General features: G+C 38.8%; 3 protein-coding genes and 1 long non-coding RNA gene across 5 annotated transcripts; all 4 read left to right on the top strand.

Moving 5' to 3' along the window:
- Nucleotides 1-342: 342 nt before the first annotated feature.
- Nucleotides 343-126,261, top strand: LOC132128375 (Fc receptor-like protein 5). The gene is made up of 13 exons (XM_059540173.1): nucleotides 343-415; nucleotides 8,935-8,970; nucleotides 111,712-111,978; nucleotides 120,564-120,836; nucleotides 120,944-121,216; nucleotides 121,293-121,571; nucleotides 121,753-122,016; nucleotides 122,450-122,695; nucleotides 122,790-122,900; nucleotides 123,389-123,439; nucleotides 123,519-123,581; nucleotides 123,686-123,758; nucleotides 125,967-126,261. Exons 1-13 carry the CDS (start codon nucleotides 385-387, stop codon nucleotides 125,998-126,000), a joined length of 2,001 nt encoding a protein of 666 aa, XP_059396156.1. The 5' UTR covers nucleotides 343-384; the 3' UTR covers nucleotides 126,001-126,261.
- A 3,693-nt stretch (nucleotides 126,262-129,954) lies between these two features.
- LOC132128359 (carcinoembryonic antigen-related cell adhesion molecule 5-like) lies at nucleotides 129,955-151,531 on the top strand. The gene is made up of 6 exons (XM_059540172.1): nucleotides 129,955-130,140; nucleotides 144,369-144,404; nucleotides 148,479-148,750; nucleotides 149,631-149,888; nucleotides 150,078-150,266; nucleotides 151,227-151,531. Exons 1-6 carry the CDS (start codon nucleotides 130,100-130,102, stop codon nucleotides 151,529-151,531), a joined length of 1,101 nt encoding a protein of 366 aa, XP_059396155.1. The 5' UTR covers nucleotides 129,955-130,099.
- Nucleotides 151,532-157,317: 5,786 nt separating this feature from the next.
- On the top strand, nucleotides 157,318-187,603 carry LOC132128343 (neural cell adhesion molecule 1-B-like). The gene is made up of 7 exons (XM_059540171.1): nucleotides 157,318-157,473; nucleotides 171,148-171,183; nucleotides 178,058-178,327; nucleotides 183,095-183,352; nucleotides 183,555-183,743; nucleotides 184,292-184,381; nucleotides 187,311-187,603. The coding sequence occupies exons 1-7, from the start codon at nucleotides 157,443-157,445 to the stop codon at nucleotides 187,601-187,603; spliced, it is 1,167 nt and encodes a 388-aa protein (XP_059396154.1). The 5' UTR covers nucleotides 157,318-157,442.
- Nucleotides 187,604-198,025: 10,422 nt separating this feature from the next.
- LOC132115847 (uncharacterized) lies at nucleotides 198,026-199,808 on the top strand. 2 transcript variants are annotated; one of them, XR_009425574.1, is made up of 4 exons: nucleotides 198,026-198,127; nucleotides 198,630-198,689; nucleotides 198,847-198,903; nucleotides 199,140-199,808. It is a non-coding gene; the product is annotated as an uncharacterized LOC132115847 (long non-coding RNA). The 2 variants fall into 2 exon arrangements; XR_009425573.1 differs by lacking the exon at nucleotides 198,026-198,127 and having other exon boundaries at nucleotides 198,548-198,689.
- Nucleotides 199,809-227,481: the final 27,673 nt, after the last annotated feature.

The following is a 227,481-nucleotide window of genomic DNA, read 5'->3' as shown; positions in this document are numbered from 1 at the left end:
ATGTGACGTCGCTGATTGTTTGATGTGGGCGTTACCTAATAACGTTATGTGGGCAGCTGCACCTAATAACTTCTGGACCTTTCATCCTTTCATCATCCCTCACCAGCGCACTCAATTCACCAACTCACCCATCCTGTGCTGCCATCGAGGTGCCTGCGCCACCCGCCATCAACTGAAGCCTTTCTCATTGATACTCTTAATAAATTGTTCCTTGCATTTTGCTTCCTGTCATGTATCCTGACAAGAATGCATCTCTTTTTCTTCCTGTTTTGTGTTTCTGTGTAGAGTTGTGTCTCCTCCCTCATCTCCTCTTGAAGTATTAAACACAGGAAGTGTCTGATTTAGCGACGCATCACTGTTAAAACAGTCTGTTAATGTGTCAGCATGGGGTCCAGTGCACTGCCTCTCATGCTTTGTGAGTATTTCATTATATTCTACTCTATCTTCAGGTGTGTTTTGTTTTTGTTTAGTTTTTCCTGTTGTTAAAAGTATTTAGCTAAAGATAAATAATTATTGTGTGTATGAGGGTCTGTGAATCCACAGGAGTGCTGTTTATCATATCTTTATTGTTCAGATTAATATTATGCTATATGTTTTGTGTGGATCAGATACAGAGTTTCAGAGAAGATGCATTTATCTGAGCTGATTGTGAAAGATGGACACTCTGTGGACATGTGCTTTTACTGTTTTTGAGATACTCATTCTTTCTTAGATTATTTTTAATCAGATATATTTGTGTTATTAATCTGTATATTTAAATAAACTCTCCTTTAGAGGCTCAGAGACTTTCAATTATTTTTGTCCCTCTTGCACAAAAAATGAATTATCCATATAGTGCCCCCAAACCCACCCAGTAGCGTAGTTGCAATCGGTAGAGTCGAGTAGAGTGTTCCTGGTGGGCCGGTAGTGTCTTGAGGTATAATAGTTATACATTAGTTATACAATAGTTATACAAGTTATATTAACACCATCTGGCGGCCTGATCTGCGGCCGCTTCCCGCTGGTCAAACTTTGCAGCCTCTCTGCCCAACACAGTATATAAAAGTGCTCAACCCGTTCGGCAGGTCCAACCATGTCTAGGATTTAAAAAAATATAGGGGTTAGTGAGCGGCTCCTCCCCAAATGGCATAGACTATCGGCCTTTGATGTAAAAAGCCACCGAACACCTCTTTGTCCTCGTTACGTTTTGGAAATCTAATGTCCGTGTGAGTGAGTTAAATGATGGAAAGGCAAAAAAGAAAACTGAAAGGTGGCGCTGAGAAGGTACAACTCAAAAGGAAAAAAAAATATGGAGGAGTAGGCAGAGAAATGCTCCAAAATATCAGACATGTTCTGGGCATCAACAAGCAAAGTTACTACAGGTGAAATAATCTGAGGCATATGTTGTCAAAGCTAGGCACAGATGAGAATTAGCACCAGCTACCAGCCAGCCAGCCAAAAGCTTGTGACATTTAAAAGTAGCTGAGGTGAATATGAGACAAATTAATATTTTACTTTTGAGGTACTCTTGAATTTGTCCTTCAGTGGATGGTAGATTTCCTAGTTTTAAAACGAGTAACTTCCCTTGGCTTAGTTAATGAGCAAGGTGTCGTGTCACCTTGAAAATTGACCCTTTTCAACAGGGTGATTATGATGCGTTTTAACGGTCATCATTAACATAAATCCTGGAAAGTGTTTTATATTTGCATTTAAAAAAAATATGTATTCACATTTATAACTAAAACTAGTTAATGCTGCTGTGAGTGTTTCTAATACTGTTTGTGGGAGTGATGACAAATTGACATATTTCTCTTTTCTGACAGCTGTTTTTCATCTCTTGCAATTTTTTGGTCTTTTTGAGGAGTGTGTGTGTGTGTGTGTGTGTGAGAGAGAGAGAGAGAGAGAGAGAGAGAGAGAGAGGGACGGAGGGAGAGAGAGAGAGTGTGTGTGAGACAGAGAGAGAGAGAGAGAGAGAGAGAGAGAGAGGGGCGGAGGGAGAGAGAGTGTGTGAGACAGAGAGAGAGAGAGAGAGAGAGAGAGAGAGAGAGTGAGTGAGTGTGTGTGTGAGTGAGAGAGAGAAAGAGAGAGAGTGTGTGTGTGAGAGAGTGTGTGTGAGAGAGAGATGTGTGTGTGTGTGTGTGTGTGTGTACACTCACTAGTGCTACAATGCCCAATACCACTTATGTTTGTGTATAGTCAAAGCATCTATTGCCCCGTTTCCACCGCAGGAACTTTACCCAGGAATTAGGGACTTTGGCCTGGTACTTGGTGTGTTTCCACCGCAGGGACCAGGAACTAAATAAAGTTCCGGGTAAAAAAATGCCCCTCAGAAAGTCCCTGCTGGCGAGGTGGTACTTTTTCAAAGTTCTGGAACTTTCGGGGGCGGGACTTGGGCGCTAAACATCCTGATTGGTTGAGTTCACGCAGCATTGGTTCAACCACCATTTATTCGGATCATTTTAAAAATATTACTGTTATTGTGTCATGAAATGTAATTTTAAAAGTATTTCAGACGAGAATGTAGTTGTTTAAAACTCAAATCTGTGGTTTATTTATAAAGACAGCACCTATTAAAAAATGTGTTTCGCCCATCTCGGAGATGGTGAGCTCCACTATCTTGATCATCTATCTGCCGAGAAGCAGCCTCACCTCGGCTAGACCTTCTTATGTGTGCCGCTGGCTCTGATGTCTCTTTAGTGGTTAAACATTAAATATAATTCGTTTTGGGTAAATCTAACAGGTTATCTTTGGTCTGTATTCAATTTATTTATATGTTAAAATGCATATAAAAAAGGCAAATTTATATAATATTTAGTTTCATTGTAATGACTGTATATACACATTTCCCTGAAGTAAGTACATTTCTGCAGCTGTTATTATGTTTAAATGAAAACGAAAGGAGGCAGTGGTATTTGATAATAATGTAGTTGTTTAAAACTAAAATCTGTGGTTTATTTATAAAGACAGGTCCTATTTAAAAATGTGTTGTTTCGCCAATTTTGGAGAAGGTCAGCTCCACGCGATCAGCGGGAGCTCAGTCCTCATGTATCCGCAGAGAGCAGCCTTACCTCGGCTAGACCTTCTGATGTGTGCCGCTGGCTCTGATGTCTCTTTAGTGGTTAAACATAAAATATATTTCGTTTTGGTTAAATCTAACAGGTTATCTTTGGTCTGTATTCAATTTATCTATATGTTTAAAATTAAAATAAAAAAGGCAGTCTTATATAATATTTCGTTTCATTGTAATGGCTGTATATATACACATATCCCTGAACTCAGTACATTTCTGCAGCTGTTATTATGCTTAAATGAAAACGAAAGGAGGCAGAGGTGTTTGATATCCTATTTCGTTTTATTGTAAATATACAGAGAGGAAAATTGCAGTAGCCATGGTCAGCTGGCTGATGTTATCAAGTACGCTGCTGTTTGCAGAATTACCGGTTTTGTGTTGTCGTGGAGTCAAATGCACAAAGTCTGAACTACCGAGGATACACGTCCAAAATCAGCGCACTTTGTATTGAGAAACACGCGCAGACCTACATCACCAGTCTATTTGTCTAATCTTCCCGGTACTTTACACCGTGGTGTAAACGCCGAAAGTTCCTGGGAAAAAAAGTTCCTGGTACATATGTTCAGGGTAATTTCAGTGGAAACGCGGCATATATTAGCAACTGTTGAATGGCCTGTTTAGGTCTGTTCTAAACATGTATATCCTTTGGGGAAAAACATGTCTGTCATTTATTATTTTCTGTTATTATTGTATGTTGTTGTTGACTTCAAGATATTTTAAATAATAATTATTACACTTGGTATTTAATGTTGTTGTGCAGTCATTTTATTCTAATTTTCGATTTCAGCATTTACTTACTTTTTGGTCCCACTCCGCCCCTGCCCCCACCCCTCAAAAATAAAAAAATAATAAAAAAAATGGTCCCAGTCATATTAAAAAAATGGCTGAATATCATTTCAATAAACAATGTCAACAATATGCATCTCCTAAAGAATGATGCTCAGACTTTTCTCAGAACTAATTTCTGTTTTCTGAGGCACTTTTTCAGTCGTTTTTACCAAGTTTGTCTCGTTGTCATTTTTAGCGGATGTGTAAAGTCACTTCTCCAGTTCTTTGCAGAAAAACCACAGCTGTAGTTCGGTACATTAACATATGAACATGTTCCACTAATGCTTGACAATCAGAAAGTGACTTTGTCTTAATTTTAAATAACACATGTATTGTTTCGCAACATACTTAATGTACATACTCAGACAACATAATTCTGGGTCCTTTTATAGTTTGTCAATTTACATTGCAAAAACCAAAAGCACTGAGGTTCCCTTCATTCACTTTAAATAAGTTTGGCTCATTTAGAATATACTGATGTTTATAGTGGAAACACCCTAGTGTTCAAATTATTTTCATGGCCACTATAATGTCTCAGGTATATACTAATCAGTAGTCACCTTTATATATCTAACAAAAGTGAGTACACCCCAACCATATAAATATATCTTCTCAAGGGACAATACTATAGAAATGAAACTTGGATATATTGTCGAGTAGTCAATGTGCTGCTTGTGTAGCATTGTAGATTTACTATCCTCTGAAAAGAACTTAACATACAGCCATTATGTTCAATATAGCTGGCAACAAATGTGAGTACACCCTAAGTGAACGTCAAAACTGTATTCAAAGTGTCAATACTTTGAGCACCATTGTTATCTAGCACTGCCTTAAAGGGATAGTTCACTTTCAAATTAAATTTTGATATGTTTTAGCTTATATTTTTAGATCAAACCGTTCTTGCCTGTGACATAATGCAGGTCTATGGTCACCACCTCAAAGAGAATGCACAGAGAAGTCCAAATTAAACAATTCCCCATCGTATGTACACACTGATGACCTAAGACACGAAACGAGCGGTTTGTGTAAGAAAACGAACAGTATTTATATTGTTTTTACCTCTTGTACACAACCACGTCCAACTGATCTGAGGGCGCGCGTGCTTCCTGATGTCTGGCGTGTGCACGCGTTCTGGCTTAGTCTGCGCAAGTGTGGAAAGCGCCGGGAGTGATCTCTTGTGTATGTACATCACTCATTGTTTACTGTTTACCACAAGATACACCACCAATCTGCACTGTCGGAAATATAATGCAGTAATTGTAATGAATTAATTGGTTTGTAATGCACCCTATAATCGTTGTGATAATAATAAAAATACAACACATTACTCACTCTATTGACAGCGTGCCATTGGGTCCCTCTGGCATGGATGTCGCCTCCAGTTTATACGTGGCAAACTAAACACAATGTGCAAAACACTGCTGCTCAACAGCGGAGAAAACTCTTCAGTCAGGCAGGTGTGTGATGGGATACTGTCAATGTCCTCGTCGTCTTTTAAGTTGTGGCATTGCTATGTTCCATTTGTGACAACATATACTCTCCACTTCTGTTGGCATTTCACAACACTTGCTACTAAAACACCTCCAATTTTGAAGAGATCTCTGTTCAAGAACTCAGAGCGATGGAGAAAGGATCCGATGCAGCAGCACGTCTTCAGACCTCAGAGAGACTATGTATTCTGGTTCAAGTAAATATGGTTGTGAAAAAAATTTAACGTTGTCTGTTGATATATCGAAATCATCTTCCATTGTGATTTCCTGCACTGAAAAAAAAATGATTATGGCCCCAATTAAATTAAGCGTAATTCAATTTTGCTAGTTTAATCCTTTTAAATTTAGTTTTTGATTTTAATTAATAAATATTAATTGGTTTTATACGAATTACATGCATTTAAATCCAAGCCATGTGAATTAATTAAATTCAGCTTGAAAATATTAAGTTGATGCTGTGCGAATGCGCGCAAATGCACATTTTCATAGGCGCCAAAAGGAGTTTCCAGTCCGATTAAACAACCCCACAAACAGCATCACCAGCTCCACTTATTAATAACCAGACTCACTTTATTTCTGTCAGATGTCTACAGAAGATCTAATTGAGAATGAACTAAGGTTTAGATGTTGATTTATTGTTTCATTTGAAGTAACCATGTTAGAGATCAGTGTTTGCTTTAGTTGGGCTCCTGACCCTTGACTTCTGTTTCAGTTTATTTCTCTCTGATTGTTGTAAACATGTGTTTATGAGACATGTTTGTTATAACTCAAAATCATAGAGAGAATATTATCAGATATTGGTTGTTATTCAGCATTTTGTTGATGACAATCATCAACTATGGAGTTGTTCAGAGTCAAACATCAGACTAAGTAGGTGGTTTATAATTAGTTTGGATGTTTACAATAAAAAAAAACATTTAAAGAGCCAGTGGTTCTGTCAAAATCAGTCAAAAAGGACTTTTCAATTATCTTGTGCTTATACATCTTTCTTCTATGACAGAAATTAGTCACACACAGACATGAATAATCAGAATATGAACCTCAACAATGGTGACGAAAAAAGATGCTGCAATGCATGTTGGGTATTATTGTAGTACAAAACTCATCCATGGCTCCCAGCATGCATTGCAGCATGTTTTTTTTACATTTTTTTATTTTTATTAATAAAATCAACTTATAAAATATAAGTACAACCAATTTATAAAATATAAGTACACTCAACCTAAAAAATATATCTGGATTTAGAAAAAATATTTTGTGCAACCACTTGACATAATAAAATTAAGTAAAGTCAACATAACATTTTTTTCAGTGTGTATGCCTAAATATGTTTAGATCTGCACACAAACTGTGTAAACAATAATTGATGTACACATGAGAGATCATTTTCGGCGCTTTCCACGCTTGCGCAGATTAATATTAATTTCTCACTATAAATTACATAAAAAGTGGAAAACATTGATCAAAAACAACAATCTTTATTTTTTGGCTTAACTGTCACAGAATGGAACACCCAGGATTTTGGGATTTCAAAGGTAGCAAAGGATACATCCATGCTGCCTTCAAAAACTGGCCAGATGAAGGCATCTCAGGAGACAGGAAGTAATGTGCCTTGATGCCTTCCTACTTTGAAATGCATCCTCCGAACCCACATTTTTCAGTTTTCGGATGCAGCCACTGTATATATATAGTGCTTTTAACAATACATATGTCAGAGCAGCTTTACAGTATCAAATAGGAAAATAATTTGTCAATGAAGAAGGACAATAATAAACACTATTTTTTAAGTTAAAGACAGTCCATCATTGAATTCAGATCCCATTGTACAGCTCAATTTAATTTAAATAGTATCTGTGCAATCAAGTCAATAATATCGCTGGATATCCCTACTAAGCAAGCCAGAGGAACCAAAACTCCATCGGTGACAGAATAGAGAAAAAAGCTTGGGCGAAACCAGGCTCAAATGGGGGTCAGTTCACCTCTGGCCAGATGAAACGAACCAGCAGGTCGAACCAAACTCTGTTAAAACAGTATGCTGTCATCACCAAATACTGGATTATTATTATTTTTTTTGTCAGCTTGTTTTCCTTCAGTTAGGACAGAATATGCATTTGTTTTCGGGAACTGATTGATCGTAGCCAGGCATCATTAATCTGAGCTTCAATATTCAATAACATATGAAACTAATTTTAACTGTTTATCGCAATAGTGTGCTTTAGGCTCAGATGCCTACAATCAATCAGTTAATAATAATAATAATAATAATAATAATAATAATAATAATAATAATGATAATAATAATAAATTAATATTAATCCTTATTAACAGGAAACAAGATGAAAAAAAATATTGAATTCAGTATTTGGTGATAATATTGCATAAAGATAGATTTATAAGCTGATTTTAGACCAGATATTTTGAGCGGGAACATCATAACTGTAACAAGGTATGGGGGAAATCCCAAGAGAAATACAAAAACTATAAAAAAAAAAAAAAAAAACAAGGCCTTTGTCCCTTTCATCACGGTTAATTGCACACCTGTTATTGCACTCAGCTGTCTCCACTTTCATCGTTTTCACCTATCTATATAAACCAGCCTGTCTCTATCTGTTTCATGGAGTCCTTGTTTTCTGTCACCCGGCTTTCTCGTGTTCCCTTGTGTGTGTTTTTTCATGTTTCTTGTTTTTGGACTGATTTTGGATGTGATTTTTGGATTCCCCATTAAACACTGCTTAAATGTATAAAAGGGGGTAAGTGTCAATAACTTAAGCTTCTGCCTACTTTTGATCGTCATATCCACATTCTTTTATTTATTTAATTATTTCACTTGCGCATGTATCCTTTAGTTTTGCCTGCTGTGCTGAACCGTGTTACTATGTAGAACTTTGTGGAACCAAGATGTTCAAATAAATAAAGATAATGATGACATTTTTCATAACTTTATGAATTAATAAATGTTTAATTTTATATGTTTTATCTCACTGTTGTTTTGACCGTTAATCTGCTCTGAAAGAAAAGGTTAAGACCTTGAGGATCTAGGGCCCAAGAAGTCTACGATTGGCTGCAAACACAGCGCTCCTGAAGATAATAAATGATATTCAATTAAATACTGAATCTGGTAAAATATCTGTGCTGGTAAACTCAATCTCAGTGCTGTCTATGAGCTGTGATGCGGTCAGAAACCAGATTGAAAATTTCTCAGGTTTCATTAATAAAGAAAACTCAAAAGCAGCAGAAACACTTAAAGAGACAGAGCTTGACTGTGTGACGTCACATTGGTTAATGAGAATATGCTCATGTGTTGTATGTTGTGAATCTCAGAGGTTGAAAGTGTTTCTCTGTGCAGCAGTGAATCATCAGTGAATCGACTCTCGTATCGGTTCATGATTCCTGTGACGTCATTGTGTGTGTTGATGTTAAATGATGGAGAATCTCCAGCATCAGTTCTCATGATGAGCTTCAAAACACAGAAAAACACTTTCAGTTCAAACTCTAGACATGTTTCAGTGATCTGCATTGTGTTGAATGAATGGAAATGCTTCATATCTGTGTTTCTTCTGTTTTTAGTGCTGATGTCCTTCATCCACGCTGGACTCACTCAAGGTACTGTGCTGTACTGGACTACATCTGATTTATTAAACAAATGTGAATTGTGCTGTAGTACTTTATTTGTCTACATGGATCATATGAGAATCCTACATTTGTCTCTTTGCTGATGATTTATGTCTATATTTTGCTGTCATTCACCTTCTCCCAGAATCATTTGTCTGTGTAGTTCCTTATGTTGCTAAAACACTGATAAAAAAAATAGTAGGGTGAAATGTTAGTTTGCTGTAAAAATGTAGACTGTAATTAATGACTGTGTTATTAAGGCTAATGTACAGATCAAGGTAATTTTAGATGCTAAATGATGGGTGGATAAATAAATAAATGTTTCACTAAGGAGGTTCAACCAACTGTGAGTTTAAACTTGAACTCCTGAGTTGACTTACCCTGAGATTGGAAACTCTGAGTTTTCGGTTACAGAACAGCTGAAATGAGTTGGTTTAATCAACTCTAAATTGACTGACTCTGAGTTAAGCATGTGGGACACAACTATAAAAAGCCATTATCAAAGGAGCACTGATATTACGATTCACCATGGCAACAGCTCCCGCCAAAAAGCCGTCTGCATACTTCAGACTTGATACAAATTTAATTCTTATCAGTGTTATATCACAGGTGAAAACTAGCAGAACGTTAGATTAATGAACTAATAGCTAATCATCTTATGGTATCTCATGGGCAAAAAAAATATATATAAAATAATAATATTGATAATAATATTTTAAGTGCAATTTTCTTATTTTACAAATTATCTGCCAATAGAGTAAGAAAAATATGGCAGTGGCTATTAACACTAAGTGGAATTAACATACTTTCTTAGCTATAGATCCTATTTACAGTAGGTTAAGTGCAAGTAGCTCTAGATTCTATTTACAAAAAAAAAATGTACAGTGAAAATTGTGATATATTCTATTTACCATGTAAAAGTAGTGTGGTTATTTTTATTACCACACTGGCATATAATTTTACTTAAGTAAAATGCACTTAATTTAGATTCCCCCAGGAAACAAGACTAAGTATCTTATATCATTTTCTTATATACTAAATCAATCTTTATTTTATACATTTTTTTTTTATATTTGTACTTAGGGAAAAAAAGAGAGTAAGAAGAGCATTTTTCCAGCGTGCATCAATGAAGTGTTTAAAAAGGGGTAGGATGCCGAAAGAAACTCTGGGTTTATCGAAGAAAACCTGCTCTTGACCAGGTTAGGTTCATTGAGTAAGTTACTATGGTAACTGACTCTGAATATAAGTTACCTCTCTTTTAGAAACAGGCTTGACTTACCCTGCTTTCTCGGATTTGACAAACCTCCCATTCTGAAACAGAAAACCTAGAGTTTCCCTCATTTCAGGGTTAACATACTCAGAGTTTTCACTTAACCTCCTTTCTGAAACGGGCCCCAGGATTTGTCACATCTCTTACATTGATGCTTTTTTTTTGCTTCGATTGCTTCTGTTGTTCTCATCTGTAAGTGGCTTTGGACAAAAACGTCTGCTAAATAATTAAATGTTCATATGACGTATTGACTCGAATATAAACCGATTTTTGTTTGTTTGTTTTTCTTGGAAATACATCTGAACAAACGCGGTCATCTTGGTGTGTCTCGGCGCCAAAAACACATAAACGAGTGTGCCATGAAATAATTAATAATAGTATTGTGCTGTAAAGATCGTGAGTGAAAACAAAATAAAAGAAAATACTTACAGCGGCATGATGGGACCAAACTTTCTCTGTAAGTGATTTTAAAACATAATACAGTACCCAGATTTGAAGACTACAATAAGATTTAACTTCTACTTTTAATATAAATGTTGGTAGGCTACTATGAGATGGATGGACTAAATGTTATATAATTCAAATGAGATACCTGTTATTTTTATGGTAAATAAAAAAAGTGTATATTTTTAAATTTGATTATTGTTGTTACATGTTAGCAGCATTTACCGTACTTTCGAAACAAAAATTAAAATAGGAAAAAATTGCTATATGAAAATAATTTAGGAAAAGGTACATCTGGAAAAAGGGGGTCGTCTTATATTCGGGTCAATACGGCAGATGCTTTATTGAAACCTCTGACTGAAAACAGTCTCATCTGCGGGCCAGAACAGGAACTGATCAATGATGTTTTAACTTTCTTATTTCAAAATGCAAATCATACAACAACACTGTAAAAAATGAATCATGGGTCTTGTAATTTTCATTAAAAAAATAAGGTGATATTAAAAAAAAAAAAAAAATGTGTGGATTGCATTAAAGAAATTGTGATTCAGTGTTGTATAGAAAATAATGAGGACTTTTTACTAATAAAACCAAGAGATGTGTTTTCCTCATTTTTTTAAGCAGTTTTGGTGATTGAACTGGGGAACTGATTAAACTAAAATAATTAAGGAAAGAAGGCTGCCTATTTATTTTAAGACAATTAGCTCAATTTTGCAGTTTTAATTTAGAAGTGATTGTTAGTTCCCAGCATGCTTTGCATAGAGCTGGAAATGGAAAGGACATTTTGAAATTAAATGCTACGTTATATTTTGTATTGAGTGAAGGGAAGCATCTATTAATGTTTAATGTTCAGTTATGTTTGACATTTGTAAGAGTTTCTGTTACATTGCACTGTGTAATCGTTACCACAGTGCAGAAGAGCAGAGCTTGTGGTTGTGGTTTCTACTCCTCTGAGGCGTTAGGTCTTGTTTAATGAGCAAATAGCTTTGCTAGTGCTAGTGCAGTACTTTCCAGCATTTCTCAAGTAGTTTCCTACTTGAGCTGATTGGCTGAATACAGTTTTGTAAATGTATAAAATAACAAAATACAAACAGACCTCACTCACAATCACACTCACAATCAATATAAAATTATTGAGCACATTTCCCTAATTGTATTAAATTCATTGTGTCATAGATTAATTAATTTAGGAGATTTCACATGATTTATTCAGGTAGATTCCATTAAAAAATCAAGCCTGAAAAACTACTCAAATATATTGTGAAATATTGTTACCTTAATTATTTTTAAGTAAATAGCTCATTAAATTTTTTACAGTGAAAAAATGAATATTTTTTTTTTACATTCATTTGAACTTTTTTCTGAACAAATCTGTTTTTAATCATAATGACATCACTATCAGCTACATTAAGTCAGATGTTCAGTTCAGAGTCTGTTTTCTTCTGTTCACAGGTTTCTCCAGATCTTCACTGACTGTGACTCCAGACAGTCCTGTATTCACTGGAGAGACAGTCACTATGACGTGTGAGACTGAGTCTGATTACAGTAGCTGGAGATATGAGTGCAGATATGAGTTGAGATATGAGTTGAGATATGAGTGGAGATATGAGTGGTATAAAGACACAGACCGTGTAATGTTACAGACATCTGATCGTTGCACTGTAAACAGAGACACTCTCACTATCAGAGGAGTAATTACATCTGATCAGGGTCAGTACTGGTGCAGAGGACGGAGAGATGGAGGAATAACCTCATCAGTATCAAGATCTGTTTCTCTCTTTGTGAAGGGTGAGTTGAATATCATTGTCCTCCTAAACACTCTCTAGGTAACACTACAATAAAAGGTACATGAATAATAATGATGAGCGCCTTAACGTCATGATAAAATGATGCACTTACAAACCATGAACTAAAATATCAAACAACACACAATAAAGATGCATTATAAATGTACCATTAATGAATTAAGTTACCCTCACTTTATTACATGAATCTACAAGCTGCTGCAATTCTCATCATAACATATAAAACATAAAATATCACTTGTTCACTGTTCATCTGATGATTGTTTGAGATGATCTGATGTTGAATTACATTAAACCTGTAGTGAATCAGACGAAAGAGAGAGCATCACTCTCCTCTTCACATCTCTCCTCTTTAACATCAGTGTCACACAAAGAGCGTAAGAGTGTAATAATGTAGAAACTCACTCAGAGATCCTCGTGGATCATCACAGATCAGTGTGGATTATAATGGCTGTTGATTCCATGACAGAAGAAATCAAAGAATTCAACATTGTCTGTGCCACTCTGATTGATCTTAGTCCCAGTTTTGCACCAAAAACTTCCACAGTAATCCATCTTGTAGTTTCCATTAAAAGACCAATTTTTATAATATTTGCTTTCCACATGGCTTTTCTAAGAGTCTTGTAACGAGTGGAAATAAGTGTGGCCCCTTTAAGAGCTGCGCGCTCCCTGTAAAACGGTCTGCACTCTGTATGATAATATATACAACCGCGACTCGAATCCCCCATGTATGCGGGTAATTTCTGTTTGGAAATCATTTTGTTTTAATCTTGTTTGGTTGTTTTGGTAACGCTGTGGACGGTGGAACATGGGACGGACAATTGCCCGAGTTCGATTGGAGAAATAAAACGCGAGTCGTTGTTAAATGTCAATCGCCTCCGTGAGTCTGTCTAGCCTAATAACTTTGTGAGCTATCCATATTTTTTTCCTCCTCCTGACACAATGCGTTACAAGTGGCGCCCGAACAGGGACATCTCTGCCCCTGGATCTAAAGCGAGGTTTTACACGGATGATGAGGCGGTTTGTGAAGGAAGACGCAGGAATGTTTTGATCCTCCAGGTGGACATGTGGGAGTTTACACGAGGCTAATTTCACTGCGTATAGAGTGAACGGCCCAAGTCGCCTGACGACGCTGTAGCGGACATTTTGTGTTGCTGACGCAGAGGATATTTGTTCACATTCAGGTGGATAAGTCGTCATAGATGCAATCTTCGTGAATCTGATCAACTGTTAGTGAACTTTGACTGTTTCAGGGATTCAGGCCTGGTTGCTACGTTCATTTGTGTTCATTTGCTGGAACTGAATGTTGAACTGGTTGAATTGAACTTGAGGAATTTTTTTTTGCACTGGATTTTCCCTGAACTTCTACTAGGCTATATTTTGATTTGTCGTTGGGTAATAACTACTCGACGGTCGCACTGTGTTGCCACGAGAAAAAAAAAAAAAAACGGACATAAGAAAACAATTAATGGACTCTGTGATTGTGGTTTGGTGATATTGAACTTGTCACTGGTATTATAAAAAAAAAAAGAAAAAAAAAATGTACAAATGCCGAATTTATTGTTATATGGTTAACTTTTTTTTTTCTTTTCAAAGGTTATCCAATTGTTTATTCCATTCGTTTTGCTTGATTATACAATAAATTAGTGCAAGTGGAATTGTTTGTTAAATGATATTGTGCCAATTCATTGTTTTGAATTTCATATTGACAAACTGATTTTGATACTATGGCCAGACGTGTTGATGACGAGACTGATTTATTTGACCAATCTGCATGCTTTGAGTGTTCTCCCAGATGGAGAGTGCCGGAGTCGGGCGAGCACCTGGAGAAACAGGTTGAGTCGTTGAAGGAGGAAGTGGAAATGCTGCGGAGGTGCCTGAGAGAGTCTCTTGATGTCACCTTTATTTATATAGCGCTTTAAACAAAATACATTGCGTCAAAGCAACTGAACAACATTCATTAGGAAAACAGTGTCAATAATGCAAAAATGATAGTTAAAGGCAGTTCATCATTGGATTCAGTTATGTCATCTCTGTTCAGTTAAATAGTGTATGTGCATTTATTTGCAATCAAGTCAACGATATCGCTGTAGATGAAGTGTCCCCAACTAAGCAAGCCAGAGGCGACAGCGGCAAGGAACCGAAACTCCATCGGTGACAGAATGGAGAAAAAAACCTTGGGAGAAACCAGGCTCAGTTGGGGGGCCAGTTCTCCTCTGACCGGACGAAACCAGTAGTTCAATTCCAGGCTGCAGCAAAGTCAGATTGTGCAGAAGAATCATCTGTTTCCTGTGGTCTTGTCCTGGTGCTCCTCTGAGACAAGGTCTTTACAGGGGATCTGTATCTGGGGCTCTGGTTGTCCTGGTCTCCGCTGTCTTTCAGGGATGTAGAGGTCCTTTCTAGGTGCTGATCCACCATCTGGTCTGGATACGTACTGGATCCGGGTGACTGCAGTGACCCTCTGATCTGGACGAAGACTGGATCTGGTGGCCACGGTGACCTCGGAACAAGAGAGAAACAGACAAATATTAGCATAGATGCCATTCTTCTAATGATGTAGCAAGTACATAGGTTGTTATGGGAAGTGTTTCCGGTTCCGGTTTACCTAATTAATGCAGCCTAAAAATCCTTTAACGGATTTGGATAATAAAAGCATATTAAGTGAAGTGACATTCAGCCAAGTATGGTGACCCATACTCAGAATTTGTGCTCTGCATTTAACCCATCCGAAATGCACACACACAGAGCAGTGAACACACACACACACTGTGAGCACACACCCGGAGCAGTGGGCAGCCATTTATGCTGCGGCGCCCAGGGAGCAGTTGGGGGTTCGATGCCTTGCTCAAGGGCACCTAAGTCGTGGTATTGAAGGTGGAGAGAGAACTGTACATGCACTCCCCCCACCCACAATTCCTGCCGGCCCGGGACTCGAACTCACAACCTTTCGATTGGGAGTCCGACTCTCTAACCATTAGGCCACGACTTCCCCCTTATTAGTATGTTATGTGTATGCCAGGTTAAAGAGATGGGTCTTTAATCTAGATTTAAACTGCAAGAGTGTGTCTGCCTCCCGAACAATGTTAGGTAGGTTATTCCAGAGTTTGGGCGCCAAATCGGAAAAGGATCTGCCGCCTGCAGTTGATTTTGATATTCTAGGTATTATCAAATTGCCTGAGTTTTGAGAATGTAGCGGACGTAGAGGATTATAATGTAAAAGGAGCTCATTCAAATACTGAGGTGCTAAACCATTCAGGGCTTTATAAGTAATAAGCAATATTTTAAAATCTCTGCGATGCTTGATAGGAAGCCAGTGCAGTGTTGACAGGATCGGGCTAATATGGTCATACTTCCTGGTTCTAGTAAGAACTCTTGCTGCTGCATTTTGGACTAGCTGTAGTTTGTTTACTAAGCGTGCAGAACAACCACCCAATAAAGCATTACAATAATCTAACCTTGAGGTCATAAATGCATGGATTAACATTTCTGCATTTGACATTGAGAGCATAGGCCGTAATTTAGATATATTTTTGAGATGGAAAAATGCAGTTTTACAAATGCTAGAAACGTGGCTTTCTAAGGAAAGATTGCGATCAAGTAGCACACCTAGGTTCCTAACTGATGACGAAGAATTGACAGAGCAACCATCAAGTCTTAGACAGTGTTCTAGGTTATTACAAGCAGAGTTTTTAGGTCCTATAATTAACACCTCTGTTTTTTCAGAATTTAGCAGTAAGAAATTACTCGTCATCCAGTTTTTTATATCGACTATGCAATCCATTAGTTTTTCAAATTGGTGTGTTTCACCGGGCTGCGAAGAAATATAGAGCTGAGTATCATCAGCATAACAGTGAAAGCTAACACCATGTTTCCTGATGATATCTCCCAAGGGTAACATATAAAGCGTGAAGAGTAGCGGCCCTAGTACTGAGCCTTGAGGTACTCCATACTGCACTTGTGATCGATAGGATACATCTTCATTCACTGCTACGAACTGATGGCGGTCATATAAGTACGATTTAAACCATGCTAATGCACTTCCACTGATGCCAACAAAGTATTCAAGTCTATGCAAAAGAATGTTGTGGTCAATTGTGTCAAACGCAGCACTTAGATCCAATAAAACTAATAGAGAGATACACCCACGATCAGATGATAAGAGCAGATCATTTGTAACTCTAAGAAGAGCAGTCTCAGTACTATGATACGGTCTAAATCCTGACTGGAAATCCTCACATATACCATTTTTCTCTAAGAAGGAATATAATTGTGTGGATACCACCTTTTCTAGTATCTTGGACAGAAAAGGGAGATTCGAGATTGGTCTACAATTAACTAGTTCTTTGGGGTCAAGTTGTGGTTTTTTGATGAGAGGCTTAATAACAGCCAGTTTGAAGGTTTTGGGGACATGTCCTAATGACAATGAGGAATTAATAATAGTCAGAAGAGGATCTATGACTTCTGGAAGCACCTCTTTCAGGAGCTTAGATGGTATAGGGTCTAACATACATGTTGTTGGTTTAGATGATTTAACAAGTTTATACAATTCTTCCTCTCCTATGGTAGAGAATGAGTGGAACTTTGATCTACAAAGAGGTATTATTGACCGTTTCACAGAAAACTTTCAAGTACCTGCTTCATACCAATTGCCTTCTCAGGTCAGGCCTGTTGCTTCGTCCACTCCACATGCTCAAGCACCAACTAATCAAATAAAGGGGGCTCGGTCCTTTGGAGTGGAAATGAATGCCAGAACCGAAAATGCGCTTGGACTGGCTGAAAGTTCACTTGATTTGAATAATGCAACCAGAACTTTGGCCTCCGTCTTGCATCAATCGAGACTGGAACCCCCAGTGTTTGGAAATGATGGAAAAATTCAACCTGATGACTGGCTTATTCTTGTGGATGCCTATAGAACTTCTTTGGGTGTCAGCGATGCTCAGATTTTGCTTGAATTACCACGTTTCTTAGCTAAAGAGCCCAGGAAGTGGTTTACGGTACTGAGTTCACATGTCACATCCTGGACACAGTTCTGCACCCTGTTCAAGACTGTGTTTCTTCCAGCGGATAACCAAGAGCGTGTCCGGAGAGGTATTCTTGACCGTGTACAAGCTCAAGGACAACCATTTCCAACGTTTGTGGCACACTTGTTATCTGAATTCAAGAAACTAAAGTCTCCACCACCAGATCAAGAGCAGGTTGATCTTATCTGCAAGCATGCGCTTGAGCGCTACCGAGTTGTGTTGTATGGCGCACTAATTACTTCAGTCATCGACCTCTTGATGTGTGCCCACGAGCTGCATTCCGCTCTCGGCCCTGACAGCCGTGATGAACCAGTATTGCAGAAAAGCAAACCCAGACGAGAGACTTATTGTTTCAAATGTTCTGCGCCTGGTTTTACCTCGAGAAACTGTCCGAACTGTAACTTTGCCCAACAGACTGTGCCTTTTCCAGCCGCTGACATACAGACAAGTCCAGTTTCGAATGAGCCACGGGACCCTGAGGAGGATACTAAAGCCATGCCATACGAAGACAGGGAGGAGCAAAAGCACAATTCTGTTCGGCAGAAGGTAAACTTCAGAGGGGGGAGGACGTTTCACCGAGGCAATCCTCCCTCCAGAAGATAAATGTGCCTCACCCTAGTCTTAAGTCCTCACCTGAGCCGCTTGTCATTGGACATGTGGAGGACCGTGCTTCTCCTTCATTTTGGAATACACCATTTATTGTTAAGGTCAATTTCTGTCATAAGGCCATCGACGCAGCGCTGGACACTGGTGCCTCACTTTCAGCAGTTCGTACAAATATGATTTCGGATGTCTTGCGACATTCTCAGAAGGTTCAACCTTTGATTTTTCCCCCAATTCAGCTTGCCAACAGTGCTGCTTGCACTCCGACTGGTGTTGTCTGGTTAAACATTGGCCTCCAGGGAAAAAATTTCTACCATCGATTTGTCATTATCCCTGATCTTTCCTCTCCGCTCATCTTAGGGATGGATTTTATGCTGCGAGCGTCAGTCAGCATTCACATCCCATTAAGGACGGTGACCCTGGGTGAATCTACACCCCAAGAGGTTTTGAGTGAGTGGTTGGAGGCACCTGAGCTTGGAAGCTTAATGTTTTTAAATGTCCGCCAGTCTGCCTTGGATGAGAAAGTTGAGAGAGCTTGTCTGAAAAGGGAAGAAAAAGGGAAATTGTTGGACCTCCTAAAATACTTTTGGAGCCTGTTTGATGGACACCTGGGGCACACTTCATTGGGGGAGCATGTAATCAACACTGGTGAAGCAAAACCAGTTCACCTTCCACCATACCGGAGCTCACCAGCCAAGAAAAAAATAATTGAAGATCAGATTCAGATGATGCTGGATGAAGACATCATCGAACCATCTTCCAGTCCATGGGCTGCACCCGTGGTAATTGTCAAGAAGCCATGTGGAGACCACAGGTTTTGTGTTGACTACAGAGGCCTTAATCACCTCACACTTAAGGATTCATACCCACTTCCCAGAGTCGACGAATCATTGGATTTCCTGGCTTGTGGAAAATTTCTTACTACTTTGGATTTGGCTCGGGGGTACTGGCAGGTGTCGGTAGAGGAAAAGTCAAGGCCAAAGACAGCATTTGCATCACACTGTGGCCTTTTTCAATTCAAAGTCCTTCCTTTTCGGCTTAGAAACGCCCTGGCCACGTTTCAGAGAGTAATGAACAATGTCCTTGCTGGATTGGTTTACAAGTGCTGTGCAGTGTACTTGGATGATTTCTCGCCTCACAAGCTACTACAGGCGATTCATTCCGAGTTATGCACAAAAAGCTGAGTCGCTTTTTAATTTTTCACGTCCATTCTTCATCCACACTGACGCTTGTGACTTGGGCCTTGGTGCAGAAGGATGACATGGGGCAAGATGTGGTGGTAGCTTTCGCGAGCAGGACGTTGCACAAAGCGGAAAGACCGTACTCAACACCTGAGAAAGAGTGCTTGGGAGTAATTTGGGCTCTGGAACATTTCAGACCTTACATCGAGGGCCTTCATGTAACCATTTATACTGATCACAACAGCCTGAGGTGGCTGATGAACCGACCCAACCCCTCTGGACGACTGGCGAGACGGTCCTTGCGCCTACAGGATTTGGATTTTAACATCGTCCACAGGCCAGGGTGTTCAGAATAAAGTTCCAGATGCTCTATCACGCAACCCACTACCTCATTGTGAGGGCCCTATTGACATTCTTCCACCACATGCGGTGATAGCTGGGATGGATCTGCGCAGTCACTCCTCAGTCCCGATAACTGACAGAGCGCAGTTGACACAGTTACAAAGGGGTGACCCATTGGTTGGAGGTCTTCTTCGAAACCTTGAAGAGGGCGGTACAGACGAAGAACATGTCATTCATGATGGTCTGCTTTATTTCAAGGACCCTAAGATAACCTGCAGTCTCCATCCAATGAAACAGCTTAAGTTATATGTCCCAACAGTAATTCGACCAACTGTACTTCGATATTATCACGACCATCCTACAGCTGGCCACCTGGGTGTGACAAAAACGTTGGCCAGGGTGAAACAGAGGTTCTTTTGGCCCAAGATGGTGACAGATGTGGAAAGATACGTTATATCGTGTCCTGTGTGCCAGTTGACGAAGCCGAGCCAAAGAAAACCAGCAGGGCTGATGGTTCCGAATAAACTTATGAAACCTTGGATATACACAGGAGTGGATTTTGTGGGTCCGCTTCCTCGTACTCAGAGTGGAAATGAACATCTAATCGTCTTCATTGACTACTTTTCAAAATGTTTCTGAGTGAGATATTTGCTAGACATGGTGCGCCAACCTACCTCATATCAGATCGTGGGACCCCGTTTGTGAGCAATCTTTTTGAGCATGTGGTTGCTGCCCTTGGCACTGAACACCGGCTGACAACGGCATACCACCCACAAATGAACGCCACTGAGAGGGTAAACCGCACACTTAAAACTGCCATACGTGCATACGTGGAGGACAAGCACACTTCGTGGGATAAATATCTTCCACAAATCTGTTTTGCCCTTCGAACTGCTTGCCATGAGAGCACAGGTCATACTTTTCTCAAGTGTTACAGAGCTAATGTACGCTGTGCTAACATGTATGCTTGTACTCTCTGTGCATTATATACCCCTCTGTCTTGTTAACTTTTCAACTCAGTCATGTATGAGTGGTTGTTAAGTAGAAGTTTTCCTTTGCTGTGTACGGCTGAGGGCAGCCTTTTTTTGGCCGGGGGAAATCTGTAACGAGTGGAAATAAGTGTGGCCCCTTTAAGAGCTGCGCGCTCCCTATAAAACGGTCTGCACTATGTATGATAATATATACAACCGCGACTCGAATCCCCCATGTATGCGGGTAATTTCTGTTTGGAAATCATTTTGTTTTTATCTTGTTTGGTTGTTTTGGTAACGCTGTAGATGGTGGAACATGGGACAGACAATTGCCGAGTTCGATTGGAGAAATAAAACGTGAGTTGATGTTAAATGTCAATCGCCTCCGTGAGTCTGTCTGGCCTAATAACTTTGTGAGCTATCCATATTTTTGTCCTCCTCCTGACACAACGCGTTACAGTCTCTGATTTAGAAATGTCCAAATCCAATTCGTGATTAAAAAGTAGTGGTTATTCTTTCAGCCATAAACTCTGTGATCCATTTCCACTCCGTGAAGACTTAAGAAGTGTCCATGATCTTAAAATTGATCTATAAAAAGGGCTCAGTCCAGAAAGGTTCAGCTTATTAACATCCATAAGGAAGAGATAAAGATCTAGGCCCATGTTTCCTACTCTCCTCAGTCGAGCACAAGCAATTCCTGCCCAACTGACATCCTCCTCATAAAGCATCTTCGTGTTGTCTGGATTCTGAAGGCCTTTATTCTTGATGTGACATCAATCAGCCCCTGGCCTCCTTCCAGTACAGGCAAAAACAACATCGCCGCCTTTAACCAATGATGGCCTGACCAGAAAAAATCCACTAGTCGCTGCTGGATATCGCTCACCAAGTCAACAGGAGGCTCAATTAGTGTCATTTTGTGCCATAAAGAAGTAGTAACCAAATTATTACAAACTAGTACCCTCCCCTGTAGGATAACTGGGGTATCAACCATTTCCATTTAGACAACCGAGCACACACTTTCTCCACAAGGCCCTCCCAGTTTTTTCTTTGGTACTCTTCTGTCCCTATAAATACCCCTAAATATTTTAAAGCTTCCCCACTTTAAACCACCAGGAAGTACTGGACCTTTAAAATCTCTTCCACACCACAGAGCATCACATTTACCCCAGTTACCATAACAATGTAAAGCCTCCTTTAGCATCTGAATGTCATTTTGTTCCCGAATTATGACTGTGACATCATCAGCGTATGCAGAAAGTTTAATGTTGGAGTGTAAGGTGTTAACCTGTAGACCTATTAGCCCTCTCCTCAATTTACACAGCAAAGGTTCAATTACAATACTGTATAATTGTCCTGAGAGAGGACAACCCTGTCTAATACCTCTTTTTACTTTTATAGGGATGCTTAATCCTCCAGCCATTTTAATCATACATGAGGCCTCATTATATAAAAGTTTAATTTTTGAAAAAAAATTATGCCCAAAACCAAAAGCTTTCAAAGTTTCAAACAGAAAAACATGGTCAACCCTGTCAAGCCTTTTCTTGATCCAAAGATAACAAACCCAAGTTCACATTATTATCACAATGCGTAAAATCAAAAACATCTCTTATTAGGTGAAGATTATCAGTAATTGATCTATTCTTTATAATAATAATAATAATAATAATAATAATAATAATAATAATAATAATAATTCTTGTAACACCTTATTCAATCTATTAGCCAAACATTTAGAAATTCTTTTATATTCAGTACATAAAATCGCCACTGGCCTCCAGTTCTTTAAAAGTGTCAATTCACCCTTTTTTGGGAGTAAAGATAAAACAGCACGTTGACGACTTGTAGTAAGAATTCCATCGAGAAAGCATTTTTTATCCATTTTAAAATAATCTTCACCAATAGTGGCCCAAAAAACTATAGAATTCACCAGGCAGTCGATCCAATCCTGGAGTACGACCTGAAGAGAGACTCATAACGGCCGAAGTGACTTCCTCAAAAGTTAGCTCAGCCTCTAAAAGACCCTTGTGTTCTTCAGATAAAACAGGAAGATCCTTAAGTAGCTCATTCCTAAAATGTTCATCTGAGTTTTCATCAGCATACAACTTTGAATAAAAAGCCACGGCCAGTCTACGCATCTCTATCGGATCTGAGGTGACATGTCCGTTATCTTCCTTCAGCAAATGCATCTGTTTCTGTTGACCCTTTTTGTACTCCAAGTTAAAAAAATAAAGTAGTAGGAGCATCCATGTCTTATACCGTCAGAAACCGGCTTCTTATGAGAGCTCCTTTAACTCTTTCATTCAGGATTGAGCTCAGTTTATTTTGTTTTTCAGTCCATAATCCCTTTAGATTATCATGATCATTATTGGTCTTTTTTTTTTCAGTGTCCAAAATCTCAGTTTCCAGCCACTCCAAAGTCTTTTTTAAATGAAACGAAGAATGAGATGTGTATTTTTGACAAAAATCTCTTATATGCACTTTCCCAATTTCCCACCATTGTGTAATACTTTCAAAAAAAAAATTCAGTTTTCCAGGTCTCCCAAAACAATTAAAAAAATTCACAAAATTGCTTATCTTCTAAAAGTTTAGTATTAAAATGCCAATAAAAACTCTTATGTGTATTTTCTTCTAACGTGAAAGCAACAGTTTTTAATTAATGATCAGAAATAGCATTAGGAATAATATTTGTATTAACAACTCTATTCCTCATATTTTGAGATATATAAAAACAGAAATGTTCCCATGACAAACTTTCACCCATGTGTATTGCTTTAAAAAGGGGTTATGTTCTCTCCATACATCTGAGAACTTTAACATTTTTATAACACCTGCTAAATAGGCAGCTGACATTGCATGGGGCTCTTCTCCATTTCTATCTAGTGTGAAATCAATAGTACAGTTACAGTCTCCTCCAAAAACAAATCGTTTTGTTCTTTTATTAGATTTTCTAACTTAGTAAAAAAATTTATTCGTTCCACTCCAACATTAGGAGCATAGATATTCATGAACAAAAACTTAAAACTACCAATTTCAGCCTTTACTAATAAGCACCTTCTGGGCTCCATTTCAGTTTTAGATAAACCTTTAGCTTTAATAGTAGGGGTAAAAAGAACAGCTACACCAGCACTTAAATTAGTCCCATGACTCAAAACATACTCTCCTTTCCACCATAAAACCCAATCAACTTCATTATCATAAGTACTATGGGTCTCTTGTAGGAAAGTAACACTCAACTCCTTCAAATGTATCATTTCTGATAAAATCCCATTTTTCCTCCCATTGCTCATCCCATTAATATTGAGAGATCCCACCCACAAGATTTCCATGAAAAGAAAGAGGGGGTAAAACAGAAAAGAAAAAAGACAATACTTAAAGACATCATGAATGTTTAGTGTTTCCCCTCGTTATTCTTCCACTTCTCCTATTTTGTCTAATAGCAGTTATTTGTTTTTTCAGACGAAATATTTTTTGTTGTGAGAGTTCTTCATAACTACTCACTTTTCTTGCCTTCATCAAGGATTTGACAAACTTTTCAATGTCAGGGAAATAATTACCAACATCAACCCCTGCTTTTCCTTTGGTCAAGTCAAGTCAAGTCACCTTTATTTATATAGCGCTTTAAACAAAATACATTGCGTCAAAGCAACTGAACAACATTCACTAGGAAAACAGTGTGTCAATAACGCAAAATGATAGTTAAAGGCAGTTCATCATTGAATTCAGTGATGTCATCTCTGTTCAGTTAAATAGTGTGCATTTATTTGCAATCAAGTCAACGATATCGCTGTAGATGAAGTGAGCCCAACTAAGCAAGCCAGAGACGACAGCGGCAAGGAACCGAAACTCCATTGGTGATAGAATGGAGAAAAAAACCTTGGTAGAAACCAGGCTCAGTTGGGGGGCCAGTTCTCCTCTGACCAGACGAAACCAGTAGTTCAATTCCAGGCTGCAGCAAAGTCAGATTGTGCAGAAGAATCATCTGTTTCCTGTGGTCTTGTCCTGGTGGTCCTCTGAGACAAGGTCTTTACAGGGGATCTGTATCTGGGTCTCTAGTTGTTCTGGTCTCCGCTGTCTTTCAGGGCAGTAGAGGTCCTTTCTAGGTGCTGATCCACCATCTGGTCTGGATACGTACTGGATCTGGGTGACTGCAGTGACCCTCTGATCTGGATACAGACTGGATCTGGTGGCTTCGGTGACCTAGGAATAAGATAGAAACAGACAAATATTAGCGTAGATGCCATTCTTCTAATGATGTAGCAAGTACATTGGGTGTTATGTGAAGTTTTCCCGGTTTCGGTTTACCTAATTAATGCAGCCTAAAAATCCTTTAACGGATTTGGATATTAAAAGCATATTAGTATGTCATGTGTAAGCCAGGTTAAAAAGATGGGTCTTTAATCTAGATTTAAACTGCAAGAGTGTGTCTGCCTCCCGAACAATGTTAGGTTATTCCAGAGTTTAGGTGCCAAATAGGAAAAGGATCTGCCACCCGCAGTTGATTTTGATATTCTAGGTATTATCAAATTGCCTGAGATTTGAGAACGTAGCGGACGTAGAGGATTATAATGTAAAAGGAGCTCATTCAAATACTGAGGTGCTAAACCATTCAGGGCTTTATAAGTAATAAGCAATATTTTAAAATCTATACGATGTTTGATAGGGAGCCAGTGCAGTGTTGACAGGACCGGGCTAATATGGTCATACCTCCTGGTTCTAGTAAAAACTCTTGCTGCTGCATTTTGGACTAGCTGTAGTTTGTTTACTAAGCGTGCAGAACAACCACCCAATAAAGCATTACAATAATCTAACCTTGAGGTCATAAATGCATGGATTAACATTTCTGCATTTGACATTGAGAGCATAGGCCGTAATTTAGATATATTTTTGAGATGGAAAAATGCAGTTTTACAAATGCTAGAAACGTGGCTTTCTAAGGAAAGATTGTGATCAAATAGCACACCTAGGTTCCTAACTGATGATGAAGAATTGACAGGGCAACCATCAAGTCTAAGACAGTGTTCTAGGTTATTACAAGCAGAGTCTTTAGGTCCTATAATTAACACCTCTGTTTTTTCAGAATTTAGCAGTAAGAAGAAATTACTCGTCATCTAGTTTTTTATATCGACTATGCATTCCATTAGTTTTTCAAATTTTTTTTTTCACCGGGCCGTGAAGAAATATAGAGCTGAGTATCATCAGCTTAACAGTGAAAGCTAACACCATGTTTCCTGATGATATCTCCCAAGGGTAACATATTGATTGATAGACTTTATTAATCCCACATTGGGGAAATTTCTGTGTTACAGCAGCTCAAAAATAAAAAATATAATATAATAGAATAGAATAAGAGTGGTTACAATAACAGTAATAATGATGATTAGAGAACAACTGTATTCACACAATAACCAACCTTATGTAAACAGACAGTATATAAATACAAATATACAATTATACAAATAAGTATAATGTAAATGAACGAAGGTTACATATTGCACAATTGTAGGTGACACACGTAATAAATAGATAAAGAAATACACATAATGCAGAATAATTGTCCGGTGCTACTTAAAGTTCAGAAGCAGCTTGCAGTGCTGCATTATGATGTTGCATTAAAAAGTCTGACTGCTGCTGGAATGAAGGACCTGCGGAAGCGCTCCTTCTTACACTGAGGGTGCAGCAGTCTGCTACTGAAGGAGCTGCTCAAGGAGCTCACAGTCTCATGCAGGGGGTGAGAAGTGTTGCTCATAATAGATGTCAACCTGGCTAACATCCTTCTCTCCCCCACCTCCTCTATGGTGTCCAGAGGGCAGACCAGAACAGAGCTAGCCTTCTTCACCAGTTTATTAAGCTTTTTCCTGTCCCTTTCTGTACTCCCAGCTCCCCAGCATACTACTGCATAAAATATTGCAGATGCCACCACAGAGTCATAAAAAGTTTTTAACAGAGACCTGCACACACCGAAAGAACTCAGCCTCCTCAGCAGGTGGAGACGGCTTTGGCCCTTCTTGTACAGGACATCTGTGTTTGTGGACCAGTCTAGTTTCTTGTTAAGGTGAACACCCAGGTATTTGTATGTCTCCACCATCTCAATGTCAACACCCTGGATGTTCACCGGTGTAGCACCAGGTGGCCTCCGGCGAAATATAAAGCGTGAAGAGTAGCGGCCCTAGTACTGAGCCTTGAGGTACTCCATATTGCACTTGTGATCGATATGATACATCTTCATTCACTGCTACGAACTGATGGCGGTCATATAAGTACGATTTAAACCATGCTAATGCACTTCCATTAATGCCAACAAAGTGTTTAAGTCTATGCAAAAGAATGTTGTGGTCAATTGTGTCAAACGCAGCACTAAGATCCAATAAAACTAATAGAGAAATACACCCACGATCAGATGATAAAAGTAGTTCATTTGTAACTCTAAGGAGAGCAGTCTTAGTACTATGATACGGTCTAAATCCTGACTGGAAATCCTCACATATAACATTTTTCTCTAATAAGGAATATAATTGTGAGGATACCACCTTTTCTAGTATCTTGGACAGAAAAGGGAGATTCGAGATTGGTCTATAATTAACTAGTTATTTGGGGTCAAGTTGTGGTTTTTTGATGAGAGGCTTAATAACAGCCAGTTTGAAGGTTTTGGGGACATATCCTAATGACAATGAGGAATTAATAATAGTCAGAAGAGGATCTATGACTTCAGGAAGCATCTCTTTTAGGAGCTTAGATGGTATAGGGTCTAACATACATGTTGTTGGTTTAGATGATTTAACAAGTTTATACAATACTTCCTCTCCTATAGTAGAGAATGAGTGGAACTGTTCCTCAGGGGGTCTATAGTGCACTGTCTGATGCGATACTGTAGCTGACGGCTGAATGGTTGCAATTTTATCTCTAATAGTATCGATTTTAGAAGTAAAGTAGTTCATAAAGTCATTACTGCTGTGGTGTTGGGAAATGTCAACACTTGCAGAGGCTTTATTTTTCGTTAATTTAGCAACTGTATTGAATAAATACATGGGGTTATGTTTGTTTTCTTCTAAAAGAGAAGAAAAGTAATCGGATCTAGCAGTTTTTAATGCTTTTCTGTAGGATAGGTTACTTCCCTGCCAAGCAATACGAACTACCTCTAGTTTTGTTTTCCTCTAGCTGCGCTCCATTTTTCGGGCTGCTCTCTTTAGGGTGCGAGTATGCTCATTATGCCATGGTGTCAAACTGTTTTCCTTAACCTTCCTTAGCCTTAACCTTAACTTGTAACAAGAAGTAGAATTTACAATTTTGGCTATATGAAGTTTGCACAAAACTAAATAATGATCTGAGATATCATCACTTGGCTGCATAATTTCAAAACTATCAACATCAATTCCATGTGACAGTATTAAATCTAGAGTATGATTTCGACAATGAGTAGGTCCTGAAACGTGTTGTCTAACCCCAATAGAGTTCAGAATGTCTATAAATGCTGATCCCAATGCATCTTTTTCATTATCAACATGGATATTAAAATCACCAACTATTAAAACTTTATCTGCAGCCAGAACTAACTCGGATATAAAATCACCAAACTCTTTAATAAAATCTGTATGGTGCCCTGGTAGCCTGTATACAGTAGCCAGTACATACATAACAGGGGATTTATCATTAACATTTGTTTCTCTGGATAATATTATATGAAGCACCATTATTTCAAACGAGTTATACTTGAAGCTTGCCCTCTGAGAAATCCTGAAAACGTTGTTATAAATTGAAGCAACCCCCCCCCCCCCTTGCCTTTTAGACGCAGCTCATGTTTATAACAGTAATGTTGGGGGGTGAACTCATTTAAAATAATGTAATCATCAGGTTTTAGCCAGGTTTCTGTCAAACAGAGCACATCCATATTATGATCAGTGATCATATTATTTACAAAAAGTGTTTTCGTAGAAAGGGATCCGATATTCAATAAGCCAAGCTTTATCATTTGTTTATCCATATTGCATCTGTTTTTTATTTGTTGAACCTCAATTAAATTGTTAATCTTAACTTGGTTTGGACGTTTTTTGTATTTTCTAGTTCGGGGAACAGACACAGTCTCTATAGTGTTTTATCTAGGAGAAAGAGTCTCTATGTGCTGAGAATTAGCTGACCTCTGTGACGTGAGGCAGCTAGCAGACGGTCGGTTTAGCCAGTCTGTCTGCTTCCTGACCTGGGCCCCAGTTAGTCAAGTATAAACACTAAGACTATTTGCCATATTTCTAGGGAGAAGAGTGGCGCCACCCCAGGAGGGATGAAGGCCATCTCTTTCAACAGGTCAGGTCTGCCCCAAAAGCTCGTCCAATTGTCTATGAAACCTATGTTATTCTGTGGGCACCACTTAGACATCCAGCCATTGAGTGATGACAATCTGTTATGCATCTCGTCACCACGGTAAGCAGGGAGGGGACCAGAGCATATTAGTGTCTGACATCGTGCTTGCAAGTTCACACACCTCTTTAATGTTATTTTTAGTGATCTCCGACTGGCGAAGTCGAACATCATTAGCGCCGACATGAATAACAATCTTACTGTATTTACGTTTAGCATTAGCCAGCACTTTTAAATTTGCCAAGATGTCAGGCGCTCTGGCTCCCGGTAAACATTTGACTATGGTGGCTGGAGTCTCTATATTCACGTTCCGTACAATAGAATCACCAATAACTAGAGAACTTTCATCAGGTTTCTCAGTGGGTGCATCACTGAGTGGGGAGAAATGTTTTGATCGGAACCGAAGAGCGGTGTTTTGACCCACGACTATGCTGCCTCACTGTCACCCAGTTGCCCTGCTGCAGGGGCTCTGTTGCAGGAACCGAACAATGTACAGGAATCCCTGAGCTAGATGCATCCAAAGCCGTATCTAGAGCCCTAACATTCTTACTGTCCTCAATTAAAGTTTTGATGTGTGTCTCTAATTCTGAAATCTTCTCTGTCAGCCTAACTATTTCCCTGGATTTATCACATGTGAATCCCTCATCTGCGACAGAGATAGATAAACTTTACATGTGGCAAGAGGTGCAAATAACAATAGCAGGAGAAGCCATTATCACCGTGCTTGATGAAATATTCTTACTGCGGTTGTTTGATGAACTTGTGAAAAACTGGAGCGAGAGAGAGGAGAAAAGAAAACAGCTATAGGTTCGAATGAAAACGCTAATGACAAGCTAACGAGTGCTTACTTTGGTCTTATCTAGGAAAACATTGATCTCTTCAACAGTGTACAGATCTTCACCAGTCTCTTCTAGTCTATCTGAATCCTACTCACCTTCTCCCATAGCATCTTCAGTAAACTGTGACAAACCTTCTAACTCATCAACAGTGTTCTCCTCTGAGCCTCCAGTTTCAACTCCATCATTCACCTCCTGTATAACTCTCTTTTTTCCATCATACATCTCCATTATATCATCGTCCTCATCATCATCATCCTCATCCTCATCAGCCACAGCAGCACCAGACTGCAAGATGTTCCTATCAGTAACATCAATAACATTCCCACCTCCAGCATTGAAACTATTTTCACTCACCTCCTCTTGTCTTTTCAACTCTTCTGTGACTCCTTCACCTTGTTCCACACTCCTCTGCTCTGATTCATCATTCCTCTGAAGTCCAACATCACTAGCTGTAGATGTGGATGGCCATTGATCGTCTCTATTAGGGCAAGCAAAACTTTAGTGGCCTAAAATACCGCACTCGTAACACCTCAAAACCTCAAACTCTGTACTTGCATAAACCATGTACGAGTTTTCTCAGTGAGTCACACGGAAAGAAACCTCTAAAGTATGCGTAGGTGAAGTAAGAAACATATAGACCTGACGTCTAAAAGAGAGTACGTGTTTGAGCACTGAATTTTTGCACCCGAGGGGAATAATTTTTACTGGGCTCGCAATCTTCCCGAAACTTAACAACTCTTTTGTAATTGCTTCATTTGATACAAACTGAGGTGCGTTCGAGATCGTAATTTTTGTTTCCGGACCGTATAAAGGGCTAACAGCAACAAACGCTTCAACAAACAAAGCTTCTTTAACCCACAGCCCGCTCAGAGACATCCCAAGTCTCCCGGAAGTTCCAGGAGTCTCCCGCATATTGAAAGCGGCTCCCTGAGACCCGCAAATTAGTTAAAATCTCCCGGAATCTAGACCGAGCGAGCAAAAGTGCGCATGCGAAACAGATACTGTGTTTCAAACCGTGTAGCGCAAGCACGGCAGAGAGGGAGTGAGAGAGAGCGTGTGTGTGCTAATGTGCGTGTGTGCGAAGCGCATGTAAGACAGATAGCATCCTGATTGGCCTGTTTCTGCAAATCAACCAATCAATTGTCAGTGTGGGCGGGCTTTTATCTCTTGTTTCGAACAAAATTAATCAGTTATGTCTATCTAGAAACAGGAGCACCATTGCAGAGGGAGAGTGCCACAAAACGAAAAAAAGTATAAGACACATTTTACGGCAGACTATACGAAAGTGTACTCCTGTCTTATAGGTGTCAAACATAATGACAGTCTTGCCATTGCCCATGGAGGGTTATATGATTGCAAAAGGCATGTTGAGGTGAGTTGACAAGTTTAATTTCATCTGCATATTATTCAGGTTAGTTGCCAAGGCTACATGAAAACAACCAACTCCTTAGACCTGTTTAAAGTTGCAATGGAAAATAAATAAAAGCAGTTTACATAAATTGTATAAGCAGATTATATAAATAGTAAAAGTAATCTACATATTTAAACATAATTAACGAATAATTACATAGGCCTATAGCTTATAGAAATAATATTTTATGCTTTTATATCTGTTAGGGACCACAACATGTTAGGGAGGCTAAGCACAGGGAAGGCTGCTCCAATATATCTCCGTTCTCCCATTCAGATGTCTCAAAGTCTCACTAAGAAGGTGACTACAGCTGAGATGTATTTCCTTCCTTTTGGGGGGGGGGGGGGGTACCTCCCTGAAATGACTTTTTGCAGGTTGGGATGTCTGCGCTCACTGTCAACTGATTAACCAGCGATTCAGTTTTCAAAAACACCACAATCGCTTTATTCATACGTGATCCCGACGCTATATTCTCAAATCCGATCTGCTCCCCAATAACCAGAAGCAGATCTTCTACGTCAGTGCTGACCCAGGAACAGACGCCATACCGGCGTCTAAACGCACTCGACTTCAGAGCCGCAACTTTCCTATCCCTGCCCTTTCCCTCTACCTTAGAGATTAGAAACAAATACAGAAGGAAAAAAATAAATAAATAAAGAAAAAATAAAAAAAAGTAAAGCATGAAACAGAAAACGCACTCGCTCCCAACAAACACTCGAGCACAAGCTCCAATACCCTCACAAACACTCCTCTCACACTCAGCAGTCACACGTCACACCAGAAGTGAGAGAGAGAGAGAGAGAGAGAGAGAGAGAGAGAGAATTTTGAATTTTAACATAACTTTTATTACAAATACATCTCACAGTACAATTAAATTACAATGTGCATAAATATTAAGAGCAACCTTCAACTCACAATAAATGTATAAAAAAACAAATCACCTTCAGATACAGAACACAAAGCCTTGTTGCAACACCAAATACCTTCAAAGGTTATGAGATCATCCATTTGTTTGTAATAAGCAAAATCAATCAATATTCTTGCTTTCACCATGTTTGAAAACATTGCTACTACATTCTGTCCCAAATTTTGCTCAACTTTCTTTTTTCTACTTATATAAATAGCCAATTTTGCTTGGCCTATAACACAATTTAACAACTGACATACAAATCTGTTTTTCAACACACATTTAAAACCCAAAATAAATAACACAGTAGAAAATGTTTCATTACATCTCTGAAAAATTACTTCTAAAAGCAAAAATAAAGGCTCTAATCTTGCACATTTTACAAAAGCATGAAAGATGGTTTCTCTAAATATGCTCTAAATATTACACAAATAAAGTTGAGATGTTTTGAGAATTTAAAATGTAGAAATTAAAGTTATAATAATTTGAAAGTAGACTACAGCCTATATTGCGCATGCAAATGTCCCGGATTGAGAGCTCTGAGAGTCATAGGTATAGCTGCAGCACCCATTTTTTAACATGCTTAGTGTAAATAGCATCTATCGCAAAGAAAAAAAAATTTCACTTACTGTAAATGTGCGAGTTAATTAAATGCAAGTTCATTCAGTTATACTGTTTTCTTTGTGAAAATTTCAATGATTGAAACAACGATGCCATGACGCTAAACACCCTCACATAAGAAGAAAGCCATATTTTCTTTACGACCTTCAGATGAAGATCTGGAATTCATGGCTGCTTTCACTGACCAAGGCCCGCCCATGAGGCCATGTGACTGACCTGTCAAATAACCAATCACAGTTCGTTTCGTTCAGCGTCATGTTTCAGAGAATGGAAATGTCACCACAATAACAAACCAGTGTGTAAAACTATCAGACGTATTTAAAAGATTAAAAAACTTTAATTATTTCACATACTTTTGAAACTCCAGTGTTTAGCTGATCGTGATAAGCGCTCGTCGTCACAGTTGTTAACATGATGGATTTCTTCTTTCATTAGGGGGTTTAGCGTCATGGTATCTTTATTTCCGGAGAGAACATTAAAGAATGTGACACACATGTCTCCTGGAAATCCCGGAATTCATCCAATCCGATGACGACTTCGACATTCCTGAAGAGTTTCCACTTTTGTGTCCCATATGCATCAGACGTTTAGCCAACAGTCGGTGGGCGTGATGTCTGAGGCTGAGACTACTCTCCTCATAAACTCACTTCACTACATGAACACACACCATGTACAACATTTTGGCTCAACAACAAAAATGGTTATATTGCAAATTTAATTCAAACTGAAAATTTGATCAGACTTTTAAGAAAGGTCTCTGTGGTTGTGTTTGATAATGATACAGTGCTTATTTTAGCAAATGTAGTCAGTCTATGGAGAAACTGTTCACTATTCTGTTCTCAGTTCATCTCACGTGCCGCAGGCTGAAATTATGTTCACAGTTTACACACTATAAACTACAGACACAGCGAGACTCGTACAGTTGTGTGTTGTGCTAAAATTGGTTGTGCATAATGGTTAAATACTACTATAAATCACATAATAATGATATAAATCATATCAGATAATTCTAAATGATAAGCATTTAAGCCAGACAATTTTGTTAATTTGTATTTATTTATTTATTTATTTATTAAGACACAGATGTGTATAATGACAACATAAATTAAATGTATAAAAAAATTACAAAATAATTCATAATTTCATGATTTGTCTAAATATTGTAACATAATTGCAAAAGTAGTACTTTAGTACATAAGGAGTCTTTATTTTTTATTTTTTTTATTTTTATGTCTCAACATGAGTGAGTGATCATTTCTGCCATCTTGTGACTTTAGTTAATTTTTCATGTTATTTTTATTTTATTGCTGCAATCCACCACTAAATCCAGCACCTCATACATGATATCTCCATGAATCAAAGTTAAAATTAACATTAAAAGGTTCATAATTAACTAATTAAACCTAAGTGCCAAAAAAAAAAAAACCTGTAAAGTAAACATTTTAGGATTTCATTAAACATAATTAAACATGCTCTTGATTACTAAAGATACATCATTAAAACAGAAGAGAAAACAACATAATCCAGAAAAATGTTATAGAAGTTCAAACATCTAAGAGTATCATGAATAACAGCAGTGTGTATTGTTCATAGATTAACAAACATTTAATAGATTTAGTTTGGCACCAAATACGATGCATAAACTGTAATGACAGAAGGTCACACATTTGTGCTTCCATGTTTATTAATTTATTATGAATCACTTAAATAGAATTAAATATTTTAATAAAATAAAATATTTAAAAAATTTTAAATTGTTTGTGTTGTTCAAAAAATATTAGTAAAAAAAAAACAGAAAAAAATTAGGAATACACTATATTATAATAATATGACTCAGTAGAGTTGATTTCAGGGTGGATATTAATCTGTTGAAACTTTAAATTAGCCTTTATATTAAGCACTCTGAACGACTGAACACACTGTAAATTAAGTTTATGATACTTAGAAAAAAAGAAATAATGCACTAATTTCCTGTGAACGCTAAATTTACAAAATGAAATTAATTAATTTGACTCAACTATTAATGAAAGTTAATTGAACTCATAAGAAAATCTTGTGATCAGATAATAAATGTTAAAATCCCTTTTTCCTTTTTTGTTTTTGTAATTTCTAAAGTTATTATTTGTTTGTTTTGATTATGAGGAATATCTGTTTAATGCAGGGATTGAATAGAGTTTCTGTTGAGTTTCGTGGTTACAGTTGTGCTGTGTGGAATAAAGTCTGTGTTTAGGTTGAGGACGGACTAAAACATGTTCATTGTCTACTGCATGTTGCTTTAATTAAAAGTCAGCAAGTGTGTATTTCCTGATGCAGTGATGTTCATGTGTGTGTGCTGTTGCTAATGGTTGAAATATTTCACTTAACTCAGTTCCAGATACACAAAGTATTTCAGCAGTGTTTATTTAATTTTATATCAAGAAATATCCTTTGTTTAATGAATTAAAATGGAAAAATGTTCACAGTAATAATGTGATGTAAATATTATTGTAAATATTAGTTTAAACTTAAATGGTTTAAAGAAATTTACAGTGTTAGAGTTTTTAATGGACATTAATCAGTTAGTTAATATTGGATGAACCAATAAAGTGGATTAATTAATTAATATTGGAGTAACCAAAAAAGTGAACTCAAGACAGCATAACTGTACTCTTACAGATAAACCGAAGCCGACTCTGACTGTAAAACCCCAGAGTTCAGTGTTCACTGGAGACACAGTTACTCTGAGCTGTGATGTGGGACAGTTAACTGGATGGACAATTCACTGGAGAAAAGACTCAAACCCTGAATCCACGGCTGATGCAACTAAAACAATCAAGTCTGTGAGAGCCTCTGATGAAGGAGAATACAGGTGCAGAGCACAACGAGGAAACTACTACAGCGAGTTCAGTAATACAGTTAAGATTACAGTAACAGGTCAGCGCTCTCTTACTTTTCTATACTTTTTTAATGGAAGACAACTTGATGTGTTTGTCATAAAACAGGATCAATACTGTCATTTATAAACAATGTGTTGTCAAATAAATAAAATAATAGTAATTTTGGTATCACAGATCATCTGAAATGTTTTCAGACGTGTGAAGTGTGTTTTTTGCTTGTTTCACAGTGAGACCCAAACCTGTAGTTGGTGTTGATCCTGATAGACGTGTGTTCAGAGGAGAGACGGTCACTCTCACATGTGACATACAGCAGACAGGAGTCTGGCAGTACAGCTGGTATAAAGACAACAAACAAGATTATATCATAGGACGAGACCAGAACTATAAAATCCCATCTGTGGATCCGTCTCATAGTGGTGTGTACAGCTGTAGAGGAACTCAGACACGAGCACCAACACACACACAGATGAGTGACGGAGTTACACTGACAGTATCAGGTGAGACGGTTCATTTCTCATTACATCATCTCAAAACAAACAGATTGAGTCAATAACCAGGTAAATGTGATCTTAGTTTGACTCTCCTTTCATGATCACAGTCAGATTATGTTATTATGATCTAGATAGAGTTTGTAACATATATTGGACCAATCAGCTGTGAGCAAATAAATAAATACAAAATTATATTATCAGTGATGATGGCTTAGGCCGAAATGTGTCTGTGTAAGACATGGTATGAATAAATTTATGAAAGGATATCTTGAGGGTGCGGTTTTTCCTCTTTTACCTCTGGATAACTTCTTTATTACTCACACCCAGTAAACGACTTGGGAGTAGAGCGCGCCTTCTCCACTATAATTCAAACTTTTTTATGTAATCAACACAAACTTACAAGCAAAGTAGATCTTTATTTGAATGCAGTATTGTTCTCATAACTAGGTTTTGATTGGCTGTCAATATTTATATGTTTAACATCATTAAGAGAGAGAGAGAGAGAGAGAGAGAGAGAGAGAGAGAGAGAGAGAGAAAAGGTGCATCTGGAAAAAGGGGGTCGTCTTATATCCGGGTCAATACAGCAGATGCTTTATTGAAACCTCTGACTGTCTCATCTACCGGCCAGAACAGGAACTGATCAATTATGTTTTAACTACTTCCTTATTTCAAAATACTAATTACACTACAACACTGAACACAATGAATCATGGGTCTGGTCATTTTTGTAAAAAAAAAGGTTATAATTAAAAAATAATGTGTGGATTGCATTAAAGAAATCATGATTCAGTGTTGTATAGAAAATTAACTTTAAGCAGTTTTGGTGATTGAATTGGGGAACTGATTAAACTAAAGATAATTAAGGAAAGAATGCTGCCTATTTATTTTAAGAGAATTAGCTAAATTTTGCAGTTTTATTGTAGAGGTGATGGTTAGTTCCCAGCATGCTTTGCATATGGCTATATATGGAGAGTACATTTTGAAATTAAATGCTATGTTATGTTTTTGAGTGAAGGGAAACATCTATTAATGTTTAATGTTCAGTTATGTTTGACATTTGTAAGTTTCTGTTACATTGCACTGTGTAATCGTTACCACAGTGCAGAAGAGCAGAGCTTGTGGTTATGGTTACTACTCCTCTGAGGCTTTAAGCCTTGTTTAATGAGCAGATAGCTTTGCTAGTGCTAGTGCAGTACTTTCCAGCATTTCTCAAGTAGTTTCCTACTTGAGCTGATTGGCTGAATACAGTCTTGTAAATATATAAAATAACAAAATACAAACAGACCTCACTCAAAATCACAGACTTTTGAGAATAAACTTAAAATAAATGAGCACATTTCCCTTATTATACTAAATTCATTGTGTCATAGATTAATTGATTTAGGAGATTTCAAATGATTTATTCAGGTAGATTCCATAAAAAAAAAATCAAGCCTGAAAAACTACTCAAAAATATTGTGCAATATTGTTACCTTATTATTATTATTTTTCAATCATTCATTACGGTGAGGTGGTCTTTCTGCTGGACCTTGAGGCCTGTCGCACCTCCTATGGTGGACTATGCATGGCAGGGGCATCCCTTTCCCTGAGGCGGGCCTAAACCTGACCGCATACCATGTGGTTTTGCTGCAGGGTCTTCAGCTGGGTACCACCGCTCATTGACGTTTCGCCCCTTAACCCAGAACATCTCCTGGTGGCGGGGCAGTGAACAGTGACGTCTCCATGACACTCCCTGCAGCAATACCTAATTAGATTTTACTCCCCAAGCCTTATCACGTCGTTTCAGCCAGAGCCAATGGCTTGCTTTCTCCACTTCCTCAGAGAGCTCTTTGTCTGCAACCAAGTCGGCATACTTCACCTTCTTTCTCTCGTAAGTCAAAGTCAAAGTCACCTTTATTTATATAGCGCTTTAAACAATACATTGCGTCAAAGCAACTGAACAACATTCATTAGGAAAACAGTGTCAATAATGAATAAAATATAGTTAAAGGCAGTTCATTATTGAATTCAGTTATGTCATCTCTGTTCAATTAAATAGTGTCTGTGCATTTATTTGCAATCAAGTCAACGATATCGCTGTAGATGAAGTGTCCCCAACTAAGCAAGCCAGAGGCGACAGCGGCAAGGAACCGAAACTCCATCGGTGACAGAATGGAGAAAAAAACCTTGGGAGAAACCAGGCTCAGTTGGGGGCCAGTTCTCCTCTGACCAGACGAAACCAGTAGTTCAATTCCAGGCTGCAGCAAAGTCAGATTGTGCAGAAGAATCATCTGTTTCCTGTGGTCTTGTCCTGGTGCTCCTTTGAGACAAGGTCTTTACAGGGGATCTGTATCTGGGGCTCTAGTTGTCCTGGTCTCCGCTGTAAGTAGCTTCCAGTCCTTCCTCCTATGGCACTGTCAGCTCGATCACTATCACTTACTTCACAGCTGCAGACCAGAGCACCAAGTCTGGTCTTAATGTGGTGCTGCATATCTCCTGTGGGAACTGGCGCTGCCTTCCCAGGTCTACTTTCATCTTCCACACTGCCCCTGGTGTTAATAACCTGTCAGGTGATCTCTTGCTGGTATAGATGGCGTCAGGTAGAGCAGGTGCAGCTATAGCTCTCTTAGCATATGGATTAGTTTTAACTTTCCTAAGACCAATTAGTACCAATACATTTTTAAATTGTGTTAAATTTAATCCTCAACATCACTATGGGAAATTACTCCCGAACAACATCGACTTTGGATACGGGAGGCATGTTTTAGCAGTGACTTTTATTTTTCCATCCTTATACTATCGGGTGAAGAAACACTCAAATCCGCCTGCTCGGCTTCGACATAGTGATGCGTTAATTATTATATTCTGTCTACTATTATCCGGAGATATTCATCCGTGTCCCGGTCCTTTTCACACTAAAATGGAACAGGACATTTCCATCATGGCGGATACGATACACACTTCAACTGTCTCACAGGTACGCACTTGTTGTGGCGAGTTATTGCGTGATTACACCCAACCAACTAACCTCCCTTTTTCTGGCGCGGCTGGCGTTGCCGTGTTTGTTCGGGGCGTTGGCGCTGGTGTCGGGGAGGATCGCGTCTCGGAGGGTGCTGCTGTGGATGTCGGGCTTGCCCGGGACGTCGCTGCTGATGTGGGGTGTGTGGAGTTCGGGCGGCCCGCTGATGGCCGGTTCTGTGGCCCGCCTTGTGGTCTTCGGGGGCTGCAGGGAGCGGAGTTGGGCTCAGATGCTCCTGTGGGGATCTTTGGCTCGGCGGGGTTGTCGGTGGGCTCGCTCGTGTCGGCCGAGTGCAGGAGTGGAGGAGATGCCGATCCGCGGAGGACTTCTGATCTCATTGATTTGAACTTAACATTAGATAAAATACGTGGAGTCGGGACAAAGATAAAAAGTGTAAATAAGAGAGTTATTAATCCAGCAATCTTAAAAAATAGAAAATGGAAAATATTCCGAACCCTTAATCAATCTAGAATAGTTTGGGATCCTAAAGCTAAAATGAAGGGTCTCTTAGGTGGTCATCTAAACATAAGAAGTATTAGATCGAAAATTGATCAAGTTCATCATCTCTTACTAAACTCAAATTTAGATTTCCTTAGTTTATCAGAGACTTGGCTTAACGAAAATGTTTCTACTGCATTAATTCAGGTGCCTGGTTTTAATGTTTTTAGAAAGGATCGAGAAGGTTCCAAGGGTGGTGGAGTAATGATATATATAAAGGATAGTATTCAGTGTAATGATATCAAGTGGGTGAATTGTGAGGAATTGGAATGTATTGGTTTGAACATTGTCTTATCTCCACAAATGTCGTTTACTCTCATTGTAATCTATCGTCCCCCCTCTTCTAATTGCAGTTTCTATGAAAATTTTGATACTTTACTGAAAGAATGTAATTTCAACAAGGAGGTAATAATTATGGGTGATTTTAACATTAATTGGGAAGATAAATCTACCAGGAAAAATCTTAAGCAGATTACTGACAGTTCTGATCTTAAACAATTAATTAGTGGACCTACACGAATAACTAATTCTTCTAAAAGTCAAATTGATCTGATATTTACTAATAGACCTGAGCGAATTCTGAAATCTTTTAATATGTTAACTGGTCTGTCTGACCATAATATGATTCTGGTAACTAGGAAATTAACTAAGAAGAGGTTTAGCCCATTTGTTAAAAAATGTGAATTCTTTGGGATACCAAAGTATAAACAAGAAAATTTTAAAGGTGCTATTCAGCAGATAGAATGGGGTAATCTATTATTGGGTATTGATTGTGAGGAAGATAGTGAGATTTTTACAAAAAGATTAGGAAATATTATTACTGATTATACCTGTAAATTTAATCATAGAAAGAAAAAGAATATGGTCCCGTGGATAAATGTAGATATTCTGAATGTGATGAAAGACAGGGATCATGCTTTGAAAACCTCACTTAAAACTAAATTGAGTAGTGATAGATATCGATTTGCTATGTTGAGGAACTCTGTGGTAAAGAAATTTAAAAAAGCTAAAGCCGATTTCTTTCTCACTATGATAGAAAAAGCAAGAGGCAATCCTAGAATTATTTGGAATCAGTTAAAAAAAATAACAGGCCAACAAAATAAAGATAAGAAAATTTTAGAACTTAAAGTACAAGGAAAATTAGTAAATAATACAGCTGAAATGGTAGAGATTTTTAATTATCATTTTGTTGATTCCGTGGAAACTATTACTCGTTGTTTTCCGCCTGCGTATACTAATGTCTGTCCAGTTACAACAGTGGAGCCTGTTTTTACAATAAGGTCTGTTAGTGACTCTGATGTTATGAGAACAATTAGATCTCTTAAGTCATCTAGAGCAAAAGATAAATATGGTATGGATGCTATTATGCTCAAAGAATCTAGTTGGACTCTAATTAAACCTATCAGTAAAGTTATTAATCTTTCAATTTCACAGGGAAAATTCCCAAGTGTTTGGAAGTCAGCAATTGTTGTTCCAATATTCAAAAGTGGAGACCCCCTTTCTATTGATAATTATAGGCCAATTAGTATATTACCCACCGTTTCTAAAATTATGGAGAAACTAGTTGCAGAACAGATTAGCAGTTATTTGAGTAGTAGTTCATTTTCAATGCATCCAATGCAGTTCGGTTTTAGAGCAAAATATTCCACGGAAACAGCAAATTGTTTTTTTATAGAAAATATTAAAACTCTATTAGACAAAGGTGGTGTAGTTGGAGCAGTGTTCCTTGATTTAAAGAAAGCCTTTGACACCGTTAATCATAGAATCCTTATGTCTAAGTTAGCTTGTTTTAATTTCTCATCACATACACTTAATTGGATAGAGTCATATCTATCAGATAGATCTCAATGTGTTAGACTACACAATCACCTATCTAATGATTTAGGTATATCAACTGGTGTTCCGCAAGGATCTATCTTGGGTCCAATGCTTTTTGCTATGTATATAAATGATTTTCATCTTTCATGTCCTGGCACTAATATACAAATGTATGCAGACGATACAGTGATTTATATACATGGTAATAGTCTGACACAAGTTGCAAATGAACTTACGAATTCTATGGTTAATGTGTCGGCATGGCTAAAAGAGAATTGCTTGCAACTAAATGTGTCCAAAACAGTGTGTATGTTTTTCTCTAAGTCTAACAGTATTATTAAAGAACCGGATGTTTATGTGTCAGGGGTGAGGCTGCAGGTAGTGCCACAATATAAATATCTGGGAATACTGATTGATTCTAAACTTACATTTAAAGCTCACGTAAAAAAGGTTTGCAAGCAGGTTAAGTTTAATCTCTATAATTTTAAGATTACTAGAGATAACATGTCATTAGAAGCAGCTAAGATGTTTATGTACTCTATGGTTCTCTCTCACATGACTTTCTGTTTAACCACTTGGTCTCAGGCGAGTTCAGTGACTTTAAAACCATTGGAGTCCTTATACAAACGTACACTCAAGGTCCTTGATAAGAAATCGGTATATTCTCATCATTGTCCAATACTGGAAAAATATAATTTATTGAGTTGGGAAAACACGATTAAGTATGCAAATGTATGCTTGATGTATAAAATTATTTATGGTTTATCTTCTCCCCCTCTTGGTCAGCTAGTTCGTATTAGAACAACTGATTATCGCTCTACAAGAGGTGCATTAAGACAAGACTGTATCATACCACTTAGACGAAGTAAATTTAGTCAATCTGCTTTTTCTGTTAAAGCTGCAAAAGAATGGAACACTATTCCAACAACTATAAGAGATCTAGACACTTATGCTTTATTTAGGGCTCAATTGAAGAATTGAGTACTGAATTACTAATCAGTACTCAGATCTGTCATCACTAGAATCTTATATCTGCGTATTAGATATAATATTGCTTAAAATATTATTACATCCTCTTATTGTATGTATTTTGTTGCATTGTTTTTAATTGATCTTAAATTGTTTAAATAGATTTTTTATTGTATTGTGTAATTATTAAAATTTCTATTATGTATTCTTAATCATATTTTGTTTAGGTTGACTTGTAACATCTTGTCCAGGGACTACGGATGAAAAATAGCCCTTGGCTAATTCTGGTACATTTACAGGAATGTTTTTATTAATGTACAATGTCCCTGTCAAACTAAATAAATAAATAAATAAAAATAAAGTATGCATTGCGGGTTCCCCCTCCCTGAGGAAGTGGATTCTACATCGACTCTCTAATGGAGTCTGATTATTTGCCTCCTGCCAACTTTTCTCCAGCACCTCTGCCAGCTTCATAAGCACTTGGTCGTGCCACCATCTGAGCCGACCCTGTGTTAGTGCTGTTTTACAGCCGGACAGAACATGCTGGAGTGAGGCATTGAGGGTCCCGCAGAGGTCACAGGATTGCTCTGTTCCAAGCCATTGGTGGAGGTTTTTTGGGCTGGGTAGGGTGTCGTATGTTGCCCTAATGGGGAAACTGAGCCGGGCTTGTGGCAGTTTCCAGAACTCTGCCCAGCTGATTGCTCAGCTTGCAACACCCTCCCAAGTTGTCCACTGCCCCTGCTGCCCCTGTGCCCCAGACCTTACTTTGAGCTCATCCTGCTCAATCCTGGTGACCACTGGAACAACTAAGTCCTTCCTCTCCTTCCTACTTGCTTTGGACCATAGGATGGGTGGCTTCCTCCATCCAAGGCCTGTCCTCCCTGTCTGGACCATGCCCACAATTTGTTGGTGTTGCAGCCTTCCTATCACCCTCTGCATCTCTTCCTTAGTCCTCCATTTCCTTCTAGTCTCAACTCTGGGATTTGCATCAGCCACTGTCCTGTCGGAGGAATCACTTAATTCCATCACCAGCCTTGCCTTCTCCTGCCTATAGCCCAATGTGATGGATTTCAGAGGTAGCTGGAGTGAATTCTATCCATACAAACCAGCAGCTGAGAAGCACCGTGGTAGGCCAAGCCATTTGCGGATGAAAAAGTTAGCTTTTGCCTGCATCCAGATTACTGCTGTTGAGGTCACTTCACACAGCTTCAAAGGCCACATCACCCTTGGGTACAAAGTGAAGAAATAACACCATACCTTGTACTTTCCAGGTAGCTGGCTTGCGTCAATCTTGGACAGGCTTTCTGACAACTGCTGAAGGATGAATTTCCCCATATCCTTGTCTGAGAGACCGGATGTATATTATAAATGTCCCATTAATGAATTAAGTTACCCTCACTCTATTACATGAATCTACAAGCTGCTGCAATTCTCATCATAACATATAAAACATAAAATATCACTTGTTCACTGTTCGTCTGATGATTGTTTGAGATGATCTGATGTTGAATCACATTAAACCTGTAGTGAATCAGATGAAAGAGAGGACATCACTCTCCTCTCCACATTTGTTCGGTTCTTCATGTGTGTGTGCTTTTGCTAAAGGTTGAATTATTTCACTTAATTCAGTTCCAGATACACAAAGTATTTCAGCAGTGTTTATTTAATTTTATATCAAGAAATATCCTTTGTTTAATGGATTAAATGGAAAAATGTTTACAGTAATAATGTGATGTAAATATTATTGTAAATATTAGTTTAAACTTAAATGGTTTAAAGAAATTTACAGTGTTAGAGTTTTTAATGGACATTAATCAGTTAGTTAATATTGGATGAACCAATAAAGTGGATTCATTAATTAATATTGGAGTAACCAAAAAAGTGAACTCAAGACAGCATAACTGTACTCTTACAGATAAACCGAAGCCTACTCTTACTGTAAAACCCCAGAGTTCAGTGTTCACTGGAGACACAGTTACTCTGAGCTGTGATGTGGGACAGTTAACTGGATGGACAATTCACTGGAGAAAAGACTCAAACCCTGAATCCACAGCTGATGCAACTAAAACAATCAAGTCTGTGAGAATCTCTGATGAAGGAGAATACAGGTGCAGAGCACGACAAGGAAACTACTACAGCGAGTTCAGTAATACAGTTAAGATTACAGTAACAGGTCAGCGCTCTCTTACTTTTCTATACTTTTTTAATGGAAGACAACTTGATGTGTTTGTCATAAAACATGATAAATACTGTCATTTATTAACAATGTGTTGTCAGTTAAATAAAATAATAGTAATTTTGGTATCACAGATCATCTGAAATGTTTTCAGACGTGTGAAGTGTGTTTTTTGCTTGTTTCACAGTGAGACCCAAACCTGTAGTTGGTGTTGATCCTGATAGACGTGTGTTCAGAGGAGAGACGGTCACTCTCACATGTGACATACAGCAGACAGGAGTCTGGCAGTACAGCTGGTATAAAGACAACAAACAAGATTATATCATAGGACGAGACCAGAACTATAAAATCCCATCTGTGGATCCGTCTCATAGTGGTGTGTACAGCTGTAGAGGAACCCAGACACGAGCAGCAACACACACACAGATGAGTGACGGAGTTACACTGACAGTATCAGGTGAGACGGTTCATTTCTCATTACATAATCTCGAAACAAACAGATTGAGTCCATAACCAGGTAAATGTGATCTTAGTTTGACTCTCCTTTCATGATCACAGTCAGATTATGTTATTATTATCTAGATAAGAGTTTGTAACATATATTGGACCAATCAGCTGTGAGCAAATAAATAAATACAAAATTATATTATCAGTGATGATGGCTTAGGCCGAAATGTGTCTGTGTAAGACATGGTAAGAATAAATTTATGAAAGGATATCTTGAGGGTGCGGTTTTTCCTCTTTTACCTCTGGATAACTTCTTTATTACTCACACCCAGTAAACGACTTGGGAGTAGAGCACGCCTTCTCCACTATAATTCAAACTTTTTTATGTAATCAACACAAACTTACAAGCAAAGTAGATCTTTAATTGAATGCAGTATTGCTCTCATAAGTAGGTTTTGATTGGCTGTCAATATTTATATGTTTAACATCATTAAGAGAGAGAGAAAAGGTGCATCTGGAAAAAGGGGGTCGTCTTATATCCGGGTCAATACAGCAGATGCTTTATTGAAACCTCTGACTGAAAACAGTCTCATCTACCGGCCAGAACAGGAACTGATCAATTATGTTTTGACTACTTCCTTATTTCAAAATACTAATTACACTACAACACTGAACACAATGAATCATGGGTCTGGTCATTTTTGTAAAAAAAAAAAGGTTATAATTAAAAAATAATGTGTGGATTGCATTAAAGAAATCATGATTCAGTGTTGTATAGAAAATTAATTTTAAGCAGTTTTGGTGATTGAATTGGGGAACTGATTAAACTAAAATAATTAAGGAAAGAAGGCTGCCTATTTATTTTGAGAGAATTAGCTCAATTTTGCAGTTTTATTTTAGAGGTGATTGTTAGTTCCCAGCATGCTTTGCATATGGCTATATATGGAGAGTAAATTTTGAAATTAAATGCTATGTTATGTTTTTGAGTGAAGGGAAACATCTATTAATGTTTAATGTTCAGTTATGTTTGACATTTGTAAGAGTTCCTCTTCAGGAACGAGACGCTGCGTCGAAAGCGCTTTGGGGAACGCGTCCAGCGTGAGCGACTCTGAAAAACATGTGTAATCAGTCCAATGGAAGAGTGTGAAGTCACCGACGGGGTGATGTAAGCGACCAGGAAGCTATAAAAGCACGTGCCACGCAGCTAGCGTCATCTTCGCGTCTTTCAGGAAGCGCTCTGTGTGTGAATGTCATTTTGTCCGTCTTGTGAGTCTTATTTACTGTTGTCTGTCCAGTTAAAGAGCTCCTAGACATGCCAAAAAGCAAGGCTAAAGTTAAGCACTCTGTTGGCGATTCCAAATCGCGTTTTAGGTCGTGTGTTCCTCCCTGCCCGAGATATATAACGGGTGGGGATACACACAGCCTATGCGTGGTTTGCCTGGGTTCGAAGCACGCTGAGTCGGCTCTCGAGGGGGCCGACTGCCCGCACTGCGAGCGAATGTCGGTGCGGCTGCTTCGTTCCCGGAGGGCCCTCTTTTCGAGGAGGGGGCCTTCACCAGCGCTCCCCGCGGTGCTGGTCCCGCTTCTGCCGCGGCAGAACGGTGGCTGCACTCGTGGGGTTCGCAAGTCGATCTGGTGGAGGGAATGGAGACGGGCCAGTCCCTATCTCCTTCCACTTCTGCCAGATCCGGCACCCAATCCCTAGAGTCGGAAGCACACTCAGCGGTTCCTTCCACTCAGGGAGAGGGATCGACGCTCCGCCTCTCTTCCTCCGAGGAGGTCGATGTGGAGTCGGTCGATAGGGATTCGCCACCCCAATCGCTGCAAAATGAGGATCTCATAGAGGTGGTTACTCACGCCGTGGCCAAATTAAGCATCGATTGGCCCGCCGAAAAGTCAACTGAACCGCAGAGAAGCAAGCTCGATGAACGCTTCCTGCGCGCGAGTCAGCCACCTCCCAGCCGGGGCCTTCCTTTCTTTCCCGACCTGCATGAAGAGATTGCCTGGTCGTGGAAACGTCCATTCTCGGCCCGCCTCTACATCCCCTCGTCTGATTATTATGGAAATGTTGTGGGGATGGGAGAGCACGTTTATAGAGCGATGGCCCGGGTGGAACAGACGCTCGCGAGCTATATGTCCCCTGGCGCAGCATCGTCTCTAAAGGCCCCGGCATTGCCCTCAAAGCCACTAAGAACAACGTTGGCTTTGGTGGGCAAAGGGTATGCGGCTGCAGGTCAGACTGGTGCGTGTCTGCACACCATGGCGGTGTTACAGGCGTACCAAGCCGACCTGCTTAAGGAGCTAGATGAGGGAGAGGAGATCAAGTCCCACGATATTTCAGAGCTAAGAAGGACCGCTGATCTCTCCCTCCGCGCCACCAAGGAGACCACCCGAGCGATTGGGCGGTCCATGGCAGCTATGGTGGCCGCGGAGAGGCACTTATGGTTGACCCTGTCTGATATGAAAGAGCGGGACAGGGTTTGCCTCATGGACGCCCCGATTCAGCCGACTGGCCTGTTCGGCAACGCAGTCAGTTCTGTCGTCGACAGGTTCCAGGAGGCCCGCAAACAAGCGATGGCGTTCCATAAGTTCCTCCCTCATCGCTCCCTCGGGGCATCTGGGAAGGAGATGCCCCAGCCGCACCCTAGCTCCTTGCGTCGCGAGGCCCAAAAGCAGAGCGTCGCCTCTCGGCCGAGGTCTTCTAAGCCCAAACTAGATCTTAGGGCAGTTATTGAAGCCAAGAAGTCCTCGGCCAAGAAACCCTGACGCCAAAGGCACGGGGTTTCAGAGGGCAGCCTCTGCTGGGGTAGAACAGTACACACCGCAGTTCACAGTGCCCGTCCCGCCTCAGCGCCCTCTGGGGGCTGGTCTGCCAACCCTGCCAGTGTTCCAGGGCGCAACGGGCCCGAGCGAGCATCGGTCTCAGTATCCTCCGCCCGTGCGCGTAGCGGGGCTGGGACGCTCGCCGCCCCTGCGGGGGTCTCTTACACCAGAAGTCAGTCTCGAGAGACTGATTCCCTTAGTAGATTATTTAGCAGCGTGGAAACTACTGCCAAATGTATCTCGTTGGGTCCTGCATATAGTAGAGAAAGGCTACCGCATTCAGTTCGGCTCCGCGCCACCTATATTCAACGGGGTCGCTCACACGATAGTGGGCCCCAGGCAGGGTCTGGTTATGGAACAGGAGGTGAAAACCCTATTAGAGAAGGAGGTCATCGAGGTGGTCCCTCCTCAGGACAGGGTGTCCGGATTTTACAGCCGGTATTTCATAGTTCCAAAGAAGGATGGGGGGCTGCGTCCGATTATAGACTTGAGGGTCTTAAATCGTTCAATTATGAGACTGAAGTTCAGAATGCTCACAATCAAGCATGTTGTAGCTCAGATCAGGTCCGAGGACTGGTTTGTCACAATAGATCTCAAAGGCGCATATTTTCACATCTCCATCCTTCCACAACACAGGAAGTTTCTGAGGTTCGCTTTCGGGGGCGAAGCCTACCAATAGCCAGTACTTCCCTTTGGCCTTGCACTCTCACCCCGCACGTTCACAAAATGTGTAGATGCGGCTCTGGTCCCCCTGCGCATGCAGGGCATCCGCATTCTCAACTATATCGACGATTGGTTGATTTTAGCTCAGTCAGAGCAGGTTGCGGCTCAGCATCGAGATGTCGTTCTCGCACATATGGGGGAGCTGGGTTTGAGACTGAACGCCAAGAAGAGTGTACTTTCTCCGGTTCAGAGAACCACCTATCTAGGCGTAGTATGGGATTCGACCGCGATGCAGGCACAATTGTCCCCTGCACGTATCGAGTCGATCCTCATCTCAGTCAAGAGAGTCAGAGAAGGCCAGTCACTCACTGTCAAACAATTTCAGAGATTGTTGGGTCTGATGGCAGCTGCGTCCAACGTGATACCTCTTGGCCTGCTGTACATGAGACCCCTACAGTGGTGGTTCAAGACCAAGGGATTTTCCCCGAGGGGCAATCCACTTCGCACTATCAAGGTCATGCGGCGCTGCCTCCGTGCCTTAGACATGTGGAAGAAACCTTGGTTCTTGAATCAGGGCCCGGTGCTGGGAGCTCCTTGTCGCCGTGTGACACTAGCGACGGACGCATCACTCACCGGCTGGGGTGCAGTCATGAGTGGCCACCCTGCCGGTGGTCTGTGGAGCAACCGCCATCTAACATGGAATATCAATTGTCTAGAAATGCTAGCAGTTTATCGTGCACTGAAGCACTTCCTCCCAGACCTGAGGGGTCACCATGTGTTGGTGCGCACCGACAACACATCGGTGGTCTCTTACATCAACCACCAGGGAGGCCTGCATTCGCGCCCTTTGTACAAGCTGGCGCACCAGATCCTGGTGTGGTCCCAGAGCAAACTCCTCTCATTAAGAGCAGTATATATTCCTGGGAAGTTAAATATGGGGGCAGACATACTGTCGAGGCAGGGGCCGAGGCCCAGGGAATGGAGATTTCACCCACAGGTGGTGGAGCAGATATGAAGAGTATTTGGCAGGGCTCAAGTAAGACCTTTTTGCGACTCAAGAGACATCACAATGTCCCCTTTGGTTCTCTCTAGTTCATCCAGCTCCTCTGGGACTGGACGCTATGGTACAGACCTGGCCGAGGATTCGTCTGTACGCTTTTCCCCCTATCGCTCTGCTCCCAGGAGTTCTGGCGAGAGTACGCCGGAGCGGGGCCCGTCTGCTGTTAGTAGCCCCTTTCTGGCCGGGCCAAGTATGGTTCTCGGATCTAGTCTCGCTCCTTGACGGCTCTCCGTGGGAGATACCGATCAGGACAGACCTACTCTCGCAGGCGCAGGGCATGATCATTCACCCTCGCCCGGAGTTGTGGAAGCTGTGGGTGTGGCCCCTGAGGGGGCACAACTTTTAGCAGCTGGTCTCTCAACTGAGGTTGTTGAGACCCTTCTACAATCCAGAGCTCCCTCAACTAGGAAACTGTACGCCCTGAGGTGGAAACTCTTCACCTCATGGTGCAGAGACCGCCAGCTGGACCCAGCAAACTGCCCAGTTGGTACAGTTCTGGAGTTTCTACAGGCTAGGCTCTCTGCAGGGTTGACCCACTCCACGCTGAAGGTCTACGTGGCGGCCATTGCGGCCTACCACGCCCTTCTCCACGGCCAGTCTACGGGAAGACACCCCCTAGTTACACATTTCCTCCGCGGTGCACTGAGGCTGTGACCTCCAGTACAGTCCCATATTCCCCCTTGGGACTTGGTTGTGGTGTTAGAGGCAATTTGCAAACCCCCGTTTGAACCTATCCAAGATATCTCAGACAGACATCTCACACTTAAAACCTTCTTTCTGTTGGCTATTACCTCTCTGCGGAGAGTGGGAGATCTTCAGGCCCTCTCTGTGGCCCCTACTTATCTTGAGTTTGCACCAGGCATGACCAAAGAGTTCATATACCCTCGAGCGGGATATGTTCCTAAGGTTCCCTCTGTTACACCATGACCTGTAGTGCTGCAGGCCTTCTGTCCTCCTCCCTTTCGGGAGCCTGACCAGGCGAAGCTAAATTGTATGTGTCCAGTTCGAGCGCTGGACACATACGTCCACAGAGCTGCCCTGTGGAGAAAAACTAACCAATTGCTTGTGTGCTACGGTCCCCCCAAGAGGGGTTCTCCTGCTTCTAAGCAGACTATTAGTCGTTGGATAGTCGAGGCTATCAACGTCACCTATGAGTCCTCTGGTCGTCCCCCGCTGTCGGGAGCCAAGGCTCACTCTACTCGGGGTATGGTGGCCTCTAAGGCCTTCCTAGCAGGTGTATCCATGCTGGACATCTGCAATGCTGCGGGGTGGTCCACGCCCTCTACATACGTTAAGTTCTATGGCCTAGATATGCCAGTCACTCCAGGCGCTTCTGTTCTCCTGTCCTGAGCTGTGCTCTTCGGATACACACTAGGCAGGGGTTTGGTAGTCTGGCAGCGTTGGTACTCGTTCCCCAAAGCGCTTTCCACGCAGCTCGAGTTCCTGAAGAGGAACGTCTCTAGGTTATGTAAGTATGTAACCCTAGTTCCTCGAGGGAACGAGACGCTGCGTCTCGGAGCCATACCCCGGACACCCCTGCCGGCGCTTGCTGGTACTCGAAGCTGACGCCAGCTGCGTGGCACGTGCTTTTATAGCTTCCTGGTCGCTTACGTCACCCCGTCGGTGACGTCACGCTCTTCCATTGGACTGATTACACACGATATTCAGAGTCGCTCACGCTGGATGCGTTCCCCAAAGCGATTTCGACGCAGCGTCTCATTCCCTCGAGGAACTAGGGTTACATACGTAACCTAGAGACGTTTCTGTTACATTGCACCATAGGATGGGTGGCTCCCTCCATCCAAGGCCTGTCCTCCCTGTCTGGACCGTGCCCACAATTTGTTGGTGTTGCAGCCTTCCTATCACCCTCTGCACCTCTTCCTTAGTCCTCCATTTCCTTCTAGTCTCAACTCTGGGATTTGCATCAGCCACTGTCCTGTCGGAGGAATCACTTAATTCCATCACCAGCCTTGCCTTCTCCTGCCTATAGCCCAATGTGATGGATTTCAGAGGAAGCTGGAGTGAATTCTATCCATACAAACCAGCAGCTGAGAAGCACCGTGGTACGCCAAGCCATTTGCAGATGAAAAAGTTAGCTTTTGCCTGCATCCAGCTTACTGCTGTTGAGGTCACTTCACACAGCTTCAAAGGCCACATCACCCTTGGGTACAAAGTGAAGAAATAACACCATACCTTGTACTTTCCAGGTAGCTGGCTTGCGTCAATCTTGGACAGGCCTTCTGACAACTGCTGAAGGATGAATTTCCCCATATCCTTGTCTGAGAGACCGGATGTATATTATAAATGTCCCATTAATGAATTAAGTTACCCTCACTCTATTACATGAATCTACAAGCTGCTGCAATTCTCATCATAACATATAAAACATAAAATATCACTTGTTCACTGTTTGGCTGATGATTGTTTGAGATGATCTGATGTTGAATCACATTAAACCTGTAGTGAATCAGACGAAAGAGAGGACATCACTCTCCTCTCCACATCTGTTCGGTTCTTCATGTGTGTGTGCTTTTGCTAAAGGTTGAATTATTTCACTTAATTCAGTTCCAGATACACAAAGTATTTCAGCAGTGTTTATTTAATTTTATATCAAGAAATATCATTTGTTTAATGAATTAAAATGGAAAAATGTTCACAGTAATAATGTGATGTAAATATTATTGTAAATATTAGTTTAAACTTAAATGGTTTAAAGAAATTTACAGTGTTAGAGTTTTTAATGGACATTAATCAGTTAGTTAATATTGGATGAACCAATAAAGTGGATTAATTAATTAATATTGGAGTAACCAAAAAAGTGAACTCAAGACAGCATAACTGTACTCTTACAGATAAACCGAAGCCTACTCTTACTGTAAAACCCCAGAGTTCAGTGTTCACTGGAGACACAGTTACTCTGAGCTGTGATGTGGGACAGTTAACTGGATGGACAATTCACTGGAGAAAAGACCCAAACCCTGAATCCACGGCTGATGCAACTAAAACAATCAAGTCTGTGAGCATCTCTGATGAAGGAGAATACAGGTGCAGAGCACGACGAGGAAACTACTACAGCGAGTTCAGTAATACAGTTAAGATTACAGTAACAGGTCAGCGCTCTCTTACTTTTCTATACTTTTTTTAATGGAAGACAACTTGATGTGTTTGTCATAAAACATGATAAATACTGTCATTTATTAACAATGTGTTGTCAGTTAAATGAAATAATAGTAATTTTGGTATCACAGATCATCTGAAATGTTTTCAGACGTGTGAAGTGTGTTTTTTGCTCGTTTCACAGTGAGACCCAAACCTGTAGTTGGTGTTGATCCTCATAGACGTGTGTTCAGAGGAGAGACGGTCACTCTCACATGTGACATACAGCAGACAGGAGTCTGGCAGTACAGCTGGTATAAAGACAACAAACAAGATTATATCATAGGACGAGATCAGAACTATAAAATCCCATCTGTGGATCCGTCTCATAGTGGTGTGTACAGCTGTAGAGGAACTCAGACACGAGCAGCAACACACACACAGATGAGTGACGGAGTTACACTGACAGTATCAGGTGAGACTGTTCATTTCCAGACCGTTCTCATCCCAAGGCGTCATGTACTGACCCTTTTGACATTTCGTCAACATCCTACGCACATGGCACCCTCTAGCGTCAATATTAGAAGCAGATAAAAATGGGCCAGAAGGCGCCTCCTAGCGGTCTAACCCTAACCCTCACCCTAACCCTAACCTTAACCCATAATCTGTGTCTCATATTGACACTAGAGGGTGCCATATGCGTAGGATGTTGACGAAATGTCAAGAGGGTCAGTATATGATGCCTTGGGATGAGAATGCGTTATCATTTCTCATTACATCATCTCAAAACAAACAGATTGAGTCCATAACCAGGTAAATGTGATCTTAGTTTGACTCTCCTTTCATGATCACAGTCAGATTATTTTATTATTATCTAGATAAGAGATTGTAACATATATTGGACCAATCAGCTGTGAGCCAATAAATAAATACAAAATTATATTATCAGTGATGATGGCTTAGGCCGAAATGTGTCTGTGTAAGACATGGTATAAATAAATTTATGAAAGGATATCTTGAGATGCGGTTTTTCCTTTTTTACCTCTGGATAACTTCTTTATTACTCACACCCATTAAATGACTTGGGAGTAGAGCGCGCCTTCTCCACTATAATTCAAATTTTTTTATGTAATCAACACAAACTTACAAGCAAAGTAGATCTTTAATTGAATGCAGTTTTGTTTTCATAAGTAGGTTTTGATTGGCTGTCAATATTTATATGTTTAACATCATTAAGAGAGAGAGAGAGAGAGAGAGAGAGAGAGAGAGAGAGAGAGAGAGAGAGAGAGAGAGAAAAAAGGTGCATCTGGAAAAAGGGGGTCGTCTTATATCCGGGTCAATACAGCAGATGCTTTATTGAAACCTCTGACTGAAAACAGTCTCATCTACCGGCCAGAACAGGAACTGATCAATTATGTTTTAACTACTTCCTTATTTTAAAATACTAATTACACTACAACACTGAACACAATGAATCATGGGTCTGGTCATTTTTGTAAAAAAAAAAGTTATAATTAAAAAATAATGTGTGGATTGCATTAAAGAAATCATGATTCAGTGTTGTATAGAAAATGAACTTTAAGCAGTTTTGGTGATTGAATTGGGGAACTGATTAAACTAAAATAATTAAGGAAAGAAGGCTGCCTATTTATTTTGAGAGAATTAGCTCAATTTTGCAGTTTTATTTTAGAGGTGATTGTTAGTTCCCAGCATGCTTTGCATATGGCTATATATGGAGAGTAAATTTTGAAATTAAATGCTATGTTATGTTTTTGAGTGAAGGGAAACATCTATTAATGTTTAATGTTCAGTTATTTTTGACATTTGTAAGAGTTTCTGTTACATTGCACTGTGTAATCGTTACACAAGAGCAGAGCTTGTGGTTATGGTTACTACTCCTCTGAGGCTTTAAGCCTTGTTTAATGAGCAGTAGCTTTGCTAGTGCTAGTGCAGTACTTTCCAGCATTTCCAAGTAGTTTCCTACTTGAGCTGATTGGCTGAATACAGTCTTGTAAATATATAAAATAACAAAATACAAACAGACCTCACTCAAAATCACAGATTTTTGAGAATAAACTTAAAATAAATGAGCACATTTCCCTTATTATATTAAATTCATTGTGTCATAAATTAATTGATGTAGGAGATTTCACATGATTTATTGAGGTAGATTCCATAAAAAAAAAATCAAGCCTGAAAAACGACTCAAAAATATTGTGTAATATTGTTACCTTATTATTATTATTTTTTAATCATTCATTACAGTGAGGTGGTCTTTCTGCTGGACCTTGAGGCCTGTCGCACCTCCTACGGTGCCTATGGTGGACTATGCATGGCAGGGGCATCCCTTTCCCTGAGGCGGGCCTAAACCTGACCGCATACCATGTGGTTTTGCTGCAGGGTCTTCAGCTGGGTACCACCGCTCATTGACATTTCGCCCCTTAACCCAGAACATCTCCTGGTGGCGGGTACCTAATTAGATGTTACTCCCCAAGCCTTATCACGTCGTTTCAGCCAGAGCCAATGGCTTGCTTTCTCCACTTCCTCAGAGAGCTCTTTGGTGGATCTGCTCAGTGTGGTTCCCCGTAATCCCAGGTCCTTGAGCAGGCATGTAATTGATCTGCCCATAAAGCCTCTGGCTCCCACCCTCACCGGGTACAGCCTCACTCTCCATCCACTTTCTCTGCACTCCGCAACCAAGTCTGCATACTTCGCCTTCTTTCTCTCGTAAGTGGCTTCCAGTCCTTCCTCCTATGGCACTGTCAGCTCGATCACTATCACTGACTTCACAGCTGCAGACCAGAGCACCAAGTCTGGTCTTAATTTGGTGCTGCATATCTCCTGTGGGAACTGGCACTGCCTTCCCAGGTCTACTTCCATCTTCCACACTGCCCCTGGTGTTAATAACTTGTCAGGTGATCTCTTGCTGGTATGCATTGCGGGTTCCCCCTCCCTGAAGAAGTGGATCCTACATCGACTCTCTAATGGAGTCTGATTATTTGCCTCCTGCCAACTTTTCTCAAGCACCTCTGCCAGCTTCATAAGCACTTGGTCGTGCCACCATCTGAGCCAACCCTGTGTTAGTGCTGTTTTACAGCCGGACAGAACATGCTGGAGTGAGGCATTGAGGGTCCCGCAGAGGTCACAGGATTGCTCTGTTCCAAGCCATTGGTGGAGGTTTTTTGGGCTCGGTAGGGTGTCGTATGTTGCCCTAATGGGGAAACTTAGCCGGGCTTGTGGCAGTTTCCAGAACTCTGCTCAGCTGATTGCTCAGCTTGCAACACCCTCCCAAGTTGTCCACTGCCCCTGCTGCCCCTGTGCCCCAGACCTTACTCTGAGCTTCTCCTGCTCAATCCTGGTGACCTCTGGAACAAATAAGTCCTTCCTCTCCTTCCTACTTGCTTTGGACCATAGGATGGGTGGCTCCCTCCATCCAAGGCCTGTCCTCGCTGTCTGGACCATGCCCACAATTTGTTGGTGTTGCAGCCTTCCTATCACCCTCTGCACCTCTTCCTTAGTCCTCCATTTCCTTCTAGTCTCAACTCTGGGATTTGCATCAGCCACTGTCCTGTCGGTGGAATCACTTAATTCCATCACCAGCCTTGCCTTGCCCTGCCTATAGCCCAATGTGATGGATTTCAGAGGTAGCTGGAGTGAATTCTATCCATACAAACCAGCAGCTGAGAAGCACCGTGGTAGGCCAAGCCATTTGCGGATGAAAAAGTTAGCTTTTGCCTCCATCCAGCTTACTGCTGTTGAGGTCACTTCACACAGCTTCAAAGGCCACATCACCCTTGGGTACAAAGTGAAGTGATAACACCATACCTTGTACTTTCCAGGTAGCTGGCTTGCGTCAATCTTGGACAGGCCTTCTGACAACTGCTGAAGGATGTATTTCCCCATATCCTTGTCTGAGAGACCGGATGTATAAAGTCTTCCCAGGCTTCGGATGGGGTGATCCATGATGCGTGGGATATCTTCCCCACTGATGGTGAAGGTGAGTCTGTCATTTCTTTCCCCTTTCGCAATGAGAGGCTCCTTGACTTCTTTGGCTTGAACTTCATTCTGGCCCAGGTGATCAGCTCATCCAACCTCCTGAGCAACCTGTTTGTACATGGGGCGGTTCGTAGCAGGCAGGTAATGTCATCCATCTAGCTCCTTAAGGGTGGGAGCCTCTGATCTGCAGCCAGTCGGACTCCACCCACCACCTGCCTTGCTCCGATAAGGATGACCTCAAATGCTGCCACAAAGAGGATGGGAGAAATGGAGCATCCCATTGCGATCCCTACTTCTAGTTGTTGCCAACCAGTGGTGACTTTCTTCAGTGCAAAACACATGTACATGTCCTGGTAGTAGTTCATGATCATGGTCCTGATGTTGTCTGGAATGTAGAATAATTCCAAATCATAGGGTATGAGCAGGTGTGGCACTGACCCATAGGCATTGGCTAGGTCTAACCATATAACGTGCAGATCTTTCTTCTCCCTCTTGGTGGTTTGGATCTGTTCCCAAATCATGGAAGCATGCTCTACACAGCCAGGAAAGCCTCGGATCCTGGCCTTCTGGCAGCTGGTATCGATGTAGTTGTTCTCCGTAAGGTAGATGGTCATTCTTCTTGCCATCACGGATAAGACGATTTTCCCCTCCACATTCAGTAGAGCTATGCTCTACTGTTTGATGGTCTTAGCATTCTGTTGTTTGGGAATAGAGACTGCCACTGCCACTCAGATGGTATAGTCTGCTTAGTCCAGGTGAATCTCATCAGGGACCATAACAGCTTCAGCACTGCTGGGCAGCTCTTATACAGCTTGTATGGTATTCCATTCGGGCCTGGTGCTGATGCAGATCTTGCCCGCCAGATCACCTTCCTGATCTCGCTAAACTTTGGTGGGGATGTGTCAAACATGGCTGATGGTTCTGAGGGTCTGGGCACATACCCTGGCGAATCTAGCAGTTTGTTCCTTGCTGGGTCACTGTACTGAGTGCGGATGTACTCCTGCAGTTCTTCTTTAGAGACATCCAGAATTACACTTGTCTTCTCCTCGAGGAGCCCACGTGCATACCGGAATGGATTCCTGAAGAAACTAGATCTTTCCTTCTCCTTACTTTTTCTCCGTTTTCTGACGCGTTCTACCCTCCAAAGGTTAGCAAGGCATCTTCTGATCTCATCCCACAGAGCTTTTAAGCCCTCCTTCTCAGACTCCTCTGCCTTCCTCCAACGCTTGCGGAGCTGCCTTCTGCATACCACCAGGTCATCGATCTCTTTCTCCCTCCTGCTTTTTGATTTTATTAAGGCTTCTTTAATGGTCACCTTGCCATACCTGTTACTGCATTCTTCATACAGGATTTCCCCAAACAGGGGAAATTATTTTTAAGTAAATAGCTCATTTTTTTTTTCAGTGAATAAACGTTTTACATTTATTTTAACTATATCTTAACATATCTGTTTTTAATCATAATGACATCACTATTAGCTACATTAAGTCAGATTTTCAGTTCAGAGTCTGTTTTCTTCTGTTCACAGATTCACCCAGATCTACACTGACTGTGACTCCAGACAATACTGTATTCACTGGAGAGACAATCACTATGACATGTGAGATTGAGTCTGATTACAGTAGCTGGAGATATAACTGGAGATATAAATGGTATAAAGGTAACAGATACAGTGTAATGTCACAGACGTCTGGTCGTTGCACTGTAAACAGAGACACTCTCACTATCAGAGGCGTAATTACATCTGATCAGGATCAGTACTGGTGCAGAGGACAGAGAGATGGAAGACCAGACTCAACACAATTAAGATCTGTTTCTCTCTCAGTGAAGGGTGAGTTGAATATCATTGTCCTCCTGAACTCTCTCTAGGTAACACTACAATAAAAGGTACATGAATAATAATGATGAGCGCATTAAAGTCATGATACAATTATGCAATTACAAACCATGAACTAAAATGTCAATCAACACGCAATAAAGGTGCATTATAAATGTCCCATTAATGAATTAAGTTACCCTCACTCTATTACATGAATCTACAAGCTGCTGCAATTCTGTTAATAACATATAAAACATAAAATATCACTTGTTCACTGTTTGTCTGATGATTGTTTGAGATGATCTGATGTCTGATGTTGAATCACATTAAACCTGTAGTGAATCAGACGGAAGAGAGGGCATCACTCTCCTCTCCACATCTGTTCGGTTCTTTAAGAATCTCCCCACCGAACGGGGCATCAGGAGAGGACACATTGTTATAACTCGTTGTGGTTTTTATTTAAACTGATTGTTTTTCCACAAACAGCATATTAATCCACAAATAGCAGGTTATAAACCTGTTGAAATAGAAAGACTATGGTGTAAACAACAATATTAGCCACATTGACATACATAATACACCATAAATTCTGAACATACTAACATGAATAAAATATAAATGTCAATATAATCAGCAAAATAATTAATGTTTAAAATTCAATGACTAAACAAAGCACATATCACTAAACACAAAAATACACAATCAAAATATCAAATGTAAAACACATCAAACCAATAGCCCAAAACCACAAAGGTGTATGTTGCTCTAACGTGAATACAGTGATTGTAATTTTAAATAGTGCTGTGCATAGCAATCCATTACCAATGTAAAGCGAAGTAGCTTATGTAACATTGAAATCCGTGACTAAATTCTAGTAAATATTTGGATTTGGAGCATTTCAATGTTACATAAGCTACTTCCTGGTTGTGGTGCTGGATGGGTAATGTAATCAATCGCTTTACAATGGATACAATCTTATTTGTGGTCTGATGTTTAACGCTGTCGGCTCAAATAAGATTTTATCAACGTGACCAACGTAACAGTTATCAAGTATACAAACCGCGCACATACATAGCAGCAGCACAGCAGTAGCGCAACAAACAAACAAACTTAAAACGCTGCTCAATATAGAGAAACAACAGCTTACCGTTGGCGCATCTCTCCTGACGAGACAACATGTCAAACCTAATACTCGCTTCCGCATATAGCCCGTGCTTATTAAGTACTGTTTTCCAACATACGGATTTTACTGGTCCACGTTTCAACTCTTGACTGCCCGTGCTTTAATCAGGTAAGTGAACCTCCCACTTATGTACACCTGCGTTACATTGCTGTTAAACACCCGTGACGTAGTAAACGCTACAACATCTCTCCTCTTTAACATCAGTGTCACACAAAGAGCGTAAGAGTAGGCTTGTTTGAGATGCGCCTTGCCTCGCCTGAAATGTATGTGAGAGTAGGCGGCTGCAGCAAGAGGAGGAGCGAACAAAGAGCAGGCAAGCCGGACAGATCTCTCTTCTCATAGTGGATCTGACACCTGTGAGATCAAAGATGGCTATCGCGGGATTCACGCTCGTACACAGTGTTGCTAATAAATGTATGTATGGATTTAATTCAAGTTCTGTTGCTTTTATATAAAAATAAATAAAAATGAACAAGACACGCATTTAATTAAATACCAAAGACGTGTTTATCAATATTTATTTCTTTAAAACAGACATATGTGTATTTATTTATTTATTTATTAGTGATTTATTTTTATAAAAATTAAATTGCATAACCCAAAGAGATCGCACTTTCAGATAGTTTGGTAATATTCACACATAACATATACACATAAAACATGATATTAGAGTTTTAAAATCAAACATTTTAAAAGAGAACAATACATCACAGTTGTTTAAACCAATGAGCTTTAAGCTGTGTCATCAGCAAGTCATTTCCAATAGTGCCTTTGGTCAGCACAGTCGGTGGAGAGCAACTGCGCCCGACTGCAGAATCCAACACGTGCGCCTTGCGCTCGCGAGAGATTTTGAGCATACGTTAGCATGACGGACGTAACTGGGACACATTTCAAACCAGCATGCATCTCGCGCTGATCACCGGTGATCGGTTCTGCGCAGATTTTGCACATCTCAAGCAAGCCTAGTGTAATATATAGTCAGGAAGGTCAGTTAGATCAGAAACGTCCAGCAAGTCTTCGATGATCCTCGACAGGGCCGCATTAAGACTATAAGTAGGCCCCTGATTGCCAGAGGCTAGTGTGAAGGAGGCTCGGGACAGTAGATATGTAGTCTATAATATCGTAATTGTTGATTTAACGATCTGATATTATCGAGTATGCGTCTCACTTTACAAAAAACAAACAAACACATCCATTCTGTGCACGCATGCACTACGTGATGTAGTCTAGTAGGTTAGACTTGTGCACGTGATTTAGTCTTAATGCCTCAGAATTCAAATATGCCCCTGTATATATTTCATATTTATATAATTTAATATCTATGTTAACCAATATTACACACAGAGTGCCGTTTTTCTCCAAATATTAGCATGATTAAAAATGTGATGATTTTATTCAGCGTACAGTTTAATAAACAAGAACTTAATATCAAGTGACTTACATTTTAGACACCAAATCGTCTGTTTCGCTGTATTTCGCCAATGAAAAATTATTATAATCCACAGCTTTAGTGTGGTTCTTTCATTTTAATTATTTTTTTCATTAACATTACAGCAGCTAGTAGCTAAAATAGGCGCGGGTCACTTTGAGAGACAATGAATGCATCCAATATAATACATATACGATTTGTTTTCTAAACTGTTTACTTATACTTAAGACATAACCAACAGTTTTTTCAAACATATTATCCAAGACGGATATTTTCACATTTTCTTTTATGTATATGTCGCTGCGTGAGCCTTAACAGCAGACCACCGCGGTGCTGAATTGATTTGTTTAAACTGCGATTTGTTCGTTCAGGTGCAGGAGGAACTTAAAGGAGAACTTTGCAAACGAGAGGTCGGTTCAGTGTTGCTGTTTGTGAGACGCGGCTCTCTCTCTGCGTGCGCACCGAGCACAGCACGCGAGTAACCAGCAACTCTATTAGGCTTTTCCGCGTCTTGTGTTTTAATTCTTTAAAGTATTTTGAATGGTTAAATTGGCAGGTGGCAAGGCTTAATAGCATGTGAAAATTATACGCTTTCGTGACGACACGCAGCAGCGTTCTGTCAACTGTCTTGAGCGTCTTTTTAGGCTGACCTCTGCCAAACGGTTGAGATCGCCGGCCCCACCCCCCCTCCTCTCGACCGTGGGCCCCTATAATCGTCACCACCTTTCTCCCCACTAGCGACGGCCCTGTGAGCAGGACTTGCAACATCGTCCGCATATGCATTCAAAGCAAAGCGATAAAGCGTAATTTTAAAGGGACAGCCAACGAATTATAAAATCCGATTACAATATTTTCCGGAATCATCGGGGCCTTCCCCCAGGCCGGGGCACTGGGCTTAAGCCCAGGTAAGCCCGTGCATTAATACGGCCCAGGTACTCGAGTGAATGAGTTTCTTGGTGAAGCTGTATTAATGTGACTGCTGGATCTGTGAGTGTCTGTTGTTCTATTTCGGTGAAACACAGTGTTGGATCCAAGTGCAGTTTAAAGCTTAAAACTGTATTTTTATGAGCATAATCATGAATGTTTCTGTTCTGGTGTCTTTATTGTCCTCTGCATGAGAGAGAAAAACCTGTTCAAGTCCATTCCTGATGTTACACCAAATTTAACATTTCACTGAAAATTATTTTATGTTAATTGTTAATCATATGCCATTGATGTAATAATTAAAAACAAAACTTGCCTTTTTTTGTCATGTGAGAATCATATTGTGAGATCAGTATCGTGTATCAAACCATGACATGAAATTATGAGAATAGAGTTGTAATATTTTGAGAATTAATTCTAAATATTACAAAAATAAAGTCAAAATGTTTTGAGAATTTAAAACGTAGAAATTAAAGTTATAATATTTTGAAAGTAGACTACAGCCTTTATTGCGCATACAAATGTTCTGGATTGCGAACACCGAGAGTCATAGGTGTAGCTGCAGCACCCCCAGTTTTTTTTTTTTTTTTTTTCTGTGGGCGACTGTTGGAAATAATAATAATTAAGACAAAGAAACACATATACATGCACACACATTTTGTTGCAGATATAGGTATTTGAAGTAAGTGATAGGTGACAATAAACTTATTGCAAGTCTTCTCTTTTTAAGAGTTTAGATGTCATTTTCAGGTTAAACTGTAATCATAATGTGACAAAATTGTAAAAACTGATATATCTGTATGAACAAAATGGAAAACATTGACTCAATGAGATGTAAAATTTTATAACAGTTAATTTATTAATGTTTAGGCATGAATTCATGAAACCTTTGAACAGTACTGTTTAACTTAGCTGAATGAGCCCATTATTTGTCTTCCGCTGTCATCTAGTGGTTATAAATTGCATTTACTCAAACAACACTGTGTTTTTAAACATAACAGTTATAGTTATTTTTTTTTTTTGCCCAATCTCTCTTAAATTTTGCATGCTTGTTTAGAATGAAATTATGCATTACTTTAAACAGTTTTGATCATTTGTGGGCTTTCTGTTTGTATTAATAGGCCTTTGTGTACACTATGAAAAGAACATATTATAAAATTACTGGTTTATAGTTGTCCAAATGCAATTGTTCAACATGTTTTTGATAATTATTGACCTTCAAAGTCTAGAAAATTGTACTTCAGTGGTTTTATTGATTTTCAGCTTAAAGCCTTGGACTAGTTTGCCAAAGTAACTTTTTAAAATAATCTTGAATATTTAATTAACAGCTTTATTGACAACATTGGTCCCAGAGGCAAAGTTGTTCAGAATGAGGAGATCTATCATATGATATGAAGAGCTAGTGTTTGTGTGAATATATGAGCATTTTCAAACAATTTGAGGCCATTTACCATATAAATCTTGTGTTTTGAGACCTTTTCTACTGTTATAACGCCACCTATAGTCCGATCTCCAAGAATATTACTGCAGTGGTTTGGTTCCGATCTGGCTAAAAACCTAGGACTAGTTCGCAAAAGTAGGTTTTTAACATATTCTTGAATAATTAATGAACGATTTGATTGACATCTTCGCTCCCTGAGGCAAAGTTGTTCACCAAGAGGAGATCTATCATATGATATTAAGATCTAGTGTTTGTTTGAATGTATGAACATGTTCTACAAATTGTGATCATTTTCTATTGAAAATTTGTGTTTTTGAGGCTTTTTCAACTGTTATAGCGCCACCTATGGTCCGATCTCCATGAAACGTTGCATGCTTGTTAAGAGTCACCTGTTACATGTTTACACCAAGTTTCATAAAGTTTTGAGTTTTTCTTTAGGTTTTATAGGCTTTGGGGTATGTTTGGCCACACCTCTTTTCTAAATTACCGCTTTAAAGCTAACCAAAGTACAAAATTCAATTTTTTTTTATAATTATTGATCTAGAGAGTCCACAGAATATTACTGCAGTGGTTTGGTTCCGATCGGGCAAAAAACCTAGGACTAGTTCGCAAAAGTAGCTTTTTAACATATTTGTGAATAACAATTGAACGATTTGATTGACAGCAATGGTTCTTGAGGCAAAGTTGTGCATTATGAGGAGATCTATCAAATGATATGCATATTGTGTTGATATGGGAAACACCACGTGATTACAGAGCCAAAAAACTTGTTAGCGCCAACTAGTGGCCGATTTCTTTCAAAATTCTTACAGATCTTAAGGTTCATGAGTCGAACGTACCCAGCGAGTTTCGTTCCGATCAACTTCCGTTAACTCTTTCAAATAGGTGCTTAAAATTGTTTGGCCAATGGCGGCCATGTTTTTTGAGATATGCAAATGTTCTCATAAGTACCTGTGCCCCTTCAGACCAAGACACTGCATACCAATTTTCAAGTCGATCGAGCCAACGGTTGCCTAGTTATAGCCATTTATGTGTTATTTATATCTTAGAGCGCCCCCAAGTGGCAGAAATGAGCAATTTCTTTTATTTGACCAAAGATTGAGCTCATACATATGTGTACCAAGTTTGGTGAAGATATCTCATTGCGTTCAAGAGTTATAGTCAAAATAACATTTGGCTAACGTTAGCATAGACACTTTTTGGCATACTGTTTTGCGTAAGAATCAAAATTTCAACTTTTTTTTGATAATTATTGATATTGAGTGTCCAGGGAATATTTCTGCAGTGGTTTGGTTCCGATTGGTTGAAAATCCTAGGACTAGTTCGCAAAAGTAGGTTTGAGAGTTAGGTAATTTTTACAGAAAAACGGTGCGTCGTAGAACAATTTTGTTTGTACTAACCCAAGGATAACAACGATGTATAGTTTTTGAGTCTACGTCAAGCGGTTTACAATCTATGGCCAAAAATGTCTGAATATTTTGTTTTTTGAGCTGTAGCGCCCCCGTTTGGCCGATTGGGCTGAGACTTTGTCAGAATGTCCCCTCGGGGAGCTCTACCTTCTGGCCAAGTTTCAGCTCTATAGGCCTTACGGTTTGGTCTGCACGATCAGTTTTAGCAGAGAAAAATAATAATAAAAAAAAATCCTTACAATTACAATAGGGTTTCAGCACTGCGTGCTTGAACCCCTAATAATAATAATAATAATAATAATAATAATAATAATACAAATCTGAGTGTCTATTTATATTAAGTTCAAATAGGTCGCCTCGTTGGCAGATGCTTCATCCACCAAAGTGTGATTGGATTAGTCAACATTACAAAAGACGATTATCACTGGTCAGATTCAGTGAGTCATACTCTTTTTGATGAGATCGACCCGGGTTCAAACCTGCCTTTTGGTGAACTTTTTTTCTCCCTTTTCAAATTTCTAGTCACATCAGAAAAGTGTATTAATAATGTATTACGATGCTGAGGTGTAGATGATTGCCATTATTTGGAGTAAGTAATTAGCAGAATATCCTGCTTTTTTTAACATGCTTAGTGTAAATAGTATATATTGAAAAAAAAAAACCCTTACTGTAAATGCGCGAGTTAATTAAATGCAAGTTCATTCAGTTAAACTGTTTTCTTTGTGAAAATTTCAATGATTGGAACAAAGATGCCATGACGCTAAACCCCCTCACGAAAGATGAGAGCCATATTTCTTTACGACCTTCAAATGAAGATCTGGAATTCATGGCTGCTTTCACTGACCAAGGCCCGCCCATGAGGCCATGTGACTGACCTGTCAAATAACCAATCACAGTTCGTTTCGTTCAGCGTCATGTTTCAGAGAATGGAAATGTCACCACAATAACAAACCGGTGTGTAAAACTATCAGACGTATTTAAAAGATTATATGCCGCGAACTTTAATTATTTCACATACTTTTGCAACTCCAGTGTTTAGCTGATCCTGATAAGCGCTCGTCGTCACAGTTGTTAACATGATGGATTTCTTCTTCCATTAGGGGGTTTAGCGTCATGGTATCTTTATTTCCGGAGAGAACATTAAAGAATGTGACACACATGTCTCCTGGAAATCCCGGAATTCATCCAATCCGATGACGACTTCGACATTCCTGAAGAGTTTCCACTTTTGTGTCCCATATGCATCAGACATTTAGCCAACAGTCGGTGGGCGTGATGTCTGAGGCTGAGACTACTCTCCTCATAAACTCACTTCACTACATGAACACACACCATGTACAACATTTCAGCTCAACAACAAAAATGGTTATATTGCAAATTTAATTCAAACTGAAAGTTTGATCAAACTTAAAAAAAAAAGTCTCTGTGGTTGTCTTTGATAATGATACAGTGCTTATTTTAGCAAATGTAGTCAGTCTATGGAGAAACTGTTCACTATTCTGTTCTCAGTTCATCTCACGTGCCGCAGGCTGAAATTATGTTCACAGTTTACACACTATAAACTACAGACACAGCGAGACTCGTACAGTTTTGTGTTGTACTAAAATTGCTTGTGCGTAATGGTTAAATACTACTATAAATCACATAATAATTAAATAAATCATATCAGCTAATTCTAAATGATTAGCATTTAAGACAGACAATTTTGTTGTTAATTTGTATTTATTTATTTAATAAGACACAGATGTGTATAAAGACAACATCAATTAAATGTATAAAAAAATGACAAAATAATTCATAATTTCATAATTTGTCTAAATATTGTAACATAATTGCAAAAGTATTACTTTAGTACATAAAGAGTATTTTTTATTATTATTGATATAATGATTTTATAATGTTTTAACATAAGTGAGTGATCATTTCTGCCATCTACTGACTTTAGTTAATATTTCATGTTATTTTTATTTTATGGCAGCAATCCACCACTAAATCCAGAACCTCGTCCATGATATCCCCATGAATCAAAGTTAAAATTAACATTAAAAGGTTAATTATTAATTAATTAAACCTAAGTGCAAAAAAAAAAAAAAAAAAAAATCAGTAAATTACACATCTTAGGATTTCATTAAACATAATTAAACATGCTCTTGATTACTACAGATACATCATTAAAACAGAAGAGAAAACAACATAATCCAGAAAAATTAAACAGAAGTTCAAACATCTGAGAGTATCATGAATAACAACAGTGTGTTGTTCAAGCAGGCTCGGGTAAGCCCACCACTCAAGAAACCATCTCTAAATCCAGCCCTTCTTGAAAACTACAGACAGGTATCCCTTCTTCCATTCATTGCAAAGACACTTGAGCGAGCTGTGTTCAACCAGCTTTCTATGTTCCTTGTACAGAACAACCTCCTGGACAGCAACCAATCTGACTTCAAAAGTGGCCACTCAACTGAGACTGCTCTGCTCTCAGTTACTGAAGCCCTGCAACTAGCAAGAGCAGCTTCAAAATCCTCAGTACTCATCTTACTGGACCAGTCTGCTGCTTTTGACACTGTTAATCTCCAGATTCTCCTGTCCACCCTCAGAAAGATGGGCATCTCTGGAACCGCACTCCAGTGGGTTAAGTCCTACCTCTCTGACAGATCCTTCAGTGTGTCTTGGAGGGGTGATGTTTCAAAGTCACAACACCTTGCTACTGGGGTTCCTCAAGGCTCAGTACTTGGACCACTTCTCTTCTCCATCTACATGACGTCATTAGGATCTGTCATTCAGAAGCATGGCTTTTCTTATCACTGCTACGCTGATGACACCCAACTCTACTTCTCATTCCAACCAGATGACCCGACGGTAGCTGTTCGCATTTCAGCCTGTCTGAGTGACATTTCTAGCTGGATGAATGACCATCACCTTCAGCTTAACCTTATGAAGACAGAACTCCTGGTGATTCCAGCTAACCCATTGCTTCATCACAACTTCTCTATACAGCTGGGTTCGTCAACCATTACTCCTTCGAGGACAGCCAGAAACCTAGGAGTTGTGATGGATCATCAGTTAAGCTTCACAGACCACATTGCTACAATGACCCGGTCCTGCAGGTTTGCCTTATACAACATTAGGAAGATTAGACCCTTCCTGTCAGAGCAAGCCACCCAACTTCTTGTCCAAGCTCTTGTTCTCTCCAGACTGGACTATTGTAATGCTCTCCTGGTGGGCCTTCCTGCATGTACTGTCAAGCCTCTGCAATTGATCCAGAATGCAGCAGCAAGGGTTGTCTTCAATGAGCCAAAAAAAGCTCACGTTACTCCGCTCCTCATCAGGTTACACTGGCTACCAGTAGCCGCTCACATCAAATTCAAGGTACTGATGCTTGCCTACAAGACGACCACTGGTACGGCACCAACTTACCTAAACTCACTGGTTACATCTTATGTGCCCTCCAGAAGTTTGCGCTCTGCAAGTGAACGACGCCTTGTGGTACCATCCCAAAGAGTTTCAAAATCACTCTCACGGACCTTTTCTTGGACTGTGCCCAGCTGGTGGAATGACCTCCCAATCTCAATTCTTACAGCTGAGTCTTTACTCACTTTCAAGAAACATCTAAAGACTCATCTTTTTCACCTGCACTTAACCAACTAATACTAGCACTTTTCCTTTTCTTGTCTTTTCATTAAAAAAAATAAATAAAAATAAAAACTTGGCTATGCGTTCTGTACTAGACTAACTGAGACTTGTCATGGCACTTGTACACTGTTGTTGTTCTCTTGTTGACCTGACTGCTTCTATTGTTCTCATTTGTAAGTCGCTTTGGATAAAAGCGTCTGCTAAATTATTAAATGTAAATGTGTATTGTTCATAGATTAACAAACATTTAAATAGATTTAGTTTAGCACCAAATATGATGCATAAGCTGTAATGACAGAAGGTCACACATTTGTGCTTCCATGTTTATTAATTTATTATTAATCACTTAAAAGAATGCAATATTAATAAAATAAAATATTTAAAACATTTAAAATTGTTTGTGTTGTTCAAAAGATTTTAGTAAGAAAAAAAATCATGAATACACTATATTATAATAATATGATTCAGTGTGGTTGATTTCAGGGTGGATATTAATCTGTTGAAACTTTCAATTAGCCTTTATATTAAGCACTCTGTAAATGAAGTTTATGATACTTAAAAAAATGCAGTAATTTCCTGTGAACGCTAAATTTACCAAATGAAATGGATTAATTTAACTCAACTATTAATGAAAGTTAATTGCACTTATAAGAAAATAGTGTGAACAGATAATAAATGTTAAAATGTCTCTTTCTTTTATGTTTTTGTAATTTTATAAAGTTATTGTTTGTTTGTTTTGATTATGAGGAAATCCTATTAGTGTGTAATGCTCTTTATGTTGGGATTGAATAGAGTTTCTTTTGAGTTTCGTGGTTACAGTTGTGCTGTGTGGAATAAAGTCTGTGTTCAGGTTGAGGACGGACTAAAACATGTTCCTTGTCTACTGCATGTTGCTTTAATTAAAAGTCAGTAAGTGTGTATTTACCGATGCAGTGATGTTCATGTGTGTGTGCTGTTGCTAATGGTTGGATTATTTCACTTAACTCAGTTCCAGATACACAAAGGCCTGATTTCATAGACAGGGCTTAGCCTAAACCAGGATTAGGCCATAGTTCAATTAGGACTTTTAAGTAATTTTTATAAACATGCCTTAGAAAAAAACATTACTGGTGTGCATCTTGAGACAAAATAAAGGCACTGATATATTTTAAGATCAATCAGTACAAGTTTCTTTCATTTGAAACAACTCAGACTTGCATTTTAGTCTAGGACTAGGTTTAAGCCTTGTCTGTGAAACCGGGGGAAAGTATTTCAGCAGTGTTTAGTTTAATTTTATAATATGAAATATTGTGTTCAGTCAACTAAAATGTAAAATGTTCACTGCATTACTGTACACTCACAGATAAACCAAAGCCGACTCTGACTGTAAAACCCCAGAGTTCAGTGTTCACTGGAGACACAGTTACTCTGAGCTGTGATGTGGGACAGTTAACTGGATGGACAATTCACTGGAGAAAAGACTCAAACCCTGAATCCACGGCTGATGCAACTAAAACAATCAAGTCTGTGAGAGCCTCTGATGAAGGAGAATACAGGTGCAGAGCACGACGAGGAAACTACTACAGCGAGTTCAGTAATACAGTTAAGATTACAGTAACAGGTCAGCGCTCTCTTACTTTTCTATACTTTTTTAATGGAAGACAACTTGATGTGTTTGTCATAAAACATGATAAATACTGTCATTTATTAACAATGTGTTGTCAGTTAAACTACATGTCAAATAAAATAATAATAATTGTGGTATCACAGATCATCTGATATATTTTCAGGCGTGTGAAATGTGTTTTTTGCTCGTTTCACAGTGAGACCCAAACCTGTAGTTGGTGTTGATCCTGATAGACGTGTGTTCAGAGGAGAGACGGTCACTCTCACATGTGACATACAGCAGACAGGAGTCTGGCAGTACAGCTGGTATAAAGACTACAAACAAGATTATATCATAGGACGAGACCAGAACTATAAAATCCCATCTGTGGATCCGTCTCATCGTGGTGTGTACAGCTGTAGAGGAACTCAGACACAAGCACCAACACACACACAGATGAGTGACGGAGTTACACTGACAGTATCAGGTGAGACGGTTCATTTCTCATTACATCATCTCAAAACAAACAGATTGAGTCAATAACCAGGTAAATCTGATCTTAGTTTGACTCTCCTTTCATGATCACAGTCAGATTATGTTATGATCTAGATAAGAGTTTGCAACAGATACTGGACCAATCAGCTGTGAGCAAATAAATAAATAAATAAAAAATTATATTATCAGTGATAATGGCTTAGGCCGAAATGTGTCTGTGTAAGACATGGTATGAATAAATTTATGAAAGGATATCTTGAGGGTGCGGTTTTTCCTCTTTTACCTCTGGATAACTTCTTTATTACTCACACCCAGTAAACGACTTGGGAGTAGAGCGCGCCTTCTCCACTATAATTCAAACTTTTTTATGTAATCATCACAAACTTACAAGCAAAGTAGATCTTTATTTGAATGCAGTATTGTTCTCATAACTAGATTTTGATTGGCTGTCAATATTTATATGTTTAACATCATTAAGAGAGAGAGAGAGAGAGAGAGAGAGAGAGAGAGAGAGAGAGAGAGAGAGAGAGAGAGAGATGGTATATCTGGAAAAAGGGGGTCGTCTTATATTTGGGTCAATACAGCAGATGCTTTATTGGAATCTACCGGCCACAGGAACTGATCAATGATGTTTTAACTACTTCCTTATTTCAAAATACTAATTACACTACAACACTGAACACAATGAATCATGGGTCTGGCCATTTTCGTTTAAAAAAAATAAGGTGATAATTAAAAAATAATGTGTGGATTGCATAAAATAAATTGTGATTCAGTGTTGTATTGAAAATAAAGTGGACTTTTTACTTATAAAACCAAGAGATGTGTTTGCCTAATTTTTTTAAGCGGTTTTGGTGATTGAATCAGAGAACTGATTAAACTAAAATAATTTAGGAAAGAAGGCTGCCTATTTATTTTAAGAGAATTAGCTCAATTTTGCAGTTTTATTTTAGAGGTGATTGTTAGTTCCCAGCATGCTTTGCATATGGCTATATATGGAGAGTAAATTTTGAAATTAAATGCTGTTATGTTTTTGAGTGAAAGGAAGCATCTATTAATGTTTAATGTTCAGTTATGTTTGACATTTGTAAGAGTTTCTGTTACATTGCACAGTGTAATCGTTACCACAGTGCAGAAGAGCAGAGCTTGTGGTTATGGTTACTACTCCTCTGAGGCTTTAAGTCTTGTTTAATGAGCAGATAGCTTTGCTAGTGCTAGTGCAGTACTTTCCAGCATTTCTCAAGTAGTTTCCTACTTGAGCTGATTGGCTGAATACAGTCTTGTAAATATATAAAATAACAAAATACAAACAGACCTCACTCAAAATCACAGATTTTTGAGAATAAACTTAAAATAACTGAGCACATTTCCCTAATTATATTAAATTAATTGTGTCATAGATTAATTAATTTAAGAGATTTCACATGATTTATTCATGTAGATTCCATTAAAAAAAATCAAGCCTGAAAAACTACTCAAAAATATTGTGTAATATTGTTACCTTATTTTTTTTAAGTAAATAGCTCACACGTTTTTTTTTTACAATGAATAAATGAATAAAACATTTTACATCCACTTGAATTTTTATCTGAACAAATCTGTTTTTAATCATAATGACATCACTATCAGCTACATTAATTCAGATTTTCAGTTCAGAGTCTTTTTCTTCTGTTCACAGATTCCCCAAGATCTACACTGACTGTGACTCCAGACAGTCCTGTATTCACTGGAGAGACAGTCAATCTGAAGTTTGTGATTGAGTCTGATTACAGTAGCTGGAGATATGAGTGGAGATATGAGAGGTATAAAGGCAGATACAGTGTAATGTTACAGACGTCTGATCGTTTCACTGTAAACAGAGACACTCTCACTATCAGAGGAGTAATTACATCTGATCAGGGTCAGTACTGGTGTAGAGGACAGAGAGATCAGAGACCAAACTCATCACAATGGAGCTCTGTTTCTCTCTCTGTGAAGGGTGAGTTGAATATCATTGTCCTCCTGAACTCTCTCTAGGTAACACTTGTTGATCTAAAATCAGTCCTTGTCCCCTTTACAATTCCATCACAGGGCCGCATACCAGTTGCCTTGTCAAAACTCTTTATTTTCATATGTATCAGGCATAGGAGAGAAACTTGTTGTCTTTGCCAGCTGTATGTTCGTTTCTCTGAGGCTTTAACAGTGACCATAGCTTATATACCACTGACTAAAGTTCCTTACAAGGTACGGAAACATGTTGGTTTGTTTAAAATAGAATGTATACTTCTTGCTTACATCAGTTGATATATTTATACATACATACATTGGTGGAAAGAACAAACCACCCTAGGCATCAGTGGAACACGTTACATGTACACACGTTCCTTCATGTACAGATTCTGGTATGGTCAAAATGAGCTCTTCTCCCTGTGTCTTTCATATGATCTAACATGTTCATGCAGACTCATGCAGTATATATAACTTCATCATGCACTAAAACTTTACAAATACATATAAATAATATTAAAATAATAAATTTTTGCTCTACATCTCCCCCACCTGAAACTACGGCCGTCAGTTTCACACCATCATCGCCACCTAATGGAGTGATAGTAAGGAGAGAAAAAGCAAACCAAAGAACAAAGGACACACAAAGGACAAAAGAATAGAAACATAAGGAATCGGGAATAGAACAAAACAAAACAAAATAACCCCAACCCATGATATGTTCCCGCATATTATGTGTGTAATTACGTCTATGAGTATGTATTTAAAATGAACCCCAGTTATCTAAAGGAAAGGAAAAAAATTATAAATCTTCACCAGTGCCTGGACTCGTCCAGTACCTGAACTCCTCCAGTTCCTGGCCAAAATAACAAACTAACATAAATGTTGATGTTAAAGAATCCTATCCCTTGAGGTTGTAAATCAGTAAGCAGGTGTTGAAAATATGAAATATCCTATTTTACTCTATAACTTGCAACCACATCTAATCATGGTCAATGGAATTGATTCCTCAAATGGAAGCAGAGAAATCATTAAAAATCACTCCTTGTTACTCAATCTTTAAAAGTAATGGATGAACATTGCTCAATTTTAGGCCATAAGCTATCACTGTCATTTTGTTCATTCACTAAACAAGGCTTAACTTGTGACCAATGATACCATCTATCTGTTCCTACACCCTTCCCTTTAAGGCACACACTTGTATCTTTTGTTAAAAGTATCTCATATGGTCCTTCCCACCTAGGCTCTAAACCTTTCCTAGCAATTCGTTTGACCATAACAAAACTACCTAACTCGGGAATGTGGGGAATGTTAGTAGTGGTGTGTTTTTCATTCCACTGCTGCTGAGCTTCTCATACCTTTTGATGTTTTCTTTGGTAGCTCTGTCCAGCATAGTGAGATATCTTCTTAACTTTTAGACAGTCACATGGATCGATTGTCTCTTTTTTCTTACTCTCACAGAGGGGCGCTTATTCCTATTGTAGGTGCAAAATTCCCTCAATGAGCTGACAAACTTGTGCTTCAGTCCATGTTTTTCCTCAATATGTTTTATCATTGTTTTTTACATTTACCTGTTTAAATGGGCCTTTACCTTCTGCTCCACCTCCTTTATCCCAACTGTCTTTTATGATGTGGCCAGGCTTTCCACAATTGTGGCATACCTTCAACATCTTATCTGCATCACTGTTGGATTGAACAAATGCCACTCCTCTTCGATTTGGCCTGTTTCCTTCATCCTTGTTTGATGTAATAGCCATCTCTAGAATACCAGCCCATTGCATAATTTGGTCAAATGATTCTCCTGGATTGACTCCAAGTAATAAAGCTTGTTGATATTTTGTGCTAAAACCATCCACAAGTGTGTCGGTAAACTGTACATCATCTCTGTCTGGTTCTTTCTTAGCACAGCGAGACCATCTTTCATAAGCATTCCATTTACGCAGGGCATATTCATCTGGAGATTCATCATCTTTTTGCTTAATCAATGTAACTGATGTGAAGGGAATCTTACCGCTGCCCAGGATATCTTGGATTTCTTTTCAGAACTCATCTAAGACTCTCCAAAGACCCAGGAGTCGTCCCTGGCCATCAACCCACAAGTCTATCCATTGGGCTGTCGTTGTTGACGCTGGCAAGCATTCCCATCTGTCTCTTGGGATTTTAGCTTTCACAATAGTGTGTATGTCTTTTAGTGACATTTGATGTGCTTCAGCCAAGCAATCTAACTCTCGCCAAAACTCTGTGTTTGGATCTTGTTTCTTCAGTGGAGGCAAAGCTGTAAGAATGGCTTGACGTTCTCCTGGTGTGAATGGTCTATCTTTCGTCATCATTTCAGATTGTAATTCTTCCTTTTTAACAGCAGGTGAATAGAATTCAGGACAGACCTTATCAACTGCGATCATGTTATCTTCTCTTGTCTCATCACCCCAATGAAGGTGCTGGTGTATATCGCGACATGTGTCTGTTTGGCTGGGCTGTTTTGGATCTGGTTATTACTGGAGCAGCCTGTGCAGATGCAATAAATATTTTGTCAACTGGCCCTCCATTTGGCTTACTAGAACTTTTACATTGTCCAGGCAAAGTTGGATAAATTGGGTTGTACGGGGGAGGCATTACAGTTTTTGCTGAGTTTACTGGTTCTTGCAAATATTTTCTTTCAGCCTCGGCTATTATATTTGTCCAATCTGAATCAAATCAACCATCAATGATTGTGTTATCTTTTTATGAACATGTAATGGAAATGATTTTATTCAACTTGTTATGTGCTTCAATCTGAGGCTTCACTGCTTCAAGAAGTGGAACTGGACTCCCATCTGAACTGCAACAAATGCCACCTTGTTTTAAAATCCAGTGGGCTGCCAAAATTGGAAAGGCTTTCAACTTGACGGAGTCTTTTTGGATCATGAACCATTTAAACTGTTCATCCAAAGAAGCATCAACATTCAGTCCTTTCTTCAAAAACTTGGCTTGCTTCTTGTTCTTCTTTTCCAAGTACCAAGCAGATATGGTTCTGCTGTTGCAGCCAGTCTCTGTCATTTCTGCAGAGGATCTGTGTCTCAGGCTCTCAGCAGCAGGGATATATTTAACTCTATGTGTGTGTGTGTGTGTGTGTGTGTGTGTGTGTGTGTGTGTGAGTGTGTGTGTGTGTGTGTATGCTGAAGGGCTGGGTCCTCCCCTCCCCTCTCTTTCTCTCTCTCTAGCTGACAACTCAAAATAAATAAAAAAATATATAAATAAAACAAAGTTAAATCCTAAATATTCTTATAATTCCCTTTTTTTTCTTTTCAGTTGAGCTGATCTGTCTCTTTCCCAAACATTGAACAGCTTTACTGACAAAATCAGAAGGCCCACGATTCTAGCCACTATAATTCATAAAGGTACCTTTTTACTTTAGCGTGTTTAAACGTTTTAGGGTTCTCAAAACAGCACTACCTTTAGCGCAGACCCGCCACTTTAAACCGCCTCTAATCTTACAACTCATAACTTCCCCACACTTCTTCTAAGTGCGGCTTTTTAGTGTATAGACATGTTTTAGAGTTTAACCTGCCCCTTTTAGCAGACTCGCCACATTCCACCACTTCACAGTCACATGAGCTAATTGTTAAATCGCATTACGGCTTATTCTCCTGAAAATTTGACTAAATGGTCTTTTCCTCTAAAAGATCCACTTTTACCCCAGCTTCATTCAAATATTTTGGAGGTCCACTGATCAGAACAACCCAATAAGTTAGATCAAATTAAATTACTTAAATTTAACTATGTCTGACACACTTATTGGCAACACAACTAGTATTTTAAAATTACACAGTTCTTTTCAGCAGTTTTAGTCACCAACTCAACATCACATATATCATCAGGCAGACTTAGATTTATTTTAGGAAAAATAAAAATATCTTCCCTGATGAATCCTGATAATTGAGACAAATGTCTGAAATGGAGATCCTGTTCGTGACGCCAAATGTTGATCTAAAATCAGTCCTTGTCCCCTTTACAATTCCATCACAGGGCCGCATACCAGTTGCCTTGTCAAAACTCTTTATTTTAATATGTATCAGGCATAGGAGAGAAACTTGTTGTCTTTGCCAGCTGTATGTTCGTTTCTCTGAGGCTTTAACAGTGACCATAGCTTATATACCACTGACTAAAGTTCCTTACAAGGTACGGAAACATGTTGGTTTGTTTAAAATAGAATGTATACTTCATGCTTACATCAGTTGATATATTTATACATACATACATTGGTGGAAAGAACAAACTACCCTAGGCATCAGTGGAACACGTTACATGTACGGTACACACGTTCCTTCATGTACACATTCTGGTATGGTCAAAATGAGCTCTTCTCCCTGTGTCTTTCATATGATCTAACATGTTCATGCAGACTCATGCAGTATATATAACTTCATCATGCACTAAAACTTTACAAATACATATAAATAATATTAAAATAATAAATTTTTGCTCTACATCTCCCCCACCTGAAACTACGGCCGTCAGTTTCACACCATCATCGCCACCTAATGGAGTGATAGTAAGGAGAGAAAAAGCAAACCAAAGAACAAAGGACACACAAAGGACAAAAGAATAGAAACATAAGGAATCGGGAATAGAACAAAACAAAACAAAATAACCCCAACCCATGATATGTTCCCGCATATTATGTGTGTAATTACGTCTATGAGTATGTATTTAAAATGAACCCCAGTTATCTAAAGGAAAGGAAAAAAATTATAAATCTTCACCAGTGCCTGGACTCGTCCAGTACCTGAACTCCTCCAGTTCCTGGCCAAAATAACAAACTAACATAAATGTTGATGTTAAAGAATCCTATCCCTTGAGGTTGTAAATCAGTAAGCAGGTGTTGAAAATATGAAATATCCTATTTTACTCTATAACTTGCAACCACATCTAATCATGGTCAATGGAATTGATTCCTCAAATGGAAGCAGAGAAATCATTAAAAATCACTCCTTGTTACTCAATCTTTAAAAGTAATGGATGAACATTGCTCAATTTTAGGCCATAAGCTATCACTGTCATTTTGTTCATTCACTAAACAAGGCTTAACTTGTGACCAATGATACCATCTATCTGTTCCTACACCCTTCCCTTTAAGGCACACACTTGTATCTTTTGTTAAAAGTATCTCATATGGTCCTTCCCACCTAGGCTCTAAACCTTTCCTAGCAATTCGTTTGACCATAACAAAACTACCTAACTCGGGAATGTGGGGAATGTTAGTAGTGGTGTGTTTTTCATTCCACTGCTGCTGAGCTTCTCATACCTTTTGATGTTTTCTTTGGTAGCTCTGTCCAGCATAGTGAGATATCTTCTTAACTTTTAGACAGTCACATGGATCGATTGTCTCTTTTTTCTTACTCTCACAGAGGGGCGCTTATTCCTATTGTAGGTGCAAAATTCCCTCAATGAGCTGACAAACTTGTGCTTCAGTCCATGTTTTTCCTCAATATGTTTTATCATTGTTTTTTACATTTACCTGTTTAAATGGGCCTTTACCTTCTGCTCCACCTCCTTTATCCCAACAGTCTTTTATGATGTGGCCAGGCTTTCCACAATTGTGGCATACCTTCAACATCTTATCTGCATCACTGTTGGATTGAACAAATGCCACTCCTCTTCGATTTGGCCTGTTTCCTTCATCCTTGTTTGATGTAATAGCCATCTCTAGAATACCAGCCCATTGCATAATTTGGTCAAATGATTCTCCTGGATTGACTCCAAGTAATAAAGCTTGTTGATATTTTGTGCTAAAACCATCCACAAGTGTGTCGGTAAACTGTACATCATCTCTGTCTGGTTCTTTCTTAGCACAGCGAGACCATCTTTCATAAGCATTCCATTTACGCAGGGCATATTCATCTGGATATTCATCATCTTTTTGCTTAATCAATGTAACTGATGTGAAGGGAATCTTACCGCTGCCCAGGATATCTTGGATTTCTTTTCAGAACTCATCTAAGACTCTCCAAAGACCCAGGAGTCGTCCCTGGCCATCAACCCACAAGTCTATCCATTGGGCTGTCGTTGTTGACGCTGGCAAGCATTCCCATCTGTCTCTTGGGATTTTAGCTTTCACAATAGTGTGTATGTCTTTTAGTGACATTTGATGTGCTTCAGCCAAGCAATCTAACTCTCGCCAAAACTCTGTGTTTGGATCTTGTCTCTTCAGTGGAGGCAAAGCTGTAAGAATGGCTTGACGTTCTCCTGGTGTGAATGGTCTATCTTTCGTCATCATTTCAGATTGTAATTCTTCCTTTTTAACAGCAGGTGAATAGAATTCAGGACAGACCTTATCAACTGCGATCATGTTATCTTCTCTTGTCTCATCACCCCAATGAAGGTGCTGGTGTATATCGCGACATGTGTCTGTTTGGCTGGGCTGTTTTGGATCTGGTTATTACTGGAGCAGCCTGTGCAGATGCAATAAATATTTTGTCAACTGGCCCTCCATTTGGCTTACTAGAACTTTTACATTGTCCAGGCAAAGTTGGATAAATTGGGTTGTACGGGGGAGGCATTACAGTTTTTGCTGAGTTTACTGGTTCTTGCAAATATTTTCTTTCAGCCTCGGCTATTATATTTGTCCAATCTGAATCAAATCAACCATCAATGATTGTGTTATCTTTTTATGAACATGTAATGGAAATGATTTTATTCAACTTGTTATGTGCTTCAATCTGAGGCTTCACTGCTTCAAGAAGTGGAACTGGACTCCCATCTGAACTGCAACAAATGCCACCTTGTTTTAAAATCCAGTGGGCTGCCAAAATTGGAAAGGCTTTCAACTTGACGGAGTCTTTTTGGATCATGAACCATTTAAACTGTTCATCCAAAGAAGCATCAACATTCAGTCCTTTCTTCAAAAACTTGGCTTGCTTCTTGTTCTTCTTTTCCAAGTACCAAGCAGATATGGTTCTGCTGTTGCAGCCAGTCTCTGTCATTTCTGCAGAGGATCTGTGTCTCAGGCTCTCAGCAGCAGGGATATATTTAACTCTATGTGTGAGTGTGTGTGTGTGTGTGTGTGTGTGTGTGTGTGTGTGTGTGTGTGTGTGTGTGAGTGTGTGTGTGTGTGTGTATGCTGAAGGGCTGGGTCCTCCCCTCCCCTCTCTTTCTCTCTCTCTAGCTGACAACTCAAAATAAATAAAAAAATATATAAATAAAACAAAGTTAAATCCTAAATATTCTTATAATTCCCTTTTTTTTCTTTTCAGTTGAGCTGATCTGTCTCTTTCCCAAACATTGAACAGCTTTACTGACAAAATCAGAAGGCCCACGATTCTAGCCACTATAATTCATAAAGGTACCTTTTTACTTTAGCGTGTTTAAACGTTTTAGGGTTCTCAAAACAGCACTACCTTTAGCGCAGACCCGCCACTTTAAACCGCCTCTAATCTTACAACTCATAACTTCCCCACACTTCTTCTAAGTGCGGCTTTTTAGTGTATAGACATGTTTTAGAGTTTAACCTGCCCCTTTTAGCAGACTCGCCACATTCCACCACTTCACAGTCACATGAGCTAATTGTTAAATCGCATTATGGCTTATTCTCCTGAAAATTTGACTAAATGGTCTTTTCCTCTAAAAGATCCACTTTTACCCCAGCTTCATTCAAATATTTTGGAGGTCCACTGATCAGAACAACCCAATAAGTTAGATCAAATTAAATTACTTAAATTTAACTATGTCTGACACACTTATTGGCAACACAACTAGTATTTTAAAATTACACAGTTCTTTTCAGCAGTTTTAGTCACCAACTCAACATCACATATATCATCAGGCAGACTTAGATTTATTTTAGGAAAAATAAAAATATCTTCCCTGATGAATCCTGATAATTGAGACAAATGTCTGAAATGGAGATCCTGTTCGTGACGCCAAATGTTGATCTAAAATCAGTCCTTGTCCCCTTTACAATTCCATCACAGGGCCGCATACCAGTTGCCTTGTCAAAACTCTTTATTTTAATATGTATCAGGCATAGGAGAGAAACTTGTTGTCTTTGCCAGCTGTATGTTCGTTTCTCTGAGGCTTTAACAGTGACCATAGCTTATATACCACTGACTAAAGTTCCTTACAAGGTACGGAAACATGTTGGTTTGTTTAAAATAGAATGTATACTTCATGCTTACATCAGTTGATATATTTATACATACATACATTGGTGGAAAGAACAAACTACCCTAGGCATCAGTGGAACACGTTACATGTACGGTACACACGTTCCTTCATGTACACATTCTGGTATGGTCAAAATGAGCTCTTCTCCCTGTGTCTTTCATATGATCTAACATGTTCATGCAGACTCATGCAGTATATATAACTTCATCATGCACTAAAACTTCACAAATACATATAAATAATGTTAAAATAATAATTTTTTGGTCTTAACACTACTACAATTAAAGGTACATGAATAATAAGGATGAGCACCTTAAAGTCATGATACAATGATGCACTTACAAATTATGAACTAAATTATTAAACAACACACAATAAAGATGCATTATAAATGTACAATTAATGAATTTAATTACCTTCACTCTATTACATGAATCTACAAGCTGTGTTCTCATCATAACATATAAAACATCAAATATCACTTGTTCACTGTTCGTCTGATGATTGTTTGAGATGATCTGATGTTGAATCACATTAAAGCTGTAGTGAATCAGACGAAAGAGAGAGCATCACTCTCCTCTCCACATCTTTCCTCTTTAACATCAGTGTCACACAAAGAGCGTAAGAGTGTAATAATGTAGAAACTCACTCAGAGATCCTCGAGGATCATCACAGATCAGTGTGGATTGTAACGGCTGTTGATTCCATGACAGAAGAAATCAATGAGAGCAAAGTCAGGCAGGTCAGTTAGATCAGAAACGTCCAGCAAGTCTTCGATGGTCCTCGAGTGAATGAGTTTCTTGGTGAAGCTGAATTAATGTGACTGCTGGATCTGTGAGTGTCATTTGTTCTGTTTCAGTGAAACACAGTGTTGGATCCAAGTGTAGTTTAACCCCTTAACTGTCACCCCGTCTTTAATACGGGATGCCTACGGTTACTTCACTATATTACAATTAAATCTAATATAATCTATACATCTATATAACTATATATCGTTGGAAAGGTCTAAGACTCCCAAATATATATTTTACCAATGTTTTTTGTTAAAAATGATGTAGGAAAAGTAATAGATTAATTTATGACAAGAGTGCACCCTCAAAAATCCAAATTATAACAGGAGTTTTGACCTTTGTTTAGAAAAAAAGACTTCTTCGTTGCCTTTTTCCCTATCACATTTTAGAAATCATCAGAAGTTATATATCGACTGAAAACTTAAAATTTTAAAATTCATCCTTTAAAACCCATTTTAAGATCAAACATTGCATTACCGTGTAAATGGTACATCAATATCATGTTACAACATGTTTTCAGTCATGAATTATAAAAATTAAGGTTTGTATCATGCACATTCAAGTCTTTCTTCAAAAACGTGAGTGACAGTTAAGGGGTTAAAGCTTAAAACTGTATTTTTATGAGCAGAATCATGAATGTTTCTGTTCTGGTGTCTTTATTGTTCTCTGCATGAGAGAGAAAAACCTGTTCAAGTCCATTCCTGATGTTACACCAAATTTAACATTTCACTGAACATTATTTTATGTTAATTGTTAATAATATGCCATTGATGTAATAATTAAAAACAAAACTTGCCTTTTTTATCATGTGAGAATCATATTGTGAGATCAGTATTGTGTATCAAACCATGAAATAAAATTACGAGAATAGAGTCGTAATATTTCAAGAATAAAGTCTAAATAAAATAAAGTCTAAGTAAAGTCGAGATGTTTTGAGAATTTAAAACGTAGACATTAAAGTTATAATAATTTGAAAGTAGACTACAGCCTTTATTGCGCATGCAATATGTCCCGGATTGAGAGAAATGAGAGTCATAGGTGTAGCTGCAGCACCCCGTTTTTTTTTTTTTTTTCTGTGGGCAAATGTGTAACTGTTGGAAATAATAATAATAAAAAATAAAAAATCTGAGTGTCTATTTACATTAAGTGCAAATAGGTCGCCTCGTTGGCAGATGCCAAGTGGAGTAGATGATAAAGTGATAATGCGATCCACCCGGGTTCAAACCTGCCTTTAGGCAAACTTTTTTTCTCCCTTTTCAAATTTTGAGTCACATCAGAAAAGTGTATTAATGTATTATGATGCCGAGGTGCAGATGATTGCAATTATTTGCAATAAGTAGCAGAATATTGTTTCTCTCGGGCAGAATCCTTGTATCTCCAAAACCATTATTTTTCAGGAAATTAAAACAACTGCCATTATTTGCAATAAGTAATTAGCAGAATATCCAGCTTTTTTTAACATTCTTAGTGTAAATAGCATCTATCGCAAAAAAAAAAAAAAAAAAAGGAGAAAAAATTCACTTACTGCATCCTCCATTAAAAGTCCAGGAAAGCAAAACCTAGAAGATCCAAAAAGCATGTTAAGATGTGAATAAAAGCCTAAATTACGAACTGTTTATTGTATAGTGATCATATTTCTTCTCAAGACTTGGATTAAACTGCTAGATTCATATGGATTTGTTTTATAACATCTTTATGACATTTTGTCATTTGATTGTCACTCTGCACTGCAAACTCACATCTTCTGTGTCGTGTGTTTTGAGTCAAATATTGTTTTCTTCACAGATTCACCCAGATCTTCACTGACTGTGACTCCAGACAGAAGTGTATTCACTGGAGAGACAGTCAATCTGAAGTGTGTGATTGAGTCTGATTACAGTAGCTGGAGATATGAGTGGTATAAAGACAGCACAGAAGTGTCTCAACATCACACTGTAAATGGAGACACCCTCACTATTAAACGATCTCAAACATCTGATGCTGGTTTGTACACGTGTAAAGGACACATAGATGGAAGATCAGTCTCATTACACACAAGCTCTGTTTCTCTCTCTGTGATCGGTGAGTTTGATATCTTTGTCCTCTTTGTCTTATGACACTCTGAGGGGGCTTTCACACTGGCAGTTTAGTGCGGAACAGGGCATGGTTTGCATGAAAAATTGCTAACGTGAACGCTGTCATCGGACCCTGGTGCGCACTGGGGTACCGAACCCGAGACTACCTGGAGAAGGTGGTATGAGTTCGGTTGCTCCCGAACTGTGGCACGGTTCGAGTGAATGTGCAAGCAACACGGACTCGGGTGCGCACTTGTTCAGGAAGTCAAGTATCCTGTGCATGCGTAACACTGTCGATATCATTGTTTCCTCAACACACGAGAGAGCCGAGGTTGATTCCACAGACTCCTAAAAGTCAAAATTAAATTAATTAAAATTAAATAATTAAAATCGATTATTATGCCGTGCATAATAGCACCAAAATAACAAAAAAATTACAACTATGCTCAGTCGTGTTGTGTTCTCCATGCATTTTCCGTGTGCATTTGCGATGACGTAAACAAAAAAAAAGTGACTGCAAACGCAACTGCATTTGATACAACTATTGAGTGTGAAAGCAGACCAACATTGCTGGTGGTGCCGGAAACAATCGCACTCGGGCTCAGACTGCAGCAAACGTGCCCAGTGTAAAAGCCCTCTTTAATGTATGTGAACACTGTAAATAAAACATGTAGACTAAGTATAAATTGCAATGTTTCATGTAGTTTTTACCAATAATTGGAAGCTTTTTTATGTAATCAACACAAACTTACAAGCAAAGCAGATCTTTAATTGAATGCAGTATTGTTCTCATGAGGTTTTGATTGGCTGTCAATATTTATACGTTTAACATCATTTAGAGAGAGAGAGAGAGAGATGGTACATCTGGAAAAAGGGGGTCGTCTTATATCCGGGTCCATACAGCAGATGCTTTATTGAAACCTCTGACTGAAAACAGTCTCATCTACCGGCCAGAACAGGAACTGATCAATGATGTGTTAACTACTTTCTTATTTCAAAATACTAATTACACAACAACACTGTAAAAAATTAATCATGGGCCTTGTAACTTTCATAAAAAAATAAGGTTATAACTAAAAAATAATGTGTGGATTTCATTAAAGAAATTGTGATTCAGTGTTGTATAGAAAATAATGAGGAATTTTTACTAATGAAACCAAGAGATGTATTTTCCTAATTTTTTAAAGCAGTTTTGGTGATTGAATTGGGGAACTGATTAAATTAAAATAATTAAGGAAAGAATGCTGCCTATTTATTTTAAGAGAATTAGCTCAATTTTGCAGTTTTATTTTAGAGGTGATTGTTAGTTCCCAGCATGCTTTGCATATGGCTATATATGGAGAGTAAATTTTGAAATTAAATGCTGTTAGGTTTTTGAGTGAAAGGAAACATCTATTAATGTTTAATGTTCAATTATGTTTGACACTTGTAAGAGTTTCTGTTACATTGCACAGTGTAATCGTTACCACAGTGCAGAAGAGCAGAGCTTGTGGTTATGGTTTCTACTCCTCTGAGGCTTTAGGTCTTGTTTAATGAGCAGATACAAACAGACCTCACTCACAATCACAAACTTTTGAGAATAGACTACAAAAAATTGAGCACATTTCCCTAATTATATTAAATTCATTGTGTCATAGATTAATTAATTTAGGAGATTTCACATGATTTATTCAGGTAGATTCCATAAAAAAAAAATCAAGCCTGAAAAACTACTCAAAAATATTGTGTAATATTATTAAGTAAATAGCTTTACTTAAGTTTTTTTTTTTACAGTGAATAAATGAATAAAAAAATTTTACATTCACTTTAACTTTTATCTTAACATATCTGTTTTAATCATCATGACATCACTTTCAGCTACATTAATTCAGATTTTCAGTTCAGAGTCTTTTTCTTCTGTTCACAGATTCCCCAAGATCTACACTGACTGTGACTCCAGACAGTCCTGTATTCACTGGAGAAACAATCAATCTGAAGTGTGTGATTGAGTCTCACAGTAACTGGAGATATGAGTGGTATAAAGACACAGACAGTGTAATGTTACAGACGTCTGATCGTTACACTGTAAACAGAGACACTCTCACTATCAAAGGAGTAATTACATCTGATCAGGGTCAGTACTGGTGTAGAGGACAGAGAGATCAGAGACCAAACTCATCACAACCAAGATCTGTTCATCTCTCTGTGAAGGGTGAGTTGAATATCATTGTCCTCCTAAACTCTCTCTAGGTAACATTAGAGTAAAAGGTACATGAATAATAATGATGAGCACCTTAAAGTCATGTTACAATGATGCACTTACAAACCATGAACTAAAATTTTAAACACACAATAAAGATGCATTATAAATGTACAATTAATGAATTTAGTTAACCTCACTCTATTACATCAATCTACAAGCTGTTTTCTCATCATAACATATAAAAGATCAAATATCACTTGTTCACTGTTCGTCTGATGATTGTTCGAGATGATCTGATGTTGAATCACATTAAAGCTGTAGTGAATCAGACGAAAGAGAGAGCATCACTCTCCTCTCCACATCTTTCCTCTTTAACATCAGTGTCACACAAAGAGCGTAAGAGTGTAATAATGTAGAAACTCACTCAGAGATCCTCGAGGATCATCACAGATCAGTGTGGATTGTAACGGCTGTTGATTCCATGACAGAAGAAATCAATGAGAGCAAAGTCAGGCAGGTCAGTTAGATCAGAAACGTCCAGCAAGTCTTCGATGGTCCTCGAGTGAATGAGTTTCTTGGTGAAGCTGAATTAATGTGACTGCTGGATCTGTGAGTGTCTGTTGTTCTGTTTCAGTGAAACACAGTGTTGGATCCAAGTGCAGTTTAAAGCTTAAAACTGTATTTTTATGAGCAGAATCATGAATGTTTCTGTTCTGGTGTCTTTATTGTATTCTGCATGAGAGAGAAAAACCTGTTCAAGTCCATTCCTGATGTTACACCAAATTTAACCGAGAGTCATAGGTGTAGCTTTAGCACCCCGTTTTTTTTTTTTGTAAATAGGTCGCTTCATTGGCAGATGCTTCATCCACCAAAGTGTGATTGGATTAGTCAACATTACAAAAGATTACCATCACTCGTCAGATTCAGTGGAGTAGATGATAAAGTGATAATGCGATCCACCCGGGTTCAAACCTGCCTTTTGGCAAACTTTTTTTCTCCCTTTTTAAATTTTGAGTCACATCAGAAAAGTGTATTAATGTATTATGATGCTGAGGTGCAGATGATTGCAATTATTTGCAATAAGTAATTAGCAGAATATTGTCGCTCTCGGGCAGAATCCTCGTATCTCTAAAACCATTATTTTTCAGGAAATTAAAACAACTGCATATTTTTTGCGATATTCAACATTGTATTGTTAAAGTTGGTATTATACCTTATATTGCTATCATATACTGTTGTGTACCAACATTAACACAACATTTCCCCAAAATCAAGTTTTATGAGTTGAGAGCATGGAGATACGAGTTTACGCTCTCATTGATAAGAATGGTACGGACATAGACGTCGCTGCTGCCGGCAGTGTTTATCAAAGCCTGCGGTCACATTGAGCCTTCTGACAAGAGACAAGGCTTTATGAGCTAATCGGAGCAAATGATTGTTGTTACATACATCTTCCTTTACTCTATTTTAAACGTTAGAGCTATGAGTGATGCAATAGCGAAATAAAAAGATAAACTGATTAGGCTGTCTAATAGGCGGAAATTAATCTGTATGCAAAATTGGCAATCGCCTTGAACCTTTTGCCAAGAGAAAAGGCTTCAATAGTTAACAAAAGCTAACAACTGTGCTTACATACATCTTCCTAAACTCTATTTTAAAAGTTTGAGAGTTGTAAGTGATGGGATGAGCTGATTAAGATGTCTATCAGTGGTGTCAAAAGTATTGGCATTCATTACTCAAGTAGAAGTATAGATACTATGGTTTAAAAAGACTTTTGTAGAAGTTGAAGTATCAACAAGCTTTTTACTCAAGTAAAAGTGTAAAAGTACTGGTTTAAAAAACTACTTAAAAATAAAAGTAAAATATAAGGAAAAAAAAATGCCATTTAGAACAAAAGCTTAGGACGCGCCACAGGGGCCTATTGTGCACTACTCCACCTCCTCAAAAAAAACATTTTTCTAAAGGCCATAATGACTATAATGTTATATGAAAATGTTCATGTTGAAAAATTTGGGATGCACTAGGCTACCTGTTTCAGCCGCATACATGCCCATTGAAAATGAACGGACTTTAGTACAATGCAAATACATTAAAGGACTAGAGATATGATGACTAGTTGCCTATAATTATTGTTATGTTGCAAAAAGTCAAACTTCAGAGGCATGTCATCAATAACCTTTGAATGGAATGTAAATGTACATCCAAGCTTAGCTGCAGGAATCTGCGAGGGCAATGGACGAGAACATTGGTGTACCCAGGCTTAGTAACAATTACCCTTGTATGGTTGTCTATTTACAATAAACATTATAGTGCTGTCAAAATGAATGATTAATCCAAGTGATTAATCAAAACTAAAAATGAAAAATAACTCCTGACACCTTCTTGATTGATAGCTTCCTGTATTCGCTACATACGTCTTCTATGTCCAGTGTTGGTGGGGTAACAAGTTACAAAGTTGGTATAGTCTACTTAAAACAACATTGTCAATCGCGTCGTCAATCGCAATAATTTATTTAAATGTCTCGCTCCCGAACTACCTACAGTTGCTTAAATTGTGGAGGACGAAGAGAAAGCACTCATTTGGTAAATGAGCCAGTAGTGAGAAATAATAACTTTTAAGTAGGGTCCAGTGCCTTCTCGATACTTTTAAAACGGTACCAGCGCCTAAACGGTGCCTGAACCAATACTTTACTTTAAAAAAAAAAAAAGAACCACAAAAAAAAACAAGGATAACACTAAATAACATTACAAATATTTAAAATAAATCCATAGCTTTCACCTTGGATGTTCTCATTTCCCAAGTTGTGCTTCCTTTACTCTAAGGCTAATAAATATATTGCACAATCTGGACAAGCACAATGTTTCTACTGTATCTTTGTCACTCACTCTGATATTTAGTTAAGATGAGTGTTGTCTGTCACTGTCTTTATTCACTTCTGTGAATGACTGTATGATTATTCTTTATAAAGTAGCAATAATGTCGTTTGTAAAGTACAGTACTGTGCAAAAGTCCTAGGCACATTAGTATTTTCACCCCAAAAAGGGTTTTAAGCCAGTTATTAATATCTTTTTCTGTAGTGTGTCAGTAGGAAATATCAGTTTGCCATTAATTTTAATAATAATCTAGTGCGATTTTAAATGCACAAGCAGTCTGACAACGGCAAAATGAATGTTTGGAAATGTAAAATGATATTTCCAACTGACACACTACAGCAAAATATATAAATAACTGGCCGAACACCATTCTTTAAGTTAAAATACTAACGTGCCAAGGACTTTTGCACAGTAGTGTATGTATAAAGTATGTATGATTAAATGAAGTATATTTAAATAAGTGTAATTAAAGTATGTGTTCGTTCATATGTGTTAAGGGCTAGATTTTCGCTGGAGGAAACAGATGCTGGGTGATGAGCGGTGACAAGTGAAAACTTTACTGTAGATGAGAAACCGACTGCTCCCTTGTGACCTTTTGTAAACTGTATTTATGACAAAGAACTGCACAGATACAGATATTCTAACAATCTATCGATAAACACATACCTTGTGTCCTCTGCTTGTGTTTAAGTGTGCTTGCGCTGCTCCACTTGCGGTCTGCAGATTGAAGAGTGAGCTGAAAGACGGAGAGGAGACCGGTCTGACGTCGGTTTCATATGAAATTTAAGGGGGCTGAATCTGAGGCGATCGGATACCGGTTCCATACCCAACCCTACTTTGAAGAAATATATTTTTTGTTAAACTAACCCAAAACTGGCTATGTCCTAGCTGGAGTGTGATGTGATTTGTGTAATGTGCAGGTGCGATGGATTGCGTACAAACCAATAGGGTGTCGGAATGGTATATGTTTATACTTCTCATCCAACCACAACCAAATTCACTCCATCCAGATGGCGCGATTATATGGATAGGTTTTTTTTTTTTAATGATGACAAGCCGGAATGAAAACAAGCCGAAATGAAATATTAGTAACGAAGCAATTTTTAAAATGTAAGGAGTAGAAAGTACAGATACTTGCGTGAAAATGTAAGGAGTAGAAGTAAAAAGTTGGCTGAAAAATAATTACTCAAGTAAAGTATAGATACCCCAAATTTCTACTTAAGTAAGGTAACAAAGTATTTTTACTTTGTTACTTGACACCTCTGATGTCTATTAGGTAGAAATTAGCCTAATCTGCTCGCAAATTTACCTTCGATGCTCATGAATTTTAACACAAAAGTGACTGCGGGTGTCGCTGTTTGACAGTGTTTTCTCTACTTCCTGTTGGCCTTCTGTAGCTAATTGTAGCTCCGTGTAGCTGTTTTTATTTATTTATTTATTTTATTTTTTTCTCTAGAATCTTTATCATACTATCACTCTCTGTTTTTTAAAGTGATAAAGTATAACTTATTTCACACCATATTTCTGATATTATCGATCAATCTTATCAGATTAATTTTGATCGTTCACTTTTATTTTATATCCATGAGTGCAGTACACCTGCAAAGCGTTAGCACTCGTTAGCTTGTCATTAGCGTTTTCATTCAAACCTATCGCTGTTGTTTTTTTTTTCCTCCTCTCTCTCGCTCCAGTTTTTTCACAAGTTCATCAAACAACCGCAGTAAGAATATTTCATCAAGCACGGTGAGTAATGGCTTCTCCTGCTATTGTTATTTGCACCTCTTGCCACATGTACAGTTTATCTATCTCTGTCGAGGGATTCACATGTGATAAATGCAGGGAAATAGTTAGGCTGACAGAGAAGATTTCAGAATAAGAGACACGCATCCAAACTTTAATTGAGGACAGTAAGAATGTTAGGGCTCTAGATACGGCTTTGGATGCATCTAGTTCAGGGATTTCTGTACATTGTTCGGTTCCGGCAACAGAGCCCCTGCAGCAGGGCAACTGGGTGACAGTGAGGCAGCATAGTCGTGGGTCAAAACACCGCTCTTCTGTTCCGATCAAAACATTAAACAGGTTCTCCCCACTCAGTGATGCACCCACTGAGAAACCTGATGAAAGTGCCCAAGTTATTGGTGATTCTATTGTACGGAACGTGAATATAGAGACACCAGCCACCATAGTCAAATGTTTACTGGGAGCCAGAGCGCCTGACATCTTGGCAAATTTAAAAGTGCTGGCTAATGCTAAACGTAAATACAGTAAGATTGTTATTCATGCCGGCGCTAATGATGTTCGACTTCGCCAGTCGGAGATCACTAAAAATAACATTAAAGAGGTGTGTGAACTTGCAAGCACGATGACAGACACTGTAATATGCTCTGGTCCCCTCCCTGCTTACCGTGGTGATGAGATGCATAGCAGATTGTCACCAATCAATGGCTGGATTGATAAGTGGTGCCCACAGAATAACATAGGTTTCATAGACAATTGGACGAGCTTTTGGGGCATACCTGACCTGTTGAAAAGAGATGGTCTTCATCCGTCCTGGGGTCTTCTCTCTAGAAATATGGCAAATTAGTGTTTATACTTGACTAACTGGGGCCCAAGTCAGGAAGCAGACAGACTGGCTAAACCGACAGATGCAATATGGATAAACAAATGATAAAGCTTGGCTTATTGAATATCAGATCCCTTTCTACGAAAACACTTTTTGTAAATAATATGATCACTGATCATAATATAGATGTGCTCTGTTTGACAGAAACCTGGCTAAAACCTGATGATTATATTATTTTAAATGAGTCCACCCCCCAAGATTACTGTTATAAACATGAGCCGCATCTAAAAGGCAAAGGAGGAGCTGTTGCTTCAATTTATAACAAAGTTTTCAGGATTTCTCAGAGGGCAGGCTTCAAGTATAACTCGTTTGAAGTAATGGTGCTTCATATAACATTATCCAGAGAAACAAATGTTAATGATAAATCCCCTGTTATGTTTGTACTGGCTACTGTATACAGGCCACCAGGGCACCATACAGACTTTATTAAAGAGTTTGGTGATTTTACATCCGAGTTAGTTCTGGCTGCAGATAAAGTTTTAATAGTTGGTGATTTTAATATACATGTTGATAATGAAAAAGATGCATTGGGATCAGCATTTATAGACATTCTGAACTCTATTGGGGATAGACAACACATTTCAAGACCTACTCATTGTCGAAATCATTCTACTTCTTGTTACAAGTATGGAAGAACCATCACTTCTACCACAAAAGACTGCTTTTTAAGTTATCTTCCTGATGTATCCAAATTCCTTAGCATATCCAAAACCTCAGAACAACTTGATGATGTAACAGAAACTATGGACTCTCTCTTTTCTAGCACTTTAAATACAGTTGCTCCTTTACGCTTAAGGAAGGTTAAGGAAAACAGTTTGACACCATGGTATAATGAGCATACTCGCACCCTAAAGACAGCAGCCCGAAAAATGGAGCGCAGCTGGAGGAAAACAAAACTAGAGGTTTTTCATATTGCTTGGCGGGAAAGTAACCTATCCTACAGAAAAGCATTACAAACTGCTAGATCCGATTACTTTTCTTCTCTTTTAGAAGAAAAACAAAACATAACCCCAGGTATTTATTCAATACAGTGGCTAAATTAACGAAAAATAAAGCCTCAACAAGTGTTCACATTTCCCAACATCACAGCAGTAATGACTTTATGAACTACTTTACTTCTAAAATACTATTTATACGATACTATTATAGATAAAATTGCAACCATTCAGCCGTCAGCTACAGTATCGCATCAGACAGTGCACTATACAGTCGTGGCCAAAAGTTTTGAGAATTACATAAATATTGGAAATTGGAAAAGTTGCTGCTTAAGTTTTTATAATAGAAATTTGCATATACTCCAGAATGTTATGAAGAGTGATCAGATGAATTGCATAGTCCTTCTTTGCCATGAAAATTAACTTAATCCCCAAAAAACCTTTCCACTGCATTTCATTGCTGTCATTAAAGGACCTGCTGAGATCATTTCAGTAATCGTCTTGTTAACTCAGGTGAGAATGTTGACGAGCACAAGGCTGGAGATCATTATGTCAGGCTGATTGGGTTAGAATGGCAGACTTGACATGTTAAAAGTAGGGTAATGCTTGAAATCATTGTTCTTCCATTGTTAACCATGGTGACCTGCAAAGAAATGCGTGCAGCCATCATTGATATGTAAATCGCCTCACATGCAAGGATATTGTGGCTACTTAGATTGCACCTAAATCAACAATTTATAGGATCATCAAGAACTTCAAGGAAAGAGGTTCAATTCTTGTAAAGAAGGCTTCAGGGCATCCAAGAAAGTCCAGCAAGCTCCAGGATCGTCTCCTAAAGAGGATTCAGCTGTGGGATCGGAGTGCCACCAGTGCAGAGCTTGCTCAGGAATGGCAGCAGGCAGGTGTGAGTGCATCTGCACGCACAGTGAGGCGAAGACTTTTGGAAGATGGCCTGGTGCCAAGAAGGGCAGCAAAGAAGCCACTTCTCTCCAAATAAAACATCAGGGACAGATTGATCTTCTGCAGAAAGTATAGTGAATGGACTGCTGAGGACTGTGTCATGCCAACAGTAAAGCATCCTGACACCATTCATGTATGGGGTTGCTTCTCATCCAAGGGAGTGGGCTCACTCACAATTCTGCCCAAAAACACAGCCATGAATAAAGAATGGTACCAAAACACCCTCCAACAGCAACTTCTTCCAACAATCCAACAACAGTTTGGTGAAGAACAATGCATTTTCCAGTACGATGGAGCACCGTGCCATAAGGCAAAAGTGATAACTAAGTGGCTCGGGGACCAGAATGTTGAAATTTTGGGTCCATGGCCTGGAAACTCCCCAGATCTTAATCCCATTAAACTTGTGGTCAATCCTCAAGAGGCGGGTGGACAAACAAAAACCCACTAATTCTGACAAACTCCAAGAAGTTATTATGAAAGAATGGGTTGCTATCAGTCAGGATTTGGCCCAGAAGTTGATTGAGAGCATGCCCAGTCGAATTGCAGAGGTCCTGAAAAAGAAGGGCCAACACTGCAAATACTGACTCTTTGCATAAATGTCATGTAATTGTCGATAAAAGCCTTTAAAACGTATGAAGTGCTTGTAATTATATTTCAGTACATCACAGAAACAACTGAAACAAAGATCTAAAAGCAGTTTAGCAGCAAACTTTTTGAAAACTAATATTTATGTAATTCTCAAAAATTTTGGCCACGACTGTAGACCCCCTGAGGAACAGTTCCACTCATTCTCTACTATAGGAGAGGAAGAATTTTATAAACTTGTTAAATCATCTAAACCAACAACATGTATGTTAGACTGTATACCATCTAAGCTCCTAAAAGAGGTTCTTCCAGAAGTCATTGGTCCTCTTCTGACTATTATTAATTCCTCATTGTCATTAGGATATGTCCCCAAAACCATCAAACTGGCTGTTATTAAGCCTCTCATCAAAAAACCACAACTTGACCCCAAAGAACTAGTTAATTATAGACCAATCTCGAATCTTCCTTTACTGTCCAAGATACTGGAAAAGGTGGTATCTTTACAATTTTATTTCTTCTTAGAGAAAAATGGTATATGTGAGGATTTCCAGTCAGGATTTAGACCGTATCATAGTACTGAGACTGCTCTCCTTAGAGTTACAAATGATCTGCTCTTATCATCTGATCGAGGGTGTATCTCTCTATTAGTTTTATTGGATCTTAGTGCTGCGTTTAACACAATTGACCACAACATTCTTTTGCATAGACTTGAACACTTTGTTGGCATCAGTGGAAGTGCATTACCATGGTTTAAATCGTACTCATATGACCGCCATCAGTTCGTAGCAGTGAATGAAGATGTATCATATTGATCACAAGTGAAGTATGGAGTACCTCAAGGCTCAGTACTAGGGCCGCTACTCTTCACGCTTTATATGTTACCCTTGGGAGATATCATCAGGAAACATGGTGTTAGCTTTCACTGTTATGCTGAAGATACTGCCCGGTGAAACACACCAATTTGAAAAACTAATGGAATGCATAGTCGATATAAAAAACTGGATGACGAGTAATTTCTTACTGCTAAATTCTGAAAAAACAGAGGTGTTAATTATAGGACCTAAAATATTATGCTTGCAATAACCTAGAACACTGTTTAAGACTTGATGGTTGCTCTGTCAATTCCTCGTCATCAGTTAGGAACCTAGGTGTGCTATTTGATCACAATCTTTCCTTAGAAAGCCACGTTTCTAGCATTTGTAAAACTGCATTTTTCCATTTAAAAAATATATCTAAATTACGGCCTATGCTCTCAATGTCAAATGCAGATATGTTCATTCAAGATTTGACCTCAAGGTTAGATTATTGTAATGCTTTATTGGGTGGTTGTTCTGCATGCTTAGTAAACAAACTACAGCTAGTCCAAAATGCAGCAGCAAGAGTTCATGGTTTAGCACCTCAGTATTTGAATGAGCTCCTTTTACATTATAATCCTCTACATTCGCTACGTTCTCAAAACCCAGGCAATTTGATAATACCTAGAATATCAAAATCAACTGCGGGCGGCAGATCCTTTTCCTATTTGACGCCTAAACTCTGGAATAACCTACCTAACATTGTTGGGGAGGCAGACACACTCTTGCAGTTTAAATCTAGATTAAAGACCCATCTATTTAACCTGGCTTACACATAACATACTAATATGCTTATAATATCCAAATCCGTTAAAGGATTTTTAGGCTGCATTAATTAGGTAAACCGGAACCGGGAACACTTCCAATAACACCCTATGTACTTTCTACATCATTAGAAGAATGGCATCTATGATAATATTAGTCTGTTTCTCTCTTATTCCGAGGGCACCGTAGCCACCAGATCCAGTCTGTATCCAGATCAGAGGGTCACTGCAGTCACCCGGATCCAGTACGTATCCAGACCAGATGGTGGATCAGCACCTAGAAAGGACCTCTACAGCCCTGAAAGACAACGGAGACCAGGACAACTAGAGCCCCAGATACAGATCCCCTGTAAAGACCTTGTCTCAGAGGACCACCAGGACAAGACCACAGGAAACAGATGATTATTCTGCACAATCTGACTTTGCTGCAGCCTGGAATTGAACTGCTAGTTTCGTCTGGTCAGAGGAGAACTGGCCCCCCAACTGAGCCTGGTTTCTCCCAACGTTTTTTCTCCATTATGTCACCGATGGAGTTTCGGTTCCTTGCCGCTGTCCCCTCTGGCTTGCTTAGTTGGGGTCACTTCATCTACAGGGATATCGTTGACTTGATTGCAAATAAATGCACAGACACTATTTAACTGAACAGAGATGACATCACTGAATTCTATGATTAACTGCCTTTAACTGTCATTTGCATTATTGACACACTGTTTTCCTAATGAATGTTGTTCAGTTGCTTTGACGCAATGTATTTTGTTTAAAGCGCTATATAAATAAAGGTGACTTGACTTGACAAAAGGTCTAGTCAAATTGTATCTAACCTAACTATTTTCACTCGTTATTGTATCCAAATAGGCTTACTTGGTGCCAGTAGACAGCCCATAAATAAAAACCTTGCTACTTGGGGTGTTTTACATGCACAGTGCCAAGAGAAGCATAGGCCCAATCCCAATTCTACCCCTTAGTCCTTCCCCTTTCCCCTACCTTTCCATTTCGTGCGTTCACATGAAGGGGTAGGGGTGTCTCGATTCTCTTTTGGTTGGAGGGGTAGGGGTAAGGGGAACAGCCAGATAGCCCTTCAAACGAAGATTTTTCAGGACCACACTTCAAACGAAGGGGTATGAATTATCTTGGCAACATGGCTGCTACAGCGAACAAAAAGACACATAAATGTAAGCTTTTTTGGCATAAATAAAGATTTTTTACGAAAAGTAATCATTTGTTTTATGTTAGATTCAATTGTGGGTTAATATTAACGGTCATGTTACTCAAAGAAATGTTTGCAAAAAATCGCTATTTGCTAACGTCATATCATTACAGACTGCATGATAGTGCCACAGCATATGTCTGATCAGGGCGATAACCACCATAGACTTTGATGGGGGCTAATCCCCCCTATAATTAGAAATCACTAAACCATTTTCTCAAATATTGCCTATTCGAAAGAGAGAGAGAGAAATGGAAGTTGCATGTATTCGCGTCTGTGCGATTATCTTTTTAGAGTTAGTTTACTTAAAAAATGTGTTTGTATCCTCTCGTCGATGGAAAATATAATGTAGTGATTCAGTATTTAAACTGTATTTAATAAAAGTCGTGGGGCAGCGTTGACAAGTTTATTTTCTTCTGGATGTGTGAGCTGCTTTTTTTCTTATATGTGTGTGTCAGTAAGCAGCTCATTAATATATGGCGTTATTTTTGTGCCACAATCCTGAGCAAGTAATTGTACGTTTTGAGCACAGAGAACTATATTTTGCAAGCACATTACATTTTGAACAGAAATTAACAATCGCAAAAAAAAAAAATTCGCTTGAGCAAAGAAAAAACGATTCCATGCTCAATAAATGTATTTGCTTGTTTTCTATTATCCATATTAACGTGCAGTAATAAATCCTCTCACGCAGTTTACTCAGGTGCTCTCTCACAAACTTATTCTCTGCGCTCCTGTCACGTCCCCCTCTCTCTCTCTCAACATCTTAATACTGTGCACGCTCAACTCTTGACACACGCTCGCTCAACTTACAACAGCGTTACAAGTGTGCCACAAAAATCAACCAATCGGAAAATTACAGGTCAATTGTGATTAGCTGTTGGTCTCCCATCAAATCGCTAGTAGAACCAAAGCCCATATCTTTTTAGCTACTGACTCCTTTTAGATCTAACTGCTGCATTTGACACAGTGGATCATGAAATATTGATTTCACGTTCAAGGCAGTGGGCAGACATCAGTGGCATAGCACTGGAGTGATTTAGGTCATACTTAGCGGATCAAACTTTTTGTGTTAGTTTAGGTGACTCTGTATCCTTCTCTGCTCCTCTCTTGCGTGGGGTCCCACTGGGCTCAGTCCTTTGCCCTCTACTTTTCTCTCTGGATTTGCTTCCACTTGGTTCCATACTTAGAAAGTAAGGCATTTCATTCCACTGTTATGCAGATGACAGTCAGATTTATTTACCTCTTAAAAAGAAATATGATAACTCTTTTGGACAACTACTCGATTGTCTCGATGACATAAAGGCCTGGATGGCTTTGAACTTTTAAAATTTTAATGATAAAAAAACAGAAGTGAGTTTTTGGAGGTACCACTGGGACCCCGCCTGTAGATCTGGGCTCCTTAGCACCCTATATTAAACCTAGTATCACAAACCTAGGAGTTAAAGTGGACCCCGAGCTTAAATTTAACAGTCAGATTAAAGCTGTTGTCAAATCAAGCTTCTTTCATTTGAGGCAGCTGGCCAAAATAAAGCCAATTCTGTCAAGACAATATTTTGAAACTGTAATCCACACCTTTGTTACTACACGGCTGGACTACTGTAATTCACTATATTAGGGGGTAATTGGGTCCTCCATCACCCGTCTCCAGATGATACAAAATGCAGCAGCACATCTTTTGTCGGGCACACGTAAACATGAGCACACTTCCCCTATTTTAGCTTTATTAAACTGGCTGCCTATATAAAATTCTGTTATTTGCTTTTAAATCACTAAATGGTCTTGCCCCGCCATACCCCTCTGAGCTTCTACACTCTTATAAACCCGTCCGCTCTCTCAGATCAGATGATCAGCTGCTCCTGACTATGCCTAAAACTAAGCGTAAGCTCAGAGGGGACCGTGCCTTTGCTGTGTCTGCCCCTGAACTATGGAATGATCTGCCTTTGCATGTTAAGCAGGCCTCTTCGTTTGTTTTTAAAACCCTTCTTAAAACCCACCTTTTCTCTTTGGCTTTTGACATCTAGTAAGATGTCAACTTCATTTACTTGATTTAATTTGTTACTTTGAAAGATTTTATTGTGTGGTTATTAATTGTACATATGTTTATTTTTTATTTTCTATCAGTCTATGGATAAACTGTATTCTGTTCACAGTTTCGGCGTCGGAGGCTGAAATTCTTTTCACAGTTTACACACTATAAACTGCAGACACAGTGAGGCTTGTAAAGTTTTGTGTTGTGCTAAAATTGCTTGTGCGTAATGAGGTGTGTGACCTCTGACATATATAGCAATTGTAATAATAGCTAAATGAATAATGTATTGTTTATAGATTAACAAACATTTAAATAGATTTAGTTTAGCACCAAATATGATGCATAAGCTGTAATGACAGAAGGTCACACATTTGTGCTTCCATGTTTATTAATTTAATATTAATCACTTAAATAGAATAAAATATTTTAATAAAATACAATATTTAAAACATTTAAAATTTAGTCAGAGTGAAAGCATGTTCTCTATCTGTCGGTCACTAGGAGTTATGTCGAATGACATATGGGGTCTCACTTGGGAGGCCAATCATCTCCGAGTTTAAGAGAAAATGCCAGTGAAAATTGGCTAGTGTATTTAACATACCTGAGCCACTCCCCGTTCCAATGGCTATATAGGGCGACAGGTGCATCCACTCTAGTGGTGGAAATTATGATTCTTTCAAGAGATTCGTTCATTTTCAGTTCGTTCACCAAAATGATTCGTTCAGAATCGTTCACTGATTTGTTCAGTGATCATTTCTTCGTATTACACAAAATATGCCAGCAGGTGGCAAAAAAGAGTGTATTATGTGTTGTCTTAAATCAACGAACGTATTTACTTGTTACAACTGATCTGGCTTTATTAAAATGTGTGCATAAATGCATTCAATATATAAAGTCTAATTAAGTTGTTCAGATGAACAAAGCACGAGGTTTTCTTGCGTAATTAGCATTTTAATTGTTTGGTCAGACAGTTTGTATATTATATATTCACATTCATAAATCGGGAATTAAACGTGGAGTTCTGTATGCTAAATATCAAAACAAGCATATATGCACAGTGCCTATAACTGCGCTTTGAATTTTGTGAGATTGACATGCTAAATAGCAGACTAACCCTGTTTACTTTCATTCATTTCGTTCACGAACGAGATAAGCTATGTACCAGTTCATTTCATTCACGAACGACATGTATCCGTTCATTCAGCTCGCTCACGAACGACATGTGTGCCAGTTCAGTCATTTCATTCACGAATGAGATGTACTAAATCAATCAACTCGTTCACGAACGATAAGATCTCTAGATCTCATTCAGACTCATATGAAACTCGTTAATTGAAAGGCGTGTTCATTCACTACATTCAACAAATCACATGCTCTGTCACATCTCATACTCGAAGGCTATTGGCTCGAGGTTGAGTAACTCTTTTACAGGATGAAACACTTCACAGAGCTACATGGTTCACCGAGCTGCGCATGTGCTTCAACTTCAGTGAACGAGAAATATGAGTCAGTGAGTGGATTGCGTGAACGAGAACGATTCGTTCACCTAAAATATTCATTCAAAAAGAATGATTCATTCACGAACGACACATCACTAATCCACTCATTAGATTTTTGCTTCAGAGCCGAGTGGTTGTATGAAAGCTGTTATACTCCACAAAACCATTCATCTGCTGTGTATCGGGAAGCTGTTCTGGTTGGCGGTACGGCGCAAACAGCGGTGTCCCTTTCAGCGATTCCCCTGGGTGCTTCAACTAAGAGAGCAGATTTCCTAAAAGATTAAATCTCGGACGATTCGCATTTTGTTAAGGATGCCGTTTCGTCCATGTCCTTCTGGATGCGGTCGTTTCCTGTTCTCTGACAACGGCCACGAGCGTTGTCTTCCGTGTCTGGGCATTCAGCATGCTGAAGGCGCGTTCGTGGATGGTTCATGCACGCACTGCGTGTGTGACCATGGCAACGCTGTGACCGTGTCTCTCCTTTCTTAAAGGGAAACGAGCAGACCCCTCTGTCACTACCCATTCCGGTTTCTCTGCCACGAGCAGAGGTCCGCCGGCTAGTGCTCTGGAAGATTTGAAGGTGACAGTGAGAGCTTCTCTGCTGGGCCACGCCCCACGGACCTCTTACCCCTTCCACAGTGTTTGTCCTGTGCGGCTGCTGGGTGATTTTGCTGGGCTGTCTTATGGCAGTCCCAACGGGTCATTCAGTTTGCCGCCGGGGATCAGGTGTCGATTGCAGCATCGGCTATTGACCTCTGCATGGGCTATTGACCTCTGTGGATGAAGATTCGGTGGGGCTGCCCCCCTCGGGTGTTGTAGCCACTGCCGAATTGGACCCAGAGTTGACAGCCGTGCTTGCCCGGGCAGCTGTGAGCATCAGGATGGAGGTGAATGCACTGCCTCTGAACTGAATAGTTTTGTCAAATATTATCAAATATGATGAAATATGAGTTAAAACTATAAACTATAATTTTGTAAAACTTTTATTCAAACATCAAATATTTTCCCTAAAAAAAAAAAGTCATTTAAAAGTCCCTTTTATTCATTCATTTAAAATCCAGAATTGGTTGTGATCTGGATTAAATCGTTTGTGTTGTTCAAAAACTTTAGTAGGAAAAAAAAAAAAAAAATCAGGAATACACTATATTATAATAATATGATTCAGTAGGGTTGATTTCAGGGGGGAAATTAATCTGTTGAAACTTTAAATTAGCCTTTATAATAATCACTCTGAACCACTGAACACACTGTAAATTAAGTAAAAAAAATATCCAGAAAATGCAGTAATTTACTGTGAAACAGCTAAATTTACCAAATGAAATGAATTAATTTGACTTGTCTATTAACCCTTTAGGCGCCAGGGTTTTTTTTTTTTTTTTGGAATAAATGCTCTATTTTGACATCAAGATTTCAAAAGCTTTTGGCTTGAAAGGGCTTAAAGATAGAGATCTACTGTCAATTAGAAAAAAGTTGGGCATGACCAAACGTTTATGTGGGGTGTAAATAGACTCATCTAATTTGCATGTTATGACGTCCCCAAGGGGGCGGCCATCTCGAATTTCATAATATTCAGGAAATATTATATATTGAATTGTGTGTGAGAAAAGAGGAAGCCAACAAAAAACAGGAGGAAGTACTAAATTATTTCTATATTACTACACCATATAGTAGTAAATAGTAGCCTACTTTTTGATCAATTCATCAGTAATATTCAGGAAATAATGGATGTTTGAACTTGCAAGGTTTTTTTGTTTGTGTATGATTGTGTGTATATATATACAGGTCCTTCTCAAAAAATTAGCATATTGTGATAAACGTTAATTATTTTCCATAATGTAGTGATAAAAATTAAACTTTCATATATTTTAGATTCATTGCACACCAACTGAAATATTTCAGGTCTTTTATTGTTTTAATACTGATGTTTTTGGCATACAGCTCATGAAAAATCTCAAAAAATTAGCATATCATGAAAAGGTTCTCTAAACGAGCTATTAACCTAATCATCTGAATCAACTAATTAACTCTAAACACCTGCAAAAGATTCCTGAGGCTTTTAAAAACTCCCAGGCTGGTTCATTACTCAAAACCGCAATCATGGGTAAGATTGCCGACCTGACTGCTGTCCAGAAGGCCATCATTGACACCCTCAAGCGAGAGGGTAAGACACAGAAAGAAATTTCTGAACGAATAGGCTGTTCCCAGAGTGCTGTATCAAGGCACCTCAGTGGGAAGTCTGTGGGAAGGAAAAAGTGTGGCAAAAAATGCTGCACAACAAGAAGAGGTGACCAGACCCTGAGGAAGATTGTGGAGAAGGACCGATTCCAGACTTTGGGGGACCTGCGGAAGCAGTGGACTGAGTCTGGAGTAGAAACATCCAGAGCCACCGTGCACAGGCGTGTGCAGGAAATGGGCTACAGAGAAGCAGCACTGTTGCTCAGTGGTCCAAAGTACTTTTTTCGGATGAAAGCAAATTTTGCATGTCATTCGGAAATCAAAGTGCCAGAGTCTGGAGGAAGACTGGGGAGAAGGAAATGCAAAATGCCTGAAGTCCAGTGTCAAGTACCCACAGTCAGTGATGGTCTGGGGTGCCATGTCAGCTGCTGGTGTTGGTCCACTGTGTTTTATCAAGGGCAGGGTCAATGCAGCTAGCTATCAGGAGATTTTGGAGCACTTCATGCTTCCATCTGCTGAAAGGCTTTATGGAGATGAAGACTTCATTTTTCAGCACGACCTGGCACCTGCTCACAGTGCCAAAACCACTGGTAAATGGTTTACTGACCATGTTATTACTGTGCTCAATTGGCCTGCCAACTCTCCTGACCTGAACCCCATAGAGAATCTGTGGGATATTGTGAAGAGAAAGTTGAGAGATGCAAGACCCAACACTCTGGATGAGCTTAAGGCCGCTATCGAAGCATCCTGGGCTTCCATAACACCTCAGCAGTGCCACAGGCTGATTGCCTCCATGCCACACCGCATTGAAGCAGTCATTTCTGCAAAAGGATTCCCGACCAAGTATTGAGTGCATAACTGAACATAATTATTTGAAGGTTGACTTTTTTTGTTTTAAAAACCCTTTTCTTTTATTGGCCGGATGAAATATGCTAATTTTTTGAGATAGGAATTTTGGGTTTTCAAGAGCTGTATGCCAAAATCATCAGTATTAAAACAATAAAAGACCTGAAATATTTCAGTTGGTGTGCAATGAATCTAAAATATATTAAAGTTTAATTTCTATCATTACATTATGGAAAATAATGAACTTTTATCACAATATGCTAATTTTTTGAGAAGGACCTGTGTGTGTGTATATATATATATATATATATATATATATAAAAATTCTCATTCCAAATGTTCAGGGTAAAATTATTATATATAGTAAATTATTACTATATTATTGTGCCATACTAAAATACATGTGCCTATTTTTTGACCAATTGATCAGCTATCTGCCCAAATCAGATATCTAGGTGACATAGTTTATAATCCTTGACATTATACCTCTCATTGCATGGCACAGCGCAGAGCGCACCTTCTCGACACTGACTGCACCAGTACTGTCTGCCGGCCGCGCCTTAGAGCGTGCGCGATCAGTAACACCTCTCCTATGGACACTATGACCACGTTCACCCCTGCCACCCGCATCCCCGTTTGGCAAAGGGTCGAAATGATCGTTTGTTTGTGCTTTGTGAACACACTCACCTTGAACGGCGGCACCATTGCGCTGCAAAGATGTATCGCGAGAAGCGCGATCATTAGATGACCGATCGGCATTCCCAAAAGTGGAAATATTGCATTCAGAGTCAGAATCAGCTAACAACATTTGCAACACATCCTCACGGTGCAACTTTGTTTTAGCCATTTCGCGATTTTCTCTCATAAATCTCGCCATTTACTCGCACGCTATGAAATGAACTGCTTCCATATCAATGACACGAGAGCTCACTTTGATCTGCTATTTCCTCGAACACTTTAAATAGGAACACAATGTAATGTTGGTCTAGAATCAATGTACTACATGTCTGCCATCTAGTGGAAGGGAATAAAAAATTAGATATTACACCATTTAAGAAACTACAGTCTATTTTATTAAGTATGACGTCTTGTCGCAATTTTTGCGACTTTGGCGCTTAGGGGTGAAAGTTAATTGCACTTATAAGAAAATAGTTGTGTGAACAAATAATAAATGTTAAAATGTCTCCTTTTTGTTTTTGTATTTTTATAAAGTTATTGTTTGTTTGTTTTGATTATTATCTGTTAGTGTGTAATGTGCTTTATGTTGGGATTGAATAGAGTTTCTGTTGAGTTTCGTGGTTACAGTTGTGCTGTGTGGAATAAAGTCTGTGTTTAGGTTGAGGACGGACTAAAACATGTTCATTGTCTACTGCATGTTGCTTTAATTAAAAGTCAGTAAGTGTGTATTTGCTGATGCAGTGATGTTCATGTGTGTGTGCTGTTGCTAATGGTTGGATTATTTCACTTAACTCAGTTCCAGATACACAAAGTATTTCAGCAGTGTTTAGTTTAATTTTATAATATGAAATATTGTGTTCAGTCAACTAAAATGTAAAATGTTCGCTGCATCACTGTACACTTACAGATAAACCGAAGCTGACTCTGACTGTAAAACCCCAGAGTTCAGTGTTCACTGGAGACACAGTTACTCTGAGCTGTGATGTGGGACAGTTAACTGGATGGACAATTCACTGGAGAAAAGACTCAAACCCTGAATCCACGACTGATGCAACTAAAACAATCAAGTCTGTGAGCATCTCTGATGAAGGAGAATACAGGTGCAGAGCACAACGAGGAAACTACTACAGCGAGTTCAGTAATACAGTTAAGATTACAGTAACAGGTCAGCACTATTTTACCTTCTATACAATTTTAATGGAAGAAAACTTGATGTGTTTGTTATAAAACATGATAAATACTGTCATATATTAACAATGTGTTGTCAGTTAAACTACATGTCAAATAAAATAATAATAATTGTGGTATCACAGATCATCTGAAATGTTTTCAGACGTGTGAAATGTGTTTTTTGCTCGTTTCACAGTGAGACCCAAACCTGTAGTTGGTGTTGATCCTGATAGACGTGTGTTCAGAGGAGAGACGGTCACTCTCACATGTGACATACAGCAGACAGGAGTCTGGCAGTACAGCTGGTATAAAGACTACAAACAAGATTATATCATAGGACGAGACCAGAACTATAAAATCCCATCTGTGGATCCGTCTCATAGTGGTGTGTACAGCTGTAGAGGAACTCAGACACGAGCAGCAACACACACACAGATGAGTAACGGAGTTACACTGACAGTATCAGGTGAGGCTGTTCATTTCTCATTACATCATCTCAAAAACAGATTGAGTCCATAACCAGGTAAATCTGATCTTAGTTTGACTCCCCTCATGCTCACAGTCTGATTATGTTATTATGATCTAGTTAAGAGTTTGTGACAGATATTGGACCAATCAGCTGTGAGCAAAAAATAATAATAATAAAAAATAATAATAATAATTATAATACAATCTTACTGATCCGAAATGTTTGAACAGCAGTGTATGTTTGTAGCTCAGATCTTTCCTCACACTCCTCTGTATGAGTCACATCTGTCTGTTTTTATAAGAGGACTGAATCAATTCACTTTTAGTCTTGATTCTGTTCAGATGCAGATCTGTGTCAGATGTTTCTTTACAGGACAGATGCTGTGATCAGTGATCAGGGATTGTTTTAGAGCTGAATGCAGTTATTATTACACACTGATCATTTACTCGGCCTCATATGCTTCCAAACCCAGAAGACTTTGGTTAGTCTTTAAAACACAAATTAAGAAACCTAAATAAGACCTGAGAGTTTCCTATTCCTTCATTAAAAGTCTAGGAAACAAAAACTCAGAAGATCCAAAAAGCATGTCAATATGTGGATAAAAGCCTAAATTACAATCAGTTTATCATATAAAGTCAATTCAAGCCAAGTCACTTTTAGGTATATAGCGTAAAAAAAAAAAAAAAAAAAAAAAGATTGTTTCAAAGCAACTGAACAACATTAATTAGGCAAACAGTGTGTCAGTAATGCAAAATGACAGTTAAAGGCAGTTCATCATTGAATTCAGTGAACTCATCATTCATCTCAGTGTGCAATAATTTGCAATCAACTCAAATATATCGCTGTAAATGAAGTGATCGTATCTCTTCTCATGACTTGGATTAAACTGCTAGATTCATATGGATTTGTTTTATAACATCTTTATGACATTTTGTCATACGATTGTCACCCTGCACTGCAAACTCACATCTTCTGTGTCGTGTGTTTTGAGTCACATTTTATTTTCTTCACAGATTCACCCAGATCTACACTCACTGTGACTCCAGACAGTCCTGTATTCACTGGAGAGACAGTCAATCTTAAGTGTGTGATTGAGTCTGATTACAGTAGCTGGAGATATGAGTGGTATAAAGACAGCACAGAAGTGTCTCAACATCACACTGTAAATGGAGACACCCTCACTATTAAACGATCTCAAAAATCTGATGCTGGTTTGTACATGTGTAAAGGACACATAGATGGAAGATCAGTCTCATCACACACAAGCTCTGTTTCTCTCTCTGTGATCGGTGAGTTTAATAGCATTGTCCTCTTATATAAGCTTATTTGACTCATCAAGTTGGAAGTTTATGACACTCTTAAAGTATGTGAATATTGTAAATAAAACATATGAAACAAACTTAGTATAAATTGCAATGTTTTATGTAGTTTTTACCACTAATTGGAAGTGTTTTCATGTCATCAACACAAACATCTCTGTTACGTATGGTAACCCTCGTTCCCCGAGTAGGGATCTCATAGATGAGTCAAAAGTGATTCTGACGAATGGGGATCGCTTGCTAGAGCCTTTCTACTTCGAGTGAAATAAAACAAGCAAATGCATATTGGCATGCGATAATTGCACCAGCTGGTGCAAGATGTAATCGCATACTTGTTTTTCTGCTGAGAAGCCAGACCTGTTACTCGGCCATACAGCGAAGCTCAGGACCTGTGGCGAGGGGACTCACATCTCCCTTCCCTCCTTGGGGAACGAGGGTTACCATACATAACCGAGACGTTCCCCTTCGTCAGATCACTACAATGTGAGTCAGAAGTGATTCTGACGAATGGGGATATCTACCAAAATGCCATGGCTGCTAGCCCTTCCAGAGCTCTGCTTAAGCCTCCTGGCCTGACCCGATTGTGGAGCAGAAGTAGGGGCTTCAAGCAGAGAAAGCCAGTCACTGCTGTTCCACAAGACCCACTCAGCGTGACGTCGGATAACGCTGGGAACCGTGCTCTTTGGAAAGGGAACGCTGCGGAAGCCATGTCCTACCCCGGAGAGAGGCACTGTGACGGCTACACATATGGACTAGCCAAGCAGTGGAGTACAACATACGGCAATCTCTGGGGTGGTTCCAGCCTAGTTACAGGGGGAAAGAACACCAGCAGAGATGACAGAGAGGCTCTGTCGAGGGAAGACACAGGCTCATCTGCAGAGGAGCTGATCGTGGAAGAATACACATATGGGGTCGCCTTAGGGACCACTACATATGGACACCCAGCCTAGCACAGGTTCAACAATGCATACGAGTGTAGGCCTGGCGTCAGACGCTCCACCACGTCTGACTGACGCAGGGGTGACGGAGGAACTCACAGGGTTAGCCATTTCTGGGGAACACTACTGGAGCAATGGATGCACGTACCCGGCCCAAGGGGGTGGAGTGGCATGCATTGCAAGCCAACACTAAGAACGGGTTCCTTGCACTAATGGCCACTGGGGGCGAGTACATGGGAAGATACTGGCTCTACACGGAGGCTATAGAATCTAGCGAATGTGTTAGGTGTCACCCAGCCTACAGCTCTACATATATCTGTCAGTGAAGCGCCTTGAGCCAACACCCGGGAGGAAGCAACACTTCTAGTTGTGTGCTCGCACCCTGAATGGGCAAGGCACACCTTGGACTTCATAGGCCAAGGCAATGGCATCCACTATCCAGTGGGCCATCCTCTGCTTGGAGACAGCCTTCCCCTTCTGCTGGCCTCCGTAACAGACGAAGAGCTGATCTGAGGTCCTGAAGTACCCACGTAAACCTGCAAGGAGCGGACGGGACAGAGAAAAGCTGGTTGCAGGTTCACTACCTGGTCCCTGAAGGGAGTGGTAGGAACCTTGGGCACATATCCAAGCTGGGGTCTCAGGACAACATGAGTTGGCCTGCCCGAATTCTAGGCCAGAGCAGTCAGGAGCATTGTCTTTAGTGACAGGAACTTTAACTCAGCTGACTGCAATGGTTCAAAGGGAGGTCCCTGCAGTGTGCCGAGCACCAGAGACAGATCCCAAGAGGGTATAGAGGGGGGGCGAGGTGGGTACAGTCTCCTCGCTCCCCTCAGGAACCTGACAATAAGGTCATGCTTTCCCAATGACTTACCTTCAACTGCATCGTGATGTGCGGCAATAGCGGCAACATACACTTTGAGGGTGGAGGGAGACATCCTTCGCTCCAATCCATCCTGCGGGAAAGAAAGTACGACTCTGATCGGACATCTTCGGGGGTCTTCCCGGTGTGAAGAACACCATTCTATGAACAGGTTCCACTTCAGTGCATAGAGGCGCCTCATTGAGGGGGCTCTAGCATAATTGATGGTATCTACCACTGCCTGGGGTAGATCACCTAGAACCTCCGCGTCCCATCCAGGGACCAGACATGGTGTTTCCAGAGGACTGGACACAGATGCCGTAGAGTGCCCCGTCTCTGAGAAAGCAGGTCCTTCCACTTCTTGGCTCCAAAGAAGTCCCATACCAGCTGGACCACCTGGAGATGGAGACGCCATTCTCCCGGAAACGTAAGCTGTCGTGAGAGCTCGTGGGCTGCACAATTGAGCATGCCAGGGATGTGAATGGCAGGAACCTCAGATGCGGAGGAGATGGCAGGCGAGCTGCGACATGCGGCAGGAGCGTAGACCAGCTTGATGGTTGATGTACGCAATGGTCGCAGTGCTGTACATACGGACCAGTACGTGCTTGCCATGTAGAGGCCCTTTGAGGGGGCCCAGCGCAAGGCATAGCATGAGCATCTCAAGGCAATTGATGTGCCAATGCAGTTGAGGCCCCGTCCCCAGTCGGTTGGAGAGGCATCTGTGAAGACCAAAGCATGCCTGGATACTTGCTCCAAGGGAACACCTGCCCGTAGAAACGAAGGGTGTGACCACGGTCTGAAGCTATGGAGGCAGTGTGGGGATGAAGAAATAGCTCTTTTATTGAAAATGTGGGTACCACTGGACTCTGAGAAGCCAGTGGCGGAACAGAAACAAAATTAAACAAAAGATTCTCCACCGGGTACTCCTCCGGGGGAGGGAGAGATGCAGACACCATCTCCCTAAGAGCAACTTCCTCCAACGCTGGTTCGCCCTTCTCAGGGCCGCTTGCCCTTGCCAGTTGACTTAGCAGGGGCCTGGGCAGGCTGGGCACACCTTTTGCGGGCCGGTCACCTGCTGCCTGAGAGGAGGCTGCTGCTTAGGCTGAGCAGGGGCGGAGGCAGTCGCAGGGGGGCGCCCTCAGCGATGAGCAGGCGTAGGCGCCACTGACGACTGGGTGTAGGCAGCAGCTGGTCGTCGTGGTAGGATGTGCTTAATCGTCTCCGTCTGCTTCTGTGGCGTGGAAAACTGCTGGACAAAGTTTTCCACAGCGTTGCTGAAGAGGCCGGCCTGGCAGACAGGGGCGTTGAGAAAGCCGACACTTGCGGCGGTCCAGGAAAGCATAGCCGTGAGCTCTGGGTCTGACTTGGACAACGCTGGCACAACCAAAGGAGGCGTTACAGAGGAGTGAGGGGCCCGAGGAGACTGTCTCAGCGGGTTTCCTCTCACTGTGATCCTCAAGTCAGCAAGGCTATTAACCAAAAGTAGGCTTCTTCAGCTGGGCAGAAGAAGGGCTAGATCGGGAAGTAAACGAAGGGGCTCCACCTCTTTCGAGGTAACGGAGTCTCGACCATAACACTGCGATGGTCATGTTCCCACAATGAGAACATGAGTCATTCATGAGCGCCATTTCAGCGTGCCTAAAGCCCAAGCACGTGATACAGCGATCATGCCCGTCAGCCGGAGTTAAACATTGGCCGCATCCAGAAACACACAATCTGAATGACATTTGGAAAAAGACGTAGACAGATCGTGTCAGCTCTTTTAGAAGCCCTCTGAAGTGCTGAAACGCACAGGGAGATAGCCGCGGCTACACACAAGGAAGTAGTGCAATCCTGTGTGAGCACTCACTCTGAGTGTCACGCCCACCAAACCAAAAAAGCTGTGAAAATAGCTGTTTTGCTCAAATCTGTTGACACGGAGAGATCGCAAGCGCCGCTGCATGCGTCGTCACACCAACACCACACAGAGGTTTCCTCATAATCACCGTTCTGCAGAATCTTGCAGAAGGCAGGAACAGCATTCACTGTCTGGCTCCGAAGACAAGTATGCGAATGCACCTGCTGCTTGCACAGCCGCTGGGGCAGTTATCACATGTCAATATGCATTGGCTCGTTTTATTTCACTCGAAGTAGATAGGCTCTCGCAAGCGATCCCCATTCGTCAGAGTCGCTTCTGACTCACATTGTAGTGATCTGACGAAGGGGAATTACAAGCAAAGCTGATCTTTAATTGAATGCAGTATTGTTCTCATAAGTAGGTTTTGATTGGCTGTCAATATTTATATGTTTAACATCATTAAAAGAGAGAGAAAGAGAGAAACATACTGGTAATTTTCTGTCATAACATTATCCAGTAATTTTACAGCATTTCTGTTAACCCTAGAACACAACACATGCAGTGTAAAATACAAAGTACAGGTAAAACACCTGTTAAAAAATAAATAAATAAATAAATAAATACAGAAATAATGAATAAATAAAAATAAATAAATAAATACAGAAATTTCCTACAAATTAATAATATACATTGTGTCCTTTTTTTTAGCATTTTACCATAAAAAGGTTCCTTTGATATTATTTTCCTCTGAACCACTAGATGACACAAAAACATGGCGTAGCACTTTCCAAAAAGTTTTTTTTTTGTTTGTTTTTTCTTGCATTTACACGTCCCATGGTGTATATAGAAAGTCATATTATCATTCTTCAGCGTACTATAACCTACAAGGAACATTTAAAGGGTTACTCCACCGCAAAATGAAAATTTGGTCATTAATCACTTGTGATTAAACCGTAGCGTTATGAAGTGTTGAGAATACTGTTTGTATATGAAGAAAACAAAAATAACGGCTTTATTCAACAATTCCTCTCCTCTGTGTCTCTCCAAATCAGCGTAGCACCATTTTGACAATTCTGAGCTGTAAGCCGTTGCACTGTTTTCTTTCAAACCAAAGCATAAATACATGAAGAAAAAAAAAAACGTATCCTTGTGGCGCGGCTGACACAGAAGAGCATACGCTGCCTGTGTACTAGTCAAATTTGTCAAAATGGCGCCATGGTGATTTGGAGAGACAAATGAATACAATCTACATGCAAACCAGATTTAATTTAAACATTAAATGCAGTATTTTTCTCATAGGCTTATAATAATGATCATGATATTGTGACGCTGTTTATATTTACTCATATGTGTATTAATACAGTGAGACCAAAAGCTGTAGTGAAGGTGACTCCAGATGAGCATGTGTTCAGAGGAGAGACAGTCACTCTCACATGTGACATACAGGGAGCAGGAGACACTCAGTGGATATACAGCTGGTTTAAAAATGGTTCAGTCATCAGAGACGTCACTGAGAGACTCTACAGCATCACATCGGTGTCTGATAGTGCTGAATACAGCTGTAGAGGAGAGAGATCAGACTCACAGAGATCATCAGACATCAGTGCTGCTGTTACACTGACTGTATCAGGTGAGTGTTCAGATTCACATCTGTTTAATCATAATTTAACATCAATATTTGTGGCTCAGCACTTCTCATGTTCTCTTCTGTAGCAGCAGAATCTCTTCTTATAAGAGGACTGAAGCAATTCATAAATCATTATTCTGTCATTATTCTGTTTAGATACAGTCCTACAGATCTTGAGAGTGTTTTGTGGAGGTTCATGTTTATTATAATGTCATGTAAATTGTGACAAGGCTTTCCATCGACATCTTTGATATTTACTTTAGCCACTGTCACTGTGTTTACAGATGATACTCACTATAATCAGAATAAGAAAGTACTTGAGCAATGAGTTCAATACTGTGATGTAAAAAGTTTAAGGTAACCAGCTTCAGGGGAATTCTGAGTTTTCTTGAATTGTATTCAATTTATTAAACAAAAAGTAAAAAAAAAACACAACATTCTCCTGGTTCCTTTTAACTTTTAAGTTTTCTCAGCTTTTGATTTTTTAAAGTGCAGATGATTTTTGTTTTTTTGTTTTACTAAAGTCATAGAATGGGGTGAAATAATAATGTTAATAATAATAATAATAATAATAATAATAATAATAATAATAATAATAATAATAATAATAATATAATATATATTAGCATAAGTCTATAGTACTGTAAAACAATATATATATATATATATATATATATATATATATATATATATATATATATATATATATATATATATATATATATATATATATATATATATATATATATATATATATTCACTTTGTTTTTGTCTTAACAGATTTCCCCAGATCTTCACTGACTGTGACTCCAGACAGTCCTGTACTCACTGGAGAGACAGTCAATCAGACCTGTGTGATTGAGTCTAATCACAGTAACTGGAGATATGAGTGGTATAAAGACACAGACAGTGTAATGTTACAGACGTCTGATCGTTACACTGTAAACAGAGACACTCTCACTATCAGAGGAGTAATTACATCTGATCAGGGTCAGTACTGGTGTAGAGGACGGATAAGATCAGTCTCATCACAATCAAACTCTGTTTCTCTCTCAGTGAAGGGTGAGTTCAATATCACTGTGCTCATAAACTCACTCTATTATGATCACATATCTAGTTGAGAGACTGTAGTTTTGTTCTTGTTCATTTAACATAACTTATTACTTTTTTTTCTGCCTAATACCTTGTAATAGAATGTGCAACAAGTCACATTATGAAACAATAAATAATTCAAACTTTAGTATCAGTCACAAGACTATGGAATGATATTGCGGACATTATTCAAAAGGCATTGCAAATTCTATTTGCAATTGCGTTTTCAATTTGTGGACGCATAAAATGAGACATAATCCAAACGCAAATGTAAATCGCGCATTACCGTTTTCATTTTCAATTAAGTGAACGCACAGTGTCTGCCAAATTTAAAATGGAAATGCAAAGTCCGTTTGCAATTGTGTTTTCCATATCTTACGAGCTAAGAGCCTGTCATATTTAAATAGCAATATTAATTACCACATTTGCCTTTTCACTCTCTCTGCACTGTGCATGTAAACTGCCAAAACTCAAATGGAATCGCAATACCTTTTGCATTTGAATTTCCAACGTCTACACGGAAACCTGTCAATCAAGTGACAGGGGTGGGGCCATTTTATTGGGCGTGTTTGCATTGGGAAGTGAAGATCGTACTAAAATGTACCATGTTTTTACTAGGGTAAATATAAGTTAACGATAGTGTTTATAATTAAGCCACAGTAGCCACAAATGTACAGTTGTCTGAGACGTTATGAAATGTTCTTTAATATCATGAACCATAAAATGTAGTCAGAGTTCTGCTCTTGTTTATTTTCATAATAGGTAAACACAGGCCACACGTTAAGATGGTCACAGATTTGGTGCTGATTAAGTGCTGATTCAGTGTAGCTTGGTAGCTCAGTTGTTAGTGACTGTCATCTCTAATGGCATACCATCTTTTAGCGCGTGTTCGAAACCCGGGCCAACACAGACGTTCTTTATTTTTTTGTTTATCCTACTAACTTCAGCCGCCAAACGGGCGATCATACAGTGAGGAAAATTGCAGTAGTCAAGGCGAGCTGACATGTTATCAAGTACGCTGCTGTTTGCAGAATTACCGGACCTGCGTCCTCGCAGACATCACACTCCCGAGTCGAATGCACAAATTCTGAACTACTGAGGATGCAAGTCCGAAATCAGCGGCTGAAGTTAGTAGGATAAACAAAAAAATAAACAACATCTGTGTTGGCCCGGGTTTCGAACACGCGCTAAAAGATGGTATGCCTTTAGAAATGACAGTCACTAACCACTGAGCTACCAAGCCATACTGAATCAGCACCAGATCTGTGACCGTCTTAACTTGTGGCTTGTGTTTACCTATTATGAAAATAAACAATAGCAGAACACTGACTACATTTTATGGTTCATGATATTAAAGAACATTTCATAACGTCTCAGACAACTGTACATTTGTACTGATATTTACCCTAGTAAAAACATGGTACATTTTAGTACGATCGTCACTTCCCAATGCAAACACGCCCAATAAAATGGCCCCACCCCTGTCACTTAATTGACAGGTTTCCATGTAGACATTGGAAATTCAAATGCAAAAGGTATTGCGATTCCATTTGAGTTTTGGCAGTTTACATGCACAGTGCAGAGAGAGTGAAAAGGCAAATGTGGTAATTAATATGGCTATTTAAATTTGACAGGCTCATAGCTCGTAAGATATGGAAAACACAATTGCAAACAGACTTTGCATTTCCATTTTAAATTTGACAGACACTGTGCGTTCACTTAATCGAAAATGAAAACGGTAATGCGCGATTTGCATTTGCGTTTGGATTATGTCACATTTTATGCGTCCACAAATTGAAAACGCAATTGCAAATACAATTTGCAATGCCTTTTGAATAATGTCCGCAAAATATCATTCCATACAAGACCTCATCACATTACAAATCAAATTCAGCACTTTTCTTTTCACATGAGTAAAAGTGCTCATGATGTTCTGATGTTTCATCAATATCAATACTCATATTTATTAGTAAAGCGAGACCAAAAGCTGTAGTGATGGTACAAATAAAATGGGGTCTAAAATTTTCCGTTTTGTTATTTAATGTAATTCAGAAATAAATATTAAATATATTAAGTTTATATAAAAATATGTTAGTTAAAAGCAGATGCCAGCATTTGTGTGAATAAATATATATATATATTTTTTAAGATCACATTGCATATAGCCTATAACGAATATAAAATACGATCAATCATAATGATCAATAATAATTCACAAAGAAAGAACACGGTATAAATAGTTAAAGCGAAACTAAATTGAGGAATTTAAGTAATTGAAGAAGTCCAAGTTGTGTAGAACTATGCAGCTGTGTGTTTTGTATCGTTTCAATATTAAGCCATTTTATTCTTGAACTGGATAATTAGTTTCTTTTCAAACAATTTGCCTTTATGGATGTGAAACTTGCCATGAAATGAAAAAGATTTAATATAAAAAATGACTTGTGTCCATGTCATTTTCCCATATAAATAAAAACAAAATCACGTTGTTTGTCTTTTTATTGCTGAACTATACGGGGGATTTCATTTACACAGTGTACTCACAAATTATCCAAGGAATGACATAATCCGAAATATCAAGTGTAAAGGTATTTATGTATTTAAAAAAGTATGTATTCTGTGTGGCCACATAAATGTTGTCATATTGTCAAATGTTGTCAGTTGCAGTGAGCAAGCCACCATGAAGGTATCCAATGGTGGCTGAAGTAGGGCTGTCGTACTCGACTCCAGTCTCGAGACATTTTTCTCAGACTTGTCTGGGACTCGTTGTTGTTTGTACTCTGACTTGTCTCGGACTTGGTCATTGGACTCGCCAAATGTTCTTGTTGGTCTCGATCAAGTCCAGCAAAATAGTTTTTTCTGTTTTTTTCAAAACAAAACCACATTTGGATGTCGTGACTGAAAACGTGTGGAAAACGTTGGGCACACCACTTTCTCCTTTTTTCCAAAGCACTCTGTAGCCTGCGCTCTATGCTGAAAAGTTTTGATGTTTCTAATTTAATTTTCTACCTGTTCGATTGCGTTTTATTTGCGTCTACACTTAGATATCCTTAAACCTACCCTTTACAACAATGACATACTAATTAATGTTGTACAGTATAGGGGTTGCAAGACTATTGTAAATGGAAACACATAATTATAATGTTTTTATCAATAAACTCTTATTAATTCATAGCCTTAATTATGCAACAATTATATATGTAAATTGTACACAAACCTCTAACATTTTAGAGGTTGTGTATAACATTGCGTTGATCCCCTGACTCAACTGTTGTCTAGCTAACACCGGACTGTGCCAGCTTCAGCCGAGTATTCAGGCAGAATTATTACTTGTCCGTTATCCATTTTTAAGCCATTATCTGAGACATTCCAAATAAGGTATTCAGCCTCGGGCACAACCCTAATTATTACATTACATATTTTATTTTTACATTCAACATAGATAAGGTCATATAAGTAACTGCTCCACACAATATTGTATTCCTAAAATTCACGTCGTACTTGCAAACTCTTTTTGTTCATTATGGTTAATGCATGCTTGAGTAGACGATTTTTAGTGGCTTGATATATGGATCTCATACTCACAAACTCATCAGTCTAGACAGAGGCGACAGACTCATATTCTAGAAGGCCGCACCTAGAATATATTGATCTAGAATATATTATTTAGTCCCCATAGATCTGAACACACTTAAAATAGGACCAGATATCTAAGGTCATGACTATAGAACCAAACTGACCAACTTAACTTCCTGTAATGGTAACTTAATATAATCATGCTGTGGTTTTCCATGTACACTTAGAATAATATTACATTAATCAGAGGTTGAGGCTCACTCTATTTAGATCATTTTAGTCTGTTACTAACCTGAGCGCAGATTTTTGGTGTTATGGATTTAACGTAATCTAGAGTCAATAATCTCAGAGTAAGTCATAATAAAGTCAGGTAAATATGTATTATGCCAATTACAGTCAATTCAGAGATATCAAATGAAACAAATACAAGACATCAAATTCTAAATCTAAGAGTAAAATATACATACCAGACTTTCAGAAAAATACTTATTATGGAGCAAGGTTATTTTTGTAAACGAAAACTAAACTTAGTTGGTGCTTTGAAGAAAAACAGACACAAAGCGGAATGTGATAATTATCAGAAAAAAAGATGAACGCACATCCTCTCTGTAAACCATATAAAACTTAAGCCTAGCATCTTGTGATCACTGCCAGGCTTTCAGACAAATGTGCCTTGGCTAAATCACATCATACACCCTCTTATAATTCTTCGTAAAAAAATAAATAAATCATAATCAAATATGAACCTTTACTGTTAAGTGTGATTGTTGTTATTATTGAATTTAATTAGTCCCAGTAATGATTTATGCACAGTTGTTCACTGAAACATGAAAAAGACACAGCAGTTACAATATCATGATTATGGTAAAAAAAAAAAAAAAAATACATCTAACTCAAAACCAAATTAGGCTACATTTATTATCATAATAATATCTCAATATACATCATTAGATATGACATGAAGCACAACTTGTGTTGATTTATTTAGAAAAAAGGCTTGACTGCTTCATTTCGGAGTATATTTGTATACTTTTACCATTTAATCGATATCAGCATGAGTTAATTTTGTGTCACTAGATGTTTGCCTCACAATGAGTCTTTTTTTTTTGGCCTGTGCTCTGGAAGTGATCTGTTAATGCTGATAAACTTTGATTAAAACTGAAACTAAATTATATAAAAACTAAATAAAAATGTGTTCACAAAATAAAAACTAAACTAAAACTAACAACATTATTAATTAAACTAATACAAACTAATCTGAATTTTATAGCAAATTAGAAAACTACATTAAAATAAAAACGAATTTTAAGATCAGAATCAGAAAGAGCTTTATTGCCAAGTATGCTTGCGCATTCAAGGAATTTGTTTTAGTGACATAAGCTTCCAGTACACAGAGACAACAACACACAGACACACACACAAAAAAAATTGACATATAAATAAGTGTATAAACAATTGTGCTATAAATGATAATGGAATAGGATTGAGTAAGATGCAGGGCTGTACTAGGATGGAGGGGGGCCAAATAAATATAAGGATATTGCACATTTTTATTGCATAAGCATAAGTGGGGACAATTTAACTGTTCATGAGGTAGATTGCCTGGGGTAAGAAACTGTTCTTGTGCCTGACTGTTCTGGTATTTGTGGCTCTGAGGCGCTGGCCAGATGGCAAAAGTTCAAAGATGGGGTAACTTGGATGTGAGGGATCCAGAGTGATTTTCTGAGCCCTTTTCCTCACTCTGCAGGGGAGCACCAGTAATCCTTTCAGCAGTCCGAAAAGTTCTCTGTAGTCTTCTGATGTCTGATTTTGTTGCTGAACCAAACCAGACAGTTATTGAAGTACACAGTACAGACTCAATGATGGCTGAGTAGAACTGTTTCAGCAGCTCCTATGGCAGGTTTAACTCAGCTGGTGAAGGAAGTACAACCTTTGTTGGACCTTTTTCACAATGGAGTCAATGTGATTGTCCCACTTCAGGTCCTGAGAGATGGTGGTTCCCAGGAATCTGAATGACTCCACTGCAGTCACAGTGCTGTTCATGATGGTGAGTGGGGAAAATGCAGGGGGGTTTCTCCTAAAGTCCACGATCATCTCCACTGTTTTGAGCGAGTTCAGCTCCAGGTTGTTGAGACTGCACCAAACAGCCAGCTGCTCAACCTCTTGTCTGTAAGCAGACTCATCACCGTCCTGGATGAGGCCGATGACTGTAGTGTTGTCTGCAAACTTCAGGAGCTTGACAGAGGGGTCTTTAGAGGTGCAGTCGATGGTGTACAGGGAGAAGAGCAGAGGGGAGAGAACACATCCCTGAGGGGCACCAGTGTTGGTGGAGCAGCTGTTTGACATGAATTTCCCCAGTCTCACTAACTGTTGCCTATCTGTCAGAAAGCTGGTGATCCACTGACAGATAGAGCTAGGAACAGAGAGCTGGGTCAGTTTGGTCTGAAGGGCTGTTGGGATGATGGTGTTGAAAGCCGAACTAAAGTCCACAAACAGGATCCTCACATAAGTCCCTGTTTTGTCCAGATGTTGCAGGATGAAGTGCAATCCCATGTTGATTGCATCATCCACGGGCCTGTTTGCTCGGTAAGCAAACTGCAGGGGGTCCAGTAAGGTTCCAGTGATGTCCTTCAGATAAGCCAGAACCAGTTTTCAAACGACTTCATGATGACAGACGTTAGAGCCACAGGTCTGTAGTCATTAAGTCCTGTTATCTTGGGTTTCTTTGGAATGGGGATTATGATGGAGCGTTTGAAGCAGGAAGACACTTCACACAACTCCAGGGATCTGTTGACGATCTGTGAAAAGATTGGGGCCAGCTGGTCAGCACAGATTTTCAGACAGGCTGGTGTAACGTCATCTGGGCCTGGTGCTTTTCTTCTTTTGTTCTTCTTGAAGACCTGGCGCACATCATCTTCACAGCTTTGAAGAGCCGGGGGTATGGAAAGGGGGATTGCAGGAGGTGTTAACGGATGTGTAGGGAGATGGTCAGAATGGGTGTTGGGGGTTTCAAATCTACAATAAAATTCATTCAGGTCGTTAGCAAGTCATTGATTAGCCTCATTGCAAGGGGATGGTGTCTTGTAGTTAGTGATGGCTCTCAGTCCTCTCCAAACTGAAGTTGAGTCATTGGAAATAAACTGGTCTTCCAACTTTTTAGCGTAGGTCTTTTTTAGCCGCTCTAATCTCTTTGTTCAGTGTGTTCCTGGCCTGATTGTACAAGACCCTGTCCCCATTTATGTAGGCATCCTCTTTGGCCTGACGAAGATGTCTGAGTTTTACTGTAAACCATGGCTTATCATTTAGATTCAAAGCTATATAATAACCTTGGAATGGAGAGTATAGTCAAACTCCACACTCATCTGTCTACAGAATCACCCTCATCTTCTTTCAACATGTCCTTAAAAACTTAGACCAAGACAAATATCCTCCAAAAGAGACAGGAACTAACAACGGGAATGTGCATTGATCAAGACCTATACATGTAGACTTTACACCTTTTAGGGGCAGATAGTGATTTGCATGAAAGAAACTGGGAGTCTACTTCTTGTAAGATTGAGACCATCTTATCAGTCACACTGAGACATTTCAAATGATACCAAACATGACTCTGAATATCACTTGCAGTCATCTAGAATATTATATATTGCTAATGACCATCCTGAGAGAGCTGAGTGAAGTGAAGGATGGGTCAAAAGGAACAGATGTATAGGTGAGAAAGGAGTTTTTTCTGCATCTTCTCTCAGTGAGATGTGGAAACAGATGTCTCTATGTTAATACACTGTGTTTGCATTGTCTGTACCTCAAGAGATCAAAGTGTCTGAGGTTCTTCAGCTCTTACATGTGGCTCATACTCAATGATTAGTCCCACACAGCTGAACTCTGACTCTTCAGGATCTGAGTGTGTTCTTGTACTCCTGCAGATCTGAAGCCAAAGCCTGAACTCACATCAGATCCTGCAGGAGCTGCACTGACAGGAAACACAGTGACTTTGATCTGTCACATGAATCCAGCCACTGGATGGGACTTTTACTGGTACAAACACACACTGAACTCTGAGACAAAGACACAAACAAACTCCTACAGAGTGAAGATTGATTCAGTGTCTGCTGGAGGCCAGTACTGGTGCAGAGCTGGAAGAGGGAAACCAGTCTACTACACACAATACAGTGATGCACTGTGGGTAAATGTTACAGGTGAGAGAGCACATAGTATCTGACACAACATACAGATCACAGACAATATCTGCAGAACGTCTGAAACTTTGAGTCTAAAACTAATGCAATAATTTGTGTTTGTGAAGTGAGTCCTAAAGCTGTGGTGACTGTTCGACCTGATGAACAAGTGTTCAGAGGAGAAACAGTCACTCTTAGATGTGATATAAAGTGGGGAGGAGACACTGAGTGGACGTTCAGATGGGAAACAGAGGGAACAAACTACCAAAATAACTCAATTTCAACACAAGAGCTGAACATCAGCAGTGTTAAAGACTCTCACAGCGGTAAATACAGCTGTAGAGGAGAGATGGGAACACAACGCTCTCAGGGCAGTGATGCTGTTACACTGAATGTATCAGGTGAGTTTGTGTGTGTGTTCATTATCATCAGTGTGAACAGCTTCTCTCTCTAGAACTCATCTCATGTTTTGTTCAGCTGAAGCTCAGGCAGCAGTGCGAGTGTCTCCACAGCCGTGGCTGACTGAAGGAGACTCAGTGACTCTGATCTGTGAGGTTACAGGCTCCTCTACAGGCTGGACGTTCAGCTGGTTCAGAGATGACGATCGTCTGTCAGACAGCAGCAGAGAAGCTGGAGGCTCTTACACTCTCAGTCCTGCTGCTCTACAGCACACAGGAGTTTATACGTGCAGAACAGATAGAGGACGGCCGGCCTATTACACAAAGACCAGTAACACACAGACACTGTGGATCACTGGTGAGTCTGTGTCACAGCATTTATGATTCTGTTCATCTGTATTTGTGCTTCATCACAGTCTCTGGCACAAGGTGTGCAAAAACACCAGAAACACTCCCTCTATTTCTCAGTCTAGATCAGATCAAAAGCACTATCAAATACACAACATGCTGTTGATTCTGAGTGGTTTTCTTCTTCTCAGGTCAGGGGTCGCCGGTCTCTCTGGTGGTCCGTCCCAGCAGAAGTCAACACTTCTCGTCTGACTCTCTCTCTCTGAGCTGTGAGGATCAGAGGAACTCTGCTGGATGGACAGTGAGAAGATACACCGACAGAAACACAGAAGATTGTTCAAAACAAACAGGATCTACATGTCGACTCGTCTCTCTCAGCACATCTGACTCTGGAGTTTACTGGTGTCAGTCTGAATCTGGAGAGAAACGTCATCCTCTCAACATCACTGTACATGGTGATTCATGTTTCTAATCGCAGCAGCTAAACACTTTCTCATCTCATAATTACAAAGTCTACATACATTTTCCTCTAAATGTTTTCTGTAGAGCCAATCACAGACTGACACTGCTATACAACTATGTGATGAGTTTCATCTATTATAGTGGGGTTAAACCTGTCCACATTCATCTGACAGTCTCTTGACAGTTAAATGGACAGTTTTTGGCTGGATGAATTTGTACAATCTGATTTGTATATTTTAATACAGTGTTTTTACACCGGTGGTTAGGGTTTGGGATGGATCTTTGTGCTTGGGTTGGACTAGTGCATAAAGCACAGGAAGCATTAATTACAATTCAGTTCATGAGATTTCATAACAATAGTAGCTCTGTATTTTGGTATATTCTTACTATTTGCAGTAAGCTCACATTATTGTGTGTGTTGTGTAGATGGTGATGTGATTCTGGAGAGTTCTGTTGATCCTGTAATTGAGGGAGATACTCTGACTCTACACTGTTTACATCGATCTACAAACTCCTCGATCATCAGAGCTGATTTCTATAAAGACGGATCCCTCGTCCAGAGTCAGATGACAGGAGAGATGAGCATCACGAATGTCTCAGAGTCAGATGAGGGTTTCTACTACTGTAAAACAGAGAGAGGAGAGTCACTCCACAGCTGGATCTCAGTCAGAGGTCTGGGAATAATGAGTGATTTTATGTACCTCTATAATAATATCATACAGTATGGCACTCACAAACAGTTCTGCATGTTTGTCTTGTTCTCCAGTCTCAGACTCTTCATCTTCTCTTCTGGTCACTGCTGTGGTTGTGGGATCCAGTGTTTTCTTGTTGATCTTCATCTCTCTGCTGCTGCTGTGGAGATACAAGAAGAACAAAGGTGTTCATCACATGATTAATACAACTGAACAGAAACACATGAGAGATACAGTTTATGAATAAAGGCTCATGAGAAGATCTAAATATCAGCAGAAAGAGTCAGTGTAATCACTGCAGATACTCTTGAGTGACCATAATGCTCTTTGTTTCTATTCTAGATCAGCAGCGTAACATTAACCAGACATCAGTCCCAAATCAATCTGCAGAATCTCAACTTACCCATAATTACTTATGTCATTTCAAATGTATATGACTTTGACATCTATGGAAAAAAAAAAAATTGAGCAAAAAAAATATATATATATATATATTATATTACATCATATAACAAATAATGAAATTCAGTTGGGTTCAGTTTGGACTCCAATATTTTTCAAAATATATTTTTGAACCATCCCTTTAAGCTTCATACATTTTAATTTTTTTTAACCTTCAGGACTGTTTTACTTTTCATCTTTCATCCTCAAATGTTTGTTTGTTGTCCAGCAGATTCTGATCATGTTTATGACTACATGACTGAAGTAAAAAAGAGGCACAAAGGTTGAGTTTTAAACCATCTTAACACATACCATTCACTATCAGCAAATATCATTCATTAAAGTTGACATGTTTGTTTTAGATGATCCAGAGTCATATTCGGAGGTCACATATACAGAGGTCTCATGGTCATATGTGGATAAAGGTAAAAAAACAACAACAACAAAAAAATAAACAACAACTCTTCCCTACAACTGGACAATAGAGTCTTCAGTCAAAATCAATGTTTTTATTTTTTATTTTTTGCAGATGATTCCATGGCAGAGTCAAATGATGGGACATACTCAGAAGTCATAACAAAAATAGAAATGCAAATACAAAGGTGTGCAAAATTATGAACATTTTAATTTTGGAGGGTGTACTGTCTCTTTTAGTATTAAACATCATGCACCGTTTTTGCTACAGATCAGAATGTCTCCTAAAGTCAAGTGGCTCATTGAGGAAATATATAAATCTTACATTTTATCATTATTTTATTACTGATGATTTGTGTTCTTCAGATGCTAATGCTGGAGTTGGTGATGCAATTTATGCTCAACCTATGAGGAAAAAGGGTAACCAAAAAAATTAAATTAAACAATAATTATGTTACAATGGTACAATAATTTTATAATAACTGCCAGCAAACTCACAATTTGCACTTGTTGTCGCTTTAACGAACCGGGTTTGTAGTCTTCTGTTCGATCACCACCAGAATTTGCCTGTGCTTTACATTGACTCTTGCACCACACAGACTGTCACAGATCACCCTGGACTAAAGTTCCCACAATGCATCTGATTACATCCCACATAGCAAATGTCTTCTGGCCCAGATCCGGGCCACACAATCACTTTTCCTTCGGCCCAAGTACCACAAAGAATGACGGCACTGAAGTGGCCCAGATCTTAAAGACTCGGGCCACACATGGGCCATAACCGACCTGAATCTCAGCCAGTTAATCACCCTTAGCTGGCCCTGAACTGGGCCAAAAGAGGTTTTATTATTGGTACCAATCCTCAGCCTTAAGTAAACAAGAATCCCCCAATCTGAGCCACACCTGAGCCTTATATAGCCCAGACCCAACCCAGACAGTAAGCAGTTTCGGCCCAGATCCGGCCCACATCTGGCCCGCATGGATTTCACGCAGGCCAGATGTGGGCACGGATCTGGGCCAACACTATATTGCTGTCTGGGAATACAGAATCTTAATATTTCATATTATTGCCTTGTATAATACTATAATCACAGTTATTAATTTTGTGACATTTTTTGGTAAACCAGACAGCAACATAGTGTTGACCCAGATCCAGCCCACATCTAGTCTTGGTGAAATCCATGCGGGCCAGATCTGGTCCGACACTGCTTGCTGTCTGGGAATGTACACACAAACTATGCTAATAAAGTACATTAAGCTGAATAGAAAATCTGAACCCACACATCATGTAACTGTGCAATAAAAAACGTATTGCATTGTTTTTATTTATTTTCAGAATGAACAAATCAACCAATAAAGAGTGTGTGTATAAAGTATACAGTCTATAAGAGAAACGTAACAGATAGACACATGTAACTTAATCATAATAATTTATTACAGATGTGTCAAAGAGCAGTACCACAGTAGTCCAAATGACGATGCATTGCAGTTGCAGTCCTCTCAGGCAGAATATAATAGAATCATGAGGAGCAGGGCATCATTTAAGTTGTTAAACGCTGAAAATACTTTCCCGATCCACTCCATCAAGGCGCGCATTTCTCATTCGAAACACGCATCACCGGAAACACGGCATGTCGCAATCTAAAACGAATTCGGGCGAGAGCCAATGAGCGTTTGATATCGCTGCTGTAAAACTTGATGTAAAACTTCTTAACGGCACATTTTTAAACTGTTGCTATAGCTAGAGAGGAAGGAGATACATAACGCCAATGAATGCGGTTTGAATTCGGATCTGTTCCTCAAACCAACCATCACTAAGTGCACTGCAGTGGGTAGAATCATATCTCAGTGACCGTGTCCAGTGCGTAAGAGTCAAAAGTAAGTTATCAACATCTAAGGCTTATGACATTGGGGTTCCCACAAGGCTCTGTTCTTGGGCCATTGCTGTTCGCGCTTTACATAAATGATCTTCCTTCAGTGAGCGGTGAGGTGGACATGCAGATGTACGTGGACGATACTGTAGTTTACGTGGATGGAAGCGATGCGACCAGTGTAGCTAATAAACTAACCAATGTTATGGGAAACATCTTAAATTGGCTTTCCTCTGCCTCGCTCACACTGAATGTAAATAAAACAGTAGCAATGTATTTTACCAAAACTCAACGACTGAAGTCCTCCTTTCCATGCATTTATGCAAATCAGTTATCAATTATGCAATCGTAGATTGTGTAATATATTGGCTATTTTAAATTATAAATCTGCTTTAAGTGATTCAGTTAATTTTGAAGTTCATCATGATCTCAAAATTGTAGATCATTGTCAGAAAGAGCTCAAATCAAAGATCTGCAGTATTCACATCATAATGCATCATCTTGTATCTGTTTTATCTGTTAAAGGTCTCCGAGTGCAGTGAAGACAACAGACGGCTAAAAGAGATTCACAGCAGCAGACACAGTGACGCTTGCATTGCTTCAGAAATGAATCTGATTGAACTGCTTACACACGTGCTTGATTCAGTTACTTTAGAGATACACATACACTGTATTATCTGTACACACGAGAGCAAACAAATCTATCAATAATATATAGTAAAACACTTTTACCAGTGAGCACTGTTGTTTAACACAATTCATAACTTAAAGTTATCACAGCAATTAAATTGTTCAAAATAAAGAATAAATAGTATAAAATAATAAAGTGTAACTAGCACTTTTTTGATAGTTACAAATTAATGCTTGTGTTTTGCCATTAAGATGGATGAAGTTTTCTTTATATATATATATCCACATACTGCTTTTTACATTCATGTATTTTTGTTTATAATTTTTTTGCAGTTATGAAGTGTGAGTTTTATATTTAATAAATAAAAATAACAAAATCAAAAACATCAGTATGTTTTCTTTGCATGAGTTTAGCAACAAGTCAGCTTATTTGATTTGACTTTGCTTTTTTAATTATTCATTTTATTCATTTATTTTATTTTATTTTATTATTCATATTTATTTTTGAGGATTCGGGTGGATTATGCAGTTAATGTAATGAACAAAATGAACCACCATATGGTGGACAGTTCATCATTATTAGTTAGAGTAATGTCTGTTTCCTGAGCTGGACGACATGTTTGTGTCTTTAGCATCCTTCAGCAGATATGAGCCATGCAGATCAGATCTTGATGAGGAAACCATGAAGTAACACTTATGTGAGGTTACCTCGTGGAGTCAGTCACAGTCCAGCATTATGATTCCTGAAGAGACACCTGATTTATATCTTCAGGACAAGTAGAGATGATCAGCATCTTCCTACAAAAAAGAGCTAGAAGCTGTAAAATTATTTTTAAAAAGACTTTGAGATTCAAATCCTTAAATTAAGATGCATGATAAACAAACCAAATCACACCAGAAGAATACGATCAGCTCTGGTGTGTTTTAAAGTGATGATATTCACCACATAGAAAAATCACACAAGCTACAGAAATTAATTATTGATATTATTCAAGCATATACAAGCATATAATTATTAGGAATATATAGTAATTAATTCTAGGAATAATCACTGTAATTATGTCTCCATCCTTCCACAATACAGGAAGTTTCTGAGGTACGAAATTATATCAACGATTGGTTGATTCTAGCTCAATCAGAGCACATGGTGGTTCGACATCGAGATGTCGTTCTCGCTCACATAGGGGAGTGGGGTTTGAGACTGAACGCCAGAAAAGTGTACTTTCTCCAGTTCAGAGAACCACCTATCTAGGCATAGTGTGGGATTCGACCACGATGCAGGCACGTCTGTCCCCTGCTCGTATCGAGTCGATCCTCATGTCAGTCAAGAGAGTCAAAGAAGTCCAGTCACTCACTTTTTAAAGGTCCTGTTTTACGCGCTTTTTTGAAGCTTTCATTGTGTTTACAGTGTGCAATATAACGTTTTCATGTTTCGCGTGTAAAAAAACACAGTATTTTTCACACAATTCACCTATTTGTATACTGCTGTTTTCACTGTCATAAAAACGGGCTGATGACTTCCTTGTTCTATAAAGTCCCTCCTTCAGAAATACGTAATTTCTGAAAACGTATAATTTCAGAGATTGTTGGGTCTGATGGCAGCCAAGTCCAACGTGATACCTCTTGGCCTGCTGTACATGAGACCCCTACAGTGGTGGCTCAAGACCAAGGGATTTTCCCCTAGGGGCAATCCACTTTGAACTATCAAGGTCACGCTGCAACACCTAAGTGCCTTAGACAGGTGGAAGAAACCTTGGTTCTTGAATCAGGGTCCAGTGTTGGGAGCTCCTTGTCACCGTGTAACACCAGCAACGGATACGTCCCTGACTGGTTGGGGTGCGGTCATGAGTGGCCACCCTGCCCGTGGTCTGTGGAGCGGTCGCCATCTGACATGGCATATCAATTTTCTAGAGATGCTAGCCATCTATCAAACACTAAAAACTTCCTCGCAGACCTGAGGGGTCACCATGTGTTGGTGCGCACCGACAACACATCGGTGGTCTCTTATATCAACCACCAGGGAGGTCTGCGTTCGCGCCCCTTGTACAAGCTGGCACATCAGATCCTTGTGGTAAACTTCTCTCATTCTGTGTAGTGTATATTCCTGGCTAGTTAAATGTGGGAGTAGACATACTGTCGAGGCAGGGGCCAAGGCCCGGGGAATGGAAGCTTCAGCCCGAGGTGGTGAAGCAGATATGGAGAATTTTTGGCAAAGCTCAGGTGGACCTCTTTGCGACTCGAGAAACATCGCCACGTTAAAAGGTTAACAGCTTAAGTCATTTGTGGATTAATGCTTATTGAAGACATGAACCATTTCAAACGATTCAGTTCGATTTGGTGAACTGGTTCAAGAAGAACCGGTTAAATCGAATGATTCATACCGTACATAGGTTTTCAATGGAGGAACAGAAAGCTCTCAGACTAAATCTAAAATATCTTAAACTGTGTTCCGAAGATGAACGGAGGTCTTACGGGTTTGGAACAACATGAGGGTGAGTCATTAATGACATAATTTACATTTTTGTGTGAACTAACCCTTTAACTTACATTGGAAAGATTTCCATGACCTCTCGCGATCTTGGAAAAAAAGTCTTGTGATTTATTTCCACAAGATGATGCATGATGGGATACACTAAGCCTTGAATACCGCTCTGGAGTGCGGATTTAGTGTCTATTAAGAGCACCGCTTATTTATTAATAAGATTCTTTCTAAACAAGTATAGTCAATGTGAACCTAGCCAGTGTAGGAAGAAACATGCCTATGCGGCAAGGGTGGACAGACCCCAGATGAGAAATCCATCCACTTAACCAGCCACACGAAAGCTAACAAGAGGAGACATGTGCATTGGTCACTTTAGAAGCATTTTTTTATTTATTTTTTTAAGAAAATGACAGAAGTGTTAAGAGGCCTAAAGAATTGGTTGTGGTTTGACGTCTGCTCTATTACTGCTCTGTATTTTTAACCAGAGCGGGGAAGATAGTTATTCTTATTCTGCATCGTTAGTTTCATAAACCTCAAAATACTATCACAAGAGCAAAAGAGTCACAGCAACATGCATGTCATTTTCATTTACATATTTAAGAGTCTCCGTTTTCTTATAATTTATCTGACAGTAAAACAAAACAAAACTTTTAGTGAGAGGCTTCTGATAGTACCTGTTCTCTATATTGATAGTTAAATAAGCACATTACCTGAGGCAATCACCTTTTAATGGCTTTTATTTGCCCTGCTCCAGTCTGTGAAGTTGTGTTTATTACTAAACTTCTATGATGTGAATTACTTTTTAACTGTATCTGCATGGTACAGTTATGCTGTTTGGATTGGGGAACATAAAACCGGTCAGGCTCCTAATACTAACAGTTTAAATCAGAGACCGTACCAAAAGAGAAGTGAAATATCTTAAACTTAATCTATTGGTTTAGTTTCTTCATATAGTTCTATAGCATCAATCACACTGGGTTTTGATTCTGGATTATTGTTGCTGCAAAGTCTTTAGGCTATATATGAAATATGGTGTAGTATGCAATAATAATTTCATGAACACAAAGTGGTTGCAGCTTTTTGTCTGATCATATTACAAAAATTGTGTTTTAATAAACTACAAATAGAAGGGAAATATGCAGATATTACCAGAATTTAATACCAGATACATTGGATTATTGTTCATTATCTCAATCATTGTGTAAAAGTAGATTAGTTGTCATTAACCGGGCCTCTGCTATTGTTGACGTGAGGATAACTCAAATAAGAGCAGGACTTACATGAACAGACCTACATTATTCACCTCATGGTCAGCGTGAGAACAATTACTGGAGACATTCTCTGTGAAACAGTCTTTTCAAGTACAAAACAGCTTTAACAACTTGCTTGCACTAAAAAGAGCAGCTAAATATCTTAGAATGGATCTCTTTTTCTTCCTGTTTTGTGTCTCTGTGTAGAGTTGTGTCTCCTCCCTCATCTCTTCTTGAACTGTGAAATGCAGGAAGTGTCTGATTTAGCGACGCATCTCTGTTAAAACAGTCTGTTAATGTGTCAGTATGGGCTCCAGTGCACTGCCTCTCATGATCTGTGAGTATTTCACTATATTTTACTCTATCTTCAGTTTTTCTGTTATTAACAGTGTTCAGCTGAAGATAAATTAATGATTGTGTGTAGGAGGATCTATGAGTTCTTTATTGTTCAGATTAATGTGGTGATGTGTTGCATGTGGATCAGACACAGAGTTTTAGAGAACATGTACTTATCTGAGCTGCTTGTGAAAGATGGAGGTTCTGTGGACATATGCTCTTGCTGTTTATGATGTGATACTCTTTCTTCTTATTTTCAGTAGTTCAGTTCATTCAGATGTGTTTGTGTTAATGTGAGTTTGGTGTTGTATGGTATTGTATCTTTAAATAGTTTCTTTAGAGTTTGAGAAGAGCGGTGAAACACACAAGTTTCTCGATCACTTTTCATTATTTTCTGTCCCTCTTATTGAAAATGAATTATCCCTATAGCAGTCCAAAAAATATTTAATTTAATTGCATTTAAAATAATATATCAAACAAGTGACAGCTGACAAAAAAGAAGAAAAAAATATTTGTGTATGTTTTTTTTTGACTCTCAAAGCCATGATTGACTGCAGTCATTTAGCCTCCTTGTTAGTGTGTCCGACTTGTTTTGTGTTTAATGTGTTTCAGATTGAAAATTGATTGCATCCTAAGTTCTGTGATTCTAAGTTCATTCCTTTCCTGTTCACACCTGAGACAGAGAAACAACACATGATCAACTGTTTTCTTTACTTGACATGTTTCACATAATCCAGTGCTGTGTTTTCCTATTATATGAAGTGTAGAATTAAGTTTTAGGAGATAAACTTAATAATATGAGTTAATTGAACTTAACCTAGATATTTTACATTCATCAAAACATATACTTCTTATTTGAGCTCTTCCTGAATTTTTTTTATATTTATTAATGTTTTGAACGAAAAAAAAAAATATATATATATATTTCGTGAAATATAAAACAAATAATGGTAAATATAATTAAAAGACAAATTATTCATTGAAAAACTTTCAAGCTTGAACTAATGCTTGACACTCTTGGCATTCATTATGAACAACATATTTATTGTTTCAGAACTTTATTTTTATTTTATATTTTCTGAGTGAAAACAGTGCTTATACATTTCTGACCTGCTAAACAGAAATTAAATTTACTCAGACCACATCATTATATATATATATATATCAGTTTGATTTAAGTCCACTTTCCATCTTCATTCCAGTTGCCACTGGTTCCCTTTCTGATTCACTGAACTAAACTGGTTTGGTTCATTTAAAATATACTGTAGTAAGTTCGTGGGAGGAAAGGAAGATGACAAAGGGGTCGGCTGGACTGCTGACGAATTTATTAAATTTATTAATATACTCTATATGAACACCAATGGTGACTTTTACTCTGACATCAATACACACTATCGCACAACACTTCCGGGTAACTCGTTCCGGTTCCGGTTCCGGTTCACGTCAGCAGTCCGTCTCTCTTTCAACTGCTCCTGTCTCTCCTGGCGTTTTCTACTCTCTCCACGCCAATTACTGAAACAAGAGACAGGTGTTGATCGTTTCCACCCAAACCACTAACTCACCGTTCGTCTCCTGATTCTCTCTCCCACTGCAGACTACGCTTAACCACGCCACCCCCCCTGCCACATACCCCCACCGCCCGACTCAGGCCGAGGAGCCATCCCGCCTGCAGCCCCCACCCCCCATTTCTGGAGAGGACTTCGGCCACAGCCATCTGAACACCCAGCCTGTGGATCACCTTGAACTTAAAAGGCTGTAGAGCCAGAAACCAACGAGTGATCCGCGCATTGGTATCCTTCATGCGATGGAGCCACTGCAGCGGAGCGTGGTCTGAACAGAGGGTGAATTCCCTTCCCAGGAGATAATAGCGGAGGGTGAGGATGGCCCATTTGATGGCAAGACATTCTTTCTCTATGGTGCTGTATTTAGCCTCTCTCTTCAAGAGCTTCATGCTAATGTACAGCACTGGCCGTTCCTCCCCCTCTATTTCCTGCGCCAGGACTGCACCCAGCCCCCTGTCCGACGAGTCTGTCTGTAACAGAAAAGGGAGAAAACAATCAGGACAGTGTAATAACGGCCCGCCACACAGGGCAGCCTTTACCTGGGTAAAGGCCTGTTGACGCGGCTCCGTCCACTGGACCATATCTTGCGCCTCCTTTTTAGTAGGGTCAATCAAGGGACTGGTGAGGTCCAAATAATTAGGAACAAACCGTCTATAATATCGTGCAAGCCCCAAGAACTGCCTTACCTCCTTTTTGGTCTTGGGATGTGGACAGGTCGCAACAGAGACTGTCTTGTCAATTTGTGGATGCACCTGTCTATGCCCCAAGTGGAAGCCCAGATACCTTACTTCCACACGCCCAATCACACACTTCTTTGGGTTGGCCATGAGTCCAGCCCCCCTCAGCGATCTCAAAAAAACTAAATATAATGATATAATCTAGGTAGGCAGCCGCGTATGCAGCATATGGCCGCAGAATCTTATCCATGAGGCGCTGAAAGGTAGCTGGTGCCCCGAACAACCCAAATGGAAAGGTAACAAACTGGTGTAAACCAAACAGCGTTGTGAAAGCTGTCTTTTCTTTGGATAATGGAGACAAGGGGATCTGCCAATATTCCTTTGTTAAGTCCAATGTCGGATAAAAACGAGCCGTGGCTAGCCGATCAAGCAACTCGTCAACCTGCGGCATTGGATACGCGTCGAATATCGACACAGCATTCACCTTGCGGTAATTCACACAGAACCGGACTGAGCCATCCGTTTTCGGAAATAAAACTATGGGGCTCGCCCAGTTACTATTGGATTCTTCTATTACTCCCATTTCAAGCATTGCGCCTAATTCCACCTGAACTACATTTTTCTTGTGCTCAGGTAAGCAATACTGCAGGCTGCGAACTACCACGCCCGGCTCCGTCTCGATATGGTGCTGAATCAGGTTTGTACGGCCTGATCGGGGCGAGAACACGTCTGCAAATTCTGCCTGTAATTTCGTTAGTGAGTTGGGGTGATCTCCCCCAGGGGCCAGGGCGCGGGATGGTAGTTTGACATTCGCCTCTGGTCCGAGATCATCCTCTCTGCTAATCACCGTTGCCAACATCACTGATTCCGCCTCATTCCATTTTTTTAGGTGGTTGAGGAGATAGATCTGACGTGCCCCGTTCCTATCGGACCGTGTTACCCCATAATCAAGATCTCCGACTTGTCGTGCGACCTCAAACGGCCCCTGCCACTTAGCCATTAGTTTAGAGCTCGACGTTGGGAGTAATACAAGTACCTTCTCTCCCGGTGCAAATTTGCGTAATCTAGTTCCCCTGTTATACAGCTGGCTCTGGCGGTCCTGGGCTTGTAACAAATTCTCCATTGATAGCCGCCCCAAAGTATGGAGTTTTGTTCTCAAGTCCAGCACATACTGAATTTCGTTTTTGCCTTGAGATGGCCCCTCCTCCCAGGTTTCTCTCAGTACATCCAGCACCCCTCGGGGCTGGCGTCCGTAGAGAAGCTCAAAGGGGTAAAACCCATGGAGGCTTTTGTGGGACCTCTCGCACAGTGAATAACAAGGGCTCTAGCCACTTATCCCAATTCATGGCATCTTCTTGGACGAATTTATGGATCATGGATTTAAGTGTGCAATTAAATCGTTCGACCAGGCCGTCGGACTGTGGGTGATAGACGCTAGTTTGAATGTCGATTTAATGTCCAATAATCCGTACAGTTTGAGTAGCACATGTGACATAAACGCCGTACCCTGATCAGTAAGGATTTCTTTCGGCACCCCCACCCGGGAGATTAGACGAAACAGGGTGTCCGCAACACTCTTTAGGGCCCTGCTTCAGGATATCGTGTTGCATAGTCAACTATGACTAATGCAAAGCGATGTCCCTGTGCAGAACGCTCTGATGGCCCGATGAGGTCCAGACCAATTCTCTTGAAGGGGACATGCAATGGTGCTTTTGGGGCGGCCGGTGGATTCACCAACTGACATTCCGGACAAGACGCGCACCACCTGCGCACGTTGTCGTGAATGCCCGGCCAAAAGAAACAGGTCATGAAGAGATTCAGTGTTGCTGCCTGTCCCAAATGGCCCGCCATAGGATTAGAATGGGCCGCATGGAAAAGCATTTCCCTGCGGCTCTTCGGAATCAACAACTGGGTTGTTTTAATTTTTTGTCCGAATGTCTTGGGTCACTCGATTCAACCGATCTCTTAAAATGGCAAAATACAGATAGGTGAGCAGGTGGGCAGGATGGAGAGGCTGGCCATTGATGGAGCGGACCTGTTGAAAAGCATGTTTTAATATCTCGTCCTGAGACTGCTCCAGAGGAAAGTCATCACGCTCCGAGAAAATACATCTCTCGATTTCGCTCGGTTCCCGTGAAGCAGAAACCAGCGGTACCAGCTCAATTTCTCCCACCTGCACCCCCTTCTGTGCCTTATTTCCCCAAGAGGCATCCGCACATGATGACCCCAATAAAACAGTAAACGCGGTCCAATTCGTTCCCAGAATTATCGGATGCCGAGGTGGGGACTAACCGCTACCTCCACACTATGCTTTTGACCCTGGAATTGAATAATGATCGGGACCACCGGGTACTCCACCACATCCCTGTGTATGCACCGCACCTTAACCACACGGCTTGTATCCAATGCCCCCGGTTGAATCAGGCTTTGATGAATTGAGGTTTGGTTACATCCTGGGAGGGGTTCTTGGAGTCACGTAGTGCCCTTGGTCAGACGAGGAGGGCCGGATGGATGGGACCTAGGGAGAGGGACAGGTCAAGAGAGAGAAGGAGAGGGGAGAGAGGGAGAGAGAGAGACTGATGCTAGGGGTTCGCCGACCCCTGGGCATGCATCCATGTGGTCCTCAGAATCAGAATCAGAATCAGACTAGAGCAAACTGGGCATGCATCCATGTGGTCCTCTGTGAGATGGATGGCAGAGTCCAGTGACGTGGGACGGTGGCACTGGACCCACTTGGCTGTTTTCTTCGGAAGCCGAGCGATGAATTGTTCCAGCACCACGAGGTCAATGAGGTGTTCCACGTCACTTCCCTCGGCCAGTAGCCACTTGCGGCAGCTGTTGTGCGGCCACCTGGGACTTGCTCGAGAGCAGGGGGATCAGTCGAAACTGGTCATTGGTCACGGGGCCAGCCGCATGCTTCAGCTGATTTTTCAAACAGTTCTAGGAATACTTCAGGGTCATCTTGCAGTCCCATCTTGTGGAGGGGCAAGTGAGCGGGTACCGCGGACGGTCCCGTGGCCTCGGCATGAACCTCCCAGTAGATCCAGCTCCGGAACCTCACGGGGTCCTCCTGCTGGGCTTGAAGGATGGCGTGGAAGCGCCGCTCCTGATCCGTTCTCAAGTCCAGCAGGGCCTGATGTTGCTCTTGTTGTAGGGCCGCGAGGGATGAAATGACGTCCGCAAATGGCATGGAGGATTGGCTCTGCATGGCGGCGGCACTCCTTGTTTCTTTCCCGGGTTTCGGCACCAGTGTAGTAAGTTCGTGGGAGTAAAGGAAGAGGACAAAGGGGTCGGCTGGACTGCTGACAAGTTTATTAAATCAAAATACTCTTATAAACGCCAATGGTGACTTTTACTCTGACAACAATACACACTATCACACAACACTTCCGGGTAATTCCTTCCGGTTCCGGTTCACGTCAGCAGTCTGTCTCTCTCTCGACTGCTCCTGTCTCTCCTAAAGTTTTATACTCTCTCCACGCCAATTACTGAAACAAGAGATAGGTGTTGATCGTTTCCACCCAAACCACTTACTCACCGTTCGTCTCCTGATTCTCTCTCCCGCTGCAGACTTCGCTAAACCACACCCCCCCTGCCACATAAATTTTATGTGAAAACACCTAAGTGCTCAGATTTCTTTGGCTGCTATGTCACAGTTAAGTTTGATGGCAATGTCGAACAGGAAGTGAGTCTGTGTGTTTCACAAACACTTTGACCTGATGTGGTTTGTAGTCAGTGAAGCATCAGTAGTGTGAAACAATGTTCACCTTAATTGAATAATGCATTTTATTGCATTAAACACAATATATCAAACAAGTGACATCTGCCAAGAAAAAAAAAATGTCCATGCTTTTCTCGGAATCAACACTTCTTTTTTTTTTTTCTTTTTTACCAGTTTGTCTCGGTGTCATTTTTAGCGGATGTGTGAAGTAATTTCTCACATTCTCAGCAGAAAAACCACAGCTATAGTTCAGTTCATTAACATATGAACATGTTCCACACTTTAAAAATGTTTTAATTCATCCAATTAAAGAAATCTAAGTTAATGATTCACATCTATATTTCATAACTTAAAGATAGAAAGAACATTCATTCACATGCAATTTTCATTTTTTTCTTTTAATTCAATTAAGAATTTTTATTTAAAAACACAACAAAACATGAATTTTTCATCTGAAAACATTTCTACTTAAACATAAAAAACCTAGCTTAACAAATGAAAGTTTATCTCAGAGTCACAACAAACAGCATCGCAGCTATTTGGTTTTATTCCTCTCTGAGTTCACAATATCGGCAGTACTGATCATTACCTGCTGAATAAAATATGAAGTGCTTTTCAAAGACTTAGTCCAGGTGCAGGGCATAAATCAGTCTGAAATCAATGGACGTCGAAGGCCTGATATCGGTCAGTTCATCCATTACAAAGTTTTCTTCCGATGATTTTCACTCTAGATGGGTTTAGTTGTGGACTTGATCAACGCTGAGGACTCTAACTGGAGTCTGTCTTGTCAGCTTCATCCTAACAGAGGAAGAAACAGATCGATAAAGACATTATCAAGTCAGTCAGATAATGCTGAGTTCAAATACTGAACCGGCCTCGGTGAAATCACATTCAATTGTCCAGCAAGTTAAACACCTTCATGCAATAACTCCCAGAACCACAAGGTGATGTTGAGAATGTAACTTTATCACATGAATGGTGTAAAAATTAAAATACAAATACATACACTGATAACTTGCATATTCTATAACAGTTTTCTGTATGACGTATGAGCAAAACTAGTGCTTATACTTTAACTACACAAAATGCGCTGAACACAATAAAGTGTAATGACAAAACAAGATGGCTTACAGGGAATGCATTTTTAATAACTTTGAACGGAGGATGTCTTTTGGATTAATGAATGCCCCTAACATGAATGATCTCTGCCTCTGATTCAGTCTCTTTATGATGACATCATTACATAACCTTTCTGTAAAGAGCAAACATTAAAGTTACAGTCTTCATAAGAGCATCTGACTAAGGTTTTATGTTTAATTGTGCAGTGTGCCAGTCAGTAAAGTGATCCTCCTCAGAACAGGTCTCAGTTAACCCACATGACAGACAGCTGATCTGAGTTTTAGTGTGAATTAGGGATATGCCGGTATCACATTGCCCTGCGATTAATTGATAATGCTTTTTATCACAGTATACAGTATTATCACTGAATTGAAATTTAGTTTAAAAAAGTGGTCATTATACAGGATAACAGGTTAAATAACTTTTTTCTTATAACAAAAATAACTTAACATTTAAATACAATAAATGTATAAAGATATATAAAGATAAAAGTATTACACATTAAAGTGCAAAAGAATTATAAAGACAAATAGGTATCACTTTACAATAAGACCTCATTAGTTAACCTTAGTTAATACATTAACATTCAAGGCAAGGCAAGTTTATTTATATAGCACATTTCATACACAATGTGCTTTACATAAAAGGAAGTAAAAAAAAAAAAAATCATAAAGAAAAATAATCACAAAAATAAAACAAACAATTTAAGAACTTTAAAAATGATTTAAAATTTGACTTAAAATAATTTAAGACAGTCAGAAAAAATAGAATAGAAAATGATTTTACATAAAGTACAATGCAATACATAACATAATGTGTAATAGTGTAATATTGTACAACGCATAGTGCTCATTCAATAAATGCACAGCTAAACAGATGAGTTTTGAGTCTAGATTTAAAAGTATCTAATGTTTTATTCACAATGAGCAATAGCTACATTTGCTATAGAAGTTATTAATCTTTGTAAAAAAATTCAAGTCTTAGTTAATGTTAGCTCATTAAATAACACAATTGCAACTTTCAATTTTAACAATGTGTTATTAAATATTGGAATACCTAAGATTAATGAATGTTCAGAAGAAGTTTTCATTTGCAGTTTATGTTAACTAATGAACTAACTAATGTTAACTAATGAAGCCTTAATGTAAAGTGTGAATGAACAATAAAAAATCAAAACACTCTCAAACAACATCTAGGCCATGTTGTAGTCAAGATTAAAATAAAAATTAAAAAAAGTTTGAAAATAAATAGCATATTAAGTTTAAATATTTAAGTATTTGACTATGTGATGAACATCATAGTGAATACACAAATCTGAATGGCTATTTTAAATGATTTAAATATGTTTTAGAAAGTAGCAGCTGCTTTATTTATGGGGTTTCCAGGGTAAGGGCTTGTATTTTTCCTGCAGTTTAGCGCCATCTGCTGTCAGAGAGTGAATGTGCTTTCATCTCGTCCCTCACGTGTTCCTCATGTGCTTCTCATGTGTGTTTGTTAACACCAGAGAGCACACACTCTTTCAAGCAGCTTACAGCAGTGTTGTGCATTTTCAACAGTTGATTGGAAATCGTATTCTTAAAATGCATTGCAAACTCTTAATAATTTGTAATATATAATTATTCACTGTATTTAGAAGTGCCCTCGATAACAATATTGTGCATATTAATTACAGCAATATATCACATTACCAAACACTGGCACGTGTCTAGTGTGAAGGTGGCATAAGTGTATGTTTTTAGTCCACAAAGTGATTTAAATGAATGTACATGACTTGAACAAGAAAACTGTTCCGTTCTTATATAACTTCCATGTTTGAACAATGAGACAGGGTTTCGCAGACAGGGCTTAGCTTAAGCCAGGACTAGGCCTAAGTTAAAAAAAAAGAAAGTTAAATCAGGATTCTTAAATAACTTTCATAAAAATGGCTTAAGAACTTGACTGGTGTACATCTTGAGATACGATAATGGCACTGACATTTTTTAAGATATTTCAGTACAAGATAGTTTCAGTTAAGACAGCTTGAACTTGCATTTGAGTCTGGGACTAGCCTTAAGCCTTGTCTGTGAAACAGAGGAATAATGTTTATATAGCTGTGCTCTCTTTTTCCTTCCACAACAAGACATTCATTAAAAGGGCTCTGAACCTATAGAAGAGAAGTATATTCATCTGTTTATGTATTTGAACTGTCCTGAGCACATTCTCAACAGCTGGTGCGTGACGTGTCTTCTTCTTCTTGCTTTATGGCAGATCGCAGACTTATAAGTGCATTCCTGCCAGCTATCTCTCAAGTGGACCATTGACACACCTAAATGAGATTGTAGATATAGTGTCAATGGTCCTATCGTTTAGACAAACAACAATTTTCACCAATCACAAACAGTCTCTCGAGCAAAAGAAAGAGAGACAAAAGGTAAATAACAGAAAAGAGCGCCCATACACTCTCAGAAAAAAAGGTACAAAACTGTAACTTCTAGCTTTATACCATTTAAGGGGCGATTTTGTACCCCAAGGAACAATTTTGCAATGAAGGCAAAAATAGTGTACCTTATTAAAAGCATCCTTGAGATACTGTCTAACCACTTAGATTATTTTGGTGTCTGTGTGCATGCATAAATAAATACCTTGGCTAACAAATACTCAATTTTATTCAGAAATGTTCTTTTAAAGAGATGTAATTACATTAATATTTTGCTTCATAAAAGTGCACTGTAAAAAATGAATCATGGGTCTTGTAATTTTCATAAATAATAAAAAAATTTGGATTTCATTAAATAAATTGTGATTCAGTGTTGTATATAGAATAATGAGGACTTTTTACTAATAAAACCAAGAGATGTGTTTTCCTCATTTTTAAGCAGTTTTGGTGAATTTATTTTTGCCTATTTATTTTAAGAGAATTAGCTCAATTTTGCAGTTTTATTTTAGAGGTGATTGTTAGTTCCCAGCATGCTTTGCATACGGCTGTATATGGAGAGTACATTTTGAAATTAAATGCTATGTTATGTTTTTGAATGAAGGGAAGCATCTATACATTTTTAATGTTCAGTTATGTTTGACATTTGTAAGAGTTTCTGTTACATTGATTAATTTTTTCCTGTAAAAAAAAAAAAAACTAAACAAACAGCACTATGCCGCGTTGGCTTCTTTCAGCTCATCGCTGAAGACACATTGTTATTTGTGCATTGCTCATTTTAGAAACTCTGTGTAGAGATAAAATGACAGAAGTGTTAAGAGGCCTAATAAAGGTTGAGCTGATGATTATGGTTTGACGTCTGCTCTATTTCTGCTCTATAGTTTTAACCAGAGCGGGGAAGATAGTTATTCTTATTCTGCATCTTTAGTTTCATAAACCTTAAAATACTACCACAAGAGCAAAAGATCCCCAGCAACATGGATGAATTAAAGCAATGTCAAAGCATTCACCTTTTCAAACGTCTTTACAAACAAAAGGTCTGGTCCCATTACAATGATAATGAGGTTTGATTGTATTAATGTGTGGAGTGTTGGATTAGTTGTTATTTTCCATGTGTATTTAACTTGTGCTATTCCATCTACCATTGTTGGTATTTGATAATCATTGTTACCTGCGGTAATATCTGTATATTATGAATATGTATAGTATATGTATGTGTGGCTTTGCACATATGCAACTATAATACTGTTTCTGAATGAGGTATTATTATTATTATTTATTTATGTTATATATATTTTTCTTTCTTTTTTTTTTTCTTTGAGATAATTGTGAAGTGATTTTCAGTCTAGGTATAAATTATGATAACTATATTCTGTTTGTAACAGAGGCCAGCGAGTTGATGTGCAGGTAAACATCTCTCCCCTGATCTCAAGAGACGCACTAGCGACTGACGCTAGGAGCTGCAGTCATCTAGCCTCCTTGTTAGTGTGTCCGACTTGTTTCGTGTTTAATATGCATCCTAAGTTCTGTGATTCTCTATGTAGCTCATTCCTTTCCTGTTCACACCTAGGACAGAGAAACAACACATGATCAACTGTCTCCTTTACCTGACGTGTTTCACATAATCCAGTGCTGGGTTTTCCAATTATATGAAGTGTAGAATTAAGTTTTAGGAGATAAACTTAAATTAACTTAACCTTGATATTTTACATTCATCAAAACAAATATGTCTTAGTTGAGCTCTTCATGAAAAATCTTTATATTTATCATGTTTTGAATGAAAAAATATTACTTGAAAAATAAAACAAATAATGGTAAATTGAATCAAAAGACAAATTATTACTGCTTGATTTTTTTTTTTTCAGTAGAAGTGAGTATAAGTGTTTCTTAATTAATCTTTGCAAATCACCTTTCCTAATATATGCTAGTTAGCAAGTTTACAGTCTGCTCATCACCCCACGGAAGAGAGGGGCGGGGTCAGCAGAGCTCATTAGCATTTAAAGCAACATGGACTTGAAGAGAGTGCTGAAAACAGCTGATTTTGACAGGGTAAAAAGGAAGTTTTTTTACACTACCATTGAGAAATTTTAACCAAAGAATGTAATAGACTTCTCATTAAGAGCCTGAAGAATTATAACAACTTGTGGAAAATGGGCATCTGATGATCCCCTTAAGTAACAGACACAAATGAAGATAATTGAAACAACAGGAGGAATTAATTAACAATTGAGAACAGACTGACATGTTTATATGTTTATATACATTCTATATATACACTCCTGAACAAAATCTTAAGACCGGGGATGCATTGCAAGTTTTACACATTTTGCACTAGTGGATCATAACCGGGTTGTAAGTGCTGCTTCAAAATGCCAAAAGAAGAAACAGGAGCAAGAGACAAAAAATAGAGTATAGGCAATTTATTGAAAACTGCATTTAACTCAAACAGGCCGTTCATCAGCTGATAAAAAGTTTAAGACCATAGCCCAAAAATAAACGCACAACAGAACTAAAAGTGTCAAAAAAGGACTCAGTAGTGAGAAGCCCCACCATTCTTGTTGATCACTTCAAACACTCGTTTCGGCATGCTTGATGCGACTGTTTCCAGGAGGCTGGTGCGAACGTTGCTCCATGTGGTGAAGATGGCTTCACGAAGGGCATCCACGGTCTGGAACTGAAATCCCTTTTTGTAAACTTCCCTTACCATCCATCCCCAAATGTTCTCAATGGGATTTAGATCAGGGGAACACGCAGGATGGTCCAAAAGAGCAACGTTATTCTACAGGAAGAAGTCCTTCGTCAAGCGGGTGTTGTGAATTGCAGCGTTGTCCAGTTGAAAGACCCAGTCATTACCGCACAGACGGGGGCCCTCGGTTAAGAGGGAAGCCCGCTGCAACAGATCCACATAGCCAGTCGCCGTTTGACGCCCCTGCACAACCTGAAGCTCCATTTTCCAATTGATGGAAAAAGCACCCCAGATCATGATGGAGCCTCCTCAACTGTGCCGCGTAGAAAACATCTCAGGTGGGATCTCCTTGTCATGCCAGTAACGTTGGAAGCCATCCAGGTTCATTTTTTTTCTCGTCAGAGAATAAAACTTTCTTCCACCTTTCAATGTCCCATGTTTGGTGCACCCTTGCAAATTCCAAATGGGCAAGTTTGTGTCGTGGGAGGAGACGTGACCTTTGAAAACGATTTTTGTTCTTGAAGCCCTTCTCTAGCAGATGACGTCTTATGGTTATTGGGCTGCAGTCAGCATCAGTAAGGGCCTTAATTTGGGTCAAGGATCGACCTGTGTCTTCACGGACAACCCGTCGGCTCCTGCGGCTCAGTGCAGGTGAAATCTTTTTGGGTCTACCACTTGACTTTTTTGTCCCATAACTCTCAGGATTTTTTAAGAAATGTAAAATGACTGTCTTACTGCGTCCAACCTCAGCAGCGATGGCGCGTTGGGAGAGGCCTTGCTTGTGCAGCTCAACAATCCTGCCACGTTCAAAGAGAGAAAGCCTTTTTGCCTTTGCCATCAGGAGATCTTGACAGTATGACTGCTTGAAAAACAATGACATGAAAGCCATATTTTTGTGCAGATTTGACATTTTTATGGCTGTGGTCTTAAACTTTTTATCAGCTGATGAACGGCCTGTTTGAGTTTAAATGTAGTTTTCAATAAATTGCCTATACTCTATTTATTGTCTCTTGCTCCTGTTTCTTCTTTTGGAGCAGCACTTACAACCCGGTTATGATCCACTAGTGCGAAATGTGTAAAACTTGCAATACAGATCCCCTGGTCTTAAGATTTTGTTCAGGAGTGTATATAGTTGTATTGACACTGAATATGCTCTGAAAGAATAGTTTAAGGAGTTGAGGAGCTCGGGCCCCAGAAGTCTAGGATCGCTCTAACACATCACTGAGATTGAGTTTACCAACACTGATAATTTACCAGAATCAGTATTTAACTGAATATCATTGATTATCTTCATGAGCGCTGTCTCTGAGCTGTGATGTCGTCAGACACCAGATTGAAAATTGCTCGGGTATCATTTATAAAGAAAACTCAAAACAAGCAGAAACACTTAAAGAGACAGAGCTCGACTGTCTGACACATTGGTGGATGAGAATATGCTCATGTGTTGTATGTTGTGAATCTCAGAGGTTGAAAGTGCTTCTCTGGGCAGCAGTGAATCATCAGTGAATCGACTCTCGTATCGGTTCATGATTCCTGTGACGTCATTGTGTGTGTTAAGTGAAGTGAAGTGACATTCAGCCAAGTATGGTGACCCATACTCAGAATTTGTGCTCTGCATTTAACCCATCCGAAATGCACACACAGAGAGCAGTGAACACACACACACACACACACACACACACACACTGTGAGCACACACCCAGAGCAGTGGGCAGCCCTTTATGCTGCGGCGCCCGGGGAGCAAGTGGGGGTTCGATGTCTTGCTCAAGGGCACCTAAGTCGTGGTATTAAAGGTGGAGAGAGAACTGTACATGCACTCCCCCCACCCACAATTCCTGCCGGCCCGGGACTTTCGATTGGGAGTCCGACTCTCTAACCATTAGGCCACGACTTCTTGATGTTAAATGATAGAGAATCTCCAGCATCAGTTCTCATGATGAGCTTCAAAACACAGAAAAACACTTTCAGTTCAAACTCTAGACATGTTTCAGTGATCTGCATTGTGTTGAATGAATGGAAATGCTTCATATCTGTGTTTCTTCTGTTTTTAGTGCTGATGTCCTTCATCCACGCTGGACTCACTCAAGGTACTGTGCTGTACTGGACTACATCTGATTTATTAAACTAATGTGAATTGTGTTCTAGTACTTTATTTGTCTACATGGATCATATGAGGATCCCACATTTGTCTCTTTGCTGATGATTTATGTCTATATTTTGCTGTCATTCATCTTCTCCAAGAATCATTTGTCTGTGTAGTTCCTCATGCTACTAAAACACTGTTAAAAATAAAAATAAAATAAAATAAAATAGTAGGTTAAAATGTTTGTTTTTCTTATTATAAAACTGATTTTTAATACTGTCTCAACATAAAGCTAAATTAGTCATCAAGAGATCATTGCAGTCATCTAGTGGCTATAGTTGAAATCTCATGTTATTTTATTTAATGGCAGCAATCTTCCACTAAACCAACACAGAATTATTGTCTTATGTTATCTCCATGAATGAAAGATAGAATGTACATCAAAAGATAAATAGATATTTTCTGTCTCCTTGTTTTCTAGTTGGACTTGTCTTGTTAGACTAACCAGGGCTGAGTTTCCCAAAAGCTTCGTAAGCCTAAGAAGTTCATAAAATCGATCGTACGACTGATCTTAATATTACGGTCTGTTTCCCAAAAGCACCGTAACTTAAGAAGCACTTGAAAATCATCGTAGATCTACGAGTGCTCTGGAGTAATCGTGAAGCCCTGAGTGCATCATCGTAAGAAGACAGATTTACGCAGTCACCTGCAGGACAATCAGCAGATTACACCTTTAACTTGATTCAAGTGCAATGTGATTATAATATAAGGATAGAATTGTGCTTTATTGTAAGCTTCATGACTCGTTTTCTTTATTTTTGTATTAATATATAAATTAAATAATTAAAAAGGTCAGAAAAAATAGAAATACACATTTAAATTAAATGACAGAAAAAGATGAATAAAAGAAGTAATGTAGGAAATGCTTCAAAGACTGGGGGGGGGGTATATCTGTCACCTTTTATTTATATAGCGCTTTGAACAAAATACATTGCGTCAAAGCAACTGAACAACATTCATTAGGAAAACAGTGTCAATAATGCAAAAATGATAGTTAAAGGCAGTTCATCATTGGATTCAGTTATGTCATCTCTGTTCAGTTAAATAGTGTCTGTGCATTTATTTGCAATCAAGTCAACGATATCGCTGTAGATGAAGTGTCCCCAACTAAGCAAGCCAAAGGCGACAGCGGCAAGGAACCAAAACTCCATCGGTGACAGAATGGAGAAAAAAACCTTGGGAGAAACCAGGCTCAGTTGGGGGGCCAGTTCTCCTCTGACCAGACGAAACCAGTAGTTCAATTCCAGGCTGCAGCAAAGTCAGATTGTGCAGAAGAATCATCTGTTTCCTGTGGTCTTGTCCTGGTGCTCCTCTGAGACAAGGTCTTTACAGGGGATCTGTATCTGGGGCTCTAGTTGTCCTGGTCTCCGCTGTCTTTCAGGGATGTAGAGGTCCTTTCTAGGTGGTGATCCAGCATCTGGTCTGGATACGTACTGGATCCGGGTGACTGCAGTGACCCTCTGATCTGGACACAGACTGGATCTGGTGGCCACGTTGACCTCGGAACAAGAGAGAAACAGACAAATATTAGCGTAGATGCCATTCTTCTAATGATGTAGCAAGTACATAGGGTGTTATGGGAAGTGTTTCCGGTTCCGGTTTACCTAATTAATGCAGCCTAAAAATCCTTTAACGGATTTGGATATTAAAAGCATATTAGTATGTTATGTGTATGCCAGGTTAAAGAGATGGGTCTTTAATCTAGATTTGAACTGAAAGAGTGTGTCTGCCTCCCGAACAATGTTAGGTAGGTTATTCCAGAGTTTGGGCGCCAAATAGGAAAAGGATCTGCCGCCTGCAGTTGATTTTGATATTCTAGGTATTATCAAATTGCCTGAGTTTTGAGAACGTAGCGGACGTAGAGGATTATAATGTAAAAGGAGCTCATTCAAATACTGAGGTGCTAAACCATTCAGGGCTTTATAAGTAATAAGCAATATTTTAAAATCTATGCGATGCTTGATAGGGAGCCAGTGCAGTGTTGACAGGACCGGGCTAATATGGTCATACTTCCTGGTTCTAGTAAGAACTCTTGCTGGTGCATTTTGGACTAGCTGTAGTTTGTTTACTAAGCGTGCAGAACAACCACCCAATAAAGCATTACAATAATCTAACATTGAGGTCATAAATGCATGGATTAACATTTCTGCATTTGACATTGAGAGCATAGGCCGTAATTTAGATATATTTTTGAGATGGAAAAATGCAGTTTTACAAATGCTAGAAACGTGGCTTTCTAAGGAAAGATTGCGATCAAATAGCACACCTAGGTTCCTAACTGATGAAGAAGAATTGACAGAGCAACCATCAAGTCTTAGACAGTGTTCTAGTTTATTACAAGCAGAGTTTTTAGGTCCTATAATTAACACCTCTGTTTTTTCAGAATTTAGCAGTAAGAAATTACTCGTCATCCAGTTTTTTATATCGACTATGCAATCCATTAGTTTTTCAAATTGGTGTGTTACCGGGCTGCGAAGAAATATAGAGCTGAGTATCCTCAGCATAACAGTGAAAGCTAACACCATGTTTCCTGATGATATCTCCCAAGGGTAACATATAAAGCGTGAAGAGTAGCGGCCCTAGTACTGAGCCTTGAGGTACTCCATACTGCACTTGTGATCGATAGGATACATCTTCATTCACTGCTACGAACTGATGGCGGTCATATAAGTATGATTTAAACCATGCTAATGCACTTCCACTGATGCCAACAAAGTGTTCAAGTCTATGCAAAAGAATGTTGTGGTCAATTGTGTCAAAAGCAGCACTAAGATCCAATAAAACTAATAGAGAGATACACCCACGATCAGATGATAAGAGCAGATCATTTGTAACTCTAAGGAGAGCAGTCTCAGTCTCAATATGTCAATGACTTGCTGAAGTACACGAAAACCAGCTGTGTAGAAATAACTTTTCTCTCTCTCTCTCTCTCTCTCTCTCTCTCTCTCTCTCTCTCTCTATACTGTATATAAATAAACATATTTAAATAAATGTATGCATTTAGCAGACACTTTTATCCAAAGCGACTTACAGTGCATTCAGGCTAACATTTTTATTTACCTAACATAATATATAAATATATGAAGTATATAAAGTATATTATACATTATTACGTGCAGGGCCGCTGCTGGCCAAATGGGTGCCCTAAGCAGGATTGTATTGTGCCCCCCTTGCTCAAATATGAGGATAAAAAAGACACCTATAGGGGTGAAAATATGCGTTGGTGGTGAAACAATTTGACATTAAAACTCATTATTAACATCAACCAAAAAAAATAAAAGTGGTAAACCGGCCTCATTTTTAGCTAAATGATTAACAATTTATTTTAATATATATTTAAAAATGTATGTGTGCATTGTAGTTGACACCTAAATGAACACATTACAGTTGGAAATACAACCTGAGATCCTTCAAGACAGAATTCAGTTGAGAGACTGTGTGTTTGTTCAGAATGAATTCAGCACAGTGTTGTATTCTGTCTATTTCTTAATAGTATGTGAAACAGATCCAATCCTGCAACACTAAACAGTTCAAACGGTCACATTTACATTTATTCATTTAGCTGACGCTTTTATCCAAAGCGACTTACAATTGCTATATATGTCAGAGGTCGCACACCTCTGGAGCAACTAGGGGTTAAGTGTCTTGCTCAGGGACACATTGGTGCATCACAGTGGATTCGAACCCGGGTCTCTCACACCAAAGGCATGTTTCTTATCCACTACGCTAACCACATGACCACATCACATTGTTATTTTATATCAGCACTCTTTTTACACTCTTAAATTTTACACTACAGATATTATAAATGTTGTACGAGCTTTAATAAAAATAGACATTTAATATCACTGTTTTATTTTGTTAACAAATATCAACAATAATCGAATCGACACAAAGCAAACTCTAACTTTAATTTAATGCAGATATTTTTTTTTTCTCAGGGGGATTATGAGTTCATAACAGTGATAATACTGTAATGTTTCAATTAATAATGTATATTTATTTCTATGTTTATCAGTAAAAGCTGTAGTGAAGGTGACTCCAGACGAGCGTGTGTTCAGCGGAGAGAGAGAGTCACTCTCACATGTGACATACAGGGAGCAGGAGACACTCAGTGGATATACAGATGGTTTAAAGATGGAAACCTTTTCTATGAATACACAACAACAACAGCAGAGATCAGTTTCACAGCTGATGTGTATTACAGTGCTGAATACAGCTGTAGAGGAGAGAGATCAGACTCACAGAGATCATCAGACATCAGTGCTGCTGTTACACTGACTGTATCAGGTGAGTGATCAGATTCACATCTGTTTAATCATCACTTAACATCAATATCTGTGGCTCAACACTTCTCATGTTCTCTTCTGTAGCAGCATCTGTTCTTATGAGAGGACTGAAGCAATTCATAAATCATTATTCTGCAGATCTTGAGTGTTTTTTTTACAATGTGATAAAGTGATTGATATTATTTGAAGAAAAGTTTCTGGTGTTTGTGTGTGTCATATGACCATATATTTGTAATAAATTGTTAATGTGTAAGTTTTAGTATTTCAACAATTAGACATACTCTTGATTACTACAGATAAATCATTAAAACAGAAGCAAATCAACGATGCATAAACTATAATGACAGAACGTCACACATCTGAGCTTTGATGTTTAATAATTTATTATTAATTACTTAAATAGAATACAACATTTAATACAATGCAATATTAAAAACATTTAAAATGTAGTCAGAGTGAAAGTATGTTTATAATATAATACTGTTTTTATAAGAATGTTTTTGTAAAAATACTCTTGAATATTTAAAATATTATGAAATATGAGTTTGGTAAAACATTTACATAATTATTAGTAATATTTGAGGGCCTTTTATTTATTCATTTATAATCCAATCTTGATTTCAGGAATAAAATGTAATCTGTTGAAACTTTCTGATGCAGTGATGTTCGTGTTTGTGTGTGTGTGTGTGTGTGTGTGTGTGTGTGTGTGTATGTGTGTGTGTGTGTGTGTGTGTTATTGCTAACGATTGATTATTTCATTTCATTCAGATCCAACTTCACAAAGTATTTCAGCAGTCTTTAGTTTAATTTTATATTATGAAATATCCTTTGTTTAGTGAACTAAAATGTAAAATGTTCGCTGCATTACTGTACACTCACAGATAAACCGAAGCCGACTCTGACTGTAAAACCCCAGAGTTCAGTGTTCACTGGAGACACAGTTACTCTGAGCTGTGATGTTGGACAGTTAACTGGATGGACAATTCACTGGAGAAAAGACTCAGACCCTGAATCCACGACTGATGCAACTAAAACAATCAAGTCTGTGAGCATCTCTGATGAAGGAGAATACAGGTGCAGAGCACAACGAGGAAACTACTACAGCGAGTTCAGTAATACAGTTAAGATTACAGTAACAGGTCAGCACTATTTTACCTTCTATACAATTTTAATGGAAGAAAACTTGATGTGTTTGTCATAAAACATGATAAATACTGTCATTTATTAAAAATGTTTTGTCAGTTAAATAAAATAATAGTAATTTTGGTATCACAGATCATCTGAAATGTTTTCAGATGTGTGAAGTGTGTTTTTTGCTCGTTTCACAGTGAGACCCAAACCTGTAGTTGGTGTTGATCCTGATAGACGTGTGTTCAGAGGAGAGACGGTCACTCTCACATGTGACATACAGCAGACAGGAGTCTGGCAGTACAGCTGGTATAAAGACTACAAACAAGATTATATCATAGGACGAGACCAGAACTATAAAATCCCATCTGTGGATCCGTCTCATAGTGGTGTGTACAGGTGTAGAGGAACTCAGACACAAGCACCAACACACACACAGATGAGTGACGGAGTTACACTGACAGTATCAGGTGAGACGGTTCATTTCTCATTACATCATCTCAAAACAAACAGATTGAGTCCATAACCAGGTAAATGTGATCTTAGTTTGACTCTCCTTTCATGATCACAGTCAGATTATGTTCTTATGATCTAGATAAGAGTTTGTAACATATATTGGACCAATCAGCTGTGAGTGCAGCTATGATGACAGAGAATAGCAGCTTTAATTCAACATATAAAACTTTTCTAACAATAGAAGTCTTTACTATCACTTTTAATCAGTTTAATGCAGTCTTGCTGAATGTTAATAAAAAAATACAATAAAAAAAAAAAACGTTTGAACAGCAGTGTGTATTTGTAGCTCAGATCTTTCCTCACACTCCTCTGTATGAGTCACATCTGTCTGTTTTTATAAGAGGACTGAATCAATTCACTTTCAGTTGTGATTCTGTTCAGATGCAGATCTGTGTCAGATGTTTCTTTACAGGACAGATGCTGTGATCAGTGATCAGTGATTGTTTTAGAGCTGAATGCAGTTATTATTACACACTGATCATTTACTCGGCCTCATATGCTTCCAAACCCAGAAGACTTTAGTTAGTCTTTTTGGTTAGTTTCTTAAATTAAGAAACCTAAATAAAACCTGAGAGGTTTCTGTTCCTCCGTTAAAAGTTCAGGAAACCAAAACTTAGAAGATCCAAAAAGCATGTGAAGATGTGAAAAAAGTCTAAATTACAATCTGTTTATCATATAAAGGGATCATATCTCTTTTCAAGACTTGGATTTAACTGCTAGATACAAATTAATTTGCATTATAAAACCTTCATAACGTTTTGTGATTGTCACTCTGCACTGCAAACTCACGTCTTGTGTGTCGTGTTTTGAGTCACATTTTGTTTTCTTCCCAGGTTTCCCCAGATCTTCACTGACTGTGACTCCAGACAGTCCTGTATTCACTGGAGAGACAGTCAATCTGACCTGTGTGATTGAGTCTCACAGTAACTGGAGATATGAGTGGTATAAAGACACAGACAGTGTAATGTTACAGACGTCTGATCGTTACACTGTAAACAGAGACACTCTCACTATCAGAGGAGTAATTACATCTGATCAGGGTCAGTACTGGTGTAGAGGACAGAGAGATGAGAGACCAAACTCATCACAGGACAGTGACCGAACACATCTGTCTGTTAATGGTGAGGAAATACTGTGATAAACTAACATTACCAGGCTCTACATGATTGTAAGAGCCAATTTAACATGTCAATATTTGTTTTATTATAACAGTTTGCTTAGAGTAATGACGTAAAGTATAACTTCTGTAACTTTCCTTGAGAGGCAGTTTTGGTATTTTCTATGTATATGTTTCAATATTATTTTCTTATGTTTTTGATGAATAGTTTCGGTTCTGTTTCTTTAATGGCCAAACACTTGCTGTTAGACGAGGTTGAATAGGTGCGATTAGGAAAAACAGGGAGAAACCGTTCCGTCTTGCTGTCATTTGTGGATAAAACTTGTGTTTAAACGTTTAAGGAAACACAAGTTAAAGGAATTTCAAAATGCAATATCATAGGATATAAGAACCAACTGGATTTTGTAATTTTGTGTTTTGATTAAACACACATTTAAGAAGAACCAATTTTTCCACGTTAAATGAATCCAGGACTATGCACCTACAGTACAATGATACTCTGATGCACAAAAAAGTTAACATATCTGCTTTTAGGAAAACATAAACATAAACGCTATCTTTCTGATGAAGTGTTATATCCAGCAGGGACATGAGTGTAAAGTCAGAAGTCTGGAAATAATGACTGATTGTATGTACCTTTATAATTTTATCACACAGTATGTGACTTACGATCAGATCTGAATGTGTTTGTTCTCCAGTCTCAGACTCTTCATCTTCTCTTCTGGTCACTGCTGTGGTTGTGGGACCGAGTGTTTTCTTGTTGATCTTCATCTCTCTGCTGCTGCTGTGGAGATACAAGAAGAACAAAGGTGTTCATCACATGATTAATACAACTGAACAGAAACACATGAGAGATACAGTTTATGAATAAAGGCTCATGAGAAGATCTAAATATCAGCAGAAAGAGTCAGTGTAATCACTGCAGATACTCTTGAGTGACCATAATGCTCTTTGTTTCTATTCTAGATCAGCAGCGTAACATTAACCAGACATCAGTCCCAAATCAATCTGCAGAATCTCAAATTACCCATAATTACTTATGTCGTTTCAAATGTATATGACTTTGACATCTGTGAAACAAAACAACAAAAAGAGTTTTGAAAATAATAATAATAATAATAATAAATAATAATAATAATAATAATAATAATAATAATAATAATAATAATAAATATATATATATATATATATATATATATATATATATATATATATATATATAATATTATATTACATTATATAACAAATAATGAACAACTCCAGCATTCTTCAAAATGTTTTTTACCATCCCTTTAAGCTTCATACATAATAATTTTTTTTCTCTCCAAGACTCTCAAATGTTTGTTCTCTGTCCAGCAGATTCTGATCATGTTTATGACTACATGACTGAAGTGAAGAAGAGACACACAGGTTGAGGTTTAAAACATATTAACACACCATTCACTATCAGCAAATATCATTTATTAAAGTTGACATGTTTGTTTTAGATGATCCAGAGTCATATTCGGAGGTCACATATACAGAGGTCTCATGGTCATATGTGGATAAAGGTAAAAAAACAACAACAACAACAACTCTTCACTACAACTGGACAATAGAGTCTTCAGTCAAAATCAATCATCAGTTAAAAATAAAAGTAATAAAAATAGTTTATCATAATACGTGTCTTTATTTCATCATTATTTTATTACTGATGATTTGTGTTCTTCAGATGCTGATGCTGGTTGGTGATGCAGCTTATGCTCAACCTTTGAGGAAGAAGGGTAACCAAAAAATAAAATAAAGCAGTACTTCTGTTAGAATAATTTTATAATAACTGACAGCAAGCTCACAATTTGCACTTGTTGTCGTATATTGGTTGTTTTAAATTATAAATCTGCTTTAAGTGATTCAGTTAATTTTGAAGTTCATTATGATCTCAAAACTGTAGATCATTGTCAGAAAGAGCTCAAATCAAAGATCTGCAGTATTCACATTATAATGCATCATCTTGTATCTGTTTTATCTGTTAAAGGTCTCCGAGTGCAGTGAAGACAACAGACGGCTAAAAGAGATTCACAGCAGCAGACACAGTGACGCTTGCATTGCTTCAGAAATGAATCTGATTGAACTGCTTACACACGTGCTTGATTCAGTTACTTTAGAGATACACATACACTGTATTATCTGTACACACGAGAGCAAACAAATCTATCAATAATATATAGTAAAACACTTTTACCAGTGAGCACTGTTGTTTAACACAATTCATAACTTAAAGTTATCACAGCAATTAAATTGTTCAAAATAAAGAATAAATAGTATAAAATGATAAAGTGTAACTAGCACTTTGTTGATAGTTACAAATTAATGCTTGTGTTTTGCCATTAAGATGGATGAAGTTTTCTTTATATATATATATCCACATACTGCTTTTTACATTCATGTATTTTTGTTTATAATTTTTTTGCAGTTATGAAGTGTGAGTTTTATATTTAATAAATAAAAATAACAAAATCAAAAACATCAGTATGTTTTCTTTGCATGAGTTTAGCAAAAAGTCAGCTTATTTGATTTGACTTTGCTTTTTTAATTATTCATTTTATTCATTTATTTTATTTTATTTTATTATTCATATTTATTTTTGAGGATTCGGGTGGATTATGCAGTTAATGTAATGAACAAAATGAACCACCATATGGTGGACAGTTCATCATTATTAGTTAGAGTAATGTCTGTTTCCTGAGCTGGACGACATGTTTGTGTCTTTAGCATCCTTCAGCAGATATGAGCCATGCAGATCAGATCTTGATGAGGAAACCATGAAGTAACACTTATGTGAGGTTACCTCGTGGAGTCAGTCACAGTCCAGCATTATGATTCCTGAAGAGACACCTGATTTATATCTTCAGGACAAGTAGAGATGATCAGCATCTTCCTACAAAAAAGAGCTAGAAGCTGTAAAATTATTTTTAAAAAGACTTTGAGATTCAAATCCTTAAATTAAGATGCATGATAAACAAACCAAATCACACCAGAAGAATACGATCAGCTCTGGTGTGTTTTAAAGTGATGATATTCACCACATAGAAAAATCACACAAGCTACAGAAATTAATTATTGATATTATTCCAGCATATACAAGCATAAAAAAGTGTAAAAGTTTAGAGGAGTTCAAACTTAAACACAAGAAAAAAATATAGAAATATAATTTAAAAGTATTTGTAAATGAAAGGACATAAGATAAAATAGATGATTCCTTTATAGTGTATGCAAGCAATATATAAATATATATAATAATAATTATTATGAATATATAATAATTAATTCTAGGAATAATCACTGTAATTATGTCTCCATCCTTCCACAATACAGGAAGTTTCTGAGGTACGAAATTATATCAACGATTGGTTGATTCTAGCTCAATCAGAGCACATGGTGGTTCGACATCGAGATGTCGTTCTCGCTCACATAGGGGAGTGGGGTTTGAGACTGAACACCAGAAAAGTGTACTTTCTCCAGTTCAGAGAACCACCTAGCTAGGCATAGTGTGGGATTCGACCACGATGCAGGCACGTCTGTCCCCTGCTCATATCGAGTCGATCCTCATGTCAGTCAAGAGAGTCAAAGAAAGCCAGTCACTCACTGTCTAAATAATTTCAGAGATTGTTGGGTGTGATGGCAGCCGAGTCCATCGTGATACCTCTTGTCCTGCTGTACATGAGTTCCCTACAGTGGTGGCTCAAGACCAAGGGATTTTCCCCTAGGGGCAATCAACTTCTATCTAGATGAACTATCTGAACTATTCTATCTGAACTATCAAGGTCACGCTGCAACGCCTCCGTGCCTTAGACAGGTGGAAGAAACCTTGGTTCTTGAATCAGGGTCCGGTGTTGGGAGCTCCTTGTCACCGTGTAACACTAGCAACGGATACGTCCCTGACTGGTTGGGGTGCGGTCATGAGTGGCCACCCTGCCCGTGGTCTGTGGAGCGGTCGCCATCTGACATGGCATATCAATTTTCTAGAGATGCCAGCCATCTATCAAACACTAAAAACTTCCTCCCAGACCTGAGGGGTCACCATGTGTTGGTGCGCACCGACAACACATCGGTGGTCTCTTATATCAACCACCAGGGAGGTCTGCGTTCGCGCCCCTTGTACAAGCTGGCGCATCAGATCCTTGTGGTAAACTTCTCTCATTCAGAGTAGTGTATATTCCTGGGAAGTTAAATGTGGGAGTAGACATACTGTCGAGGCAGGGGTCGAAGCCCGGGGAATGGAAGCTTCAGCCCGAGGTGGTGAAGCAGATATGGAGAATTTTTGGCAAAGCTCAGGTGGACCTCTTTGCGACTCGAGAAACATCGCCACGTTAAAAAGTTAACAGCTTAAGTCATTTGTGGATTAATGCTTATTGAAGACATGAACCATTTCAAACGATTCAGTTCGATTTGGTGAACTGGTTCAAGAAGAACCGGTTAAATCGAATGATTCATTCGCGAACCAGACATCACTAAACTGCAGTTTTGTGAACGTGCTCACAACAAAATAAAGTAATTTTTGTTATTTTTGCACCAAAATGTATTTTTGATGTTTCTTCAAAAAATTCTAACTGACCCTATGATGTCACATGGACTACTTTGAAGATGTTAAGAGCATCGCTTATTTCTTAATAAGATTCTTTCTAATCAAGTATAGTCAATGTGAACCTAGCCAGTGTAGGAAGAAACGTGCCTATGTGGCAAGGGTGGACAGGCCCCAGATGAGAAATCCATCCACTTAACCAGCCACACCAAAGCTAACAGGAGGAGAGCATAAAGAGACAGGGCAAGTGGAATTGAGTTCATAATTAAAATATAAGCCTACAGTTTATTTATTTAAAAGGTAAGCTATATTTGTATATAGATTTGGTGATCAAAGTGTTATTATGATTCCCAGTCCCACCCTCTCCCGCTGACAATTTTCCTGTCCCAATCCTGTGATTAATAGTGATTTTGGGGATTCCCTAGTGATCACAGTTAAAGTGAGTTCTGCAGATGTTTCTGTCAGCGGATTGGTTTGTAGACATAAGATGTAGTGGAAGCCACAGCGCTTTGTGGGTTGTTTTTGTATAGTGGACCTAATTTTTCTCACGCCATGGGTAGAAAAAAAACAGAAATACGTCTCACATTTTTGCACTGTTTTCTTTAGCTCATCACTGAGGACACATTTGTGCATTGCTCACTTTAGAAGCATTTTTTATTTTTATTTTTTTTAAGAAAATGACAGAAGTGTTAAGAGGCCTAAAGAATTGGTTGTGGTTTGACGTCTGCTCTATTACTGGTCTGTATTTTTAAGCAGAGCGGGGAAGATAGTTATTCTTATTCTGCATCGTTAGTTTCATAAACCTCAAAATACTATCACAAGAGCAAAAGAGTCACAGCAACATGCATGTCATTTTCATTTACAGTGAGAGGCTTTTTATTTAGTGAGAGGCTTCTGCTAGTTCCTGTTCTCTATATTGATAGTTAAATAAGCACATTACCTGAGATAATCATGATGTGAATTACTTTTTAACTGTATCTGCATGGTACAGTTATGCTGTTTGGATTGTGGAACATAAAACCGTCAGGATTAGTTGTCAACCGGGCCACTGCTATTGTTGACGTGAGGATAACTCAAATAAGAGCAGGACTTACATGAACAGACCTACATTATTCACCTCATGGTCAGCGTGAGAACAATTACTGGAGACATTCTCTGTGAAACAGTCTTTTCAAGTACAAAAACAGCTTTAACAACTTGCTTGCACTAAAAAGAGCAGCTAAATATCTTAGAATGGATTTCTTTTTCTTCCTGTTTTGTGTCTCTGTGTAGAGTTGTGTCTCCTCCCTCATCTCTTCTTGAACTGTGAAATGCAGGAAGTGTCTGATTTAGAGACGCATCTCTGTTAAAACAGTCTGTTAATGTGTCAGTATGGGCTCCAGTGCACTGCCTCTCATGATCTGTGAGTATTTCACTATATTTTACTCTATCTTCAGTTTTTCTGTTATTAACAGTGTTCAGCTGAAGATAAATAAAAGATTGTTTGTAGGAGGATCTATGAGTTATTTATTGTTTAGATTAATGTGATGATGTGTTGCATGTGGATCAGACACAGAGTTTTAGAGAACATGTATTTATCTGAGCTGCTTGTGAAAGATGGAGGCTCTGTGGACATGTGCTCTTGCTGTTTATGATGTGATACTCTTTCTTCTTATTTTCAGCAGTTCAGTTCAATCAGATGTGTTTGTGTTAATGTGAGTTTGGTGTTGTATGGTATTGTATCTTTAAATAGTTTCTCTGTTAGAGATTCAGAGAGTTTGAGAAGAGCGGTGAAAGACACAAGTTTCTCTATCACTTTTCATTATTTTCTGTCCCTCTTATTGAAAATGAATTATCCCTATAGCGGTCCAAAAATTATTTAATTTAATAGCATTAAACACAATATATCAAACAAGTGACAGCTGCCAAAAAAGAAGAAAAAAATATTTGTGTATGTTCTTTTTTTTTTTTTTTTGACTGTCAAAGCCATGATTGACTGCAGTCATTTAGCCTCCTTGTTAGTGTGTCCGACTTGTTTTGTGTTTTTAGTGCATTTCAGATTGAAAATTTATTGCATCCTAAGTTCTGTGATTCTAAGTTCATTCCTTTCCTGTTCACACCTAGGACAGAGAAACAACACATGATCAACTGTCTCCTTTACCTGACGTGTTTCACTTAATCCATTGCTGTGTTTTAGGAGATAAACTTAATAATATGAGTTAATTGAACTTAACCTAGATATTTTACTTTCATCAAAACAAATATTTCTTATTTGAGCTCTTCCTGAAAAATATTTATATATATTAATGTTTTGAACAAAAAAAAAAAAAAACATTTATTGAAATATAAAACAAATAATGGTAAATATAATTAAAAGACAAATTATTAATTGAAAAACTTTCAAGCTTGAACTAATGCTTGACACTCTTGGCATTCATTATGAACAACATATTTATTGTTTCAGAACTTTATTTTTATTTTACATTTTTTGAGTGAAAACAGTGCTTATACATTTCTGACCTGCTAAACATAAAAATGAAACTTACTCAGACCACATCATTATATATATGTCAGTTTGATTTAAGTCCACTTTCCATCTTCATTCCTGGTTCCCTTTCTGATTCACTTTCACTGAACTGGTTTGGTTCATTTAAAATATACTGTAGTTAGTTCGTGGGAGGAAAGGAAGATGACAAAAGGGTCGGCTGGTCTGCTGACGAGTTTATTAAATCAAAATACTCTTTATAAACACCAATGGTGACTTTTACTCTGACATCAATACACACTATCGCACAACACTTCCGGGTAACTTGTTCCGGTTCCGGTTCACGTCAGCAGTCTGTCTCTCTCTCAACTGCTCCTGTCTCTGTGGAAACTGATCGTTTCCACCCAAACCACTCACTCACCGTTCGTCTCCTGATTCTCTCTCCCACTGCAGACTTCACTTAACCACGCCCCCCTGCCACATACCCCCACCGCCTGACTCAGGCCGGGGAACAATCACGCCTGCAGCCCCCGCCCCCCATTTCTGGAGAGGACGTCGGCCACAGCCATCTCAACACCCAGCCTGTGGATCACCTTGAACTTAAAAGGCTGTAGAGCCAGAAAACCGACGAGTGATCCGCGCGTTGGTATCCTTCATGCGGTGGAGCCACTGCAGCGGAGCGTGGTCTGAACAGAGGGTGAATTCCCTTCCCAGGAGATAATAGCGGAGGGTGAGGACGGCCCATTTGATGGCATTCTTTCTCTATGTTGCTGTATTTAGCCTCTCTCTTCTAGAGCTTCCGGCTAATGTACAGCACTGGCTGTTCCTCCCCGTCTATCTCCTGCGACAGGACTGCACCCAGCCCCCTGTCCGACTAGTCCATCTGCAACAGAAAAGGGAGAGAAAAATCAGGAGAGTGTAATAACGGCCCGCCACACAGGGCAGCCTTTACCTGGGTAAAGGCCTGCTGACGCAGCTCCATCCACTGGACCATATCTTGCGCCTCCTTTTTAGTAAGGTCAATCAAGGGACTGGTGAGGTCCAAATAATTAGAAACAAACTGTCTATAATATCGCGCCAGCCCCAAGAACTGCCTTACTTCATTTTTGGTCTTGGGATGTGGACAGGTCGCAACAGATACTGTCTTGTCAATTTGGGGATGCACCTGTCCATGCCCCAAGTGGAAGCCCAGATACACGCCCAATCACACACTTCTTTGGGTTGGCCATGAGTCCAGCCCCCCTCAGCGATCTCAAAAAAACTAAATATAATGATATCATCTAGGTAGGCAGCTGCGTATGCAGCATGGGGCCGCAGAATCTTATCCATGAGGCGCTGAAAGGTAGCTGGTGCCCCGAACAACCCAAATGGAAGGGTAACAAACTGGTGCAATCCAAACGGCGTTGTGAAAGCTGTCTTTTCTTTGGATAATGGAGACAAGGGGATCTGGCAATATTCCTTCGTTAAGTCCAATGTCGAATAGAAATGAGCCGTGCCTAGCCGATCAAGCAACTCGTCAACCTGCGGCATTGGATACGCGTCGAATTTCGACACAGCATTCACCTTGCGATAATTCACACAGAACCGGACTGAGCCATCCGTTTTCGGAACTAAAACTATCGGGCTTGCCCAGTTACTATTGGATTCTTCTATTACTCCCATTTCAAGCATTGCACCTAATTCCACCTGAACTACCTTTTTCTTGTGCTCAGGTAAGCAATACGGCCGGCTGCGAACTACCACACCCGGCTCCAACTCGATATGGTGCTGAATCAGGTTAGTACAGCCTGGTAGGGGCGAGAACACGTCTGCAAATTCTGCCTGTAATTTCGTTAGTGAGTTGGGGTGATCTCCCCCAGGGGCCAGGGCACGGGATGGTGGTTTGACATTTGCCTCTGGTCCGAGATCATCCTCTCTGCTAATCACTGTTGCCAACATCACTGATTCCGCCTCATTCCATTTTTTTAGGCGGTTGAGGTGATAGATCTGACGTGCCCCGTTCCTATCGGACTGTGTTACCTCATAACCAAGATATCCGACTTGTCATGCGACCTCAAATGCCCCTGCCACTAAGCCATTAGTTTAGAGCTCGACGTTGGGAGTAATACAAGTACCTTCTCTCCCGGTGAAAATTTGCGTAATCTAGTTCCCCTGTTATACAGCTGGCTCTGGCGGTCCTGGGCTTGTAACAAATTCTCCATTGATAGCCGCCCCAAAGTGTGGAGTTTTGTTCTCAAATCCAGAACATACTGAATTTCGTTTTTGCCTTGAGATGGCCCCTCCTCCCAAGTTTCTCTCAGTACATCCAGTACCCCTCGGGGCTGGCGTCCGTAGAGAAGCTCAAAGGGGTAAAACCCCATAGAAGCTTTTGTGGGACCTCTCGCACAGCGAATAACAAGGGCTCTAGCCACTTATCCCAATTCATGGCATCTTCTTGGACGAATTTACGGATCATGGATATAAGTGTGCGATTAAATCTTTCGACCAGGCCGTCGGTCTGTGGGTGATAGACGCTAGTTTGAATCGATTTAATGTCCAATAATCCGTACAGTTCTTGTAGCGTACGTGACATAAACGCCGTACCCTGATCAGTGAGGATTTCTTTCGGGCACCCCCACCCAGGAGATTAGACGAAACAGGGCGTCCGCAACAATCTTCAGGGCCCTGCTTCAGGATATCGTGTTGCATAGTCAACTATGACTAATGCAAAGCGATGTCCCCGTGCAGAACGCTCTAATGGCCCGATGAGGTCCAGACCAATTCTCTTAAAGGGGACCTGCATTAAGGGAAGGGGCGCAATGGTGCTTTTGGGGCAGCCGGTGAATTCACCAACTGACATTCCGGACAAGACGCGCACCACCTGCGCACGTTGTCGTGAATGCCCGGCCAAAAGAAACAGTTCAAGAAGAGATTCAGTGTTGCTGCCTGTCCCAAATGGCCCGCCATAGGATTAGAATAGGCCGCATTGAAAAGCATTTCCCTGCGGCTCTTCGGAATCAACAACTGGGTTGTATTTATTTTTGTCCGAATGTCTTGGGTCACTCGATTCAACCGATCTCTTAAAATGGCAAAATACAGATAGGTGAGCAGGTGGGCAGGATGGAGAGGCTGGCCATTGATGGAGCGGACCTGTTGAAAAGCATGTTTTAATGTCTCGTCCTGAGACTGCTCCAGAGGAAAGTCATCATGCTCCGAGAGAATACATCTCCCGATTTCGCTCGGTTCCCCTGAAGCAGAAACCAGCAGTCCTGGCTCAGTTTCTCCCACCTGCACCTGTGCGGCCCCCTTCTGTGCCTTATTTCCCCAAGAGGCATCCGCACATAATGACCCCTATAAAACAGTAAACGCGGTCCAATTCATTCCCAGAATTATCGGATGCCGAGGTGGGGACTAACCGCTACCTCCACACTATGCTTTTGGCCCCCGGAATTGAATAATGATCGGGACCATCGGGTACTCCACCACATCCCCGTGTATGCACCGCACTTTAACCACACGGCTTGTATCCAATGCCCCCGGTTGAATCAGGCTTTGATGAATTGAGGTTTGGTTACATCCTGGGCGGGGTTCTTGGACTCAAGTAGTGCCCTTGGTCAGACGAGGAGGGCCGGATGGACGGGACCTAGGGAGAGGGACAGGTCAAGAGAGAGAAGGAGAGGGGACAGAAGGAGAGAGAGAGACTGATGGTAGGGGTTCGCCGACCCCTGGGCATGCCACCATGTGGTCCTCTGCGAGATGGATGGAAGAGTCCAGTGACGTGGGACGGTGGCACTGGACCCACTTGGCTGTTTTCTGCGGAAGCCAAGCGATGAATTGTTCCAGCACCACGAGGTCGATGAGGTGTTCCACGTCACTTCCCTCGGTCAGTAGCCACTTGCGGCAGCAGTTGTGCGGCCACCTGGGACTTGCTCGAGAGCAGGGGGATCAGTCGAAACAGGCCATTGGTCACGGGGCCAGCCGCATGCTTCAGCTGATTTTTCAAACAGTTCTAGGAATACTTCAGGGTCATCTTGCAGTCCCATCTTGTGGAGGGGCAAGTGAGCGGGTACCGCGGACGGTCCCGTGGCCTCGGCATGAACCTCCAAGTCGATCCAGCTCCGGAACCTCTCGGGGTCCTCCTGGTGGGCTTGAAGGATGGTGTGGAACAACCGCTCCTGATCCGTTGTCAAGTCCAGCAGGGCCTGATGTTGCTCTTGATGTAGGGCCGCGAGGGATGAAATGATGTCCGCAAATGGCGTGGAGGACGGGTTTTGCATGGCGGCGGCACTCCTTCTTTCTTTCCCGGGTTTCGGCCCCAGTGTAGTAAGTTCATGGGAGGAAAGGAAGAGGACAAAGGGGTCGGCTGGACTGCTGACGAGTTTATTAAATCAAAATACTCTTTATAAACGCCAATGGTGACTTTTACTCTGACATCGATACACACTATCGCACAACACTTCCGGGTAACTCCTTCCGGTTCCGGTTCACGTCAGCAGTCTGTCTCTCTCTCTCTATCGTTTCCACCCAAACCATTCACTCACCGTTCGTCTCCTGATTCTCTCTCCCGCTGCAGACTTCGTTAAACCACACCCCCCCTGAAACATATACTTCATGTGGAAACACCTAAGTGTTCAAATTTCTTTGGCTGCTATGTCACAGTTAAGTTTGATGGCAATGTAGACCGGAAGTGAGTCTGTGTGTTTCTAAAACACTTTGACCTGATGTGGTTTGTAGTCAGTGAAGCATCAGTAGTGTGCAACAATGTTCACCTTAATTGAATAATGCATTTTATTGCATTAAACACAATATATCAAACAAGTGACATCTGCCAAGAAAAAAAAAATGTCCATGCTTTTCTCGGAAATTAACACTTCTTTTTTTTTCTTTTTTACCAGTTTGTCTCGGTGTCATTTTTAGCGGATGTGTGAAGTAATTTCTCACATTGTCAGCAGAAAAACCACAGCTGTAGTTCAGTTCATTAACATATGAACATATTCCACACTTTAAAAATGTTTTTATTCATCCAATTAAAGAAATCTAAGTTAATCATTCACATCTATATTTCATAACTTGAAAAATAAATAACTTGGCCTAAACAAAAAAATAAATAAATAAAGATAGAAAGAACATTCACTCACATGCAATTTTCTTTTTTTTTTCTTTTAATTCAATTAAGAATTTTTATTTAAAAACACAACAAAACATGAATTTTTCATCTGAAAACATTTCAACTTAAACATGAAAAACCTAGCTTAACAAATGAAAGTTTATCTCAGAATCACAACAAACAGCATCGCAACTATTTGGTTTTATTCCTCTCTGAATTCACAATATCGGCAGTACTGATCATTACCTGCTGAATAAAATATGAAGTGCTTTTTAAACACTTAGTCCAGGTGCAGGGCATAAATCAGTCTGAAATCAATGGACGTCGAAGGCCTGATATCGGTCAGTTCATCCATTACAAAGTTTTCTTCCGATGATTTTCACTCTAGATGAGTTTAGTTGTGGACTTGATCAACGCTGAGGACTCTTACTGGAGTCTGTCTTGTCAGCTTCATCCTAACAGAGGAAGAAACAGATCGATAAAGACATTATCAAGTCAGTCAGATAATGCTGAGTTCAAATACTGAACCGGCCTCGGTGAAATCACATTAAATTGTCCAGCAAGTTAAACACCTTAATGCAATAACTCCCAGAACCACAAGGTGATGTTGAGAATGTAACTTTATCACATCAATGGTGATAACTTGCATATTCTATAACAGTTTTCTTTATGACGTATGAGCAAAACTAGTGCTTATACTTTAACTACACAAAATGCACTGAACACAATAAAGTGTAATGACAAAACAAGATGGCTTACAGGGAATGCATTTTTAATAACTTTGAACGGAGGATGTCTTTTGGATTAATGAATGCCCCTAACATGAATGATCTCTGCCTCTGATTCAGTCTCTTTATGATGACATCATTACATAACCTTTCTGTAAAGAGCAAACATTAAAGTTACAGTCTTCATAAGAGCATCTGACTAAGGTTTTATGTTTAATTGTGCAGTGTGCCAGTCAGTAAAGTGATCCTCCTCAGAACAGGTCTCAGTTAACCCACATGACAGACAGCTGATCTGAGTTTTAGTGTGAATTAGGGATATGCCGGTATCACATTGCCCTGCGATTAATTGATAATGCTTTTATCACGGTATACAGTATTATCACTGAATTGAAATTTAGTTTAAAAAAGTGGTCATTATACAGGATAACAGGTTAAATAACTTTTTTCTTATAACAAAAATAACTTAACATTTAAATACAATAAATGTATAAAGATATATAAAGATAAAAGTATTACACAATAAAGTGCAAAAGAACTATAAAGACAAATAGGTATCACTTTACAATAAGACCTCATTAGTTAACCTTAGTTAATACATTAACATTCAAGGCAAGGCAAGTTTATTTATATAGCACATTTCATACACAATGTGCTTTACATAAAAGGAAGTAAAAAAAAAAAAAATCATAAAGAAAAATAATCACAAAAATAAAACAAACAATTTAAGAACTTTAAAAATGATTTAAAATTTGACTTAAAAATAATTTAAGACAGAAAAAATAGAATAGAAAATTATTTTACATAAAGTACAGTGCAATACATAACATAATCTGTAATAGTGTAATATTGTACAACGCATAGTGCTCATTCAATAAATGCACAGCTAAACAGATGAGTTTTGAGTCTAGATTTAAAAGTGTCTAATGTTTTATTCACAATCAGCAATAGCTACATTTGCTATAAAAGTTATTAATCTTTGTAAAAAAATTCAAGTCTTAGTTAAGGTTAGTTCATTAAATAACACAGTTGCAACTTTCAATTTTAACAATGTGTTATTAAATATTGGAATACCTAAGATTAATGAATGTTCAGAAGAAGTTTTCATTTGCAGTTTATGTTAACTAATGAACTAACTAATGTTAACTAATGAAGCCTTAATGTAAAGTGTGAATGAAAAATAAAGAATCAAAACACTCTCAAACAATATCTAGGCCATGTTGTAGTCAAGATTAAAATAAAAATTAAAAAAAGTTTGAAAATAAATAGCATATTAAGTTTAAATATTTAAGTATTTGGCTATGTGATGAACATCATAGTGAATACACAAATCTGAATGGCTATTTAAAATGATTTAAATATGTTTTAGAAAGTAGCAGCTGCTTTATTTATGGGGTTTCCAGGGTAAGGGCTTGCATTTTTCCTGCAGTTTAGCGCCATCTGCTGTCAGAGAGTGAATGTGCTTTCATCTCGTCCCTCACGTATTCCTCATGTGCTTCTCATGTGTGTTTGTTAACACCAGAGAGCACACACTCTTTCAAGCAGCTTACAGCAGTGTTGTGCAATGTCAGTAGAGCTCACTGGTTCAAGTGTGGTTTGAAAACTAGCTAAGTTAGCTAACAGATGAGAAATGTCCCATCGTTTAGACAAACAACAATTTTCACCAATCACAAACAGTCTCTCAAGCAAAAGAAAGAGAGACAAAAGGTAAATAACAGAAAAGAGCGCCCATACACTCTCAGAAAAAAAGGTACAAAACAGTTTGTACCTTATTAAAAGCATCCTTGAGATACTGTCTAACCACTTAGATTATTTTGGTGTCTGTGTGCATGCATAAATAAATACCTTGGCTAACAAATACACAATTTTATTCATAAATGTTCTTTTAAAAAGATTTAATTACATTATTATTTTGCTTCATAAAAGTGCACTGTAAAAAATTAATCATGGGTCTTGTAATTTTCATAAATTTAAAAAAAATAATATGTGGATTTCATTAAAGAAATTGTGATTCAGTGTTGTATACAGAATATTTGAGGACTTTTTACTAATAAAACCAAGAGATGTGTTTTCCTCATTTTTTAAGCAGTTTTGGTGAATTTATTTTTGCCTATTTATTTTAAGAGAATTAGCTCAATTTTGCAGTTTTATTTTAGAGGTGATTGTTAGTTCCCAGCATGCTTTGCATACGGCTGTACTGTATATGGAGAGTACATTTTGAAATTAAATGCTATGTTATGTTTTTGAGTGAAGGGAAGCATCTATACATTTTTAATGTTCAGTTATGTTTGACATTTGTAAGAGTTTCTGTTACATTAATAAATTTTTTTCCTGTAAAAAAATCTTAACAAACAGCACTATGCCGCTCTGGCTTCTTTCAGCTCATCGCTGAAGACACATTGTTATTTGTGCTTTGCTCATTTTAGAAACTGTGTGTAGAGAGAAAATGACAGAAGTGTTAAGAGGCCTAATAAAGGTTGAGCTGATGATTATGGTTTGACGTCTGCTCTATTTCTGCTCTATAGTTTTAACCAGAGCGGGGAAGATAGTTATTCTTATTCTGCATCTTTAGTTTCATAAACCTTAAAATACTACCACAAGAGCAAAAGATCCCCAGCAACATGGATGAATTAAAGCAATGTCAAAGCATTCACCTTTTCAAACGTCTTTACAAACAAAAGGTCTGGTCCCATTACAATGATAATGAGGTTTGATTGTATTAATGTGTGGAGTGTTGGATTAGTTGTTATTTTCCATGTGTATTTAACTTGTGCTATTCCATCTACCATTGTTGGTATTTGATAATCATTGTTACCTGAGGTAATATCTGTATATTATGAATATGTATAGTATATGTATGTGTGGTTTTGCACATATGCAACTATAATACTGTTTCTGAATGAGGTATTATTATTACTATTATTTATTTTATATATATTTTTCTTTCTTTTTTTTTCTTTGAGATAATTGTGAAGTGATTTTCAGTCTAGGTATATATAATGATAACTATATTCTGTTAGTAACGGAGGCCAGCGAGTAGTTGATGTGCAGGTAAACATCTCTCCCCTGATCTCAAGAGACGCACTAACGACTGACGCTAGGAGCTGCAGTCATCTAGCCTCCTTGTTAGTGTGTCCGACTTGTTTTGTGTTTAATATGCATCCTAAGTTCTGTGATTCTCTATTTAGCTCATTCCTTTCCTGTTCACACCTAGGACAGAGAAACAACACATGATCAACTGTCTCCTTTACCTGACGTGTTTCACATAATCCAGTGCTGGGTTTGCCAATTATATGAAGTGTAGAATTAAGTTTTAGGAGATAAACTTAAATTAACTTAACCTTGATATTTTACATTCATCAAAACAAATATGTCTTAGTTGAGCTCTTCATGAAAAATCTTTATATTTATCATGTTTTGAATGAAAAAATATTACTTGAAAAATAAAACAAATAATGGTAAATTGAATCAAAAGACAGATTATTACTGCTTGAAGTGTTTCAAGTGTTTCCTAATTAATCTTTGCAAATCACCTTTCCTAATATATGCTAGTTAGCAAGTTTACAGTCTGCTCATCACCCCACGGAAGAGAGGGGAGGGGTCAGCAGAGCTCATTAGCATTTAAAGCAACATGGACTTGAAGAGAGTGCTGAAAACAGCTGATTTTGACAGGGTAAAAAGGAAGTTTTTTTACACTACCATTGAGAAATTTTAACCAAGGAATGTAATAGACTTCTCATTAAGAGCCTGAAGAATTATAACAACTTGTGGAAAATGGGCATCTGATGATCCCCTTAAGTAACAGACACAAATGAGGATAATTGAAACAACAGGAGGAATTAATTAACTAATCAGAACAGAGACAAAACTAGGTCACAGAGAAGAAAGCAAAATACAATTGAGAACAGACTGACATGTTTATATGTTTATATACATTCTATATACTCCTGAACAAAATCTTAAGACCAGGGGATCTGTATTGCAAGTTTTACACATTTCGCACTCGAGATCTTGACAGTATGACTGCTTGAAGAACAATGACATGAAAGCCATATTTTTGTGCAGATTTGACCTTTTTATGTGGTCTTAAACTTTTGATCAGCTGATGAACAGCCTGTTTGAGTTTAAATGCAGTTTTCAATAAATTGCCTAAAAAAAAGCATTTTCTTGACTTTGCACGGGTTTTTATGGCAAAGTTGCACATCAATCTCTTCATTGGACCCTGGTGCATCATCCTATAAATTGCAACCAAGTGGCAAGCCTTTGTGTTTAGATTTTTCCCCCTCCAAACCAAGATGGCCAAGCGTCAGTCAGACATGCCAAGTTGCTCCAGAATATCCACCCATTCCTTCTATCCTAGGAGACTCTTGTAGGTAAAAAAAAATATTGCAGCATAAACCAATATCTAATGAGTCATATCACAGTAAAATTTTCCAAGTTTTGATTTTAGATTGAGAGAAAACTCTGATTAATCACATGTCCACTGTAATGGACATCATGCATGCAATGGCTATATTTCAGCTACAATTCATAATTATAATGAGAATATTGTTTTTGAAATGTAAAACTTAAAAACTTAATATGCATTGACTTTTTCTACAGTAAATAAATGTATTTGTATTATTAGAATGTAATTTTCATTGACATCGAAAAAAGTCATGTGATTACATAATGTATGACACTTGTAATGCATTACTTTACTAGTTAGATCAAAAAGTAATCTGATTTTATAATGCATGTTATTGTAATGCTTTTTTTTTACTAATAACATCAAAAAGTAATCTGATTACGTAATGCATGTTACTTTTAATGCGTTTCTTTATTCACAACATCAAAAAGTAATCTGATTATGTAATGTGTGTTATTGTAATGCGTTTTTTTACTCATAACATCAAAAAGTAATCTGATTACGTAATGCATGTTACTTGTAATGCGTTTCTTTACTCGTTACATAAAAAGTAATCTGATTAGGTAATGGACATTACTTGTAGTTAATTACTTGTTAGATCAAAAAGTAATCTGATTAGGTAATGCATGTTACTTGTAACACATTACTTTACTTGTAACATCAAAAAAGTAATCTGTGCATGTTACTTGTAATGCGTTACCCCCAACACTGATCATTTCAGATGAGATTGAAAAAACGTATCGCTAGGTTTTCTCAGAGGAGGGCTATGAAAGAAATGTGCATGTACATCTTGAACATAATCATAATTATCAACTAATAAGGGTAAATCTCCATACTCTGGTGCACTGGAGGGAGCATCTGAGTGGTTTCCACAGTTGTACCTTGACAGGCTGTAGAACATTCTGATGGAATCACGTCCTCATGTTCTGATATCATAGATACGCGAAGTGCAACTTGTATGAAGTTGTATGAAGCCATTGCAATATTTTGCATTTATATTTTTTGCATATATTTTAGTTTTCACATTATTTGATATAATTGCATTGATTAGTTTGTTAAATTCACATACTTTATCTGTTTGATTATTGTCTTATATTTAATACAGTATATCTTCAGTTTAAACCAACCGCATGCAGTCCACTCAAGTGGACATCTGAAGATCTCTTTGAAAAATTTGTAAAAAAAATAAAATAAAAAGCAATTCTTGTTTTCATGCCCTAAGAGCAATAAAAACACATAGGAAAAAAAATCCTGACTGAGGTTATCAAAATTCATGCATGAGTGAGGAGCTCGGGCCCCAGAAGTCTAGGATCGCTCTAACACATCACTGAGATTGAGTTTACCAACACTGATATTTTACCAGAATCAGTATTTAACTGAATATCATTGATTATCTTTATGAGCGCTGTCTCTGAGCTGTGATGTCGTCAGACACCAGATTGAAAATTGCTCGGGTGTCATTTATAAAGAAAACTCAAAACAAGCAGAAACACTTCAAGAGACAGAGCTCGACTGTGTGACGTCACATTGGTGGATGAGAATATGCTCATGTGTTGTATGTTGTGAATCTCAGCGGTTGAAAGTGCTTCTTTGGGCAGCAGTGAATCATCAGTGAATCGACTCTTGTATCGGTTCATGAGTCCTGTGACGTCATTGTGTGTGTTGATGTTAAAATTTGCCGGCAGCCATATTACCCTGGAGCCCAAGACCGGTTTCCCACTGAAGCTAAGCAGGGCTGAGTCTGGTCAGTACCTGGATGGGAGACCTCCTGAGAAAACTAGGTTGCTGCTGGAAGAAGTGCTAGTGAGTCCAGCAGGGGGTGCTCACCCTGTGGTCTGTGTGGGTCCTAGCGCCCCAGTGTAGTGATGGGGACACTATACTGTCAACAAGCACCGTCCTTCGGATGAGACATTCAACCGAGGTCCTGACTCTCTGTGGTCATTAAAAATCCCAGGAAGGCTTTCGAAAAGAGTAGAGGTGTGACCTCGGCATCCTGGCTAAATTCGCCCATTGGCCTCTGACCATCATGGCCTCCTAACAATCCCCATATCTGCTGATTGGCTTCATCACTCTGTCTCCTCTCCACCAGTAAGCTGTGTGTGGTGGGCGTTCTGGCGCAATATGGCTGCCGTGGCATCATCCAGGTGGATGCTGCACACTGGTGGTGGATGAGGAGATACCCCCTGACAAATGTAAAGCGCTTTGAGTGCCTAGAAAAGCGCTATATAAAAGTAATGAATTATTAAATGATGGAGAATCTCCAGCATCAGTTCTAATGATGAGCTTCAAAACACAGAAAAACACTTTCAGTTCAAACTCTAGACATGTTTCAGTGATCTGTATTGTGTTGAATGAAGGGAAATGCTTCATATCTGTGTTTCTTCTGTTTTTAGTGCTGATGTCCTTCATCCACGCTGGACTCACTCAAGGTACTGTGCTGTACTGGACTACATCTGATTTATTAAACTAATGTGAATTGTGTTCTAGTACTTTATTTGTCTACATGGATCATATGAGGATCCTACATTTGTCTCTTTGCTGAAGATTTATGTCTATATTTTGCTGTCATTCACCTTCTCCCAGAATCATTTGTCTGTTAGTTCCTCATGCTGCTAAAACACTGATTAAAAATAAAAATAAAATAAAATAAAATAGTAGGATAAAAAAGTTTGTTTTTCTTATTATAAAACTGATTTTTAATACTGGCTCAACATAAAGCTAAATGAGTCATCAAGAGATCATTGCAGTCATCTAGTGGCTATAGTTGAAATCTCATGTTAATTTATTTAATGGCAGCAATCTTCCACTAAACCAACACAGAATTATTGTCTTATGTTATCTCCATGAATGAAAGATAAAATGTACATCAAAAGATAAATAGATATTTTCTTTCTTCTTGTTTTCTAGTTGGACTTGTTAAACTAACCAGTGCTGAGTTTCCCAAAAGCTTCGTAAGCCTAAGAAGTTCGTAAAATCGATTGTACGACTGATCTTAATATTACGGTCTGTTTCCCAAAAGCATCGTAACTTAAGAAGCACTTGAAAATCATCGTAGATCTACGAGTGCTCTGGAGTAATCGTGAAGCCCTGAGTGCATCATCGTAAGAAGACAGATTTACGCAGTCACCTGCAGGACAATCAGCAGATTACACCTTTAACTTGATTCAAGTGCAATGTGATTATAATATAAGGATAGAATTGTGCTTTATTGTAAGCTTCATGACTCGTTTTCTTTATTTTTGTATTAATATATAAATTAAATAATTAAAAAGGTCAGAAAAAATAGAAATACACATTTAAATTAAATGACGGAAAAAAATGAATAAAAGAAGTAATGTAGGAAATGCTTCAAAGACTGGGGGGGGGGGTATATGTCAATGACTTGCTGAAGTACACGAAAACCAGCTGTGTAGAAATAACGTCTCTCTCTCTCTCTCTCTCTCTCTCTCTCTCTCTATACTGTATATAAATAAATATATTTAAATAAATGTATGCATTTAGCAGACACTTTTATCCAAAGCGACTTACAGTGCATTCAGGCTAACATTTCTTTACCTAACATAATATATAAATATATGAAGTATATAAAGTATATTATACATTGTTATGTACAGGGCCGCTGCTGGCCAAATGGGTGCCCTAAGCAGGATTGTATTGTGCCCCCCTTGCTCAAATATGAGGATAAAAAAGACACCTATAGGGGTGAAAATATGCGTTGGTGGTGAAACAATTTGACATTAAAACTCATTATTAACATCAACCAAAAAAAAATAAAAAATTGGTAAACGGGCCTCATTTTTACCTAAATGATTTACAAAATTTTAATATATACTTAAAAATGTATGTGTGCATTGTAGTTGACACCTAAATGAACACATTACAGTTGGAAATACATCTGAACAAACGCGGTCATCTTGGTGTGTCTCGGCTTTATATTCAGGTCTAGACCTTGACATGTCAATAATACATCCATGACAACAGGTGGCGCCAAAAACACATAAACGAGTGTGCCATGAAATAATAATTAATAATAGTATTGTGCTGTAAAGATCGTGAGTGAAAACAAAATAAAAGAAAATACTTACAGTGGCATGATGGGACCAAACTTTCTCTGTAAGTGATTTTAAAACATAACACAGTACTCAGATTTGAAGACTACAATAAGATTTAACTTCGACTGTTAATATAAATTGTTGGTAGGCTACTATGAGATGGATGGACTGTTATATAATTCAAATGTGCTACCTGTTATTTTTATGGTAAATCAAGAAAGTGTATATTTTTAAATTTGATTATTGTTGGTACATTTTAGCAGTATTTACCATACTTTCAAAACATAAATTAAAATAGGAAATATATGCAATATGAACATAATTTAGGGAAAAAATGTTTTATGGAGAGAGAGAGAGAGAGAGAGAGAGAGAGAGAGAGAGAGAGGGTACATCTGGAAAAAGGGGGTCTTCTTATATTCGGGTCAATACGACAGATACTTTATTGAAACCTCTGACTAAAAACAGTCTCATCTACCGGCCAGAACAGGAACTGATCAATATGGCTTTAATAACTTTCTCATTTCAAAATTAAAGTGACACAATAATAAATGAATAAAACATTTTACATTCATTTTAACTTTTATCTTAGCATATCTGTTTTTAATTATAATGACATCACTATCAGCTACATTAATTCAGATTTTCAGCTCAGAGTCTTTTTCTTCTGTTCACAGATTTCCCCAGATCTACACTGACTGTGACTCCAGACAAAACTGTATTCACTGGAGAGACAGTCAATCTGAAGTGTGTGATTGAGTCTTACAGTAACTGGAGATATGAGTGGTATAAAGACACAGACAGTGTAATGTTACAGACGTCTGATCGTTACACTGTAAACAGAGACACTTTCACTATCAGAGGAGTAATTACATCTGATCAGGGTCAGTACTGGTGTAGAGGACAGAGAGATCAGAGACCAAAATTATCACAATCAAGCTCTGTTTATCTCTCTGTGAAGGGTGAGTTGAATATCACTGTCCTTCTGAACTCTCTCTTAGGTAACACTACAATAAAGATACATGAATGATAATGTACTAACACTTGAATTAATACTTCAACATGAACTCATGATTAATGCAGACATGAGCAAATTATTAATCAATCAAGAGCATCTTAACTATGACTGAAATCATATGGTTTCATGAAGAACACAGTCTTAACTACATGTTAGTACATGTTTGATAGTTAATGCACCGACCCAGGGGTTCACTAAAAGGATTGGGAAATATTTTGAATAAATAAAGTTAAACAATTTAATATTGGGTTACATCCTCCCCTTTAGTCCAGGGGTAAATGGTAACGACGAACAATAATGGAGAGACTGAGGATTTCCAGCTCTGCACTTCCCAATAAATCACAACCAACCACAGATATTAAGTTTGAAAATGGCTTGGAGGCCTTTTAATTGACTCATTAATGGGGGTTCAAAAGAAAAGATAACATTAATACACAAATAACTGTAATTACTAACAAAGAAACATTACCTCAGGAACACGGCCCAAACAAAGAAAATCCTAACAAAAACAAAAAAACACATTTAACTAAAAAGGGCAAATACTAAATTACCTAATCATTAAAGAAAATAAACAAAATACATATAACTTCCCTCACTCCCTAACTAAACTTTAAACAGGAGAAAACATAAAGGGGTATCCTCCACCCTAACTTACCCATGAGCCTAACTCACTTAAGCAAATCATCAACTCAAACATTGTAACAATCCCTAACACAAGCTCAATAAGTGCTCAGGGGTCTGGAAAGCGGGACAACCTCAAACGCTGCGATGTCTCTCCCCTTCCTCCATGCTCTCTCTCTATTTTATACTGGAGGCCAGCAAACAGGCACCAATCAGGACAATCATCTGATCATTGTTAGCTATCAAGCAGAAACACACCGGTAGAGAGAAAGAGAGCAAAAACACAAACGCCAACACTTTGTATCAATGATAGACAAAACATCATTAGGTCGACACAGGATTAGTTTGTCATTATTTTCACTGATCCTCCGTATCAAATGTAGAAAATACTAAATACACTAATGACAGATCTCAAACGATCAGAATCTGTTTTGTGTTATTCTCTTTCTCTGTTGGACTATACATGTGTATTTGAGAGTAAGTTTATAATAAATCATGAGCTGGATTTAGTAAGTAGTTAACAGTGAAATAATGATAATATGCCTGAAGTAAAGTCATGACAAAATAACACATTAACAAGACATGAGCTGCTATTAGTGTTTGAGTTATTAATGAGTTAATAATGATGAGCGCCTTAAAGTCAAGATACAATGATGCACTTACAAACCATGAACTAAAATATCAATCAACACACAATAAAGATGCATTATAAATGTACAATTAATGAATTTAGTTACCCTCGCTCTATTACATGAATCTACAAGCTGCTGCAATTCTCATCATAACATATAAAACATCAAATATCACTTGTTCACTGTTCGTCTGATGATTGTTTGAGATGATCTGATGTTGAATCACATTAAAGCTGTAGTGAATCAGACAAAAGAGAGAGCATCACTCTCCTCTCCACATCTTTCCTCTTTAACATCAGTGTCACACAAAGAGCGTAAGAGTGTAATAATGTAGAAACTCACTCAGAGATCCTCGAGGATCATCACAGATCAGTGTGGATTGTAACGGCTGTTGTTTCCATGACAGAAGAAATCAATGAGAGCAAAGTCAGGCAGGTCAGTTAGATCAGAAACGTCCAGCAAGTCTTCGATGGTCCTCGAGTGAATGAGTTTCTTGGTGAAGCTGAATTAATGTGACTGCTGGATCTGTGAGTGTCTGTTGTTCTGTTTCAGTGAAACACAGTGTTGGATCCAAGTGCAGTTTAAAGCTTCTTTAAACAAGATAACAAAAGTAAATCCAGCAATGAACAAGACAAACTAATACAGGAACTGAAACAAATGCTCACGATTCATCCGTATAAGAGCAGACAATAAAGAAGAGAAACACTGGAGATCATACAGACTTGAAGAGACAGGTGTAGGCAATGAGTAGCCATGGTAACAGAGGAGGGTTACTATGGAAACAGATGAGGTAGGCAAGGCAACAAGAGAAACAGGAAGTGAACACAGAAACAATGGGAACATAAAAATACTTCAACATAAAAGTCCTTAAACAGAAGACTAAAATCATGACAGAATCAAGGATAACAACAACGTGTCGTTTATAGATTTAACCAAAGGTTTACATAGATTTAATTTATTATTAATCAAGTAAATATAATATATAATTTAATAAAACACAGTATTTTAACTTTTATGTGTATGTAGTCAGAGTGAAAGCATATGTTTATAATATAAATCTGTATTTTTATGAGCAGATTTATGAATGTTTCTGTTCTGGTGTCTTTATTGTCCTCTGCATGAGAGAGAAAAACTGTTCAAGTCCATTCCTGATGTTACACCAAATTTAACATTTCACTGAACATTATTTTGTGTTAATTGTTAATCATAAGCCATCAATGCATTAATTTAAAACAATTCTTGCCATTTTTATTCTATTTTTGTTTGAAGTATCATGTGAGTATCATATTGTGAGATCAGAATCGTGTTTCAAACCAAATCATGACATAAGTGTATCATTACACAATATTATTAACTCATATTTACTGTAGTTTACTGTTGCTATGGTTACAGGTAATAGATACTGGTAATTTTCTGTCAGGACATTATCCAGTAATTTTACAGCATTTCTGTTAACCCTAGAACACAACACATGCAGTGTAAGATACAAAGTACAGATAAAACACCTGTAAAAGTAGCTCAAGTGGTAGAGCATTGCGTTAGCAAGCGCAAGGTTGGGGGTTTGAATCCCAGGGAACACTTTAGGAGAAACTTGTTAGCCTGAATTCAGTGTAAGTTGATTTGGATAAAAGCGTCTGCTAAATGCACATACACACACACATACACACACACACACACACAATACATTGTCCTATTTTTTACTATTTTTGGAGTGCTGTATTCTTCCTGCTGCTTCATAGTATTAAAAACAAACCACTTTGTGCAACAACAAACAATTAAATCTGTCTCATGATCACGTCATGTTCAGCACGCTTTATATGCTCTTAAATTATGTAAATATTGTACAATCCATAAGTGTGATATGTGAATACAAAAGAACATAAATGAATCTGGATATCAATGTTTTATTTAGTTTGTACCTATAATTACAAACAGTTTTGATGTAATTAAAATCAACAAGCAAAGCAGATCTTACATTTAATGCAGTATTTTTCTCATAGGTTTATAATAATGATCATGATACAGTTTTTATCTATATTTACTCAATTTTTATTAATGTGTGTCTGTTGTTTTTCTATTAAATTAGCTGCGTCTAGATCCTCGTCTCTCCTCGTTGTTGGCTGCATGTGACAGTAATGTTAAATTTAGGTGTTTTTCTGATCATGTGACTTTTAGATTGGATCTCCATGCCTAAACATATTGAATCCAGTCACTTTACTAAATCCTGAGACAGAACTTTATTAAACATTAACCTGTGGCATTAATAAGCTTGAAATGGAGATGTTCTCTTCCCCAGGAAGACAAAAGTCTTGAAACCAAACAATCATAAAATTAAACAATAGCAAGCATTGAAAGAGCAATAAATAAGTAAAATAATAATAATAAAAAATGAATAAATTATTAAATTAAATAAATAAATGGCAAATGATTGGTTATAAAGATTCTAAATAATAATAATAATAATAATAATAATAATAATAATAAACAACACAGATGTACTGCACGGTCACTGAGAAGCAACACAAACAGAGATTTCTGTTGAGAATCCTGAGATCCTTCAAGACAGAATTCAGTCGAGAGACTGTGTGTTTGTTCAGAATGAATTCAGCACAATCTTGTATTCTGTCTATTTCTTAATAGTATGTGAAACAGATCACATCCTGCAACACTAAACAGTTCAAACGGTCACATGACCACATCACATTGTTATTTTATATCAGCACTCTTTTTACACTCTTAAATTTTACACTACAGATATTATAAATGTTGTACGAGCTTTAATAAAAATAGACTTTTAATATCAATGTTTTATTTTGTTGACAAATATCAACAATAATCTAATCGACACAAAGCAAACTCTAACTTTAATTTAATGCAGATATTTTTATTTATTTATTTTTTCTCAGGGGGATTATGAGTTCATAACAGTGATAATACTGTAATGTTTCAATTAATAAATTATATTTATTTCTATGTTTATCAGTAAAAGCTGTGCTGAAGGTGACTCCAGATGAGCATGTGTTCAGAGGAGAGACAGTCACTCTCACATGTGACATACAGGGAGCAGGAGACACTCAGTGGATATACAGATGGTTTAAAGATGGAAAACCTCTCAATCTATTTACAACAACAGCAGCAGAGTACAGTTTTACAGGTGAGGTGTATCACAGTGCTGAATACAGCTGTAGAGGAGAGAGATCAGACTCAGAGAGATCATCAGACATCAGTGCTGCTGTTACACTGACTGTATCAGGTGAGTGTTCAGATTCACATCTGTTTAATCATCATTTAACATCAATATCTGTGGCTCAACACTTCTCATGTTCTCTTCTGTAGCAGCATCTGTTCTTATGAGAGGACTGAAGCAATTCATAAATCATTATTCTGCAGATCTTGAGTGGTTTTTTACAATGTGATAAAGTGATTGATATTATTTGAAGAAAAGTTTCTGGTGTTTGTGTGTGTCATATGACCATATATTTGTAATAAATTGTTAATGTGTAAGTTTTAGTATTTCAACAATTAGACATACTCTTGATTACTACAGATAAATCATTAAAACAGAAGCAAATCAACGATGCATAAACTATAATGACAGAACGTCACACATCTGAGCTATGTTTATTAATTTATTATTAATCACTTAAATAGAATACAACATTTAATACAATACAATATTAAAAACATTTAAAATGTAGTCAGAGTGAAAGTATGTTTATAATATAATACAGTTTTTATAAGAATGTTTTTGTAAAAATACTCTTGAATATTTAAAATAATACAGCTGTAGAGGAGATACCGAGCCCTGCACATGACATGCAAGAAAAGAAAAAAAAAATGTGCACACAATTTCCTAATTCGATCTCTCGGTTTATAAATAATGTTCACGATTTAGTCTACTTTTTGTTCCTGGATGTCATGTGCGAGGCTGCGTAGTGTTAATATTGCTATAAACAAAGAATAAAACATTTATGTCTTGACAAAAATATAAATAATTAAATGTGACTCAAATATCTTCGAACTTTAAAACACATGTCATGTATCTCAAAAATAGTACAATCTAAATTAATAAATACAGTGCAATCAATCGTGACACTTTGTTTCCTGATCTAAATGTTGGTCACTGATTGGGAAAATTCACACAGGACATTTTAAGAAATTGATAAGCCTCAAGATGTATGTAGCTTAATAAACCTTTTCACATTTCTGTGTTTCTCAGCAGGAAGTCGTCATAGTTGGGTGAACTTTGAAAGCAGTGAATGGGAGAGTACCACAAATATATATTTTGCACTCTCATTCACTCAAATAACAAAAGAAAAACTCCATGATAGCAAACTGATAACAGCAGTCAGAAGAGAGAGCGATCAAATTTAGCATCCCTCCCAAAGACACTGCATCAGAAACACCCTCGCATTAGTGTTAACTAGTTTTTTGTAATTTGATACAAATCGCTTTTCTGTATAATGTTGAACTGAACGAAGGCACTCAGAGTAAGATGAACTCATGTCGACAGGTTCATCAGAAAGCTCCTCATCATCAGGAAAGTCTCGCCAGATGTGTCTCCTGTTATTACCACAGCTGTTCTGAGACTCTGTGAACGCTGTTCACTGAAAAAAGAGGCATTTACATAAAATTAAATAACCAAATATTTATTCATATAGCTCATGCTTTTTTCAAATTATCTTAAAAAAGAGGAACACCACAACCCATGTTTTGGTCATATTAGTGCATTGATTAATGGTTATTCAATTCAATTCAAGTTTATTTGTATAGCGCTTTTTACAATACAAATTGTTATGAAGCAACTTTACAGAATATTATGTTTCTACAATATTTAGTAGTAGCTTATAAGTGGTGACTGTCAGTTTATGCACGTATGACAGGATTTTTCAGAAAAAATAATACAAGACGTAGTCAGCCAGACGATGAACATTATAAACAGCAATTATTATATGATGCAGTCACACTGTGATGAAAGTGAAGACAGCTGAGTGCAATTAACAGGTGTGCAATTACCGTGATGAAGGGACAAGGCTTTGTGGGAAATGTAGTGCCTGCGGTGAGGTGCCTATGGGGAAGTGAGACCACTAGTGGACACCCAGGGAAACACAGAACAGACACCTTCACAGTTTATTGAAGGTTATGGTTTATTGGTTATGGACTTATTAAATGCACAATGTCTATTACAATAACACACACAGTGAATGTAATGTGTGTGTGTACACTATATATGTCAGACTTACCTCATTTATCACATACAGTCCAGCACAGCAGGATCATCATGTAACAGGCAGGCAATGCAGGATTTGTCAGAAGATAATAAAAGAAAGAAAAAAGAGAACTGTTAATAAATATAAATAATTGAATGTTTTAGAAGTGTTTCTGATGTGTGATTGCAATTGTTCACTTATTTACACACCTTCAAAAGATGGGGAGGTCCAGAGAGGTCTTATGTATTTATTTATTTATTTATTTATTGTCAGACATCAGCATCTGTCCACTGTGTCCACTACAGAGACATATTCATGAAACACACACAGAACACATTTCTTTATTAATCACTGAATATAAAATAATACATGGATAATAGCCTATTTCAATAAAACAATTTTTAGGTATTGTAGTATTTAAGTTATACAACAAACGTATTTAAAATACATCAAAAGGAGGCAGATAAAAGTGCACTTTGGAGGAAATAAATAAATACAATAATTAGTAATAACATGGTGTAGTCACTCCCTGTATGAACGTTTATGTATTTATTCCCTATTGCTGAGAACAGAGTTTCAGAAATAACTGTACAATTTTAGTTGGATATATTGTGGCTGATTTGTAGTTTTTTTATGTCCTTTTGTTATTTTGTTGTCATTTATTGATTTATTCATCTTATGACGGCCAATTTTTTACAACCATTTAATCTTTTCTAATCATACAATATTGTTTTTTTCCCACATGGAAAGTGCCACAAAATATTATTATTATTATTATTATTATTATTATTATTATTATTAATAATAATAATCAGTCATATTTAATTTTTTGTCACATGAATCTCTGGGTTCTTCCAGATGCTGCTTTTACGAGTAAGAACTTCCAGGAACCACTTTAATGTTAAATGTTTACTTCAGACCAAAATGAAAATGTTGTCTTTAATCACTTACCCTCATGTCGTTCCAAACCTGTAAACGTGTTGTTTGTCTCCAGAACCCAATGTAGAAACTCAGCACTAATAAACAAATTTTACATCTAAGAGTACTAAACATATACTTAAACACTGCTACAATACAATACACAATACAAAGGATTCTTTGGAAAATATTCTCAAGTAACTATTCAAGACTAGTACTTTTACTTTTACTTGAGTAAATATTTCTAGAAGTACTTTTACTTTTACTTGAGTACAGTTTTTGGGTACTCTACCCACCTCTGCTCTGCACTGCAAACTCACGTCTTGTGTGTCGTGTTTTGAGTCACATTTTGTTTTCTTCCCAGATTCCCCCAGATCTTCACTGACTGTGACTCCAGACAGTCCTGTATTCACTGGAGAGACAGTCAATCTGAAGTGTGTGATTGAGACTTACAGTAACTGGAGATATGAGTGGTATAAAGACACAGACAGTGTAATGTTACAGACGTCTGATGGTTACACTGTAAACAGAGACACTCTCACTATCAGAGGAGTAATTACATCTGATCAGGGTCAGTACTGGTGTAGAGGACGGATAAGATCAGTCTCATCACGATCTAACTCTGTTTCTCTCTCTGTGAAGGGTGAGTAGAATATCATTATCCTCCTGAACTCTCTCTAGGTAACACTACAATAAAGATACATGGATAATAATGTACTAACACTTAAATTAATACTTACTTCAACATGAACTCATGATTAATGCAGACATGAGCAAATTATTAATCAAGAGCATCTTAACTATGACTGAAATCATATGGATTCATGAAGAACACAGTCTTAACTACATGTTAGTACATGTTTAATAGTTAATGCATCAATGTTTAGCGGTTAACTAAAAGGAATAGGAAATATTTTGACTAAATATATGTAAATCATTTAATATTGTCATAATTTAAATGATTGACATCTGCAGATTCATCATAAACATTACTGGTCGACACAGGATTAGTTTGTCATTATTTTCACTGATCCTCCGTATCAAATGTAGAAAATACTAAATACACTAATGACAGATCTTAAACGATCAGAATCTGTTTTGTGTTATTCTCTTTCTCTGTTGGACTATACATGTGTATTTGAGAGTAAGTTTATAATAAATCATGAGCTGGATTTAGTAAGTAGTTAACAGTGAAATAATGATAATATGCCTGAAGTAAAGTCATGACAAAATAACACATTAACAAGACATGAGCTGCTATTAGTGTTTGAGTTATTAATGAGTTAATAATGATGAGCGCCTTAAAGTCAAGATACAATGATGCACTTACAAACCATGAACTAAAATATCAATCAACACACAATAAAGATGCATTATAAATGTACAATTAATGAATTTAGTTACCCTCGCTCTATTACATGAATCTACAAGCTGCTGCAATTCTCATCATAACATATAAAACATCAAATATCACTTGTTCACTGTTCGTCTGATGATTGTTTGAGATGATCTGATGTTGAATCACATTAAAGCTGTAGTGAATCAGACAAAAGAGAGAGCATCACTCTCCTCTCCACATCTTTCCTCTTTAACATCAGTGTCACACAAAGAGCGTAAGAGTGTAATAATGTAGAAACTCAATTATTTCATTTCATTCAGATCCAGATTCACAAAGTATTTCACCAGTCTTTAGTTTAATTTTATATTATGAAATATCCTTTGTTTAGTGTAAAATGTAAAAATGTTCACAGTAATATTTTGATGTAAGTATTAGTTTTTGGAAATTAAACTTAAATGGTTTATTTTATTTTATTTTTTTACGGAAATGAAAGAATAAATAAATATAGAGACCAATAAAGTGAACTCAAGACTGCATCACTGTACACTCACAGATAAACCGAAGCCGACTCTGACTGTAAAACCCCAGAGTTCAGTGTTCACTGGAGACACAGTTACTCTGAGCTGTGATGTGGGACAGTTAACTGGATGGACAATTCACTGGAGAAAAGACTCAGACCCTGAATCCACGACTGATGCAACTAAAACAATCAAGTCTGTGAGAGACTCTGATGAAGGAGAATACAGGTGCAGAGCACGACGAGGAAACTACTACAGCGAGTTCAGTAATACAGTTACGATTACAGTAACAGGTCAGCACTCTCTTACTTTTCTATAGTTTTTTAATGGAAGACAACTTGATGTGTTTGTCATAAAACATGATAAATACTGTCATATATTAACAATGTGTTGTCAGTTAAACTACATGTCAAATAAAATAATAATAATTGTGGTATCACAGATCATCTGAAATGTTTTCAGACATGTGAAGTGTGTTTTTTGCTCGTTTCACAGTGAGACCCAAACCTGTAGTTGGTGTTGATCCTGAAAGACGTGTGTTCAGAGGAGAGACGGTCACTCTCACATGTGACATACAGCAGACAGGAGTCTGGCAGTACAGCTGGTATAAAGGCTACAAACAAGATTATATCATAGGACGAGACCAGAACTATAAAATCCCATCTGTGGATCTGTCTCATCGTGGTGTGTACAGGTGTAGAGGAACTCAGACACAAGCACCAACACACACACAGATGAGTGACGGAGTTACACTGACAGTATCAGGTGAGGCTGTTCATTTCTCATTACATCATCTCAAAACAAACAGATTGAGTCCATAACCAGGTAAATCTGATCTTAGTTTGACTCTCCTTCATGATCACAGTCAGATTATGTTCTTATGATCTAGAAATATTTTCTAACAATGAACCATATCTCTCTGTTTTTATAAGAGGACTGAATCAATTCACTTTCAGTCATGATTCTGTTCAGATGTTTCTGTTCCTTCATTAAAAGTCCAGTAGTCCAAAGCCTAGAAGATCCAAAAAGCATGTGAAGATGTGAAAAAAGTCTAAATTACAATCTGTTTATCATATAAAGTGATGATATCTCTTTTCAAGACTTGGATTTAACTGCTAGATACAAATTAATTTGTATTATAAAACCTTCATAACGTTTTGTGATTGTCACTCTGCACTGCAAACTCACGTCTTGTGTGTCGTGTTTTGAGTCACATTTTGTTTTCTTCCCAGGTTTCCCCAGATCTTCACTGACTGTGACTCCAGACAGTCCTGTATTCACTGGAGAGACAGTCAATCTGAAGTGTGTGATTGAGTCTCACAGTAACTGGAGATATGAGTGGTATAAAGACACAGACAGAGTAATGTTACAGACGTCTGATCGTTACACTGTAAACAGAGACACTCTCACTATCAGAGGAGTAATTACATCTGATCAGGGTCAGTACTGGTGTAGAGGATGGATAAGATCAGTCTCATCTCAATCAAACTCTGTTTCTCTCTCAGTGAAGGGTGAGTTGAATTTCACTGTCCTCATGAACTCACTTTTAACATTTCAGCTCAACAACAAAAATGGTTGTATTGCAAATTTAATTCAAACTGAATGTTTGATCAAACTTTGGAGAAAGGTCTCTGTGGTTGTGGTTGATAATTATACATTGCATATTTTAGCAAATGTATTCATTCTAAGGAGAAACTGTATTCTGTTCACAGTTCACACACTATAAACTACACACACAGTGAGGCTCGTACAGTTGTGTGTTGTGCTGAACCAAACACCTCAATCTGAACACAGATTTAAAACACGATCATACACTTACTGACTTTATAAATGGTGACAGAGGAAAACTGGCCATACTCTACACAACTCACACGGAAACATGTGCCTTGTTGCAGGAGACACCTGACAAATAAAAATAACATGTTCTTAAATCTGCTGAAAATATCAGTCATGTTTGTTCTCCTCCGACTGAGTGTGCTGCGGAGGTTCATGTGACACAGCGTGAAACCAGACTTCTTTTACCTCAATGGAAAGCATATTCACACTGTCTGAATCGTTTCCTGTCCCCTATATAGTGCACTACGTGCCATTCGCCGTACAGAAAATACTACTTTCTGTGAACAAATGACCAATTGCAGCCGCAGCTTCAGTGTATTTCTAGTGTAGGGGCGGGACACATCAGATTCTAGAGAGTGTTTGATTGGACAGAAAGTTTGATGAGCAGCTGAAGTGTAGTGATGTCATTAACATTGTTGATCCATATTGACAGAAGTGAGAGTCGAAACAAATCCAGTAAATTATTTGTGTCTGTTACACCAAAAGTGGTTTAACATATTTGTTTCTTTATAACAGCATGAAAATAGTTTTTTTTTTTTTTTTTCTGAGAATACATCCCACATAGCAAATGTCTTCTGGCCCAGATCCGGGCCACACAATGACTTTTACCTCGGCCCAATCACCGCAAAGAATGACGGCCCGGAAGACAAGGGCCACACATGGGCCATTACCGGCCCGAATCTCAGCCAGTTAATCACCCTTAGCTGGACCTGAACTCGGCCAAAACAGGTTTTATTATTGGTGCCAATTCTCAGCCTTAAGGAAACCAGAATCCCCAAATCTGAGCCACACCTGAGCCTTATATAGCCCAGACCCAACCCAGACAGCAATCCATGTGGATCCAATCCAATCCTGCATGAAATCCATGTGGGCCAGATCTGGTCCGACACTGCTTGCTGTCTGGGAATGTAGACACAAACTATGCCAATAAAATACATTAAACTGAATAGAAAATCAGACTTAAAACCCACACATCATGTAACTGTGGAATAATTTTTTTTTTATTTTTTTAAAGAACAAATCAACAAATATAAACTGTATAAACTATACAGTCTAAGAGAAACGTAACAGATAGACACATGTAACTTAATCATAATAATTTATTACAGATGTGACAAAGAATCAGAATCAGAATCAGAATGAGCTTTATTGCCAGGTATGTTCACACATACGAGGAATTTGTTTTCGTGACAGAGCTCCGCAGTGCAACATAACAGCGACAGAACAAAAAACACAATAAGGAATAAAAAATACAAAAAAATACAAATAGGTGGGTAAGGATTGACAATATACAAATTGACAATGTATGGCAGGTATATTAAAAAGAGCATTTATGTATGTACATGTATATTATGTGGAAAAATTGTAACTGTACGCTAAGTATGTGTGTTTGGATAAATAAGTGTATGTCTATATAAATATAAATATAAGTGGTATAGTGTGTTCCATGTATGTTGTAACGGACAAACGTTACTTTTTGTAATTCTGTACTTTTTGTATTTTTGTTCAAGTATTTTTGTTAAGACCTGGTTGTAATGGATGGGAGTGACGGGCAGTAACAACAGGAACAGTTAGAGGGCGCTATTGCCTGGAGGTAACTGGGTATATAAACACTGACACCATAGAGTAAGACAGTTCGTTTGGTAGAGGGAAATCTCAGGATTGATCTTGTGCTACCTTCTTTCTCATCCTAAGTTTTGTGTTGAGAACTCTTTGAGTTTCTGCTCAACTAAAGGACTTTTCATTTACCACAGGTGCTTTTGTGAATGGCTTTGCACATGGTCAGCTATGTGGCACTGAGGACAGCTATGCATTAAGCATATGCATTTCAAACGATCTTTTCTCGTATGGAGGATTATAGGATTACTATCATTGCATCGCACTCAATCTTTGCATCGCTCTCAAATAACTTTGGGGATCTGAAACTCATTACATCTTCAGCACTTCAGCACCGTCACACACCTTATCCAAGACAAGACATGCCAAGAGATAAGTTTTCTTCATCTCATTGACTCTTTGTTGAGGAGACAAAGACCTCCAAGATCTCTGACTTTGTTTCTATTGTCTTTTTTGACACATTTATTAAGCACTGGTGAATAAAATAAAATAAGCAAATGATCATTTGGTTGGTGAAGAGTGATTTTTATCAGTACATGTCAGAATTCTGTTGAACCTCCTCAGAGTAACATCTTTCAAAGAAAGGAGGTGTTGCAGAATGGCGCCTGAACAGGGACAGAATTTTAACCTGACCTGAAAATTTTTGACTGTACTGATAAATCTTCACAGACAAATAATATAAATCATCTGCTGCTATGGCAGAGAGCGCAGATGTCATTGACTTCTCAGATGAACCTTTTGTTAAGTGCAGAGACCCTGTAGCTAATCTCATTGATACATTAAGTGAGTTCTATTTAGACTCTGAAGAAGAGAGAGAATGTAGAGATGTGTCCACTGATCAGATAGGTGACCTTATTTCTAAACCGATTGACGTACCATTACCTCCTCAACCACCTGAGTTTCATGAAGACAGACTGCAATTTGAAAATGGAGAGGTTGCCCAGGGCATGGGTAGCATTGAGGAGCATCTTGCTGATCTCGAGCATCGTATCAGTGGACTGGTTACCATCGAAACTATGAAGGCAGAGTTACAGGCGTGTGAAGACAAAATGAGCTATGGCTTGCAAAGAGAGTTGGATCATGTTAAATAGCTGTTCCTTTCCAAAATCGACGATATGGGTCAAAGTATTGTGGACTGCTTAAAGCGACGAGACCGACAATTAGAGCAACAATTTAAAACCTTCAAACCTCTTGTGTCTACTCCCTTGCACACCAGTACTTCTACTACTCATAAGATGTCTCAATACCCATCCAAGATTGACCCAGTTACACAACACGACTCAAAGCAGGTAACATATCTTTCCTCATCTCCTAATCCTCCAGTTAAACTTGAACTGCCTACCTTCAGTAATCTGGATGCAGAAGACCCAATTGATTTTATTGATCGATTTGAAGAATATAATGAGCTGAGACCTCTGTATCCTGAAGAGCTGTTAGCCTCATTATCTGTGAGTATGAAAGGTACTGCTAAGAGCTGGTGGAAAGCAGAGAAACAAAATATAAAAGACTGGTCTTCTTTCAAAGAAAAGTTTCTTTTTTCTTTCTTAAATGAAGATCATAAAGAAGTTGCTGCCCAAAAATTAGCAAACTATCGTCAAGGGATTAATGAGAACATCAGAGACTTTGTTTTCAATTACCGAGCTCTGTGCCTGAAGAATAATCCTAAAATGTCTGAAACTGAGATCGTTCAAGCGACTTTAAGAAACTGCAACCCTCGATTGGCTTCGTTGTTAAGGGGAACAGTGAAGACGGTTGATGATCTGGTCCGTCTCGGTACTCAGATAGAGAAGGATTGGGTGGAGAGTAAAAAGAGATGGAATCAAGGAAAAGAAGAGGAGCAGAGAAAGAAATCTGCTGGTGGAAGAGGGCAACAGAATCACCTCATGCTCGTTGATCCAACTTCAACTTGCAGCTCTCAATATAATAGCGTGCTGCAAACTCCGATCATTTTAAATCACTCTTACTTTAATGCTGTAATTGACACTGGAAGCACCTTCTCTTTGTTGCAGCAGAAAGTTTGGCAGAGGTTGAGGAGAAATGATGAGCATCTGACCAAAAGTACTCAAACTTTTATGCTTGCTAATGGTCAAAGTCAGAGAACTCAGGGAAAGGTTCTCTGGCAATGTGAAATATATGGAGTGAAACTTGTTGTCACATTTTATGTGATGAATGATGAAGACTTGGTTGTTCCTGTTATCCTGGGACTGGATTTCCTAAGGGAAGCAAAAGTTACCATTGATTTTAATTCTTCACATGTTTACTTACCTGATTCTAACACCAGTCACCCCATTTGTTTTAATGAACTTCATGAGAATGCTCCTATTCAGTTTTATGCTGCTCAAGATGATGCCGAATGGAGCTCTAAAAAGGAAGACTCGAAGCTCATTGAACAAGCAGTGGAAAATTCTCATGCCTCCCTCAAGGTAAAGAATCAGTTGAAATCTCTCATGTTTGATTGGTCATCAGTTTGCACTCACAAGCTAGGACGTACAAACTGCATCAAACATGAAATAAAAACAATTGATGAACTTCCCCTAAGAAAGAGACCTTATCGAGTATCAAGAGTCAAGAATGATTTTATTGAGGAACAAATCAAAGAATTGCTTCAACAAAAAATCATTAGACCTTCCACATCACCATGGGCTTCCCCTGTTGTGGTAGTAGATAAGAAGGATGGTGGATCTCGGTTATGCGTTGACTATCGTGGCCTTAATTCTAAAACTCACCTCGATGCTTATCCGATGCCCCAAATTACAGATATACTGGATTCTTTGCAAGGAGCCAAGGTGTTTAGCACTTTGGACCTGAAGAGTGGCTACTGGCAAGTAGAGATGAATGCTGCAAGTGTGGAGAAGACTGCATTTGTAACTGCTTCAGGGTTATACGAATTTTTGTGTCTTCCCTTTGGTCTTAAAAATGCCGCTGCCTCTTTCCAACGTTTAATGGAACAAGTTCTACGAGAGCACAAAAACAGGTGTTGTATGGTATACATAGACGACATCATTGTATACTCACCAGACATTCAAACACATCTGCAACATCTTAATCAAGTATTCAATAGTCTGCACATTGCCGGTCTTACTCTCAATCTCAAGAAGTGCAAATTTATCTGTCCATCACTGGACTACTTGGGTCACACAATCACTACTGATGGAGTCAAAGTGAACGCTGACAAGGTGGACGCAGTCAAATCATTCCCTACTCCAACTTCCATAAAGGAGTTACAACGGTTCCTAGGTCTTGCGGCTTGGTATCACCGTTTCATTTCAGATTTCTCCACTAAAGCAGCACCCTTGCATGCACTAAAGAAGAAAGGAGCTAAATGGATATGGACAGACGAGTGTCAGAGAGCGTTTGAATCCCTCAAAGATGACCTGACTAAAGCTCCGGTGTTAAACACTCCCCATTTTAATTCTTCTTTTAAAGTGCAAACAGATGCAAGCGGAGTTGGTTTGGGAGCAGTGCTGACACAAGAAGTGGATGGACAAGAGAAAGTGATTGCTTATGCATCTAGATTACTGAGAGGTGCTGAGAGGTCATATTCCGCATCAGAGAAAGAATGTCTAGCGGTAGTCTGGGCTGTGGAAAAGTGGCATCATTATCTTGAGGGCAGAGCATTTGAAGTAATCACTGACCATGCTTCCTTGGTTTGGCTTTTCCAGCACCCAAAGCCTTCGTTTAGGTTGGAAAGATGGACTATCAGGCTTCAAGGCTATCACTTCGTAGTACGTTATAGAAAAGGACAATGTAATGTGGTTGCGGATGTTTTGTCAAGGAGATATCTAGTTGAACCAACAGCCAAACTGATGCACATACCTTCAAAACATGTTCTTAATCCTATCACTTGTGAACTGCCAATGGACCTGTCTCAGATTGCTGCTGAGCAGAAGAAAGATTCAGAGTGCCAAGAAATCATGGTAAGAGCCAAAAACCAAAATACCACTGATATTATGAGAACCCACTATGTCTTGAAAAATGATATTTTATTCAGGAGTGTCCCAGTCGCCAAAGGAGGTCGAAAGTTCCAAATTATTGTACCTGCTAGCTTGAAGGAAAAGTTTTTAACATATGCCCATGATAGCCCCCTCAGTGGACATTTAGGCAAATTTAAAACTCTAATGAGACTCCTAGAATTTGCTTATTGGCCTTCCATGCGTACTGACGTATGGCAACACTGCAAACAGTGTGAAAAATGTCAGCAGTATAAGTCTACGAACTTAAAGCCAGCAGGAGGTCTCCAAAGTGTGCCCATTGTTGAGCCTGGATACATGCTTGGCATGGACATTATGGGACCATTCCCACGGAGTACTCGTCAAAATGAATATCTTCTAGTGGTGGTAGACTACTTCTCTAAATGGGTAGAGGTCTTCCCCATGAGATCTGCCAAATCTACCATCATTGTTCGTATTCTCATCGAAAAGATATTTACAAGGTGGGGAACACCAGCCTTTATTGTTTCTGATAGAGGCACTCAATTCACCTCAAACCTCCTGGATCAGTTGTGCAAGCAGTGGCAGGTAACTCAAAAACTCACAACTGCTTATCATCCACAATCAAACTTGACTGAACGCATTAACCGTAATCTAAAAACCATGATCGCATCCTATGTTGACAATAATCACCGCACTTGGGATCAGTGGATCTGTGAATTTAGGTTTGCTTTGAATACTGCATGGCATGAAAGCACCGGATTTTCACCCGCTGAAGTGGCCCTGGGACGTCAATTAAAAGGCCCACTACAAAGAGCTCTACAGAGTCCGCCAGATCCAGATCAACCAAGCTACAGTACCCTTGATCGCCAGAAACTACTGTACGAAACTGTTCGAGAAAATGTTGAGAAAGCACAAACTAAGCAGAGAAAGTATTACAACCTCAAGAGAAGAACTCAAGACTTCCAGGAGGGTGATCTAGTTTGGGTGCGTACTCATCCTTTATCTCGTGCAGATGATGGTTTCATGGCTAAAATTGCGCCAAAATGGCGAGGCCCAGCTAGAGTAGTCAAAAGGCTAGGTCCAGTAAATTACAAGGTGACAATGTTATCTGATCCTACCCAGATAGACAATTATCATACCCAAAACTTAAAAATTTGCCATATGTCAAATTTTTGACACCAAAGGGAGGGGTATGTAACGGACAAACGTTACTTTTTGTAATTCTGTACTTTTTGTATTTTTGTTCAAGTATTTTTGTTAAGACCTGGTTGTAATGGATGGGAGTGACGGGCAGTAACAACAGGAACAGTTAGAGGGCGCTATTGCCTGGAGGTAACTGGGTATATAAACACTGACACCATAGAGTAAGACAGTTCGTTTGGTAGAGGGAAATCTCAGGATTGATCTTGTGCTACCTTCTTTCTCATCCTAAGTTTTGTGTTGAGAACTCTTTGAGTTTCTGCTCAACTAAAGGACTTTTCATTTACCACAGGTGCTTTTGTGAATGGCTTTGCACATGGTCAGCTATGTGGCACTGAGGACAGCTATGCATTAAGCATATGCATTTCAAACGATCTTTTCTCGTATGGAGGATTATAGGATTACTATCATTGCATCGCACTCAATCTTTGCATCGCTCTCAAATAACTTTGGGGATCTGAAACTCATTACATCTTCAGCACTTCAGCACCGTCACACACCTTATCCAAGACAAGACATGCCAAGAGATAAGTTTTCTTCATCTCATTGACTCTTTGTTGAGGAGACAAAGACCTCCAAGATCTCTGACTTTGTTTCTATTGTCTTTTTTGACACATTTATTAAGCACTGGTGAATAAAATAAAATAAGCAAATGATCATTTGGTTGGTGAAGAGTGATTTTTATCAGTACATGTCAGAATTCTGTTGAACCTCCTCAGAGTAACATCTTTCAAAGAAAGGAGGTGTTGCAATGTACATGTATATTATGTGCAAAAGATTTACGTGTACGCTAAGTATGTGTGTTGGATAAAAAGTGTAGTGTATATAAATATAAATAGTGTAGTGTGTCCCACAGTTATTATCAGCTGTTCATAAGATGGATTGCCTGAGGGAAGAAACTGTTCCTGTGTCTGGTCGTTCTGGTGCTCAGTGCTCTGTAGCGTCGACCAGATGGCAACAGTTCAAAGAGGGAGTGTGCTGGATGTGAGGGGTCCAGAGTGATTTTAACAGCCCTTTTGCTCACTCTGGATAAGTACAGTTCTTGAATAGATGGGAGGGTTGTACCGATAATTCGCTCAGCAGTCCGGACTACCCTCTGTAGTCTTCTGAGGTCCGATTTAGAAGCTGAGCTGAACCAGACAGTTACTGAAGTGCAGAGGATGGATTCGATGATGGTGGAGTAGAACTGTTTCAGCAGATCCTGTGGCAGGTTAAACTTCCTCAGCTGGCGAAGGAAGTACAACCTCTGTGCAGTCATTAGTGTACAGGGAGAAGAGCAGTGGGGAGAGAACACAGCCCTGGGGAGCTCCGGTGCTGATTGTACGGGTGCTGGATGTGTATTTTCCCAGCCTCACTAGCTGCTGCCTGTCTGTCAGGAAGCTGTTGATCCACTGACAGACGGAGGTGGGCACGGAGAGCTGAGTTAGTTTGGGCAGGAGGAGGTTTGGGATGATCGTGTTGAAGGCAGAGCTGAAGTCCAGAACATAATGCAGTCCGATGTTTACTGCATCGTCCACAGACCTGTTTGCTCTGTAGGCAAACTGAAGAGGATCCAGCAAGGGTCCAGTGATGTCCTTCAGGTGGGCCAGCACCAGTTTTTCAAATGACTTCATGACTACAGACGTTAGAGCCACAGGCCTGTAGTCATTTAGTCCTGTAATTTTGGATTTCTGTGGGATGGGGATGATGGTGGAGCGTTTGAAGCATGAAGGGACTTCGCACAGCTCCAGCTATCTGTTGAAGAACTTTGTGAAGATGGGGGCCAGCTGGTCAGCACAGGATTTCAGACAGGCTGGTGTAACACAATCTGGGCCTGGTGCTTTTTTCCTTTTCTGCTTCCTGAAGACCTGGCGCACCGCATCCTCGCTGATCTGTATTGCAGGTGTGGGGGAGAGGGGGGATGCAGGAGGTGTGAATGGTGAGAGCGCTTGATTGGAGAGGTGTTCAGGGTGGGTTGCAGGAGTTGTGAGTGGTGTGAACAGTTGTTTGGAGAGGCATTCAGGGTTGGTTGCAGTAGTTGTGAAAGGTGAGAGCGGTTGATTGGAGAGGTGATCAGGATGGGTTGCAGGAGCTGTTAATGGTGTGAACGGTTGTGTGGAGAGGCATTCAGGGTTGGTTGCAGGAGCTGTGAATGGTGTGAACGTTTGTTTGGAGAGGCATTCAGGGTTGGTTGCAGGAGTTGTTATTGGTGTGAACGGTTGTGTGGAGAGGTGTTCAGGGCAGGTGATGGGTGTTCTTTCAAACCTGCAGTAAAACTCGTTCAGATCGTCTGCCAGTCGTTGATTTTCCACAGTGCTTGGGGGTGGTGTCTTGTAATTGGTGATCTTCTTTAGGTTTTTCCACACTGATGCGGAGTCGTTCGAAGTGAACTGAGTCCTTATTTTTTCAGAATAATTCCTCTTTGCCACTTTGATCTCCTTTTCCAGTGTGTATTTAGCCTGTTTATACAAGACATTGTCCCCCTTCACGTAAGCATCTTCTTTGGCCTGACGGAGCTGTCTGAGTTTTGCAGTGAACCACGGTTTGTCATTGTTGTAATTTAGTTGAGTCTTGGTAGGAATACACATATCCTCACAGAAACTGATATATGATGTTACGGTCTCTGTGAGTTCGTCCAGATCAGTGGCAGCAGCTTCAAAAACACTCCAATCAGTGAGGTCAAAACAAGATTGTAAATCCTGCTCTGCTTCATTAGTCCATCTTTTTACAGTCCTTAATACAGGTTTAGCTGATTTTAGTTTCTGCCTGTAGGTCGGTATAAGATGAACCAGAAGGTGATCAGAATGTCCCAAAGCTGCTCGTGGAACAGAGTGAAATGCATCCTTTATTGTTGTGTAACAGTGATCCAATATATTACTGTCTCTTGTGGGACAAGTAACATGCTGTCTGTATTTTGGCAGTTCACGGGAGAGATTGGCTTTATTAAAGTCCCCAAGAATGATTAAAACAGAGTCTGGGTGTTGTTGTTCTGTCTCTGTGATCTGCTCAGCGAGTTTCTGTAAAGCTGAGCTCACGTGCGCTTGAGGAGGGATGTAAACACTCACCAGAATGAACGAATGAAACTCCCGCGGCGAATAGAACGGCTTGCAGTTAATGAAGAGCGTTTCGAGATTTGAGCAGCACGTCTTCTTTAACACAGTTACATCTGTACACCACCGTTCATTGATGTAAAAGCATGTCCCACCGCCGCGCGATTTCCCCGTTGATTCTGCGTCGCGATCCGCTCTAAACAGCTGAAAGTCCGGCAGATGGAGCGCGCTGTCCGGTATGGTGTCATTCAGCCAAGTTTCCGTGAAACACAGAGCAGCAGAGTGGGAGAAATCTTTATTTGTCCGAGAGAGCAGAAGCAGTTCGTCCGTTTTGTTGGGTAGAGAGCGGAGATTTGCCAGATGGATGCTAGGCAACGGCGTTCGAAATCCGCGTTTTCTGAGTCTCACGAGCGCTCCCGCTCGCTTTCCCCGCCTGCGCGTCCTCCTTGAAGCGTGTGATCAGGGCAGCCGCTCCGCCGACAAGAATGTCCAGCAAAACATCAGAATAGTCGAAAACCGGTGAAATATCGGGAGATGTGTGTTGCCGAATATCCAGCAATTCGTCCCTGGTGAAACTGATTGCAGGAATATAACTAAAGACAGGACAAACTAACAAAAACACAAAAACAACTGCAGAGCACGTCACGGAGGCAGCCATCCTGTATCGGCGCCACTCAGAGCATCAAGGTCAGTACCACAGTAGTCCAAATGACGATGCATTGCATTTGCAGTCCTCTCAGGCAGAATATAATAGTAGTGTGAGGAGCAGGGCATCATTTAAGTTGTTAAACGCTGAAAATACTGTCCCGATCCACTCAATCAAGGAATGCGTTTCTCATTCGAAACACGCATCACCGGAAACACGGCATGTCGCAATCTCTGACGAAACCAGCGAGAGCCAATGAGCGTTTGATTTCGCTGCTGTAAAACTTGTAAAACTTCTTAACGGCACATTTTTACATAGTTACTTTAGCTACAGAGGAGGGAGATACATATCGCCAATGAATGCGGTTTGAATTTGGATCTGTTCCTAACACCAAGCATTAAATGGATACAGGAATTAAATAAGAATAAAATACTTTCATGATCATTTTATTTAATGCTTGTGCATGACAGCATACTAATAAAAATGATGTGCCCCCGCTCTCTATTAGAGATCAGTGTTTGTCCCATAGTAAACCAAATAAATATTACATGATAACGGTTAAATACTCTCTCTCTCTCTCTCTCTCTCTCTCTCTCTCTCTCTCTCTTTCTTTTCATGTAAGGATTCGAAGATTATTTGTACCAAGAATAATAATATAAAATGTAATAAAATCATAATTAAGTGCAGTTTAATGCACTTGACTGATTTGCTTATTTTTTTAATGATAATGTTTCATTCTGATTTGACTTGCCATTTCAAAGACTTCATTTTAACAATACTACACTTCATTAAAATGTGTGTGATCGTTTAACCATTATCATGCAATATTGTATTTATCTTGTTTATCATGGGTCACATAATATGCTGCCAGATCTTAGCCTGATTTGGGTCACATATCACTGGACTGATCTGGGCCACACTCCTCCCATAAACAATCGGCCCTCATGTTGTTTGCTGGATCCCCGCCGTGCCGTCATTGCCACACATGGCCCAGCTCTGGTTCTCATTGCCGACAGGAGGCCAGCAGTGCTAGCTTGAAGCCACATTTGGGCCAAGACCGTTTGCTATCTGGGAATAGACAGACTGAATCGACAAGCTCCCACATGTAAAGATTGAGATTATATCTAAAGATCATAAGGGTATAACACTTCAGTGTAAGTCTCACAATTGGTTATTTTTCTTCTATTATCTTCCCAGATTCCCCCAGATCTTCACTGACTGTGACTCCAGACAGAACTGTATTCACTGGAGAGACAGTCACTCTGACCTGTGTGACTGAGACTTACAGTTACAGATACGGTAGCTGGGGATGGAGAATTGACCAGACACATGACTGGAGATATGAGTGGTATAAAGACACAGACAGTGTAATGTTACAGACGTCTGATCGTTACACTGTAAACAGAGACACTCTCACTATCAGAGGAGTAATTACATCTGATCAGGGTCAGTACTGGTGTAGAGGACAGAGAGATCAGAGACCAAACTCATCACAGGACAGTAACCGAATACATCTGTCTGCTAATGGTGAGTAAATACTGTGATAAACTAACATTACCAGGCTCTACATGATGCACCGTTGCACAAAAGTAATTATCAGTTTTGAGGGTTTAAACACCTGCTTTTAGGAAAACAAGGTTGATTATAGAAAGTAAAGTGAAGTGACATTCAGCCAAGTATGGTGACCCATACTCAGAATTTGTGCTCTGCATTTAACCCATCCGAAATGCACACACACAGAGCAGTGAACACACACTGTGAGCACACCCGGAGCAGTGGGCAGCCATTTACGCTGCGGCGCCTGGGGAGCAGTTGGGGGTTCGATGCCTTGCTCAAGGGCACCTAAGTCGTGGTATTGAAGGTGGAGAGAGAACTGTACATGCACTCCCCCCACCCACAATTCCTGCCGGCCCGGGACTCGAACTCACAACCTTTCGATTGGGAGTCCAACTCTCTAACCATTAGGCCACGACTAGAATGTGCCGGATACATAAACATAAACGCTATCTTTCTGATGAAGTGTTATATCCAGCAGGGACATGAGTGTAAAGTCAGAAGTCTGGAAATAATGACTGATTGTATGTACCTTTGTAATTTTATCACACAGTATGTGACTTACAATCAGATCTGAATGTGTTTGTTCTCCAGTCTCAGACTCTTCATCTTCTCTTCTGGTCACTGCTGTGGTTGTGGGATCCAGTGTTTTCTTGTTGATCTTCATCTCTCTGCTGCTGCTGTGGAGATACAAGAAGAACAAAGGTGTTCATCACATGATTAATACAACTGAACAGAAACACATGAGAGATACAGTTTATGAATAAAGGCTCATGAGAAGATCTAAATATCAGCAGAAAGAGTCAGTGTAATCACTGCAGATACTCTTGAGTGACCATAATGCTCTTTGTTTCTATTCTAGATCAGCAGCGTAACATTAACCAGACATCAGTCCCAAATCAATCTGCAGTATCTCAACCAGAAAACTTTCCTCTACAGTCTGGTCAGCCTCACTAACTAATCATTTAAAGTCATAGTCTTCTAGTATTCATACAAATTGTTCATTTAAACACATATCATTCAAAATCAACAATTATAATTCATTAAATCAAGTTTCATCAAAACTTTTTAAGGTGATCTAGAGCCATTGTTCTGAACACTTTGACTGATTGACTGATCCTCTGTTCTGTATTAATATTAATACTGATTAATACATTATTATTCATATTAATACAGATTTGAATACTGCAGGACCCAGTGATCTGGTTTATGCACAGATTGATTTACAGGACAGAAAGAAGACCAAGGGCAAAGGTAAACACACAACAAACTGCATCTGAACACAATGATTCATCACATTTAACTCTGAAAGAATCATCTTTTTCAGAAAAATAAACCCTTTACAGTCATAAAGACTGAGAGAAACAATTCACTTGTTTAGAAACACAGAAGCACACAACATTTACATCTGTCTGTTTTTACTGGTTCTGCTTTCCTGAATTTAGATCAGAAATAAAACAGGTTTATAATCAGAGAGTCAGATAACCAACCTCTTGTTTTTCATGATAGCTGCTGGACTTACTAATTTTCTGATTACAGATCACGTGAAAATGTTTAAACTAATAATATAGCCTAAATATTTTACAGAACCTGCTAATAAAATAATTATAACGAATTGATTGTCATTCTGTTTACTGGAAATTATATTCACACTTATTAATTAATAAATCTGTGGTTTCTTTGTGGTCTGGTCCATCGCTGTGTGCTCATCTGATCAGTTTTTAGTGTTGTTCAGACGTCTGTTGATGTGTTTCAGGGAAGAGCAGTGAGTCTGGAGACACTTTGTACTCTGAACTGAAGCACAACACAGACAGAGGTGAGAGAAACACAAGACAAGCTTCAGCACTATTACAGTCAAACCACCGACCTGAAATATGAACCTTCACCGTTTCTGTCACACATCACTCTGATTCCTGAAGTCACGTGACTCATGGAGGACAATCATGTGTTTTATCATCATTTGTGTTCTTCAGAAGCTGATGCTGGTGATGAAACTTGTGCTCAACCTTTGAGGAAGAAGAATAAAACACGTAAGAATTCTGTTACAATCGTAAAACAATTCTTACAGTAACTGAAAATGTCTGTTTGCACTCGTTCATGCAGATCAGGGCATGCATTGATTCTTTTACATTATAAATCTGCTTTAAGTGATTCAGTTATTTGTGATGATCAGTTTATTGTGATCTTAAAACTGTAAATCTTCAACAGAATGAGCTCATGATTCACATCATAATGCATCATCTTGTATCTGTTTTATCTGTTAAAGGTCTCCGAGTCCAGTGAAGACAACAGACGGCTAAAAGAGATTCACAGCAGCAGACACAGTGACGCTTGCATTGCTTCAGAAATGAATCTGAGTGAACTGCTTACACACGTGCTTGATTCAGTTACTTTAGAGATACATATGCACTGTTATCTCTAAACATATTACATAAGCAAAACAAATGTCTCTCTAGTATATTCAATAGTTAGATCGCCAGATAATTAAGATCCAGCCCCACATGGCAGATCTCATCAGAAAATATTAGTTTTGTCTGGTAATAGAACAACTCTTCAGCAAAGTAGTCTATAACCCAAAACCTGTTCACAGAAGTCTGGTCTGGTGCCCAAAATACCCAAAACTGTATTACCAGTCTTCTATCAGAGAAGAAGCTGACTGAGGAAAAACCCAGAGAAGAGCAGAAGCAGCAGACGAAGTGATGATAAAAGGATAAGAGTTTAATGAAGAATCTTAGTTGTGTATGATTTAATGCTCAGACTTCATCTGACCAGAACAAATTCAAGAAGTTCTGTTACACCAAACTGATCCACAACAACATCCCATAAACCTTGAGTTTCCTTTCCCTCGGATCTCTGATTCATGAAGACAAACAGCCCTTAAAACCCACAGTCATAAGAATAAACACCAGAAGAACAATATTATAAAAACTACAATATAATAGAAACTCAGTCGGAAAAGGGTGGCTTGCCCACTTCAGGTTGGTGGAGAGTTCCTGCCTCAAGTGGAGGAGTTCAGGTATCTTGGGGTCTTGTTCACGAGTGAGGGAAGGATGGAACGGGAGACTGACAGACGGATCGGTGCAGCTTCTGCAGTAACCGGTCGATGTACCAGTCTGTCGTGGTGAAGAAAGAGCTGAGCTGCAAGGCAAAGCTCTCGATTTACCGGTCAATCTACGTTCCTACTCTCACCTATGGTCATGAGCTTTGGGTCATGACCGAAAGGACAAGATCCCGGATACAGGCGGCCGAAATGAGCTTTCTCCGCAGGGTGGCTGGGCGATCCCTTAGAGATAGGGTGAGAAGCTCAGTCACCCGGGAGGAGCTCAGAGTAGAGCCGCTGCTCCTCCACATCGAGAGGGGTCAGCTGAGGTGGCTCGGGCATCTGTTCCGGATGACTCCTGGACACCTTCCCGGGAAGGTGTTCCGGGCGCGTCCCACTGGGAGGAGACCCCGGGGAAGACCTAGGACACGCTGGAGAGACTATGTCTCCCAGCTGGCCTGGGAATGCCTCGGTGTCCCCCCAGAAGAGCTGGAGAAAGTGTCTAGGGAGAGGGAAGTCTGGGGTTCTCTGCTTAGACTGCTGCCCCCGCGACCCGGCCCGGATAAGCGGAAGAAGATGGATGGATGGATGGATGGATAATAGACACGACTAATCAATTAGTAAATCAATGGAATGGGTATTTAATGACTGAAATGATTAGTATAAATGAGTAGATGATTAAACTGAATGATAAAATGATAAATTAATCCCTTTATTCAAAGGAGGGGATAGTTTAGATCCAAACTGCTATAGACCGATCTCTATTCTTCCCTGCATTTCAAAGGTCTTCGAAAGAATTATTAATAAACAAATTATTCACCATCTTGAATCTCATCATAGTCTTTCCGAAATGCAATCTGGTTTCCGAGCCGTTCATGGGTGCACTTCAGCCACACTTAAAGTTACAAATGACATCATAACTGCTATTGATCAAAGATACTATTGCGCAGCAGTCTTTATTGACCTGGCCAAGGCCTTTGACTCTGTCAATCATAGCATCTTAATTGATAGATTAAGGAACTTGGGGTTCTCAGATGATTGCCTTGCTTGGTTCAAAAATTATTTCTCTGACAGGTTTCAATGTGTTAAGTCAGAGGGCCTACTTTCCAGTCCACTGGCTGTCACCGTGGGGGTGCCTCAGGGATCAATTCTAGGGCCGACTCTATTTTCTGTATATATTAATGACGTTGCTCTTGCTGCAGGTGATTCTTTGATCCACCTCTATGCAGACGACACCATCCTTTATACGTCTGGCCCGTTGTTGGACACTGTGTTAAAAAATCTTCAAGAGAGTTTTAATAATATACAGCATTCATTATGTTCCCTTCAACTGCTTTTAAATTCGACCAAAACTAAATGTATGTTTTTTAACCGATCCCGCACTGTACCTACCTGCCCATTAAGCATCACCACACTAGATGGGTCTGCTATAGAACAGGTAGACAAGTACAAATACCTAGGGGTTTGGTTAGACTCTTCTCTTTCTTTCCAGACCCACATTAATCAGCTCCAAACTAAAATCAAATCCAGAATTGGCTTCTTATTCCGTAATAAAGCCTCTCTTACTTTTCCAGCAAAACTCGCTCTCGTGAAAATGACCATCCTTCCAATTATTGACTACGGTGATATTATTTACAGAATTGCTTCAAACTCTCTCCTTAGTAAACTAGATGTTGTATATCATACTGCCATCCGTTTTGTCACCAATGCTCCATATAATACCCACCACTGCGACCTCTATAGTTTAATTGGCTTGCCTTCATTACAGACCCGACGTCAAAAACATTGGTATCATTTCATCTACAAATGCCTACTGAGTAAAACCCCACCTTATCTAAGATCACTAATCTCTAGAGCTACCCCCTTTATGAACCTTCGTTCAAGCAGGTATATCACTTTGACTGCTACTAAAGCCCGTACCTCCTTTGGTCGTCTTTCTTTCCAGTCCTCCGCTGTTAACGACTGGAATACACTTCAAAAATCTCTGAAGCTTGAATCCATTGTCCCGTTATCCACATTCAAATTATTATTAGCAAACAAATTGTCAGACCATTGCACATGCTAATCCCAGCTCATACTTTAGTCATTAATATATGTGTTTGTACATTTTAATATACCATGGCAGTCTTTGTCTGTTTGATCTGATGTTTGATCTGTTTTGTCTTGTAATTTCATGTGTAACTTTTGTACTTCAACGCTTTTATCTTGGCCAGGTCGCCATTGTAAATGAGAAAGTGTTCTCAATGTGCTTACCTGGGTAAATAAAGGTTAAATTTTAAAAAATTAAATAAAAAAATGACTATAAATGTATATAAAAGAAAGAAAGAAAGTAAAACAACACAACTGTATGATTGTTTTCTCGAATCAAAACACACACTGATCCTCAGATTCTTCACAGATGAGCTCTGGGAGAAACTGATCTGAAGTTATTATTACATTATTATATAATCACTGTACTGCCAATAGAACCAACAGAATAATAAAGTGTTTGATTAATAATAGATGTTAATACAGTGCATTTTTTATTATACTGTTTATAACATCCATTTATTTTCAGATATTTCATACATTCATTCATTCATTTTTAATATATTTCATACATGCTTTTTTTTTTTTTTGGTGCAGTTAATGAAGTGTGAGATTTAGATTTGATAAATATACACATGAAAACCAACTTGTCTGTTTTGTTTGTTGGACTTTTTCACTAAACACAGGCTTTTTGCTTTGAATGTTGAGAAAATGTTATTTATTTATTTTTTTGTTGCCAGTCTTAAATTGTTGTTTTTGTTATGAAAAAATAAAAAAATTAACAAGCATATTTTGGACAGTTCAGTGCATGTCAAATGTGTTTTTTTTTTTTTTTTTGAGTATTTTTTGCTTCTTCTCTGATGCTGAACTAAACTGATCTACAAAGAGAAAGCACATTAACTACATTCTGAGTATTAAAGCAGATTCTAAATATTAAAGCAGATTCTGAGTATTAAAGCAGATTCTGAGTATTGAAGCAGATTCTGAGTATTAAAGCAGATTCTGAGTATTAAAGCAGATTCTGAGTATTGAAGCAGATTCTGAGTATTGAAGCAGATTCTGAGTATTAAAGCAGATTCTAAATATTAAAGCAGATTCTGAGTATTGAAGCAGTTTCTGAGTATTAAAGCAGATTCTGAGTATTGAAGCAGATTCTGAGTATTGAAGCATATTCTGAGTATTGAAGCAGATTCTGAGTATTAAAGCAGATTCTGAGTATTAAAGCAGATTCTGAGTATTGAAGCAGTTTCTGAGTATTAAAGCAGATTCTGAGTATTGAAGCAGTTTCTGAGTATTAAAGCAGATTCTGAGTATTGAAGCAGATTCTGAGTATTAAAGCAGATTCTGAGTATTAAAGCAGATTCTGAGTATTGAAGCAGATTCTGAGTATTGAAGCAGATTCTGAGTATTAAAGCAGATTCTGAGTATTAAAGCAGATTCTGAGTATTGAAGCAGATTCTGAGTATTAAAGCAGATTCTGAGTATTAAAGCAGATTCTGAGTAATAAAGCAGATTCTAAATATTAAAGCAGATTCTGAGTATTGAAGCAGATTCTGAGTATTAAAGCAGATTCTGAGTATTGAAGCAGATTCTGAGTATTAAAGCAGATTCTGAGTATTAAAGCAGATTCTGAGTATTAGAGCAGATTCTGAGTATTAAGAAAGTTCTGACTCTGGCATTATGAACTCATGGTGAACAGTTAGTCCTCATTAGCGCCACGTCTCTCTCTCTCTCAGGATGGAGAACATGTAGGTTAACTGTTATCATCAGCTCTTGAATCTGTTGATGTGTGTGAGGTTGATCAGCTGCTGCTGTCAGTTTTAGTCCTGCGGTCTCTGGAGAGAAACTTGCTGTGGATTCCTGAAGCAGAAGATCTTGACATGAGACCAGAGTTCCTCCTGTTATGCCTGAGACTGGATCAGTGTGTTTCTTTCTCTCTCTCTCTCCTGTCATGTTTCAGCTCGCCCCACATTAATTGATCGGGTGTGAGAGAGCAGTTTGAGTGAACTATCGAAACGTTTATTGTTCTCTCTCTCACAGGGTTTTCTCCTCTCCTTCGCTATGTTTGATAAATCATGAAATCTGTTTAGTGAGTGGCTTGGTTTATGAATGCTGTAGTGAAAATGTATCTTTAGACATGTTTTTCTCCTGGTTTTGGGTTAGTTAAATAGTAAGTTAATTTTATGTTAGCACACTTAGTTTTGGGTTAAAGCTAGCTTTTTGTGTATTATTTTGGCCTGAACATATTTTTTTTATGTTTTTACGCTTTGTGTGAATCGCTAACAAAACAGATTGTATTACTGTACATTATCCTCAAAATAAATTAGAAACCGAGGAGTTTTCTAAAAAAGTAACCTGCTGACTATCGCTCTTTATTTAACATTTCACCGTTGAAACCTAGACCTTAACACTAAAAACAGACTAAAAACAAAGTAGAAATAGAATAAAAAATGAGAAGCTTGTTGTTCAGTAAAGTTCATTAAAGTGTGTGTAAACTCACAGTCATGACATGAAAGAACCATTCTTGGTTCCCCAAAGCAGCTTTGAGTGAACAGCTCTTAAAAGAAGCACCTTTTCTAAGCCTTTTAAGAATCTAAAGAATCTTTTGGAAATGGAAATGTTCATCATGGAACCGCAGATACCAATACTATTATATTTATTTTTTCCTAAATGCAATACAAGTCAATTTAGATTAAAAAATAAAAAATAAATATTTGCCAAAAGCATATATCACCATCATCATCATCATCATCATCATTATCATTTATTTTTTATTTTTTTGTACATGTTTTCCTGCACAGATTGTGGCAAAAGTGTTATGGTTTATTAGTAAATCTATTATTCAAATATAATTTATTAAAAAATAATAAATGTAGTAAATTAATAATAAATTGCTTATTTATTTATTTATTTATTTATTTATTATTTATTTTATTGCTTATTTTTATTATTATTTTTATGGCTCTTTTTTATTACTTGATTTATTATTTATATGTATTACTTTTTTAATTTCTGCTTATTTATTTATCACTTATTTTATTTTCTACTTATCTTTTTTTATATTGTCAATTAATTTGTTTTTACTAATTTATTCCTTATTTTATTATTTTAATATTTATTTATCAATTTTTATGACCTATTTATTATTAATTACTTTTATCCACTCCTTATCCACTTCAGTTAACTTAGAACTTAGTATTTAAAGGGGTCATATGAAGTTTCTGAAAATAACATTATTTTGTGTATTTGGTGTAATGCCATGTGTTTGTGTGGTTTATGGTTAAAAACATAATTTTCCACACACTGTAGGCCTACATCACATCACGTGTCAAATTGACTATGCAATGATGGTTTTTCCATTGATGATGAATGCGTGGACTGCTCAATGGAATAAAAAACACGATATTCTCCATACATTCGACGAATTAAAAATTCTTTATTAAATTAAAATTATATATATATATTTTCTTTTTTTTTAATGAGTGCAGCGACACCTAACAGCACAACTCTAACATTGCTTACCTTTCTACTACATGTGAAGAACTGCACATATAAAATATATAAGACTTTAATACATTTAAAATACCTTAGTCCTCTCGGGGAGCACACCCAGCTTTTTTATGTTGTACTTGGTTATTATACTTGTTGTCTCAAGTTCTATATTCCGCACAATATTGCCCTTTTTACATTTGATTTATTATTAAATAGGCTAGTATATGTATGTATAAAGGGAATGTCCAAGGTAATAATATTTAACTTTAACATTGCAATTTTATATAATGGCTACAGTTCGTAAGTCTTTTCTCTTTACTCCAAATTAAACAAATCAAATTTAATAATAATAATAATATTAATAATAATAATAATAATAATAATAATAATAATAATAATAATAATAATAATAATAATCTCTTTAAAAATTGGGACAGTGTATGTAAATTCAATATGATGTATTTTGAATTTTGAACTGCATTGTAGTTTAGGTTTATAGGAAAACACATGAACATTAACATTTGATTACACTAACCATTTCACCATAGTATTTGTAGTTAAACTGTGGGTTAAACAAATGACAATCAATCCATGGTTACTGCACTTTTACTATAGTGAAACCATTGTTAATTTCCATATTCCTGTAAGGGAAAATTAATGTCCTGACAGAAAAGTATCCGTACATTTAAGTAAAATCATAAGCTACAGTTACACAAATACCCTTAAATGTAAAACTGAATTAAAATAACTATAACAAAACTATACAATAAAAAATACAAAAATTGAACATAAAATATTTTAATTCTAAAAGGATAAAGGAAGTTTCTGCTGTGAAAGTAACTACTAAATATATATATGTGCGTCAAAGTAGCTAACACTACTGTTGACATGTACTACACTCTCAGAAAAGAAAGTACATAATTGTACCTATAGGGGTACAATGGCTTGTCACTGGGGCTGTACCCTCAAGGGTACAGTTTTTGTACCCTTGGCATAGGGTACAAATTTGTACCCTTGTGATTTGTACCTTAAGAGACGAGTTTTGTACCTGTGGTGGCATTTTTGTACCTTTATTTAACGGTACAAAAATGGACCCTTCAAAAAGGGTACAAAATTGGCTTCGACAGGGTACAATCCTTGATATATATATATATATATATATAATTTACACACACACACGCAGAATTAAAATCTGAATTTATTCAATCCTTTTCATTTTCACATTTCATTTTAAACAATGTCTGACTGTGACATATAAACGATCATCTACAGAGTAAGTGTATTTAACACCACTGGGGTTGTTTTAAGTGTAATTAATTAAGTCCTCTTTTCAGTGCAAACAAATAAAATGTTAATTATGTTAAAAATAATGTTAATGTACAAGATTAGACATAAAATCAAGAGTCTTCAGACAGATGTATAAATTTCATCATTTATTGAACAAATGGGCAAACTGGCAACTTTAAAGCATATACCAGATGTGTAGAGGTTAATTAGTTACATTCATTAAGTGTTGCACAGAAACATAAAATAGTTAATAAAACACAACATCATCAAATTTACCTAGACATGAACAAATATGACGTGTAGATTTGAGTTGTGTAGCATCCATGAATGATGTTCCTCGTTGTCCCATCAGCGAGCAGGTATGACTGTGTGGTCTGCATCAAGCTGTTCTTGTTCTTGGGGAAGTTGTGGCCTAATGGTTAGAGAGTCGGACTCCCAATCGAAAGGTTGTGAGTTCGAGTCCCGGGCCGGCAGGAATTGTGGGTGGGGGGAGTGAATGTACAGTTCTCTCTCCACCCTCAATACCATGACTTAGGTGCCCTTGAGCAAGGCATCGAACCCCCAACTGCTCCCCGGGCGCTGCAGCATAAATGGCTGCCCACTGCTCTGGGTGTGTGCTCACAGTGTGTGTGTGTGTTCACTGCTCTGTGTGTGTGCATTTCGGATGGGTTAAATGCAGAGCACAAATTCTGAGTATGGGTCACCATACTTGGCTGAATGTCACTTTCACTTTCACTTCACTTAGTGCCTGCAGATAAAAGACAAAAGTAACACTCAAGGTCAGCTCTCCAACTGATTTTATTTATATTAATTGTGTTTTTCATATACCAGCCATCTGGCAATATTTTGAGGCAGACAATAGGTAGTGACAGAAATGTCCAAATGTACCTTTTTGAAGATGTTTTTCAGCTTGACAGGATGACATTTTTCCAGGTCCCTGGCAGCCTTGTGATGATGTGGGAATCAAATGAAGTAGGAGACCAATGGATGCAGTATCGCTGTCCCATTCTAGATAACAGATATGACAAAATCAGCAAAAAAATAAAATAAATGAGTGAACACAGGCTACAGTTACAGCAAAAATATAGATATTCTTATTCTAAAATATAGTCTAACCTTAGACAATCGGTTTCTTCCTCCTTTACAGCTGATTCAGAGGTCAATTGGGTCCTTGAAGGTCTTGGGAGAAGCAGGAACTTGGCTTCTTGAAAAGAAAGAAAAAAACAGTGACAACAACAAAACAACAATTAATGACAACATCTCTCTCAGGAACCATTCTACTCAGTTGATTGTGTAGACACACTATGGCTCTGTTCACAACCTGGCATTAGCAAGCATCTTGGGTGACACATATGGCCATATACTTTTATTACAGGGTTCGTTAAAAATAAACATTTCATCAGTTTACTCAGCCTTTTGTTATATTTGAAACACAACTGAAGATATTTTAATAGAATATAAGATTTCTGTCCCTTAACTACCACTTTAATACTTCATAAAGAGATCTAATCCATAAAGAGAAGTAATTTATATGTATAATGTGGTTTAGTCCACATTTTCTGTTTATGTTCCCTGATCAATGTAAAAAAAAAAAAAAAGTAATTCTGTTCATTGTAAAGTGAGAGTCTCTTCAGAAAATTTGGTGGAAGGAAATTATCTCATTGAAAATATCTCCATTTGTGTTTGGAAAATGAATGCAAGTCTTGCAGGTTTGGAATCACAGAGAGTGAGAAATTATGACACTTTTTCCAATTTTGGGCCAACTTACCATTTATCTTTTTGCAATTTGATATCTTAAATTAGTTATTAGTAAATTCCAGGTGTGAACATAAACTAAAATTGTGTGCCTGCCCAGTTAAACTTAAATTTTTCATATTCATTTGTGCGTTTTAAATTTCTACTGCACACAGAATAACATATAAATTAGACAGACTCACACTTCTGGCGTCATCTTCATCATTCTGCTCCTTTCCTGAAGGTTTTCCATCACTCACACTCAGAGTCACCAGACTCACAGGAGCTTCCTTCACTTGACACTGCAGAAGTCTGGGCCAGTTCTATTGTAAAAAGGATAAAAACAGTTATTTCAGTTATTTAAAGAAGTAAATGTGGTGAAACAATTGTGATTACCCCTAATTATGAGTATGATGAGAACTGTCTATAAAACGGGTGTCAAATCATAAACTTTATTTATTTATTTTTTTATATAGCCTTCATTCTAGGGTCAATTAAATGAAACATTGTGCAATATTCACATGGAGGCCGGAAACAATTTAAGTATTTATTTAATCTGATTATTAAATAGATTTGTATTTTTACAACTTTTATTCAAGTATTACATTTGTACATCATTTTAATGAGTAACATGAGTAATAAGACATCTTAAAATGAACAGTGTACTACATTACTTGTTAAGAATTTATCTATTTATTATTTATAATGTGAAAAGAAACTATAGATAGATTCAGACATATTTCTCCATTAACACGTAACCTTGTGTATCTGGAAGCATTTGGGACATTATTCAACCCAAAATAGGATGCCATATGAATTGATAAAGTACATGCTAGCTCTGCCAGTGAACACCGAAGGAAACTGAAAGACTGACAGATTTACAGTTTCACCTACGTAACCTTTAACTCACTTTCATACGCAGCCCGGCACGTCACATGTAGGAGAAAAACATACAATCCGTGGCAACGGTTTTGCAATCCGTCCCATCGGTTAATAAACCTGTACTCACAAATTCTTAAACTGTTCCCTCGGTTTAACAAACTGTAACGGTTTATGAACTGACAGGATGGATTGCAAACCGTCGCCACGGACTGTATTTTCTTCTCCTACAGGTGACGTGGCGGGCTGCGCATACTTTCACGATACTTGCATAAACATAACGTTAATTTGCTTAAGAAAAACTTGATGATAGTGCGTTTGTGTCTTGACGCAGATATGAAATGACAGACATGATATTCAGCGCTGAGAACAAGCAACACAAGACAGTGGCGAATATAAGTTTTTAAACGTGCTCTAGTCTCAGAGTTTTGCTTTAGATAACGTCAGTCAAATGACTGGTAAATGTCCCTCGTTATAGCAGCTCTGGCTGCAGAAAGACTGCACATCTGCAGCGGCGAGACCGACACTTCAACACGGTGTTATGAGTCACAAAAACAAATTTGTTATTAGTGCGTAATGAAATACCGCACTCAATGCTTTCAACAACAAATACATTTACCATTTGATGAATTCTCTCATTTGAGTAGAACACCTACCGAATGTAAAGTTAGCTGCTTCAGTCTTCAGCGCCAGACTCCAGTAAACCCAGGCCTCGGCGGGAACAGAGGAGAGAGGACGTGTCAACCAACAAAAATGAAAGAAGCATAAAGCATAAATGACTTACATAGTAAGCACATTCCAAAAAGTTATTTTACACATAACGTTAATCACCTTTTTTGAGGAAACCAAATGATGATTAACTTTTAAGCTTCTGTAACTTACATCTCTGCACCTCACGATCATCATTAAACCTGACAAAAACACTCGCAGTTAGTAATTTCTAAATGTGTTCACCGCCAATCATATTTTGAGTAAAATTATCAACAAAAATGTTTTCCAATGTACTTTTATCAAGGGAAAAGAAATCCAACTTACGTCTCGGTCGCTCGAGGAAAGAATGTCGTCATCACCTCGCGAGGCAGCCGTTACTGAGGGGCGGAGTCCAGACAATTCGGCGGTTTTGTTTTTTATTCCGCACTTTTAGTGTAAAAGTGAAATTAAACCATATAACAACACTGAACATGATTACTATTTAACACTGTAGATTTTTAATTAAACTCTTTGGCAATTAATGACTTTTAACACTGCAAATATTACACTGCTGATTTTACTGAAAGCCCTGTAAGAACCATGCTATCTATGACTTCGTCTCTGCCAAAAGAAAGACTGCGAACGGGACGTTCTTTTCAAATGAAAATCAAGCAGCCAATCAAGGCTGGCTCTTGATATTGTACTTTAACCTTTCAAAGAAATGGTACATATATGTACCTTTTAATGCTTGGGAACATATATGTACCTTTTTGACCCTCAAAAAGGTACATATATGTACCTTGAGGTCCAATAATAAGCCTTATGGGGTACATTAGTGTAGATTGTACCTTGGGAGACAGAAATGGACCCCTGCTGTACCCCTATTTCTGACAGTGTAATATGAAAGATAATAAGCAAAATAAATGTAATAACTGTCCATTATGTTACGTGCAGGAAAAAACAACAACAACACAATCTTCTGCAGAGAGTAATGTTCGCGCTGTGCTGTTAAACTGATAAGTGCCACGCTGGTGAGATTAGTTTGTGTCTGCTGTCAGTTCGGAAGGGGTACTAAACACGTCCTCTCTACACTGGCTACGTTTATATGCAACCAAATAATCCGTTTTTAACCAGATTTATGGCTCAATCGGACTGAAAAGCCTTCATGTAAACACCTTAATCGATCCGACTGAGGTCAATCGGAATTAAATTTTGATCGGATTGAAGGGGTGGTTTATTCCTCTTCTAATACGATTAAGAGTGCATGTAAACACTCGATCGGCCTGAACCGCGAAACTGAAAGGACTGCATGTACAATGACTCAGAAATAGCAGAATGATGTATGACGCGCGGAATGAGCGGCTCTTCTTTTTGAATAAAGATGTATTTATTTTTTTGATTAAATTCCACTTATTGTAAATGTGCAGTACAAGTACAGAGCTAATGAAATGCAGTTAGCATCTAACCATCTATATGTATGTAAAGTACTGTGACCAGTGCAGATAAAGCAGGTGCCGGTTAGATTGGTGGTGTGGAGTTCAGAAGTGTCACAGCCTCGGGGAAGAAGCTCTACATGAGTCTACTAGTGCGAGAGTGTAGGCTCCTATGGCTTATAGACTGAAATGTTATGTTTTTCACTGAAACATGGCTCTGCAACGATGTCCCAGACAGAGTGGTGCATATGGATGGACGCTCTTTCTTCAGGGCTGACAGAGTAGCAGCAACCTCTGGTAAAAACAAAGGTGGTGGAGTATGCATTTATGTTAACAAATCATGGTGTAAAGACTCTGTCATTGTTGATACCTACTGCTCTGCTGATCTGGAGTTCCTGATTATCAATTGCAGGCCATTCTATCTACCACGTGAGTTTACTTGCATTGTTGCTGCTGCAGTTTATGTACCTCCGGACGCTAATGCTAACGTGGCTATGAAAGAACTTTGTGCTGCTATTAGCAAATTACAAACCCTGCACCCGGATGGAGCCTTTATTGTTGCTGGGGACTTCAATCACTGCACTTTAAGATCTGTTCTCCCTAAATTGCATCAAAATGTCTCCTGCACTACAAGGGGACATAAAACACTGGACCTTGTGTATACTAATGTGACTGATGCCTACAAAGTCACACCCCTCCCCCATCTGGGTCAGTTTGACCACCTCTCTTTGTTCCTGCTCCCCAAGTATACCCCGGTTATCAAATGTGTGAAACCTACAATAAGGACTGTTAAAATCTGGATGGAACGCCTGCCGGATGGAAGGAGGGTGAAGAATCCATGGTTAGGGTGAGAGGCATCCTTGATGTGCAATGCCCTGCCCAGACTGCACTTATGATAAATGTTCTCAATGGAAGTTAACTGTGTGCCGGTGATCCGTTGAGCAGTTTTCACACCCTGCTGGAGTGCTTTGCGGTCAGATGTGGAGCAATTGCTGTACCACACTGAGATGCAATTTGTGAGTATGCTCTCAATGGTACAGCGGTTGAATTCCACAAGGATCCTGGGACTCAGGTCAACTTTCTTAAGGCTCTGTAAGAAATAAATGCACTGCTGTGTTGTATAATAAGGTGTTGTATAAATGTGTGTCCTGTCATTATAAAATTCTCCTTTCACACAGTAACTGTGAAGTGAAGCAGAACACTCAAGATACACATCCACAGGCAGTCAGTTTTGGGTGCGAGGAGAGGCTTTTTTTTCCGGGAAAAATATGAGCAGCATGGCACAGTGGTTTGTATATTTCTCCATAAATAGATAAATATGAATTCTGCTGTTAAAAACAAATAAAGAAACCATGTAGGAGAGTGGTTATTATGGGCAAACAGTGAGAAACTCTATATTTGCGCAGTGTGTGCATGTGTTACAAACACACCAGGTTCCACCTCCACACAATCACAGCACACACCCTCACCTGAATACTAGATCACCACCACCTGCTCCTCATCACCCACTCATCAGCACTGCACCATAAAAGCCACACACGAACTCAGTCTTCGTCCGGTCACGTTCGCGACAAGATCATTCCTGTATGCTTACTATTAGGACTAACTCCTCTTCTACTAACTCTCCAAGGATTCTCTCTGAAGGTCCCAGTTCCCCGAAGTGTGTGTGTGGTTCACCGATCCCTCCAAGAAGTCACAGCCTTACCTGCACGGATCCAAACTCCCGTTCACTCCTCACTTCCTGCTCCTCTGCTCGTGTCTCTAAATAAAAATCTTCATCTGTTACTCCTCTGCTTCCCGAGTGATCCGTAACAGCATGTCAATAAAAATCACTTCTGATTTGAAGCTTGTACCATATATGCACATCAACCCGATAACTTATTTAGTGTTCATGTAAACACTACAATCAGATTAATTAATCAGAATTAATTCAGTCTGATTGAACCATAAATTGTGCATGCATACGTAGCTGTCGTGGTGTTTGTGCAGCGCGGTCTATTGAGCCACACTGATGACATTTCAATGCGGTGCGAACACTTTATTACTGTGCAGTTTCATCACACTTTTGGGGTGTCTGGCTTCCCACAGGTCAGACATTACATACACTGAACAAAATTATAAATTATAAATTATAAATTAAACACTTGTGTTTTTGCCCACATTTTTCATGAGCTGAACTCAAAGATCTAGGACTTTTTCTATGTACACAAAAGGCCCAGGAGCTCCACATCTAGTATCTTCACCTCCAAGATCATCTGAGACCAGCCACCCAGACAGCTGCTGCAACAATCGTTTTGCAAAACCAAGGAATTTCTGCACAAACTGTCAGAAACCGTCTCAGGGAAGCTCATATGCATGTTCGTTGTCCTAATCAGGGTCTCGACCTGACTGCAGTTCATCATCGTAACTGACTTGGTTGGGCAAATGCTCACATACGATGGTGTCTGGCACTTTGGAAAGGTGTTCTCTTCACAGATGAATCCCAGTTTTCACTGTACAGGGCAGATGGCAGACAGTGTGTATGACGTTGTGTGGGTGAGCGGTTTGCTGATGTCAGCGTTGTAGATCGAGTGGCTCATGGGGGCGGTGGGGTTATGGTATGGCCAGGCGTATGTTATGGACAACTTACATAGGTGCATTTTATTGATGGCATTTTGAATGCACAGAGATACCGTGATGAAATCCTGAGGCCCATTGTTGTGCGATTCCTCCACAACCATCATCTCATGTTGCAGCATGATAATGCACGGCTGTTGCAAGGATATGTACACAATTCCTGGAAGCTGAAAACATTCCAGTTCTTGGATGGCCAGCATACTCACCAAACATGTCACCCATTCAGCATGTTTGGGATGATCGGCGTATATGACCGTGTATTCCAGTTCCTGCAAGTATCCTGCAACTTCACACAGTCATTGAAGAGGAGTGGACCAACATCCCACAGGAGACAATCAACATTACATTTACATTTAATCATTTAGCAGACGCTTTTATCCAAAGCGACTTACAAATGAGAACAACAACCTGATCAACTCTATGTGAAGGAGATGTGTTGCCCTGCGTGAGGCAAATGGTGGTCACACCAGATACTGACTGGTTTTCGGACCCCCGACCCCCAATACAGTAAAATGTAACATTTTAGAGTGTCCTTTTATTGTGGCCAGCCTAAAGCACACCTGTTCAATAATCATGCTGTCTAATCAGCATCATGATATGCCACTCATGTGAGGCAAAGGAGAAGTGCTCACGGACACAGATTTAGACAGATTTGTCAACAATATTTAGGAGAAATTGGCCTTTGGTGTACATAGAAAAAGTCCTAGATCTTTGAGTTCAGCTCATGAAAAAGTTTGAAAAAACAAAAGTGTTGTGGTTATAATTTTGTTCAGTGTATGTGTGCGCTCATAAATTATCTTCTGTCCTGAATTTAATGTTGCTAGAAGCACAGCACGAAGTGTCGGCATCACAGAAACACAAATTGACACATATGCCAATGAATGTAAGTCAGTATTTAGATAGCATTAAGTATTGAATGTATCTCGCACATGTCCTGCATTGTTCTGTAAAATCACATCTACTGTCCTGAAACAGATCTATAGCCAGATGGTCACTCTAGCACAGAGTAGTAAAATAATTATAAACAGTAAATTTAAATCAGTGCATTTGAACAAAAACAAATCATTATAAAAAACAAAAAGCATTTTTTTTTCAAGGCTGATTACATCAGAGATGTCTGAGATAGGCTAATAGTAGCTACTCACATACAGATGTCAGTTAAAATAAAATAAATAATATAGTAAAATAAAATAACTTAAGCAAGATTTGGCTTAAAAGCACAAGTGTTTTATAGTGGATGCTGGCTGAAGGGGTTTTAAATTTAGATTATGAAGTAGCCAGTGGTTTAGTAATTATTTACTATATATTAGGGGTGCACCGAAATTTGCGAAAACGTAAACCGAAAATGAATGTCACCCGCCCCTCCCATCCGTGAGCAAGCGCTTAGGTTTCACTCACGGTCGAGCTGTTATCACGCGTCTGCCTATCAAAGATTAAGCATGTCAAAGGGCTGTCACAATCAAAAAAAGCTTGTCACAAAAGCTGCACAATCGATCGGACCAACCAACAAAAGTTTCGAAAACGAAAACAGGGAATCGATTTTAACGGCCTTCTCTCGGACCGCGTCCAGCTCGTCACTATACGCTCGCAGCGAACGCGCGTCACACAGCAAATGCAGGTTCTGACACACACACACAAACACACACACACACACAGAGCCTATTAGTGCATAATATCAATGTAGCCTTCAGTAATGTTTTTCATTGATGTTATGGCAGTCCACATTGCTGACTTGTGCGCGTCTCAAGAGCCCTCTTTACGTTCGCCCTAATGCCTGTTTAGTTGTCGGTGGATTTGCCTATATTTGGCGTTGAAAAATGGATCAACGCTAAATATAGGCAATTTACTAACGATTCAATGAACACTTTGCCTATGTCTCAAAAATCGAACAGGATTTTTTTTTCACAAAAAAATCTGGTTTGGTTGGACAGTGTTTTCTCTACTTCCTGTTGGCCTTCTGTAGCAAATCGTAGCTCCGTGTAGCTGTTTTTATTTTATTTTTTCTTACTATCACTCTCTGTTTTTTAAAGTGGTAAAATATAACTTAATTCACACCATATTTCTGATATTATCGATCAATCTTATCAGATTAACTTTGATCGTTCACTTTTATTTTATATCCGTGAGTGAAGTACACCTGCAAAGCGTTAGCACTCGTTAGCTTGTCATTAGCGTCTTCATTCGAACCTATCGCTGTATTCTTTTCTCCTCTCGCTCCAGTTTTTCACAAGTTCATCAAACAACCGCAGTAAGAAGTTTCATCAAGCACGGTGAGAAATGGCTTCTCCTATCATTGTTTCTTGCACCTCTTGCCACATGTACAGTTTATCTATCTCTGTCGCTGATGAGGGATTCACATGTGATAAATGCAGGGAAATAGTTAGGCTGACAGAGAAGATTTCAGAATTAGAGACACGCATCCAAACTTTAATTGAGGACAGTAAGAATGTTAGGGCTCTAGATATGGCTTTGGATGCGTCTAGCTCAGGGATTCCTGTACATTGTTCGGTTCCGGAAACAGAGCCCTTGCAGCAGGGCAACAGGGTGACGGTGAGGCAGCGTAGTCGTGGGTCAAAACACCGTTCTTCTGTTCCGATCAAAACATTAAACCGGTTCTCCCCACTCAGTGATGCACCCACTGAGAGACCTGATGAAAGTGCTCTAGTTATTGGTGATTCTATTGTACGGAACGTGAATATAGAGACACCAGCCACCATAGTCAAATGTTTACCGGGAGCCAGAGCGCCTGACATCTTGGCAAATTTAAAAGTGCTGGCTAATGCTAAACGTAAATACAGTAAGATTGTTATTCATGCCGGCGCTAATGATGTTCGACTTCGCCAGTCGGAGATCACTAAAAATAACATTAAAGAGGTGTTTGAACTTGCAAGCACGATGTCAGACACTGTAATATGCTCTGGTCCCCTCCCTGCTTACCGTGGTGTTGAGATGCATAGCAGATTGTCATCACTCAATGGCTGGATGTCTAAGTGGTGCCCACAGAATAACATAGGTTTCATAGACAATTGGACAAGCTTTTGGGGCAGACCTGACCTGCTTAAAAGAGATGGTCTTCATCCCTCCTGGGGTGGCGCCACTCTTCTCTTTAGAAATTTGCCAAATAGTCTTCGTGTTTATACTTGACTAACTGGGGCCCAGGTCAGGAAGCAGACAGACTGGCTAAACCGACCATCTGCTAGCCGCCTCCCGTCACAGAGGTCAGTTAATTCTCAGCACATAGAGACTTTTTCACCTAGATATCACACTATAGAGACTGTGTCTGTTCCCCGAACTAGAAGAAACATAAACGTCCAAACCAAGTTAAGATTAACAATTTAATTGAGGTTCAACAAATAAAAAACAGAAGCAATATGGATAAAAAAAATGATGAAGCTTGGCTTATTGAATATCAGATCCCTTTCTACGAAAACACTTTTTGTAAATAATATGATCACTGATCATAATATAGATGTACTCTGTTTGACTAAAACCTGATGATTACATTATTTTAAATGAGTCCACCCCCCAAGATTACTGTTATAAACATGAGCCGCGAAATGATAATGAAAATGATGCATCTCTTTTAGAAGAAAACAAACATAACCCCAGGTATTTATTCAATACAGTGGCTAAATTAACGAAAAATAAAGCCTCAACAAGTGTTGACATTTCCCAATATCACAGCAGTAATGACTTTATGAACTACTTTACTTCTAAAATCGATACTATTAGAGATAAAATTGCAACTATTCAGCTGTCAGATACAGTATCATATCACACAGTGCACTATAGACCCCCTGAGGAACAGTTCCACTCATTCTCTACTATAGGAGAGGAAGAATTGTATAAACTTGTTAAATCATCTAAACCAACAACATGTATGTTAGACCCTATACCATCTAAGCTCCTAATAGAGGTGCTTCCAGAAGTCATAGATCCTCTTCTGACTATTATTAATTCCTCATTGTCATTAGGATATGTCCCCAAAACCTTCAAACTGGCTGTTATTAAGCCTCTCATCAAAAAACCACAGCTTGACCCCAAAGAACTAGTTAATTATAGACCAATCTCGAATCTCCCTTTTCTGTCCAAGATACTAGAAAAGGTGGTATCCTCACAATTATATTCCTTCTTAAAAAAAAAATTGTATATGTGAGGATTTCGAGTCAGGATTTAGACCGTATCATAGTACTGAGACTGCTCTCCTTAGAGTTACAAATGATCTGCTCTTATCATCTGATCGTGGGTGTATCTCTCTATTAGTTTTATTGGATCTTAGTGCTGCGTTTGACACAATTGACCACAAAATTCTTTTGCATAGACTTGAACACTTTGTTGGCATCAGTGGAAGTGCATTAGCATGGTTTAAATCGTACTTATATGACCGCCATCAGTTCGTAGCAGTGAATGAAGATGTATCCTATCGATCACAAGTGCAGTATGGAGTACCTCAAGGCTCAGTACTAGGGCCGCTACTCTTCACGCTCTATATGTTACCCTTGGGAGATATCATCAGGAAACATGGTGTTAGCTTTTACTGTTATGCTGATGATACTCAACTCTATATTTCTTCGCAGCCCGGTGAAACACACCAATTTGAAAACTAATGGATTGCTTAGTCGATATAAAAAACTGGATGACAAGTAATTTCTTACTGCTAAATTCTGAAAAAACAGAGGTGTTAATTATAGGACCTAAAAACTCCGCTTGTAATAACCTAGAACACTGTCTAAGACTTGATGGTTGCTCTGTCAATTCTTCGTCATCAGTTAGGAACCTAGGTGTGCTATTTGATCGCAATCTTTCCTTAGAAAGCCACGTTTCTAGCATTTGTAAAACTGCATTTTTCCATCTCAAAAATATATCTAAATTACGGCCTATGCTCTCAATGTCAAATGCAGAAATGTTAATCCATGCTTTTATGACCTCAAGGTTAGATTATTGTAATGCTTTATTGGGTGGTTGTTCTGCACGCTTAGTAAACAAACTACAGCTAGTCCAAAATGCAGCAGCAAGAGTTCTTACTAAAACCAGGACGTATGACCATATTAGCCCGGTCCTGTCAACACTGCACTGGCTCCCTATCAAGCATCGTATAGATTTTAAAATATTGCTTATTACCTATAAAGCCCTGAATGGTTTAGAACCTCAGTATTTGAATGAGCTCCTTTTACATTATAATCCTCTATGTCCGCTACGTTCTCAAAACTCAGGCAATTTGATAATACCTAGAATATCAAAATCAACTGCGGGCGGCAGATCCTTTTCCTATTTGGCGCCTAAACTCTGGAATAACCTACCTAACATTGTTCGGGAGGTAGACACACTCTTGCAGTTTAAATCTAGATTAAAGACCCATCTCTTTAACCTGGCATACACATAAAAAAAAAAGTGAAGTGACATTCAGCCAAGTATGGTGACCCATACTCAGAATTTGTGCTCTGCATTTAACCCATCCGAAATGCACACACACAGAGCAGTGAACACACACACTGTGAGCACACACCCGGAGCAGTGGGCAGCCATTTATGCTGCGGCGCCCGGGGAGCAGTTGGGGGTTCGATGCCTTGCTCGAGGGCACCTAAGTCGTGGTATTGAAGGTGGAGAGAGAACTGTACATGCACTCCCCCCACCCACAATTCCTGCCGGCCCGAGACTTGAACTCACAACCTTTCGATTGGGAGTCCGACTCTCTAACCATTAGGCCACGACTTCCCATAACATACTAATATAAAATACTAATATGCTTTTATTATCCAAATCCGTGAAAGGATTTTTAGGCTGCATTAATTAGGTAAACCGGAACCGGAAACACTTCCCATAACACCCTATGTACTTGCTACATCATTAGAAGAATGGCATCTACGCTAATATTTGTCTGTTTCTCTTTTGTTCCGAGGTCACCGTGGCCACCAGATCCAGTCTGTGTCCAGATCAGAGGGTCACTGCAGTCACCCGGATCCAGTATGTATCCAGACCAGATGCTGGATCAGCATCTAGAAAGGACCTCTACATCCCTGAAAGACAGCGGAGACCAGGACAACTAGAGCCCCAGATACAGATCCCCTGTAAAGACCTTGTCTCAAAGGAGCACCAGGACAAGACCACAGGAAACAGATGATTCTTCTGCACAATCTGACTTTGCTGCAGCCTGGAATCAAACTACTGGTTTCGTCTGGTCAGAGGAGAACTGGCCCCCCAACTGAGCCTGGTTTCTCCCAAGGTTTTTTTCTCCATTCTGTCACCGATGGAGTTTCGGTTCCTTGCCGCTGTCGCCTCTGGCTTGCTTAGTTGGGGACACTTCATCTACAGCGATATCGTTGACTTGATTGCAAATAAATGCACAGACACTATTTAGTTGAACAGAGATGACATAACTGAATTCAGTAATGAACTGCCTTTAACTATCATTTTTTCATTATTGACACTGTTTTCCTAATGAATGTTGTTCAGTTGCTTTGACGCAATGTATTTTGTTTAAAGCGCTATATAAATAAAGGTGACTTTGACTTTGACAAAAGTGACAGCCCTATACGAGAGGACACCAAAGTTGCAATATGTAACATTTGTTCTGCAAAAATCTCCAAAATTGTGGATTTTTTTGCACAATTTTTAAAAAACTATTTTATTTGATGGAACATAAAACTTGAATAATAATTATTATTTATATTTATTGTAAAAAATAGTTTGTTTTGTTATGTAACTGTTAATAAAAGTTTGATTATTATATTGTGATTTTTCAATTCAGATCCATTAAATCCAAGCAATATATATATACGTTTTTAAAAGAAGCCATTTTCGGCTTCAGTTTCGGTTTTCGGCCAAGTGCATCCTAAATTTTCGGTTTCGGCGCAGAATTTTCATTTCGGTGCATCACTACTATATATAGTAATTGTAAATTAAATGTATATTATTTACTATATACATTGTACATTGTGTAACAGAATATGTTGATAATTCCAGCAGTCTGCGTGTTTATTGGTAATAGACATTAAACATGAAGAACGCCTTTCTTTCACATTCCTTACACTGGCAGACTTACCAAGGGGTTTACGGACATGAGTTTTGCTGTGAAAAAATTCACAGATCAAGCTGGTGAAGATGACACCGGTTTCACTCCTCTAAGTGTCCAACTTTCGGAGCTATAGGCATTATAAAATTAAGAGTCGCAAAAAAATAAATAAAACAGATTTCGGCCCAAAGGACAGCGTCACCAGAATTCACAAATCATGGAGAATGATATTCGGTATTATTTGCATGTCTATGACAGCGCACTGCGTATTTATAGCCAAAAGAAATCTGAATATCAAACCGCAAACTATCTTTACTGCGGTTTAGTAATTTGTTATTTTTATTTTTTTTTTGTTATTTGGATGGACTGACACTCATGAGATATTCTATTTTTGTATAGGGTGTTGGATGTTGATTGCTGTTCTCGTATATTGGTTTTTTGTGTTTTATGTTTGCTTGGTTTTGTGATAGTTATGAAAGTGACTGCTCCCTGACTTCTTTGTGGTGATTAATTTCCTTGCCAGCCTTATGTGTGGCTGTTGTTTGTTTAATGTATTGGTTGATTGGTGGCTGGCTAGTGGAATTGTTGATGTATTATTATTTTCCTTTAAATTGTGTATTTAATCTAAGCTGTTCTTCAATTCAATTCAATTCAAGTTTATTTGTATAGCGCTTTTTACAATACAAATCGTTACAAAGCAACTTTACAGAAAATTATGTTTCTCTACCTCCTTTAGTGGACTTTGCTATCCTAGGAACTACCAAAAGTCCAGCGTTTTGTGACCTTAGGGTGCGTGATGGGTTGTAGCGTGGTAGAAGGCTAGTTAGGTACGCAGGAGCTAAACCATTTAGGGCCTTATAGGTAAGTAATGATAATTTGTAACTGATACGGAACTTAATAGGTAGCCAGTGCAGAGACTGTAAAATTGGGGTAATATGATCATATTTTCTTGACCTGGTAAGGACTCTAGCTGCTGCATTTTGGACTACCTGTAGCTTGTTTATTGACGAAGCAGGACAACCACCTAGAAGTGCATTACAATAGTCCAGTCTAGAGGTCATGAAAGCATGAACTAGCTTTGCTGCATCAGAAACAGATAACATGTTTCGTAGCTTGGCAATGTTTCTAAGATGGAAGAATGCGGTTTTTGTAACATTGGAAATATGATTTTCAAAAGACAAATTGCTGTCCAATATAACACCCAGATTTCTGACTGTAGAGGAAGTAACAGTACATCCGTCTAGTTGCAGATTGTAATCTACAAGATTCTGTGTGGTGTTTTTTGGTCCAATAATTAATATCTCTGTCTTATCCGAATTTAATTGGAGAAAATTATTTGTCATCCAATCTTTTACATTTTTAACACACTCTGTTAGCTTAGATAATTGGGAAGTTTCATCTGGTCTTGTTGAGATATATAGCTGAGTATCATCAGCATAACAGTGGAAGCTAATTCCGTTATTTCTAATAATATTACCAAGGGGCAACATGTATATTGAAAATAGAAGGGGACCTAGGACGGATCCTTGTGGCACTCCATATTTTACTGATGATAAATGAGATGACACCCCATTTAAGTAAACAAAATGGTAGCGATCGGACAGGTAGGATCTAAACCATCTTAGAGCCTGCCCTTGAATACCTGTATAGTTTTGTAATCGGTCTATGAGTATGTCATGATCTATGGTGTCGAACGCAGCACTAAGATCAAGTAAGACTAGAAATGAGATGCAGCCTTGATCTGACGCAAGAAGCAGGTCATTTGTAATTTTAACAAGTGCAGTTTCTGTGCTATGGTGGGGCCTAAAACCTGACTGAAATTCTTCATACAGATCATTTTTATGCAGGAAGGTGCTCAATTGAGCAGACACAACTTTTTCTAAAATTTTAGACATAAATGGAAGATTTGAAATAGGCCTATAATTTGCCAGTACACTAAGATCTAGTTTTGGTTTCTTAATAAGAGGCTTGATAACCGCCAGCTTGAATGGTTTTGGGACGTGACCTAAAGATAACGACGAGTTAATGATATTGAGAAGCGGTTCTTCGGCTACAGGTAACAGCTCTTTTAGTAATTAGTGGGTACAGGATCTAATAAACATGTTGTTGGTTTAGATACAGTGATAAGTTTATTTAGCTCTTCCTGTCCTATATTTGTAAAGCACTGCAGTTTATCTTTGGGTGCGATGGATGAAACTGAAGTGTTAGACGCTGTAGAATCTACATTCGCTATTGTATTTCTAATGTTATCTATTTTATCAGTGAAGAAATTCATAAAGTCATTACTATTTAACGTAGGTGGAATATTTGAATCAGGTGGCGTCTGGTAATTTGTTAATTTAGCCACTGTGCTAAATAAAAACCTTGGATTGTTTTGGTTATTTTCAATGAGTTTGTGGATATGCTCTGCCCTAGCAGTTTTTAGAGCCTGTCTATACCTGGACATACTGTTTTTCCATGCAATTTTAAAAACTTCCAAGTTAGTTTTTCTCCATTTGCGTTCAAGACTACGAGTTACTTTCTTGAGAGAGTGAGTATTACTGTTATACCATGGCACAGTACGTTTTTCTCTAACCTTTTTCAATTTGATGGGGGCAACAGCTTCTAATGTATTAGAGAAAATAGTGCCCATGTTGTCAGTAATTTCGTCTAATTCATGTGTATTTTTGGGTACAAATAGCAGTTGAGATAGATCAGGCAGGTTATTTGCGAATCTGTCTTTGGTGGCTGGAACAATAGTTCTGCCCAGACGGTAACGCTGAGACATATAGTTAATATCAGTTATACACAGCATGCACGATACAAGGAAATGGTCTGTAATATCATCACCTTGGGGTACAATATCTATAGCAGTAAGATCGATTCCATGCGATATAATTAGATCTAGTGTATGATTAAAACGATGAGTGGGCCCGGTGACATTTTGCTTGACTCCAAAGAAGTTTATTAGGTCAGTAAACGCAAGTCCTAATGTATCATTTGCATTATCAACGTGAATATTAAAATATCCCATGATTAGCGTCTTATCAACTGTAACTAGAAGGTCTGAGAGGAAATCTGCAAATTCTTTTAGGAATTCTGTATACGGCCCTGGTGGTCTATACACAGTAGCCAGAGCAAGAGATACATTAGATTTCTTTTGCATGTCTGACAGTGTAACATTTAGCAGAAGTATTTCAAAAGAGTTAAACCTGTATCCTGTTTTCTGGGTAACATTGAGAATATCACTATATATTGTTGCAACACCTTCGCCACGACCAGTCTGACGGGGCTCATGCTTATAACAGTAGTTTGGTGGAGTAGACTCATTTAGACCAAAATAATCATTTGGTTTTAGTCAAGCAGAGTACATCAAAACTATTTTCTGTGATCATTTCATTTACAATAACTGCTTTGGGTGTGAGTGATCTAATATTTATGAGCCCAAACTTTAAAAATTGTTTTTGTTCATTTACTTTACATTTTTCTGGTTTAATTACGATAAGATTTTTTCTAGATCCTACATTATATTTTGACCTCACTATTCGGGGAACAGACACAGTCTTAATAGTTTTTACAGCACAAGTACTTTTATCATTTAAGCGGGTGGAACAAAAGTCATCATAATAGTTATTAGAGAATTGTCTTACTAGTCACATGGAGCGAAGTGTCCTGGAGATGTTGTCAGAGAGCAGCTCCGCTCCGATTCTGCTGGGGTGTAATCCATCAGCGCGAAACAGCCTAGGACGCTCCCAGAAAATATTCCAGTTATTAACAAATAGCAGTTTCTGTTCTTTACACCATGACAACAACCATTCATTTAAAGCAAAAAGTCTACTGAACCTTTCGTGTCCTCGTCGATACGTGGGCAGTGGTCCAGACACGACGATCGTCGCCGCGGGCGTCATGCTGCGAACCGTCTCGATCAGGCTGCTGAAGTCCCTCTTCAGTGTCTCCGTCTGCCGCAGCGTGGTGTTGTTAACCCCGGCGTGAAGCACGACCGCTCTGGGGCTCTCGTCGACCTTCAGGATCGCGGGTATCTGCGCAGAAACATCGAGAACACGAGCACCAGGCAAACAATGAGTGTGCACTTTACCTTCGGCTAACGTAGCACTTACGTGTCGGACGATGGAGTCTCCGATGATCACAGCGTCGCGTCCTGTCTCGCGGAGGGGAGCGAAGCGGTTCCGGATGGAGATGTCGAAGGCAGGAGGGGGAGAAGTCGTCGCCCCGGACCCGGCTCGCGTCCTCCGCTGTGGATGCACCCAGGGTCAGTGGTGTCCCGGCGTCGCAGTGAAGGACATCTGGGAAGATCGCGTCCTGGGTGCACCGGGCCTGTGCAGAGAAACACACGGAGTAGACGTGGTGGGACTGTTAGCAGATCGCTGTATACTTACCCCAGACTTGTGAGCGTCAGCACGGGATGATTCCAACGCGGCTCTCCTTTCTCTCAGCTGGGCCTGCCTCACCTCCAGGTCGCGAATCTGCTTTCCCACGGCCTCGAGCTCGAGCTGCACAGAGTGGAGACATTCATCCGCCATTAAAGCAAGTAACAGTGAGTACAGCCGTGGTAATGTGTGTGAATAGAGTATTAGCAATGTAAGCGCAGTTAGCTGCAACCACGCCGCTGATGCTAACGGGCTAAAAGCTAATAGCGGACCCGGGAGATCAAAATAAAACTAGTGATAGCGAGGCGCTCTGATTGTTTTTGTTGTAGAATACAATAGAGGATATATTCACACGTTATATAAACGGAAACGATGATGTATAAAATTGATTTTTGAGTTAAAAATAGTCAATGAAAAGAATATAGTGACGGAGCTCAAACGCAGTACAGCCGCCAACAACAAACAGGAAGTGACGAAAAAAGGGCCCTTGATTAAGCAGCAGGGGGTATTTTCCTACTGTGATCAGTGGAGAACTAGGAGTACAATTTAATTGAGCCCGGTCTTGTGGGTTGATTTGGTGTTTACTAATTGTGAACGTGTATCACATACTCCGGTTTGTAGTGAAGGGCATATGGGGGTTAGCTGTGGTTTTTCCAGAATGCAGTGAAGTGTCTCCTGTATTTGTAGCTCAGGTTTCTTTTGTATTCCTAGTTGGACAATTTAAGAAACCCTGTCAGCTGAATCAGTTCATGTCCTGAATAATTTTATGGTGTTGTTTAAAAAATAAAAAAAACTTATTATCTTTGATAGATCTGTTTTTTTTCTGTTTTCTTTGGCCCTTGAGGGTATTACAGTGACCTAAACTTATATATACAGTGACCTGTATATCTGGTACTTCTACATTTTTAATACTTGAGTACAATTAAATTTTTTAACTTTTATTCAAGTAGGTTTTCGGTCAGATACTTGTACTTTTAATTGAGTAAAATTTTCAACAAGTATAATTTATATTACTTATAAGGAATATAAGTTTGTGTGTGTTCACTGCTGTGTGTGTGCACTTTGGATGGGTTAAATACAGAGCACGAATTCTGAGTATGGGTCACCATACTTGGCTGTGTGTCACTTCACATTAATGACAGTTTTCAGATTTGGGTGAATGTCAGTTTCAGTGAGGTCTTTAAGAGACTTAATAAAAGTGTAAAGCGAGTGTGGCGTTGAGCTTGTAAGGGTGGTTTCCCTACAGAGGTTCAGGCTGTAGGATTGCCGTGGGACTAAAGAAACGTTGTCAGCACAATGTTATAAAACTGTACATTTCTAGTCTATAACCACCCACTGCCACTTATACCAACGACGGAAATAAGCGCAGTTACAATAGCTATATACATGGGAGAGTGTTGCTATTAAGTGACTATATTGTATTGCAATAGGTAGCACTTCAAAGTTAATATTGAATCAATACTAGTTAGCACATAATTAATAACTGAAATGGTTTAATAACGATATTTTGTTATGGTTAGACTTTAATTAGTTACAAAATAGATGGAGGATGGTAAAACATATAGTTACTTGTACCAAACATGTATGTAAAATATTACATGAGAGAGAAAGAGAAAGGGGGAGATTGAGAGAGGGAGAAATAGAGGGAGAGAGGGCAAGGCCCCAAGAAGAGCGCTCCAGACAAGGAAAGAGTCAGCAAAGGACAGCCAGAAGAGAGAAAGCCTAGAGCAACATTTAAGCCCCTTTCACACTGCACGTCGGACCCGGCAAATTGACGGAACATTGCCGGGTCGCCTTCTGTGTGAAAGCAAACACGTCCCGGGATTGATTCCGGCATTGAATCCGGGTCAGGGACCTAGTAACATTGCCGGGTTCAATCCTGGGACGAGCGCTGTGTGAACAAAAGCCAGATCTAATGCTGTGTCATAATGATGACGCACGTTATGGCACGACTCTTTTACCGGCTGATTTGAAGAAAGATCAACGTTTGCGACATAAAATATATGCGCAAACTGTAATGAAGCAGAGAT

This window comes from Carassius carassius, chromosome 3, assembly GCF_963082965.1.
Source record: "Carassius carassius chromosome 3, fCarCar2.1, whole genome shotgun sequence".
Taxonomy (NCBI): domain Eukaryota; kingdom Metazoa; phylum Chordata; class Actinopteri; order Cypriniformes; family Cyprinidae; genus Carassius; species Carassius carassius.
The sequence above is the reverse complement of the archived record's forward strand: the minus strand, read 5'-3'. Positions and strand labels throughout refer to the sequence as shown.

What these genes read in the sequence shown, in the direction of transcription:
- LOC132128375 (XM_059540173.1), top strand. Translation starts at nt 385, where the DNA reads ATGGGGTCCAGTGCACTGCCTCTCATGCTTT. An exon ending in TGTTACACTGACTGTATCAG is followed by an intron (nt 111,979 to 120,563) that starts GTGAGTGTTCAG and finishes GTACTCCTGCAG; the next exon opens with ATCTGAAGCCAAAGCCTGAA. An exon ending in ACAGACACTGTGGATCACTG is followed by an intron (nt 121,572 to 121,752) that starts GTGAGTCTGTGT and finishes TCTTCTTCTCAG; the next exon opens with GTCAGGGGTCGCCGGTCTCT.
- LOC132128359 (XM_059540172.1), top strand. Translation starts at nt 130,100, where the DNA reads ATGTGTCAGTATGGGCTCCAGTGCACTGCCTCTCATGATCT. An exon ending in TGTTACACTGACTGTATCAG is followed by an intron (nt 148,751 to 149,630) that starts GTGAGTGATCAG and finishes GTACACTCACAG; the next exon opens with ATAAACCGAAGCCGACTCTG. An exon ending in AGTTAAGATTACAGTAACAG is followed by an intron (nt 149,889 to 150,077) that starts GTCAGCACTATT and finishes CTCGTTTCACAG; the next exon opens with TGAGACCCAAACCTGTAGTT.
- LOC132128343 (XM_059540171.1), top strand. Translation starts at nt 157,443, where the DNA reads ATGGGCTCCAGTGCACTGCCTCTCATGATCT. An exon ending in TGTTACACTGACTGTATCAG is followed by an intron (nt 178,328 to 183,094) that starts GTGAGTGTTCAG and finishes GTACACTCACAG; the next exon opens with ATAAACCGAAGCCGACTCTG. An exon ending in TGTGGATCTGTCTCATCGTG is followed by an intron (nt 183,744 to 184,291) that starts GTGTGTACAGGT and finishes TTTTCTTCCCAG; the next exon opens with GTTTCCCCAGATCTTCACTG.